Source organism: Xenopus laevis, chromosome 4L (assembly GCF_017654675.1).
Source record: "Xenopus laevis strain J_2021 chromosome 4L, Xenopus_laevis_v10.1, whole genome shotgun sequence".
Classification (NCBI taxonomy): Eukaryota; Metazoa; Chordata; class Amphibia; order Anura; family Pipidae; genus Xenopus; species Xenopus laevis.
In genome coordinates, this window is record NC_054377.1 from 62,415,127 (window position 1) to 62,703,484 (window position 288,358).

The 288,358-nt window shown below is 37.8% G+C and overlaps 2 protein-coding genes and 1 long non-coding RNA gene across 4 annotated transcripts; 2 read left to right on the plus strand and 1 right to left on the minus strand.

Annotated features, from left to right (window-relative positions):
* The first annotated feature begins 84,590 nt into the window (after window positions 1–84,590).
* pepd.L (peptidase D L homeolog) lies at window positions 84,591–219,724 on the plus strand. Of its 2 annotated transcripts, none has more exons than XR_001935160.2 (15): window positions 84,591–84,715; window positions 93,597–93,780; window positions 95,465–95,592; window positions 103,595–103,658; window positions 107,980–108,027; window positions 108,404–108,465; window positions 113,969–114,013; window positions 130,460–130,535; window positions 132,511–132,557; window positions 143,486–143,554; window positions 147,971–148,048; window positions 183,124–183,272; window positions 208,443–208,627; window positions 211,786–211,958; window positions 214,772–214,859. XR_001935160.2 is itself a non-coding variant. In NM_001095944.1 (15 exon segments), coding segments are annotated over 15 exon segments (1,497 nt in total). In that variant the 5' UTR covers window positions 84,688–84,698; the 3' UTR covers window positions 219,429–219,724.
* Window positions 219,725–259,810: 40,086 nt separating this feature from the next.
* On the minus strand, window positions 259,811–263,875 carry LOC121403025. The gene is made up of 3 exons (XR_005966981.1): window positions 263,689–263,875; window positions 261,738–262,487; window positions 259,811–260,345 (listed from the first exon to the last, which is right to left on the minus strand). It is a non-coding gene; the product is annotated as an uncharacterized LOC121403025 (long non-coding RNA).
* A 4,587-nt stretch (window positions 263,876–268,462) lies between these two features.
* Window positions 268,463–271,542, plus strand: cebpa.L (CCAAT enhancer binding protein alpha L homeolog). Its single transcript, NM_001086806.1, is given in 1 exon segment — window positions 268,463–271,542. A coding segment is annotated over 1 exon segment (918 nt). The 5' UTR covers window positions 268,463–268,557; the 3' UTR covers window positions 269,476–271,542.
* Window positions 271,543–288,358: the final 16,816 nt, after the last annotated feature.

Here is a 288,358-nt window from a genome sequence, read left to right on the forward strand (position 1 = left end):
TGCTGGTGTAACTGTTGTTTGGCTTCTCCCACATACAAATCAGAACACTCCTCGCTGCACTGCACTGTATACACAATGTTATTCTTCTTGTGCAAAGTTTGGTCTTTTGGGTGAACCAGTTGCTGCCTCAGTGTGTTGCTTGGTTTAAAGCAGATAGGGATGTGGTTTTTATTAAAAATCCGACACCCCAGCTACATATGGAAGGAACAAGTTCTTTTGCCTGTCCTGTTTTCCACCCTCACTTGTAGTCTTGGTGTTATTACTTCTATTTCTACTGGTTTTAACAAAGGCCGAATAAGGATACCCAGGGCCCCTCTAAGATATTCCATCTCTTTTACCTTAGCCTCTGTGCTGGTGGGTATCTTGTCTGCTCTGTGATGTAGGGTAATAATGCCAGAAAGATCTTATTTACAAGTTATTCTGAATTGAGAAAGCCAGTTGGATGCCTGGTGAAACATCTTCAAAAAAAAACACAGAAAGTCCAGTGGATTTGACTTATTTCTACATATATTAGAGCTCACTCTTTTAAAATCACCAGAAATTGTGTTTCCCTACATGCAGGGTTTGTGTCAAAGTCAGTTATATTGTTAAAATGTATTTGTGCTGGAGTCAGTTATTTAAGCGAGCTCTAATACATCTGCTAGGAAAGGAAGCCTCCTATAAGATATATTGGATCAAACTGTCAATGAAAGTCTGACACCCAACAGTTGCATGAAGACAGAATGAAGACAAGCAGATGCTGAGAGAGGGATAGTGAAGATAAACTTGATCATTTCAGAAACTTTACAGAAGTTTTAATCATATTTAGCAAGTTTCTTTCTTATTTCAGTATGCTGAAGCTTATATTAAATTTTCATTTTTGCGATAGTTACCATTTAAACCATGCCTGCTGCCTGCAGAAACTGCTCATCTTCCCCTAAGTTTAAATCCCGGTACAGCTGCACTGAGTTTGGATAGGTTGCAGAGTGAATCCTTCCAGTCTATCCAATCATGTTCAACTGCACAGTGATTGGATAGTCTGCTGGGTAAATGCCTCTAGCCTATCCAATCTGTGTTCAGCCGTACAGGGACTTAAACACTGAGATTGTATCTAGACGCTGCAAGCTTGACAGAGAATTTCAGTTCAGGTCAGAAACTCCAAGAAGGGCCAAGTGTCCTCCCTTGCCCTTATTTTTGGATGCCCAGGACTGCAACCAAGATGGTCATTTAAAGTCATGTAACAAATGGCTTCTTCCAGTTTGGCATAATATTATACTTTTAGAAATCAGGAAAGTGTAAATGGCAGCAATTATGAGAAGCAGGTCTAAGTGTCTATTGTATTTCGTACAAAAATGCTGCTCCTTCTACATCAGCGTAAACCATTAAACAGAAGAATTTTAGGTGAAAATCGCAGCTCAAAAAAGCAATAAAGCTTTCATTAATGATAAAAGCCATATAAATTGACTCTATTGTGTGTTTTTGATAGGCAGCTTCAACACACTACAGTATCTGTCTTTTTAGAGCACTGTATAAAGAAAAGTAATAAAATGTAATTATTTAAACAGAACATGATATCTCATATTGAAGATGTTAGAAGCCACTAGAGCCCTCTCTCTCTCGCCTGTCCAATCTGCAATATTTAAGCAGTTATTGATTTCTGGACACAACACATAAAGGTATATGGGCACATTGAGAAACAATCACTGGAACAAATTGTTTTGGGTCAATGGTCCATGGTAACTAGATTTCTTAGGATATTTCATTTTAATACACAATAGATTCACCAAGCTTTGTGTGTTTAAAATTTACCTGTGTTATTACAATTTTTGCTTGGCATCAAGAGCAAGAAAAAATGGAACTTCTACTGTATTTTGTGTACCCACATTCCCATCCTCAAATGTGGCTTTTGCTTGTGCCCACAAAATCATTTGCAGAGGATAATAAATTGCATAATTTAACACGTATGTTCTTATGTACCCATCAATGCCAAAAAATAGCTTTTATACAGTCCTTATTGTATGTAACATGTTCTTCATAACTCATGCAATGCTGAATACAATTAAATTAAATGGATACAGTGAACATTTACAGAGTTCTTGCTCTCCCTTGATTCTTTTTCCTTTCACTTTACTGCTTTCACTGGTTCCTCCTATGCTTATGCCATTCTTGAAAGAATTGCCAGTGGATATATCAGTGCAATTTAATTTATGAATTCAGGACCACATGAGGCCCCTTTACTTGTTTGTGGTGCATTCAGCTGTCAGTCACAAGCAGCATCCCAATAGTGCTGATTGGCTGACATTAAAGGGGACCTGTCATCCAGATATAAAAAGCTGTATAATAAAAGTCAATTTCAAATTAAACATTAAACTTTTTCTAATAAAGAATTCATAGCTGTTGTAAACTCATTTAAAATTTCAGCTGTTAATCAAATATTGCCTGCGGGGCAGGCAATTACTTTCACTTTCCATTCAGCACTTCCTAGATGTCACTGCTCTCCCCACATTCCCCTGTTCTCTTTACCATTTAATTGTGTAGCCAGTGCATGGGAATGGACATCAGGTCCTCGATTCTGATGCTCAAACAAGATTTTGGTGCAAGGCTTGTCTTACAAAATGGCTCCTGCCTGCTTCCTATATTTATGAATTCCCAGACCAAAGGAAACATGATTTAAAAAATTTATATACTGTAATTAAAGTTCATTTTGCTTGACTAACGTGATAAAATAGGATTTGGAACAATTTTTCTTGTGATGGGTCCCCTTTAACAAGTCTACCACTTTTTGTATTACCCTTGTCTTCATGCAGTAACCAAGCACCGTGGACATTGGCCTGAGCGACATCTGAAGTCTTGCTCTAAAATGCAAATATGTATTTTCTTGCAAAAATTAAAAAAGTTTAAACTTTACAACATTTCCATTTGCTATTAAATGAAAAGTTGAAATCTCATATTTTAGAAAACAATCTCTCATGTTCAGTCATGCAACGATTCAGGGAGAAGTGATTTCACATTGGAAGTTGGCTCCTTGTTTAAGATGCATTCAGAGCATTGTTCTGCCCTCTTTGGAGCTGATCTATGGTGCATCCTCAGGGGAGAAATTTCCAACTGCTATTTGTCCTATCACTTTGCACATTTGGGAGATGTATTATGTGCAGTGTCTGTTTCTCTCTAATGTGGGTGTTTATCTTCCTCTGCAAATTATTTGTGTGGATAATCAATAAGGAACCAAAGACATTTTGTGATTATGGGTTTCCTTTCATCATGACCTTCAAAGCGAAAAGTGGAGATTAGATTAATACATTATTTAACTAGACAGTGTGCCTTTGCAAATAAGTGCGATTGCTGCTGTCATCTAAGTAAACTTACATATCCTTCTCAGGGCAAAGTTGAACAATCTGAAGTTTAAACCGCTGGCAGCAAATTATCTATTATACTTTGCCTTTCAACTTTTTATAAAGCAATTTCAAGTGCTGTGATGTTATTGCACTATGCAAGACTGCACAGTCAATTTATCTAAGAGACAGTGCAGACCATTCCTTTGTGAAGCTGAGTCCATTGCTATGTGTGGCTCTACACTCACTAGCTCCACCTCCGGGACTATACATTGCATTGCTCTGAATGGATATGTAATCTGCTTTGCTCTGTAGAGTATATTTCTAAAAATGGCTGTATTTTTGGGCTCTGTAGTTAATTTTCTGAAAGGCTGATCAGTTAATCTCTATGTGAAGCTCTGCAGTATATTACGTTTTTCAGTGTTTTTCTCTGCAAGGCTGTGGACTCAGTTGCTTTTATAGACAATTCAGTCAAGTTGCATAATTACAGAAGTAGCAGACCCTGAGGGTCCAAGGAAGCATACCGGCCCAGTAAGCTAACTGATAAGTGGCTTCATAAAAAAGTAATATTTCCGAAGTTTATGGGGGCCAAAAATGACTTTTCATTGGAAAACTGTGTCTTCTAATTACATCACTGATTCAGCCCAGATTTCTCTATGGCGATCTCCTCTTCATATCTGTGTGAGACTTTCCCATTAACTTCTCTTTGAGGAGGTGCAGTCCATTTTTCTGTAGAGATCTCCATCACTGATTCATCCCAATGCTTTTTGAGCATGTGCAGTCCATTTCTCTATGGCAATCTCCCCTTCATTTCTGTGTGAGACTTTCCCATCAATTCCTCTTTGAGGATGTGCAGTCCATTTCTCTGTGGACAGTTCTTCTTCATATCTGTGTGAGACTTTCCCATCCACTTTCTCTTTGAGGATGTGCAGTCTTCCATTTCTCTGTGAAGATCTCCTCTTCATTTCTGTTTCAGACTGTCCCATCAACTTCTCTTTGGGGATGTGCAGTCATGTTTTTAGACATCACACAGTCATTTGCTATGAGGCATGGGTAAACTAAATTACAACTATAAGGACAACACTCAAAGGACCACATTTGGTATGACAGATAGAGAGCATCATGTTAATTCTGTGTGTGTACCTTGGTTATGAGATTTGCTTGATTAAGCATATGGATATAAACACGTTTCCCAGGAAAATGTCTGACACAACCAAACTAACACCAATAGGTGGAGTACAGACAGTGATTAATTATCAGTCCATTTAATGGCAGAAATATTTTAAGCCGGCTGCTGTCTTAGTAATAATCATTTTCAGATTTATAGAAAACTATAACTAAAGTCTGAACATAAATTGAGGCAGTGAACCCTTAGGCATAAAAATGAAAGCTATGTTTAAAATGGAAAAACAATAGCTTAGTAATTTGATCACCATGGACTACATACGTGTATTCCTGCCATTAAAATATAATTGAAATCAGAGGTTATTCTAATTATTGGCATTACATAATACAGATTTAATTGGTAACAATCCATAAATGTTTCCTTTTCTTAACTCTAAAACCAATTTGCTAGCAGCGTTTTAATTAAAGATGGATTAGCTAATAAGACATTCTACTAATCAACCTGCCACCAAATGGCAAAGATCTCATTAATAATAGTTGATGGAAAGCTTTCAGCTGAAGTTTTTACGGAAATTAAAACATGTAGGCTTGGGCTTTGTTTTATTAGACTGAGGTTCAGAGGTGACGAATTAAAAATGTTCATAGCGTAATGTAAGTGTTCAGACTATAAGAGCACATCAATGGGAGATTCGTGGAAGTAAAAAATGGTTCTTGGGACACTAGAAATATACAATGTGACTTGGTTACAATAGGTATTCTCAGAAATTATCTGTAATGAGCTGCTTGGTACATAGTGTGCAGTGAGAAATTGAACAAGGGTTTGGACATTCACTTGTCTTTCAGTAAAAGCCTTGCACTCAAATAGTAATTATACAGAATCGGCCCCATAGCTGCACCCCAATGGCCAAGACTTTCTCAGAGCCCTCAGGAAACTAACACAGTGGTCCATCCTACAGTTGTTACTGAACTAAAATTCCAAGCATTAATAAACCATACCCTGTCCTACATGACCTACAAGAGGTATACACTTTATTTTTCATTGATATGGTGCCCTGGTGTCTGCCCAGAGTTTAGCTCTTTGCCTGCCACCAACACACACATGCAGAACTACAGTATTTATTTATTTACATTGATTGACATGGCCATATGTCAGGGAGTCACAATACCACAAGGTAAAGCAATTTGTATACTCAAGGTGTGCTCCCAATTCCAAAATGTTTGTTTTAGGGAAACATATCATCCCTGTAGTTTGACTATTTTTGAAACCATCCATCACCAAAATTCAAAGTGGTACTGGGAGTTGTAGTTTTCCTACAACTGCAGGTTGGCATTTATGGTTATAAACAACTGTGTGCTAGAGATACACAGAGATCCCAAACCAAGCAGTTGGCAACAGTATTTTTACCTTGGTGTGAAAGTTGGATCTAAGGAAGCAACTGAGACTCTGAACTAGATCTAGTAATTTATGACTCTCAGTACTCACAAATGTCTGACAACATGGCACCACACACATGCTAACTGTAACTTGTAGACCTCTGGAGCTGGTCTTGGGGTTTATCTGCATGCATTATGCCCTGTATTAAACTTGAATACATTTGAATACATAGATACTAGTTGTGATACCATATAACTCACCATGTTGCACCTTTAGCAAGCTCTTGAAAAAATTAATTTGTTACCGGAAAGGAAATACAAAACTTTAGTGGACAAATACTACAATGAGTATAGGAAACATGTTGCTAAAGACCCAATAGAGTAGCGCTCTGCATTGCTGAATTAAATGCTGCCCCCATACATGCACTATTGAGTGTATTAGTCTACTCAATGGGACAGTAAGGTACAGTTACACTAAAAAATGAGATTGTAATTAGTGGTGCTTGCGAAGCAAAGCATCACTACTGTTATCTTGCAAACTTATTTTTATTCTTCTTCCGTATGAAAGTTTGGCGCGTAACTAGTCCCGCACCGTTTGTCCTAGACCCATGAATGAGGTGTCAAATCGTGCGGCTTAATTGGGAATGGGGTGGTATGACTTTTCTAAGGGGTGGGTGGTTAATTGCCCCTTGCGGGGGCAATTAACCCCCCCGAAAAGTCCCATAGATTAACATTGAGGCCAACTTTTGACGGATTCTAGCGCAGAGAGGGAATCTTGTAGAAACGTTAAATTTACCACATTTGAAGAGGTTTGCGACCTGTGTCAGATGATACCCCACACGAGGGTATAAGTTTTACCCCCGGGGCAGGAGAGGTCCCCAAATTTGCCCCATTGACTTATAATGGTAAATTTATCGAATAATTAGTTTGTCGCAGACCCATGAATGAGGTGTCAAACCGTTCAGCTTATTCGGGAATGGGGTGTTGTGACTTTTCTGTCCTATTTTGGGGACCCAAAAAAGTGAGCGGAGCCGCAAACAACCAATCAGATTTTCCCTATTGACTTCAATGAGAAAATGTAAACAGCTGTAATTCTCACAGTAATAAAGCCAGAGCTCCCAAACTTGGCACCGTGGGTCACTGGGTGACTGCAGCCAAAATTTACAAAAAGTGGGCGGAGTCTACAACAGCCAATCAAATTTCAGCCATTCAATTAAATAGGAAAATTTTAAACTGCTGCCGCTCTTAGACGGTTAATGGCAGCCTCCTCAAAGTTGGCACAGTTGGTCACTGGGGGACTGGGATTAAAATTAAGAAAAGCGGGTGGAGCCAAAACCAACCAATCAGATTTCTTTGATTGGTTTTAATGGGAAAAATTAAGAAGGCTGCCATTCTCTCAGTATTGATGTCAGGGACCTTGAATATCACAAATGTGGTCGCTGGGGGTTTCCACTTCAAGTTTAGAAAAAGTGGGTGGAGCCACCAACAACCAATCAAATTTCATTCATTGATTTTCAATAGAAAAAAATAGAAATGCTGCCATTTTTACACATTAAATGACAGCATTCCCAAACTTTGGTATGTTAGTCACTGAGTGACTGTGGTTCACAATTAGGAAAAAAAGGGGCGGGGCAACAACAGCCAATCAGATTTGGGCCTGAGTTTTGCCACGGCAAGCACCACTCACATTTTCTTCAGGAAATGTACCTCTCTAGTTGTAACTGTTGCCTTGCACTGGTAAAACTGGTGTGCTTGCTTCAGAAACACTACTATAGTTTGTATAAACATGCTGCTGTGTAACCACGGGGGCAGCCATTCCTGCTGAATAAGGACAAAAGGCACATTTAATCTCTGTAGAATATGATGGAATTAGTTCTTAAACAGCAATCTAAAACAATTGTATTCTACAGAGTTTACCTGCTTTTTGCTATGTAACTGGTCAAAATTAGAGAGATAATAAACAGAATATATGGATATGAAAATGGACTTGATAACAAATCATAATATATTGTGCTTAACATTTAAATAGGCCACCAGGAGGCAAATGTGCAGTGTCACATCACATATGGCATTACTGTGGCGCTGTCCCTTAAAGACCAAGGCTAGAGTATTGGCACAGGAGTTAGACTTGTACTGGAGTGCAAATACAGGAGCAGGGGTGTGTGGACTGGCAGATAGCCAGACAAATCATGAGCTTTCTCATGCCCAGGTATAACATTCAAACTGTCTTGTTGCTAGGGATTGATTACCTCTGCATTCTGAGAGCAGCTCAAAAGTCAGAATGAAAGATTAATAGCAAAGAGGCTGAATGAAAATATAAGCAATAAAGTGTATGTAAAATAAAAAAAATGATTTTCACAGTCAATGTGTTTTTTGGTTGCCAGTCAGCATTTTCAGCTGCAGGAAAGACATAAACTACATACTGAGGCTAATAATTAAAAAATAAATAAAAGAGCAATAAAAAAATTGGTTAGTGTGTGTCTATGGATTGTTAATTTTTAAAATTAACAATTAGTTAATTTGGAAAAAGTCATATACTTAGTTACTGTACATGGTTAAGTTGGATTGAAGAAGAACACAAAAGTCTATCAAGTTCAACCCCGCTGAATTATGTGAAGGCCATTTTTCCGGGAGAAAATTTGGATTTGTATGAATCTAATACGAATTGAATATGATTAAAATTTTTGAGATGGAACCATTCGATCAAATATTAGCCATTCAAAATTTTTCTTAAATAAACTGCCAGTTGAATTGTAAGTATATTCAAATTTAAAAAAATTCACATGAATCGAAATTCGACCTTTGATAAATGGGCCTCCCCAAGTATCAAGATCCTAATTATGGAAAGATCCCCTATCCAGCAAACCCCAGGTCTCGAGCATAAAAAGGTGGTTTATTTTTGTTTTACCTTGGGTGTCTTTGTTAATGTAACAATGACGGTTTAGAGCTCTGGATGTTGCAGAATAATATATTAAAACATTTAAATTCTAGAAGTATGAACCTCTGATGTGGCAGAAAATAACACAACACTATTAAAATTTGACTGAAAAAAATAAAAAGATACAATTCACTGAGAAAGTTTCTCCTTTAATGGTGTAAGCATGGAATGTAAGACTAAATAAAGTTAATCATTAAAGTGCTCCTCTCCTGTAAACACAGCTACTCTAGTGTGTAATTCCAAAATTACTTCAAACTGTTCCCACTAAGTTGGTTCTCCGCATTAACTCACATGTTGACATTTCTTTTTGGTAAATGTTTATTTACACACATTGGTTTTTCAGAGAAATATTTTCATTGTGTAGAAAGAAATAATGTTGTAGAATACGCATGTAATGAAATGTCATCATCAGGTGTGAGAAAATGTCATACGGTAGCAAATGCTAATAACTAAATGAATCTCCTCATTTCTCCAATACTTATATAAAGACAAATATCTGATATGTATTACAGCAAATTTATCAAAACACAACATTCAAAAGGAGAAACTTGCTTAGTGCTACAGATAAATAAACTGCTGTAATGGGGCAGCCATTTGGATTGAAATGGTCAGTAGGACCTATAACCGATAAGCTCTGTACAATACAATGGTCCTTAAACCCTTGTAGCTCCACCTACATGCTGACTGTGTGACAATGTTAAAAGAGATATAATGATGACTATAAAACATTTTTGGCAAATCTGAAAATGACCCAGGCTTGTAACTGCAGACCCCACTCAATTAATAATGCATTTACAGTCTTCTGAGACATTATCTCTGCTTGTATCAGGTAAGCTGCGCCTCACACTACAGGAATCTGATGTCTTACAATTGATTTACAACCTTGTAGGGATTAGATAAAAGAGTCAGGCCATTGAATGTCTCAGACTGAAAAGAAACAGCAGAGCATGTAGATGCTGGTCCTGGAGAATAATTCAATGTAAAAGCAATTCTCCTGTGTCTTTCAGATCTACCCATCATTCATAACACTGCTTGCCAGAGTCCTGCAGAGAGCTTCTGTGGGCTGCTGCTCCTACCAATTTATGGTATGAAGCCACTTGCTTACATTCAAGGTTACTCTCCTGGGTTCTTTCTCTAAAGCAGTATGTTATGAGAGGTGAAACAGTTTCATTTATTTTACATGGTGCCATCTGCTTTCATATTCAGTTTCAGCCTTTTTTGAAATTCTTTATTTTGGTTTCTGCATTTTTACTTGTCCTACGGTCGAGCCAGGATGTTTATTTCCAGACTAGTTCTAAATCACTCTCCTCTGGTTTCTGCTGTAATATCAAAAGCTAATTCACCGGAGTATTTTACTGTAATCTTCAGAATGTGCAAGACGATTGCAGGGTAAGACACAATTTACTGTCATAGAAATGGGCAGTGGAAGTGAATTGTTTCCTTACATGCCTAAGAATGATATTGCCAGCAGAAAAATGTTTGCACCCTTAGACTACTTCAACACTGGGCAGTATGGAGACCAGCAAAGATGTTCAGCCTGATTCATTGAACTCATGTTGAACAAGAGGATATACTGTGCCTTTTAGTTTTCTTCGATTTGAACTGAGATGCTGTTTATGGCTAAATAGAACAGATTTTTGTGAAAGGCCATTTATTTATGGTAATTCACATTGATTTCTTATCTTCTTTTTCAATAGAACAGCTTCATATTCTAAAACAAGGCATGAACAATTCCAAGTGATAATTTTCTTATTTTCTGTTATCCAGAGAAACTCCAATGACATTTGATTAACAGCATACATTTCTCTACATCCCGGTGTTTGAAAGTGTTTAAATAGCTTGTTTGCCATTTCAGACTGGTAGTGCTGGAACTATAGAACACGGGGAGACCCATTTATCAACATTCTCATTTTAGTGGTTTTAGAGTTTTTTAAACTGTTACTCTAAAGTAATGAATGCTTTGTAATTTATTTATTTATTGTCATTTATTAAAGATCTGAATATAAAAAGTATGAATCAGGAAAAAAAAACAATGAAAAACAACTTGGAAACTTGGACAAGTACTAGCGAAAAAAATCCCAAAACCTCTAAAACTCAGAATGGCTATAAAAAGGTCCAATGTGATTAGCACAGCTCCTATTTACTCCTATAGGACCTCAACTGCTTTTATTTGGCAAAGTTCTGTATTTGAGTTTTTTGTGGTTTTTATATTATATCATAAAAAAAACGCATATTTTTAGAGAAAAAGTTTGATTTGTAGCAATAGGAATTCGATTGTTAGTAAATACACAGGGTTGCCACTTTTTCTGGAAAAAAATATTATCCTGTCCTTATTTTTTTGGCTTATTGATAACATTGGCATCAAATATTATTTTCACCAGCCAGGCCCGTAATATTATTAATATTATTTTCACCAGCCAGGCAACCCTAAGAACATTGCACGCAGAAAAAAAAAGGGTTAGGAGAGGAAGGCATGGGCACAAGCCAAATTGTAAACTATGAGCATACATTACTTTTATTTATTGCAACTCACACAGTAATTATCAGGGTTAACATAAGGGATCATTTACAAAACAGAATGCAGTGTGCAAAAAAAAGTCTTCAGTATGTCACTGATTGCTCTCTGCTCGTTGTGTTCTGCTATTTAGGAATTGCTGCAAATCTTTTTTACAGCACAGAGACCTTCCACTTCACCCATGAATACAGCACTGACTGCGTTAGGGTCGAGAGGGAGAAGGTATGTAAGTGCCCCCCACCCACTTGTGTGTCATTCAGACTCACAAGTTAAGGAGCAGAAGAGGGGTTAGGCCCCAGAAAGGCTGGGCTGGGCTCCCTGATGCTCCTCTCTGCACCAAGCATCACATTTTTAGTCCAGCACTCGTTGCAGTGAGCAGTGTTCCCAATACACATTCAGTTTTAGCTAAATAGGTGTGCCCATTTCTGTGTGCCATACGATGGTAATGTAGGTAGTTCCTGGGAGATTACCTTTAAGGCCAGCTATAAGAAGAAGGCCCTGATGCAGGCCGTGCGCTCTGACATTTCTACCTTGTTCCTTTTGGACCTTGATTCTAAGTGCAGTCTACAAGTCCTTGCTCCAAAATGTTACATATCAGCTAATTAATAGAAGTTGTTTAAATGTTATTGAATTTCAAATCTTGCTATCTTGTCCGCAGCACAAATTTCTACACTATTCTGTTGCAGAAAAATAAACAGTAGAATTTAGATATCGGTAAAGTGATTATATGTATGTTGATTTGTGATCATTAAACTTCCACTCCTATTCAGCTATTCTCTCTTCATCTTGGCTTTGGTGTGTTTGGCAATCATCATCATTTATTTATAAAGCACTTGCAAGTTACCAGACAAACAAAATAAATATGAGTTCAGAAGGCCCTGCTCAAAAGAGCTTACAATTATATAAATTGTGGTAAAACTAGGAGCCCTTGCCATATAACTTGTCAAACATGTAGTATTTATATGTCCATTGGTTACTTCTAGAATGATTTTAATGGTTCATCTTTAAGGTAACTTTTAGTATGTTATAGAACGGCTAATTGTAAACAACATCAATTGGACTGCATTTTTTATTATGTTTAGTGTTTGAATTATTTGCTTTCTTCTTCTGACGTTTTCCAGCTTTCACCCTGTAACAAATGCTCTGTGAGGTTACAAATTCATTGTTATTGCTATTTATTTCTCATCTTTCTACTAAGGCCCTCTCCTATTAATATTGCAATCTCTTATTCAAATAAATGCATGGTTGCTCGGGTAATTTGGACCATAGCAACCAGACTGCTGAAACAGCAAACTAAAGAATAAAAAGATAATTAACCCAAAAACCACAAATAATAAAAAATAAAAACCAAGTGCAGATTGTAATTAAAATTGAACGATTCCTTTAAAGAAAACAATACTTTCACACAGCGCTACAATACACATTTAACTTGCAAAGAGGCATGCAAGGCTTTGCATATGTTTCTATTACTAAAACATGTAATATACTGTATATCATTATACATTGAGTAAGTATGTTTTCTTTTACAAAGATGGCAAACCTTATCAAACAAATCTAATTATCAGTACAACTATCTAATAAGACATTTAAAATAATAAGACATTGATACATTTTATGCAAAATGAAATTGCACAACTTTTTATCTGACACTTTTCCCCTTTTTCTTGGGATCCATTAACCAGCTATACAAACCCCAAACCCAGAATAATTATTAGTAAAAGAAAAAAATTAAAGTGACCTCTTTCCTGGCCCTGCCATAACTAATTGACATTTTTACTTTTAAGAAAATGACCTGCTTCAGAATATGATATCACAGGTTATACAGTTTCTCAGGTCCACTGCAGGTCAATTATCCAAAGACAATTTATCATTGATCAGTTGAACTGTTCTAGATCTGCACTCTGCACAGTCCTCTATGTTGTGTGGAGCTGCAGTAGCATTTCTAGATAAATAGAATGTACACGATTTGATCTTAGATGTTTTTATATTTAAGTTGCTTGATATTGTATTATCCCACCAATGTTCTTTGTTATTGAAATTTGTGAAATGTAACAGTCCTAGTACCCAGGAATTCTATATGTATATGTGCAAGAGATACAACAACAACAACAACAACAACAACAATAAAAAGACAAAAAATAAATTAGGTGTGGTTTTTAACTGGACATCAATCAGCCTTTTTTCAATTATTTTTAGAAAGACCTAAATACTTCAAAATGTGTCAAAATGCTTAGGTAGTGGTATAAAGTACTTTCTTAAATAGATATTAGCTACATATTAGCCAAATTGGAAAGATTAAACTAGCCAATGAACATACTAACTCATGCTGCCTATTGAGTTTTTTAATAAGACTTTGCAGGATTTCCTACTACAGGTAATTCACAATAATGGACTCTTGTCTTTGGGGTGGTTCTAGCAAATGTGTACCATTGTGGCATGCTTTATACTGCCTATAAGGGCTTATGGAATAAAAACAGCCAATAATAGCTGAGCATACTGAATGCAGAGTGTGGAGGTGGTGGTGTGTGGCTCTGCAGTATGCTGATAGAAATCCAATACCCCTGGAGTTCTGAGGCTGGCTAAGAGAAGGCCCAGAAATCATTTAAAACCATTAAATGTGTTTTCATAATTTACATTTACAAAAGTTATTCATTTTACATGATTGCATTTATATGCCCAAGCATGGGACTCCTGTCCTTACTCATTCACACTTAGGGGCATATTTATCAAGGGTCGAATTTCGAATGGAAAAAACTTTGAAATTCGAATTCAAAAAGACCAAACAAAATTAAGTTGAAGTTTTTTTTTTGTCAAATAGGTCGGTTTTCGTTTGAATAGGTTCGTATTCGGCCAAATTCAAATTGTACAAATCAAAGGAATAGCGCATTTGATTGAATTAAATTCAAAGTTTTTCCAAAAAAAAACGTTGATTTTTCAAAGTCCACTAATTGACTCCAAATTGGTTCTAGGAGGTCCCCCATAGGCTAAAACAGCAATTCGGCAGGTTTTAGATAGCGAATGGTCCAAGTCGAATTTTTAAAGAGACGCTACATGATAAATTTCGATATCCAAATTTTTTTCAAATTCGAATCGAATTTGGAGTATTCCCTAGTCAAAGTACACAATTTTTTTTCATTCGAAAATTGACCTCAACCTTTTCATAAATCTGCCCCTTAATGCTCTGCTTATTTTTGGTTGAAGAAGCCTTGAGTTACTTCTCCTGTTATTACAGTCCCAAAGCCTGTTTGGATACTCACCCAGCCTTGTTCTGGAGAAACCACACACCACAGCAATATTCAGGGGGTACCATCAACTTGATGGCCTCTTTGTATTGAACTACCCTACTTGGGAATTTAATTAGTACCCATTCCCTCTTCTGCTTCATTTAGGGGGTCTCTTAGACCCTTCCCCTATATCAGCTATTTACTTCAGCGTGTTTCTTCTCTGCTTCATTTAATTACATATGTAAGTTATCCTGTATTTCTCACCTGCTTTACCACGTTTTACTTTCTTAATCTTCTCCTCCTCTTGATGCTATAGCTAAACTGTACTTTTCCCATGCACCCATTTTTTTTGCTAAGGCTTAAACCCTGCAGCTTTTCCCTCTTTCTCTTCAACTGAAACATGGATACCTGCAGTGCAAAGTCAACTAACCTTGGCTGACAATTATAAAACCCTAAAGCAAGCAATAACTACAGCTCAATTCAGCTTTAAAACTGATGTCAATCATAAACTGGGAAAAAAATCCAGAATCCCAAGTCAGTAACTCAGTTTGGTTGTCAACTGCCAATTTCAAACTATACTACTAGCAAAAAAAATAGTTCAATGCTTTCTAGGACCGTTTACTATTGTCCACCAAATCAATTCAGTAGCCTTTTAAAAGACAATGTATAACTTTCTGGCTCATCCACCCAGTATTTCACTTTCACTCCTGATTGTTTCGAGGGTCAACATTCTCCTCCTCCAGTCTTTGTTAATGGTCAGCAGGAAATTGAAATTGAAGACATTCAGAATTCAAGAACAAACGGCAAACAAGTTCAGTAGCTGGTTAACTGGAAAGGCAATGTTCCTTAAGAACATTCTTGGAAGGTATCTTCTAATATGCATAGAAGCTTGGCCGTGGCAATCTCTTTCTCTTCTAAAAGCTAATGGTGGGGGAGGACTAACCCTCTGACTGAAACCAATGGCTAGACCAGGAGACATTCTTCTAAGTAATGTTACCATGCAGGGAGGTGCCAAACTTTGAATATAATGACCGGAGGTAAATACTTAGGACCACCTTATGGGGTTTTCCCATAACCCACCCCTTTTTTTTGCACCATATCATCATAGATTTTTTGGGAGTTAACAGTGTTTGAAGATGGGAAGTCAAGTGAGCATAAAGAAGCAGATAAACATTAATGATACATAAGATATTTTGTAGTCGCTGTTCCATTTTCATTACTAATTATATATGTAATTAATCCTTAATCAAATGTCCCCATGTATACTACCTCAGATTGCACCATACCTCTGAATACTTAATGCATGAAATATGAGACCCAGACTCCAAGCTGTGGAAGTTATTTTGGCCTGCAGCATTGTAGGTTTTTGCCAGAAACTATTAATTAATCTTGCAGGATATTCCCTTACTGTTCCACATTTTCACGTGTGCAGAATTAAATTTAGTAGTCTATAATGCATAGAGTGTACAGATTCAGGAAGGCTGGTTCAGCAAGAAGTGCCTCGCAGGCAGCAGATGAAAAACAATACAGGAGTGCTTTCAGATACTGATCATGTCCAGTCAATTCTGTTCCATCTGCCATATATAAAAATAACTGCTGGAACCTAATCAGCTGAATAAAATAGCATAAATGTGTTGTTTTATTGTGCAGTTTCACCTCCAGCTTTAATCACATGAAGGTCACCTAACCACTGCTACACTAAAGCAAGCACAGAGCATGGGAAAATATGTTTTCCAATTACAGTATCCCTTCAAGACTGTTCACTTTTTTGTGCAGCTGAAAGGAAGGACATGAGATGATCCCATGGCTTAAATCATAAGGTTTTCAATTCTAATTGAATAATATATGTGCAGTTAGACATAGCAGAATTGTAACATAATTAATTGCTGATTGGATGACACAGGTTACTGCACTGGAGCAAATTAACTTCTATTATTAGTAAATTGGCCCCAAAATATCTTGTGATGGGGAACCATCACTATTATAAAGAATTTACTGAACTGCCGTGAATGTTTACTGAGAAAAAAATAAAACCTGTATGCCATATATAACAAATGCCATTACCAGAACTGCTTATAATCCACTATTTTGGGATAATTTGAATATGCAAATTGGATTAAGGAATGGTTATAAAGAACGCACTGCTTTACAATTTACAATTTCATTGTCTGTGTGGTGAAAAGTCACGTGATTTTATAAATTCATATTCGGTTCTGCAGGCACTTGGATTTGGCTAAAGCAAATCCTTAGGCTGAATTGTGAACGATTTCTGGATTTGGTAATGACCTGATCGAAACAAAAACTTGCATTAAAAAATTGCATTAATGATGTCTATAACATTGCAAATTATATTGCACATTAAAGGCACAGTATACCCTCTTCTTCAACATGAGTGTAATGAATTAGGCTGAACATATGTTTTACTATTGTAAATCTATCTGTTTTGCTATTTCTTGAGCTAAACAGTGCAAATGGGGAAATTGAATCTACTCATGTTTAATCCTTGCAAGTTAGGTAATTAAATCACCAGTGCACAGATAATCCCCCTGCATAATGGAATTCTGCTTATGTGTGCACTTGTAATGTATATCATCTACCTCGCAAGGACAAAACATTCAGTAGCTTCAGTCTCCTTGTTTGCCCTGTGTGGCTCAAGAAATAACAAAACCCATAGATGTTTAATGATTGCAATAATGGGAAAGTATGTTCAGAACAAGCTCTAGTGACTGAACTAATATTGAAAAGTATACATGCCACTTGCAGTACCCACTTTTTTGCTAATGCCTTTTAATACATTCCAGTGTAAATGTGTTAAAATAATTAGTAACACCCCATAATGCATAAATATAAACATACTGTATATTTTACTCTTAAAACAATGTGATTATTTCAGAGTTGACATTACAGACTTATATAGGTATCAGCTTTGATAAATAAGTTAAAAAGTTTTTATATATGGGGGAAAATATTGGACTGCTGAGAATGCATCAGGTTTCCATAATTTAATATATATAAAAATTAAGCCCTAAATCTTATTAAAATGAATGTGCTTAAATCAACTGGTAGGTATAACAATGATAGAACTCCTTATAGTTCTGCCTTTACATATGGACAGTAAATAATGTAATCTTTCCTTTATATACAAAACTGCTATCTTGTGTTTAGATAACACTTCACCAAAATGTCTCATGGGATCCCATGCATTAAATCTGTACTCCTTTGAAAAGGAATCAAACCATCCAAAATATTGTTACGGCTGTAACAGCAATTTATCTATGCAGATTTAGCAGTGGAAAATTAAGAGGCACAGATATGTGCTGCCCCAGAAAAAAAACACTGTGTAATCTCATCCTAATTAGGTTTTATGCATATTTGCTATCGCTTACATAAAAGTTTTGACAGAAACACTCTAAATGGGACTCATTACTACAGAAGACTAAATAGCTCCTTGTCTTGGATGAAGCTAAAGTATGCGGATACTTAACCAAGCGTGCAACAGCACATATGCTATTGCTATATTTAATGACACAGCAACTGCTGCTTCTGTACATAAGGTAAAACAAAGCTATGGTGGAGCACTCTTTTTTCTTGTGTTTGCCATGCTTAAAAAAGAGTAGTAATATGCATACAAATTGTGTGATGTCAATGGAAAAATAGGCAGCTCTTAAACTACACTCCAGTGAACACCAAAAGGATATATAAATGATATATAAAGGATATATATATATCTATATCTATATCTATATCTATATCTATATCTTGTAGGGATTAGCCCAGCAACGGGATAACGGTGACTCCCTGGATGAGTACACCGATTAAATTAGGCACAGTAGAACAATGGGTTTGGTGAAACACACGTGTGGATTTTTATTTAAACAGCCCTATGCACACCATTTAGAGCTGTACAAAACGGAAAAGGGTTAAAAATAAAACAAAACAGCAAAACAAACCCTTGCCAGCTTGGCAGCTAACTATACATTCAGGCTTCCCTGACTATCAGACCGGAAACAACCATGCGTTGCTCTGGTCTCTACGTTAGCAACAGCAGTCTTTACCACACACAAAAGAAAGGTTTGTATTTCACCCAAAACCCCAAAAGTTTGCTTACCAAAAAAAGATAAGTCTTTCACAGAACTCCCCAGCCTGATATCTCCCGTCAGAACTGGTTCCAGGGTGGAGCGAAAACCTAAGCAGGCTGGGAATTCTTAAAGCAACCTGGATCAGCAGATTCGATTCTGCTGAGCTCGTTAACTGGTCTGTGAGCTGCATTACCAGAAACTGAGAGCAAACTGCTCAAACCTTGGACAGACATACACATCATCCTGCACAAATCCACAAACTTTTACTGACCTGCTGTCACATACCCCCCCCCCTCTTGTTTCGACCCAGAGGTTGGAACACAGGCCACTAGGTACGAATGAACCCGAGATAAAGCATCTACATTAGCCATTTTAGACCCAGGACGGTGTTTAACTGTAAAACTAAATTCTTGTAAGGCTAGGAACCACCGGTTAATCTTACTGTTGGTCTCTTTGTTTTTGGGCATCCATTTTAAGGGAGCATGATCGGTAATTAAATCAAAATGTTTCCCTAACAAATAGTACCTCAGAGAGTCTAAGGCCCATTTTATCGCTAAGCATTCTTTTTCAATTGTTGCATAATTTTTCTCATGTTCATTCAACTTCCGGCTAAGGAAAACTATGGGATGTTCCTCCCCATTCTGCACTTGGGACAATACCGCCCCTAATCCTACATTCGAGGCATCAGTTTGTACCACACACTCTCGGGAAAAATCAGGAGAATATAGCACTGGCTGGTCACATAGAGCCTGTTTTAAGGTTTCAAATGATTTTTCCGCCTCTGGGGACCATTTAATCATGACTGAATTTTTACCTTTGGTCAAATCTGAGAGGGGAGCCGCTAAGGTGGCAAAGTGAGGAATAAAACGACGGTAATAGCCAGCAATCCCCAAGAAAGCTCGAACCTGTTTTTTGTTATTAGGGCGAGGCCAATTCTGGATAGATTCAACTTTATTGATTTGAGGTTTTATCACCCCCCTTCCAATGGTATATCCCAAATATTTGGCCTCTTCAAGGCCGATAGCACACTTCTTAGGATTGGCTTTGAAACTGGCCTCCCGCAAAGCATTCAACACTGCTTGTACTCTTGGCAGATGAGTTGCCCAATCAGCACTATGGATAATGACATCATCCAAGTAGGCCGCAGCATATTTTTGATGATGCCGAAGGATTTTATCCATTGCCCTCTGAAATGTAGCAGGAGCATTTTGTAACCCAAATGGCATCATCCGATAGTGGAACGCCCCATCTGGAGTTACAAAAGCCGTTTTCTCCTTGGCTCCTTCAGAGAGAGGTATCTGCCAGTACCCTTTGGTCAGATCTAGCGTAGTCATATAACGGGCAGATCCCAGGCGGTCGATCAATTCATCGATACGAGGCATGGGATAGGTATCAAATTTGGTGATGGTGTTTACCTTTCGGAAGTCGTTGCAAAAACGCCAACTTCCATCTGGCTTGCGAACCAGCACAATTGGACTGGACCAGTCACTATTGGATTCCTCTATTACTCCAAGCTCTAACATTTTGTTAACTTCTTCAGTTATCGCGTTCCGTCTAGATTCCGGAATATGATAAGGTTTCAGTTTAACCTTTTCCCCAGGTTGGGTTACAATGTCATGTTTTGTAACAGTTGTCTGCCCAGGAAATTCTGAAAAGATATCTTTATTCCTCAACAAGAGATCTTTGACTTCCTGTTGCTGAGCTTTTGACAAAGTATCTGCTATTTTTATTTCAGAGATCAAACATTCATACTGAGTGGGAACCAGGTTAGTGTTTGCAGTCAAGGATTCTCTCTCTTTCCAAGGTTTCAGCAAATTGATATGGTAGATTTGCTCTGGTTTCCGTTTTCCTGGCTGACTAACCTTGTAAGTTACCTCACTGACTTTCTCCATTATTTCATAGGGACCTTGCCATTGGGCTAAGAATTTGCTTTCTACAGTGGGAACCAATACCAACACCCGATCACCAGGTGAAAACGTACGAACCTGGGCCCCACGATTATAAATTCTTTGCTGAGCCAACTGTGCTTGCGCCAAATGTTCCCTTACCATGGGCATTACCTGGGCAAGTCTGTCTTGCATCTGGGAGACATGTTCAATGACACTTCTATGAGGCGTACATTCACTTTCCCAAGTTTCTTTAGCGATGTCTAACAGCCCCCTAGGGTGTCTACCGTACAACAGTTCAAAAGGGGAGAATCCCGTGGAGGATTGTGGGACCTCTCTGATAGCAAACATCAGATAAGGAATAAGGAAATCCCAGTTTTTCCCATCTCTATCCACCACTTTCCTCAGCATCTGCTTTAAAGTTTTATTAAATCTCTCCACTAAGCCGTCTGTTTGAGGGTGATATACTGAGGTGCGTAACTGTTTTACCTTAAGGAATTTACAAAGCTCTTTAGTTACCCGGGACATGAAAGGAGTACCTTGGTCTGTAAGGACTTCCTTGGGAATGCCCACCCGACTGTACACCTGGAGCAATTCTTTGGCTATGGTTTTGGCTGAGGAATTGCGGAGAGATATGGCTTCTGGATAACGGGTGGCATAGTCCATAATTACCAGTATATACTGATGCCCTCTAGTGGTTTTTAGTAAAGGACCAACCAAATCCATAGCAATCCTCTCAAAAGGCACCTCAATGATAGGTAGTGGAACCAAGGGACTGCGAAAATGTGGCCTAGGGGCAGACATTTGGCAAACAGGACAGGAAGCACAATAGGTTTCTACTTCTTTAGCTATTCCCGGCCAGTAGAACCTCTGTATAATTCTCTCTCTGTTTTTTTCTGTTCCCAAGTGTCCTCCCAACAAATGCCCATGGGCTAACTCCAATACGAGCTTCCGGTATGTTTTAGGCACCACTAACTGTTCAATTAATTCTTCCTCCCTTTTGGACACCCGGTATAACAGGTCCCTTTCCATTATAAAGTAGGGAATAGCAACCCTCTCACCTGGGTTAACAGACACCCCATCTACTTCTACCACATTCTCTGGGGCTCTTATCAGAGTAGGATCTTTTAACTGTTCTGTGGCAAAATTTTCCCGATGTACTTCTAAATCAGGGAAATCAAGAGCGGGTTGAACATCCTCTGCAGATGCCACCTCTTCCCCTGGCTCTATTGTTTCCCCCGCTAATATGGTTAGGGGGAACTCTGGAGAGTCCTCACTCTCAGAGGAATCCCCAGGAACACTTTCCTGCGCAGAGAAAACAGATTGGTGATCAGGACAATCCCACAGCTCCCAAAATTTAGGAAAATCCCTTCCCACAATAGCTTCATGGGGTAAATTGGTAACCACACCCACCTGATGGCATAGGTTACCAAGGGAGGTTTTAAACAACACAGTTGCCGTGGGATATTCTTTAGTATCCCCATGCACACAAACGACAGCTACTCTCCTACCAATGAGAAACTCTGGGGACACAAGCTGGGCTTTTACCAATGTCACCAGACTTCCTGAATCGAGTAACACCACAGCCTTTTTACCATTCACATAAAGATTACATAAATGTTTTTCAGTTCCCTGCAGGGCGGTACAGACGACTGTTGCATACATGGATTGCCGTCTGTCTCTAACAAAGTCACATTGCATAGGTTCTGTTACCACAGGACAGTTTGCGGCAATATGTCCTTCTTCTCTGCAGCGATAGCAAACAATCCTTTTAGTTATCTCCTGTGAATTTGGCCGTCCAGAACCCTCACGCCATACAGGAGAATAAGTTCCCACATTACCTCTGGCTTTACCTTTTTCACTCTCTCCACCTCCATCCCTTGGTACAATCTTACCAGAATTTGGGGACGGTCTGGTCTTGGAGTGGAAAGTCCGTGAATCTTTAAGCGATGCCGTTAGATTCTCTGCAGCCAAAAACCTTTCAACAAGATCCACCAATTTATCAGCTGTGGCTGGATCTCCATGGCTCACCCACTTTTGGAGGGCGACAGGCAGGGATCTCAAGTACTTGTCCATGACGACTCGTTCCACAATCTGGGGTGCTGACAAAGTTTCTGGTTGTAACCACCTTCTGGTCAAATGTATCAGGTCATATATCTGCGATCGGGGCGGTTTCCCCTCCTGATATGTCCAGTTATACACTCGCTGAGCTCGAACAGGTAAGGTTACACCTAGCCGTGCAAGTATTTCAGCTTTTAAGCGTTCATAGTCTCTGGCTTCCATAGGTTCCAGATCAAAGTAAGCTTTCTGGGGCTCGCCAGTTAACAAAGGGGCCAGCAGTCCAGCCCACTGTTCCTTTGGCCAGCACTCCCTCTCAGCAGTTCTTTCAAATGTTGTCAGAAACACCTCAGAATCATCATCTGCAGTCATCTTGGGTAACAATCTGCTTACCCTGTATGATGGTGTACTGCTGGGACTATCTTCTGCTGTAGCCTGCTCTCTCAGTGGGAGTTGTTTCACAATGGCCTCAATCTGCTGTTGATGGCGCTGCTCCTGCTGTAACATTAGCTCTCTGTGGCGGGCTTCCGCTTCCGCCTGGGCTTGTTGTTGTACAGCCATACTCTGCTGAAACTGCTGCTGCGCCTCTTGCTGATGAACCTCTGTTCGCTGCACAGCCAGGTGTATCTGTTCATTTGCCTTTTGTTGATTTGCATTCGCCAACACCAGCTGCCTCAATAATTCCTCCATACTGGCCATTTCCACACAGAATTGCCCGCATCCGACACCATATGTAGGGATTAGCCCAGCAACGGGATAACGGTGACTCCCTGGATAAGTACACCGATTAAATCAGGCACAGTAGAACAATGGGTTTGGTGAAACACACGTGTGGATTTTTATTTAAACAGCCCTATGCACACCATTTAGAGCTGTACAAAACGGAAAAGGGTTAAAAATAAAACAAAACAGCAAAATAAACCCTTGCCAGCTTGGCAGCTAACTATACATTCAGGCTTCCCTGACTATCAGACCGGAAACAACCTTGTGTTGCTCTGGTCTCTACGTTAGCAACAGCAGTCTTTACCACACACAAAAGAAAGGTTTGTATTTCACCCAAAACCCCAAAAGTTTGCTTACCAAAAAAAGATAAGTCTTTCACAGAACTCCCCAGCCTGATATCTCCCGTCAGAACTGGTTCCAGGGTGGAGCGAAAACCTAAGCAGGCTGGGAATTCTTAAGGTGGCCATACACGGGCCGATAAAAGCTGCCGACAGACCGTGTCGGCAGCTTATTGGCCCGTGTATGGGGGCCCCCGACGGGCTTCCCCGATCGAGATCTGGCCGAAAGTCGGCCAGATCTCGATCGGATGGGATTAAAAATCCCGTCGGATCGCGGCCGCATCTGTTCGTTGATGCGGTCCCGCGATCCGACCGCCCGTTTGGCGAACGCTAGGATCCGATCGTTGGGCCCTAGGGCCCACGATCGGATCAGCCCGATATTGCCCACCTCAAGGTGGGCATATTGGAGGGAGATCCGCTCGTTTGGCGACATCGCCAAACGAGCGGATCTATCCTTGTATGGCCACCTTTAAAGCAACCTGGATCAGCAGATTCGATTCTGCTGAGCTCGTTAACTGGTCTGTGAGCTGCATTACCAGAAACTGAGAGCAAACTGCTCAAACCTTGGACAGACATACACATCATCCTGCACAAATCCACAAACTTTTACTGACCTGCTGTCACAATATATATATATATATATATATATATACTCTCCAATTTCACAGAGATAAATATATAAATATATTGAGGTGGCTTGTATATGCAATGCTGTACAGTAAAACAATGCATTAATAGATGAGACAGGGAATAATACAATAATGTGCTGTAAATAAATTCAAAAATACAGTTAGGTGCTAATTGTGGAGACAGGAGAAAGAAAGCTCTTTCCCCATGGATTTTAATATTTCTGTAAGCTGATTATTTACAAACATACCTAGGAAGTTGGATTGCCACTTACTTATCTTTCTATAGATGACCTTTCTTATTTCTGTTCAATACCGACTTCCAAACTTTCCACTTATCCTAGTAACCATATAGCCTTGAAATTCCAAACTGGGAAGCCTAGTACCTGTCTCTAAATGCCATTCTCTTCATCATTATAAAAGTTGTTTTAAGATGGATAAAGGGATATTAGAAGTCACTTCAGTTTCATGCCTTTATATGGTTAAGGAACTTCTCAGTGACTTCTGCTATCCTTATATTTTACAATAGGGGGTATAGTATTCTATTATAGCAGTAGAGCTTATATTATTATAAGCTCTACTGCTACTTAAAGATTAACTGAAACTGTATTAACCGGTTATCCTGAGTCTTATGGAAATATATTATGCTATATCAAATATGACAAAAGGTTAACAGGACAAGGAAGGTTTTGTAGTAGTAAAAAAAAAAAAAGAGAAAAAGTACAAAGAAAAATATCTGCTTTCAAAAATTTGAAATATTTGTCAATGCTTTTCAAAAGCCTACCCTCAGTGGGCAAAATCAGGTGGTCTAGTGATCTTAATGATGTGTTTGGTAATAATATTTCTTTTGAAGATACTGATGTAATGTACAAACAGCACTGTTCAAAGGAAAAAAGTAAAAATGCATTCAATCAATATAGAATAACCAATTTTTGTAAGAAACAGATTGTATTCTATTCAGAGAGCTTTTCATGGTGGATTAAAGCCTGATGTACATTATTCTGTAAAAAACTGTCAGGCCCCTTATCCACTGTGCTTAAAGGTTACAGACGTGAACATGTAGCCAATGTGACAGTTCAAAAAGCATAAATCCATTTTTCATTGCGAGGTCTGAAAACAGAATAAATCCACCCATGGAGAACGACTACAGTGCAAACCACTAAACCTTGAGATTTATACCTGTCTCTTATCTAGAGCTAGACGGCTTGGAAGTACAGGATAAACATGGCAAGAAGAGGTCACTGGAAAGATCACAGTGCTTTGAGAAGTGACGAGCAAATAAATGTGTTTCTCTGGAGTTTCCTTCCCAATTCATGTGCAACCAGAAGATTCAGTTAAAGTTTATTCTTTTATTTCTATGGCAAATAGTACCAGTTTTTATAGGTGCTGTATTTAAGTCTGCATGCTTGGTAAGTCTGCTTGCTTTGGCTGGGCCAAGTGATACTGTTGATAAATGAAGATAAAGATCACTCAGGGTGTGTGGTGTCAAATTAATTTCTCTGGTCAAAATAAATTCAACTATTAACACTGAAAATGCTTTATTTGAACTGCCATACTAAAGGGATATGACACACACAGGTTGTTTGAGCACCATTACTTTTGGTGGCAATCAGATTGCTGCTTTTCACATAAAATTCACTAGAATGAAAAGTGCCAATGGTCAGATGGCACTTACTGGGGCAAGTAGCAACATTCTAGCAATAACGTTCCATAAGCCATAGTCAACAAGCCCTTCCCCACCTTTGAAAATGATGGCGATGCCAAGAGGGGATTACTTGGGAATGTTTCCTATTAGATAGTGGTCTCATCCTAACAGCACCAGTGTTTGCCACAGGTGGTAAAGGGTGGAATGCCATATACTGTATTTTAATGGGAACCAATGTTAGAAGGGGAAAGGTGTTTTGACTGGCAGAGTTCTCTAAGAGCACCACAATAGTCAAACTGTCTAGTGTGCTATAGGTTATATTTATTGTAGAAAGTTTCCTGCCAGCTCTGTTGTGTTCATAGAGGCGTAGGGCAAAAACACATAGGGTGATTGCCAGAGGTTTTTCATGTTATTATTGTATGTAGGCAAAATACTTAGTCACTGCCTACATGCCTCCCCAAACCCACCTCTCTGAATACAGTGCTCCTAAAAACATTCTGGATCATGGAAGGTAAAGATGCAAAATGGAAAAAACATGGTGGCTTATGTTTGCATTATGCACTTTGCAGCATAGGGCCCATGGGAGGGTATAATGGCATAGTAGTAATAATTTGCTGCTTTATAAATATCCCCTTGGTGGTATGTAGTCTTTTAAAACATATAGGGTTCCAAACTGTATAAACTATATGCACTTAAAAGCCCTACAATTCTCCTTAATGTGTGCTCTTTGTAAGAAACTACATGTCATCACACCCAATTATACTGTATTGGTAAACACTGGAAAGTGCTGTCATTCTGTAATCATAGGCCAGGGCTAAATTCCGGAGAAAGACAAGACATTCCATTTTACCTGGCAAAGTAAATGAGAGTCCTCTATTGAAGGATACTACAGCCTATCCTGTGTCTTTTATTGTAAGGTTTTATATCATTTATTAACGTTAAATACAGCACCATTTTTTTTAGTAACTGAAGCAGATTTAAAGTAAATTGCCTCAACCATTGTGCCATTGAGGTTGATTGGGTATTGAACCCTGGCCTGGTTGGCCTTTTACGTTTGAAATTGCATCAGTGCCTCTCTAAATGCATTCAGGGCTGTTCCACCACCAAGATTGCAGTGACCTTAGAATAGGACCAATGTACAACAAATGCTGGTCAGTTTTATCTCCTGAATTTTCCCTTTGCAATAAACTCCACCTTATCATGTATTGGCTAAGAAGGTGGCATGACAGAGGGCTAATTTTCTATGCCTTTAAAGGAACAGTTCTGTGTAAAAATAAAAACTGGGTAAATAGATAGGCTGTGCAAAATAAAAAATGCTTCTAATATAGTTAGTTAGCCAAAAATGTAATGTATAAAGGCTGGAGTGACTGGATGTCTAACATAATAGCCAGAACACTACTTCCTGCTTTGCAACTCTCTAATTCTGAGTAGTCAATGACTTGAAGGGGGGACCACATGGGACATAACTGTTCAGTGAGTTTGCAATTAATCTTCAGTATGCAGATTAAAAAGCAACAGTTATGACCCATGTGCCCCCCTCAAGTCACTGATTGGTTACTGCTTGGTAACCAATCAGTGGAAACCAAGAGAGCTGCAAAGCAGGATATAGTGTTCTGGCTATTATGTTACATATCCAGTCATTCCAGTCTTTATACATTTTAACTGAACAATTCCTTTAATGATTTCAGATAGGGAGAACAAATGTAAAAGAAGCTATTTATGTTGAGCAAGTTTCATAGGGGTATATTTATCAAAGAGTGAAGTTAGAGATCGCCACAGTTCGCGGACATTTCTATGGGTTTTTAAAAGGCGTATTTCTGAACTCTCACTTTCACCCACTGATAAATACTCTTTTAAAAATCCCATAGAAATGAAAGGAAAGCGGCAGAATTTCACTATTGAGGGCAGCGGCAATCTCTAACTTCAGCCTTTGATAAATATACCCCATTGTGTTTATCTAAATGTCTTATCGACTGATTCTGGTTCTTAGCTCTTCTTATCGCTGTACATTTATTTTTTCTTTTCCACCAATAAAGCTTATTAACCAAAGCACCTGCAATATGCATAATGTAAAAAATGGACAGAAATAGTTAAACCACAATGCAGCATTTTCACCAGAATTCCAGAATGACAGCCAGAGCCAGGCCCGGACTGATAATCTGTGGACTCGGGCAAATGCCCGAGGGGCCGTTCTGCTTTGTGTATAAGTGGGCCTCCCGCTGTCTGATTAGATGCGGAGCAGCGCTTCACTTGTTTGCTATTAATCACAGCCAGGCAGCAGCATCCGTACCTGTCCTGAACAGAACGGCGGGTCCACTTAATTAGTTTATCTTTAAACTAATCCCTGACCCGCCGTCTGCTTTTGTGTACTTCTTTCATCCCTCTGCTCTTGTCTCCGGTTCCTCCCTCCATGGCAGGAAGAACTCACACGATTGCAGCCCCTCCCACCTCCACATAGCAGAGCAATGTAAGAGAGCAGAGAGAGGGAGGGGGGAGGACTGCAGAAAAACTTTGAATTTGTGGGCGGGACAGCTGCGTGTCTTCAGCACACGCTGCTTTATTTACAAATAAACTGGGGAGCTGTTTTATTCCTGGGAAGCCGTGGAGAAGTATTTTTTTCTGGGGCAAAGGAGAGCTAATACTGAAAGTGGACCTGAGGATTACACTGAGAGTGGAGCAGCAGTGTCAGCAGTCTTTAGAAACAGCACAAATCTCTCAGGTGAGCAGCATTTCAAATTCTTTGGTGGGCAGGGGGGGGCATTTATACTGTACATTGTGAGCTGTGGGGCACTTTGAATTATTTTTAGTCTGCTTCAGCCACAACTTTTCCCATACAGACAACCCCTGATTTTACATGTTCCTGTGGAAAAGGAAAAAAAAGCAAATCTAAGAAAATGTAAAGGAGTTATGTAAAATATGGTTTCATTGTAATTTAGAAGGGGAGGCAAAGAGCAGTGTTTTTTTTATCAGGAAGACAGAAGCTGTGACACACATATTAGCCCTAATGTTCTAGTCATAAGTGTGACATGGAGGCTGCACAGTTTTAGTGGAGTGTTTTATAGAATGTCATATTTATAGCAACTTTGCAATTGGTCTTCATATTTTAACTTTTTATCAATTATTTACTACCTATCTTTGCTTTCAAATGGTGGTCACTTAATATTGCTCTGAAAGGCTACAAATATATTATTATTATTATTAAGTAACTCGTGTATTGCTATTCATATGGGCATAATTACAGTAGCGTAACTAGAGGGGAGCGGGCCCTGGCGCGGGACGTGCAGCCGGGCCCCCTGCCCCCCTCTGTATGCCTGCAATTACTGAAGAAGTAAGTGGCACATTAGCTGCCGGGAGGCCCTGAGGGGGTGCGGGCCCTGGCCCAATCGCACCCCCTGCTCCCCTGGTATTTATACCACTGCATAATTATCAAAAAGTGAAGTTAAGAGATCACCACAGTTCTCTAGAGTGAAATTCTGCCACTCTCCATTCATTTCTATGGTATTCTTATTTATCAAAGGGTGAAACTTCACCCTTTGATAAATATGACTTTAAAAATCCTATAGAAATGAATGAAAAGTGGAGGAATATCACTCTAGAGAACTGTGGTGATCTCTTAACTTCGCTCTTAAAAAACTCTTACAAATATGACTCTCTAAATATGTCCCAAGTCTCTCATTCAAGCAGGCCCGGACTGGCAATCTTTGGGTTCTGGCAAATGCCAGAGGGGCTTCTATAAGGTCCCATAGAAAGTCAGTATTTTGTGGGCTGGTTGGGGCTGTTTGGGCCTCTGTGTGCGCTGATTTGGCCTCTGTGTACCTGAAATGCCAGGGACTATTTTAATTCTCAGTCCAGACCTGCATTCAAGCCACTGCCTGGTTTCTAGGCTAAATAAGACCCTAGCAACCAGATAGCTGAAACACCACAAATAATGAATAACGACCAGTTGATTTTTTTTTAACAAATTATTCTGTATGATCTGTGGAATTATGGTCATACTGTACCTTATTATTGGAATTGCCTTTGGCATCTTGCCTTTAATAAATAAACTGGGGCTGATTTACTCACTAATGCTGAATTGCAGTAAAAATTAGAAGTCAGCACTCACCCACAAAATTCAGTAGAAGAAGGTGCAGGTCTATGGTGGCCACTTCCACCTGTTCTGTATACACGATCAGCAAGTAGACAGCACCACACGTGAAGTATTTTCTATTAAAGGCATTTATTGAAAAGGGCTTTTTTGGACAGATATATAGCAGCGACGTTTCAGGCTGCTCACATCAGTCTTTCTCAAATATATATATATATATATATATATATATATATATATATATATATATAGTGGATAATGTACCCCCTACTGTAATTTATAAAGATATTATAAGTCACCGAGGAGTTATTTGACCATATAAAAGCACGAGGCCGCAGGCCGAGTGCTTTTATACAGGTCACATAACTCCGAGGTGACTTCTGATATCTTTATAAATTTCTAGTAGGGGGTACATTAAGCATTATAATCTACATTTTGTGGGGGGGTTGGAGGGATCAGAGTCAAAATTTTGGTCGCCTGAGTCAAATTTTGGTCGCAGGTGTTTTGGACAAGCGGCGTCAAATTCCGAGACGCTGCATCAAATTCGGCGACCTGGGGGCCCCTGTTATAAACAGCGTTTATAAGGATATAATTTACAGTCTGGTCCCATAGGGAAATTATCAGACTGTAGATTATATATATATATATATATATATAGTGAATAAAGTACCCCCTCTTGTAAAATATAAGGATATTATAAGTTACCGAGGAGTTCCATGACCATATAAAAACACGAGGCCGAAGGCCGAGTGTTTTTATACAGGTCATGGAACTCCGAGGTAACTTATAATATCCTCATATTTTACAACTGGGGGTACTTTATTAATTATAATACACAAATTTTAGTAAGTCATGTGACAGAAATTACATCACTACTCACCGTTTATAACTGATGACATCACTAGTCACCGTTTATAAGGATATAATTTACAGGATATTCATGGCTTTTGTGTATTATATATATATATATATATATATATATATATATATATATATATATATATATATATATATATATATATATATATGACACACACACACTTATGTGTAAGTACATTTCTGTGTGGGCTGCTTTGATTTTTTTGCCAGGGCTGCTTTTTACTCCCAGTCCGGCCCTGGCCAGAGCAGTACATTTTATCATCTGCAATAGGCAAGTAGTCAGGACCACCATCAGAAATCGCATTCCTGGGCCCCCTGGGCTGCACCCACCCTACAGGTCCGCCTCCCAACCCCACAGGTCCGCCCCCCACCACACAGTAAAAAAACAAAAAAATATTGGTTGCTAGGGTTCCCACATGTTAATAAAAAATAAAAAGATATTGGTGGTCAAGGCCCCCCATAAAAAAACATTTGTGGTCCGGGCCCCACCATTAAAAAATATTGGTGGCTCGGACCCCACATGTGGCCAAAATTGGTGGCCAGGCCCCCCCCACACACACACATTATAAGAAAATTGGTGGCCAGGGCCCCTTAAACGTCCATGCCTTCCCGAAGTCAGCAGCTCTCAGAAAGATTGGGGGCCGGCTAATCAAGTAAGTGTGGCGTGGCCGGGCTCCCCTTACCCTCGGGCCCCCCTACAACTCTCCCCCCTGTCCCCCCTGATGGCTGTCCTGCAAGTAGTAATAGGGCAAGTCCGCCAAACTTGTAAAAATAAATTGCATAATGAAAGAAAAGGGGCACACAAAGTGCAGCATGCATAATGCAAAAAAGCAGCAGTCAAACAATTTTTTGCACTTTACATGCTACCCTGGGTGTATGCAAACTGATGCTGACCTCTGTGCTCTGTTTCAAAGTGCAGAGACCCGTGGCTTCCTTTGCTAATATAGTTTAGACTGAGTAACCAGTTGAAAAAATTACAGAGGCTTGACAAGAACTGCATGTTTGAAAGAAAGCTTTAATAAATACTGAAAAAACAAGTACCCCAGTGTAAAATGAGCTGATAGATAAACAAGTGCAAATGCAATGAATTGGCCTGGCCAAGCAGCAAACAAATCAAATCCAAGTTTGGATACACCAGGACAGGCAGCAAGCAAACAGAGTTCATGAAACAGGCAGAAGTTCAGGGCAGGTGGCAGACACACACAATGTATGGTTACTTATCTGGAATGCTTGGAACATGGGTTTTTTTGGATAAGGGATCTTTCTGTAATTTGAATCACCATACCTTAAATCTGCTAAAAATCATGTAATCATTAAAAACATTGCTTCATTGATTAAGATTGCTTCACCACCAATATGAATTCATGCAGCTAAGTTCATGTCAAGTACAAGGTACTGTTTTATTATTACTAAGAAAAAGGAAATCATCTTTAAAATATGAGAAATAGCCTTACCTCAGTAAGGAGCTTTTGTGATAATGGGTTTCCAGCTAAGGGATTCCCCTAATGGGAAATAATTCATACATAAAGAAAATGTATAGCTCCAATACATATTAAATTAAGAATTTTCTTTAAAATTACTCTGAGCATTTTCCTTGCTTTGCCCACAATACCTGGTAGAGCACATCATCCTTCTGGGATGTAACATAATAAATTATTATAATACTATTATATAATACACAAGAGCCATGAATAATCCTGTAAATGATATCCTTAAACGGTGCTTTGTGATGTCATCGGTTATGATCGGAGCTTAGTGATGTAATTTCATTCACATGACTCACTGAAACTTGTGTATTATAATAAAGTACCCCCTGCTGTAAAATATAAGGATATTAGAAGTCTAGGATTTTCATTACCTGTATAAAAGTCTATGAAAAACCTGTGCTCTAATGCCTAATGGTTCAGTATGACATCTTTTAAAATAAAAATGCTGAATCTACCAAACAAGCTAAGTACAATGTTGATAAAAAATAGCTAGATAATAGTAACCCACCCACCACAAGCAAACATGCTCAAAAATGTATCTTATTTTTCTTTATTGCCTTTGCTGTTGTTTTTTTATGGGCTGAGGGGTTAAGTCAACCTCAGTGTTTATATCTAAATAAATATATTTGAATACAAATGCAGTTCAGAATCTGTATTTATTTTATGTATGTTTATTCTTGACAGGAATGTTACAATATGGGCAAGTTCCTACTCAGGGATTCAGAGAATTGTGCAAGTGCCTGAAGGGCCCTGAACAGATCAAATCCAGGCTGTACCAGTCACTTAAGATTCATTGCAACTTGCCTTCTAAATAACAAATGATTAACCCTTTAAATGACAGTAAACTTGCAACAGAGATAGAAAAGAGATTTCAGCTATTGCTGCTAAAGGGCAGGCAGAGCTGACTTCATATAAATTCTACATGGCTTTGAAACGAGTGCCTCCAAGTGTGATGGAGCCAAGTATATGAAATGCACATGAATAAAATTAATATACACAGTGCTTTCACTGAAACTGTGTTTTCTTCTTATAATAGATTACATTAGATACAGTATAAACATAAAATTATATACCGGTATGGGACCTGTTTTCTGGAATGCTAGGGACCTTCTTTCTGTGATTTGGATCTTTAGACCTTAAGTCTACTAGAATATTATGTAAACATCAATTAAACCCAATAGGCTGGTTTTGCTTCCAATAAGGATTAATTATATCTTAGTTTGGATCAAGCACAATTTACTAGTTTATTATTAGAGAGAAAAAGGAAATCATTTCTAAAAATTTGGATTCTTTGGATAAAATGGAGTCTATGGGGTTTATTTATCAAAGAGTGAAGTTAGAGATCTCCACAGTCCGCAGAATGAAATACCACCTCTCTCCATTCAATTCTATGGGATTTTTTAAGGCGTATTTATCTAATGGTGAACTTTCACTATCAGCATTTAATAAACAGGCCTTTAAAAATCCCATAGAAATGAATGGAGAGTAATGGTATTTCACTCTGTGGACTGTGGAGATCTCTAACTTCACTCTTTGATAAATATACCCCTATGGGTATAGTATAGTTTTTCGGATAATGGGTACCTGTACATATATTTTTTTTTCTGTACCATAACTGTGTTCATATTTCTTATCAGAATAATCTATATAAGAAATAGATTTATTATTTTAGCAATTACTGTATCTTAAAAGCTCCCAGCTTTATTAATTCTAATCATTAGCCATTCCGGGCAATTATGGCTAAGCTCTAGTCTGATTCTCCATAACCCAAATCTACACACTATCTAGGAAACTGTAAGTAAAGCAGGTTTGGCCGAGAGCTTGATTATTGCAGTGACTGTTTTTTGCTGTGTGCTTTAAGCAATGGGTCACACACTTCTTATTGCTTTTGACAAATGTGCCTAGTAAAGGATGATTTCCCGGCTGCCAGCTATTTTTGGCAGACTCTGGAGCCTGCAGCCTCTAATGAGGTTATTTAGAATCTTTATTTAAACGTGTGGATTGGAACAAAGGCAATGTCTTCTGATAAATCTGCACGCACTCCTGCAACCATGGCCATGGAGGTTAAAAAATGTAACTTTATTCCATATTAGTTAAAAGATATGCGTCCTAACGCGTTTCGTATCAACAGATACGTAATCATAGATGTAACTTTATTCCATATTAGTTAAAAGATATGCGTCCTAACGCGTTTCGTATCAACAGATACGTAATCATAGGCACTATGATTACGTATCTGTTGATACGAAACGCGTTAGGACGCATATCTTTTAACTAATATGGAATAAAGTTACATTTTTTAACCTCCATGGCCATGGTTGCAGGAGTGCGTGCAGATTTATTTTGAAGACAGAGTTTGCCTAAGCTACGGGTTCGGGGCACGGCACCCGGACCATTCGGCTAACTTGGTGAGTGAAAAGCTCTTTGGCTGTTTTCTATTATCTAACGATTGGAGTGAAGGGCCTGGGGTCTGGACACCCAGGCCAGATTTTTCTGCTTGGTAAGGATTGCCTAGCGGTTTACATCAACGTAAAAATTTGAGCAATTTGAGCATTACATGCATATATATATATATATATATAAAAAAATAAGGGATTTGACCCGTAAAGTTTATAAGTGGTTTTGCTCTATTGATATATTATAATCAGTCCAAAGGAGATTGGAGCCGGCGTCTTCTCTTTTTTGTTTACAATGTCTTCTGATACGAAGGATATTTTTGTTTAATTTAATGTGTATTTATCCCACTAGCAAAGAGAGACATTAGCTTATTCTACTGGCTGTATAAACTGTTAACAGTTTGGAATCTCCCAGCATAGAGGGCAGAATGTGAAAACAAAGGGTGAGATATCTTTCTTTATTTACTAGTATAACTACAGTTAGTTTGGCTTGGGTGGACAGGTAGGCAAGAGCTCAATGCAGAAATTACATTCAAGAATATTCTTCATAATGTAGTTTCCTGAATATTAAAAAAAAAAACTCTGCCACAAAAATCCTCATCTACACTATGCATAGAGTGTAAAACAATCCAAACAAATCTTGACTATCCATTGATTTATCAGAAACTCCCTGTATGGGGTAAAAGGGGTGATAAAGAAATATTTTACAATTTTCTACATATTCACAAACACAAATCAAAATTCTGACTCAATCTCCATATTTCATTCCCTTGATTAATGGAATAAGAAAATGACATTTTCCAATATGTACAAAACTTATATTATATTTTCAAAATTTTCATAGTACGATTCGGGGAAAAAAATACTGATTAAATCATGCTTTTTTAATAATAAATAAGGTCACATTGTGGATTCTAGTTTGTTCAGACTTTTTTATTTTAAAAAATCAGACAAAAAACAGATTTTGATAAATAACCCCCTTAATTTCCAACACTGCCTTTTAGTATTTTAAAGCTGTAGTGCATTTAAACTTATTAGTCCCCCAGCAAACAGTGTGACTTGGTAGTAAGACCATGTAGCTATCTGCTCCCTGTGGTTTGTCCCTTTTTGCTTTGATCTTGTAACTTGGTGGTATGTATATACTTATATTAAGACTGTTGTGCATAATTTACCAGTTTGTCTGATGTATATCTGTTTTCTATACACTATATAAAAGAGAATTTTTAAAATACCAATGGTTTTGGGTAACTGACTGTGGGGTTATCCCAGGGTTATTTGCACCTCATATTTCTCAAAAAAAAAAAAAGAGCTTTTTCTCCTTCCAATTGGGAGTGCCCTCCATTAACTTATATTTGTATAGCACTTACCCTTAACTCAAAAGCTGTAGTAAAAAAGCTGGGAGCTTTAAAGACTGAACTAATTATAGGATATACATTTAAAAAATGTATTTTGTACCCTAATTAATTTTAATACACGGAAATATTATGACAGCAAGCAATAGAGGAAGGTATTTTTTTAACAAACCTAATTCAGACATACTGTTCATCTGAGAATTACTTGATGATGGATATATTCATGAACAGCCTTAGACAAATTAAAATGTTAAAATGTCTTTAAAATGTCATATAAAAGAAAACATCTTTTTACAAGACAAATGTTAAAGGAAAACTATACCCCCAAAATGAATACTTAAGCAACAGATAGTTTATATCAAATTGTATGACATATTAAAGAATCTTACCAAACTGGAATATATATTTACATAAATATTGCCCTTTTACATCTCTTGCCTTGAACCACCATTTCGTGATGGTCTGTCTGCTGCCTCAGCGATCACCTGACCAGAAATACTATAACACTAACTGTAACAGGAAGAAGTGAGGAAGCAAATGGCAGAACTCTGTCTGTTAATTGGCTCATGTGACCTAACATGTGGTTTGTATGTGTGCACAGTGAGTCTTACGATCTCAGGGGGCGGCCCTTATTTTTTAAAAATGGCAATTTTCTATTTATGATTACCCAATGGCACATACTACTAAAAAAGTATATTATTATGATAATGGTTCATTTACATGAAGCAGGGTTTTACACATGAGCTGTCTTACTCAGTATCTTTTAATAGAGACCTACATTGTTTGGGGGGTATAGTTTTCCTTTAATATGATGTGTTTCACTTTATTTTTTTGAATTTGTACTGTAGTTATTGCAATGGGTGGTCCATTCAAATGACAAACACACATTCAAAAAAAGCCTTATACGCCAAGGAGTTGCATGTAAACTGTACTAATGTGTTAATGTTGCTTTCTACCTTAAAACAGAGGCACGGGTGTTTAAATGAAAACATGGGTTTAATAGAATATTACCTGTTCTTAATATGTAACCTTAAAATTGAACCACCTGCTTTTCATTTGCCTGCTCCATTTTATATAAATCTGTTTCTCTGCAGTATACAGTAAAAGTGGAGGATATTGTATTTATTGTGTTTCCAGGACCCTATTTTGCTGCTTTTACAATCTCTATATCTTGCAATGACAAATAATATTGAACTCAACATTTTAGCACCGACATAGCTAATAACATTAAAATACTGAAATTTTTTTTTTTTTTAACCCTTTAAGTGCCAGCAGAATTTCACATTTTGGTTACGCGAAATGCCAGCCGTTTTTGAAACATTTTGTGCTCTCTCACTTTAGGGGCATTTTCTGAGGGGAAACCTATAGTTTACCTAGGAAAACTATACATTGTTTTTTTCGGTAGAAACTGAGCTTTCTAAATCTGCCGGAGTTTTCATGTATTTCCACCTGTGCAAAAAAATTTATAGTGCTAAATACCAAAAAAAAATGAAAAATTACCATTTTTCATCGTATATCAATTTATACCAGAAAAATATTTCATTTTAGGGATGAAAATCCAACTGATTTGGAAAGCCTTATGTCTCTCGAACGTGCCAATACCAGATATGTATAGTTTTAGGGAGATTTAGGATTTCTGTACAGCAAAAACTCCCGGCAGTATATTACCGAATTTTGAAAGCACTAAGGCAGAAAACGGCATGCTTTAGATTCCAAGGCAAAAATCCTGAAACCGTAGGTTTACCCCAGAAAACCATACATTTTTGAAAAGTACACATTCTGCCGATTACAAAATGGGTAACTATGTCTCTCTACTCCCAACTACCAAACATAAAAGCTTGTCTGAAAATAGCGGTTTTTCAAAAAAAAATTCAAAATTCTGAAAAATCATTTCAAAGGTTTTATTTTGCTGCTCCGCATATCCCAAACTATATTAGGTACCAAGAAAAAGCACCTGAAATATGATTGCCAGGGGTCCACTGAACAGTTTGATACCCATTATGCATAGGTTTACCAAAGTATCTGGCATTTAGAGACACCAATATGAAGTTAGCACATCCAAATTGATCAGGGACTTTACTTCAGCTACTGAGAAATCAACACATTGACTGCATTTTTTGTGGGGTAAAAACACAGAAATATATGTTTACCCCCCAAACCCATATATTTTTGGAAAGTACACATTCTACTGAATCTAAAATGGGTACCCATGCCTTTCTGCTCCAAACTACTGAGTCGCAAGGCTTTCCCAAAATTGTCGGTTTTGGTGAAATATCTGAAAATTGCCTCAAACCTTCAACTTCCCAGCACCATATCGCCCATGTATCATTACGTACTAAGAAAAAGCACCCTAAATATGATTGCCAGGGTTCCTCTGAACATTTTGGTGGTCATTGTTCATAAGTTTACCAAAGTATCTGGCATTTAGAGGCCCCAAAATGAAGTTAGCGCATACAAACAGTCCCGTGGGTAACTTCAGCTAATGAAAGATCAACACATTGACTGCATTTTTGTGGGGTAAAAACACAGAAATATATGTTTACCCCCCAAAACCCATATATTTTTGGAAAGTACACATTCTACCGAATCTAAAATGGGTACCCATGCCTTTCTGCTCCAAACTACTGAGTCGCAAGGCTTTCCCAAAATTGTCGGTTTTGGTGAAATATCTGAAAATTGCCTCAAAGCTTCAACTTCCCAGCACCATATCACCCATGTATCGTTACGCACCAAGAAAAAGCACCCTAAATATGATTGCCAGGGTTCCTCCAAACAATTTGGTGGCCATTGTTCATAGGTTTACCAAAGTATCTGGCATTTAGAGGCCTCAAAATGAAGTTAGCGTATACAAATAGTCCTGTGGGTAACTTCATCTAATGAAAAATCAACACATTGACTGCATTTTTGTGGGGTAAAAACACAGAAATATATGTTTACCCCCAAACCCATATATTTTTGGAAAGTACACATTCTACTGAATCTAAAATGGGTACCCATGCCTTTCTGCTCCAAACTACTGAGTCGCAAGGCTTTCCCAAAGTTGTCGGTTTTGGTGAAATATCTGAAAATTGCCTCAAAGCTTCAACTTCCCAGCACCATATCACCCATGTGTCATTACGTACTAAGAAAAAGCACCCTAAATATGATTGCCAGGGTTCCTCTGAACATTTTGATGGCCATTGTTCATAAGTTTACCAAAGTATCTGGCATTTAGAGGCCCCAAAATGAAGTTAGCGCATACAAACAGTCCCGTGGGTAACTTCATCTAATGAAAAATCAACACATTGACTGCATTTTTGTGGGGTAAAAACACAGAAATATATGTTTACCCCCCAAACCCATATATTTTTGGAAAGTACACATTCTACTGAATCTAAAATGGGTACCCATGCCTTTCTGCTCCAAACTACTGAGTCGCAAGGCTTTCCCAAAGTTGTCGGTTTTGGTGAAATATCTGAAAATTGCCTCAAAGCTTCAACTTCCCAGCACCATATCACCCATGTGTCATTACGTACTAAGAAAAAGCACCCTAAATATGATTGCCAGGGTTCCTCTGAACATTTTGGTGGCCATTGTTCATAAGTTTACCAAAGTATCTGGCATTTAGAGGCCCCAAAATGAAGTTAGCGCATACAAACAGTCCCGTGGGTAACTTCAGCTAATGAAAAATCAACACATTGACTGCATTTTTGTGGGGTAAAAACACAGAAATATATGTTTACCCCCCAAACCCATACATTTTTGGAAAGTACACATTCTACAGAATCTAAAATGGGTACCCATGCCTTTCTGCTCCAAACTACTGAGTCGCAAGGCTTTCCCACATTTGTCGGTTTTGGTGAAATATATGAAAATTGCCTCAAAGCTTCAACTTCCCAGCACCATATCACCCATGTATCGTTATGCACCAAGAAAAAGCACCCTAAATATGATTGCCAGGGTTCCTCCGAACAGTTTGGTGGCCATTGTTCATAGGTTTACCAAAGTATCTGGCATTTAGAGGCCCCAAAATGAAGTTAGCGCATACAAATAGTCCTGTGGGTAACTTCAGCTAATGAAAGATCAACACATTGACTGCATTTTTGTGGGGTAAAAACACAGAAATATATGTTTACCCCCCAAACCCATACATTTTTGGAAAGTACACATTCTACAGAATCTAAAATGGGTACCCATGCCTTATTGCTCCAAACTACCGAGTCGCAAGGCTTTCCCAAAGTTGCCGGTTTTGGTGAAATATCTGAAAATTGCCTCAAAGCTTCAACTTCCCAGCACCATATCACCCATGTGTCATTACGTACTAAGAAAAAGCACCCTAAATATGATTGCCAGGGTTCCTCTGAACATTTTGGTGGCCATTGTTCATAAGTTTACCAAAGTATCTGGCATTTAGAGGCCCCAAAATGAAGTTAGCGCATACAAACAGTCCCGTGGGTAACTTCAGCTAATGAAAAATCAACACATTGACTGCATTTTTGTGGGGTAAAAACACAGAAATATATGTTTACCCCCCAAACCCATATATTTTTGGAAAGTACACATTCTACGGAATCTAAAATGGGTACCCATGCCTTTCTGCTCCAAACTACTGAGTCGCAAGGCTTTGCCAAATTTGGCGGTTTTGGTGAAATATCTGGAAATTGCCTCAAAGCTTCAACTTTCCAGCATCGTATTGTCCATGTATCATTACCAGCATAAAGCATCCTAAATATAAACATAGGGGTCTACTAAACAGTTTGATGCCCAATATGCATAGATATACCAAACTATGTGGCGCACAGAGACCCCCAAATGACAATATGTATAGACATTTTCACGGCTGACGCGCTGGCTGCTGCAATATAACCACTCGGTGTGTGTATTATGCGACATTAGACCACCTAACAGTACAGAGACCCCAGAAAACCATATATTTTCAGAAAGTACAGATTCTGACGAATCCAATATGGGTAAATAAGTGTTTCTACTGCAAACTGCCAAACTGAAAAGCAATGCTGAACATAACGGTTTTTATCAAATTTCTGAAAATCGTCACAAAGCTTGAATTTTACCCCATTATATGCCCCACATTTCGTAACTTATCAGCATAAAACATCCTAAATATGAACGCCAGGGGTCTACTAAACACTTTGATGCCCAATATGCATAGATATACCAAACTATGTGGCGCACAGAGACCACCAAATGACAATAGTGTATATACATTTTCACGGCTGACGCGCGCTGGCTGCTGCAATATGAGCACCTGGTGTGTGTAATATGCGACATTAGACCCCCCTAACAGTACAGAGACCCCAGAAAACCATATATTTTCAGAAAGTACACATTCTGACGAATCCAATATGGGTAAATATGTGTTCCTACTGCAAACTGCCAAACTGCAAAGCAATGCTGAACGTAACGGTTTTTATCAAATTTCTGAAAATCGTCACAAAGCTTGAATTTTACCCCATTATATGCCCCACATTTCGTAACTTATCAGCATAAAACATCCCAAATATGAACGCCAGGGGTCTACTGAACACTTTGATGCCCAGTATGCATAGATATACCAAACTATGTGGCGCACAGAGACCCCCAAATGACAATAGTGTATATACATTTTCACGGCTGACGCACTGGCAGCTGCAATATAAGCACCTGGTGTGTGTATTATGCGACATTAGACCCCCCTAACAGTACAGAGACCCCAGAAAACCATATATTTTCAGAAAGTACACATTCTGACGAATCCAATATGGGTAAATAAGTGTTTCTACTGCAAACTGCCAAAACTGCAAAGCAATGCTGAACATAACGGTTTTTATCAAATTTCTGAAAATTGTCAGAAAGCTTGAATTTTACCCCATTATATGCCACACATTTCGTAACGTATCAGCATAAAACATCCTAAATATGAACGCCAGGGGTCTACTGAACACTTTGATGCCCAATTTGCATAGATATACTAAACTATGTGGCGCACAGAGACCCCCAAATGACAATAGTGTATATACATTTTCACGGCTGACGCGCTGGCTGCTGCAATATGAGCACCTGGTGTGTGTATTATGCGACATTAGACCCCCCTAAAAGTACAGAGACCCCAGAAAACCATATATTTTCAGAAAGTACACATTCTGACGAATCCAATATGGGTAAATAAGTGTTTCTACTGCAAACTGCCAGACTGCAAATCAATGCTGAACGTAACCGTTTTTATCAAATTTCTGAAAATCGTCACAAAGCTTGAATTTTACCCCATTATATGCCCCACATTTCGTAACTTATCAGCATAAAACATCCTAAATATGAACGCCAGAGGTCTACTGAACACTTTGATGCCCAATATGCATAGATATACCAAACTATGCGGCGCACAGAGACCACCAAATGACAATAGTGTATATACATTTTCACGGCTGACGCGCTGGCTGCTGCAATATAAGCACCTGGTGTGTGTAATATGCGACATTAGACCACCTAACAGTACAGAGACCCCAGAAAACCATATATTTTCAGAAAGTACACATTCTGACGAATCCAATATGGGTAAATATGTGTTTCTACTGCAAACTGCCAAACTGCAAAGCAATGCTGAACATAACGGTTTTTATCAAATTTCTGAAAATTGTCAGAAAGATTGAATTTTACCCCATTATATGCCCCACATTTCGTAACGTATCAGCATAAAACATCCTAAATATGAACGCCAGAGGTCTACTGAACACTTTGATGCCCAATATGCATAGATATACCAAACTATGTGGCGCACAGAGACCCCCAAATGACAATAGTGTATATACATTTTCACAGCTGACGCGCTGGCTGCTGCAATATAAGCACCTGGTGTGTGTATTATGCGACATTAGACCCCCCTAACAGTACAAAGACCCCAGAAAACCATATATTTTCACAAAGTACACATTCTGACGAATCCAATATGGGTAAATAAGTGTTTCTACTGCAAACTGCCAAACTGCAAAGCAATGCTGAACATAACGGTTTTTATCAAATTTCTGAAAATTGTCAGAAAGCTTGAATTTTACCCCATTATATGCCCCACATTTCGTAACGTATCAGCATAAAACATCCTAAATATGAACGCCAGAGGTCTACTGAACACTTTGATGCCCAAAATGCATAGATATACCAAACTATGTGGCGCACAGAGACCCCCAAATGGATATATAGTAGATAAAATTTACAAGGCAAAACAAAATAAGGCAGTAAAGGGTGAAATGCAAAAAAATCCAATAAAACCACAAAAATCAATGTTTTTTTTCCAGACTAGTGTTATCAGCTGTCAGAATCACAGTTTGAATATTTTAGATGGGCCAAACAGGTTATACGGCTAGAAAAAAGTGAACACAATATATGCAGAGCTGAAAATGCAATAAAATGGCTAAAAATTCAATAAAATGGCTAAAAATGCACCAAAATACCCAAAATTGCAATATAATCACCGAAATAACATACAAAAGGTATTGCACAGTACGGTTAGCGAATACGCTATGCGTAATGGCAATAAAACATTTTTTTCAGCCAAAAAAAGAAACGATGCGATAAGAAAAAAAAAAAAAGGCCACAATGCCATGTATGTGCGTGTGCGTGTGTACAAATGGTAAATTACATGTTATGTGCGCGTGTGTGCGTGTGCACATGTGTGTAAGTGCAGTGAGTGTAAGTGACCCCCCCAATCCCCAAAAATGTATGTGTAAGTGTGTGTAAGTGTGAATCTAAGTGTGTATTACTGTAATAAGTGTGTGTTGGTGTGTTTGTGTGTGTAATTGTTGCACTAACCTGAAAAAATCGCTGGAGACTGTTGCAGGCGATCAGGAAGAGCCCCTGGAAGACATCTGCCTCGTGGTTCCTGTCTGTGTGCTGTGGGGGCGGAGATCGACGATCCGGTGCAGGCTGCAGCAGCAGGACACGTAAGTAACACGTGCCTGCTGCTGTTTTTGGGCCCCTGGGCGATCGCGCCCCAGGGGCCACTCGATCCCCTGCTCTGCTCGTTGCCTAGGGGCAGGGGATCGAGCAGGAACGGAGCGAGCGGCTCTAACAGCCGCTCCTCCGCTCCTGAAACAGGAAATGCTGCAGAACGTAGAATCTACGTTCTGTGGCATTTCAAGTACCTTTGCCACAGAACGTAGATTCTACGATCTGTGGCATTTAAAAGGTTAAAAAAAAGTGGCCAAACCTAAAAAAAGGAGGAAAATAAAAAACAAGTATTTCTAGTATTTTAAATAATTTATGTTGGTTATCAGCACATCACTTGCTCAAAATCGAATCCAGTGCTGTCCAAGGGCCGGAATTTTTCTTGTCTACATGGTGAAGGGCCGATAATGGAAACCAGTTATCCACTCCCTGCTGTTAGACCACATCCACTTTAAACCACACCCATGTTACCCCGTGTACACATTAATAGCACACCAAAAAACCAAATGGTTGGTGCTCTCTGCAGGCATATCACTCATCACTTATATGTGAAAAAAGTTAAGTCATATTAAGACATAACTTTAAATACATATATCTACTCCTCCCCTGTGGGAGCACATGATTAAACACCTTAGGGGGTCCCAACAATAATTTTCAAATCTCCACCTCCTCCCCTGTGGGTAACAAAGCACCCCCAGCACATGATTAAACACCTTAGGGGCTCACAATAATTTTCAAATGCTAACAAACCCCCAGAACAAATACCAGGCTTATGTTCCACAGGCAGAGCAGGGCACACACAGGGAACACAAGGAAGGCAGAGTATGGCAGACACTGGCAGAGTATGGCACATACAGAGAGCATAGAGCAAGCACAGTATAGCACACACAGGGAGCATAGGGCAGGCAGATTGGGCCACACACAAGGAGCATAGGGCAGGCAGTATATGGCACACACAGGGAGCATAGGGCAGGCAGAGTATGGCACACACTATTTTTTGAGGAAGTTCTATCTACTCTATTGTACTTCGCCTGGTCTGAGGTGGCGAAGGCAAGTCTGGCGCAAGAGGTACCGTTCAGTAAAATCCGCATCTTAGTGAATTTGCGTAGTTACGTCCATTCGCCAGAGCGCAACTTCGACAGGCGTAAGGGAGCGAATTACCGCTACAGTCTATCTCCTTCGCTAGTGAAATTATGCCTGCGCCCATTAGTAAATCGGCAAAGTAACGAAATGATGTCACGCTGGCGACACTAACATTAGTCACTTCGCCCCTAGTAAATCTGCCCCTATGAATCTTAGGAGCAGTTATAAGATACTCTTATGTCTTCTTTAGTCGTGAACATCAGATGCGCTCTTCCCATTTCAAGTCTCGTTACTCTCTGGCTCACATCTAATTACCCGATGCTGATTCTTAATCTGACTTGTCTGTATTCTCATCCTTAGATCATGGCTTTACGTGAACTTATCAGCTATTAAATTCAAACTTGAACATTGACAAATTGGCTTTAGAATTTCCACCAAGCCTAGAGTCAAAGGCATTTAAGCACTGGGCAATATATATAAAGATAGACCTAGCAGGGTGTGTGACGAAAAAGGGAAAACTATTAGCTAAGCAAAAATATAAAAAAGGTAGGGTGCCCAGCCCAGAGATTTTTATTTAAATAAAATGTAATCAACAGACTGGGACAGAAGCAAACCAGATGGGAAAGTTAGACCTTTCATTGACTTGCAATATAACTAAGTATGCACCGTATCCACTATTTGGGATTTGGCCGAACCCCCGGATCCTTCGCGAAAGATTTCATGCTTTGGTTTGTATGTATTCTGTATTCACACCCTCATTGTATCCCCTTCTAATGATTTAAATTTGTTTAGTGGTGAGCACAGCTTTCCCTTTTTGCCTTCATGAATTGCATTCATATGTGTTTCTCATTGCGCCCATTTTAAAGCACCCCTTAATAATCAATTACATGTTTTTTCTCCCCTGTGGCATGTGATAAAATGACCTTGCCCAGTAAATAACCATACTTTTTTGACCGACCACAACATAAAATGCCACAAGAAGTCATGTTTTGTATATATGTATCAAGGATACAAATAGAGGCACTGTTATAGGGGGCATAATCCAATTGAAATATGCAAGCCATGCTGTACAATGGTCCTGCTCAAAATAGAGGCACTGTTATAGGGGGCATAATCCAATTGAAATATGCAAGCCATGCTGTACAATGGTCCTGCTCAATACCCTGCCACAAGAAGTCATGTTTTGTATATATGTATCAAGGATACAAATAGAGGCACTGTTATAGGGGGCATAATCCAATTGAAATATGCAAGCCATGCTGTACAATGGTCCTGCTCAATACCCTTCAGCTACATCCAGATAGCCCAATCCTAGGCCCCAGTGTCCTCTCCCACCTTCTTTTTGAAGAACTCTCCCACCCTCTTTGTGTGCTTTTCTGACTGGGTGTGACTGGTATTGGTCTTAGCTGTGCATCCATTGAGGGAAGAAAGTTCTCCATGTAGTTATTTCTGTACAAGAGCAGTTTCTTCCCCAACTGAATGCTTGACTGGGACCATCAGGGGAAGCAATTACTGACCAAATAAACTCACTAAATGGTGAGGGCGTTAGAAGGTGTGACATGACCAGAAACATCAGAGGTTAAAGTAAATCAGATTTTTATCCATAGCCACCATGGGCAGGATGGAGACACAGAAGTTATATCTATAATGATTTTCACTATAAATATAATACAAAAGTGATCCTATTTGCCAGTTATGGTGATCTCTTCAACCACAGGTTAAGTCAAGCTGGGGAAAACATTTTGCATCTGATATTGATTCATCAGTTACTGGAATCACTCAGATGCTATATATACCGATGTTGGGTTTAATATAAAAATAAAGCAATAATTCTTTTTTAACACTGCAGCTCAGGTACTTCCTAGCAATAGAGGTTATATTGCTTGGTTTCCTAGGAAACCCATCAAAGAGACAAGACTTTGTTGGGTTTTGTGTCCCATTATATTCTGTTCCCAGACTTTTTGCGTGGTGGTAAATATCTGAACCTGAAGGTGAAAGGGCTGAGGCAGGCAAGGTGGCATGTAATTGAATGACTTTAACAGAAATATTTATTCCAGTTCTTACAAACAAACACACTGCAGAAACAGCTGAACACGAAAACTATAGAAATACTACTACCGTATATACTTGAGTATAAGCCGAACCGAGTATAAGCCGAGGTACCTAATTTTACCTACGAAAACTGGGAAAACTTATTGACTCTACTAGAGTCACTCTAGTATAAGCCTAGACACAACTACAGCCCTGTCTCCCAGCAGCGCACATTCCGCCAAAGTGACCCCCCCCAGTGATCAACCGGACTTCTTTGCAAAGTTGATGGTGACAGAGAATTGCCAAACGGATTACTGTGTGCAGTGTCCCACTGTCCCACTACCATGTGCAGAGGGTGCTATGTGATATTGCCATCACTGTTAATCTTTCGTATAACCAACAGAGGGCGCTGTGTGATATTGCAGTCACTGTTATTCTTTCATATAACCAACAGAGGGTGCTGTGTGATATTGCAGTCACTGTTATTCTTTCATATAACCAACAGAGGGCGCTGTATGATATTGCAGTCACTTATTCTTTAATATAACCAACAGAGGGCGCTGTGTGATATTGCAGTCACTGTTATTCTTTCATATAACCAACAGAGGGTGCTGTGTGATATTGCAGTCACTGTTATTCTTTCATATAACCAACAGAGGGCGCTGTGTGATATTGTAGTCACTGTTATTCTTTCATATAACCAACAGAGGGCGCTTTGTGATATTGCAGTCACTGTTATTCTTTCATATAACCAACAGAGGGCGCTGTGTGATATTGCAGTCACTGTTAATCTTTCATATAACCAACAGAGGGTGCTGTGTGATATTGCAGTCACTGTTATTCTTTCATATAACCAACAGAGGGTGCACTGTTATTCTTTAATATAACCAACAGAGGGTGCTGTGTGATATTGCAGTCACTGTTATTCTTTCATATAACCAACAGAGGGCGCACTGTTAATCTTTCATATAACCAACAGAGGGCGCTGTGTGATATTGCAGTCACTGTTATTCTTTCATATAACCAACAGAGGGCGCAGTGTGATATTGCAGTCACTGTTATTCTTTCATATAACAGAGGGCACTGTGTGATATTGCAGTCTCTCCCCAAGCAAACTGTTGGTATAGGAATGATTAAAAGTCACTGCAATCTCATCTACTGCCCGCTGACCTGAGTATTAGCCGAGGTAGACTTTTTCAGCACATTTTGGATGCTGAAAAACTCGGCTTATACTCGAGTATATACGGTATTTGATACGTTTATGTATAAGATATATGGTAGCTTTATTATATTTTAAATACATGAGTGTGAAAACTAGCAGTAGGCTGTAGGGATCAAAACCCATGTGCCTGCCAGTTTTAAATTAAAGAGCTCTTATAATATTTTGTGTTTTTTTCTTTTACTTCTGTCCTTTTTTTTCTTTTGTGCACTTCTTATTAGTGATTCGCTGTTGTCTGTTACCAAACATACCAAGTTTTCATAAAATGTCAGGCTATCTTAAAGTATTCACATTACAAAGCATTCACGAGTAAATATTTGAACATTCTATTTGGTGGATATGTATCTCACCAGAGGTTATTACAGAAATGTATGCTGTGTCTATAAAGTCTATTTGTATTATGCTATAATTAAAATGGGGCAGATTTACTAAAGGGCGGCCATCACTAGTAAAAATTCGCCAGAAATCCCATCCACAGGGAGAACACTAATTTACTAACAGGCGAAGAGGACAATTCGCTAGCGAAAGAGTTTCACGCCCTATCGCCAGTTGAATTTTCGCTCAGGAGCACAATCATTACTCTGCATATACACTAAAGTGCGAATTTTACAGAACGTTATCATTTTCCCCAAACTGATAAGATGACATGTCAGTGATATCATAGCCTGTGTGCCAAAAAGTCATAAAAATCTTTAAAAGCGGCTGGTGTTTTTTCAAATGTTAAAGTAGGATTGTCTTTAAAAGTTGTAACTAATATAAAATTTCATTTTAACATTTTTTTTTACCATTTGAGGGGCATGCCACATTTGTTTTAGGGCGAGTTCATGTCTAGTGCATTAGAGATCACTTTTGCCTTTATTTTGCTTCCTTGAACATGAAATAAGTGGCCACGTCAAGCATTGCAACAACATCTCTAATAAAGTCATATATAAGAGCTATATGAACGCGCCCTATTCAAATTGACCTAAGCGTAAAAAGTTTGCTATGAAATGCTTGCGCTGAATGGATGTGGTGAAACCTTTGCAGGCGAAAATTCGCCCTTTCGTGAATTTGCCCCATTATCTCTGGAAATTAGTAAATGATGATGCTTGCCATGCTGGAGATTTTGGATTGGCAGTTACTGTGCTTAATTTGACAACAAATAAAACATATTAAACCGTCTTCAAAATAGTACAGAGTATAATGTCTACCCCCACCCCATCTGTTTTTAACTGTTAAGCCCACTGGACTTCTGGTTGCAGGCTACCTGGCCTTGAGCACTGTCCAGGTGCATGCACACTTAAAGTAAAGACAGGGCAGGCCAGTTTCCAGCACACATGTTCCTGCTCACCACCAACAGTAATGACACTAGGGATTCTGGGACCATACATTATATATAGTATATACTGATACTTTACTAACTGTAAATCTTGAGATCACTATACTGTATCTTAAGTCAGATATTATGCTTGTCCAATAATTAATGAAAGCCACTCTTAAAGGCAATGATATAATGAAGTTGAGGAGCACACAGAGGGCCTAAAAGTTTATAATTTTGATTGACATTTAAAGGGGAGCTTTGATTTCCCCAGGGCATGCTCGGGATGTCTCCATTTTTTACTTACATAGCCACCATTGGGACAGCATCCACTCAGTTTTTATTAAACCATCTATTAATCAGTTAGAATGTCTTATGTAGACTTTTACAATCTTGTCAAACTACTATGAGTTAAATTATAAAGAAAATGAAAGCAAATTTCTCACTGGTGGTTGTGGGGAACTACACTGTTAGCTAATTAGTTGAAATGCTTCTACAGCTGCAGTGTTATCTACAAGCGGCATTCTAATACTGTACTGTTATTAGAATAATATAGCTGTCACTGTACCCTCACGCAACATAAATAATATCATTACAAAATACAATTAATATACAAAAGAGATAACTTAAAAAACCAATCGGTCCCACTGTCATATTAGCAAGAAATAACCATAAATATGTGTTGGGGACTATAGCATGCTGTATATGTACCTCACTGGATGATGTACCCCCCAGCTGTACATCATACAGCAAGGTGAGAAGGATATAACACTTAGGGGAACATATACTATTGGTCGAATATCGAGGGTTAATTAACCCTCGATATTCGACCCTCGAAGTAAAAGACTTCGACTTTGAATATCGTTCAATCGAACGATCGAAGGAAAAATCGTTCGATCGGAATCGAACGATTCAAAGGCTTTTAATCCATCGATCGAAGGATTTTCCTTCGATCAAAAAAAGCTAGGAAAGCTTATGGGGACCTTCCCCATAGGCTAACATTGGTGCTCGGTAGGTTTTAGGTGACGAAGTAGGTAGTCAAAGTTTTTTTTAAAGAGACAGTACTTCGATCGAATGGTCGAATAGCCGAATGATTTTTAGTTCGATTCGAAGTCATAGTAGAAGTAGCCAATTCGATGGTCGAAGTAGCCAAAAAAAGTCGAAATTCAAAGTATTTTTCATTCTAATCCTTCACTTGAGCTTAGAAAATGTGCCCCTTACAGTACCTCTTTATAGATTGGAGTAGAATGTAATAAATTAGGGATGCATCAAATCCAGGATTCTGCCTTTTTCAGCAGAATTCGGATTCAGCCAAATCCAAGTGCCTGGCCGAACCAAATCCGAAAAGTCACGTGACTTTTCATAACACAAACAAGGAAGTAAAAAAAAATGACTATGTGCGGTTCTCTTTTCCCTTCATTTCACTAATTTACATATGCAAATGAGGAACCAGATTCGGTTTTGTATTTGAATCTTTCACAATGGATTCTGGATTAGGTGCATCCTTAAAATAAAGTGATTGCAGGGGGCTCTAAAGCTATGGGTATATGAACTATTCTCTATTTTATCTTATACAATACCCCAAGAGCACCATCTGCCTTGTTTTTATAGGTGATGAGGACCACTTCTAAAATGTATGCAGTAACCTTATTATTTATGTTTGGATATTAAGAGCAATTAACAAGTGTGTGCAGCTCTCTAGAGCTCTCTAAAGTGGCTTTAAAGCTTTAAGTGCTGCTAAGTATTTTATAGTAATTTACTGCATTCTGTTTAACATCTGTTAAACAGAATGGAGTAATTAAAATGTTATTTTCTCCAACAAATTTTAAGGAAACATTTTTTTGTCTCCATTGGGGTATAAAAATCTTTCACTTTCCCAATATACTGTATTATGTTGGCAGTTTGGTAAAGCACAAACTTTACTGTGATAACTTAGGTTCAGAAAGAACCCCTATGGAGTGGCTTGCAGAGAGGACTGAATTCCTAGAACATCTTATACATGTAAGACATATGTGTATATGTTGGTGAAGCTTTGATTAGAAAATAATTGGGCCCCAGGAGCTCTTAAAAAAGCTGAATTCCTTTATTTGGCGAATCAGCCATGAAAGATGTAGTGGAGTGTATTTTGTCACATGAGATTTTAGAATGAAACTTCATCTCAAAGTTATAACATATACAGTGTCAAAGGTCAAGCACAGCAGAACACCTTGCAGGGTATTTTTCCCTAACATTCACAGACTGGTGCACAGTAATTCAAAAAAAGACATTAGCATTGCTTGTATACCATGTTCCAAAGAAATGTATTTTCATATCATTTAAAAAGTATAATGCTTATAAATGAAGGGATTGATTACCAATATAATGCAAAGACATGCAGAAATGTATAAAACTGTGCTATTTCTGTTTAAAAGCGTGAAAAACAAAAACCGGGGCAATCTAACACTTCTCACTGTGATAGCAGTGACCCCTATAAAGTAAAATGACTCATTTGAAGGATTAGTCAATGCATGTTAGTGAGTCAGATCCTAAAACAAATACAAAAAAAACCCTAAAATAATATAATGTAAAAACTATATAAAAAAGCCTGTAATGTTTCCAAACCATGCAAACATGTTTAATGGAAAATTTAAATCATGGGATATCAGTACTGTATATTAATTCTAGTTTTCCGTGGGCCCCCTTTTGCAAAAAAATCCCATTTGATTTTCTAATAACTATATATATTGGATAAAGAAAGTGATATCAGAAACTATTGTCAAAATTTGATGACTTTAATGGTTAATTGAAAAATTTCTGTTTTATATGCTCCCAGATCCCCTTTCAGACAGATGGAGATTTGCTGCTCTGAAAGCTTGCTAAATATACTTTTCAGTTGGTTTAAGACTGTGCAAAGTTATTACATTCATAGTGACTCATTTCATTTGAATGCATGGAAATTAGGTATAGATATCAGGCAGTTTTATATATAGCTTACAAGGCCTAGACATGAAATTGACTCGGAGTTGACTCATCATTGTGAGCGTAAATTGAAAAAGGCTGCAATTATAGAGGAGTAGCTTGCAAACATTAGATAGTAGAATTCCAGTCCAGGAATGCTATCTGGAGAAAATGGCTTTAATAACCTCATTATTTTTTTTCTAAATTTCAAGTAAATTAGTAAAATATATTCAATATAGAATTATTCCTAAAAAAAGACAGAGATAACCATTGAATAAGTCAAACTTAGCTGTTTCTGCTTTATACTATATTTAGAAAATTAGTAAACGGTTACCTACACATTTTGCCAAATAATTTAGGGGGTTATCGAATGTTTCTGGGTTTTTTTTCAACTCAAATTTTTCTGGATTCATTAAAGCTCGATGCTGCAAAAAGTCCAAATCCGAAAATCGCAGACCTACCGAGGTTGTATATGTCAGTCGGAGAGGTTAGTATCCTATCTGGAAGTTTCTGTTGTCTGCGCTGGAATTAGTCTTATTTCGGGCAAAAAACCAGCTTGCCTGAATGGAACTGCGATAAAACAGTGTCAATTCAAGGAAAATGTAAAATCAGGGTCCTACTGTAAAATATTTACAGGATTGCATACCTCCCAACTGTCCCGTTTTTCGCGGTCTAGATTTTGACCGCTCAACCCGTAGTCCCGGATAGTTACTGAAATGTCCCAACTTTCTCTTTGATCTCCTGCATTGAACAGCCAGAAAAGAAAACGTATTTGGCTTTTGGCAGAGAGCCCAGAATACATGGCAGGTGCACTTAGATACAGGGCCACAATCAGGGGGTACTGGGGGGATAATCGTTCCTGGCACACTGGCTTCTATATGTTAAGGGGGGCCCAGCAATGCTGTGTTTCCTGGATTAGCCGGGCCCCAAAGTAGGAGCCAAGTTGCACCAAAGTAGGAGCCAAGTTGTGCCAAAGAAGGAGTCGGGTTGCGCCGAAGTAGGAGTCGAGTTGCATCGAAGCAGGAGCCGAGCCGTGCTGAAGTAGGAGCCAAGCCTGCTGGAGTAGGAGTGGAGCTGTGCCAAAGGAGGAGCCAAAGCTCAGAAAGGAAGAAGAAAGGTAAGTTCCACTAAACACCAATGACCTTTTTTTTTTTATTAAACCATTGGGCACTAATTTTCTTTTTTACTTGTGGGGAGGGGGCTGGCCACTGATGTTTTTTTTAACTTGGGGGGGATCTGGGGCCACGCCACCAATATTTTTTTAATTGTGTGTGGGGGCAGGGGGGAGAAAATGTTGTTGTATGGGCCCCGCAAATTCTGATGGCGGGCCTGCTTAGATTTGTAACAATTTAAGATAAGCAAAGAAGCAATTGTAACAATCTTAGATAAGCAGGTCTCTTGGGGAAACTGTGAATTGCATCTTAAAGGACAATTTCACCTTCATTAGCAAAACTGTAATAACACATAAAACCTGACCCTAAAACCCCCAGGAATGTGTTCAAACCAGCCAAACTTTGTAAAATGAACATGGTAATTATGGGGTGTGGTCCAAAACGGGCATGGTCAAAACATTTGCCACACTTTCTATTTCCAAAATGTTGTGAGGTATAATTGTTTTCTTTTTAATGTCTGCTATTCTAAGATGTTTTTATTTAGTATTATGAGTGGCTGGCAAAAACCAGGTAAAATTAAGAAAACACAGGGAAAAGATGAAAGAGAGAAAGGTGAAAGAATGGGAAGAGAGGTGGAACTGGAGCAAGGAACTGTAGCACTAGACTACCTATTACAAGTGCAACTGAAATTGACTTTTATAGGTTCTTTAGAATATTTTCTGTAAGTAATTGCATGTTAATGAAACCACAATTTAATTTATATGGGCAAAGTGTTCTTTGAAGATAATAACACCTAATCGCAACAGGATTTACTGGTAAGCCATACTATCACCTAAATTAATAATACTTAGGATTAGGGCAGACATTGGGGTATAGATTTGGATTTAAAGAGGTAGGGTTATTCAGTTACTGTGTTTGGGAGCATCCTCAGGTCCTCTTAAATATTTAAATTAGATTTCTTCCGGGATGAGGTAAAAGGTAACTTATCATGCTATCTTATCATGCTATACTATACTATACTATACTCCAAACAATGTAGGTCTCTATAAAAAAATATATTGCATAAAACATCTTATATGTTAAATCCTGCTTCCTCTACATAAACCATTTTCACAAAAATATTAACGTTTTTTTAGTAGTAAGTGCCATTGTATAATACTAAATAAAAAATTTGCCATTTTAAGTACTAAGGACCGTCCCCTTGGATCATATGATCATGGGTCACAAAAACAAACCAAGGGTGGACATACATGTTAGGTCACATGAGCCAATTATTGGACAAAGTTCTATATTTTACTCCCACACATATTTCTGGTCATGTGAGGGAGCACACAGACCATCACAAAATGGTGGCTAATGGTCAAAAAGGCAATATTTTGTGATATATTCTAGTTTTGTAAGTTTCTTTAATAGGTCACTTGAGATTATAGAAACTATCTGTTGGTTAAGTATTCATTCTGGGGGTATAGTTTTCCTTTAATACTGTCTGACTCTCACTGGTGTTTTCATAGCCTTAAGTCTCATGTTACTTTTATACTGAATCCTTTACAGGTCAAAGATTGGCTTTCCTTCAGGAATAAGTCATTACATAAATAGAAGGATCACAAGTCTGATGTACATTGCAGTTCTATAAAACACAATGGTACCACTTAGGGATATAATGGTTCATTCAGCACATCGGTGTTAAATGCATAACATGTTCTTTTAAGAAAGGTAAAATTTGTCTTCTAACTAGGAAGCAAAATGAATATATTAAATAAATGCCTAAGATAACTATAAATTTATATATATATATATATATATATATTATATATATATATATATATATATATATATATATATATATATATATATATATATATATATATATATATATATATATAGGAATGACACCACATTCTTGTTTTGAATAGAACTTGTCTCACACTCCAACTAACTAGTTTTTATTCCTCTAAAAAAAAAGAAACAAAATCTTTTCAATAATAGTTTTCCTCAAATAAAAGCATCTAGATTCTCTGGTTAGATGAATGGTCCATAATTAATTATAAAGTGAGACTTGCGGTAGCTATCTATGTATAAGGCATGCTTTGTATTCCTCTTCTGTACTTAATAATTTAACTCACAAGAAGGATAAAGATAATTACCTTGAATATTTCAACCCTTTATTAAATTGTCCTTCCTCTTCAGACAATGGGGATCATTTGTGTGAGGACAAAGACACAGATGAATGCAAATTTATCTTACTTTCTACTGTAAAATTTCTTTAGAAGCGTTTTCCAAGATAACAGAAATAATTACATTATTCGTGGCTGTTGTTTCTAGGAGAAGCTTGTTAGAATACTTCAGTATCACGCTGTGACTGATGATCTATGTATGTGCATAGATTTTAAATGGCCCTCTGTAAAAGCCCATAGCATTCATACAAACACTTATAAAGGTCTTATTAACATATTATAAAAACACATAATCTCATATTATGCACCTTAGACCTGCCCTTTTCTTATCATCCATTCAACACCATTGTCACTCCTGGAAGCAAGAAATATTTTGCTATGCGATTGTGGTATTGCTACCAGGGCCTTTAAAAGATTTACAGGTACACATCTATATCTATTTTTATAGTTCATAGCATAAATACATCAAAATAGGAATATGACTAAAGCTCCGTTGGAATAATGGCAGACATCTCATTTTAAATTATGTTCACATGGATACAGGTCCATCCAGTGGCATTTACTACTTAAATCTATATTAAGTCTATATTGAATCCTTAGCGAAAGGTATTTGATAAATCAATGTGAACTTAAATGTCTGAGCAGTATTGCTTGGAGCAATCCATCAGTGTATGTGGGCAGTGCCCTAGTTTTGATTTTCTAGTTTAGAGAGAATATTTTAGCAGAATAGGGCAACAAATAATACAGGAGGAGGCTGTATTCATCTAGCTGTATTTTGAACCTCATTTGTCAAAGAATCTACACCATATATACATAGGCACTATACTAACTTTAGGGAAAATCATCTTTTCTAACAATTTTACTGCTATCTGTAGATACCTCTTAGTCATGCTAGGGAGTAGCATGGCCACCATCAATAAATAAAAAAAGCACCTCATACTCACTTTTCTCTAGGGTGGACCCAATTATTAGCCCACTGTTCACGTGATCCCCATGATCTGCCTTGGCCACACCCCAATTAAGCCAAAATTCTGCCTAGGATGCACTGTATTATAGTGATGGTGAGTTCTGCTCTGTTTGCAACAAGATGGTCAAAGACTTGCCTATCATGTAACTGCACTTATTATTCCACGTTTTTCAAATATTTTTCCTACAAATTCCATATTCATTTTTTTCTCCCAGCTTTCTACACTTTTAGCAAATACTGCTCATTAATCAACCTTATGCAACATGATACATTCATCTTTATCATTAATTTTTTTGTGTGTATGTATACTTTCTAACATGAAGGGGCACGTTTACTTAGCTCGAGTGAAGGATTAGAATGAAAAAAACTTTGAATTTCGAATTTTTATTTTGGCTACTTCGATCATCGAACTGGCTACTTCGACCTTCGACTACGACTTTGAATCGAACGATTCGAACTAAAAATCATTCGACTGGGGCGTGGTTACCTACTCGATGTGAGCAGTCGCGTGTCTGGCGAGCTCCGTCCCTTGACGGCGTAATTATCCTGATACGGGTCGGTAGACCTTTCAATACCCTACATAGTGGATCCAATTGGGGATCCCCTTCCACCACGCCATTTAATGGGGCAGAATCGGGCACAGAAAAGGGCGTCGGAAGCCGCCGCGAAGCTGGGGAAGTTTGCCCGCGAAGGCCGTGACCATCAAAATGGCGCTTCCTCTTCGGGGCCTAGCTCTCCGTCTGCCGCTTCGGATCAGAATTCTCAGGAGCTGGTTGAGCCGTCACTGAGAGATGTTCTGGAGGAAATCCGCTCGACTAGAGACACTTGTGCCTCTCTCATTAGTGCCAAAACGGACGAGATTAAAGTCGACCTCTCTATTATACGGCATGATATGCAGAAAATGCGTGAGAGAGCGATGGCGGCCGAACAGCGGATCAGTACACTAGAGGACTCCTGTCTGCCCTTACAAGGTAACGTCCAAGAGTTACAGAAATCCCTGCTGTTAGCCCAACAAAAAGCTGATGATTTAGAAAATAGGATCCGCAGGAACAATCTACGGTTTGTAGGTTTTCCTGAAAATGTGGAGGGTGAGGCCCCTGAACTTTTTCTGGAAGAATGGTTGCGTGCCACCTTTGGGCCGCAATCCCTCTCTCAGGCCTTTACGATTGAAAGAGCTCATAGAGTTCCCACTAGACGTGGTCCCCCTGGAGCTCCTGCTAGGCCACTTATTGCCCGACTTTTGAATGCCCGTGACCGTGATGGTTTGTTGAAGTTGGCTAGGCAGAAGGGGTCGATTACTTTCCAGGACAGCACAATTTCTATCTATGCTGACTTCTCTGCTGAAGTGCAAAAGCAAAGGGCCCAGTTCCTCGACTGCAAGAGACGCATGCGGCAGAAAAATATACAATATGCAATGCTATATCCTGCTAGGATGAGAGTGATCTCGGATGGCTCCACTCACTTCTTTACTTCACCCAAGGATCTGGGAGACTGGCTGGACCGTAAGCCTAGCCCTAGGAATGAGGAGGGCCAGGATCAACCGCAACCACGACAGTAATAGAAGTCTTCACTTCAACTTCCTATTCTGCCTATTTGATTTCTGCTCCTGATGTCAGTTTATCTTCTGGAACAGCACTCTCCTGGAATTCGTATGATTGGGGTTTTTATTTAAATTTTTTTTTTTTTTTTTTTTTTTTCTCCCCCTTTTCCCCCTCCCACCAGGCCTGTTGATGATAAACATCCTCCTACAGCTGATACCGGTTTTCCCACATAGTTGGCGGGCCAAATCCGCCAGCTTTACTATTCGCTATCTGTCATTGGATATTGGATTACTTCTATGTGCCTAGTGAGTGGTACGCTTTGGATTATTATATCCTGTTGCGCACTCCGGTCTCTGCATTGCTTCATGGACTTTTGCTCCTGTCGGATTTTCCTTTTATGGCTTGCTATACGTATGATGCCCCGGGACTGTGTTCGGTTTCCTGGTATTGCATTGTCCCAATTCTACTTCAGGAGGACGGGGGGGTTGGGGAGAGGGGTTTTTTTTTTTTTTTTTTTTTTTCTCTTTCTTTCTTTTCTCTCCCTCAACAGGTTGACCATCCTACTGTTCCTTGCTGTTTTTTCTTTTTCTTTTTGTTGTGGTCAGCAGGCACAGCTGTGTGCTGGCACCTGCCCCGGTCATGTGGGTAAGAGCTTCTTATTACTCAGGACTCATGTTACCTTGTCTAAAATGCTATTTTTATGCCTACCGCCTGTAAAGAATCTGCTATTTTTGCATTACATGTTAAGGGACGGAGCAAGGTTATCGCGAAGTGCCTCATTTGTGCGAGCTTCTCGTAGCTCTGGTTGAGCAGTAGTGCTGCCACCCTCTTAAAGCTATTGTTATCTGTTATGGGTTCATTTCTACTTAAAGTTGGGCATCAAAGTAGAAGGGGAGGGTGTGGGTTGGGAATGTTTATTTGGTTTGATGCTTTAATTGTTCAACTCAGGTGTTTTTTTTTCATTATGTTGACTGATCCATTGCACATACTTCCCCAATGGGTTTGGAATCCCCCATGACTCTCAAAGTGTTAAGCTGGAATGTCCGTGGCCTTAATAACCCTATTAAGCGTAGGTTAGTGCTTAACTACGTAAAACAGAGGAGGCCAGATATCATACTTCTGCAGGAGACCCATTTGGAGGGTAGGAGAATTCTAGGACTTAAAAAGCCCTGGGTTGGATGGCATTACCATGCTACATATAGTTCCTTCTCCTCTGGAGTAGCCACCCTGATTTCCAAACAGGTACCCTTCCAACTCTTATCACTCAAATCTGACCCTAGGGGCAGATTTCTCTTTGTACATGCAAATATCCATCATAAAGAATTTGTGATTGCTAATCTCTACATCCCTCCCCCGTATGACTCTGCATGTATTTCCCAACTTACTCAATTCATAGCTCAATTCCCTCATGCCAAGGTGGTAGCCGCTGGGGATTTCAACTCCTTGTTGGACCCGGCCCTGGATAGATTGCGTACTCGTCCTAGTGACATTACAGACTCCCAATCCAACCTTGCCTCGCTTACTAGCAATGTGGGCCTTGTCGAAGCCTGGAGATTTCTCCACCCGGGCCTTAGACAGTACTCCTGCTTCTCGTTGTCCCATTCAGTGCTCTCCAGGATAGATCTAGCGTTTGTCAATGACATGGCCCTTGCCGACGTACAATTAGTGGAGTACCTTCCCAGGGGTATTAATGACCATGCTCCCCTGGAGATGCATCTTACTTTACCCAGTACCCAACTTAGACCTCGTTGGTCTTTACATCCTCTGTGGCTAACGATCCTTGATAATGACAAGGAACATGCGGCCACTATACAAGAATTTTTCCAGTTCAATCAAGGCTCTGCTGATATTAATATAGTGTGGGACTCATTTAAAGCTTACCTTCGTGGGTACCTGAACAAAGAAATTTCCTTATGTAAGAAGCAATCCAGACAAACCCAACTAGCATTGGAGGGTGAAGTGAAACGCTTGGAAAGCGCTCTCCTAGAGGACCCTTCCCCAATTTTGGTAGCTCAATTGAAGTTGGCCCAGGGCAACTATGCAAAAGCAATGTGGGAAAAATCCCAATACAAACACTTGTTTGCCAAAGCCCGTATCTTAGAACAGGGCGAGCGGGCGGGCAGGATGTTGGCCCTACTCAGCAGAACCCAGACTACTCCCCCCACAATTGCCAAACTCCAACGCGCTGACTCGGTAATAACCACGGATCCCACTGAAATTAACCAAATCATGACGACCTTTTATACAGATCTTTATAGTTCTAAATTGGAGAGTGGGGATGAAGCGCTGGACCAATTTTTAGATGGGCTGAGGTTTCCTACCCTTTCTGAAGAATTTCAGCAGTTTTTAGATCAACCTTTGTCATTAATAGAAATCCAGGAGGCAATTGACTCTTTCCCTGTAGGTAAAGCTGCCGGCTCGGACGGCATTCCGATAGAATTTTACAAAAAGCATGCCCCTTTACTAGCCCCAAAACTTTTAGAATCCTTTAATAACTCCGTCTTAACCCAAAGTCTCCCCGCCTCCATGTATGAGGCTACTATTGTACTTCTACCCAAACCCGGCAAAGATTTAACCTCCCCGGAGGCTTATAGGCCCATATCGCTACTGACAACAGATGTAAAAATCCTAGCGAAGATGCTTGCCAGGAGACTTAACAATGTTATCTCCCACATTATTACTGAGGACCAAACCGGCTTTATCCCTCACAAAACCACCGCGCACAATATTAGAAGGCTGATGCTTAATTTGTCTGTGGACCACTGTAATAAGGGGCAAAGAGCTGTGGCTGCTTTAGATATAGCTAAAGCTTTTGATACAGTGGAATGGGCGTACCTATGGCGTGTCCTTAAAGCATTTGGGGTTGGCCCTCATTTCACTTCCCTAGTTCAACTTCTCTATAAGACCCCGGTGGCATCCCTAAAACTCAATGCTTCACAAACTGAGAAATTTACCTTAGCTAGGGGTACACGCCAGGGGTGCCCTCTGTCTCCCTTATTGTTTGCCATGGCCATCGAGCCCTTGGCTTTAGCAATTAAACAAAATCCACGCATTACTGGCCTACGCCTGGCAAGCAGAGAGGAAAAAGTGCAAATGTATGCTGACGACACTTTAGTGTATTTAGGGGACACACACGCTTCACTGACAGAACTTCTGACATTAACCGCAGCCTTTGGACGTATTTCGGGCCTTAAAATTAACCCCTCCAAATCCACACTTTTTCCAATAGATCCCATAATTGGTCCCCTGAACCCGGATTGTGCAAAATTACATTTGGTTGATAAATTTACGTACTTGGGCATTCAGGTTTCTACCCCTGTATCTTCTTATTATGCTCTTAATGTCGCACCTTTACTCTACTGGGTTCAAACTAAATTTCAGGCATGGGAACTTCTCCCTTTGGGTCCAACCGGGCGAATCCAACTTATAAAGATGGTGATCGCCCCAAAGCTTCTCTATGTACTGTGGCATGCGCCTATTAAGATCCAAACCCCCTTTTTTGCCCACTTAGAGACTCTCTTTCGGCAATTTATCTGGGGAAACAACAGATGTAGACTAGCTATCAAAACGCTGCAGAGACCTAAAACTGATGGGGGCATGGCCCTCCCTGACATGTATCTGTACTACTTGGCGGCCCAACTCGCACAAATCCGCACTCTGAAAGGTGCTCAGCCGGAAGACGCCTTGTTTCAGCTATGGCAGTGTTTATTAAAGTCTGATCTCCCTCCTTTCTATGCCATTCTGGCCCTGAACCTTTATAAGACTAAACAGTTGTCGAGCGACTGCTTCCTGGTGGAATCCCAGAAACTCTGTCTGCAACGGTCTCTCCAACTGGCCCATCCTGCAGTACTAGAACTGCAAACCCCCTTATGGTATAACAGTAAACTGGCCCCCCTAGACAAACTCTCCAAGCCAAAGGAATGGATCCAGGCAGGGATATGGTGTGTAGGCCAGGTTTGGACCGACAATGGCATGGTCCCCTTTAATGAGTTACGACAAACCTACTCATTGCCCAAATCTCAATGGCTAGTATACCACAAAGTAAGAGCTGCGCTTTATAGACTGACTAAATCTAAACATCTACAATTTGGTACCTCCTCCATAATGGAACAATTGATCTCAGAAAATTCCTGTCACTCCATCACCCACTTTTACAAAGAATTACAAAATTTGGTATTGCGGAGAATCCCTATCAAGGCAAGGGCGCGCTGGGAGCACTCCATTGACTATATTACTGATGATCAGTGGGCCCAGGTGTTGTTAACCCCTCTATCTATTTCTCCCATATATAAGTATAGAATTTTACAACTGTACTTGATACACAGAGCATACTATACACGATCTCGGCTGCACAAGGTCAACCCTGATATTCCGGATATTTGTATTAGGTGTAATGCTGAGGAGGGAACCTTACTGCACACGTTCTGGTCATGCCCTAGTTTACAGGAGTACTGGGTTGGGATACAAAAACGTATTACCACCATCCTGGGTTTTGAGATCCCGCTTGACCCCAAGTGGTATATCTTAGGTATGGACCCGCCTACTCAGTTGACTCGCCCAGCAAAAAAAATACTTCATAAAATTCTATTTCAAGCGCGCAGACTCATTGCCCAGGTATGGAAATCTCCACTTCCCCCTCTCTATGCTGACTGGGAAAAATCGGTCCAAAACATGTGTAATGTAGAACAATTAATTGCTAAGCGTAACAATACCTCTGATCAGTATTTGAAAGTATGGCAGCTGTGGATACTGGAGAATGTATAAACTGACATGTTTACAGGATGTTCTGAGACATGGATAACTTGTTTTTCTGTAGTTGCCTTATCACGGTTACTTCTTATAACCTGTCAATTATGTATGCTAATGTAAGATTTGTTATACCTGTGTGTGTACTTGCTTGTACCAAATAAAAATCTCACCTGAGTTAAAAAAAAAAAAATCATTCGACTATTCGATAGTCTAAGTACTGTCTCTTTAAAAAAAACTTTGACCACCTACTTCGCCACCTAAAACCTACCGAGCACCAATGTTAGAATATGGGGAAGGTCCCCATAGGCTTTCCTAGCAATTTGTGATTGAGAATGTATAAACTGACATGTTTACAGGATGTTCTGAGACATGGATAACTTGTTTTTCTGTAGTTGCCTTATCACGGTTACTTCTTATAACCTGTCAATTATGTATGCTAATGTAAGATTTGTTATACCTGTGTGTGTACTTGCTTGTACCAAATAAAAATCTCACCTGAGTTAAAAAAAAAAAAATCATTCGACTATTCGATAGTCTAAGTACTGTCTCTTTAAAAAAAACTTTGACCACCTACTTCGCCACCTAAAACCTACCGAGCACCAATGTTAGAATATGGGGAAGGTCCCCATAGGCTTTCCTAGCAATTTGTGATTGAAGGAAAATCATTTTTCCTTCGATCATTCGAATTGCGGTAAATCCTTCGACTTCGATATTCGAAGTCGAAGGATTTAACTTCGACCCATAGTAAATGTGCTCCGAAGTGTCCTGCAACCTCACTTGTTCCATTATTACCCCTGCCTTGGACAGAGCTGCAAATATTGGTATACAAGTACTGTGATAATTTGCGGGGAAGTCTATGTTTTTAGTCGCATAGACTAGTCACAGATTGCCAAACTACAAACACCTAATCCCCTGCACATCTTCAACCACATTCTCACAGTCTATGGCACTGCAATAGTTAAACATTTTTTGTTCTATAATTGTTTGACGATATGTCTGTCTGTCCATCTTTCTTGTTCTCATGGCCCTAGCTTGCTGAACACATCAGCTAATCTTAATCAGTTTGAAAAGCAAAGGACCTTGGCATGTTCCATGTGATTAAAGTAGACAGCTATTGTCTGAATCAAAACTCATTTTACAACTGTCAACCCTTCTTTATGGGGTCAGGCATCATAGGAAAGATACAGTAAATCAATGGTAATAAAACATAAAGCAACCACTATTCCTTTGTTTTTCCCTTTATAGGAGCTGTAAAAAATATAAAGAGATGCATCCATAGATCCTGTATTTTCTTCTAGTTTTACTTCCACTAGATTCTTTTGCTCAGTTTATTGTACTTGACCAAACTGCTTGTTCTCCGTGACTTTACAAATACTCCCACAGACCTCCTCTAGTGTTATAATCGCCTTACAAACAGATACATAGCGGGTTTTTTAGAGAACACCACTAGGAGACAGATAAAAGCTCTTTGGCCATAACTAGTGAAACTGGGGTTTAATAAGATACTTAGCATAAACAATAACCTACGTTTTAGTGTATAGAAAAATATTAAACCCTATGCTATATGTATCATCCTGCACAATTCTACAGGAAATTCTGATGGAAATTTGTGCTTAAAATGGTGGTGCCAATGTATATGCCAATAACTTTTTCAGCACTCATTATTGTTTCCAAACAGATGTAAACATATTTATTATATTAACAGCAATATTATATTAATATATTGTTTGCCAAGCTGAAGAAACATCCATTTTAATGTCTATCAATTGTATTCCATGTAACAGCTATTATGTTTTATAGATGGGAAATAAAATGCATTTAATTCACCTGTCATTTTTATGGCCTCATATCCCAGAAGCATTGTTTTATAACAAACAAAAGAAAAAAAGAGAATATACAGGGAGATTACTATTGATTCAACTGCTATATCAAAACAGTAATTAGCATATTGATGACATAACATTAAATCAGCAGCAATATGCTTGAGCATTCCAAGATTTTCCATTTGCATGCATTACAACTCCATTGTGTTTGTTTTAAACAAAGCTGCATTGAACACAGGTAAGGCTAAATGAACACCATCAATGAGTTTTATCTTTCAAAGGCCATTTACAATCGGAGTTAAAATATAGAGTTTGGAAATGAGTTATATTAATGGTGAAATATCAGATATGATCAACTATGTACAATATGAAGCTTAACTTCATATCTACCCCATCAGAAATTAAGGAGTTATTTATAAAAGGTTGAATTTTAGAGCTTTGTGAGATTTTATAAATCTCAAAAAACTTAAATGAACTCATAATTTGAATGGTTTCTTATTTAAGAAAAAAACGGAATGTAATAAACGTGAAACCCAAAAACTTAATCAAGTTTTCGGCAAAAAAACACGAATTGCTCTAATTGATTGAGTTTTCGAGCAAAACCCTCAGAATAAAACACCATGAAGGCCAGCCAGGAAAAAACCCGGTGGGCCGCAGCTCTCGTGGCCCCCCGGCCCAGACCTGCACCGTCAGCGCTGCACTGAGCCCTGGTCAGAAATGTGGCGAGTGCGTGCACGCTGGCTAGTTGTAGCTTTTTTTATTACACTAGTGCTCATGCGCGTCCCCTGTTACGGCAGCCCAGAGTCTGTGCCAGTGAGAGGAACAAGCGCATGCAGGAGCCGGGAGGTGTGCCTCTCGCCAGGGACTTCACAAATGCAAAGATGGCATTCGGCACAAGCGCGTACTGGGGCATGTGCGCACACAGCAGGGGCCCCAGAATGGACTTTGTAGTATGGACGGGGGTCAGAGGGGGGCCCTGAGAAACCAGGCTCGGTGGGCCCCATAGTCCGACCCTGATTTTCAGATGGTTCAAGAGACCTCTACCATTGACTCTTACGTGACCTCGACAGCTTTTAGATGGTGTATTTTTGGATTCAATCTATTTCCAGGGTCAGGGTTTAATAAATATTGAAAAATTCGAAATTTCAAATCTTTAGATAACTGCCACTGTGGTTGTTAAAAGGTTAAAAGTAAACCCATTAATCACTTAGAATTCCTTCTCCTCCTCTAACCCACTCTGTTCCCTCCCTCAGGAATTAACTTTGGCTCATGAGCATGCTCAGTTCTTCTCAGCTCAGATTACTAAATGCCCTCCAGTCTAACAACCAATGAAGAGATAGCATTTCTGGTTCCCATAGAAACTCTGTCTAATGCTATTTTTTTCCTCCTGAGCTCAGCTTAAACATTACAGTGCTCAACCCCAGCAGAATTTTTTATCAAAGTATGTTGTGCCTGTGGAAAACTGCATTCTGCATTGCATGAACCTTACAGCATACATGTCCTGTTTGCACATGTCAATGTTAATGATGTGTCAGAGAGAAAATGGCCACCAGGTGAAAGCTGCTATTTGTTTTAGGAAAATGTGATGGCACTGGCAAATGGACGGGGTATATGCTGTACAAATTATGTGGCTTGGGTATAGAAGATATGCCCAACTTATAAACATGGTAGGAAAAAGTAGGCTTTACATGTCTTTTAACCTCAAAAACTCTATTTGGAAAACACAACTTTAACCTTTATAAATCTGCCCGTTGTTATTGACTCTGCAACATCAACCAGTGGTCAGTAGTTTAAATCACAAAACAAATCTATGTTTTTCTTATTAGATTACCATTATAAAACTCCCTTCTGTGCACTGATACTCTAATTATCTAACTTGCAAGGACCAAACATGGAGCAACTTCAGTTTTTCCCTCTGTAGCTTAATAATTAACAAATACCTTAGATATATTGTGATTAAAACAATAGTCAAAAATATGTTCAGTGCAAGTCTTATTCATTGAACTAATGTTGAACAAGAATTATATTGCTTCTTTAAACTCAATGACAGATGGCATTGCACATTATAGGTGTTTCTCTACGAGAGTTGAATTTGAAGGTCTAATATATTTCTACAGGCTAAAGTACTTATGTGACTGTGTATGCAGTTTATTTCTTTCTGCTTTTTCTAAAACAGATTATAAAGTCATTATGTGTGGCTGTAAAGTTTGTCAATTAAATTAAACATTCTAGAGTCAATATTGCTAGAATTGTTACAAAATTCTATCTTGCATGTTCCTAAAATAGTATGAAAATGCATGAAAGCTTTCAAGTCTATAAATTCTTTTTCGGTGATTTGAAAACTTGTACACATTAAGAAACTTTTCACTGGAATAAATTTTTTTTGATTATTTTAAAAAGTAAATTTTTCCCTCTGTATGACAAAAAGGCTTTGTGATATTTCTATGCTGATGACAATTTTGTGGCAGGTAAACAGTGGAAGTAATGATGATTGTAAAGAAGTGTATTCCTCTATATAGATGTGGCTACATACAGTATGCACACCCTGTTTTTGGAATTCCTCTAAAATTTGAGAGATGGTCATCTACCAAGACATAATCTACCAACAAAAAATCCTTGTTGCAAAAACATGGTTTTGTGCAATGACTGGTATAATATGTATCTAATACTGTAGAAATATGTGTAAAATTGAAGTTGCACTTGACTGTAAATTATTGCTAGCTAGGTAGATTTGCCTAGTCCCCTTCTTACTTGATTTACAAAGTATGTGCACTTTTGCAAACTGAACTAAGATAATTTCAAAGCTGGCAGCCATACTATACATGCAGATTACCTGCCTCTATGACTATAAAATACATTGAAATGCTCCTATTTATTAAATCAGTATTCATTCCAATCATAGAAATCACTCGGATTCTAAATTTGTACAAGCAGTTGATAATTGCAGTGGTCTCTGTGGAAAACTGTCACACTTTAGGCAAATTATCAAGCTTAACAGATTTGGTGCAGCATTTGCGAAGAGCTGACATCTGACGCCATGCTGAGGTTTTGCACAGTTCTTTAAAGGGATAGTCATTTTTAAGTTTCATAGTGTGATTTTTATGGTGGTGTTTTTCATACTATAGTACACTGTGCACATTGCAATTAATTCATTCTACCATTTAAAATTTTAATTTAAAACCAACAATTCATTAAATATGATCCTGTGTTTGTAGTAGCAGCCAGCCCTTAGGCTACTGACTCAGCTAATTATCATATCTTCCTAATGCGTCAGCTTTTCCCCTATTTTTCATGCTTTGGTATCATTCTCCCATCTACTAATAGGTTGACTATGAGAGCATTATTTCTGATTGCTTAGCCAGCCTTCAGGTAACCTGCTTTATGGAATGGTAAGGTGGGGAGACCAGGGATCATTATCTCTCTTGTTATATCATATATTTAGGGCTAAAGTACCCTCTGCCTCTTACTGTATAATGAAATTAAGATACAGGGATATAGTTTTTGGAATTAATTCACAGTATTGTACAAAAAGTTTAAATATATACAGTATATAGTGAATAAAGTACCCCCTATTGTAAATTATAAGGATATTATATACCACAAGAAATTCCAAGACCATATAAAAGTATGAGGCCAAAGTTACTTTATTTATTATAATACACAAGTTTCAGTTCCAGTCATGTATCTGCAGATATTACATTTGACTAAAATGCAATTAGGAATTATTAAGGCTCTAAAATGACAATTAGGAATTATGATCTGAAATACTTATATAGGAAATGCAGAATGTGTAAGCCCTTTGTAATATTAGTAGAAATTACAAATGTATCCCATAAATGTAAAATTATAGCAGTAGTGGATAATACATTTTTTTTTACAATACTAAGTTGAGAATACATTAAAAATAATTTTTCTTGGATCAACCAAGGTAAATTATTATATAAAGAATTCTGTATTTTATATATCTGAGCATGATCCAATAATGCAGCCTGATAATATAGCTCGACGTCATGATTTTTATGATGTAGTTTTTATTTCTAAATTACACTGCAAATAATGACATTTTCATTCTTGAACCAGCAAGTGTATTTTTTTTTAGTTGTAATATTGGTGTGTAGAAAGTCATCTCAGGTCATTTTGCCTGGTCATGTGCTTTCAGAAAGAGCCAGCACATTAGGATGCATCTGCTTTCTGGCATGTGTCACAGTGGGACCTGGGAGTGGGTGCTGTTCTCATATCTACCAGGCAGCTGTTATCTTGTGTCAGGGAGCTGCTATCTGGTTACTTTCCCATTGTTCTGTTGTTAGGCTGCTGAGGGGGGGGGGAAGGGAGGGGATGATATCACTCCAACTTGCACTACAGCAGTAAAAACGCCTGTGCTAACCACACGAGGCGATGCGCTTTTCAACAGTCGCCTGAAAAAGCCTGGCGAGGCATTTTCAGGCGACTGTTGAAAAGCGCATCGCCTCGTGTGGTTAGCACAGGCGTTTTTACATAGGCGCCCATACAAAACTGTCGCCTGCGCCGGTCGCGGCGACTGTCGCGGCGCTTTGTCGCCGCGACCGCAAACGCGTCGCTATCTCCCCATGTGGAATAGCCCTAAATAGTGACTGAAGTTTATCAGAGCACAAATCACATGACTGGGGCAGCTTGGAAACTGACAATATGTCTAGCCCCATCTCAGATTTCAAAATTAAATATAAAAAATGTTTTGCTCTTTTGAGAAACGAATTTCAATGAAGAATTCTGATGGAGCAGCATTATTAACTATTAAATTTTTTTTAAAAAAATTCCCATGACAGTTAAAAAGGAATTAATTCTTATATTACTTGGAATAGTTCTATATAAATGTAGAATTTTTATTAGCAGATTTAATTTAACAAAAGCCAAATGGTCTGTCTAGGTAATATTTTTAAACATTGAGAGCAATTCAAATTTTGATAACAATGGGGGGAAAATTAATCTATATAAATTGTTCCAGTCTTAATTGCGGAGTAATATAAGGATTGTTGCCAGACAAATTTATATTGATTTTGTTATAGGACATTTCAGAAACTTGTTGTAATGTTTGCATAAAGTGCGAAAGATATATAGTTACTTCCAATAAAGCCAAAATTATGTAATTTACAAAAGAGAGATTTTGTATGTCTATTTACCAATTTTATACCCACATTTTTGAGAATGAATTCTTATAGTTTCTACTAGTGGCTCCGTTATTAAATCAAATATCCATGGTGACAAAGAACACCCTTGATAGGTTGCTTTGTCAATGTTAATATTTTAAATAAATATCCACTTGCTAAGACTCTAGCAGTGTTGGAGCCAAATCCATACTCTTGACAAATATGCTTAGTACACGGAAAAAAAAAATTCAAAGGAATGCTCTGTCAGCAAGACCAAGATCCAAACACATGCACAGTCCTTAGTCTTATAAATAGGCGCATGTTCAGATCATCTTATTCTTGTATGCACGCTTTACCCATCTCCCAGCTATGCCACCCTTTGTAAAAAGTGAATCAATCGCAACCACTTATAGTGGTTGCTATGGTAACCCATGCGCCACCGATCAGCAGCAGAATTGTATCCATTCATGGGCTGAGCTGATCGGTGTCTGTTCTTTTGCCTTGCCGCACTATACCACTCTGCAGCACATACCAGCAATACTGAGACTTGCAAGTTACAAAGAAAACTGGTACGCCCAAGGGAAGTGGGCTTGCATGAGCAGTTTGGCTCATCATGAGGTATAATCTCCAAAGATGGCAGCTGCAACTTAAGAACATAAGATGTTTCATCAACAAAATACCAAGGGGCAGATTTATCAAGGGTCGAATTTCGAAGTTAAAAATACTTCGAAATACTTCCAATCGAAGTCGAAGTATTTTTCATCGTATTTGGGCATCCTGCGGTTGAAGTAAAATCGTTCGATCGAACGATTAAATCCTTAAAGGATTTCAGCGATCGATCGAATGATTTTACTTTGACTTCCAAAAACTTTGAAAAATGCTCTAGAAGGTCCCCATAGGCTAACATAGCACTTCGGCAGGTTTCATTTGGAATCAAAGTTTTTTTTAAAGAGACAGTATTTCGATTATCGAATGGTCGAATATTCGAGCAATTTTAATTCGAATCGAATTCGAAGTCGTAGTATCCTATTTGATGGTCGAAGTATCCAAAAAATTACTTCGAACTTTGAATTTTTTTACTTCGAAAATTCCCTCGAACTCACTTCACCCTTGATAAATCTGCCCCCAAGTATAAGAAGCGCAATTAATCATTTTAAAACTAGCGATCAGGGAAAGGAACCGGTAACAATTTATTTAATGGCTTCATGAAAAAATGGCTTTCCTTGTCCTTTAATCACTTTAATACCATGGTCCAGGGAAACATCCCAATATAAGTTTTAGCAATTTTTAAGTGATATTCTGCCTATAAAAACTATAACTATCTTAGAGGAAATGAAATGTGGAGTGGGAGAAAAAGGTAAATTATTTTCCTGTTGGTTGCCAGTTCCACCATGAATCATATACAGGGAGTCCCCGAGTTACAAACATCCGACTTACATACAACTCACACTTACAAACGGAGGCTATTACAGTAATGTACTGTGGATGCTTGGTCTTTATTAGCATTTAGCTTTAATAAATCAACCGCCCAAACCCCCTCTGGAGTGTGTTGTCTACAGCAGAGCACAGAAATGTAAAAATAAATATTCACAGAAAGGAAAAAATAAATACTATGCTGAGACATCTCATCTGTCAAGTTACATTTAATAGGTAAATGTACCTGTTCCAACTTACATACAAATTCAACTAAAGAACAAACCTACAGACCCTATCTCGTATGTAACCTGGGGACTGCCTGTACATCAAATCGCTTATTTGCTTCACAGACTGTTTAGACATATGCATTGTTTTGTGAATTTTCCTAAGGGGGAGGGGAATTGTCAATTGTAGGATCTAGAGTAACATTTATCAAGGGTTGAAATTTGAATTCATGTGAGTTTTTTTTTATTGAAATTTAATTGAATACGACCACACTTATTCAAGTTTTTTCTTAAATGTCAGGAAGGCTACAGACATCACCAAATTGATCCCTGGACCTCTCCCATTGACTTATACAGTAATTTGGCAGGTTTTAGGTGGCGAATAATCAAATTCGAATTCTTAAAGGGCCAGAGTATGATAAATCTTTTAAAATCTAATTCAAATCTTTAAAAAACTCTAATTGGGTTTGGCTAATTCCCTAGTCGAATTTAACAGTTTTGACCATAAAAAAATCAGAAAATTCCAATTTTCAATTCAACTATTAATAAATCTGCCCCTAATGTTATGTTAAAATCCCTACAATTTGTAATATGGTTTCCCTTAACTGTGTGGACATGATTAAGGAATGTATTTATAAAACTTGATGTTTATTTGGCACATATAAGGCCAGAGTATATTCTTTGCCATGCAACCCAAAATATATGTTAATCTTTTAATGTTTCTCAAATATTGACTTAAGAAGAAGTCAATGGAGGCAACTCCGTTTCATTTGGAAATAGTATTCAGTAGTTAAATGTGTTCACGCTAATTTAGGAGGATTTTCTTGTCGAAAATCCATTGACATTAAGGGAAATAATATGAATTTGCATGCTTTAAAAGTGACATGGTTATGATTACTGCTTTGTTAAAAATTAACAGATGAAATACAGTAACTGGAAAAATCCTGAAATTATCATCATAAAAAAGGCCAGAACATTAGAAAGGATATGATATAGAAAAAATTCAATAGACGCACAGTAGAGGCTACAGTATATCTGGGTCATTGACATAACTGTTTCAGGTCAATATATATATATATCAACTGTTTTAGCCTGAAGGAAAAGATGAAGATCTTCCACACTATAGATGAATCATTCAAAGATGTTTTGAACTTTACTCAGAGGATATAGCTTTCTAGAATAGTTTATCTCATAACTGAACTTTCTTGTAGGAATTTCAAATGAAAAAAAAAAAACATTGTGGCTCCCCTTCAGTAACACCTCCACCCTGCAGAAAGTTAACTATTTGTAATGCTTTATTAAAAAATATCATGATAAATATTTGCAGTGTCTTCTCAAATAGTATGATATGGTGATATACACTCTGCTACATCCTACGTGCGGATTCCACAACTTTTAGCCCGATTTCTTCTAAAACTAGAAGTCAGTTGCTGCGGTGATAGAAATGTTGTGTATTCTTTATAGAAGCAAGATCTACAAAGATCTGTGTACTTTCATTTTGTTGTATTACTAAACAAACTGGAAAACCCGAGAAGTAAAATTCATGTAGCTGGAGAGAAATATTCTTTCAGTGAGAGAGTATCTGCAGATAAGTCTTGAAATATATGAAAATTCCTGAACTGTTGTTTTGTTCTGAAAGCTAGTAACAATTGTTGTTATATCACATAAAAATTAATTCTGACAATAGTCAGTGCTGGGAGAAGTTTAGGTTTCGGGAACCTGTGTATAAATCTATTTTACTATCTGAAATTGGAAAATTAGGTAATATTTGTGCTAAAAAAATGTAAAATTGATTCTCAGCACTTCTTGTTTGCTATCTTCAGGGATACCTTCAATTCTTCCATTTCTTCCATGTCAATCTCCTAGACAAGGCCAATCACTTTCAGCTTGATATACGTCATTATTTTATTTTACATGTTAGTTGTCAGTTATTACATAATACATTTGTATTGTTTTCCAGCTTATCTACTCTCTCATCCATTTTCACTATTTTTTGTGAATAAGGATGTTAGGGCCTCTGAGATATATGTTGGTAAACATAGTTTGAAGTCCAGTAGAAAGCATTTTATGTTCTTAACAGTGTTTGTGATCAGTTGCAGATAGATTTTCTTGGTTTGTTGTCTTGTGTAATAAGTCATCTGTGATAATCTATCTAGTCAAAAGCAGCAGACTTGGTTTTCCCTTTCGCAGAAAAAAAGATGAACTATGTCTGATTTTTCTTATTGCGATTTAGGAGGTATGTTAACAAATTCCGCTTCTCTATGGATGTTCTAGAAAGCTAAAAACCAAATGTGTAGCCAAGTTACTAGATGTCTATGCAGCAGAGGGTAGAACATGTTCACTCTCACTGCCTGCTAGCCAAACCCCCATGCAAGAGCACTAAGATGAGAACAATTGTACCCTTTAGGACCTATGCAGAGATCACTTGAGCTCTAGGCCATAGTCTGCGCACTCTGTGTTAGCACCTTGTGTCGGATTTATGCTCCTATAGTCCTCCAGGGATATAAGATTCTCAGCCACAATGAGTAAGTCCCTCTTGGATTTAAATAAATACTTACTCAAATCGAGCCTGGCCCCGAAGTTCCCCCTGGGCCTGACTTGAACCAAACAGATTCTCTCAGGAAATTAACCAGACAGCTTTATTTGAGGTATACATTAATACAGAGTATTACAATACAGAGTATTAAATAATAGCTCACACGCCCTGAAAGCTCGTGAGGACGTTGGGGGACAATAAGCAATACAACAGATGACTATTTAACCATTTCTTCTTCCATGGGGCTGATCCAGAGGCATCCAATCATCATTCTTGTTTTAGCATAACTGTGTCACTATTTCCATCTTAGGGACAGACTCACAGTCTCAGTACAATAGCCAAAAAAGGTACAACTACTGTGTCAGCACAGTGTCCAGAATGGTATCAGTGCAGTGGGTGTGTTTTTGAGGCTATAGGTGTCTTTCTTAACCTTCCACTAGGAATACTTGAGACATGAGACAACAGATGTATTCTTAGTTTTATGTAAACATTCTACAACCCTAATTAGTAGAAAGGCCTCTAACCTTGATTGAACATATTCAAGGAAAACATTAGGAAGAAGTAACAAAACAGGGGGAAAAGCTTCTGTGCTGCCTGACGAAACAGTACTTTTAGATACACCACTCCGTAGACTAATAATATCTGCACTAGGTTGCGAACCTTGTGGCACCATTCTTTCCCGAGATTTAAAAAGAAACATACTTACCACGAGCTGAGTCTCGACAATCCGTCCTTACGTCACGACCAGAACCACAGGACCGGAACGAAGCCCCCAGAAATGTCGGATTTATGCTCCTATAGTCCTCCAGGGATATAAGATTCTCAGCCACGATGAGTAAGTCCCTCTTGGATTTAAATAAATACTTACTCAAATCGAGCCTGGCCCCGAAGTTCCCCCTGGGCCTGACTTGAACCAAACAGATTCTCTCAGGAAATTAACCAGACAGCTTTATTTGAGGTATACATTAATACAGAGTATTACAATACAGAGTATTAAATAATAGCTCACACGCCCTGAAAGCTCGTGAGGACGTTGGGGGACAATAAGCAATACAACAGATGACTATTTAACCATTTCTTCTTCCATGGGGCTGATCCAGAGGCATCCAATCATCATTCTTGTTTTAGCATAACTGTGTCACTATTTCCATCTTAGGGACAGACTCACAGTCTCAGTACAATAGCCAAAAAAGGTACAACTACTGTGTCAGCACAGTGTCCAGAATGGTATCAGTGCAGTGGGTGTGTTTTTGAGGCTATAGGTGTCTTTCTTAACCTTGCACTAGGAATACTTGAGACATGAGACAACAGATGTATTCTTAGTTCTATGTAAACATTCTACAACCCTAATTAGTAGAAAGGCCTCTAACCTTGAAGTGTAGAGTCTAACACAGCTGTTCTGTGGCAGTGTCCTATTCTATGATCTTTGTTCTTTGATAATAACCACTTATGGCTTAAATCTAAAATCCTGATATCTACACCTTGTACTGGATTTTAAAAATTGGCACAAGGCAGAGTACTATGCTGTTGGGTGCAAGGGGCCCTTAGGCCTTGTCTGAGACTCCTGCTGGCACTCCCTAGCTTGTGTGCTTGCATAACATGCACATTAAGGGACAGCGATTTTGCAAACCACCTACCATAAACATATTCCTCCTATGTTACTACTTCCTTACTCTTACTCTATCTTTATTTTATGCCCCCTTAAACAAATTTTGCATTTTGTTGTCTATTATGGAATCTCTGAACCCGTGGGCAATATGGTTACCAGGACCTTATTTTTATGGAGTTCTTTAATCCAAAAATTAAAGCAGAACTGCTGAAATGGTCCACTGCCTCGGTATTAAATATATACAATGGCAACAGTTGCATTTGGAATTACCTTAGAAAAAAAATGAGCTTAATTTAGGGGATGGGGCTCAAACAAATGGTTGTTCTGACGCATGTAAGTTGTGTTTATGTTTTGCTGTGTAAATTGTGTCATTTACGATTATGTCAATTATGTCAATTATGATGCTTAAGTGCCAAAAATTCCATTAGTGTTTAATTCATAGATTAATAAGGTACCACTAAGTTGCATCTGTAGACACAACACAAAAAGGGAGCCTCAATGCGATGTTAATTCCAGGCCTCCATTGTGTCCATGCACCCTATATTTTGCACCTTATTCCCCATAACTGGCAAATACAGAGTTTTGGCAAGAGATTAAACTGCATTGCATTAATGCAAGTACCTATTAAATGGACAACAGTCTGAGCTTTGTTTGTAAATGAACCTATACAATAGTAGCCAATTTACTCAGTCTTGGAACTGAACACACTGTGCATTAAAAATAAGTTAGAAAATATGGATTTCATAGCATGTAGTGTTCTATGCATTATTTATGTGATCATTAATAGCACAGCAAACTGCACACCTATCTTTTCCTTCTTATTGTGCAACAGAAGGAATTGAGCTTCTGCAGTTAACTGGCACTGCAGAATTTTCTGCAGAGAGCTGCTAATTGGCACTTGCTAATTTTACAGCAGCAGACAGGAAAATACCAAAAGAATAAGCATAAATGAATATAATAAGAATAGACTTAAGGAAACAGGAAAAGTAGTTTGCTACAGAGAAAACTAAGCAAATTGCTAATATTCAGAGGTTATAAGAATACATAAATAAAGCTACCTTCTGCAATGAAGGCATAAATAAAACATAGGTGAAATGTTACTAGAAACTAAATGGAAATAACACGGGACACTCCTTAAATTTCCTTAAAATATCAGTGAATAGCCTCAATTTTGGGAATAAAATATGTGAAATATACTGTGGAAAAAGGAAGGTACCCAAAAGAAGATCTTATTATATAAGAAAATATATCAAACTAACACAGATTGTCTAGGTCACTTTGGCCTGGTGCTGGTTAACTCCATCAGTTATTATTCTTGAGATTTCTATAAAACCTAATTTAGATGCTACCTCTTCATCCAAGCTTACAATATAAGCCGCCTTTTATTATTATCCCACACACACTAAATTACTGGTTTACAGGTTTTCACTACACACTTATATGCAAATATCTACATTAACAGGGCCTCTAACACCACATGGGTCATCCTCACCTTATATCTTGGTCCCCTTTTGTTTAACTTTGTAAAACTCCTCTGTCTAATGTCTTTTAACACTATGGGTCGAATTAAAAATTTGAATTCAAATTTTTTTTATGGTCAAAACTCTCAAATTCGAATTGTGAATTATCCAAACTCAATTCGAGTTTCAATTCGAATTTTGAAATTTATCATACTCTGGCCCTTTGAGAACTCAAATTTGACTATTCGCCTCCTAAAACCTGCAGAGTTCGTGTATAAGTCAATGGGAGAGGTCCAGGGACCAATGTGGACATGTTAGTAGCCTTCCTGACATGTTTTTCCTGTCAAGTTTTTTTCAGAGAAAAAAATTGGAATTGAGTTTAGTCTAATTCTATTCGAATCTGGTTCGAGTTTTTGAGTCTGTAAAATTCACAATAAATGCATTTTGGTTGAGGAGATGCCTTCCTCATTCCTAGGTGTGAGCAACAACCAATTTAGTTGGTGAACATTAGTATCTAGGATATTGCATTTCAATGAAATTTTAGGAAAGTACAGGATGGCTACAATTAGAGCAGCATTACTTTGTATTTGGTTTTACATTTTTTTCTTTTAGTTTTTCTCTTTTTTTGTTCCTTTTTAACTGCTGATTTACTTATAAATATTGAATAGTGGCATAAATGTGAATTTTAGTAAGCCTATTGTTTGTTTACTACAAATGGAAGCTATGATATACATAGTTTGAGCGATATTTGAAACTTAGGGTGCTTACATCTGACGAAGGCTACACGTCATCTCCACTGAAGCTGTTTTCCCACCAGTATGTAGATGTAATGCATATCCATTGTCTATTTGATACTTTGAGAAAGGTCTCAGGGAGGCTAAAACATCAGTCTGTAGCTTTTAATAATAAAATACATTTTACTTTTAAGACCTGAGAGTGCGGACGCCTTTCGAAGTTTACGTAACATTTGTTGTTTCTGCACCCAGGTACAATCACACCTCTATTTTTTTTTATAATTAGATTGCTGCTATATATGTGATATATATACGTAAGTGTAATTGAGCTTAGCTGCTCAAATGTCCACAAATGTTTTATTCTATAATCAAAAAAAAGTCTTAAATGTGCTATGCCTTGACACTTATGTTTACCTTGCAAATTACACCTTATAGTTACAGGTATAGGATCCGTTATCCGGAAACCCATTATCCAGAAAGCAAAGAATTACGGGATAACCGTTTCTCATAGACAATTTTATTCAAATGATAGAAAATTTTTAAAAATGATTTCCTTTTTCACTGTAATAATAAAACAGAACCTTGTACGTGATCCATTCTAAGGTATAATTACTCATTATTGGAAGTAAAACTAGCCTATTGTGTTTATTTAAGTAATTTTCTAGTAGACTACAGATGTGATGATCCAGATTATAGAAGAACCCATTATCCGGAAAACTGCAGGTCCCAAACATTCTGGATAACAGGTTCCATACCTGTACAACAAAGCATACCATAAAAGGTATAAAAGTTGTCTTTTAGCTACAGTATAGGAAAAGTTTTAAAATTACTTAGCCATCCCCTTTGGGACAAAATAAAAAAAAATGTACCAGATGCTCATTGCCTCAAGAAAAAAAAACTGCAATAGGTTCATCACTTTCCAAGCTGATTTATTATACACATTACAAAAAGGCTACACACTAAAATGATGTATGTGATGTTCTTCTAAGAAAATTACAGTCAGCTGAATCTAAAAATTTCTACATTGTTGGTAGGAACATAGTATAAAAAGATACATAGACGTACATATATGGGGCAAGTCAAAGAATGACAAAAGAATAAAGCATAACACCTGTGTAGTACAGTATATGTTGCCAGATAGGGTAAGTTATGAGGCATAAGATAATCTGCTGTTCTAGGTGTTTTGAACCCATAGCAGGATGACTCACATACAGTAACAATATTTTGTGTTATGAGATTGGGGCCTTCCAAATGCTAGCCCATGGGAAATATAGGGAACTTGGTTGCTCTATTTGTTCCCCCTTAAACATATTTGTAATTACTGTATACTGAGTTATATTAAGTACTCTTAGTACCAGGTGGTGTAAACAACATAAAGCTGTAGCTTGATTTCTTTTATAGAACAGATGTAGAATTCTAATTGACCCCTCATGTTGTTGGGCAGTCCTGAGTGGGCCAGCTCTCATACTTCCTGCCTTTTTCATTGTCTGGGGGTACTTTCCCCCAGAGAGACATGTATTCACTTGTCCCTGATATCTCTTGAACCACCCCTGGCAGGCCACATGTGAATTATAATACAGATTGGGAGCTGACTGGATTGTGTATGCACCGTGCTTAAGTCACTGAAAGGGACACCTGCGATCAGTAAAAACATGGTGGCATGGCGCCAACTCCTAGGAACGGTGTCTCCTATATTCCAATTTAAGCTTTGTCTAGAAAAGGCTTTTGAGGGATATGGCACAGTCTGCAGCACTTTCCAATACAGAAGACTTTTTAACCCAAAGAGTGTTATGCTGCCAACTTGAATCCAATTACCCAAGTATCCCCTGTGCCCACTGGGTACGTACATGCACAGTATTGAAGACCTGCCAGTACCTTACTGCCTACCCGGGGGGACCAGGAGATACTTGGGTAATTGGATGCAACATGGCAATTTAAAGAATGTACCCCAGGCTGGTGCAAATTTATGGAAGACATGCACCAGCCTGGTCCATTTACATCACTAGTGGGCACCCAACATATTGCCGTAGCTAAATTAAATCTTATAGTGAATTACCTATCCTTGTCCATCAGTCCCATATTGATCATTTCTATCTGCCTCCTTAACTTTCCATTGGTCTAATTATTCTCTCCTAGGGAACAGTTGCCATTCACAAAACACAGTGGTTATTATGCAACTCTGTAATAGATTTCACTTTTTTCTTGGAGGTCTCCAGTGATGAGATACTCCTGACCTGCCAAAAGGAAACAGGTGGATAACCCTAGCCTGGGGTGTCTGATTCCTTCCTTAGTAAATTAGACCAACTATTAAAAGCTTTACTTTGCTATAAACTTTAATTTAACTTATGAGTAGAAGCTGTCATATCACTTTCCAAAGTTCTGGTCAATAAAGTCTATGTCAGATCAAATATTAGGGAAGCCATACTTGATTTTTGACTGTAACAACCACAGTAACAACCACAGGCCATACCAAGGGTACCTAGAAATACAGCAATACTGAATAAACTGGAAAAAAACAAAGCTTCGACCATCGAATAGACTACTACGACCTTCGATTCGAACTAAAAAACGTTTGACAGTATTATAGCACAGGACTGTTTTACTGATGCCAAGGTACAGCAGGCTATTGTAGACAATGTTATGATCATACATATGAAACAGCTCCATCTTACAGCCTGCATCTTCTAATGACCTACGCATTGTGAACCCTTGCGTTGAAGGATCCATGTGTACATGTGCTGAACCTCTAGCTGATCTTAAAGGGATTCTGCATAGCGGCACTGTTGGCTCAGCTCAATCTAGTCCATGGCTAACTCAGGATATGATTCATGAAGCTTTAATAAAAGTGAATGTAAACAAAGCACCAGGGCGAAATGGCATACACCCCTGGGTTCTAAGAGAGCTTTGTTCAGTTTTAGACCAGCCCCTATTTATGATTTTTTTTAGATTCACTTTTATCTGGTGTGGAAGCTATGGATTGGAGGAAATACTTAAAGGATAAGTAAACCTTTAAAATATGTGAATGTAAAATTGATGAGGGGGCTATTCTAAGCACTTTTTTAATGGACATTCCTGATTTATTCTTTTTTCATTCCAAGATATTAAGGGATACATGTACTGTTAATATCAATTAATTTTGCTACAACAGCGCCACCTGCTGGTCAGTTTCCCACCAGTCTCGGAAGTTGTCAGGAGAAAGAAAGCGGCTGTTCTGATGTTCTATTGCTTAGGAAAGATGCGAGAAAGGTTTCTAATTGTATTCCTAAGCAGAAGAACATCAGAGCAGCCTCTTTCTTTCTCCTGACAACTTCCTTGACTACTTGCTGGTCAGACTGGTGGGAAACTGACCAGCAGGTGGCGCTGTTGTAACAAAATTCATTCATAGTATCAGTACATGTATCTCTTAATATCTTGCAATAAAAACAAAATAAATAATTAATGTAAATGACAAAAGTGCTTAAACTAGCCCCCTCATCAGTTTTACATTCACTTATTTTAAAGGTTTACTTAACCTTTAAAGTGATACTGACACTAAAAAAAATTTATTTTCAAAATATCAATCTACATTAAAATTTACCTATAGGTCATACTGATCATTTTTCACTGACCGTTCTACTTTTGTAAGTAATTGTTACTTGAAGTTCCTAAACCTGACTGTTTTGCTAACCTGACCCTTCTAAATTTGGCATCTATGGTGGGCAAATTATTTGAAGGTTTGTTAAGGGATCACATTCAAACGTTTGTCCTAGTGAACTGCATTATAAAGCAGTATTCAGCACAGCGGATTTCTAAACTAAGGTCTGTTGGGTTTAAAGGAGAATTCAAGAGAATGGCAAGCAATGCCAGTCAGAAGCTTCACGGGCAAACAAGGAGCTGTATTAAAAGGGACATAGATTCACAGGAGGAGGGGGTCATTCTTCCACTGTATAGAGCACTGATAAGGCCCCATCTAGAATATGCCATACAGTTTTGGTCTCCAGTGCCCAAACAGGGCATTATTGAATAAGAGAGGATGCAGAAAAAGACAACTAAGCTGGTAAAAGGTATGGAAAATCTTAGCTATGAGGAAAGACTGGCCAAATGGGTGTTGTTCACGCTGGAGAAAAGGTGCTTAAGGGGTGATATGATAACTATGTATAAATATATAAGGGGATCATGTAATAATCTCTCGAATGCTTTATTTACCAGTAGGGGGCACATTTACTTAGGGTCGAATAGCGAGGGTTAATTAACCCTTGATATTCGACCGTGTAAGTAAAATCCTTCGACTTCGAATATCGAAGTCGAAGGATTTACCGCATTTCCTACGATTGAACGATTGAAGGAATGATCGTTAGATCATTCCTTCGAATTGAACGATTGGAAGGATTTTAATCTATCTATCGAACGATTTTCCTTTGATCAGAAAATTGTTAGGAAGCCTATGGGGACCTTCCCCATAGGCTAACATTGCACCACGGTAGGTTTTAAGTGGCAAAGTAGGGGGTCAAAGTTTTTTTTTAAAGAGACAGTACTTTGATGGTCGAATAGTCAAACGATTTTTAGTTCGAATCGTTCGATTCGAAGTTGTAGTCCAAGGTCGAAGTAGCCAATTCGATGGTCGAAGTAGCCAAAAAAATCATTCGAAATTCGACGTTTTTTTTATTCTATTCCTTCACTCGAGCTAAGTAAATGTGCCCCTAAAGGTTCAGAATCTCTATAGTAGTAATGATTCAGGCCTTCAGACTTGTCACAGGAGCTCACTATTTTGTATGAGTGGGGTGGGTGTGACCCACTGGTTCCAGACAGAAGCACAGGCGCAGAATAGCCAATCAAAGCTCTGCAGTCTTACAGGCTTCAGTTCCCTATCAGGTCAGCCTAGCTGCTAATTCACTTTCATGTAAAATGCATTGGCTCATTTGTGCTTTTCACACAATATATTCTGATTTGCCAGGCACTTAACTGAATCCAAAACAGAATCTGGGAGCATACACAATTTATTATACACAACTGTTATATTTCTTTTTTTCAGTGGTCTCTACTACTGTATTCTGAAATACAGTGCCTTTGTAATTTTCCGATACCAGTTTAATTTTCTTCTCTATTCATATCAACTATTTTAATACATTATCTTTCTCAATTAGGGTTGCCCTCTGGCCGGTAAAAATGTTGCTTGATGCCAATGTTATTTATAATGAAAAACTAGAAAAATATAGGAAGGCCGGTATTTTTTCAAGAAAAGGTGCCAACTCTATTCTCAATGCACTTTAAAGGGGGCCCATCATACAAAAGAATTATTCAAAATCCTATTTTATGATGTTAGTCAAGCAAAATTAACTTTAATTACACTGTATAAATTATTTGAATCTTGTTTCCATCACTCTGGGAACTCATACTTATAGCAAGCAGGCAGGAGCCATTTTGTGGACACTGTTATTAAGGCAAGCCTTGCAACATCTCAAAATCTTGTTTGTGCACCAGAATGGAGGACCTGATGTGCATCCCCATGCCCTGGCTACACAATTAAATGGTGAAGAGAGAGGGGGATGTGGAGAGTGCAGTGACATCTAGAAAGTGCTGAATGGAAAGTAGGGATGCGCCAAATCCACTATTTTGGATTCGGCCAAACCGCCAAATCATTCATGAAATATTCAGCCGAATACCGAACCAAATCCTAATTTGCATTTGCAAATTAGGGGTGGGGGAAATCATTTTTTACTTCCTTGTTTTGTGACACAGTCACGCAATCTCACTCCCCGGCACTAATGCAAATTAGGATTCGGTTCGGCCGGGCAGAAGGATTCCGCCGAATCCCAAACTGAATCCTGGATTCGGTGCATCCCTAATGGAAAGTGAAAGTAATTGCTTGCCCCACCTCAGAGGATGGGCGGCCAATATTTGATTCACAGCTGAGATTTTTAAATGAGCTTACAACAGCTTTAAATGCATTAATAAAAAAAAAATTGGATTTCATGTTTAATTTGAAAAGGACTTTTATTATACAGCTTTTTATGTCTGGGTGACAGGTCCACTTTAATGAACATACTCAACTTCTGTTGACTAAAATGTCTTCTCATTAGTTACTTATGTTTCTTTATCACATGCCGTGAGTTTACACAAGCCGCTTAGCGAAGAACAGTCAAATATTACATTTTACATACCTCCCAGCTGTCCCGTTTTTAGAGGGACAGTCCCTCTTTTGACAGCTCAACCCGCAGTCCCTATTTTGTCCCTCTTTTTATTTCCAAATAGTTGGGAGGTATGCATATCACCTTTTTCTTGGGGATCACGTTATAGTAAAATGAGGACGTCACATAAGAATCACACGTAGTTCTCGGGTAGTTTAAAGCAGCCTGGCTGTCATAGTAGAATGCTTGGTTGGCTTTTCTGAACAGTGACTTTAAGCCCAATATGCCCATTTTCGATCATAACCGACATTTGGCCCGACCTGAAACCTCGTACTTTTACGGGCAAGCACGAGCCAACAATCGCCCTGATCTGATTTAAGCTCTGATTATGCCAACAGGGTCACCATTCCCGTTGTGCTTCACTAACCCGCCAAAACACACTTTCACACAGCCAGAAACTCAAGTAACAAATGAAGTGCTTGTAAGCACAAACCGAGGCTTGGAACGCAAAGCTCCGCCCGCATAGCGTGGCACACAATATGTGACAGTCAGCTGAGCGGTCATGTGACAGACACAGTCCGGCAGGCTATAGCAACATGAGTTCTGCTGCAGGGTGAGTTTCTCTGTTTGTAACATACTCATTCCAGGAAAGTAGCGTTCCATGCCTGGAACTCATACTGCAACAACCCACTGTCTGAACTATCATCTTAGGTTCATTAATAATAACGTTGAGTATTTTCCATCTTCGCCAATTAAAGTTGGCATTATTACATAGTTAGTCTTTATCGTGTGCTGTGAGTTTGCACAAGGCTAAAGCCGCGTAGTGGAGATCAGTCAAAGATTAGATTTAATATATCAATATTTGGACTGGTTGCTTTAGAGATCCCAAAAACAGCACACCGAATTGTGCAGTACAGTGTCATTAGTCTTTATTTAAGCCAACCTGCATTACAGGGGGGTGGATTTGGGTTATGTACGATTGTACATATAATTTAATTTATTTTGCGCTACGTGTATATGCTACTTATACAATAGTAGAATAATATAAATATAAATACAATAGTTCATTTAATTCAAGTGGGATATAATTACATGTTAAAAGACAAGAAGGAGGTCTTTACATAGAGTTTACAATCTAAGTGGGCTGGGTAAATTAAAAGGGGCGTGTCCCCGAAACGTTGCACAGCTCATAATAAAATTGCAAGGGCTTGCCCTGCTACCGCAACTCCTGTGTGCCAGTGAAATTCTTCTTACGTGTATTGTGAGGTGGCCGATTCCTCTATCGCTGGGCACCAGGATAAGAATTTTTGGGTATGTGGTGTGCGGCTTCTCCAAAGCTCCTCTAAATTAAAGGTGTGCATGGGAGGGTAATAAGTGCTGCAATTTAGGGCATATAATATCGGATGCTCATGGTGGCATAAAATAAGTGTTTCTTACATAGTTATGTTGGGTTTAAAAAAAGACCAAAGTCCATCAAGTTCAACCCCTCCAAATGTAACCCAGCTCCCATACACACACAAGATCACACCAACCCCTCCATACACTCACTGAAAATATATAAATATATATATATATATATATATATATATATATATATATATATATATATATATATATATATCTCAATATGGGTGGGAGCCCAGGCCATCAATTTTTTTTACTTGCAGGGTGGCCCCTGATCACCAATGGCTTTTTATAACTTGGGGGGGGGGCCAGGCCATCAATGTTTTTTACTTGTAAGGGGGGGCCCTGCAACCAATTTTTTTTTTAAACTTTTATGGGGGGCCCTGGCGTCAATGTTTTTTTTAACTTGTAGTGGGGCGCTGATCACCAATTATTTTTTTTAACTTGTAGGAGGGCCCTGATCACCAATTTTTTTAAAAAAAAATTTTATGGGGGGCCCTGGCGCCACAGTTTTTTTTTAACTTTTAAGGGGGCCTGGCCATCAATTGCTTTTTATAACTTGGGTGTGTGGGGGGTTACCTTTTTTAGCAATGATGTCTGTGTGGTCTTTTAACTGTAGTGTGGAGTGGGCGGGTTCTGGGGTGGGGCTTGGGGGCCCTGAAAATTTTGTTGTACGGGGCCCCGTGATTTCTAATGGCGGCCCTGTTTGGGTCGACATGTGCATAAATACTCCTTTAGCTTTTACATACCTGATTTGTCTACCCTCATTTTCCACCTTTTTTGTGGTCCCACCAATATGTAATGCATAAAATATTTCCCTAATTTTACACCATTTTTTTCTGATCCCCTAAAAATTAGATAATGGATAGCTTCTTTTTTAGTCTATGTCAAAGTGTGTTTTCTGTAAGTAAGCATATTTAAATGAATGTGGACTTTTTGGCCAATAGAAAATCATCTTTCAACTTGTCTGTATTATACAATGTGTTTCTCCTGACATTCTGAATTTTCAGAATATTGTACAGGTATAGGATCCGTTATCTGGAAACTCGTTATCCAGAAAGCTCCGAATTATGTAAAGGCCGTCTGCCATAGACTCCATTTTATCCAAATAATCCAAATTTTAAGAAATGATTTCCTTTTTCTCTGTAATAATAAAACAGTACCTTGCACTTGATCCCAACTAAAATATAATTAATATTTATTGGAGGCAAAACCAGCCTATTGGGTTTATTTAATATTTAAATGATTTTCTAGTACAGGTATAGGATCCCTTATCCGGAAACCCAATATCCAGAAAGCTCCGAATTACGGAATGGCTCTCTCCTATAGACTCCATTTTATCCAAATAATCCAAATTTTAAAAAATGATTTCCTTTTTCTCTGTAATAATAAAACAGTACCTTGCACTTGATCCCAACTAAAATATAATTAATATTTATTGGAGGCAAAACCAGCCTATTGGGTTTATTTAATATTTAAATGATTTTCTAGTACAGGTATAGGATCCCTTATCCGGAAACCCGATATCCAGAAAGCTCCCAATTACGGAATGGCTGTCTCCCATAGACTCCATTTTATCCAAATAATCCAAATTTTTTAAAATGATTTAATGTTTCTCTGTAATTATAAAACAGTAGCTTGTACTTAATCCTGAAAATTACGAAAAGATCCGTTATCCAGAAAACCCCACGCACTGAGCATTCTGGATAATATATAGTTTTAATGCAATAAATATTAGAATTTAGCAGAATATTGTAGTATAAATGTAATTTTTATATGTAAAGCATGGGGAAGTTGAAATTTTTTTAACTACGCCACTAATTCTCTTCCTTATGTTCAAAAACGTATAGCTGCATATTGCTATCTAGCCATATTCTTATTCCCATCGTGTCTTGAAGACCATAAGGGCATTTTTTATGTTGGCAACGTTCAGTAGTGGCCATAAAAGAGCAGAGGAGATATTTTGTGTGCTCATTGCTTTATTAGGTATTTATTTAAAAAAAACAAATACATCTCTTTATTTATTTTTTTCAGAAAAGGAAAATTGAATTTAGCTGTAATAGAACTTAGATAATTTACCTTTAGTATTTCTTGTCTTTCACTTTATGTCAAAATATGTTTTCTGCAAACAGATGGCATTTGTGCATGAATATGGACTTTGTGACCAATACCAAATTGTCTAACCATTTGTTTGTATTATTCTGCAAAACGTTGCTCTGGAAATTTAGGATTATGAAGTATTGTGGTTTCAAAGAAGAGAACAAAGCTTGCAGAAAAACAAATCAGCATTTATTGCCTGCCATTTTCATAATTAATGTAAAGAAGAACCAAAGAGCCTAGGGTAATAAGAGTTAAAGGGGGGCGAAATGCCCTCCCGCTACTTAATGAATACAGTGAAAGCCTTTTTATTTAGCCTTTTAGTTTAGATTTGTGGTTCTGAATCTTGGACTGTATATTTACTAGTAACCAGCCATTCATAGTGTGTCTACTCCCATAATATTTTGAATCCCATTTCTCTGAATCGTATTTTTGGTTTTAAGAGAATTTAGGGGCACATTTACAAAGCTCAAGTGAAGGATTCGAATTAAAAAAACTTCGAATTTCGAAGTGTTTTTTTGGCTACTTCGACCATCGAATGGGCTAGTTCGACCTTCGACTACTACTTCGACTTCGAAACGAACGATTCGAACTAAAAATCGTTCGACTATTCGACCATTCGATAATCGAAGTACTGTCTCTTTAAGAAAAACTTCGACCCCCTAGTTCGGCAGCTAAAAGCTACCGAACTCAATGTTAGCCTATGGGGAAGGTCCCCATAGGCTTGCCTGCGTTTTTTTGATCGAAGGATATTCCTTCGATCATTGGATTAAAATCCTTCGAATCGTTCGATCGAACGAATAATCCTTCGATCGTTCGATCGCAGGATTTGCGCTAAATCGTTCGACTTCGATATTCGAAGTCGAACGATTTTAGTTCCTGGTCGAATATCGAGGGTTAATTAACCCTCGATATTCGACCCTTAGTAAATCTGCCCCTTAATGTATGAAATTGTCAGCCCTGGCTGTAAAAGTGTTAAGGGTGTACTTTAATTAGTTACCAACTGAATTACAGTGTAGGAATCAATAAACTTAGAAAATGCAAATGTACTCCGTTTATTGTTAGTGGTTTGCTGCGTTTGCATTCAGACAATTCTGATACCCTCCAATGACTGAATTCTGCTGTTATAAAAGTGCAAAATTGCTTGTACCATTGATTTTACTTTGTCTAGTAACAACTATGTTTTTCAACATTTCAGGCTGCTTTGATGCTTTCTCTAGGACCATCTTTAATTAGTAATTCAAAATTCTGGGGCTGTTATAGTTGGATCATAAGGCAAAATACCCACAATATATTTTGCCTTCGGCCTCGTGTTTTTATATGGTCATGAAACTCCTTGGTAACTTATAGGGGCACATTTACTATTGGTCGAATATCGAGGGTTAATTAACCCTCGATATTCGACCATCCAAATTAAATCCTTCGACTTCGAATATCGAAGTCGAAGGATTTAGCACAATTCGTTCAATCGATTTTAATCCATCGATCAAACGATCTTCCTCCGATCCCAAATTGCCTGGAAAGCCTATGGGGAACTTCCCCATAGGCTAACATTGATGCTTGGTAGGTTTTAGGTGGCGAAGTAGGTGGTCGAAGATTTTTTTAAAGAGACAGTACTTCGACTATCGAATGGTCGAATAGTCAAACGATTTTTAGTTTGAATCGTTCGATTCAAAGTTATAGTCGAAGTTCGAAGTAGCCAAAAAAATACTTTGAAATTCAAAGTATTTTTTATTCTAATACTTCACTTTTGATATGGGGTCAGCGACCCCCATTTAAAAGTTGGAAATCGTCAGAAGAAGAAGACAAATAATTAAAAAAAAATCTATAAAAATTTATAAATAGCAAAGCCCAATTGAAAAATTGCTTATAATTGACCATTCCATAGTTTACTAAAAGTTAACTTAAAGATTAACAACCCTTTTAGGTTGCAGCAGGTATTGGACATTTTGATTGCTTTAACAAGTCCTCTTTTATATTTATTTGTGATGGTAAAGTACCTTACAGCAGTGCTGTCCAACTTCTGTGGTACAGAGGGCCGGAATTTCTCTGGTGTACATTGTGAAAGGCCTATAATGGAAGCCACACACAGGCAGCATAGGGCAGGCAGAGTATGGTACACACAGAGCATACGGCAGGCAGAGTTGGGCACACACAGGGAGCATAGGGCAGACAGAGTATGGCACACACAGGGAGCATATGGCAGGCAGAGTATGGCACACACAGGGAGCATAGAGCAGGCAGAGTATGTCACACACAGGGTGCATAGGACAGGCAGAGTATGGCACACACAGGGAGCATAGAGCAGGCAGAGTATGGCACACAAAGGGAGCATAGGGCAGGCAGAGTATGGTACACACAGGCAGAATACAACAGGAGACAGGAAAACTTATCAGGACCTGTTGCCCTTTCAGCAGTTTGTCTGAAGTGTGAACAGGTGAACAACATGGGCACTTAGGGTAGGACTCCACGAGTGTTTTTGTCGCGATCCGACGCACTGCGACAAAACGCATGCGACAAAAATAAGGTAAGAAATAGAATTGTCGCATGGTGTCGCATCATTGATCCGACGCGACCGTCGGATGCAGACTTTAATGTGGAGGGGCCACACAACGGGGGGTCGTGGGCCACCAGTTGGACAGCACTGCCGTATTTATTAGTATAGCAGACATCAGAAGGGAGACAGAGAGGTAGCATAAAGTGTATGATATCATCTGTCTAAACCAAGTATCTTATATATCTGTCAAAGAAATGAACTTTTCTGTGAAAAAGCAAAACAAAAAAATGATTGATAGCCATAAGGCAGCAAGTGAAAATTTTATGTGCTAATCAGAAAATTTGAGGATTGCATGCTTATTTTGTCTAGAGAGAATTACTCTTTATATGATTGAGCATTTATCCACTTTTCAAGGTTTCTTGCAGTCTCTCATTAAGGAAGGACAGCAGCTTTAAAAACTGCCGACCTGTAGTTTGTCTTTGAGTAGTTTTAAAATAGATTCTTTAAGGGGTTTTTAACTTTTAAATTAACTTTTAGGGGCACATTTACTTTGCTCGAGTGAAGGAATAGAATAAAAAAAACTTTGAATTTCGAATGTTTTATTTGGCTACTTCGACCATCGAATTGGCTACTTCGACCGCGACTTCGAATCGAACGATTCGAACTAAAAATCGTTCAAATATTCGACCATTCGATAGTCAAAGTACTGTCTCTTTAAAAAAAACTTCGACCCCCTACTTCGCCACCTAAAAACTTCTGGGGGCAATGTTAGCCCATGGGGAAGGTCGTAGAAAAATCGTTCGATCGATGGATTAAAATCCTTCAAATTGTTCGATTCGATAAATCCTTCGACTTCGATATTCGAAGTCGAAGGATTTACATTTTACATTTAATTAACCCTCGATATTCGACCATATGTAAATCTGACCCTTAGTATGCAAGTGATATTCTAATCTAAGACAATTTGTCATTGGTTTTCATGTTTTATTATTTGTGGTTTTTGAGTTATTTAACTATTTATTCAGCAGCTCTCCAGATTGTAATTTCAACAGTCTGGTTGCTAGGGTCCAAATTACTCTAGCAACCTTGCATTGATTTGAATAAAAGACTGGAATATGAATAGGGTAGGCCTGAAAAGAAAGATGAATAATAAAAAGTATCAATAACAATGAATGTGCAGCCTTACAAAGCTTTTGTTTTTTAGATGGTCAGTGACCCCCATGTTAAATCTACAAGGAGCCAGAAGAAGCATTCAAAAATTATAAAAGATAAATAATGAAGATCAATTGAAAAGTTGCCTAGAATCGGCCATCCTATAACATACTAAAACTTAACCCAAAGGAGAAACACCCCTTATTGTACCCAGATAAGAAAATAAATTATACAAACATTAACATCCAATCCAATCGAACATGTTTGTCATAATGATACAGTTGGCATTATGACATGGCAAATAATGAAGTAACATACCCCACCCCATTATTGACTCTCATTTTACATGACTATCATTTACTATAACAGAAATACTGACATTTCAAAGTGGCTGTCTATTTTTCTAAAACTCTTGTTTTAAAAATAAATGTTTTGTTTTTCCCCCTTCCGGCATAAGCTCTGCAGGTCTGTTTGCCAATAATCTGATTGGCATATTTATTGCTGGGTGAGTGTCTGCTCTGGACAATCGATTGCAGAAACCTCAAGTAAGTTCTTTAACTTGCTGGCATTTTCTGGAATAGATTGTTTTTTCTTTATCTTTGTGCAGAAATAAAAGCCCGGCCACTGAAAACTTGCAAGCTTTTTCTTGGCGAAATCCATTTGTGCAAAAAAAGAAGAAAAAAAACCACACAAAGAAAAAAAATCAATGGCAGAAAATGCAATCAAATTAAAGAACTCACTTGTGTGTTCTGCAATCGATTATCCTGAACCTGCAATGCAACCAGTAATAGTATATACCTAATTGTTACATTTCTTAATTTATCAAAGCATCAGTTTCAGTAGTACAGATACAGGTTGGGGTGCATAATTATTGAAGCGGTTGTTCAACTCCCAACACTTTTTCAGTTCAGCTGGTTTCAGACCGTTCACCAGAAATAAAGACTTTTTCAAATGACTTTCTATTTGTATGTGTGACTGTTTTTCTAATACTGAAGTGTAAATCTAATTTTTCTCCGTTCTAAAGCAGCTCTGGGAGGGGGGTCGCCGACCATGTAAACTGTTCTAAATTGATACATTTAGTTGATACATTCCTTATTTTTAGCTCTGCTGAGCAGAATTAGCTGTTAGAATTGATACAATAGTTGCTAATACTCTAGAGAAGCTTCTGAGAAATGTATTAACTATATGTAGCAGTTGTAATTGTAACAGTTCAGAATCTGCACTAGTGATGTTTAACTCGACCCGAACATTACTAGTCTGCACCCTTATCTGCACACTAGTCTTGAGTTGCAAGACTGAAACACCAGAGAAAGGAAGATTTAACTTTAAACTTAGATTTTAGAAAAACTGTAAAAAATGGAAAGCAAGTCTTTCGGGAGAAAAATCTGAAAACAACTCAACTGAAAAAGTGTTTGGAAGGGGAACAACCCCTTTAAGGACTGGAGTAGTGTGACAACCTGCGTCTGATCTTAGTCTGCCCTCTCCTAATTTAGACCCTACCGTCTGGTGCGGGTGCTCCTTGCATACTAATCTCTGACATCACTAGACGCTCAAGAGAGGCATGGGTTTATAAATGAAAGGAGGAGGAATGTCAGAGAGGTTGGGACGACGAGGTTGTGGCCAGGCAATGATCCACAGAAGGTGTTTTTGTTGGCCCAAACCCATCCACACAACACTTGGCTGAAACTTTTGTTGCTATGTAGTGTAAAAGTTTAGAAAGTTAGACGGTTATAAAAAGATTTATCAAAAAAATCTTGAAAATTTGAATACTCTAATTGATCAAGTTTTTGGCAAAAAAAAAACACGAATTGCTCGAATTGATCAAGTGTTCGAGCGGGACCCATCTAAAAAAACTCGACCATCATGAAGGCTACAAACATCTTCAATTGGTTCAAGGGACCTCTGCCATTGACTTCTACATGACCTTGACAGGTTTTAGTTGGAGCATTTCGATTCAAGCTATTTCCAACTTCGGCGTATAATAAATCTCAAAAAATGTGTGTTTTTTTTTGTAACCCAAAAATTTGAGTTTTGACAAAAAAATACCCCCGAAAATTCGAATTTTTCAGGTAAAAATCAACTCGACCTTTGATAACTAGCCCCCTCAATGTCCTGGCTACTGGCAGACATGCCAGAAATTAAAGTTAACTGGTTTTTAAAACTTTACATTTAAAAAACGCTATCAAATACAGAACACGGAAGACAAATGAGAAAAATTATTGTTGTTTTGAAAGTGAACTGTGCTTTAATTTTATTATTTTCATATTAATATATTTTATATATATATATATATATATATATATATATATATATATTTATATTTTTTTTTTTTACAACTCTGCAGTCCATCATTCTGGTTGGGGAACGAAACCCTGAGAGTTCCAGCCGCTCTGTTTGCTCTGAACAGGAAACGTCTATGTGACATACTTAGGCAGAATAAAGATTTGCCAAAGGGATCGATTGTACTTCTGCAAGGAGGAGAAGCGACACAGAGATACTGCACAGATACTGGCACCCTGTTCCGCCAGGTATGATCCCTTATTAGAAGATGTAGGTATTGTATTGGGTATCTGTCCAGAGTGACATCTGACTTTTTTCCATTTTTTATTTTATACCGTTTTTCCAAGATCTAAGTTCAAAGTTAAATGTTTCTGTCTCTGGCAGCTCAGTAATTCAGGGTTTTTCCCAACCCGCCACCGGCCCACCCTCAACCAACCCCTGCCCGAGCCCGACTTCCAGGTTCCTTTTATAGACCCGTGCCGAGCTGCCCCGCCGATCACGTCACAAAAGGGGAGGGGCGAGCAGGCGCGCGTCTATAAAAGTTCAACCTGGAAGCTGGCATTTGTAAGGTGATTTCCGCTACCCGGAAAGGGGGCTGCGAGGTATTGGTCCAGCCCACACATCACTAGTTGATACATTCCTCAGCAGTATTATTCCTTAAGTATTAGCAACTATTGTACTAATTATAACAGCTGTCTTTAATGAAACTCAAAATTATTTTAAATCACCTTTAAAAACATTCAAATAAACAAAATGTTTTTCCTGAAAGCCACAGGAAGGGAAGGCAAAGCCTTAAGGTCAGGCCACACGAGCAGATTCGGGAGATTAGTCGCCCCAGCGACAAATCTCCTCTTCTTCGGGGCGACAATCTCCCCGAACTGCCTTCCCCCTGCCGGCTAAAATGAAAATCGCTTGGGGGAAGGCACACGCGGCGCTTTGTTTTCCGAAGTCGTTCGGCAGTTCAGGGAGATTGTGATATAATAATAATTATATAGCATTTAGCATTTAACCCTAATTCTTAGGAATTGTTGTTGAATTGTGTACTGTGTATAGCAGTCTCAATTAAAGCAATCGTATTTGTATACTATGGTGGGGCTTTTGAGTGTGATTTTTCCTTCTCTTATACAAAAAAATGGAAATCAACAGAGGCCACAATGTCAGCTGATTGGTTCTCCTCTGTGGAGGACATTAAACAAATGGAAGAAATTACTCCTATAATACATAATAAGAGCATTCAATTTTGGGAAATATGGTCCCCTTGGATAAATTTCATGGAATCATTAACTTCTTAAGTGTGACAATGCAGGGTTACTATACGGGCAATGATTGATCATCATCACAGAGCTCCAGCCAAGGGCACATGCAGTTCCTGGTCTGTAACAGCTAGTGTGGAGGCACAATAGAACTTTAGCTTCAGGGTGAAGTTGCAGATTCTCTGATTGGCATGGGCAGAATAATTTTGACACAGTTTAATCAGGTAGAGAGAGAGTAGGGCAGGGAGCAAAGAGACATTAGGAAGGAGTAGAGTTTTGCTTGCCACCCACCAGGTTATGCTTGAGATCCAGAAGAGGAAGTGAAGGAAAGGGGCAGTGCTAGAGATGATGAGGGAGGGGAGGAGACTGGATCTGAAAGGTATGCTAAAATGTATTACCTTCAGTTTTTTAACAAGTATGATCATAAGAGAAAAAACAAGGTTTTGTCCCCTTAAATGTTATATTGACCCGTTTTTCATGTAAAAAACAAATGTAATGTCATTATTACTTTAAGATAAGATTTATGTTTAGATTCAATAGATTTATTTTATGCTATAGCTTTATGTTTACAGGGGCATCTGTAATTTTAGCTTTCCTGTAAAAATGTACATCATAGAATATATTATTTCAGTTATAAAAAGTCTAGTAACATCCAGCTGTCTAAATATTTTCAATACAGGAGTCCTTTTTTCACTGGACTTTTGGAGTGACTGAACCTGGCTGCTATGGAGCTGTTGATGTTGATACAGGAAAATCAATTGCCTTCATTCCAAAGCTTCCTGAAAGTTATGCAGTATGGATGGGAAAGTAAGTTTTTTTCCATCATTACATTTCTGTATTTTCTTGAATATATCTTCTGTCTGCTGAAAGCATAGGAATAACCTGCTGCTGAGAAAAACAAGGTGTTTCTTACAGTTACATGTGTTTTTTTAACGGAGTACTAAACTACATAATAAAATCTAAGGAAATACTGTAACTGCAAATTTGAAAGATGTTTTTTAATGTAATCTGTATGTTATTATATGGGAAAGTCTTTTTTTGTTTTCACAAATACATAGAAATAAGGGGATAATAGGTGATAAACTGCTGTATATGAATTTATAATTTTAACAAATTCATAGTATTTTTAATTCTTAAAACAAAGGGTGTTTGCTCCTTCTCTGCTATGTGAGTTTGTTCTTTAAATTGAACACACTCAAAAACACATCAAACAAAATATGTGCTGGTTTGCAAAAGCTGGGAAAAAAAGTTGCCACAGATGATATGAAAGTAGTGTTAAAAAGAAGTTCACAATATGAAGTCCGTATCCTTCCTCTTTCACATCTAGACAAATAGAACTTTCACATAGGTAAAAGGTCAGTACACCGACTTATAGGACTTGCTAAACTAACCTTTTTCCTATAGTTTTTAATCACAAAAAAATCTGTTTTTTGTTATTTCATGAGCGAAACAGGGATATTTCAACTGCTCCATGTTTATTCTCTGCAAGGTAAATAATTTGATATTAGATTAACAGTTTTTCTTTTTCTGAAGAGACACACATAAGATTTCTACTTGTTTTATTTAAAGGAGACCTATCACCCAGACATAAAAAGCCCTTTTTAAGATAAACATGAAGCCCAAATTCCCTTTTTAATTAAAACAGCCATACCTGTTGTAAAATTCTCAGCTGTCAATCATATTTGCCTGCCTAGCCTATGCCTTAGGCATAGAGGCAGAGCAGCCAATTACTTTCACTTTCCATTCTGCACTTCCTAGATGTTATTGCCCTCCTCACATTCCACCTCCATTCTCATCATCTAATTGTGTAGCCAGTGCATGGACATCAGGTTCCCCATTCTGGCCATGAATCAGATTATGGCATGATACAAAGCTTCCAGACATTTGTTAATGAGAGGCTTGGAGTAAAAGGATAATTTTGTTTCGGTGATGCAAAGTTTGCCTTGATAACAGTGTCCACAAAATGGTACCTGCCTACTTGCTGTGATTGTGTATTTCCAAGACTAAAAAAAACAATCTTTAAATAATTTTTATAGTGTAATTGAAGTTTAAATTGCTTGACTCACATGATAAAATATGATTTGGAATAATTTCTCAAGGTGACATGTCCCCTTTAATTACTGTATTTGTCTTCTTAACTGGTGAAGAATAAGAAACTAGACAACGGTACTATCAATTTACAGATAAAATAACTTCAAATATTGTCTTGCTATAAAGTGATCCCCCTTTCTGTGCCTATTCTATACATTTCTTAACAAGCATTCATACCAGACATTCTTCAATAACATTGTGTTCATACGAATTAACGCTCGATTTTGTCTCGACGTTTTTTTTTTACGAGAAAAATTTGTGATAAATTCCTGGAGGAGAGTTTGGTCGATTATGTTTTCAGAAAAATATTAGATAAATTTGAGTTTTAGTAAATCCGTCCTATAGTGTGTTTACACTCCTTTATTGTGGCAGTTTCCTATACTTTTTTCCAGTGTGCTTGCTCAAAACGGGCCTTTGTAAAGCTAGTGCCCAAGAAATAAATTAAGCAGTAAATTGGTTGTGCTTTCCTTAATTTCAGTGATTAAAACTGTACTTAACATTTACTGCTCATTAATTTTAAATGTTAGAATGCATCAATACATTGATCTGAGATATTCTGTAAGTACAACATATTGTGTGACAGATGCTTTCTGTAAATAGTTATCCATCTTATGATCTCATTAACTTGAAGTGCATGGTTACCAGCCTGCATTTAAAATTTAGACAATGAGATGCTTACCTTATGACGTGGAATCATTTAACTTTCAGTTCAACTTAGGGAGCAATACAATTTTTCTGTTTTGAATTAAATAATAAAAGCATTTGGTTTCACTATGGTTACAGGCAGTAGATATTTTTTTTAAAAAGACAAAATGGTACAGTATTAGGGACAGCTATATTAAGGAGCATAGCTTGGGTTCAGCTGAACTGATGTAAAAAGATGTTAGATATCTTAGATTTGGTTGCATTCATTTTTTCCAAGCTCAGCTTCTCTAGCTTGGAACGTTGTGTAGACAGAAGGAACCATGTTTTAAAGATAGAGCTCAGATATCTTTTTATGTGACTTTGTACTGATCTTAGTAATTTGTTTCTGTCTGGAAACTGTAATTTTTGTACTTTATATAGAATACAGGCACAGACCTGGTTTGTGAAGAAAATATGGTGTTTTTGTCTCCTGCCTCAAGCTTGCCACAGCTTGCCTAGGGCGGCAATATTTTAAGAGTGGCATGCCGCCCAACTGCATCCTAAGGAGCACTGGGGATTCAGTGTCCCCAGTGCACCAGCCCACTCGCACGGGTGGTGGGTCGCTCACGCTACGGGCTAGCACTAGGACCATGCGGCCTCAGGGTGGCGCTTTGTGAGATCTGGCCCTGACTGCAGGCAGTGACTCCAGAGACCCAGTCATTGACAAGATTTTGTTGCTGTAGCCACCAAATTCTGAAATGATTGGAGAAGGAAAAAAGTGCAGGAGGTGCAAGTCCCTGTATAGATATTTATAGAGAGAGATTGTCTGTGTCACATTTCATTTGCACTCGGTGCCAGAAGTTTTTTGACCATTTCCTGGGGGGATATTTTACCCAGGAAAACTGTACATTGTGTTTTTTTGGGAGAACCTGAGCTTGCTAAATCTAAAAGCAAAAACGCAAAGCTTGCATTTTACCCCATTATATGCCCCACATTTTGTAACGTGTCAACATAAAACATCCTAAATATTAACTCCTGGGGTCTACTGAACACTTATGCCCAATATGCATAGAAGTACCAAACTATGTGGCATACAGATGCCACCTAATGATAATAGTGCTTATGAATTCTCACGGCTTGTATGTGCCATAAAGACCCCATAACATTACAGAGATCCTAGAAGACCATATATTTTCAGAAGTACACATTCTAACTAATCCAAAATGAGCAAACTACCAAACTGCAAAACCATGTGGAACCTGGTGGTTTTTATGAAATTTCTCAAAATCTTCACAAAGCTTGCATTTTACCCCATTATATGACCCACATTTCATAACGTATTAGCATAAAACATCCTCAATATGAACTTCAGGGGTCTACTGAACCGTTTGATGATGAATATGCAAAGATATACCAAACTATGTGGAGCAATGAGTTCCCCAAATTGATATATAGCATGCAAAATTTACATGTGCAAAACAAAGTAACAAAGAACAATGCAAAATGCTTGAATATTTTAGCTTGACCAAATAGGTTTTACCGACCGAAACAAGAGAACAGCACCTACACAGAGCTGAGAATGCAATAGGGCTAAAAGTTCAATATAATGGCTAAAAATGCACCAAACTCACCAAAATTGCAATATAATCACCAAAATAACATACAAAAGGTATTGCACAGTATGGTTAGCAAATACGCTATTCGCAATGGCAATAAAACATTTTTTTCAGGCAAAAAAACAGACAATGTGATGTGAAAAAAGTCACAAAATAGTGTATCCGTGTGTACCCATGGAAAATTACATATTCTGTGCATGTGCAAGTGTGTGTGACCCCACTATCCCCAAAAATGAATATGTGTGTGTGTGTGTGTAAGTGTGTATTAGCGTGATAAGTTTGTGTTTGTGTCTATAAAATTGACCTGGGATAGAGGCTGAAAATCCATCTACAGGGCCTGGAGGGGGTCCCACGAAGAGGAGGAAGTAGTCTTCACACAGGATCCGGTCGGGGGGCAGTGCAGGGGGTCCAGCAAGATTGTGCAGCAGCAGGACACACATATTCCACGTGCCTGCTGCTGCCTTGGGGCCCCTAGGCCATCATGCCCCAGGGCCCCCTGAGGGAAGGAGTGGCTTAAAAGGCTGCTCCTCAAACCAAAAGTGCTGCAGATCGTAGTCTATGTTTTGAGGCACTTAGGTACTTTTATCCACAGAACGTAGATTCTACGATCTGTGGCACTTAAAGGGTTAAATTAAAATTAATGGATATTGAACTAAATTTATATAAAGTGTATTATTTCCATTAAACTGCTGTTCAGACATATTTTTTAAACTATCTATCTATATATATATATATATATATATATATATATATATATATATATATATATATATATATATATATATATATATATATATATATAATTATTTTGTACATAAAATCTATATTTTAACAACAGATAGCAGTGACTTGAAGCTCAATTTCCTCCAGTCTGTTCCTCAATACAAAAAATAATTCATATTGCTTGAGAGCTTTGCAAATCCCAAGAAGGCTTAGACTGGGCTCATATTTTTCTCTATAATAGTCTTTGTGGCATTGATTTGCTATATTTGGAGATCAGAGGGTTCCTTGCTAAAACATTACTCACAGCTGCAAAAAGACTATACCGTTCTCTGTGTTATAAACAAAATTGGCCAGGATAATAGAAGCCTAAAGGCCTGCATTATCATTAGCAAAATTACTATGTTATTATAACAACATTTTGCATTCACAAAAAGCTGTGGCAGTGTATAAGGTGATCATTATCTAAATCTCATAACTTGGAATAAAAAATGTATTTTAACCTCCAAATTCGAAAATTACCTTTTATCCTTTTATTCGCAATTAATCTCATATTTGGTGCTTAGCGTCCTGGATAGTAAGAGAATAACATACAGTATGTGGATATTTAGATTATGTGTTTTAATTTATCCTGTAGAAAACTACAAATAGAATTAAATTGACTGTTAAACCAGTAAACCTTTTAAAATTAAATCATTATTATTTTGTTCTCATACGGGCAAACCATGATTTAGCAGTGTTCTAATCTAAATTAATTTCCATCTTTTACCCTTGCCATTCTAGTTACACCCCATTCCCTCTGAAATCCCACATGTTTGTAATAAGTACACCCCTTTTGAGGTCTGTAAATTAGGACTGTCCATCTTAAATAGGGACAAGTAGAGTACATGATAATACTCAAGAGAGCACAATGGGAAAATATATTTGCTATGTAGTGTCCATGGACAAAGAAGGCTTAAAGGAACAGTAACCCCCAAAAATGAACGGCTGTGCTGCACTGGTATAATTGGTGTGTTTGCTTTAAAAACACAACTATACTTTATATAAACAAGCTGCTGTGTAGCCATGGGGGCCGCCATTCAAAGCTGAAAAAGAGAAAAGGCACAGGATACACAGCTGATGACAGATAAGCTCTGTATTATACAATGGGATTCTTCAGAACTTATACTGTGCATTCTGTGCTTTAATGACTGTCCCTATGTCTACACATCAGCTTGTTTATATAAACTATACTTGAGTTTCTGATGCAAACACACCAGTATTACCAGTGCATGATAACGGTATATTATATTTTCATTATTTTAAGACACTTTCATTTTTTGGTGTTACTGTTCCTATAAGGAGGCTTTGCCTCACTAAAAAGAGACCATAATTATCTATATTTTGGTAACCTTTCCAGTCACAAGTTTTACCCTCCTCCCCTCATAGTACCATTTCAGAAGCTCAATGTACCTCACAATTATTTTACATCTCGAGTACCCTGGGCTAGAATGAAAGCTGTAATAGTGAGTTATGTGATGTGTACTACCCCCCCCCCAATCAGCACAAAAGGGGTATACAGCGGATTTTTATATCCCATGGAAACAAAGGCTGCTGTTGAACAAAAAGGGCATATAAATTTGAGATTTAAGCTTATGTCCAACAAGGCTGATATTCTTTTCTGCTGCCATGGAGAAACTTTCTGAAACTGGTTGTGTCTAGCTAAGGTTCTTAAAGGAGAAGGAAAGGTTAAAACTAAGTAAGCCTTATCAGAAAGGTCCATCTAAATATACCAGTAAACCCCCAAAGTAATGCTGCTCTGTGTCCTCTGTCAAAAGAAACACTGCATTTCTTTCCTTCTATTGTGTACACATGGGCTTCTGTATCAGACTTCCTGCCTTCATCTTAAACCTCATTGCCCTGGGCAAGAGCATGCTCAGTTTGCTCTTCTTCCCCATCCCCCTCCCTTCTCTACTGTAATCTGAGCCCAGAGCAGGGAGAGACTCAGGCAGGAAGTGATGTCACACCATGTTAATACTGCAGCTCCTATCCTAAACAAACAGAGAGCTTCTAGAGCTGTTTACTCAGGTATGGTAAAGCATTCTACAGAATAAATATAGCATTCTAGCTTGCACTATTGCAGCTAATCTATTGGCAATAAAATGCCTCCATAGCTTTCCTTCTCCTTTAACTGTTAACTCTGTGACTCAGTGGGGGTGGTGGTCAGTGATGTCAGTGGCAGGCAACGGTCCATGGTAGGGTCAGTGACATTTGGACGGGGCAATAAGATGGCAATTGGTGATTGGCTAATCACCACATCATTCATTTCAAGTCCTCTCTGGATCTCCTTATTTGGAATTCCTTCCTAATCAGATAGGTGGCAAGCCTAACTGACTCCTACTTATCACTGCTGGAGGATGGTGTCTGTAGGATGGTGACATGGTGGCAGAGAGTCAAACTGGTTTGAGATTACCATTAAAGAGGAGAAGGAAAGGCAAAAATCAATACCTTTCTCTTTGTATTGTACTCCCCAAAACCTCCTGAAACGCTATGCACATAGGCCAGTCAAATCTCATAGAATCCATGTCCTTGTTTGCATCGCTTATTTAGTCAGGTGCCATGTTAGTAAAGACTTCCTTTATCTCTTTCCTCTTATTGCGCATGCGCAAAAAAAAAAATATTAGTTGACCCCGGAGCGCATAGTGCTCATTAGTACGCAGCACCAGCATCGCATTAGTGCCTCACCTTAGCCTGCTCTGTATAAAGGTATTGTCCCCTTGCTGCACACCGTAATCGCTTGATGCAGACTGCTGTCCCCACTATAATTAAACATTGATTCCCGTGCATCTCCTTAGCTCCCAAGACGCTTTTCATCTGATTGGGTGGGGGCATAAGGTTCAATAAGGGTCTTTCTCTCATTGGGAGAAAGGCAGCGCCCCGAGGTCATGCGCACTACAACTAAATTATGCGTAATGCGCCTCAAGGCTGCCTTGGGCAGCAGAGCGGAAGATGCTTGTAAAAAGCGTGACGTCACCAGAGTCGCACGCCGCAGTCTTCGGAGAGCGTAGCTGCTTATACATCCGACCAGGGAGAAAAGTTTGAAAACTGTCAGTAAGTTCTATGTGCAAAAGACTTTAGTTAGAAGGCTATTTATGGTTTGCCTTTCCTTCTCCTTTAACTGATAGATGTTATGTAACAGAAACCCTAGGGAGCATGTTTATAACATTCTTAGTTCATTTTAAAGTGAAATATGTGTCTTAAGAGTAATCACATACTTGAAACTGTGAAGCAAATAAAAGAAAACAAAGGTTCCCCTTTGGCATACATTTCATATATAAAACCTCTGTGATTCCTACTTGGTAAAGCTTATACAACAAAGTTAACTCCATTTTTTTTTTTTTTTTACCTCAGTGGATTTTCAGGTCCATTGAAGTGAATAGGTTAAAAAAAAAAAAAAAAAAAACTTGAACCGAAACTTTTGTAGTTCTTGAGATTATGACTTTCTTTCACAAATCTTTAGTTGTGACTTTACCACCTCTTCTCAGCTTTATAAATAAGTAGCTTTTTATGGAAGTGCAAAAAGCAGCAAAGAAAATGTAACTTATCTTTGCTTTTTTTTTTTTTACACTGTTTTTATAAATATGACCAATGTATTGCACTTTTTTTTACAGAATAGAAGTGTTATCTAAAGAGGAGTAGAAATGAGGGAAAACTGTTAATTGCCTTTCTTGTATGTATTTAGCCATTTTCATTATATTAACTGATTCTTTTTTTTAAAGAATACACCCACCAGAACACTTCAAGGAGAAGTATGCCATAGATGAGATTTATTTCACCTGCGATGTGAGTACAGATTTTCTTTCAATAAGTGTGTCATAAAGAAAATGCTGTGACTGTAGACATTAGGGGGCAAAGTTACTTATGGTCGTATATCGAGGGTTAATTAACCCTTGACATTCGACTGCCAAATTAAAATCCTTTGACTTCGAATATTGAAGTCGAAGGATTTACCGCAATTCGTTCGATCGAACGATTAAGTCCTTCGATAATCCTTCGATAAAATCCTTCGCTCGATTCGAAGGATTTTAATCCATCGATCAAACGATTTTTCTTCGACCTTAAAAAGCTAGCAAAGCCTATGGGGACCTTCCCCATAGGCTAACATTGACTTCGTTAGGTTTTAGGTGGCGAACTAGGGGGTCAAATTTTTTTTTTAAAGAGACAGTACTTCAACTATCGAATGGTCGAACGATTTTTAGTTTGATTCAAAGTCGTAGTCGAATGTCGAAGTAGCCCATTCGATGGTCGAAGTAGCCAAAAAAACATTCTATTCCTACACTCGAGCTAAGTAAATGGGCCCCTAGCTGTGGAGTCTTACTTGTTACCCTGGTCGATTTTATTTTCTTAATTAGTCTTTATTTGCTTTTTATTGCTTGTCTTCTTTGCCTCTCTAATGGAATTACTGAATCCAGCTGCTAGGAATTTGGACTTCTACAGCCCAAAAAAATATGGTATTGTTTAAGAGGAAATTGCTTACCTTAGCAAACCAAGTTTTAGAAAAAGCACAGAAGAAATTCAAAAATTCTGTTGTTATCCCTTCAGGTATCTAAAAAGAGTAAAACATGTAAAGCAGCATGTTACTATGAAATTTGAGAGTATGATGTCAGTATTGCTAGTAATTTGTGGCCGTCAGTCGGCGATATTCTGAACTGTTTTTCTTTTTTTCATTTACAAACTAACAAAGGCTTCCTTTAAAATAGACCAAATCTAATAATATAACTACTTACGGCTAGACCATGCAAACAAAGATCCAGGAACAGAGCTCAGCTCTGTGATTGCCAAACGGCTTTACTTAATTTTTACAGGATTTCCTAAGGCACCATTCAAGCACAGAATACACAGTGGATAGCAGATAAGTTCGGAAGAATCCCATTGAATATCACAGTATTACAGAGCTTATCTGTTATTTGCTGTGTATCCTGTGCCTTTTCTCTTTCTTAAAGGAACAGTAACACTAAAACATTTTGTATTAAAAAATCTATTCCCCCCCCAGTAATAATAGGTCTACCATGCATAAAGTTTATTAAAATCAATGCTTCATTTAAGCGCTCTGCATCTTCCCCCTAACCCGACTTCTGCCAAAACCGGAAGCTAAGCGCTACAATTGTGATAGCAGCCCATTCTATTACACAGTGTACAAGCCGGATTTTGTGGGAAGTGGCAGCAATCCCCTTTTTTCCCCCAGCTTACCTAGTAGTGGCAGGACTGTGGAACACTGAGCGCTGCCCCAGTGCTCTTTCCCATGCTAACAGGCAGGTGATGACAAGCCCGCGGTACCTGAGAAAAATATGAAGTAGGCACCACAGCCCCGCACACGAGCCCAGAGTCCACAGCAACTCCTACCCCAGCTCCGACAAGAGCCCTCAAAGCCACTGGCAGCAGAGACGAAGACCCCGGCGAACCTAAAGTCGTGGAGGAACAGAAGACCCGGGATAGCTGGCAACAATTGCCTGCTCTTTACAGTTAGAGCCTCACGCATCAGAAGAAAAAAGCAGAACCAGAGCCGTCCATTGCCGCACCGCACAACCTGCAGAGCCACTGTTTGTGACACTTCAACATCCTCAGCTGCCCAACATGCTGAAGCAAAGTCCCTCACCAGGCAGTAAAACGGAGGCAGACTGCACATGGAGGCTGGATTGCGGCTGTGAGTCGATGCATTCTCTCTGGAGGATGTTGAAGTGTTGTGTCTGTGCTGGCTTTGCGAGGTTGTGGCGGTTGTGCGGCAATGGCCGGCTCTGGTTCTGCTTTTTTCTTCTGATGCGTGAGGCTCTGTTGTCTTTTTGTGGCTCTAACTGTAAAGAGCAGGCGATTGTTGCCAGCTATCCCGGGTCTTCTGTTCCTCCATGACTTTAGGTTCGCCGGGGTCTTCGTCTCTGCTGCAAAGGGCTTTGAGGCAAAGGGCTTTGAGGGCTCTTGTCAGAGTTAGGGTAGGAGTTGCTGCAGACTCTGGGCTCGAGTGCGGGCCGTGGTGCAGACTTCTTATTTTCCTCAGGTACCACAGGCTTGTCATCAGCTGTCTGCTAGCATGGGAAAGAGCACTGGGGCAACGCTCCGTATTCCACAGTCCTGCCACTACGAGGTAAGCTGGGGGGGAAAAGGGGATCGCTGCCACTTCCCACAAAATCCGACTTGTACACTGTGTAATAGAATGGGCTGCTGTCACAGTTGTAGCGCTTAGCTTCCGGTTTTGGCAGAAGTGGGGTTAGGGGGAAGATGCAGAGCGCAGAGCCCTATCGCCGTTTTGCAGTACACAGGAAGTAGTGTTTTCAAACAGTATTTTTTTAATAAAGCATTGATTTTAATACATTTTATGCAGGGTAGACCTATTATTACTAGGGGGAAATTGATTTTTTAATACAAAATTTTTTAGTGTTACTGTTCTTAAAGCTTTGAATGGCTGCCCCATGTCTACACAGCAGCTTGTTTATATAAACTATAGTAGTGTTTCTGAAGCAAACACACCAGTTTTACCAGTGCATGACAGTACATTATATTTTCATTACTTTAAAAGGCTTTTATTTTTTGGTGTTACTGTTCCTTTAAAATGGACTCGATGGGAGTTGGCCTTCCTGCAATACCTTTTTTTTTTTCTAATTAAAGGAGAGATATAAAAAAAAATAATGAAATTAAATAAAATGACTGCAGTAGATGCAGATCTCATAAAGCCTCTGCTGTTTGGAAGAATTACAATTTATTTATTTCGAACAATATTTAATATAAATAGGAACATTTATAACAGTACCTTGTACTCAGTGTGGCAATAGTAAAATGGCAAAGCAGTAATATTGATTTTTTTTTTTAATGTTTTAGGGGCAGATTTATCAAGGGTCGAAGTGAATTCGAGGGAATTTTCAAAGTAAAAAAATTTGAAATTCAAAGTAATTTTTGGGATATTTAGATCATCGAATAGGATACTACGACTTTGAATTCGATTTGAAGTAAAATAGTTTGAATATTCGACCATTCGATAATCAAAGTACTGTCTCTTTAAAAAAACTTTGACTTCAATACTTCGCCAAATCAAACCTGCCGAAGTGCTATGTTAGCCTATGGGGACCTTCTACAGCATTTTTCTAAGTTTTTTGAAGTCTAAGTAAAATCGTACGATCATTCGATTCGAAGGTTTTAATCGTTCGATCGAACGATTTTACTTCGACCGCAAAATACCCAAATTCGATGAAAAAAGTTTGAATTCTATATCCGCATTCGAAGTATTTAAATTCGATGGTCGAATTTCGAAGTATTTTTTACTTCGAAATTCGACCCTTGATAAATCTGCCCCTTTAAAGTTTTTTAGCAGCCTTACAGCCCCATGCTCCAAGTTATGGAAGGGTCATTCATTTGTAGAAACCCCCAGGTGCAAAGCCAGATAATAGGCCCGTAGTTCTTTATAATTTAATTTTTTAGTAAGTCTTTATATCAGCCTAGGTTTTTTGTTGAAATTGTTAGAGTCTGACATTATACTAGTTATATATTTTTTTTTTTGTGTGAAGGATACAACCAAAATGTGTGTTAATAGATGCATCAGCAAACATGACTATCAATAAATAGAATTGATGATAGTGCTGTAACATTAAAATTCACCATTATGTTTTATTATGTAATAGTTTCAGCTTTACGAGTGCATACATATTTGTTTGGGATTTTAATGCTTATGTATATCCAGCACATTGATAGCACTGATGCATTGAAAATTGTTAATACATTGCTTCCTTCCCCAGTAGTTTATCCTCCTGCTGTCAAGGATTATTTAAATGTTTTTTTTTTTTTTAAGCTTGACATTTCTTTCTTTCTATGGGATGTAAAGGGGAACTGACAGAGGCTATACCAATTCACTCCCTATATTCATATATTCAATTTTAGAATTACTGTGTCTCGGACTCTCGCTATATTGAGCAGATATTTTAAATGCAGACCTGAAAAATGTATTTGTTTATTAAAAGGTGGCATAGCATTGGTTAAAATCCTCTTAATAATTCCTTCAGCTTCTAATCAAATCTGTACAGTATATTCATTGCCCCAGCACTTTCTAGCTAGGACAGAAGGTTGTAACAATCCTGATAAGTGTATTGTACTTATAATCTTGTAATCTTTTTACTATTAGATATCCAGTGTTCTGAAAGCAAAGACCCCATCTGTTTTGCTTACTTTGGTAAGTCTTTTTGTGTGTGTATATGTCTGTGTGTTACTTTTTGCCTGTGCACATCTTTCTTATAAGTACTTAATGCCTAACCTTATATGACATGTTCTGGATTACTTGAGCTTTTATCTAATACCTGCAGTAACATTCTGTATAAATAAAGTAGCTCTGCCTTGAGATTTCCTAAAGCACAAGAGCATAATGTTATCACTATATTAGTATAAGCGTTAAGGAACAGCTTCTGTCAGGCACAAGTATATTTTTTACATTTCTTCTTTGTGTAACTGAGCTGTTTGTTGCCATACGTTTTTACACCTCACTAATTTATCTGATATTAATCTCACATGCCCGGAATAATTTTTATCACAAGCTCTTTTCTTCTCCACAGCGTGGTGTTAATACTGACAGTGGAAGTGTTTGCAAGGAAGCTTCCTTTGAAGGAATTAGTGAGTAAGTAAATTGAGCATTCATGAAATCCTTAAATATAAAACCTGAACCTATGGGTTCTAAGGGCCCTGCACATAGTAAATGAGGCTGGAAGGAAGACTATGTCATTAAACAAATTGGCTTTAACTATTCCCTTGAGTCACTATTTTATAATGTTCTGTCTTTTCACTCACTGATCATATGATAGGAAATAATGCGTGTTGATAGCTGTAACAGAAAGAAGTTTGGGATCAATAGACACAGCTCTGTCCATTCATATCTATGGGACATAGTAGTAGAAAAATATAATTTTCACAAAAGGGCTTTTATACATGGGCTGTCTTTCAATACTCGGGGTATATCTAGTATAACAACTGGACTTGTTTATTAATCATTGAAGATGTTTTTCTATGTTCTTCAGTTCAGCTGACTGGTGTGGGAAGTCCTCTGCATATAAACTCTTCCACTAATCCAATCGCAATAGCACATTGTAACTCTTCAGAGAGGTGACGTCTGAAACTCACAGGGGTGTGATTCTGTGGGGTTACTGTGATAGGATTACCAAGGTTAGGGTATAGCTTCCCTTTAAAATGCAACATTACTAACTTTATCTTTTTTGAACTTTAGTGGGCTTATTTATCAAAAATCGAATTTGTGAGTTTTTTTTCTACTTCAGATATATTTAAAAAAATTCAAATATAAAAAACCTGTTTGGAAAACAAGCGTGGAAAAAAAACTTGAATACCTCACATTTGTGAGTTTACAAGTTCAAAAACTCGAAAATCTTGAATTTAAAAAATGGCTTGAATTTTGCCTAAACCACTCCCATTGACTTCTATACGAACTCACAAGCCTTTAGTTGCCGAAGTTTTACATGTAAGTTTTTGCTTAATAAATACTTAGTTACATTATACACTACATTATAGTTTTTGAACATATAATTTCAATTTGTGAGTTTTTGTTCTAAAAAAAAAAAGAGGAAAAACTTCTTCATCATGAATGCTTGTGTGCTGACATGCACAGGATCTGCCATTAAGCGCACGTATAATGAATTTTATCATGAAAATGCATACTTTATTATAAACTCCAGCAGAGAAAATGACCTGCCTGCCATTATTACTGGTACATTAGAAATGATCTGCCAATTAGAAATATTGAAAGGACACTTTGTGCAGAGTTTAAAACCTTCAAGTAGGATATCAACAAATTGTTACAGGTAAGGGATCCCATATCTGGAAAGTTCAGAATTGCGGGTAGGCCATTTTCCATTTTTTTTCTCTGTAATAAAAAAAGTACCTCATACTTGATCCTAACTAAGCTGGCAAAACTGTCTTATTGGGTTTATTTATTATTTGGTCACTATGTGACCTGACTTAATCCAGACTCCTGGGCTATTTACAACCCACCCTAATTCATTGTATTATTTCTACAATTGATCTCTATCTATCTGTAACTTCCTAATTCATTGCCCATGAATACCGTTCACTGATCTAACAGAATATATGCTGTGCCTTTCTAGCTTTCATTTGTATTTTGCCTGACGAAGGGGCCTTGGTGCTCCGAAAGCTTGCAATGTATTTTTACTGTTAGCCAATATAGGTATCACTTCTACAATAATTATTGTATTTGTTTGTTTTTTTATTTGTTATTTTTGCTACTGGCTAACACGGTACCACAGTTTTTATTTTGTGCTTTATTATTTGGATGTTTTTTGGCACACCAGAAAGCCCCAAATCCAACACATCCCTTATATTAGATCCTATACCTTTAATAACACCCTTCATTCTCATAAATCAGAATAGATCTTTTATGCTGCATTAAGTGGATGCGGTTGTATCACGGGATTGTAAGCAAGAACATGAAGATTTGTTTTACCTGCATGCAGGCTGCTTTCATTTTATAAATAATGAACAATTATAATTTGCATATAAATAGATATAAATCAAGATACAGATTGTAATATCAATACATGATGTTTGTTGGCCACATTTGAGATAAAAAAAATCACATTACTGAGCATATTTCTGCATAAATTTATTCAAATCTAAGCACTTGCTATATTGTTTTCTCTCTAGATTTTTAAGTGAGATCTTCGCGCAAAAACTGTATTTTGCACAATGAAAGAATTGTGAATTCTATTATAAATTCACCAGTTTTAAAAGAGACATTTTGGATCATGCTCATGTTCTAGGATAATATTCCCCCAACCTTAAAATGTGTAATGATCCTGAAAAATTGAAGAATTGTTTTAAAAGCATTTTATCTCCTCCACATGGTAAGATATAAGAGCTGCTCTTCATTCTCCCACAGGAAAAGGTCATAGTAATGACTGAGATACTTAACGCTGTATTAGCAGTCAAAACTCAACCAATGTCCCTCCCTGTGTGTCTCTGCCCTGCCTATACTGTATGTATGTACTGTATGTTTTATGCCTCTGTGAGTTTATGTTCCTATCTAAATCCAACATTATTCATTATAAATTCCAACACCACACAAAACCTGTACAAACCAATGTGGCTAAACATAAGTGTTCATGTGTTTTCAGATTGTTTACCAAAAATAAAGACTTTTTTCTTTTACTCTCCATCTTTTATTTTTTACCATTTTTCCAAAATCTAAGTTTGAAATTGAATGTCCCTGTCTCTGGTATTTGAGTCTGGCAGCTCAGTAATTCAGGCACAGACTCTAAACGGTTACAATCTTGCAACATTTAGTTGATACATTTTCAGCAGCATCTCTGGAGTAATAAGCGTTTTACGGCGGAATGTAATAAAAAGTTATGCCTTTGCGCGGACAAATTTTGCTTCGTGTGAATTTATTATAGCTTTTGCGAACCCAGAAACTGTTCAGCGACCACTTCCGACAGTGGGACATTTGCTAATTTTATAGTTTGCGAAAATGCACAGTAAATGTAATAAAAATTCTTACTGAAAAAGTCGTTATGTTTGCTCCAAAAGATTATGTTTTCGGGTTCGCAGAAGCTATATTAAATTCACACAAAGGCAAATTTGCTCGCACAGATGCATAACTTTTCCCATTGCGAATATTTTTTCCGTTAGCGACTTTTATTAAATTCCCCCATTAGTCTTGTAACTAAAATTAATTTCCCCCCATTGTTTATCACTGCCTTCTGCTACATTGTTTCAGGAGTCAAAATCAGGATTGCGAAGAATATAAACACTTATTAGATACTTATTTCAATCGCAATTATATTTACAATAACTTGATTGTCTAAAGTTTCTTTCACTAAGTAAGCAGTTTTTGGGACCTCATTAAAGGAACCGTAATGTACTTCCCCATGTTGATGCTCATTCTTCATAACATTATCACAGTAAATATATAAAACATCATGGAAAAATTCTCACACTTACTTTGTTTAGTATATACATTCTCATTAACCACGATTTGTCACCAAGTCATATGCTTTAATTCCCATTTATAGCTATGTGTATATTAAAACTGTAAATAGGAAGAGAAAATGAAAAAGTTTAGTACAGATATATATGTTTCAAATGTCTCTGGCTTCTCAGGTTTGTCAGTTCAGCTTTTTTTTTGCCCACAATTTTATGCTTGCAAGTATATTGTTAGCCATATTTTATTGGTACTGTTGCTTTCACTTAACTTCACTTTAAGTAAGTTCCCTTTCTTGTAAATGAGTCAACAAGAACAGATGTTTTGTGGGATGTTTCCTTCCTGCTTTCCTGTACTTTGAAAGTGGTAAATATGTGATTAAAATGTGAGCATGAAGGGCAATGGGAATATGTCTGAACAAATCTAAATTGGGCTTAACAAATAAAGTTTAAGGGCTTGAAAATAATTAAGTTAGAATTCGGTACCCTAGGGATGGGGTGAGTTGTTAACGGTTGGCTCCTTATTATTTCTGAACCATTTAATTCTCTTTAATGCCCCTCCCAAGCCAACCAAAAAAGATGCTACAAATACAAATATCATAAGCAGCCTGTCATCAAAAACAGATATTTAGACAGCTACCAGAAGCCCTTCTATTCCTGAGCTGGAACCACCCCTGCTATAGGTAGATAGGTATATCTATAGCAGGCTATAGGTAGATATCAAACTGAACTGCTGCCTTTAAATATGCAATCATGATTCTGTAAAATAAAGAATCACTTGGGGAACAGTAGACTGAGTAATGCAAAATTAGAAATCAAGATTAAGGTGTAATCACTAGAGAGTGACAAATGTTTAGGCACCCCCTAAGTGTGTGATTATAATTTCTTACCTGAGAACTCAAGCTGGTGCTCCTGTTGTGCATGTGCTGTGGACTGAAAATGCAGCTTTTTGTACATATTCCAATAATGACCTCTCTATTATATTTCCCTTTTTTGCAAGAACTGGTTCATTTCTTTTAGCTGCTATTTTAGAATATATTTCTTCTAATGTAGGAATTGCACAAGTGTATTTACTTTACTGATGGGCAGCTATTTTCTCTTATAATTCATGGTATCTCAGGTTTTTCTTTTTAGGTTTTTTTCATCAAGCTGCAGAAAGTTAGAAGACTAACGCTTCTAGTTTCTGTCATGTCTCTTAGCTTTAGCTGACTGTAGCATACCTTTGAAAATATGGAGGAAAAAAGTAAACAATATTCTTGAAATATACAGCAGTAATTCATTGCTTCCAGCATTTAGAATTAGAACTTTTGATTACTTTGTCACCATGAAATATGCAAAACTTTGATGTTGCCAGCATTATTATGCCAGCCTTTTAACTTCAGTCCGTGGACATCTGAATTTTCAGTATGGAAAAATGTCATTGTTTCCATTTCATCTAAGATAATGGTCTTGTGCCAAGTGTAACTTTCAAGAAAGCAAATTGATATATATGTCGAAGTAGCAAGATCGAATTACTTTCCTGGTAGAAATCATGACTACATATCTTGGCCTCCCCTTACCATCGCACCTGCACCAGGAGATTTTTACGTTTTCTGATCACTATAGCTACTGCTTGAAGCTCACAAAAATACGAAAATACTAGCTCTCCAACTAGAATGCTTGTTTTAACTTCTTGCTTGTAATGTTTCAACTGAAATATTATACACGTTATTGATTTTTAAAATCTGTTTGTTTCACTTCTGTAAGTGCATATGGTTAAAATCAGACGTAAGTGAAATACAAAATGCGTGCAATTAGCACAGGGCTTTTTACAGTATGTGTTTGATTATAGTTGTATTTTATTGCCTGGACATGTCCTGTGCATTATTTAACAGTGATACACAAGATTTGTTACATTACTAGAGAAAGTTGTCTTTGGTTGCACTAAATATTCCAGCAAATTTGAAGACTAAAACAATGTATCCAAAGAACTTAAGGACCGCCCAGCTTTAGAATCACTGTAAAAGGTCCATAGAGACATCTACAAGTGCTCTACAAGTTTATGTGTTGCCTAAGGATGCATTGTAGGGCTCATTGAAATTCATGGTTTACCCTAGTCATAACCAATACATTGTTATGAGGTACATGGCCATATATGTCCAAAGATATTAAACTTTTTGTTTTTCTTTTTTATTTAGATTCAGTGTAAATAACACCCTACTGCATCCAGAAATTGTTGAATGGTATGTATAAATAATATGTCAATGCAGATCTCAAATCATTGATTTGTACTGTTGTGTCCTTAGATTTTAGCATTCCTCTTCCCCCAGTTATATGTAAGTGGATGGTTAACATTGTATTCCGTAAACAAAGAAACCTAACATTTAGAAAAGCTGATGATCCTGTCACACATAATGGAAAAAATGAAGATGTCTTTGTTATGAAGTAGAGCAAAACTGTGAATGGCTAGCATTTGTGTTTGAGTGAAACTTACAACTTTTGAATGTTGTAGATGTTTCCATCACAATTAATAACATGATCTGCATGGTTGGCTGTTGGTCCAAATTCTAAATGGGCTATTTTGGCTAGAACTTTCTATTATGTAAGTATGTCTACCTTCCCATAGATGTCTTACGCAGTCTATGAGGAATTATAGTGTATGGTTAATTTTTTGTATTGATACAAGAGTTTTAAAGTACAAACTTTGAAACACACTGGAGGTACTAGAGCTATCTATCAGTAAAGATCCAAACTAACTAGTTGCGTCGCAAAAACTGCATATCAAGATTATTTCTTTATTTAAAGGGGACCTGTCACCCAGACATAAAAAGCTTTATAATAAAAGTGATGTTCAAATAAAACTTAAAAACCCAAATGGTTTTTTTTATCAAAACATATGTGTTATAAACACATGCCTCAGGCATAGTGGCAGGGCAGGCAGTTACTTTCACTTTCTGTTCTCCACTTCCTAGATGTTGTTGTTCCTCTGATTTCCTTTCTTCCTCACCACCTTTAATTGGGTATTTTGTGCATAAGCATTAGGTTCCCATTCTAACCCATAAAAAAGATTTTGAAATTATGCAAACTTGTCTTAAAAGGGTTGTTTACCTTTAGGGCTAACTTCTAGTATGATGTAGAGCGTGATACTCTGAGACAATTTGCTATTTGTTTTAATTAATTTTTGTTTGTGATTTTTTAGTTATTTAGCTTTTTTTCAACAACTCTCCAGTTTGCAATTTCAGCAATCTGGCGGCTTGGGTCCAAATTACCCTAGCAACCATGCATTGATTTGAAAAAGAGACTAATATGAATGAGAGGACTTGAATAGAACAATGAGTAATAAAAAATAGCAATAACAAAACACTAAAGGCGTGGTTCACCTTCAAGTTAATTTTTAGTGTGTTATAGAATAGACAATTCAATTGGTCTTCATTATTTATTTCTTATAGTTTTTGAATTCTGACTCTTGCCAGCTTTCAAATGGGGGTCACTAACCCCATAAAAAAAAATGCTCTGTAAGGCTACAAGTGTATAGTAGTGATGGGCGAATTTATTCGCCAGGCGCGAATTTGCGGCGAATTTGCGCGATTCGCTGCCAGCGAATAAATTCGCAAAACACCCGCGGAAATTCGCAGAAAAAATTCGCGTCAAAAACGGGCGCAAATTCGCCCATCACTAGTGTATAGTTATTGCTACTTTTTATTACTTATTTTTCTATTCAGACCCTCTCCTATTCATATTCCAGTCTCTTATTCAAATCAATGCATGGTTGCTAGAGTAATTTGGACCCTAGCAACCAGATTGCTGACATTACAAAATGGAGAGCTGTTGAATAAAAAGCTAAATAACTCAAAAAAACAAATAATAAATTAATTAAAATCAATTGCAAATTGTCTCAGAATATCTCTTCATCATACTAATAGTTAATTTAAACTTAAAACCCCTTTAATAGCAGTGTTCACAAACTGGCACTGTTTGCTGTGATTGTGAATTCCATGACTGAAGGAAACAATATTTAATTAATTTATATAATGTTAGTAATGCCTAACTAGCATATTACAAAATAATTTGGAATAATTTCTTAGGATGACAGGTCAGATAGAACGGTTTAAGCATGTGCATGGAGACTAAAATATAAAGGTTTTATTTTTAACATATCCTTGTGTGTGTGTGTGTGTGTGTGTGTGTGTATGTATATATATATATATATATATATATATATATATATATATATATATATATATATATATATATATATATATATGGGTTTTGCTGTATCAGCTCATCACTTTCATTATAATGAACTCTTTCAAAAACAGGCACTAAGGGAGAAATGCATTCAGAGAATTTGACAGTTTTCCCTGACATGTGGTGAAGTTCTCTTGTTGACTTCAGCGGAATATTATATGAGATCTCCATCAATTAAGTGTAGAAATCTCAGTATGTACTATAGATATTTTCGAGATACAGACGTGAGGAGTCTGACTATGGTAAAAACAATTTAAAACATCTTCAATTGATAAAACTGGTTCTGATTTTGTGAGTTGTAGACAAAATTTCTGTTTTTGGTGACAGCCATGCCATCTGGTATGCTGCAATTAAATCAGCCGAGAATTAGCTTACTCATAATAACGCCATATGAATGGGAGGTTGTAAGGATATAAAACACTTTATAAATCAAATGAGGCAATATCAGGGGTTTTGCTAACATTTACGATGCTAATTGAATATTAGTTAATGTTGTTATTTCTTGTTTGTGATTGGATAAAAAGAATTCAGATTCATTAAAAGAAAACCGCAACCAGGCTTTTGCAATGGGGCTTAATCTTCGCACCTGTGCTAGCATGACATTCTTTGTTTACCACATCTAATTAATCATTTTGTTTGTTATGGGTGACTTTTTTTATATTCTGAGTCAGTTGAGGTAATTTGGTTCTAGAATTCTTTGTTCTTTCATATTTTGAATCAATCCTAACATTTGTATTTTAATATGTTCATTGAAAGATCTTAAACATATTTTAGGGAATGTTAGGAGATTTCATTACAAACTGGACTTGCTGTATTATTACGTATTAAGGGATTTGAACTGCATCTGCTGCCAGTACATTACAATGAGTGTTTTTGCATATTCTAAATTAGCATTTGTTCGTGCACATTCTTCTTTCTTATGTTTAAATCTCAAATTTAAAAACCTGTCTTAGTCTTAAGAGATCCACTTCGCATTCCTTAAATATAGTATCCCATCTGTATCCCCCAAATGATCCTGTACTAAACAAATTCAAATCAGTAGTATATGTTTTCTGCACCCAGCAATTGCCATTCTATACTGTTCTCTGCTCTACAGGGGTCAAAGATAGATATACAGTATGTATTGTAGACAAGTTGTCGTTGGTTCATATTCTTTGAAGTTGTATCCTTGGATGTCTTTACTAATTATTCTGGAGATGTTTTGAAAAACACAACAACACTTTGGTTAGCCTTGGGGTCTACACATCTGACATCTGTGTGAATGCTAGCAGAAGTAACTGGGCCAATAACTTAAGTCTGCAATAGCACGCATTTTGTCTGTGGGAATTTTAAAGGGGATCTGTCACCCACACATAAAAAGTTGTATAATATATGTCCTTTGCAAATTAAACATGAAAACATTTTTTCATTAAAATATCCATACCTGTTAAAAATGTATTTACAAACCTGAGCTGTCAATAATATATTGCCTGCCCCGCCTCTAGGCCTGAGGCATAGAGGAGACAATTACTTACACTTTCCATTCAACGCTTCATAGATGCCACTACCCTCATCACATTCCTTCTCCCTCCTGATGGTCTATAATAATAATAATAACTAGATGGTGTCGTTTCTGAAGAAACCACAAGATGTTGGCTTTGAAACGCAAGAGGTGTTGGGGCCAGTCGCCCCTGGTGCATAGAGAGTACACAAAGTTGGTAGAATCTGGTTTAAAACTGTGAAAATTGAAGCAGATCAAATTGTACCATTAAAATCAATCCAAAAAACCTGATTGGCTGTTTTTGGCTCCACCCACTTTTAAAATTTGAATCCCAGTCCCCCTGTGACCGACTGTGCCAAGTTTGATGTCCCTGCCATTAACTGTGAAAGAATGGCAGCAACTTATATATTGACATTGATTAGCAATAGATAACATTTGATTGGCTGTTTTAAGCTCCACCCAGTTTTCCGAATTTTAACCCCAGTCACCCAGTCATGGTCTGTACCAAGTTTGGGGCCTCTGGCTTTAAAACTGTGAGAATGGCAGTATTTGAAACTTTTACATTGAAGTCAATAGGTAAAATCTGATTGGCTGTTATTGGCTCCGCCCACTTTTCCTAAATTTTGACCACAGTCACCCAGTGAGTAATTGTGCTGAGTTTGGGACACTTGGCATGGACGCCATAATAATAGCAGCAATTTGGCGTTTTTCATTAAGGTCAATGGCTGAAGTCCGATTGGCTGTTGTTGCCCCGCCCCCTTTTTTTCCTAATTCTGAACCAGAGTCACCAAGTGACTAACACTTTAAGGTTTCGGAATCATGACATTAAACCTGTAAAAATGGCAGCAGTTTTATGTTTTTCTCTTGAAAATCAATGAATGACATTTGATTGGTTGTTGGTGGCTCCACCCACTTTTCCTAACTTTGAAGTGCAAACACCCAGTGACCACATTTGTGATATTCGAGGTCCATGACAGCACAATAATGTGCAAATGGCAGCAATTTTAATTTTTCCCATTGAAATCATCAAAGAAATCTGATTGGTTGTTTTTGGCTCCACCCACTTTTCCAGATTTTGATCCCGGTCCTCCAGTGACCAACTGTGCCAAGTTTGAGGACCCTCCCATGAACAATCTAAGAGCGGCGACAGTTTTAACTTTTCCCATTGAAACAAATGGCTAATATTTGATTGGCTGTGGTAGACTCCGCCCACTTTTCCAAATTCTAACCCCAGTGACCCATGGTGCCAAGTTTGGGGTCTCTGGCTTTAACACTGTGGGAATGACAGTGTTTGACATTTTCTCATTGAAGTCAATAGGGAAAATCTGATTGGCTGTTTGTTGCTCCGCCCACTTTTTGGAGTCCCCAAAATGTGACAGAACTTTTCAGGTTGACCCCATGACTAAGTGACCCAAGTTTGGTGAGTGTAACTTTAATGCTGTACGAGTGGCAAAAGTTTCAAATTTTCCAATGAAAGTCTATGGGGAAAAATGGGGTCTTTGGGGGGCCGCCACAGGGCCACGGAGGGTGGAATTGCTTAACAGAGCACAAGCAACCTATTCGGGTATGAGCCCAACAAGTGTGCAAAGTTTCATAATTGTACTCCTAAAACTCTGGGAGGAGTAGCGTTTAGAAAATTGCTAAAATTTCATTGGCTGTTGGTAGCTCCGCCCACTTTGGGGTGCCCCCCAAAAATACATATTTTTATTTGGGGTGGCACCAACAATATGCGGTCCGAGTTTGGGGAGTGTAGCTTCAAAACTGTACGAGCGGCAGCGATTTGAAAATTTTCCCTGTCAAAGTCAATACGAAAAAAGGCGTCTTCGGTGGTCCGCCGCACGGGCGCAGTGGGTGGGATCGCTTACTAAAGCACAAGCAACGTACTTTGCTATAAGGCGAATAGGTGTGGAAAGTTTGGCGCTTGTACCCCTAAAACTGTAGGAGGAGTAGCGTTTAGAAAATCGGGGGGCGCTAATAATAATAATAAGAAGAACTAGAGGGTGTCGTTTCTGAAGAAACCACGGGATGTTGGCTATGAAACGCTATAGGTGTCTTGCCCAGTCGCCCCCGGTGCCTAGAGAGTACACAAAGTCGGTAGAATCCGGATTAAAACGGTGAAATTTAAAGCCAATCCAATTTTACCATTGAAATCCATTCAAACAAACTGGCTATTTTTGGCTCCGCCCACTTTTAAAAATTTGCATCCCAGTCACCCCTTCACCAAATGGACCAAGTTTGAGCACTCTTACATTAACAGTGTAAGATTGACAGGAATTTAAATATTCCCATTGAATAGCGTTTGGTAAAATGTGATTGGCTGTCTTAAGCTCCGCCCAGTTTTCTGAATTTTAACCCCAGTTACCTAGTCATGGTCAGTGCCAAGTTTGGGGCCTCCGGTTTTAAAACTATGAGAACGGCGGTAATACAAAATTTTACATTAAAGTCAAGAGGTGAAAACTGATTGGCTGTTTTTGGCTCCACCCACTTTTCCTAAATTTTGACCGCAGTCACCCAGTGAGTAATTGAGTCAAGTTTGGTACACCTAGCATTTAAACTGTGATAATAGCAGCAGTTTATCATTTTTCTTTAAGGTCAATGGCTGAAATCTGATTGGTTGTTGTTGCCCCGCCCCTTTTTTTCCTAATTATGAACCACAGTCACTCAGTGACTAACATTTCAAAGTTTGTGAATGCTGTGATTTAATGTGTAAAAATGGCAGCATTTTTATTTTTTTCTAGTGAAAATCAATAAATGAAATTCGATTGGTTGTTGGTGGCTCCGCCCACTTTTTCTCAACTTGAAGTGGAAACCCCCAGCGACCACATTTGTGATATTCAAGGTCCCTGACATCAATACTGAGAGAATGGCAGCCTTCTTAATTGTTCTCATTAAAATCAATCAAAGAAATCTGATTGGTTGGTTTTGGCTCCACCCACTTTTCTTAATTTTAATCCCAGTCCCCCAGTGACCAACTGTGCCAAGTTTGAGGACCCTGCCATTAACCGTCTAAGAGCGGCAGCAGTTTAACATTTTCCTATTTATTTGAATGGCTGAAATTTGATTGGCTGTTGTAGACTCCGCCCACTTTAGGTAAATTTTAGCCGAGTCACCCAGTGACCCACGGTGCCAAGTTTGGGAGAGCTCTAGCTTTAATACTGTGAGAATTACAGCTGTTTACATTTTCTCATTGAAGTCAATAGGGAAAATCTGATTGGTTGTTTGCGGCTCCGCCCACTTTTTTGGGTCCCCAAAATAGGACAGAAATTTTCAGTTTCACCCCATGACTAAATGAGCCAAGTTTGGTGAGTGTAACTTCAAAGCTGTACAAGTGGCAAAAGTTTCAAGTTTTCCAATGAAAGTCTATAGGGAAAAAAGGGGTCGTCGGGGGGTCGCCACAGGGGCACGGAGGTTGGGATCGCTTAACAGAGCACAAGCAACCTATTCGAGTATGAGTCGAACAAGTGTGCAAAGTTTCATAATTGTACTCCTAAAACTCTGGGAGGAGTAGCGTTTAGAAAATTGCTCAATTTTCATTGGGCGTTGGTAGCTCTGCCCACTTTGGGGTGCCCCCCCCAAAATACTTATTTTTATTCGGGGTGACATCAACTATATGTGGTCCGAGTTTGGGGACTGTATCTTCAAAACTGTACAAGTGGCAGCGATTTGAAATTTTTCCCTGTCAATCTCAATGGGAAAAAAGGGGTCGTCGGGGGGTCGTTTTCAGCTTCACATCATGACTAAATGACCCAAGTTTGGTGAGTGTAACTTCAAAGCTGTACAAGTGGCAAAAGTTTCAAGTTTTCCAATGAAAGTCTATGGGGAAAAATGGGGTCGTCGGGGGGTCGCCACAGGGGCACGGAGGGTGGGATCGCTTAACAAAGCACAAGCAACCTATTCGGGTATGAGCCGAACAAGTGTGCAAAGTTTCATAATTGTACTCCTAAACCTCTGGGAGGAGTAGCGTATAGAAAATTGCTAAATTTTCATTGGGCGTTGGTAGCTCCGCCCACTTTGGGGTGCCCCCCCAAAATACTTATTTTTATTCGGGGTGACATCAACAATATGTGGTCCGAGTTTGGGGACTGTATCTTCAAAACTGTACGAGTGGCGGCGATTTGAAATTTTTCCCTGTCAAAGTCAATGGGAAAAAAGGGGTCGTCGGGGGTCGCCACAGGGGCGGGGTGGGTGGGATCGCTTATTAAAGCACAAGCAACGTACTTTGCTATAAGAGGAATAGTTGTGGAAAGTTTGGCGCTTGCACCCCTAAAACTGTAGGAGGAGTAGCGTTTAGAAAATGGGGTTTGCCAATAATAATAAGAAGAAGAAGAACGAGCTGAACTCGAAGAACAGTATGTTGGCTATTTCATAGCTAACATAACTAGTAGATCAAGATGTTGGCTTTTTCAAAGCCAACATAATAATAATGTAGCCAGTGATTGGCATAGACATTAGGTCCCCCATTCTGGCACATACTCAAGTCTTTGTTGTGATACAGAACTTTGCCTTTATATCACACAAAACGGTGCCTGTCTGCTTACTGGGATTGTAAATTCCAAGACGTCCAGAAAATTGTATGTAGATCAGCGCCTATGGCAATTGAAAATTCCAAGACTGATGGAACTATCAACTATCATGATAGAAAAAGTTTTTGCATTATTTCTTAGGGAGACAGGTCCCTTTTAATTGTGTATGGCATGATAAAGCTGTTTTTAGTGCCAGTGAAAATGATGGTATTTCTTTCAGCATGCTGTCCACATTAGAGGTTCACACAATGGGAGTCCGACATATGAGACACTGACATTTGAATAGGGACAATTAATATCGCACAGACACTAGTTGTGTCCGCCAGATATTAAGTTTTTCACATTTTGCTTTCTAAAATATGTAGATTAATACAATAGGGGCACCTTGGTGGCAAAGTATTTAGTTCCATTGAGGATAAAAAGTGCATTGAGTTGTATGTTTTCCCATGTTTGTGTGGGTTTCCTGTGGGTGCTCCAGATACTTAGGGGCACATTTACTTAGCTCGAGTGAAGGAATAGAAGAAAAAATACTTATAATTTCGAATGTTTCTTTTGGCTACTTCGACCATCGAATTGGCTACTTCGACCTTCGGTTCGAACTAAAAATCGTTCGACTATTCGACCATTCGATAGTCGAAGTACTGTCTCTTTAACAAAAACTAAGTACTTTGCCACCTAAAACCTAACGAACATCAATGTTAGCCTATGGGGAAGGTCCCCATAGGCTTCCAAACTATTTTCTGATGGAAGGAAAATCGTTCGATCAATGGATTAAAATCCATCATTTTTTCCTTCAATCGTATGTCGAAGGATTTTACTTTGCCGGTCGAATATCGAGGGTTAATTAACCCTTGATATTCGACCCTAAGTAAATAATAAGCTATCTCATAATGTAAAAGACCATGGGACAGATGTAGTATTTATTTATTACAGCCCCTTTCAAGATATGCTAATTCACCTAGAACTCTGCTATACGTATGCTCGGGATTGGAAATGTAAAAAATTGTGTAGACTCCAAGTACATATATAGTAAACAACCAACTTGTAAGTAAAATAATGAATATAAGCTTGTAATGTGTTACTAGACTAATGTTGGTTCTTCTGCTGCTTACCATTTAACCCTGTTAAGACAGGGTTTCTGGGGCTAAGATGAGCTCACTCATTGATTTACCTATGCCCAAACCAGCCATCTCTGATGTCACTAGAGGGGGGAGGTGACTATGGCCTGCTGCCACCTGTTGCAAAGGCCAACTGGTTGACTTGAATTTGTGGATTTTGGGCCGACTTGCGCATCACTCATGCACAAGGTGTCTTTTTGTTTGGAACTATAAACTCAGTATAATTTTGCCAATAACCAAGACGAGAATACGATTGTTTAAACAAAGTTCTATATAATGCACAGTCCAAAACCTACTGTAATTCTAACAATTTTCTTCTTATGCTAGAGTTGCTTAGAATAATGGTTAATTTCACTGTTAAGTTTACAACCCCTTTGAGGAAGTTATTACACTTTCATTGTGCAAATTGGTTTATTTAGTTTTACAACCCCTTTAAGTGGGGTTAGCAAGACATAATGTTTTACAGAGTGAAGCAGGTAACTTCTTTCAATTTGGTTTTACAAACCCTTTTAGTGTCTTATGCATTTGCCTACTCAGAACAATAGTTTGCTTCCTTCTGTAATCTTACCGTATATTATTTATTAGGTATAAAACCCAAGGCTCTCTTAATAAATGTACGTTTTGTGCATTCAAAGTGGTCTTAATTTTTAGCACAAATCTTACTCATCGTTTTGCATAGGATTTGCTGATTGAGCAGTGAATTCCTTAATATTCATAACTTCCATTATCTTGATGCAGATGTAATTTAGTATGTTGGAGACATTTTCAACTGCATTCTCCCAAGAATTTCTTGCTCTATCTATACTTTCATATGAACATTTGCAAATAATGTATCCTATCTGCTAGAAGATATTACCTTTAATGAATATTTTAAACTTTCAGAATAAAGCGTTAAATGCTTTATTGTTGAAAATGCCTCTAATAAATTATGCTTCCTTTTTTTCCTTTAACATTAAGGTGGAAAAGCATTTACATAAAATGGTCCATAGTTTTTATGATTGTTAAAGCTGAACACATTTATGTACCAATCTTAATAAATTACATTGTCCTCCTAGGACTTTCAGATGTATATTAATATGTGTTTTATAGTTCAGCCTACCAAAGGCATAGAGTTTATTAAATGGGTTAAATTAAATTCCAAGATTAAATCTGAGACAAGTATTGCGCTTGCAAACACTGTATTAATTTGAATACACATTTCAAAAAATAGAAGTGAATTCCATAACTTTATGCTTGAACATTTGTTTAAAATCAGTATTTTAAACATGTGATATCACTAGTATTTTTTTATTGGTGAATTTACTGTGTTTCTTAAAAATGTTAGATTAATACCTTCTATGTTCTGATTTTATTGGCTGCATGGGAGTGCAGTTGTATAGTGAAGCTCTATGCAAGGGTTTATATCTTACTTCCTTGTTGATGTGGGTTTTTTCTCTTGATGCTCCTGGTTTCTTCCAACAGTCCAAAAACACACAGACAGGTTAATAAGCTGTTGATAAACACTGACCCAAAGGTGTGTGCATGAGACAATGATCTCAGATTGGAAGCTCCACTTGGGCATGGGCCAATGTGAATGACTAAGTTTCTGTAATTGGCTTTATATAAGCTATATACTTTGTGAGCCTAACTATATTCAGTGAGACTCATTCATATATATGTATAATTTTCTGGATCTGAGACTTTGTTTATGCTCATAGTTTTGCAACTGGGAATTAGTAGTACATTACCCCTTGCAGCCTAAAAATCGAAACAGTAAAGGAAAGGTCAAATTATTAGTAACCCCCAGTAATTGCTAACGTGTTACAGTTGAGCTGTCCGCTGAAAAATTCTGTATTCGATATTACACAAAATTAGTCTCAAAACTTTTTGTTTCTTCACAACTAACTAGTTACTACCTGCCAACTAAACCCTATTCCTTTCTAACCGTAACCTGCCAGACCCCTTGCAATCTGGCTTTCGGCCATACCATTCGAAAAGTAACAGAAGCACAGTGCACCTGAGGAAGGGGTTCTCCCAGAAAGCTTGTGTTACTTTTCCGCCACTTTAAAGGCAAAGCAGGAGGATGGTGTGCTCCATATCCCGTTATTCATTTTCCCCTCTACCATCTAACACCCACAAGATCCCAGAAAAGTCTGACAGTTAACAGCTTCCCTCTCCTCACAGTTGTGCTCCTCTAATGATCTACTTCTCAACCCACTCATTACAGCTTTACATACTTGCATTCAAGTAGGTGCCAGGGCTGCCTTCTCTGGCATTCCCTTCCACGTTCTGTGTGACTTTCTACCAATCTCTCTATCAACAATTTCTTAAAAACACATTTTTTAAAGAAACTTGCCCTTATTTAACATAGCTTCAGCATACCTCATGTGCTGCTAAACACAATGCTTAAAGCAAAATGAAAGTTCCAATTGATGGGGGAATGCCAAATGTTAGGGCACCCCCAAGGATTGTCATACTTACTTGATACCCTCGGCCGAAGCTCTTGTTAGCAGTAACCTGCAACGGCCCAGGGCACTAATGGTCGATCGATCCTTTTCCTTCTTTCCTTCTTTCTTCAGATGGGCATGCATCCGCAGTAGACTTAAAAGCAGGATTTTAACAAAAGTGCAGGCTTTTTCTCTACTGCGCTTGTATCCGCCACTGGATTATGAAGAAGGGAAGAAGACGATTGATCAATCGCTTGCTTGTGCCCCGGTACAGTATTCTGCTAACAGGAGCACCTACCTGAGGTATCAGGTAAGTTATTACAATTATTGGTTGTGATCTAACATGTGGCACCCCCATTGATTGGGCTTTCCTTCTTTTTTAATGCCACATCTCTCACCTTGCCAACTACTAATCTTGCCCATCCCCACACTTTGTGTCTCGTACCCCTTCTCCTTTTAGATGTAAACTCTTTTGGGCAGGGCACTCTTTACCCCTTGTAATATTTTGTATGTTCAATAAATTCACCCATTTATTGTACAGCACTCATAATAGGTTGGCACTTTACAAATACATCTAATAATGATATAACAATTACTAATAATTATTATAATAATAATGCTATATAGAGAATAGGCTTTTGCATTCCTAGCTTACATTGTGAAAAACAAAGAGACATGGATTGTCTGTAGTTCTGCTTGAAACCCTCAGGTACCAGTATACTTAGGAGATAAAGGTGAGAGTCCTAACACTGATTCCTGAAATAACAAGGCTTGAGTAAAGTGTACCATATAATTTATTGTTTTTTTACTCTAGCACATGTCAATCACATCAGTGTTATGTTTATCTACTGTTGATTTACTGTGTCAAACTGGTTATGACCCAGCCACATTATTGTATGAGAGGGTACTAAGCTGGTAAAAGGTATGGAAAATCTTAGCTATGAGGAAAGACTGGCCAAATATTCACACTGGAGAAGAGGCGCTTAAGGGGTGATATGATAACTATGTATAAATATATAAGGGGATCATATAATAATCTCTCTAATGCTTTATTTACCAGTAGGTCTTTCCAGCTGACACCCATTCCAATTTGAAGAAAAGAGGTTCCGCCTAAATATTCAGAAGGGAATTTTTACAGTGAGAGCTGTGAAGATGTGGAATTCTCTCCCTGAATCAGTTGTACAGGCTGATACATTAGATAGCTTTAAGAAGGGGTTGGATGGCTTTTTAGCAAGTAAGGGAATACAGGGTTATGGGAGATAGCTCATAGTCCAAGTTGATCCAGGGACTAGTCCGATTACCATTTTGGAGTCAGGAAGGAATTTTTTCCCCCTCTTAGGCAAATTGGAGAGGCTTCAGATGGGTTTTTTTTGGCCTTCCTCTGGATCAACTAGCAGTTAGGCAGGTTTAGTGTTTGACTGGCTCACCGGGATACCAGGAAAACCCCCGGTGGGCCCAGGCTTCAGTGGGCCTCTTCCTTCTAAACATTTGGCCTATTTCATGGTCATTCCCTATTTCTTTATGGGAAAAAAGAGGCTAAATAATGGAATAATAGAGTATAGTAAGCAGATATAAAAGACTAGGAGAATAAAGAAGTTAAGTGAGGAAAGGAGGAATAATAGTTTGGAAAGTGGACGCTCAGCCTAAGGTTTTCTGGTGGGCCCCTGGCATGCCAGTCCGACACTGGGCAGGTTAAAAAAAGTTAAAAGGTTGAACTTGATGGACATTTGTCTTTTTTCAACTTGCAATGTTACTATGTATGAGGGCAGGAGGATTTTGGGGGAAAAGACATCATATGGAAAGATAGCTAGCTGGATGGGTTTTTCTCCCCTTAAAGAGTTTGTGCGATAAAGTCGAGCAATGTTCATCTCTCATAGCCATGGCTGCAGCACAACATGTCTTGGTCATATAAGCAAGTCAAACTTATAATGGTTACTAATGCTGCTTTTAAGAATAACCTATTCCAGTGTATTTGTGTGTGTGTTGAAAGTAGAGCAGTGGTGAATCTTAGCTCTGCAAAAGATGTAAATTCCACACAACTTCCCGATGGCTTTATGGCCCAGCTTGATGCACACATTATTTTCTTTACAAGATTTATGCTTCTTGTTTTCAAAGTATTTTCACTGTATAACTTCTGTTGTACACCCAGTGCTAAATGAGGTGGGCTTTCTCTTGGCCTGGTGTGAATTTGACAATAACTTGTGCTAAATGTGAAGAATACGTGTGACACATCAGGGGGCAGATTTATCAAAGGTCGCGGTGAATTCCTATTCGATCGAAAACGTACCTATATGACCAAAAAAAACTTTGACTTAATTTCGGTTGGTCTTTTTGAATTCGAAATTTGAAGTTTTTTCAAGCATCTGACACACCAAGCTCCTGGGCCTTGTATGCTTCTCCAGAGTATTTACTGGGGTATAATTTACAAATACAACTATTGTGTGCTTTAAACTCAGCTAAGTAGCTGAGCCTAACTTTTCTTGCACCTAATGTGCATATTATATATATGTAATAAGATGCAGAGTTACAAGTAGGGTTGCCACCTGGCCCGTATTTTACCGGCCTGACCAGTAAAAATGATGGCTGATCCCAATGTTATTAATAGGGACAAAAGATAAATATATAGGTAGGCCGGTACAGTATGTTTTTCCAGAAAAGGTGGCAACCCTAGTTACAAGGGAGCCCTGTACTTTAGTAATGCCCTTGGCCAGAGTAAAGATTAGGGCTTCCAAAATTAGTATTTTATAAATATTTTCTTTGTCCTGCCCAGACACAGATGTGTGCAGTTTAATAACGGGCACAAAAATTTCACCACCGGATTTTCTAAGGTCATCAGCTTCCTCTGGATTTTAACAAATACAATTGTAAGTCTGCAAAATGAAAACTGAATTGCTGAGAAAAGAATAGACTAAGGATTGTATTATTGTTTTGAATTTAGCATCAGTTAGTAAATGAGACCCAGTATATCTGATTAAATCACAATTTCTGGAGTGCAGTCATTATGTGTTGGGAGAGGATGTTGCTTCCTCTGTGTAGCTTGCAGTGCAAAGTGTTCAGCATGTCCCTCCATGGGGAACAGAGACAAGCTCGTTTAGTTCCAGGCACATGAACACCACTGGGGATTAAGGGCTATATTTTGAAATTGGATAATAATGCTTTCAATCCCTTAAATAGTGACACATGCCTTTTGTTTCCAGCTAGATTAGACTATGGTATGTTATGACAAATCTAGACTTTTTCGTCCTCATTGCCAGGTTTGGCTGAAGCAGTGATGTTACATTCTAGAGAAACATAATTGGTTTAAAAATAGCTTAGCCATGCTAGGTGCTGATATGTATGCTAGAGTTCTGTAAAAAAAACCACAATACTCTTATACGTTGTTTTTTTACATTTATATTAAGGATACAGCATATCAGATGTTTGTGTGTCTAGTACGTCTGTAGTGATTAGAACTTTATGCCAGGCTTTCTTTTTATATTGGGTTGTCACCTTTTGCCAGTGGCAGTACCGGCCAGTATTGAAAAATACGTGAGAGGAGGGTGCAGGATATTGATGGGCGGGGTTATGATGTAAAAAGGAGTGAAGGTGTGTAGGAAGATTTTTTTTTTTGGTGCATGAGGAAGATTGGCAGGGAATTGGGGTGGTCTTGGGGAAGAGCCACTGGATATTACAATATAAATTTGTGATACTGTCCTTGACTGTTATTTTACTGGAGAGGCCAGTGAACTATTAGCCAGATGACAACCTTAATTGGATATGAGTACGAGGGGTTGTATACAAGGCTAATTTATAGGCTGATAAAATCATAATTTTTCATTAAAGGGGTTGTTCATCTTTTTGTTTGTTTTTTTACTTTTTATTCAGCAGCTCTCCGGTTTGAAATTTCAGCAGTCTGGTTGCTAATTACCCTAGCAACCATGAATTGATTTGATTGAGACTGGAATATGAACAGGAGATGGCCTGAATAGAAATATGAGTGATAGCAATAACCAGACATTTGTAGCCTTAAAAAGCATTTGTTTTTTAGATGGGGTCAGTGACCCCCATTTGAATGCTGGAAAGAGTCAGAAGAAGAAGAAGGCAAATATTTAAAAAACTATAAAAAAAATAAAAAAATTAAGGCCAATTCAAAAGATGCTTAGCATTAGGAATTCTATAACATACTAAAAACTTCTAATTTTTTTTTTTTTTTGCAAACTGGAGAGCTGCTGAATAAAAAGCTAAATAACTCAAAAACGCAAATAAAAAAATGAAAACCAATTGTGTCAGAATATCATTCTCTACATCATACTAAAAGTTAATTTAAGGATGAACAACCCCTTTAATATGTATTCTGTGTCCCAATGTCACATTGAATTGCTGTTGCAATGGCTACACAGCATCTTATTTTATTTTTATTATTTAAATGAAGTAGTTCATAAATCAACCTTTGTTTTTGGTGTTACAGTTGTTTTAAAAGGACAATCCAACAGTAGCTTAGGCTGAATTAAAATGTGTTTCCCATTTTCACATTGTTCTGCCTTAAATTTTCTATTTCAGATCTTGCTGATTGGCTTTTAATTTAGTGGCTTACTTGCTCTCTAGTTGTTCTCGGCAGTATTTAATCAGATCATCTGGAATTAAAAATATGAAATATATTGGTCTTGATTACCCTGTTGGTTAGTGTTCTTACAAATACAGTTAATGCTGTTTATTTGAATGCTATTTTGAATAATATATTCTGATTAGGGGCTGAGTTCATTTTTCTAGAGTTTTCTTTTCTTACAAAGTTAAAAATGTTTTTTTGTAACTTACACTTCTAAAAACCTCTGGTTAAATACTTTTTCTCATATATGTGATTGTGCATTCAATTATATAGAAATATTCATTCTATTTCCTTTAACCTCTTTGATAGCCGTGTGTTTAAGACAGACATGGAGTTGGAGGTTCTTCGATACACAAATCGCATCTCCAGTGAAGCCCACAAGGAGGTAAATAATTGTTTAAATGGTATAATGTGCCCTTAGACTGGCATACATTTTTTAACATTTGGCATAATTGAAAGTATTTATGAAAAAAACGAAATAGATTCCTATTTTCCTTGACAGCGTAAAAGGAAATACCTCCTAGATATAAAAATCAGTAAAGTTTTTGCAGTTGCAAAGTCAACTTTGGCAGAAACCCATTGATTCCCTTTACTTCTCTCACTGAGTAAACCTACCATTATTTCTTTTCACTGTCTTTCTTTAATAAAATATTCTCTGCCTAGGTACAAAAAGAATGTGACATTAAAGCAGTTACCATATCTTGGCTGCCAATTATCTTCGATTTACTGGAAAGTTTGTGTGCTTTTAAAATATTTCCCAGGGCATTGTTTTCATCCCTGAAAATGTGCTTGATGATATGTATTTGTGATTCTTATGGGTTAATGTAATATAAAGTTCCAAAATTGCTCCAGTTGCCAATAGCATCCAATCATCAGTTATAATTTACTATCTGCTGTTAGAAAGCAAACATCTGATGACAAAATGGGCAATTTGGCAAATATTGCAAATTCAAAGCACCTTAGAGACTAAAGCTGGCCATAGACGCAAAGATCTGATCGTACGAATCAACGTAGGATCGGACTTTCCCATCTCCCATCTCCCGACCCTCCACTAACCATTCAGATCAAAGTCTTTACCATTCCGATCAAATAAGAACAGATCACCCAATGTTCTGCCCCTGACAGCAATCGTACGATACTTATGTCTGACAACACTAGTGACAGTCTCCCTCTGAAAATCGTACGATCGGCAATACACGCAGAGATATTATCGGCAGGCGACAGAAATTTTCTAACCTGTCCCATCGACCAAACGACCGATCTCCGGCGGACGAAAAATGTCGGGACTCTCCACACACGGTCCGAAAATCGTACGAATCCACGATTCGTACGATCGGATCTTTGCGTCTATGGCCAGCTTAAGGGGCCCATTTACTTAGCTCGAGTGAAGGAATAGAGGAAAAAAACTTTGAATTTCGAATGTTTTTTTTTGGCTACTTTGACCATCGAATGGGCTACTTTGACCTTCGACTACGATTCGAACTAAAAATCGTTCGACTATTCGACCATTCGATAGTCTAAGTACTTTCTCTTTAAGAAAAAACTTCGACCCCATAGTTCGCCACCTAAAAGCTACCGAAGTCAATGTTAGCCTATGGGGAAGGTCCCCATAGGCTTTCTAAGCTTTTTTTTAGGTCGAAGAAAAATCATTCGATCGATGGATTAAAATCCTTCGAATCGAACGATTCAAGGATTTAATCGGTCGATCGAACAATTTTTAATTCGATTGTTCGATCGAACTATTTGCGCTAAATCCTTCACTATTCGAAGTCGAAGGATTTAAATTCGATGGTAGAATATCGAGGGTTAATTAACCCTCGATATTCGACCCTATGTAAATCTGCCCCTGGATGTTGAAGGAATAGGTCAACTGTTTTGAATTTCTAGTATTTAATAGAATGGCTAATTTTTGGCAACTTTTCAATTAGACTTCTTTTTTTCGTGTTTTTAAATCATTTGTCTTCTTTTTTCTGCCTCTTTCTAGCTGTCAGATAGGGGTTGCTGACCCTGGCAGCCTCAAAACTATTACTCTGTGAGGCTTTTATTTTATTATTATTATTTTTTTAGGCCACTCCTTTTCATATTCTAGTCTCACTTTTAAACTACAACCTGGTTGCTAGGGTAAACTGAACCCCAGCAACCAGAAACTAGATAGCTGCTGAAGCTAAAACTTTAAAAAAAAAAACACAAACACAAAAAAAATGAAAATTGCAAATAGTCTTAGAATTTGAATGTCTACACCATACTAAAATGTAATTTACAGGTAAACCACCATTTATAGAAATATTCCAAATTAATACTAATACTGGGTTATGTGGGTGCACCTTGACCAAAACTATTAACTTCACTATTCTCCCCAGGTCATGAAGGCAGCAAGAGTTGGAATGAAAGAATACGAACTGGAGAGGTAAAGCAGACATTTATGCAATACATTAGTGATTCCGAAAGATGATGTGTAAGGCGTAAAACATCAATATAATAGATTTCCATTTTATAAAAATTAACTGAATTGCACAAAAATGCCATTAATGTCTAGGTGTCAGCAGTGAACCCTTTTAGTAAATGGCCCTAATTTTGTCAAGTCTGTGTAAGTCTTTGTTGGTATTCGTGTGAGTATTTTTTGCTACATTTCTAAATCACAAGTTTTTTTTATTTCATTTTATAATTAAAATGTTTGTTGCTTTGTGTGTGTACACGTGACTGTGTACAGCAATCTTTCAGCTCGAGAAGGAAACTATTATTTCTCTCCTTGCACATTTAAACATTTAGATTTAATATTTGGGAGAGGAACCTGCCTCACTATATCAAAAGCAAATTACTTTAAGAAAACTGTAATTCCACCAGAAATGTTTACATAAAAAATGTCCCTCCAGGAAGCAACATCTTGCTGAATTATTATTCAGCCGAAATGATGCCTTTGCAGAACTTATGCAGCTAAACTTTAATAATCTGTGTGCTGCTGGAGTATAGTATGTTTAACTTTAAAGTCATCGTGAGTGGAGACTTTGAGACCTTACTTGATGATTTCAGAAAATATATTTTTCTTGTACAGGTATGTTATATGTTATATGTAATGCTTGGGACCTGGGATTCATAATTTGGATCACCATATCTTATGTCTACTAAAAAGATATTTAACAGCTAAATAAACCCGATAGGATTGTATTGCCCCGAATATGGTTTCATGCAGCTTAGTTTCAATCAAGCACAATGTACTGTTTTATTATTGCAAAGAAAAAGGTAATAACACTTCAAGAAAAATTGAGTTATATGCCTAAAATGGGAATGTATGGAAGTTGACCTTCCTGTAATTCAGAGCTCTCTGTGATTGTAATGAAGAGAGAAAAAAACTGCAATAAATTACTTTTTTGGTAACTGCATTGTTATACAGACTGTACTATTAAAAAGAATTAATAACCTGTAGTATCTAATGTATCTGCCAGTACTACTACTTTAGGAAGAGAATTCCATAACGTCACAGCTCTCACTCAAAAAAATCCCTTTTCTTTTATTTGAAATGGATGCCCTAGTTGCCATATCTCCCCTTAAGTGCCTCTTATCCAATGTAAATAATCTCAATTTGGCCAGTCTTTTTCATAACTGAGATTTCCCATTCCATTTATTAACCTAATTGCTCTTCTTTGGACTCCGCCTATTTCATTAATATCCCTTTTCATCACTGGGGGCCAAGTTGAATAAAAGTGGACCCATTACAAAACTGTCCAATAATTTGCTAATACCAACACTTGACAGATAATGCAGCATCATTTGCAAGTGCTGTTTTGTTGAAATAATAATCAATGGGCTGTAGGTACATTTGGTGACATGCTGTTTCTCCAACTGTGACCACAGATACTGTATTTATTTGAAATATCCAGCAAATAATATAACTGATGTAATATAAAATGCCAAATAAATCATTGCATATGATACCCGGTTCAAATCCAGACAGGTGTCAACCCTAGTCAGCTCTGCTACTAAGATATACTGTTTTTGTCTGTAGTGTTCCATTCCATACTATTCCATATCTCACATACAATATGCATCCACTAAAATCTTTTGATATTTTAGATCTAGCATATGTGTGAGCACAAGCAATAGTTTATATTATATTAAAGTGGCTAACTCTAAAATACATTGCCCCTTCTCTTGTTTAACCTATGAATTTAATAAGCATTTTAGATTTTGCCTGTTTTCCAGTAACATGTTGATTTCATTGCAATTTCAAATCCAGCTTTGGCTGAACTCAAGAAACCGTTTTTCTGATCAACAAATCATTTTAAGCAACTGTATAGGAAACTATATAGTAGAACTCCATTCTATGGTATAAAAGTGCAATGGCATACTAATGTGTATGAACTGGCATAGAAGTTAGATGTGCTGAGAGACATTGCCCCTGGCTAGAAGATCAAACACCAAAGTAATGGCATCTCAGTATGAGCCTTGTAAATTCTAACTAGATAACAACTAGCGACTCTCTACTTATTTGCAGCTCTTCCAGGCAATCAATTTATAACTCTTTGATGAAAAGAGGAAGAAACCTTATTGTGGATGTCACACTTGTGATATTGGAGTTCATCAAAAGTTTAGTAACTGTTGTCTAAGCAAGTATGCACTATTTTTGTATTGTGTGTTCTTGCAAATTCTACAAGAATTGCATATGCGGGTTAAATGGTAAGCAAAATGAATCATCATTTTACTGCATTAAGTGTGTTATTTTTCCATTTGCTGATTGCACGGTAAGTATTATAACTTGTTTGTGTTAGCCCAGTTTGGTCCATTTTAGCAGGATCTCCTAAGGATCTGCTTCATAAAAACAAGTGGTAACAAATGCAGCTGCCAATTCTTATGATAATCTACATTTTTCTTATTGCCAGATGGTAATCTGGTTCATCAAGACAAGTTGTAACAAACACTGCCAGCCCCAATTCTCATGAAAATCTACATTTTTCTTATTGCCAGATGGTAAAATGTCAGAGATTTAAATTTTTCATATTTGAAGGTGGCAACATGTTGTGTGGAGGCTCCCTGTGAGTTTATGGCCCAGCTGGGCTGAATAGGTTAAACTGGCCTTAGGTTGACTTTGGTAGACAGGTGGGTTAGTACCAGGAGGTGTGCAATAATTAGCAATAACATTTAGCTGAAGTTGTACTATTTGGTAAAGGACGAACACCCACGGCCTTATTAAATTGTTTTTAGTTAAACCGTAAGCCCATACACCCCTTGAATATTCACCAAACTGCCATTTGTTCTTTTAATGCTAACCATGTTAAGCAGGAAATGCATGAATAGTAAGCAACCATTTAAAAATGGTTCACATAAGTGAAAATGTTGCATAAAAACAGAATATAAACAGAATAAATATGAAACTGCCAAAACAAGTGTTTAATAATGAAAGCATCAAAAGTAGCAGCAATCCAAAGCATGAAACTATATGAAATTTTAAACAAAGTAAAAAAAAAAAAACATTGAGTATTCCAGAACATTTTCACTGAAAACTGGCTCTGTGTTCAAAATGTTTTTAGAGCATTGTTCTACTCTCTTTAGAGCTGATCTATTGAGTATCCTCGGGGGAGATATTTTCGTCTGCTGTTTGTTCTGTCACTTTGTACATTCTGCAGAAGTATGGTGTACTATGTCTGTTTCTTTCCAATGTGGGTGTTTATCGCCACTACAAATTATTTGCGTGGATAATCAGCAAGGAGCCAAAGACATTTTGCGATTATGGGTTTTCCAGAGATAATGTTTCCCTTGGCTACTGACCTTCATAGAGGAAGGTTTATATGAGATTAAAACATTATTTAGCTAGGCAGCATGGCTTTCAAAATAACTTGGATTGCTGCAGCCTTTTAAGAAAACGAGCGTACAGAATACTGTTCAGGGGAATGCTTGCCACTTTGAAGTTTAAAGTACTAGCAGTAAATTGTTGCATTCTACCATGTAGTCCATTGTAAAACACTACTTTAGTACTTATTGTAAAGTATATAGCATCTAATGGAACATTTTCTAGCAACAAAATTGTAAGAACGGTTCGTGGGGAAAATTAACATGGTAGCCAATAGAGCCTTGCAAATATCATCTTAATCCAAAATGCAAGTTATTATTTACCATTATTGCTGTCATTGCTTAAAGCAACCCAGTACTTTAAGATAATAAAAATAAAAAAAAAACTTTTTGAGTCAGCTATGGAGTAATATAACTGCCAAAAAGCTGCAATAGTTGAACAGGAAGTGACAGTATTTTTTGTTACTCTTAATGATACTGCCAGAAGAATCACCTAGAATTAAGTGGAAGCCTCAAATGAAAAGCCTGAACAAGCTTGGACATCAGATTGATTCACCCAAGAACATTCCTTGAGACCAAAGCCAATGGTTCTAATATTTAAGAATGAATCGGAAGAAGCATGAACCAGTGATTTTCTCTATTTCAAGAGGCTTATGACTACAAGAAAAACTATTAAAAGCTACAGACTTAAAGGAGAAGGAAAGGTTAAAACTAAGTAAGCCTTATCAGAAAGGTCCATCTAAATATACCAGTAAACCCCCAAAGTAATGTTGCTCTGAGTCCCCTGTCAAAAGAAATACTGCATTTCTTTCCTTCTATTGTGTACACATGGGCTTCTGTATCAGACTTCCTGTCTTCAGCTTAAACCTCATTGCCCTGGGCAAGAGCATGCTCAGTTTGCTCCTCTTCCCCCACCCCTCCCTTCTCTACTGTAATCTGAGCCCAGAGCAGGGAGAGACTCAGGCAGGAAGTGATGTCACACCACATTAATACTGCAGCTCCTATTCTAAACAAACAGAGAGCTTCTATAGCTTTTTACTCAGGTATGGTAAAACATTCTACAGAATAAATATAGCATTCTAGCTTGCACTATTGCAGCTAATCTATTGGCAATAAAATGCCTCCGTAGCTTTCCTTCTCCTTTAATAAGGGGTACATGAGAATATTAGCAACAACTTTGGAAAAAAATTGAAGATGTAAGTTCCAAGACTTCCAAAGTAGGCAAATAGGGGCTAATGCTTTGTAATGAGCAAGACTATCTTTTGCAGCATGGAAAATATTCAGAGGAAAATATAAATCTTTCCAATTAACGCAGAAGAAGGGCTGTTAACCCATAGAGACATGAGAGATGTTACAAGTGTATTTTTGTCTGTGGAATGGATCAATTAAATCATTTTGAGTAGAAACAAACAAACATAAATAACAATTTGTAAAAATGTATAATTCTGGGTGTTTCATTGGTTGACATGTTCAGAAGCTTCATTACATTTAGAATTATAAAATAAAGAGAACTGCAGTTTGATGCCCAGAGAGTTGGGAAACTGAATATGCCCTCGGTGCAAACCAGAAGTGATGTCATCAGAAGTTTGTAGTGGCTGCAAAAAAAAGTACAATTTGCTTATATTGTGACCCACATCTGCAAGTCCTTCTTGCAAAAAACCCTGATTGGCAGAAAATCCAGCAGCACAACCTTATTTCCAATATCGTGGCTCTCTTGTGAATGATTCTTCATTCACCAATGTTCCCTGTATGGTGTGCACGTGCATAAATTTTGAGGCCAGGCACACAACAAATTGTGTTGCGCAAAATAATTTTGTTTGAAAACACAACCTTTTGGATTAATTCTGTCATAAGCACACAGTTTAAAAACGGTGAACAAAAGTTTGAAATGTGCCCAAAAAAAAAAGATTTTTTGCACTTTTTACCCACAATGAAAATTTTTGCCCAGAATTCCAATACAACAGACACCCAGAAAATATCTCTGCCATTTGCACATGATTTACAACTGTGTACAAAATTTAGTGCCTGCATTGGTAAATTGCACACGATTTGCATTTGAGTTCTGCTGCTGTCAGTATGGTTGATCTTGTCGTGTCCGACATATCAGTGCATGAAGTACCCCCTATTGTAAAATATAAGGATATTACAAGTTCCAAGGAGTTCCATGACCATATAAAAGCATGAGGCCACTAAGATCCAATTATAACTGATGACACCACTAAGCTCCTTTTAAAATATAATTTACAGGATATTCATGGCTCTTGTGTATTATAACCATATAATGTTTATATTGCATATTTTATACATTTAGTCGCCTCAGCATCTAGCACCGTATTTACACAGGTGCAAGTAATGCAATGCTGGATTTTTCTTTAGACATAGTAAAGCTTTTATAAACAAGTCCTATAAAATCACCTAAGTTTTGATGTACCTCATTAATGGGCAGCCAGTGAAAAGCATGAAAATACCCAAGTTATTTATCCACTATTCAGCATTTTCCCTAGAGTAGTGGGCCTAGAGTAGTGGGCCTAGAGTAGTGGGCCCCAGCTAAACAGTATGAAAATCAACTTGTCATGTTATATACCAGTCTGGATGTTCATTTATATTTGCTTTTATAATCCTTGATCCGCTTATAAGTGTGTTTTTGTTGACTTGTTGAGGTAAATTGACTTCCAATGAGTGTGGCCCCAAAAATAGCATTACTTGTGCATTCATGAAAAATTAAGCTTTACCAGAATTAAGCAACTGACTGTAATGAGTCTTTTTTTACCGTGTAATCCAAAAGCAGTTGAATTTACTAATTCTAACACATTTTTCATTCATTAAAATAAATAAAAAAATGGAATTCCCAGATCTTTAAGAAGACTTTGCTTCACTAAAAAGAAGCTATTAGTTTTAAATTACATATTTGGTAAGGTAACCTCCTTTTTATAGTATTTCCAATGCATAACTCAGGTTACCATCACACCACTATGGCTACTGGTAAATGATGGAATCTGAAACTGAGCAATGGAAAGTGTGAAGGGAAAAGTGGGTGATGGTTATATAATAAAGATTAAAAAAAAAAAATATGCTCATTAATATTTGAGGCTGCATATTTATGTTACAGATACTGAGCTGATTGCTGTAGCAAGTAAACAAGGTAAACATCCCTGTAAGTATGTAGGCTTATGCATAGTACAGCACCTCAGTGTCCCTGGGGATCCCATGCATTAAATCTGGACTCCTTTGATTAGAAGCCAAGCATCTAAAACATTGTTATGGCTGTAATAGCAATTTATTTAGGAAGATTTACCAGTGATAAATTAAGAGGCAAGGATACGTGTCGCCACAGAAAGAACACTGTGCAGTCTCGTACTAATTAGGCTTTATGCTTATTTGCTGTTGCTTACAAAAAAGTTTTTTGACAGACTCTAAAGAGGGTTCATTACTCCATAAGACTAAAGAGCTCATTCGCTTGGTTGAAATAAAAGATCATGTTTTTCTCCCGAGTATGTTAAAGAAATATGCTTTAATTATCTTTAATGATAGAGCAACTGCTGGGTGTGCATAAAAAGATGAAAGAGCAACTACTTGGGAAACACCCCTTAGAATTAACGATTGGTGCAGTCGAGCAGTGCATACAAAATATCATACAGTTTAAGCACAACTAAATATATTTTACTGGAAACCCAGGTATCGGATGAGAGAGCTGCATAAAACCCTGCCATCATTTAACATAGTTATTAATGCTGCTACTGCAGTGTCTGTGTCACACTAGCAATAGTTGTGTATAGGCAGCAAACCACATGCTGTGATGCAAATTAAATAGCAGGTGCCTCCATTTATGATTGAATTCTGGGAAATACTTCATTGTGGGTAAAATTTGTATCCGAATTCTTGTGCAAACAGTATAAAGGAGAAGGAAACTTACCTTGGCCCAGTGCTCCCTTCTTCAAAAAACTTAAGAGTCTGGGGTTCTTTATTCTGAACACATCCTTCCATTTTTTCCCAACCTTCCAGTTATTCTCTGCACTGATTCTAGAAGGGTTCATGGGCAGTATAAGGAATCTGTAAAGAGTGTAAATGTTTCCACATACTTGTGTAGGATTCTTCTGAGTTTTCTCCAATGATGCATAATCACTGTAAAGCATCACAGAATCTGCTGAGGATTCTCTCCCTGAATCAGTCGTACCAGCTGATACATTAGATAGCTTTCAGAAAGGGGTTGGATGGCTTTTTAGCAAGTGAGGGAATACAGGGTTATGGAAGACTGGTCCGATTGCCATTTTGGATTCAGGTAGGAATTTTTTCCCCCTTAGGCAAATTGGAGAGGCTTTTTGCCTTCCTCTGGTTCAACTAGCAGTTAGGCAGGTTTTATATAGACTTAAAAGGTTGAACTTGATGAACATGTGTAATTTTTTCAACCTAACTTACTATATGACATTAAATAAGTAAAGAAAAAAAAAGATAAATTGACGTCTTCATGGGATCTGGCTTTCAAACATGTAGGTGTATCTAAGAGATATACAGATTTTTCTAAACCATTAAACATTATCTGACTTATGTTAGTATGTATTATTCTATTGCAGTGCATAACAGGACAGAAAAATAATGGTTCTCCAAAGAAATTCTAATACACATCTGTCTTGTTAAATATATGACGAAATATGTTAAGTTTATTCTTAATTATGGAATCGGTATGTTACCATGCACATTAAATTACATATAATTCAAAATATTGGAAATGTTGATGGGAAAAAAAGTAAATGAAACTATTTGAATAAAATAAATAGTGAACACACAATTTAAATAGAAAACTCTGATCTCAGGCTATTCCATGAAGTCTCCTTGACTCTCATAACACTGGGCACTGGGGACTGACTTAGAAAGATCTATAGATACTATAGTACAGAAAATTCACCCCAGCAGTCACTGTTATTAGAATGCATCAGATAGAGTAATTCCTATGTTATGTATCACATCCAGAATATATGTACTCTATTTTAACTAAAGTATGAAGTGGAAAAGGAGTAGAAAGCATAATTAAATTTTTTAGGTAATGTGTGCTCACACTAGGATAGTGGGAAATATTTCAGATGCGTGTAAAATAATTAAAGCTCAGCACATTACTCAGCTTAAAGGGTGGTTCATCTATAAATTAACTTTTAGTATGTACTTTTAGTATGTCCTAGAACGGCTAATTCCAAGCAACTTTTAAATTGCTCTTAATTTTTTAAATTATTTGCCTTCTTCTTCTGTCTTTTTCCAGCTTTCAAGTGGGGGTCACTAACCCCATCTAAAAAACCAAATGCTACACATTTATTGTTATTGCTATTTTTTGTTTTTAGTCATCTTTTTAATCTTGTCCTCTGCTGTTCATATTCCGATCTGAAGAGCTGCTGAAAAAAAACTTAAAAACCATAAATTATAAAAAATGAAAACCAATTGCAAATTGTCTCAGAATATCACTCTCAACGGCATACTAGAAGTTAACTCAAAGGTGAACAACCCCTTTAACTCAGTGACCCAAACAAATTACACAGCAAAACCATAAGGACCGTAAATCTGCATAAATTAACACATTTGCCACCAATAGTTTGGCTTCCCCACAGCCTGTTAAGGAGGGTCAAAAGCAATTGCAGCCAACAACAGCTGCACCACTGCAGCACATAACAGCTTTACAGAAAAAGAATAAATCACATTATATTGCCTGTACCCAATAGCACAAGCACAGTATATACTATGACATTTCTGTCCAATTTCTGTGGTACCGAGGGCAGGTATTTTTCTGGCCTACGTGGTGGAGGGCCAATAATGGAAGACAGTGTTGAATACTCCCTGTTTTTAAACCACACCCATTTTACTTTTAAGACCATGTCCACATTAACGGGGTTGTTCACCTTTAAGATAATTTTTAGTATGATGTAGAGAGTGATATTCTGCAATTGCAATTGGTTTTCATTTTTTATTATTGAAGGTTTTTGAGTTATTAAGCTTTTTATTCAGCAGCTCTTCAATTTGCATTTTAAGCAATCTGCAGAATTACCCTAGCAACCATGCATTGATTTGAATAAGAGACTGGAATATGATAGGAGAGGCCTGAATAGAAGGATCAGTAGTAAAAAGTAACAATAGTAATACATTTATAGCCTTACAGAGCATTTGTTTTTTAGAAGGGAGTCAGCAACGCCCATTTGAACGTTGCAGAGAGTCAGAAGTAAAAGGCAAATAACTATAAAACTATAAAAAAGAAATAATGAAAACCAATTGAAAAATGGTTTGTGCTCACTTTAGGGATATCACTCATCGCTCAAATGTGAAAAATGTAAATCATATTAAAACAGATCCGTAAATCCATATTCCTCTTCTTCCCCTGTGGATAGCACACCCCTCCCCCCACACATGATTAAACACCTTAGGGGTCCCTAACAACAGTTTCAGAACAAACCCTACCAGGCGCATGTCCCACAGGGACTCTATGGGGTAAATTTATCAAAGAGTGAAGTTAATAGTGAAGTTCCGCCACTAGAGTGAAATTCCGCCACTCTCCATTCATTTCTATGGGATTTTTATAGGCGTATTTATCAAAGGGTGAACTTTCACTTTCACCCATTGATAAATACGCCTTTCAAAATCCCATAGAAATGAATTGAGAGCTGCGGAATTTCACTCTAGTGGCGGAACTTCACTTTTTGATAAATTTACCCCTATGCGTAGGTAGGCAGAGTAGGGCACATAGGCAAAGTATGGCACACCCAGGGAGCATAGGGCAATTAGAGTATGGCACACCCAGGGAGCATAGGGCAGGCAGGGTATGGCACACACAGGGAGCATAGGGCAGGCAGAATAGAGCAGGAAACAGCGAAGTCTATCAGGACCACTCTTAGATGAATCTTCAAGTTTGTATGAGGTGTGAACAATGTGGGCACTTTCAGTCTGGGTCTGAGGTGTAAACAATAGAAGTTTCACAATGCAGCATCTTACTGTCCGAATTTGAGGTGTAAACAATGCAGGAGTCAGTTAATCACCTAATCTCTGTTTATACATTTTAAGTTTTACAAAGGTAAGCAGTCACAGGAGCCAGACTTTCATGTGGGGGGCCACACAAAGAGAGGTTGGACAGCATTGCACTATGGCCTTAGGACTCTCGATTTGAGCTCCAAAAAAAAATATAACTTGGTGTTCAACTTGCAGTTCTCCAGTCTTAAACTTCATGAGATCCCTTACATCCTGCTATGGGAGGGTTTCTGGGAGTTTTAGTTCTAGAACAGTTTGAGGACTGCATGTTGGACATCCCATATCCATAGTATGTCACCTACTCTGCTCACTAGAGCCTCCTAGCTTGTACATCAGATATCCGTCCTAGGCATAACACAAGGCTCTTTAATACGTTTCTGCCTCAAATCTGGTTACTGGCAGATCTTGTGGAACCCGGCTTGAGCTGGGTGAAGAGGATCACTGAGTGGGAAGTGCAGTGGCACCAAATAAGTATTCCAAAATGAATTAACTGTATTTTATCCTTCTGTTTATAAACCTAATTTAAGATTCCTTTGTTGTTTTTTTTTGCAGTGTTTTTCTTCACTATTGCTATGCACGTGGAGGCATGAGACATACTTCTTATACCTGTATATGTGGCAGGTAGGTATATTCTTTAATTAATAAAGTATTAAGCATTTGTGGAGTTGAAAGTTTTCCATGCAAAATTGGTCCATCGCTTTTACCAAAGCCTTTACATTCAAAATGGGAGAAGCTTGTCGGGGTGGCGTTGATAGCCAGAGCATTTTGCCCATGTAATCATAAATCTGTTCGCAGAATTATATATTTGTGTCAAAATATTTTATGCTGACCTATTGAAGATGGCATTTGTATCACATCCTTGTTATTTTGTATAGTGTCTAAGATAGTTAGCAGTGAATAGTAATAGTCTCACACTTACAACCTGTGGAAAAAATAGTGTTAGTTTATTGTTTAATGTATATTTTATTTTCTAAGCAGATCCCTTTTTTTTTTTTTTTTTTTTGAAAAGCCTTTAAAATACGGTATTGTAGCAACCTAATGTAGGTTTACATTGTTATAACAAATACTGAGGGGCCAATTTATTTTTAATTATATTCAGCTTACAGCAGCTCCAGATCAACAGATCTGTTCTTTAATAAATATGTCAATTTGTTAAAACCTCTCCAGTGAGAAAATTTGTATTTACAGTCAAGCAACCCACCTCTACTATGGACACCAGAAGAAAGAAAAATGATCTCCAATGATACAAAGATAATGAGATGTATAGAATAACTGGTCCCCCCCCCCCAATATTGTTGGCAGTGATGATTAATACATGGTTCACGTTGCGCAAACAATTATCATCTGTTAAAAGGACCCCTTTATTGGAGTTGTGCTTCAGGTCCCTGTCTGGGTTTCTAATGAGGGGTGGGTGTATCCTCACTGTCCCTGTCAGAAGTACGGTAGGAAGGGGTTAGCCAATCACAGCCCTGCAGTCATACAAACAAAGACAAACAAAAAGAAAGTTGAGTTGCTGATTGGTTCCTATCCTACTGTGCACTGTGTTGAGTGCTGCTGGCTTTCCTGCACAGCCTGGGGACGCAGGCAGCAGGAACTGGAATACATGGGCAGGACTAGTAAAGACATTTTTCAATTAATCATCAAGAAACACATCTTTTATCTGCACATTCCTTCTATATTTAAAAAAGTATTAATGCACTGGCATATTCTTGTTTTTACACAATATATGTCCCCTTTAAAATTGATTTAAACTAAAGAGCTCTTATTCTGTAGCGCTCTTTAGTTGGAAAGTTTCCACCCCTTTTGGGTTCACAAACTTGACCTGTCCTACCTAATTAGGGTCTATTAATGGGTATGCAAATTACCAATGTGCTTTTTTTTTTTTTCTTCGATGAACAGCCTTTCTTTGAGTTTGATCGTTGTTACATTTGAAATATGCAAGTGGGCTTCATCCAAGTATTTGATTTATCTGGAGATTAGCATATGTATTACTTACCACTATTACATCAACTTTTAAAAGACATATTTAAACCTTTCTCAGTACCCGCTATGACATTTCTTTTTCAGGTGCACCAAAAGCAGTATTTTTTCTGCTCAGTTTGCATTGGACTTGATTGTTTCTTTTCCATTAAGGACTTCATTTTTATACAAATATGGACAACCTGTGATCTGTAACCTATCCATGGGCTTGGTGTACTGCCATGTTTATTCTGTCCTTCTAGACCGTCAAGGTACACTAGGGAAACTGGTATAAATCACACGGTTTAATGGTTTGCACTTTTGCTGTTCTCCAGGGGTGCATTTGTGCCCTTTGTTTTTCAATCTCTGCAGAACAGAAATGAAAAAGAAAAATAGATTATATTTTTCCCTAAACTGTCACAATGGTTACATGTTCAGCTCTGTAAACGTCAAAATACTTCAGAAAAAGCCTGTCAGCCATTCCTAGGTCTCATATCAGTAAGAAAAGCTCTGCGAATAGAATCCCATAAATAAAAATCTTGAAGAAATATAGTAGCTCTTCACAAGAAGTTTAATTAATTCTGCTTTAACACAAAATTGCACTTTAATGCTGTTCTCAAATGAAAATATATAACATAATGTCACCAAAGGCACTTTATTTATAACACCTATTTGCTTATAAGGAAGCAAATATAGCTGTGGTCCCAAAGTCCCAAGATGGTGGTAACTGGTAGGCCACAACAATAATATTAAGATATATAAATTGATTAATTAAGCTGCCACCTTTCCTGGAAACAAAATTGTTATATAGCATACATATAATGATACAAATGTTATTCCATGAGAGAATCTCTTAGGCAAATACTGTGAGGCACTGCACTAAATACTGTTGAAATAATGTGCCCTTGAGTGCAACACAACCTTTGTTTTATCACAGACAGAAGGAAACTACTTCTACTGAATTCTGCTAGTTACCTGTTGTAAACCCTTTCCTTGCAACGGCTCTTTGATCTTGCCACTCCACAAGTTCTGCTCAACGTGTGGCACGATCGATAAAAAAAAAGGAAATGTACAATCCACAGAGCTGGCACAGTTGTATTCAAGAGCCAGTGTCATAAGCTGGCACCATAGATTTTATGATCTATATGCTTAAGGGTTAGGCAGCATAATACAAGAAGCAAAGACTAGTCACAGTTTATTCAAACCATGTTCTCCATCTTTCAAAGTGTGGAATACTCCCAATGCCTATGATATTTATATTGTATTCTATACTCCAGGTGTACATATTAAAAGTCCTACCTCTAGTCAGCCTCAGTTTGGTGCCCCATTGATAAGGAATGCTCATCACTAACCTCTTTAATTATAGACACTGGTATTTCTATTAAACTTTAATCATGAAAACTGATATCACATCCTATTTGAGTAAAACCTTTAGTTTTAATGTTCCTCACACCATCCCATCTATATGGGGTTTCAAAATGGAGCTAAGTAGTTGATAAAGTCTTCTTCTTGTGCATATAACTATCCCCCAAAAAAACTTGAATTTACTTAGGCCACCATGTTAAGGCTGAATGTCAGTCTTTCCTATAGTTGCAGAGTTTTTGAGCCTGGTTACTTCGCATCCACGGAGATGGCATATGATCTGTAACCATGTGTAGCGAAAGCCTTGTAGAAAGTACTTTAACTTTATATTACGAGTTGGAACTGTGAATTACTTTTAAGGGCCTCTCCTCTGATGTAGCAGAGCAGCGGTGACCTGCGATCATAATGAAAGCCGAATAGGTAAATTAAGGATCATCATCAAAAGGAATTTATGAAGTGGAAGAAGAGTTTCAATTATAGCTGTTTCTTTCCTCAACATGCCATTGCTCCAGTTCTTTATCTTGATTTTTCCTCTGACATTTATTATGATTTAAATGCATGTATGTATCACCATAGATCAGTTGCAAAGCTTTATAAATATGCAATTTCCCCTTCTATATACATATTGATTCATTGTCAGCCTGTCGGGACTCGTCTTCATTTTGAAGATTATCATACTCCTCTCCCTAAGTGACATAAGCTGACAGTTGTTTCTCTCACATTCTCACAGTTAAGCAGTTTTCTGCCGCATCTCTTTAGGCAAGACATGAGGTACATTTCTCCGACAAGGCATTTCATAATCAAAATCAGCATAATAAGTAATGTAAAGGGCATTAACCTAACAAGTGTAAAGTGGTTATTGTCCTTTCCCTGTGTTAAGTATGGTTGCTAGGAATATAAGGTGCAACAGACAAAACAGTTTTATCTGGATGATATAAAGTCCAAGCACAGATAACTCTTTTACATTTTCACAAATTTAGACATTGGTTTTTGGTATTACTGTAGTTAACATATTTTATTCTAACAGCAGTATCCCTTTAATATCAACACTAACTCACTTCTAACTCATTGTTAGACTTTGCTCATGGTTTTAGAGTTTCTGGCTGTTTGCAGTTGAAATTTTCTGCAGGGTTATTTAATAACATAGTTAAAATGAAACATTAGAGCTCTGTTGAGTGTTTAGCTAGCCATTAGCAGTGGTTTCCACTAGTACTGCTGATTGTGGACACGGAGCTTATGTACAGACACTAGAACTTGCCCCATGGAACATACCATAGCAAACTATTAAAATATTTATGTTCATTATTCTACCTGCAGGAAAATGATAAATGAATGATGAAAATGTTGTAGTTTATTGGTTGCTACAAGTACTGCTCCGGGGAAAATCTGTCCTTTGTTAGTAAATGAGCCACAATGTTTTCTCATTAACAACCAAATATCTCTGGAATAGCACTGTCTGTTTATCTGACAATGAAGTGGCTTGTACCAAAAGACAGATTAGTATCTTTTACATAATGTCCCCATGTCAGTTAAGCACACTGAGAAGGTCATCCATCTAACATAGCCCTCAAGGAGAATATTCTTCCCAAACAAAATATTGCACATTGTATTGGATGGCACTTTTTAGCATTTAGAAATTGTATGGCGAGTTATAGTTATAAAGAAAATGAATGGAATTATTTTATGATGTTTTTCTTTTGTATTTATTTTTACCAGTGGTGACAATTCTTCAGTTTTGCATTATGGCCATGCGGGAGCTCCTAATGATAAGACTGTGATGGATGGAGACATGTGGTAAGTTTCTGGTGCTGACATTATGCATAATGGAAACAATGTCCTCCAAGCATCAATATCTTGTCTGAATTGTTATCCCCACATTAGCTTGTATTGGGGATTAACAATTTGGGGGAACTGATTTGCTCTGTATATGTGTGAATTAATTAAAAAAGCCATTCCTAACTGTCAGGAAAGTGTTTACTAACTGAGAAAAATTCCATCTGCTGGATATCCTTTAGGGTTCTTGAGTATAAACTTTAGTAAATCAGCTCTATAGTGTTGCCAAGGCAATTTATTTATATATGCGTCAGATGTTTTTTTTAGTTGTCTAAGTACAAGGTAAATTGTGATATTTTGACATTGCTTTAACTACTGCAAAGTAGTTAAATTGATTGCTTTATTTTCCAGTCCTGCCATAGTTGGTGAAGTGTTTTTTGTTTAGTTTGTGAATGTACAGTATATGTATATTTGCCAGCACTAATTTCTCATAGGATAGATTGGAGTCTATCAAAGCGCTTAATTCATCCAAATTTGGTTAATGTTTTAATTAAGGAATTAAGGCCTCTCTTACAAATTGACTTGTTCCCAACAATCCCGAAAAGTGTACTGTATAGGGAAAGGATAAATATCTGCTATAAATAAATATGTGGATATCAATATAAACAGAAAATTACAAATATATCGGTTACAGTGTACACATTTATAATCCTTAATTCATCAGTTTTTAAGATCCCTAAGAAATGTTGTATATGGTCAATTTCTTGCAACTTGTCACTTGTGAAGTTTTGTCGCAGCTACAGTCACGGCTACTTTGAAAGGGGGAGTTCATAAATTAGGTATGAAGTAGACATTGAGGATGTTGGCACACAGTATATTCTCTTTTGTAATAAAAGGGTGAACCTTTGTCACTATTAATAATTGTATTAATTAATATCAATAAAAATATGAATATAAATATAAAGGATCAATGATTAAGCCTTTTGATATACTGCTTGTGAGCAATAACTTCCACACACACAAGTAAAGGTAGAAATTTAAAACATTTACTTAGCTTCGTATGATGGTAATTGCAATAGCCAGTTCAGCATCAATTCAGCATAATCGGGGAGCTCCGCAAACTTTGGTGCATGACCCTCAGGTTCCCGATAATCAAGCGATGATCCAAAATCCTGGCCCTCTTTCAGGAGTCTGAGGTAAAGCTACTCATCCAAAAATGAAGGTGTACTTTATAATCAACTGCTGAAGAGAGATTTAACCCCGAATGCTGACCTAAGCAATATTTTTAGCTTAAGAAGGTATTAACCCAAAATGCTGTCCAAAGGGATTCTAAAAGATCAACAAGAACTTTGTATCTCTTTCACCAAAACTAAGGGGCAGATGTATCATGGGTCGAATATCGAGGGTTAATTAACCCTCGATATTGGACTGCCGATTTAAAATCCTTCGACTTCGAATATCGAAGTCGAAGGATTTTGCGCAATTCCTTTGATCGAACGATCAAAGGAATAATCGTTCGATCGAACGATTCGAAGGATTTTAATCCATCGATCGAAGGATTTTAAACCATCGATCGAAGGATTATCCTTCGATCAGAAAAACCCTGGAAAGCCTATGGGGACCTTCCCCATAGGCTAACATTGGCCTCGGTAGGTTTTAGGTGGCGAACGATTATCGAATGGTTGACTATTCAAACTAATTTTTGGTTCGAATCGTTCGATTCGAAGTCGTAGTCGAAGTAGCTAATTCGATGGTCGAAGTAGCCAAAAAAAACATTCGAAAATCAAATTTTTTTTCCTCTATTTTCCTCTATTCCTTCACTCGGGCTTAGTGAATGGGCCCCTCAGTTTGTTATTCAATCTAAGTCTTAGCTGCCTGTTTATCCATTTTTAAGGATGTTTGCTGGCAATAATGCCCATGTTTGCTATAGAACGTTTCCCCATCAATATAACTACATCAGGGACATTGGACTCAAATAACTATCCCAAAATCTGCTGAGTTATACTTACTCAATCTTATGGTTTGATTCACTATAAATTATATATATATATATATATATATATATATATATATATATATATATATATATATATATATATATATATATATATATATATATATATATATATATGCTTTTTGAGCGAGCAGGCCCAATTCCTGCTCATTTTCTAGGTTGTAACAACTCATCTTAAAGGAGAAAGATTTTTTTTTTTTTTTTTTTACAAGTAGCATCTGTGGATAAGGGAAGATTGTATCATACTTACCGTGATCTTCCTTTCCTGGACACTCCATGTCATACTTACCGAGATAGCCCCGCCCCAGTGCTCCCATCAGAAGGACCCTCCCCAAAGCTTTAAAAGCCCAACCCCACCCCCCAGTCCGGTGTCTCGTAATAAGCTTCTAGAAACTACCGAAAAAGGGATGGGAAACCTGACATGGAGTGTCCAGGAAAGGAAGATCACGGTAAGTATGATACAATCTTCCCTTTTCCTGGACACTCCATGTCATACTTACCGGGACTTAGCAAGCTAATATCCCAATGGGAGGGAATTTGTTACACATAAGGAAGTATAATCTATACCAGATAAAACTCAGAAGAATGAAACCCCCAAAGGTGGACCAAAATCACCTTGTGGAAATCTGTGAACTCTATTTTCAGAGGAAATGGACTGGAAGAGAATAAAGGAAATAGTACTCCTTAAAGGAACCCACACCAAAGTAATGATACCGAGTGTGAAACCAGCATGACAATTACATTTAAAAAGAGAGAACTCTCTCTTAATTAAATAGAAGCGGATAGGAACCCAGAGTAACACTTCTACATAGTCTTACTCCTACTACATACCAGCACGTTTATTCCAACCGCATAACATCCACAAGAGGACTCTTGGAAATGGCTCAAAAGCATGGTACCTGCAAAAGAGGATTTAGTAGGGGGAAGGAAAAATACCATCACTAGTATTCTACATGACCCCACTCTGTATGACACTACCGGTACATGGCATCACCTAGTGTAGTTCCCCGTCTCTTTAATACTAAGGAACCTGTATTTATTCTAGACCATAACCAATACACCTCTCAATGAGAGGTCCGTAGAATGACTTATGGAGAAGGAGTGCTGCCAATGTGGGAATACCTTACCTGCCCTGTGAGGTATCTAGAAGCATTCTGCAGTCTGTACAGGTTGAAATTGTTTTTTATCTTTAGCTCATGATCCAACCCCAAACAAGACTGGATAGTATTAAAGATCAGCGTGCCCTGGAGTAGACCAGGTAAAAGAAATGCCTGCAGATATGCATAACCTTGCTATGATACAGTCCTCGAGCCTTCACAGATGTGACCTGTACATAGCTGGAGTTATTGTACCCCATAGATTGGGCCTATAAACAATCTGTATGGCCTGCTCCCATGAGTTTACCATGTAGGAAGAAATTTGAATGAATCAAGGAAGTATTACAACCAACAATACTGCTAGAGATTGGTTATTCTCAAATCCCTGGAGATGGACAGTACCATCCTTAAGTGTTCAAGATTAAAATTAATCTAGGTATGGAGATATAATTATTTACCTATTATTCTGCAATGGAACTCCCCTACTAACCATACTAGCATGTCCAAGCCTGTTGGCAAGAGATGCAATAACCAGGACCTTGCCTAAGGCTGATACTGCAGCCTTGGTCTAAAAGGATAAAGTGTATAAGACCCTTTTTATAGCTTGATGTTAAGCCCTATGATACTTACCTCAACTAGCCAGGCCAGTCTATGGTGGTGTAAAAGGCTAAACCCAGAGTAACAGACCTTTAGAAAACCCAGCATGCCAAGATTGCATGCTTCCTGTCCACCATATGGATTAACATTACAGAATAGCCTGTTATAACGAACCAGTGGATCAAAACTTTTAGCTATAACTGAATTGATGGAGAATACCTAATTTTACAGCCAGCTTTATATGGTAACCATTAATATAATATGTCCCATGAATATATAGTCCGAGAGCTGACCCCTATTGTATTGGAGACAAACTAAATAGGTCTGTACTATAAAATACCTCATTGCAAAGCTCTAAAACCCTGTGCCATTAGTGAATACAGTATACAGTATGTGATTTAACCAAACATTTGCACTGACTGATGCACCCACTGTCTTCCAGACTGAGACCAGATAAGTTGCACCCCTGTAACCAAGAAAGAGATCCTGATGAATATCATACCAGTTTTATAAATAGACCTTGATTTATCATTGGAATATACAGAACACTTATCTTGCCTGATATCCAGCTGTGGCGATATTAGATTCCTTGTTAAATGTATATATGACTGTATACATGTCTACGTCCATTTAGCCCCAGGCCAATCCTATCGCAGAAGCAGGATACGTATTTATCTTATTTTCTTAATTAGCAGGAATAAGTCCAGTCGTAGAACCTAGATTCTAATTAGTGAGATCCTTAAGACTGATAACTATTCCAACAGCCTATAGTTGAATGTAAGCAAATATATGGACCACGTCGACTTCAAAAGTTGTGGTCTACAAGTTCATGTTATAATACAGCCATTGTATAATACCTACCTGCTGTTTGACTATTGCTTAACACCCATATGCAATATAGTCGTATACCTTTAAACCAGAATTGGCCACTACTCTCACACCATCTTTGTAACGGTGCATAATCCTATATATTACATAGCATTTATATGAATCAGAATTGGCCTTAGCCAATCCATTTAGACAAGATACATGTCTACATCAGTTACCACCTTTACTGTATCTGTAACCCATATACCGATTGTGGCATACTTACCGGGACACAGTCCCCTAAGCCATTATGGACTGCTGTAAATAAGGGTATAATACTTATCTGCAACACAGCTGACGTACTTAATTAAGTTCATAATACCTATATCTGACTTGGCTAGTGCCTTTAAGTCAGTCTTGGCTGCTGTTATCAGCAAGCATACGTTACCCTATTGGCTTATTTGCAAGAGTAATCCATGCTTATAACCTAAATCAAAGTTACTTGAAACAGACATGACCCAGGGATACTGGAGCCTTAACTTGTGTTACCATGCTTACATACAAACCTGAAGGTTATATAGGCACCCTCCGGCAATGCCTAGAACCTTACCACACCCATTACTCATCAGTTTAACATTTACCTTCAGTTTGGTTGTTCTATTGATTGGTGTCCAAACCAGAGAGATGTATAGCATGTTCATTTACTTTAGTTATAACCTTAGTAAGCACCAAAGCCACTGAAATGTTTAAGCATATACATACAGTAAGGTTATAGTAGTGACCAGTGGCTGGCCCAATTAATGTATGACATGTGCATTAGTATGTGGTTATTATAGCCAGCTCCGAACCACTGATGTTACCCCATCTACATTCAGTTTGGTGTAATATTAAAGAGTGCCTATACCAAAAATGTCTAACATGTACATTCATATTTGGTTATTAAAACCAGCTCTGGAACCACTAAAAAGTTTCCACATATACAGTCAGTTTGGTTACCACATAATGCAGCAACAGGCCCAGAAATGTATAACATATGCATTTGTATTTGGTTATTCAAGCTAGCTCTAGAATCACTGAAATGTTTCACATATACAGTCAGATTGGTTACTGCCTTATGCAGTGACAGACACAGAAATGTATAACATATGCATTTATATTTGGTTATTCAAGCCAGCTCTAGAATCACTGAAATGTTTCCACATATACAGTCAGTTTGGTTACTGCCTTATGCAGTGACCGGCCCATAAATGTATAACATATGCATTTGTATTTGGTTATTAAAGTCAGTTCTAAAATCACTGAAATGTTTCCACATATACAGTCAGTTTGATTACTAGAAAATGCAGTGATAGACCCATAAATGTAGAACATATGCCTTTGTATTTGATTATTCAAGCCAGCTCTAGAATCACTGAAATGTTTCCACATATACAGTCAGTTTGGTTACTGCCTTATGCAGTGATAGGCCCATAAATGTATAACACACATTTTGTTTCCACATATACAGACAGTTTGGTTACTGCCTTATGCAGCGACAGGCCCATAAATGTATAACATATGCATTTGTATTTTGGTTATTAAAGCCAGCTCTAGAATCACTGAAATGTTTCCACATATACAGTCAGTTTGGTTGCAATATTCAGTAGTGCCAGGACTAGGAATTCCTACATCATGCAGACAGAGCACTCGGCCCAAGAGTAAAGAGGCCCCTTTCTCTGGCTGCCCATCCCAGCTAGCCAGTATCCACATGCTCACACATATACACACGCATATACATACATATATAAACACATATATATACTGGCTAAACAGTTTACTTCCTTCCATACAGCAATGTCTAAGCTTCTAAGCTAGCTAAATCAGAAGCAGAGTAGAAGAAGTACATGTTAATTTAGTTCACAAACCTATACTATAAAGGAAGAGTTGTAACACAGAACCTTACCTGATGTTTCAGATAATCAATCTGAGCTGCTAAGGGAGGGGGTGGGAGGGGATCTACCTGTTCATTAACTGAACCTGAACACTGACCTCCAGACTAATTACCCAATTACCTGCAGCTGCTGTAAACCGAACCTGCAGATCAACATAGTATTCTCAGTGCTGAAATAAGAAGGCTAACATTGTATTTGCAACATTCACATAACATATAGACAAGTCTTGCCTTAATGCTGCTTTCAGACCCTGCAGATCATCATTGCATAGAACTGCTCTCAGCACGTAGAAACAGTATTGCATTATCACTGCATTCCATTATCATTGTTTATAGAACGTATATATCAGCATTGCAGCTGCACAGTTCTTCCAATGGCCAACATGGCTCATACTTTTTTAAGAGTTAGGAGACTCTGGAACAAGGTGGCATTCTCATCTTAAATTTAGCTTTAACTGCCAGTAGATTTAAGACCTCAGGGTTTTCTTTTATTTAACCCTGGAAGCTGCCAATTACCTCAACCTTGGGAAAGTCTTTTGAGGGAGGCAGCTGGCTCTGACACCTAAATTCCTCCAGAAGAAAAAAATACCCCCATGTGGGGGAAAAAAGAGAAGGAGGCCATAAGGTTCAGGCCGCTAACTAAATATTTGTTATCAGAATAACGTACCTAACTGCCACCTCCCTCTCCCATCCGTAAAAATCATAAAGGGTGTATGAGCCATATAACCCAATGCCGCTGGACGCTTTTTAGACATGCCCAGGTAGGCATACGGATGGGGGGACATAGCACTTGCCACAGACCTGGATGTAATCAGGCTGGAGGGCACATGGATCAAGGAAAGCAATGATATTAGCCACAGTAAAAACTGTGCCTACCTGATCCAGATGTTTAAACACTGAAGATTCCACCTGAGGTAATGTGCTTAGGGGTAAAAGATCACCAGGACCAACCCGAGTCCCTAGGACGCTAACAGCAGCCCTACTGCTTCCCCAAGGTTAAAAAGAAAAACTTGCTTCTAACAGGAGCAAAAAAAAAACTGAAGCAGAAGGAAAAAAAGACACCGGACTGGGGGGTGGGGTTGGGCTTTTAAAGCTTTGGGGAGGGTCCTTCTGATGGGAGCACTGGGGCGGGGCTATCCCGGTAAGTATGACATGGAGTGTCCAGGAAAGTTAATGTGGGCCCCAACTGAATCGCTAATTTAGTATAACACATACCTATTCAGATCCTCCATTAGCCGGCTGCCTTTCAACCTTAAAGGGGAACTATTGCAAAAATTTAAATTTGATAAAAGCTTCATCATGCTGAAATAAGAAAATGTCTAAATATAATCAATTAAAAATTGTGAACTGTTTCTAAAATATTCAAGTTACGTTTCACTATCCCTCTCTCAGTATCTGTCTCTCTTCATAGAGAGAAGAAGATGTATTAGAACTTACTCTAGTAAAATTACCAGAAATCCTGTCTCTCTACATGCTGAATTTGTGCCAAAGTCCGTTGTTTTTTTTTAGATTTTTCTTTTACTGGAATCAGTTATTTGAGTGAGCTCTAATTCATCTGCTAGGAAAGGAAACATTAGGGGGAATGTAATAAAAAGTCGTAAAGAGAAAACTATTTGCACCAATAAGAATAAAAATTCACATCTCACAATGCAATATTCTTCCTTAAACTGTTATTGCATTTCGAATTTTAAATACGCATTGTGAATTTTACTTGCACCCTTTAAAGAAGTGCTTGAAGGTGTCGAAATCTTTTGGAGCAAACATAACTTTTTCAGTAAGATGTTTTATTACATTTTCTGCGCATTGGGCAAACTATAACATTTGCAAACTTTCTTCCACCGTTGGAAGTGACCACTAAACAGTTTCCAGCTATGTTAAATTTGCGCAAAGCAAAATTTGTTCGCGCAAAGGCATAACTTTTCGCATTGTGAATGGTTTTTCCGTTACTGGCTTTTATTACATTCCCCCAATTGGATCTAACCCTCAATGAAAATTTGACTCCAGACTCCTGAATGAAGACAGGACGAAGAGGAGCAGATGCTGAGAGAGGGATAGTGAAGATAAACTTGATTATTTCAGAATTGGTAAAGAATTTTGAATTAATTTTATTAGAAAGTTTCTTATTTCAGTATGATGAAGCTTATATTAAGTTTCCAATTTCGCGATACTTCCCCTTTACGAATCATATCTTTGCAGCTGCCATTTTGATTCCTCTATTTCTTTTTCCTGTTTTACCTATCGTGAGACTGGGTGACGCCACAGGTGCAGTGTAATTTGCATAAAAGATAACCTTGACCCTTAAGAACAGTGATGAGCATGCACCTGCTTTGCGTCAGGATTTACTGCGCATGTCCGAGTCGGGGCTGCAAACAAGAGAAGGGAGGGGGAAAGGAGCTGTACAGCAGCCACCAATCAGATACTAGTATACATTCTAAAATGATTTGGCACAGAACAAAAGGTTTAATCCCAAAAAATAAAACAGATTGTTTACTGTCGTAGAAAGTTCTACAATATTGTCTACAAAATTATTAAAAGTTAATTTTAGGGCAAAGACAAATAGGGTAGAGAAGATTTCACAGGGGTGACAAAGCACCCAAAAATGCATTCAATTCCAGATCCATTATAATCACCACATGTACACTTTACATGCAGGGATCCCAGGTAATTGTGCAAAAAATATTGAAGGGATTCCTTTTTTGTGGCGATTCTATTGGATCCAGACTGATAGGCATTTTTGTTATTCTTAGTAGAGGAGATTTCCTGTGGGCAACACAGAACCTTGTATTTTTTAGCCCTTAAGGAGAACCACAGCACAATCACACAGATGTCTGCTGGGTACACTAGCACTTTAGGCCAGAGACTGCTGACTACAAGGTTGGTTTTTTCAGTCTCTGTGCACTAAGGGTATTCATGATGGAAAAGCATTGGGCAAAATGTACCTAATTTGGTCATTATTAGCCTCTTTCTATTCCACATGGAAAATCTATGTTGAGAATAATCAACCCCTTGCGTTTGTTCCGGAGACAACATTATCTGCCTGTTCCTTTTTCAGCCTACAAAATGAACTCTTTAAGTTTACAATTAACTAACACTGCTTTTCAGAAAAAAAAAAAAGCTTTTATAAACAAGCACTTTGTTTCTGTTTATATGAACGTTTCAATATCATGGAAAATGTAGGCAAATAAAATGGGAAAGAAGCAGGAAAAGATCGAAGGCTTTTTCTAATTCTAATGTGTCAAAAAACAATATTTCAAGAGTCTAGAGCAGACTAAGTATAGGCTATTTAGATGTCCTTAATGTGGGCAAATCTTCAGCTAGACAAATAATACAATATGAGAGCAACTGTTGTTATGCTCAAGCTACAGGTCTATGCCTGACCTCCTTGTAAAATGCACTCTAAACCATTTTACAAAGTGAATGAGAGCCCTCTACTGAAACTTTTCAGAATCATCCTGACGGCATCTCTACTCGGTGGCAGAATATATATCACAAAACATTATACATTCCTCAGTGTTCTTCATTTTATATTAAATACTGTAACAACAACTGGACAGGTGAAGATGTATGAGCACCATTATCCATTCCTACTGACAGTTCAATAAAGTCCAGATATGAGAACTATTATTCAAATTTTTGGAACAAATATTTGGAACACTATTCTATTCGCAAGGAACAGTGAATAAGACGAGTATGAATAACTGTATTTAAAGGGGGTTTTGAATAATAAAGGAGACTATAATTCTAAGCAATTTAGAAGTTTATTCAACAGAGAGTGAAAAAATGGTAAATAGTCTGTAAGCTTTTTTTCAGCACAAGTGCAATAAACAGCAGTTAATCACAAAACACTATAGACCTGCTAAACTTCGTTTTTGATTAGGCATGTTCACTCCAACATATGTAGCCTCTGCCATAAAGAAAAGGGAGAATATTACTAAGATGGCAGTATGAAGAAGTAGCTCAACATAGTACTGTACAGAGAAACAGAATTTGCAATTCACTGTGGTGGAACTTGTAATATAACTTGCAAATGTCAAAGGTGTTCGGATGGGCATACGTTGCTCTACTTTTCACTTAAGTGCAAGCTCTGAGGGTTACCAACCAAATTTTCCCGGGGGGCAGAGTAATCAATCATAAACAATCTGTTTTTCTAAGACTAAGGGGCATATTTATCAAGGGTTGGATTTCGAATTGAAAAAACTTCGATATTCAAATTCAAAAAGACCAACCGAAATTAAGTCGAAGTAGTTTTTTTTGCCCAAATAGGTCAGTTTTCGATCAAATAGGTCCTATTCGCCAGAATTCGAATCGTACGAATCGAAGGAATAGTGCATTCGATCAAATGCGATTCAAAGTTTTTCCCTAAAAAAAAACTTTGATTTTTCAAAGTCCACCAATTGACTCCAAATAGGTTCTAGGAGATCCCCCATAGGCTAGAACAGCAATTCGGCAGGTTTTAAATGGTGAATGATAAATTTCGATATTAAAATGTTAAAAATTTTTGCAAATTCGAATAGAATTTGAACTATTCCCTAGTTGAAGTACATAGCTCGAAATTCAAATTTTTTCAATTCGAAAATTCACCTAGACCTTTGATAAATCTGCCTCTAAGTCTGTATGCAATAACCAGCAGGTTATGCCAAGTTTGTAAGATATCCGTTTATTGGCAAAGTCACTCGCATAATTGTGCAACTGTGTTTAAATTTAAACTATCGTGAAAATTTAATATAAGCTTCATCATACTGAAATAAGAAACTTTCTAAATACAATCAATTAAATATTCTGCATCATTTCTGAAATAATCAAGTTTATCTTAACTATTCCTCTCTTAGCACCTTTTTCTCTCAGTGGAAGGAGCCAGTACATAAAAGACTTGGGAAGTGATACACTGCTGAGGTGCTGGGGATAATGTGGTACGCACAGTGCTCCACCCAAATTTGGTGGGCATGGTTTATGGGGTGCCCACTTAAATGATGGGTGGCAGGGGGCAGACGGGAAATCGAGTCCCCCAAACAATACGCGAGGTTAAAGTGGACCTGTCACCCAGACACAAAGATCTGTATAATAAAAGTCCTTTTCAAATTAAACATGAAATACAATTTAAATTTTTATTAAAGCATTCATAGCTGTTGTAAGCTCATTTAAAAATCTCGACTGTCAATCAAATATTGTCTGCCCCTCCTCTATGCCAATGACATAGAGGTAGGGCAGACAATTACTTTCACTTTCCATTCAGCACTTCCTAGATGTCACTGCTCTCCCCACATTCCCCCGTTCTCTTTACCGGTTAATTGTGTAGCCAGTGCATGGGAATGGACATCAGGTCCCCCATTCTGATGCACAAATAAGATTCTGAGAAGATACAAGGCTTGTCTTAATAACTGTGTCCACAAAATGGCTCCTGCCTGCTTGTTATAATTATGAATTCCCAGACTGAAGGAAACAAGATTAAAATAATTTATATAGTGTAATTAAAGTTCATTTTGCTTGAATAATGTGATAAAATAGGATTCTGAATAATTTTTTTGGGTGACGGGTCCCCTTTAACAGCACTCAGACTGGCATTTGGTGGGTTTTCTTGGTGCAGCAGCCACAGAAAGCCCTGACCCCACAGTATAATTGCGTAAAACAGATAATGGCCATATTAACCCTAAAAGTGCCTTTATAATTACGACAGAAAATGGATAGATTAACCCCAGATATGCCGGTATAATTACTGCAGAAAACCGAGAATCAGCATATTAACCCCAATACATGCCAGTATAATCACTGTAGAAATGTCCAATACGCACTCCATTATCTCCAGACATGCCAGTAAGCTCTTAAAACATGCTGGTATGGAGAATGTAGAAATGGATAGTTTGAAAGCATCTCCTCATCTATACTGTGCTTTCCTGCTGTTTCCATGCTGTTTATATCTCTCTCACTCTAGCTCTTGTAAAAAATCCAATATGGCCATGCATTCCACAGGCTCCAAATAACTATAGATCCACAAATAGGGTACTTGCTCCCCCCTGGATTTTTCCAAACTTCAGCTCACATCTCTCTGTTCTGGCTTGATGTATGAACGTGCCCAATGTATATTCTGTTCTTCTCAACTCCCTGGCTGCTCCTTAAGCAAAAATCCAAGAAGGCTGTGCATTCCGCAGAGGGGGCAAGTACCCCCCTCCCCTATTTGTGGATCCATTGTTATGTGAAACGCAGAGTGAAACACCCTTAAGCTCCCCATAGACGCGACGATTCTTCTTGCTGAATGACCGATTTTAGGGAAGCCCGACCGATCCTTCGAAATTATCGTGCGGTTAGTGGGATTCGAACGATCGTACATCTTACGATTTGTTGGCCGGCATCTGTCAGGAAATTGATCGGCCAGGTCAAAAAATCTTTGTCGGTCCCAGTGCAATCTTTCTATGTTTGCAGGGCCAAGCAGGCAGCTCCCCTTTGTTTTCCTGGCAAATTGGTCTTTTTAGTTGATGGTAAATTCGTACGATCGTTCTGAGAAGATCGTGGTCTCACGATCAGGATCTGATCTTTTAAAAATCTTAACATCTATGGCCAGCTTTATGTTAGAGCTCAATCTGACTGCAGTTTTAACCCAAAGATATTGACATTTGGGCATACAGCCCCAAAATATACAGTATACAGTGCTGTATGCTCTCCCACACTCCGTGAATATTTTTTATGCAGGCCAGCAGCATATGGTACCATTTTCGAGTATATTGTATTGTTATTTTTGATCCCTAAAATGTAGTGTTAAAAGCCTAATTGTCCCCATCCACTCTCATTTGGCTCAATGGAGATTGTTGAAAAAGGCAAGTGCCAGCACTTGATTTAACCTAGATGAATAAACTACTAATTTCCCCCAGATTCCTACAGAATATACACAAAGACTGATATTGGAGCACTATAGTGGTGCAATAAAGCCTAAATATAAACACTTTTTATGAAAATGAAAGTGGAGGAGGTTTGGCAGGGAATACTCGAAGTATTGTGCTAATGGATTTATGCTGTGCACTTAATCATTGGGTCACACACTTCTTATTGCTTTTGACTAATGTGCCTGGAAAATACTCTGATTTCCTGACTGCCAGCTGTATTTGGCAGGCACTGGAGCCTGCAGCCTCTAATGAGATTAGTTAAGAGTTGTAATTAAATGTATGTGTTGGAAAGGAAACCACGCCTTTAATAATGGGTAGGGTATTTTGTAAAGGGAAAGTGAACCCTGTTTTGTTTTTTGAATATTTCTGCTGTGTCATGCCAGGTAATCTTAGGGAAGCATAATCCAACATTACAGGAATTTCTGTACATAGCAACCCCTCACCTACTAAAGTGATAGTGTCATGCTCCTGTATAAATCCAACCACCCCTTCCCCAATATATTTGAAAAATGTCAAGATGTTGCTGCTTGAACAGATATACAGGTATGGGTACTTGTCATGATACAGGACTGTAATAGTTAATAAAACAGGCCAAGGTATCATGAGAAATATTTCTGCCAGCATCTAAATCAGACACATAACAGGCCTCTTTTCACTATGGTCAGAGGGGTCGGAGCTGTAATGCCCTTCTCTAAGCCCTGGCTGATAAGAGCCATTCCATGGGGAGGGGGAAGCCCAAGGAGTGAGAACTTATAGTTCCCAGCAAGACCCTCAAAGGTGAAGTGAAGGTCACATATAATGTATACTCAAATATATTTATTCTTACAGAACCCATACCTGTTATACCAACAGTATAAAAAACTGCTGATGGGTTCAAGGCAATTTCAGTTTTCAAACGAGTCCAAACATGACTAGGTTTGGTACTCTCTATATCAGATGTGAATACCTGGGTAGGGGCAGGTCACACAGTATTGATGTTTAGTATCTATGGAATCCCTGAGAGAAATAATAACCAATGAATATAATATCATCTCTCTCCAATGTTCCAATAAGGAGTTGTGGTCATTTTATTCTTGGTCCAGTTCCTACTCACTGGAGGTCGTAAAAACTCAATCTGTGTCCTGCTAGGCCACGCCCCTTGCATTCCTGTGGGAGGGGGGGTGTGCAGTTACCTGATGCCCTGAAATCACTAAGGGCTCTTACTGACGAGCGTTTTTACCTGCGCTCCCTTGAGTTCCGTTTTTCTGCGTTCAGCTGCAGGGGAGCGCAGGAATAGATGCGTTACATTTTTTCCAATGGGGCTGTACTCACACAGGCGCGTGTAGGCGCCGTACGCAGGTTGAGACGCAACATGCTGCATTTTTTCTGCGTTCTGCGCCTCTAACCTGTTAGTCTAACCTCTGTGCAAGGTGGGTGAGAGACTGTGAATGAGTGACCCTTGATAGCCACACCTAAAGTCACGTGCGGTTGGAAGTACCGTGTCCGTGACAGTACTGTTATCCAGCATGGGGTTTTCTGGATAACAGATCTTTCCATAATTTGGATATTCATACCTTTAGTCGACAACAAAATCATTAAAACATTAAATTAAACCATTAGGCTAGTTTTGCTTCCAATGAGGATTAATTATATTTTAGTTGGGATCGAGTACAAGGTACTATTTTATTATCACAGAGAAAAAGGAAATCATGTTCAAAAATGTTGATTATTTGGATAAAAATCCTATGGGAGATGACCATCCTGTAATTCAGGGTTTTCTGAATAACAGGTTTCTGGATAATGGATTCCATACCTGAAATTTTGTGAATCTCTGACATTCACATGCAATGTTTCCATTTGTTTGTGAGAGACTTAGGGGGTTATTTACTAAAATACGAATCTAAGTTTTTTCATAAATAAAGCTCAACCAAACTCCCATTCACTATTTTGCCCTATTTACCATTAAAATAACTCAAAAAAAAATTAGAGCGAAAACTCGAATCTTACGATTTAGTCATGACTTTTTTCCCCGAATTTATGGTTATTGCCTGAAAACCACTAATCTTTCCGATTATCGGGCTAAACACAGCGCAATACACAATATCTTCAAATTAGGATAGGGACATCTGCCGTTGCCTTATACATGACATTGACAGGTTTCAGATGGAGGATTTTCAGATCCTGGCTTTTAGCAGCATTGGGGTATAATGAATCTCCAAAAATTTGTTTGTTTGTTTTTTTTCATGAAAAATTTGAGTTTTTGGCCCAGAAAGACCAACCAGAAAAAACTGAGTTTTAATAAATTAACCCCCTAAGTGTGCAAATAAAAACATAAGTGCAGAGCAAGTGCTGCCTTAGTACTGGTGTCAAACATTTGGGGGCAAATTCACTAAGAATCGTAGTTGCGCCAGGCGCAACTTCGCCGCACCTCGCCACACTTCGCCAGGCGTAGTTTCGCCAGTGCTCCGCAAATTCACTAAAATCCGAAGTTGCGCACAGGGGTAGCGTAAAGTTGTGAAGTTGCGCTAGCGTTGATTCGCTAAGCGAAGCGAAGTTACGCTAGCGATGGTTAAATTGCATACGGCGCCAAATTCAAATTTCAATGGAGGAATAGGTAGAATCACTAAAAATGCCTGGGAAACCTTCAAAACATCAAATAAAATTTTTATTTTGCCCTACACATGTGCCCACTGTATAGTTAAGTTGCCATGAGTTAGGAAATGTAGGGGGGAAGGAGGGGAGCCTATCACCCATAATATAGAAAAAAACTACAGCGTTTTTTGGGACTTAGAAAAAATTTGACCTTTTTTTTAAGCAATCCCTATCTACTCTATTGCGCTTTGTCTGGTCTGATGTGGCGAAGGAAGTCTAGCGTAAAAGGTAGCGTTCAGTACACTGCGCGCGTTAGTGAATTTGCGTAGTTACGTCCATAGCGAAAATTCGCCAGTCGTAAGGGTGCGAAGTAACACTAGCGAATTTACGCCAGCGTTCGTTAGTGAATTTGCGAAGTAACGAAAATGCCCAACGCTAGCGAATTGACGCTAGCATTAGGCGCTTCGGCGCTAAGTGAATTTGGGTCATACCCCAATCTGTAATAAACAGCACGAAGTTTGCCCAGGAGCAGTAACCCACAGCAACCAATAGGATGTTTGCTTTTAAACAAGTGACCAGTAAATGCTACCTTCTGATTGGTTGCTATGGGTCGCTGCTCCTTGGCAAATTTAGCGCCTTTTATTACACAACCCCCTTAGTGAGAGCACAGGGGTAGAGGTAATATTGAAAGCACTTTTTTGTCTGATTTGCTACTAGTGGTTACTAGAGCTGCTATAAATGTTTTCCCCATGTGCAATGATGTTAGCAATCAATAAGATGTTTCCATGGAAGCAGCTTACAGTTATGGGGTTATTTATCAAAGGTTGAACTTTAGAGCTACATAAATGAACCTCGAATGAACTCACTATTCAAATGCTTTGGAATTTAAGAAAAAACTCGAATGGAAAAAACTCGAACCACCGAGTTCAGGGTTAACAACCCAACAACTCAAATTGATCAAAATCACTTGCATTGATAGAATTTTTGAGCAAAAAACTCAACATTTTCAAATGATTCCAGGGACCTCTGCCATTGACTTATATTATCAACTTACTATATTATATAGTAAAGTAGCTTATTACCAACATAAAATAGTAAAATATATTTTTACCTCACATTTGTATTATTATAATTAATAAGGCAGTGTTAGCATTTTAAATTCATAAACAACTTTGTTTAAAGGGGAAGTAAAGCCTCTTTGACAAATTTCCACTTTTAGTACCACCACACAGCCCCAGCCCCCTCCTCAACATGTCACTGGCAATAGCCATACAGGTCCATACAAGGCTGCTCAGCTTCAGCTGTATCAGTTCTGTTCCACCATACAACTGTTGATCAGCAAGCACTGGGTTCTTGGGCTACTGCACATGTAGATCCACTATAGGAATGGAAGTTACATGGGCAAAGATGCTGGTGTGATTGAGTTGGGACAGATGTAACTGTTGTGGTTAGTAAGGTTGGATGGAGGATCTATGCACTAGCGCTAAATCTAAAAAATTGCCAAGGTCTTACTTCCCCTTTAGCAGGAGTCAGCACCTAATGAATAAAACCCTGGTGGTACTGTATTCATCAGTTGAGTGATGAGAAATTAAAGGGATGATTTACCTTTAAGTTAACTTTTAGTATGTTATAGAATGGCCAATTCTAAGCAACTTTACAATTGGTCTTCATTAGTTTTTTTTTTTTTATAGTTTTTTAAACGTATTTGCCTTCTTCCAATGGTTCTTTCCCGCTTCAAAGGGGGGTCACTGACCCCATCTTAAAAACAAATGCTCTGTAAGATCTCTGCTCTGACATGTACAATCATTAGTACAAGGCAAAGGTATAGCTAAGAATCACCTAATGGCTGACTGACTGGGTTAGTTAGGGTTAAAGACATATGGAAACTCCTCTGTTTAAAGGATAAGTAAACCTTTAAAATAAGTGAATGTAAAATTGATGAGGGGGCTATTCTAAGCACTTTTTTAATGTACATTCGTGATTTATTCTTTTTTCATTCCAAGATATTAATAGATATATGTACTGTTAATATGAATGAATTTTGCTACAACAGCGCCACCTGCTGGTCAGTTTCCCACCAGTCTGACCAGCAAGTAGTCAAGGAAGTTGTCAGGAGAAAGAAAGTGGCTGCTCGGATGTTCTGCTTAGGAAAGATGCGAGAAAGGTTTCTAATTGTATTCCTAAGCAGAATAACATCAGAGCAGCCTCTTTCTTTCTCCTGACAACTTCCTTGACTACTTGCTGATCAGACTGGTCAGAAACTGACCAGCAGGTGGCGCTGTTGTAACAAAATTCATTCATAGTATCAGTACATGTATCTATTAATATCTTGGAATAAAACCAAAATAAATAATTAATGTAAATGACAAAAGTGCTTAAACTAGCCCCCTCATTAGTTTTACATTCACTTATTTTAAAGGTTTACTTAACCTTTAAGTCACAGAAGTGGAAGTAGAGGTTTGTGAATCTGGTGGGGAAAATGACAAACGTCCACTTTTATTTTGTCTCAGTATCACCTTTTGTGAATTCCCCCCTTTATGGCAGACACTAAAACAGCTACAGCTTGCCAATTCCAGAAGATTAGTGATGCGCAAATAAATTCGCCTGGCGAGAATTCGCTGCAAATTTCCACGTTTCGCCGACCGCAAATAAATCCTTGAAACTGCAGCGAAAATTAAAAACATTTAGACAAAATAGGCGCACATAAAAAAATTGTTATATGTGCGCCATTGACTTCAATGCATTTTATTAATTTTTCAACAACATTTTTCGGCTAAACAAGACAAATTCGCCCATCGCTACAGTTCTCTCAATATAAATACTGCACAGGAAAGCATCAATTGTTTTGTATTATGAATATGTCAGTGAAGAGTGAGCAGCAGCTTTAGCCTCTCCTTGGGGCCTCCATAACTGCAGCTCTCAGGTCAGCTACATGGGTCACTATGCGCATGTTAAACATCCATATATATATATATTATATAGTGTGCGTATGGTTTTATATTTTGTGTTCTGAGCAATTAAGTGCTGCACATTTCAGGGCAAAAGCAAGATGCATAATTCATTCTGCTATTCCGTCATTTTTTTATTGCAATATTTATAGCTGTTTTTCAAATGCCAAAATGTTCTCAGTGCTTGAATAAATTATTTCAGGCATTCATACAGTTTTTCTGGCCAGGATGTAATTAGGCATGCTCATTAGGAATAATAGAATACCAGCGGTAATCATTCAATAGAAAACATCTCTGGAGTATGTCATGAAGCCTTTCTCTGAATAAAGATACGGGTTCCGAAAAGTCATAACATTAATAATTGTCATGAGCCGAGTTCAGTAACTTTCAGCAAAATAAGCCTTCTTGTTTAATAGGGCCTTGTTATGTTGAGCTGCTGTGGGGCTATTTAAAGGGCAATGTGCTTAGTAAAGCTTTGGGCACAATTGTGTGGATAAGTGACATTTTAACATGTGATCAAGGCCAGCAGAACACAGGGAAAAAACCCAATGGGACCTTCCAACCCAATCTCACTTCTGCCTGAGACCCCGGCTGCCCCCTGGCTCCATTTGGGGCAAGAGAACAGGGGGAGGGGGCTGTGATAGGGAGGAAGTGGGGACCCCGGCAGGGAGGAAGTGGGGACCCCTGTGGTGGAAGCAATAGCAGACCTTGGACCATCCGCTTGTACACTGGATTAAAGAATAAGTCCATTACAGTTTTGATGGCGTTCCAGAGTCACATTAGAGTTAGTTAGGGGCATGGTTATCAAAGGTCAAATTTCAAATTTGAAAAACTTCGAAATTCAAAAAGACCAACCGAAATTAAGTTGAAGGTTGAAGGTCCGTTTTCGATCAAATAGGTCCGTATTCGGCCGAATACAAATCGAAGGAATAGCGCATTCGATTGAATTGGAATCGAAGATTTTTCCCAAAAAAACCTTTGATTTTTCAAAGTCCACCAATTGATCCATATAGGTTCTAGGAGCTCCCCCGTAGGCTAAAACAGCAATTTGCCAGCTTTTATATAGCGAATGGTCGAAGTCGAATTTTTAAAGAGACGGTACATGATAAATTTTGATATTCAAAGTTTAGAATTTTTTTCAAATTCGAATTGAATTCGGATTATTCCCTAGTTGAAGTACACAAAAAATAGCTCGAAATGCGAATTTTTTGAATTTGAAAATTCACCTCGACCTTTCATAAAACTGGCCCTAAGTGTATGGTACAGATGGTGTTTTCTGTGGTAGTGCGACCTAGCTGCACAGTAAGGGAGGAACTTCACGATGTGTTTGGTGCCGACACGTTGCCATGCAATGAAACGCATGCAACGTGTCTGGATGTTGTGACGAAACAGGAAGTGAAGGAGAATCACATGTAAGAACTACATTTATCCGACTGTCAGATGAAAACGCAGCGCGCATCCGATAGTCGGATAAATGTAGTTCTTACATGTGATTCTCCTTCACTTCCTGTTTCTTCACAACCATACGCATTGTGGAGTTCCACCCCACCCTTGCAAGCTTCCTAAAAGGTACCTTTGTGCTGGAATTTGAACTTCTCACACCCAGGATGTCCTTGGCATTTGTTGTTTTCTTCTCTCTAACTGAGCAGCCCATGAATCCTGCATTGCTCATCATCTGCTGTTGTTTGTCTCCAGTTCCCAGTCAGCACAGAGAAGTATGCATTCGCATGGTAAATTCAGCCTATCAGTGCACACACATACAGGAGTCGGAAAGTAGCAGATCAGCATTTCTTCAATAGAATATATATATGTCAACCGAGAAAACCTGTGTGCCATTAATCTAAAGCTCTTCTTCTTTTTTTTTTATAGATTATCTGTTTATCTTGTTTTTTTTCCCTGCATGGATTTTTACAGTCCCCCTGATGCTGTTAAAAAGACGCAGCGTGCTCTCATGTTTTTGGCAGAATGTCATTTACTATTATCTCAAAGCACATTTTATAACATAACACAGTTTAGTAATCTGTCACTAGTAGAGTAAATGGAAAAAATCTGTTTTGCTTTGGCATTATCTAATTTATTTTTCTTTCTAGTTAGGTACAAAAAGTCTCTAATTCTTAACTGTTCGATAGTAAATAGAAAAGTTACATTTTAGAACATTCTTTCCCAAGACAAAATGTGCAGTGTTTTCCATAAACCTTGGTGAAAGTGCCGTGCCACGAGAGCCAATCGTATTACAGGCTAACCCTTTGGAATTGAGAAAAAATTATGTAAAGGTTAACACTTTATTGTCTGTTTCATTTCAAACGGGTTCTTCTGTTATATCATAAATGTCCTGTGAATAGTCAAAACAATTGAAACTCTGCCTGCCATTTCCAAACCCAGTGTCCACTGGGACAATAACCAAACATGTAACGTTGACTGTTTCTTTTTAATCAAGCCTTTACAGTATTTTACATTTTTCAGGGGACCAGAAAAAAATTGTGTAAAATCAGGAAAATGTATAATATATAGGTGGGCTCACACTAAAAGCGTAAAATGAGGGAAAACTTAAAATCAGATGTAAACTTGAAGTTTCACTCTATTTTTATTACAGAAGAGTTTAGTATCCAGTTCAATCTTTGGGGAGTGGCTGGTAAATGGGATCAGTGTATAAGGGTAGAACTCCATGGGCGATTTTAAGTGCGATACCAACCGTTCCGACGCACTGAGATGAATAGTCGGATGCGTTGGACGAAGACGCAACATGCATCGTTCGCATCCGACAGTTGTGTCGGATGCACACAGCGACAATGTGTGACATTCCTATTACTTACCTTAGATTTGGCACATCCGACTTGCCACTTGCAAATCATCTCGGATGGTATCGCACTTAAAATCGCCCTGAATAGGATCGACCTGCAAACTCAAATCCAATTCGAACAGATATTTTTTATTACTAAAAAAAAAATTTTTTTTTTGTTTTTTTTTCAAAAGTCCATCAAACGACTCTAAATTGATTGTAGGAGGTCCCCGATAGGCTAAAACACCAAATTGGCAGGTTTTAGATGGCGAATAATCTAATTCAAAGGGACAGTACATGATAAATTTCAAAATTCTAATTTTTTTTTAATTGAATTCGGACTATTCCTTAGTCAAATTACACTAAAATAAACTAGAATTTTCAATTCAATGTGGAGAGTGATGTTTTGATACAATCTGCAATTGGTTTAATTTTTTATTATTTGTGGTTTTTGAGTTATTTTTCGCTTTTTTTTCAGCAGCTCTCCAGTTTGCAATTTCAGCAATCTGGTTGCTAGGGTTCAAATTGCCCTAGCAACCATGCATTGATTAGAATAAGAAACTGGAATATGGCTAGGAGAGGGCCTGAATAGAAAAATTAGTAATAAAACATAGCAATAATAATACATGTAGCTTTACAGAGCCTTTTAAAATGGGGTCAATGAAAATGTGAAAGATGAAAAAAGGCTAATTATTAAAAAAATAAACAATTAAGGCCAATTGAAAAGTGGCTTAGAATAAGCCATTCTTTACCATACTAATAATTAACTTAAAGGTGAACTACCCTTTAAGGAAATTATATTACACATTTTTGGTTCAAGATCTCATCTCTTACTTTTGAATTAAAGGAACAGTAACACCAAACGTGTTTTACAGTAATTAAAATATAATGTACTTTTACTTTACACTGGTGAAACTTTTTTATTTTCTTCAGAAGCACTGCTATAAGTATAAAAAACCTGCTATGTCGTGCCATTCAAAGGCAAAAAAGCTCAGGTTACATAGCAGATAAGCTCTGTAGAATATAATGATGTTCTACAGAGCTTATCAATGTTCTGCTATTTAACCTGTGCCACTTAGCCCTATTTTAACAAAATAACACAATAGTTGTGTTTTTAAAACAATCAGATCGGTTTTTCCTTTGCAAGGCAGCAGTACGTTATAAATTAATTACTTTAAAAAATGTTCACACCACTCTTATGTGCCTGCACCCACTGTGTTGAGACTGGATGCAGGCACATGGAGATCATTTATGCACTCAGTGTGCCTTTAGCCTTACTGTTCCTTTAAGAGTGCAGATATATGAAAACAATGCATCAGAATTAATAAACATTTGAAAGGCATTGAGGGACTCATGGCTAGAGGAGGGCTGGCTTCTGTAATGGTTTCAAAAGTCAGAACTCAAGTGCAAAAAGGGACAAATAATATACTGCTCTCAATTGCATTATATATTGGTTAAAATCACTGGAATTTCAATTAAGGTATACGGTTGCTTAGACTTACCTTACCCTAGTTGGCATTTGAGCTGGGCTTCTAGAAGTATCTAGGTCTGGGAAAGCAAATGAATATATAAATTCAATTCTTACCCTAATCCACCTTCAGATTAACCCCCCCCCCCCCCAGCTGTTGCTACTGGGCTCACTGGAAGGGCTGGGCACACAGTTTTTTTCTTCCATGTTAAGAGAAACCCTGTATGGCAATCTAATGCCTTGCTGTTTTAAAGGGCATGTAAAGGCAAAAAAATAAAATCCCATTTTTACTTTTTTAATGAAAAAGAAACCTATCTCCAATATACTTTGATTTAAAAAAATGTGTACCGTTTTTATAAGAAACCTGACTGTATGCAGTGAAATTCTCCCTTTATTTACTGCTGTGGATAGGAATTGTCAGACGGTCCCTAACTGCTCTGCAGGGAAACAATCATACTTATGAACAGCAGGGGGAGCCCCCCCCCACCCACCTTACTTCCCAGGCATGCAGAACTCAAGCAGCTTTGTTTGTTTCCCTGTAGAGCAGTCAGCGACTGTGTAGAGATTGGTATTGGATTTTATTTTTGCCTTTACATCATGAAGCCAGATTTAAACAGATAAACTGGGATTCTCATTGAAGGATTATTCAAGATATTTGCTGCAGCCACTGGTTCTGCAGAGTTGGAGAAAGTTTATATTAAACAATACAAAACTATAAAATCCACATTAGATTACATGACAACACAGGACCCAGTGCAGTCTGCCTATTCTGATTATTAATCAGTCTTGCTGTATCGACTTCTGGCAGATATTATTTGACTTGTGCTGTTGATAATTTATGATGATCCCTAAGCAGCCCAGACCACACTGAGCATGTGCACAGTCTTGGTCTTGCAAAGATGTTTAATAAAGTTGCAAGATGGCCAACTTTGAAAGCATAAATCATTTGTTTGATTAGCCTTGTGGTGCAGTAAGTTCATGTTTATGTTTAGTATACAAAATACAGCATTTCTAGCCTTATTCTATTTTAGACTTTACTTCCCCTTTAACATGATATTTTCTATTTATGGAACAAAATTAATTATAGGATGCTTTCCAATGAAAACCAAAGAAGATGGATTAATCATACAGTATAAGGAACAGTGAGGGGCAACCTACAGAACCCACACACACACTTCCATACTATAAAAAGCACACTAGGGAAACAATAAGAAATAGGGAAACAAATAAATCATTTGTTCATGGTAGATATCAAATAAATGGCTTTAGAGAAAACAAATATCCGCACACATATCCGGTGATTGCTGTATTAGTGATCACATCTTTAAATAGTAATAAAGGTCCATGTCACAAAGTAATATTGCTGTTAAAGTTTCTCACTCCCGTGGTCGTGGTACTTTAAAATGCATTTCCTTGCCCTGTGCCACGCTGATTCATGTGTCTGTAATGCAATGGGCGCTGCTTTGTCATAGACTTTGGCTCGTACACAAGTGCAAGCGGGGGACCTATAAACAATGTTCTCTTCTATGTAGGTGCTGTGAGGCTGTTTCCATCCAGCTGAATTCATTTTCCACCCCCTCTGGTGACATTGATTTTTAGCACTTCACAATGCTGTTGTGTTACCTAATAAATAAATGAGACATAAAAATGGGAATAGATATCTGCCATGAAACTTTCTGTTGGGAATAAAGCAGTTTTCAACTCTTGTTTATTTTGCAAGTTGCTGTTGGCCAGTGTCCTATCCATGCTCTAGCAGTTATGGGAGAAGCCTCAGAAATAAGAAAGTTCTTTGACCACTAGGGGGCAATGATGTCCTTTGAGACAATGTTATGCCAAATGTCATTCCCTAGATTTATAAATCTTGGTCAGGGCTGTAATGACTTGGCTCATCTCAACAGTTTTCTCTTGTCAAAATCATAACCTGAAAAAGCATAAAAGATGAATGCATACTGTGATTGTTAGTTGTGAGACCAGTCACTGATTGTACACTTTATATGTAGGAGATAGAACTGAGGACCGAAGCAAAGTGGAAACAAGCCGTGAAATGTACAAAACAGTATAGCAAAAGTAGGATGCTCCAAGGGGCTGATTATCCTGTATACTATTGTAAAGCTTAGGCTAACATTTTCACAAAATGGTTTAAAATACTTTTCATAAATGTGCAATGTTTAATTTAAATTATAGGTTGAATGTATTGTATTGAAGTAATGCCTTAGTCAGGATAACCACAGCTGCTGCTGGTATTTTAAGAGACTAAAACTCTGATTATGCCCCAGCTGGCCATACATGTATGGATATTGTAATCAAATACAAGGCTGTGTGATAATCTTTTTATGTGTGTTCAGCAAACGATCTGGATATTAATAAGAGTTTTTTTTCTTTCGAGGGTTTTGCCGGAAAACTCGATCTTTTTGAATTTGAGTGTTTCAAGTTTTGTCTCGCCAAAAACTCGATCAATTCAAGCGATTCAAGTTTTTTCCAGCCGAAAACTCGATTCATCCGAGCTTTCAGGTTGTTAACCACGAACTCACTGATTCGAGTTTCTTGTAAAATTGGAAACTATTTAAGTTGTGAGTTAATCCGAGTTTGTTTGATGTCAAATTTGACCTTTGATACATAACCCCCTAAATGTGTCTATACACCGAACATACAGGTTACAAACAGAAAGCCAATGGGTACAAAAGGAAGAGATTGAACAATCAGTCTTCCATCAGTTATACAGCAGTATCTTGGAGTAGAAAGATTCTGTAGTTCAGGTTACAATATCAAAAGCAGCTGTATTGAATAATTGGTTCTTTAATGTTAGTGCACTTTTGCAGTTTTCATAGTAAATGAGCCAAGCCATGACAAGTACGGAGCAGTGAACATCTTCTGCCATGCCACCTTCAGGTGTTAGATGGCACTGTATAGCTGTTCTATTTTCAATAGTCAGTAGGGCAAAGTAGTTAAAAAATACTATGAGTTCCTGTAAACAGAGAGCATGTGCTGTATATAAATTGTCCAGGTAACACAACACATGTCTAAATATACAAGTATGCATACCTCTCGTCAAAATCTCATTATCCAAACTTATTTCATAACTCCAAACCATGGCACACATATTAAGAAATGTCTTCTAGTACATTTAGGTATGGTGCTCTAAGTTACATAAAAATTGTATCTGGAAGTCCAGATAAAATATTCCATACTGAGTGAGCTAAACATTGTATTAACCACCATTAAAAACCTTTAACTGCCATAAGCTGTACATTAAAATAATTTTAAAATGTATATTATCCGAAACTTAATTACGCCCAGAACGTAGGTCTATAAAAATCAATTTAAGTAATCTAAACTAAACAAGTCTTGTCTTGATCCTTTGTGAGCGTATAGGATTTATTTGCCAGGGATCTTTTGAAGATCTTTCCAACATGTTTAGGCTATGCCTAGGGAACGTGAAAGGAAGGCCAAAAAATCCCTATTATCTCCATTAAAGGGAGAATGTCACACTTCTAATCTGAATAATGTGAATGCCTGAGCACAATGATACGTTCAATAAACTCTTGCAGTTATGAGTTTAATCTCATTTGAAATAATCTCCAGAGTTTCATTTGTAAATCAGGGATGAAATTGTACTTAAAAAAAATTATTTTTCTTAGAAGTCATCGGGCATGTGTACAAGTGATTGTACATGAAGTTGCAGCACAGTGTGGTTGTATGTTCCACTGCATGGCAACACGTGTGAACATTGTTCATTGAGCCCCGAGGCTCCGCAGTGCAGAATAAGGTCACTTGACGCACGTGTTTCCCTGTAAATGCAGAAGAACATTATTCATTTTCATTTCAATTAAAGTATTTAAGTACAGTTGTTTGGAGGAGAGCACAGATATTGAAGAATACTTATGGTCTTGCACATGAAAAACAGCAGGCATTATTGGAAAGAAGTCCTATGTTGCTTTAAGGTTTTGCATTAGTATATCCAATTAGTCTTAAAAGAGACCTAACCCCTTAAAATGATTATGGCTAAACATATCATGTTTTATATACTGAACTTATTGCACAGGCCTAAAGTTTCAACTTCTCAATAGCAGCAATGATCCAGGACTTCAAACTCGTCAAAGGGGGTCACCATCTTGGAAAGTGTCTGTGACACTCACATGCTCAATGTGCTCTGAGCAGCTGTTGAGTTTAGGGGTCATTGCAAATTATCAAGCAGAAAATGCGGTTGGCCTGTAATATAAGATGATGCTACAGGGCTGATTATTAACTTCAGATGCTAATTGCACTGGTTTCTGAGCTGATGTGTAGTAATTGTCTGTATTAATTACTAATCAGCTTTATAGCATTTGTGACATTTGATATATATGTACTATATATTGTGAGTCAGTCCCTAAGCTCAGTAAGTGACAGCAGCACAGAGCATGTAAAATACCATTAGAAAATACGTTAGAGCTTCATAGTTTTTTATGAATTCTTAAAATAACATTCTAAGAAGTAAAGGAGGTTTTCATGTTTATATTTGATTTCCATAAAGTTGATTATTTCTGCTTAAAGGAGAACTAAACCCTAGAAATAAATTTGGCTAAAAATGCCATATTTTACATACTGAACTTATTGCACCAGCTTAAAGTTTCAGCTTCTCAATAGCAGCGATGATCCAGGACTTGTCACAGGGGGTCACCATCTTGGAAAGTGTTTGTGACACTCATGCTCAGTGGGCTCTGAGCAGCTGTTGAGAAGCTAAGTTTAGTGGTTGTCACAAATTATCACACAGAAAATGAGGTTTGTCTGTAATATAAGCTGATGCTACAGGGCTAATTATTAAATTCTGATACTAATTGCACTAGTTTCTGTGCTGCCATGTAGTAATTATCTGTATAAATTACTAATCCGCCTTATATTGTGACATTTCTATTCTATGTGTACTGTATATTGTGAGTGGGTCCCTAAGCTCAGTAAGTGACAGCAGCACAGAGCATGTGCAGTGGATCAGCAGAAAAGAAGATGGGGAGCTACTGGGGCATCTTTGGAGACTCAGATCTTTACTGCTAAAGGACTGTGGTTGCCTTGGGCTGGTACAAAAGCCTAAAATATAATGTACAACATTTCTAGCCTACTTCTGTAGTTAAGCTTTAGTTCTCCTTTAAAGTATAGCTAGACTTGTTTTATGATTTGTTCATTGGAGTCATTAAAAGCAGCGAAAGCCTTCTTAAAACAGAAGGTATTTGCTTTTGTCTTTTTGACTAGACAAAAACTTTACAAAGCATTACCCCAAGGCCATAAATGAAAATTTTAACCCATACTCAAGCAATTATGGCCACATACAAGTATTAATTACTCCCTTAAACCAGATACAGCCTTAACATTCTGAGCACAATAAATCCAAACTTAGAGCCAGCCATTTGATCTCATAAGAACTGATCAAACCCATGACCCACAGACCCATTTTGTTTTCAGAAGGCTTTCACTTATATTAATATATAATGTCCAGTAGGGGGCATTTTGGTCCTGTCCTACCTGATTATTACTTTTGGTTAAGTGGCCATACCTGGGACGATAAAAGCTGCCGGCTCTGTCCCTCCAGACTCGTTTCAAAGCTTTTGGCCTGAAAAAAGCTTTGCCCAAATATCTGGCTGGTAATCAGTGTTGTATTGCCAATGTTTAGGGTTCCTAAATCATATTTTCTTTGGGGCTTAGTCATTTATAGTGCTAAAAGGGGTGGTTCACCTTTAAGTTAACTTTTATTATGTTCTATTATTATCTTCTATTCATATTCCAGTCTCTTATTCAAATCAGGGCATGGTTGCTAGGGTAATTTGGACCCTAGCAACCAGATTGCTTAAAATTGCAGACTGGAGAGCTGCTGAATAAAAATCTAAATAACGCAAAAAAACACAAATAATAAAAAATGAAAACCAATTGCAAATTGTCTCAGAATATCACTCTCCACATCATATTAAAAGTTAACCCTTTAGTAGTAGTTGTAAAATTGACCCTAAATCCATTTTTGTCCATTTCTAAAACTTAGACATTTTAACTTTTGAAAGTCTTTGCCAGAACAACTAATTCTGATTTCTCAAAGTCTAATTATATCCTATGGGCGACTAAGGAAACTCTTATGGGCATCATTAGAGAAATCACCAATATTTTACTATCTTTTAGTCCTTGAATGCTGTTGAAGGAGTAGGATATCAGTAACATTTTACTGCTTGGACTGAATTTCCATGACAGGTAGTGCATTAATTATGTGGAATGCTTGGCGCCTGGGATTTTACCTGACATTGGTGCTTCTTAAAACATTTAGACACTGAAATTCTCAATAGGATTGTTTATCACTGAATATAAATGTACGCTCTCATAGATACCATCAATCACAAGGTACTGACTAATTATTACAGAGAAAAGCAAATCAGCCAGAAATGAAGATAAGGAAAAAGCCACTACAGTATTTTGGAACTTTCTGGATAATGGATTTTCAGATCATAAGTCCCACACCTCTACTATATAAATAGTAAAAATACTAAACATTATTTCTGCAACATATTCTAAATAGGGCCCTGTGTGTATGCATTACATTTTATATTTGCTTTCCTCTTTGGCTTATTTGCTACTGTCATAATTTGTGTGAAAAAAACATGGATAGTATTTATATGCCTGTATTTGTGGATCTCCCAGCATGCTGTGCCCTAGATTATATATATGAATAATGCTGGTTGTGCAGCAGGAAGACTCCAACTTTATAATGGTAACCAGCATCCAATGGTACCCATAAACAGTGCTTTCTCTATTGTTCTTTATAGGGCTTTCAATGGACTTTTAGTAGTTTGTAGAGAGTGATATTCTGAGACAATTTGCGACTGATTTATGTGTGGGGCTTTTTGAAATTTCAGTAATCTGGTTGCTAGGGTTCAAATTGGCATAACAACCGTAAATCAATTTAAATAAGAGACTGGAATAGTAATAGGCAAGGGTCTGAATACAAAGATGTGTAATACAAAGTAGCAATAACGATAAATTTGTACCCTTACAGAGCATTTTTTGTTTTTAGATGGGGTATGTGGCCCCCGTTTTAGAAGGTGGTGGTTCACCTTTAAGTTAACTTATTATGTTATAGAGTGGCCAGTTATAAGCATCTTATAAATTGGTCTTCATTATTTATTGTTTATAGTTTTTGAATTATATGCCCTCTAATGCTTTCCAGCGTTCAAATGGGGGTCACTGACCCCATCTTAAAAACAAATGCTCCAAAACAAAGGCTACACATGTATTCTTATTGCTACTTTTTATTACTTATCTTTCCATTCAGGCCTCTCCTATTCATATTCCAGTCTCCTATTCAAATCAATGGTTGCTAGGGTAATTTGGACCCTAGAAACTAGACTAGAGAGCTGCTGAATAAAAAGCTAAATAACTCAAAAACCACAAATAATAATAAATGAAAACTAATTGCAAATTGTCTCAGGATAGCACTCTCTATAGCATACTAAAAGTTATCTCAAAGGTGAACAACCCTGTTCAGTATAAAAAAACTGGGTAAATAGAGTATAAATTCATATAAACAGTATAACCAGGTTTTGGTGCTTTTCACTTTGCACTTTAATTAATTGCATAAATGATGTGACACTTTATCTTTCTCTTCAGCTGTATGTTTTCTGTCTGCTTATGAAACTTACAAACTCCTCTGAACTTTCATTCCACTTTTTCCTTCCAGCAACCTCCTCATAATTCTTATGCTAGTTATGCTTTCTACAGGTTCTTTATTGTATACAACCATGCATATTTAGCATTTTAGTTAAGTTATATATAGTTCTCTACTCTAGAGCTTTTAATGTAGCATAATCTGCAGGGTACAACAAGAGATCCACACTTTCACAGATCTATTCCTTATAGACTTTATCTCAATAAATATTTAGGGATGTAGTGGTTTCATTTTTATGTGTGTTAAAATAGAACAGACTGGATCTGCCACATTCCAAATATTTTATGTTGTTTAAAATTCTGACTGTTCCAAAACAAGACAAAGGTTGAGTTTTATCCCCTCTGTGTTTTAAAGGGCTATTACAGTTATGCGTATATTGTAGCTATGTGCATTTATACATATACATCAAGTTTTCTTTTTATTCTTATCAACATTCCACACAGCACATAACTAGATTCAACATCATCTAGAGACTAAGGTTTAGGGCACACAGGCAGATTTGGGGAAATTAGTCACCCGATGACAAATCTCTTCTTCGGGGCGACTAATCTGCCTTCCCACTGGCTAAAATGTAAATTGCCGGCGGGATGGCACTCAGATTGATTCGTTTTCCGAAGTTGCCCCAAGTTGCCTGACAAGGAAACTCTGGGAGACTTCAGAAAACGAATCGCTCCGAGTGCTATCCTGCCGGCAATTTACATTTTAGCTGGCGGGGAGGCAGTTCGGGAAGATTAGTCGCCACGAAGAAGAAGAGATTTGTCGCCAGGCAACAAAGCTCCCCGAATCTGCCTATGTGCCCTGACCCTTAAAAGCAGAACCGCCATCAGAAATCGCAGGGCCCCATAAGACAAGATTTCCTGGGCCCCCTGGGCTGCGCCCACCGCAAGCCCCACCTACAGGTCCGCCCTCCCCACCACACAGTAAAAAAACCAAAAAAATATTGGTGGCTAGGGTTCCCACATGTTAATAAAAAATAAAAAGATATTGGTGGTCAGGGCCCCCCATAAAAAACATTTGTGGCCAAGGCCCCCCCCATTAAAAAATATTGGTGGCTAAGACCCCACATAAGAAAAAAAAATTGGTGGCCAGCCCCCCCCCCACATTATAAGAAAATTGGTGGCCAGGGCCCCTTAAATGTCCATGCCTTCCCAAAGTCAGCAGCTCTCAGAAAGATGGGGGCCCGGCTAATCAAGTAAGTGTGGCGTGGCCGGGCCCCCATTACCCTCGGGCCCCCTACAACTCTCCCCCCTGATGGCTGCCCTGCTTAAAAGTATATAATAGTAGCACTGCATTTCTAAGTTTTCATTGTGCACACTTCTTCACTTGAATCGCACCAAAACAGTGGAAGCTGATTTAAAGGTAATACTGTTGGTCTTGGAAAGCTAGACAGTTTAGCACAGTTTTGGACTTGTACCAACTGTATATATATATATATATATATATATATATATATGCTGGTTGACCTCATTTCCTTTGGAAACTCCTGAGGGAATTTGAGTTATTGTCTTCACCTGGGACATATGTCCAACTTTGACATATTATAGACCACAGAAATAGCAAAGGGTTAGCAAATAGATATACACTTTATTTAGATTATTATATGAAAGTATACATTTTTTCATTTTATATTTTAACATTTCTCCTCATTGTTCCTAAACCATACTAGACAATCACCACATCTCGCAGGGGCACACACTTTGTAATCTCTAAAGCGTTTCTATTGGTCATCCCACTCACTGCACCCACTGGCCTAGAGTAATACAGGTATAGGATCTGTTATCTGGCAACCTGTTATCCAGAAAGCTCCGAATTACGGGATGGTCATCTGCCATAGACTCCATTTTAATCAAATAATTTACATTTTTAAAAATGATTTCCCTTTTCTCTGTATTAAATTAAACAGTACCTTGCACTTGATCCCAACTAAGGGTAGGACTACATGGACATTTTGCGACAGAAATAACGTAAGAGATAGAAATGTCGGATGAAGTCGCATCGTTGATCCGATGCGACATGGCTGTCAGATGCAGACGCAGTTGGGTTAAAGTACAATGTCTATTTTATTATTACAGGTCATTAAGGAAATATGTTTTCAAATGTTTGATTACTTGATTAAAATGGAGTCTGTCGGAAATGACCTTCCCATAATTTGGAGCTTTCTGGATAAAGGATCCCATACCTGTATCTGCTTGTTTGGATCAAGGCAATGACCCAGACATATACATTTCCTCTTTGTGGTTATAGGCCTAATTAGGAATGTGTGCCCTACTTACAGTTGTATAGAGACACACCTTCATCTCCTCAGTATTCACTCGTGTATGGAGGCATCTTCCCACAATGGGCACAACATATAAACACTGCATTACATAAGCTTCTTTCAGCTGTGGATGAGTCCAGTGGCATTCTCAATACACATATGGGGATGGTTAGATCTGAGCTGAGGTTAATTATACATTTTAAGTGGAAGCTGTTATGTACAGGGTCCCAAGCATTTGCTTTTCCTTTTTTGTAATGGATACACACATGTTTGTTTTTTCTTTCCTTGAAGAAAGTATGCAAGTTAACCACTTTCTGTTATTTATTATATGTAAAATAGCTGACTTCTGGATTCACGGCAGGCATTGCTGCTGCGGCTGATTCACTTCTGTCTTACTGAAAGTTTGCAATGATACAGCACAGAAACTGGGTTTATCAATGACTACCGTAGTAAGGAATTAGGAGTTATAACATGTGACAATAGACTGTGTTTTTGGACACTGACTCACTGTTATTTAATGCAGAAGTGGTATGATTTGATCTTTCACACACACACATATACACGTATACACACACACACACACACGTGTAACCTAATTAGCTGCAAGATCTTGACACTGACATCTCACCTACTTGAGTCACTGATTCTTGCAGATTAGCCTCTGAACCTGCCATAATTATATTTTTTTATGTTTTAGGACATTGCTTTGTGACATTACTGGTTACATAATCTTAAATACTAGTTTATTTCCCTTTGTAGACAGATATTTATTTCTATGAACAATCAGCCACAAAGTTTTATTGCAGGATATAAAATGTATTATCACATGCCTCTAAACTCATAGCTGACGTGTTTTCCGATTTCTTAATATCAAACCTTCAATTAAATATTATTCAGCTAGGTTTGGTTTATTTTGAGTTTTCCCACATTCTAAATTTGTGTAGGGATAGAATCAAGGAAATCCTCCTTAAAGGAGAACTAAAGCCTAACTAAAGAAGTAGTTATAAATATTGTACATTATGTTTTGTGCTTCTGTACCAGCCCGAGGCAACCACAGTCCTTTAGCAGTAAAGATCTGAGTCTCCAAAGATGCCCCAGTAGCTCCCCATCTTCTTTTCTGCTGATCCACTGCACATGCTCTGTGCTGCTGTCTCTTACTGAGCTTAGGGACCCACTTACAATATACAGTACACATAGAATAGAAATGTCACAATATAAGGCTGATTAGTAATTAATACAGATAATTACTACATGGCAGCACAGAAACTAGTGCAATTAGCATCAGAATTTAATAATCAGCCCTGTAGCATCAGCTTATATTACAGGCCAACCTCATTTTCTGTGTGATAATTTGTGACAACCACTAAACTTAGCTTCTCAACAGCTGCTCAGAGCCCACTGAGCGTGAGTGTCACAGACACTTTCCAAGATGGTGACTCCCTGTGACAAGTCCTGGATCATTGCTGCTATTGAGAAGCTGAAACTTTAAGCTGGTGCAATAAGTTCAGTATGTAAAATATGGCATTTTTAACCAAATGTATTTCTAGGGCTTAGTTCTCCTTTAAGCAGAAATAATTAACTTTATGGAAATCAAATATAAACATGAAAACCTCCTTTACTTCTTAGAATGTTATTTTAAGAATTCATAAAAAACGGTGAAGCTTCTCTCAACCTTAATATGTCCTTATATATTCTAACGTATTTTCTAATGGTATTTTACAGTTTGGCCAAAAACATGGATGGCCACATTTCACTGATCTAATAAATTGGATGAATATGGACCCATGTAGTTTTGGGTTGTCATTGGGTGTTCATTTTTATACCGTTAGCAATGATAATGCATAATGGCTTTAGCGGTTCCCCTGTGGGGAAATCATGATAAGCCACAAGGTCGGTTGGTTTTTTTTGGGATTTGGGCTTGAATTATAAGAGGGAAACGTTCATTACTTTAAAAAGAAATACATACATGTGCCAACTGAGAAGGCTGATACGTCACTGTTTCGTTAAGAAAATGAGGGTAAAGGTGACATTTTCTTATCCTCAGTGTAAAACCTCACCTTGTCTTTATCTTTCAGCTTGTTTGATATGGGAGGGGAATATTACTGTTACAGTTCTGACATTACCTGCTCCTTTCCGGCCAATGGCAAGTTCACTCCAGATCAGAGGGCTGTTTATGAGGCTGTGCTGAAGTCATCACGTGCGGTCATGAAAGCTGTAAAACCAGGTAACCCATCCAGCTGCAAGAACAGTTTGTCTCAGGCAAACAGAATCACTTCATTTGTCATATACAGATACAATATCTCACCTGACACCTGCCAGACATCACCACTTTCTCCGCTTGCTCTATTTGAAACCTCTCCAGATTAATCACGGGCCTTAGATAACCTTCAATTTTTAACTCTTACATTAAGTTGTACTCTACAGATAAGGGATCTGTTATTCAGAATGCTCTGGACCTGAGGTTTTCCGATAACGAATCTTTCCATAAGATCGTCCTACCGTAATTCTACTAGAAAATCATGTGAACATTAAATAAACCCAATAGTTTTTTCTTCCAATAAGGATTAATTATATTTTAGATTGGATCAAGTACAAGGTACTGTTATATTATTACAGAGCAAAAAGTAAAAAAAAATTGGATTATTTGGATAAAATGGAGTCTGTTGGAAGCTGTCCTTTCTGTAATTTGCTGCTTTCTGGATAATGGGTTTCCAGATAAAGAATTCCACACATGTACTACCATACTAAATTGTGATAATCCAATGATTTGTACTCCATAAATCAAGGTTGTAAACACCATTTAGTCATGTAATCTGTAGGCCAACACACCCTTTATAGTAAATTAAAATACAATTAGAAGCCACAGAGGAATCCTCTGACAACATGAAACCACAAAGGGGCAACTATAGTGCATAAGAAGTAGTTTTGGACAAAGTATATAGAACATTTATTACCGAGTTTGTAATAAAAGAGGATAATCTCCTATTGTCTCCCATCACTACCCCTCTGGAGAAATTCTCACCTGCAACATTTTACAAATCGGAGGCTACAGGGTTCTGGACTTAGAAAAACAATAATAAGTATCTGGGATATATAATACTAAACTCAAGGTTTATAGACATGGTAACGGGACAAGACTGAAACTCCCAAGTTTACCTATATTTATACGGCACAATTTGGACCAGATGGGCTGGAGATGGGAGAACCAGGGTTGCTGACACTATTAAGGAAAGAGGACCCCACCAAGATGGTCGTCCATCTCTATGCACATCTACAGTCCCCCAACTCCCCCCCCCCATTCCAGTCAGCCTATAGTCAGTGGCAGGTAGATATACCCAGCGAGGGGAAGATCAGTGGGAGGATCCGATGGACAGACTTTACCAATTTCCAATCTCAAGAGACGGACTAATTCAGTACAAATTCTTGTTGAAAATGTATCTCATCCCTAATAGGCTTCAAAAAATGGGGAAAATACCCTTCCCCATGTGTAAAAAGTAATAATAACTATCCAATGGATGGTCCCCCTTCCCTCTAAGGGCAGAGGCACACGAGAAGATTCGGGGAGATTTAGTCGCTCGGCGACAAATCACTTCTTCTATTGGCGCTAATCTCCCCGAAAAGCCTTCCCGCCGGCCAGAATCTAAATCGCCGGCAGAATGGCACTCGGAGAGCTTCGTTTTCCGTAGTCGCCCGAAGTTTCCTCGTGAGGCAACTTCGGGCGACTTTGGAAACAAAGTGCCATCCCGTTGGCTATTTAGATTCTAGCCGACGGGGAGGTAGTTCAGGGAGATTAGTCGCCCAAAGAAGAGGCAAATTGTCGTCAGGCGACTAAATCTTCCCGAATCTTTACGTGTCTCTGCCCAAAGAAAGCAAACTGGACTTTGTATGTTAACAAGATGCTCCAGTTTATTACATTGACCTACGAAACCAGGGGGCAGCCTGATAAGTTTGAAATGATATGGGGCATCTGGTTAGAGGCTCATCTGCTAGTTGTACCATGAATATATTGTGTATTTGATATATATACTATATAACATGATGTTCATAGCAATGTGTTGATACCATTGCTGCTGTAACCCCCCCCCCCTGCATTTTTTCTCTTCTGTACCCTCCCCCTGTTAAAACAAAATCAATAAAAATAACACCCGTTAAAAAAAAAAAAAAAGATCATTTGGCCCAGTTGCAGTAATACATAGCAACCAATCCGCAGGTAGGAATTACCTGTTTAAGAGCAAACATCTTATTGGTTGTTATGGGTTTCTGCACTTAGCCGGAGTTATTTATAAACACTGGGCAAATTAGCATCTGGACAATAATCAATGGCAGCCAATTAAATGCTTGCTTTCCATTGTTCTATCTGCAGCTGTATGACAAAAATATGAGGATATTAAAAGTCACCTTGGAGTTTCATGACCTAAATATTATAAACATCTATATTATAATATCCTTATGGTATACAAGAAGGGTTACTTTATTCACTATATATTTTAGATTGGGTACAGCTAATATAATAGTTAAGTCATGTCTGGCCCTCCGGTCTTAATTCCATATTAATTTGTAACCTCAGCTGGGAGTTGTCATTTTACAACAGCAAGGGAACTGCAAGCTATACTATACTGTAATATTCTAATAAATTGTAGCTGGGGATACAATATTTATTGTACCTAAGTGATTTTCACAACATAATATTGTTATGGTCATATACAGCATGTCCTCTAAGCTCCAGTGCTCAGAAAATGTTGCATATGCATACATAATTCTGTACTTGCTAGGGCTTGGCTATTGCCCTGCACTCACTTTAAGGAGATTATTTATCAGCACTGGGCAATTTTGCTTTTGGGCAGTAAGATATTGATAATGGTATACAGGTATGGAACCTGTTATCCAGAATGCTTAAGGGTTTTCCAGATAAAAGGTCTTTCTGTAATTACCCCAGTAGGATTGTTTTCATTCCTACAAGATGCATTATATCTTAATTGGGAAAATGTGCAAAGTACTGTTGTATTATTACAGAGAAAATTTGAATTAGTTGATTGAAATGGAATCTATGGGAGATGGCCCTCCCGTAATTCAGAGCTTTCTGGATAATGGGTTTCTGGATAATGGATCCCATACCTGTATTTGCTCTGTAGTTTAACAATCACTGCATTTTACATTGAAATTCATTTGAATGGCATTTATGAATTAATGTACAGGTATGGGACCTGTTATCCAGAATGCTCGGGACCTGGGGTTTCGACCTCGGGACCTTGGGTCTTCGTGCTTTAAGTCTACTAGAAATTAATTTAAACATTAAATAAACCCAATAGGCTGATTTTGCTTCCAATAAGGATTAATTATATCTCAGTGGGGATCAAGTACAAGCTACTGTTTTATTATTACAGAGAAAAAGGAAATCATTTTTAAAAATTTGGATTATTTGGATAAAGTGGAGTCTATGGGAGACAGCCATTGTGTAATTTGGAGCTTTCTGGATATCGGGTTTACGGATAAGGGATCCCATACCTGTTCTGGCCAAAGTCACCCTGATAGGCTGAAACCCTTAGCAAGGCAGTATACTCAATGGATAGTCTAGTTCACAGTTAGATGCTTATTAGACTGCATGATGGTATAGTAAATGCAATTCATTTGTCTAGCTGATATTTAATTCATTATTTAGAACTTTAATATGATATTAAAATACTGAAAAATAGCATTTCTCTTGTATTAGCATCATTACTTGATATATCTGTATTCATAAGACACTTGAGTTCAGTGAGTTCAGTAAGTACAAGCCTGCAAAAGCTTTTCTAATGAAAGCATGACACACTTTGTTTCAATGCTAAACATAAGCCTTCTTGCCATTTACTTAAATGCTGACCTATATTTCTGGTTCGAATTCTGTTCTTAAACCACTGTCTGTGTAGCCAGCCCTTATGATTTCCGTTTCTCATTAGCTTCTCGCAGCAGGACTCCTGCCGCTGATTAGAGCTTGTTCATTGTTTGCACTGAAATTCCTCTCGTGTGGATTTACCATTGCTATAAATTTTCTGTTCCTGTCAAAAAGGCCAAATTAAAGGGGCTAACCTTAACCTAAAAGCTTGCGCAGGAAGCAGGCAGCGTCTGGCCTTGAGAGACAACACACTCTCCTCTAAACATGTCACCTTTAATATTGTCCAACTTGTTTTTTATTTTAACAATTGCTTAAAGAAAGGATGTAGCGGGATCAGTATTTCATTTTCAAATTTATTCTAGAAAGATATACATATTGCTGTAAATAATATGAGTACTTAAATTGATATGTTTGAATATGCCTTGACCTAATTGGTTCTTACATCAGAGAGGACTTTGAATGACTGAACCCCCTACAGTTGTACTGCTTGCCTCCAAGTTGTGGTCTAGAGTCCTATAAGTATGCTAGTTAGTGTACCCCAAGAAAGAAGTGGGTTTTTAATGGCAGCCCTGTGCTGGATCATCCATTAATTGAGGTGGTGTGTTCCTTCTTAAACTTTAGGGGTTGTTCACCTTTGAATTAACTTTTAGTATGATGTAGAGAGTGATATTCTGAGACAATTTGTAGTTCATTTTATTTTTTTATTATTTGATGTTTTTGAGTTATTTAGCATTTTGTGCAGCTCTCCAGCAAATCTAGTTGCTGGTTGCTAGAGATCAAATTACCCTAGCAACCATGCACTGATTTGAATGAGGACTAGAATATGAATAAGAGAGGGCCTGAATAGTAAGGTGAGTAATAAAAAGCAATAACGATACGTTTGTAGCCTTAATGAGCATTTGTTTTTTTAGAATGGGCCACTGACCCCCATTTGAAAGCTGGAAAGAGTCAGAAAGGAAATAATCCAAAAATAGGGATGGCCAAATTTTTTCGCCTTGTTTCGCCGTGGAATGACGCCCATAGACTTGTATGGCGTTGTGCGTAAAAAAAAAAAAAAAAACTTGCATCAAAAAAGAATTTCACCACGAGTCAAAATTTTTTTTTTGATGCCCAGAGACTTGGAGACATTTCGCTGGCGCCAAATTTTTGTCAAAGTGCAACGGGTCAAATTTGCCCAAGCCTATTCAAAAATGAAAAAATTAAGGCAAATTGAAAATTTTCTTTTAGAATTAGCCATTCTATAACTTACTTAAAGTTAACAGAAAGGGGAAGCAGCCTTTTGTCTGCCTAACTTTTATGTAAAATGTAACTACTATTTGTACGTATATTTTTTTTTTCTATAGCGCTACTTATACATGCTGCAAGAAATATATTTCAACAGCACTACGATATAGTGAAAAAATTTGATTTATTTGTGCCTCAAGACTATACAATGTGGAACATACAAGCTTTAAATAGGTCTATAGGGGGAGGGGAACACCACGCACACCAACCTCCCGATCAGTGACTTATCATGATAATGTGACATGAATAATAATTATGTAGTGTAAAGTTCCTATGATTCTCATATACTGAATCTTCCTTTTGTATTTAAAACAATGTCCATAGCGCTTCTTCCATGTGATAAGTGTTCGAAAAACAAAAAGTTCATATGTCCTCCAGTGTATTTTATTAAATTTATGTAATATATACTGTACATCAATATGTTGAAAATATGATAATTTTGTAACTCACAATTTGTATGCTCTGTTCCGGGGCAAAGTTGCCTATGTATTGACAAACACAGCCATTCCCAGGACATGAGCTGTAATATTCTAAAAACAAAAAGCACAAAATAATGTTACACAAATAAATCACATTTTTTCACTATATCGGAGTGCTGCTGAAATATATTTCTTGGAGTGTATATCTACTTTGGGCAGCCAGAGTTACAGTCGGCACCTGCGCTACAAAAATCTGTGAGTGTTTTTTTTACTGGACCAGGATAAAGGCCTGGGATTGGCTCTCCCCATGAATTACTTTCCCTTTTATATTTAGTGCCAGTTTTAGTTGTAGGTTTTTAACTCAGTTCAGAATGGAAGCATTTTAAATTTGAACCAAACACCCATATAGAGGATAAGCTATTCTAAATACCAGTTGGAAGTGTTGGACTGTATCAGAGATAGTGAAGAAGACTGGAAGCTCATTTTTGAAAATTCCAGGCTGGATGAGAGCTGGAGAGTAAACATGAAAACAAAATAGCAGGTTAGCTGCCATTTGCAATGGTATTCTTGTGATGGGAGACGTTGCAGAATTGAACGTGCTACAATCAAGCTTTTGGCATTACAAAATGGGCAGTGTATTAGCAAAGAGATAGTGATCAGTGATCTAGCCAGCCTGTTAGTCATATAGATGTAGAGTAAATGTAAGAAGAAAAATTAGCTATTGTTTGCCAAAGATATCATTGTGCTACAGAGAGTGGAAAGGTGAAGCGTGATACTAAGATTACTTCATGATTAGAGGGGAGTCTGTGTCAGAAAGAGACAGAATGAGAAGTGATGGCTGATGCACATAGTGATTATGGAAGAAACCAAGAGAATCAAAAATTCAAGTACAAGCTACTTTCCAAAAATGTTAAATGATAAATAAGAAGGGAATGGGATGATCTACAAATCATGTAAACCCTATATTTGATTGTAAATAGCAAAAAGACAACATATCAAATGTTGAAACTGAGAATTGTTGTTGTTTTGTGAAAACTATTTGCCCGTTTTGAATTGGATACAAGGAATACATTTCAAAAATGTTGGGACAGGGACAACAAAAGACTAAGAAAGGTGTGTAATACTAAAGAGTTGAGGAATGGTCTCTTGGAAGTAAAGATGGGGAGGGATACGTCGCTCTGTGAAACACTGCTGGGAGAGTTAATAGTTCAACAACTTACATTTCTTAATATAAATGGCAGGACTATCGAGCTTGATATCAGTGCACAGTTTTAAAGCAAAAATGTGTAATGGTATGTGGGGGGGTGTATTAATTAACATGTTAAGCACAAAACAAAAACTGTGGTACCGTGTTAGCCAGTAGTAAAAATAACAAATAAAAAAAACAAACAAATACAAAAAGTATTGTAGAAGTGATACCTATATTGGCTAACAATGAAAATACATTGCAAGCTTTTGGAGCACGAAGGCCCCTTCGTCAGACAAAATACCTGGAGAGGTTGATGACAGAGCGCTCAGTGTTGCACTTTGTACTATGTTTCTTTGATGGGTCCAGTCAAGCCTGAGTCTGCTAAGTTAAAATTATCTGCCCGGCCGAATCCGACTTTGCATATGCAAATTTGGGGTGAGGAGGGAAATCATGTGACTTAGTGGATTTGGTGCATCCCTAATACACAAAAAAAAATAATAAAAAAAAAAAATATATATATATATATATATATATATATATATATATATATATATATATATATATATATATATATATATATATATATATATATATAGAAACAGTCCAGAAGCCAGCACAACTCGTGAAATAGTCACAGATGCCTGGGTGCTAAAGCCAAAGGTTTGGATATAGAAAAGGAAAAAGAGCTTGCAGTCTCAGGTCTTAATGATAAAATATAGGTGTTTATTAGAAAAAATCGACTTCTAATGAACACCTATATTTTCATCATTAAGACCTGAGAGTGCAAGCTCTTACACACACACACACACACACACACACTCTCTCTCTCTCTCTCTCTCTCTCTCTCTCTCTCTCTCTCTCTCTCTCTCTCTCTCTCTCTCTCTCTCGGCAATTCAACACAGTGGGAAACATACCCCTGTCTCAACCTGCTGCCGCCATCGAATCCCATATGTGCCTATAATTTTTTAGAAAACAAAACTTTTCAGTTTCAGCGTTTGATATCTCATCTTTGTACTATTTGCAGTTCAATATAGGGTTTAAAGGATTTGCAAATCATCCCATTCTCTTTTCATTTATATTTTACACAGTGTCCCAACATTTTTGGAAACGGGGTTGTACAAGGCCAGTGTTGTGTTAGAAACAAGGCTGGCTTGCACCCTATGCCATAATTCACCCATCCCCTAAATGTTCATTCACATTCAATTTCTACAGTCCATTAACTGTTTTGCAATTTAAAATAAAGTCAGTTCCAGTCATTTCATTAAGTCAGTGTAAAATGTATTAGGAGCAAACAACAATCTGATTTATTTGGTATAAAATAACAGTAAAAGTACAATGATTACCATATGACAGCATGTGGTTTATTTTTCCCCCTAATGGAGGCCATGATGACTATTGTTTGCCATAATGCAGTCAGAAGGTACTTATCATCCTTATTTCTCCCTGAAACATTTTTGCATTTTGTTGGCTTCCAGAGCAGTTAATGGCAAGTATTCAATTTGGCCATGGTGGTTTTAACTGGAAACACGTTCATACAAACGCCCTTTGATTTCTTTGGAAGTCTTTTTGTGCCACATCTTATAAGAGCTGATGTAGTAGGGGAGAAAGAACATGAAAACATGAGCTCAATTGATATAAAATACAATTGTTTTAAGATAGAGAGAAAGATGCCAGGGCTGAAAGCCTATGGAAGATTTGAATGGATAATGCCTGTTGATAAATAGCAGGACAGAAACGGAACGGAGTCCCAGCCTGATGTGCGAGATACTGTTACAAATCACTACTTATGGCTGGATGCAAAAAGCTGTTTTTTTATTTTAAAGCAACACTGTGAGGGTGATGTTCAGTTGTAGTCATACAGGTATGGGAACTGTTATCCAGAATTCTCGGGACATGGGGTTTTCAGGATAAGGGGTCTTTCCATAATTCAGAACTCCATAATATATGTCTGCTAAAAAAAGAATTTAAACATTATGGGGCAGATATATTAGGGGTCGAATTGAAAATTCTAATTTGAATTTACGAAAAAAAAATTATGGTCAAAACTCTAAAATTCGAAATGTGAATTATCCAAACTTGATTTGAATTTTGATTAGAATTTTGAGATTTATCAAACTCTGGCCCTTTAAAAACTAAGTTAGACTATTCACTACCTAAAACCTGTCGAGTTCATGTATAAGTCAATGGGAGAGGTCCAGGGACCAATTTGGACATATAACTAGCCTTACTGACATTCTATGAGAAAAAACTCGAATCAAGTTTAGTCGAATTTGATTCGAGTATTTGAGTCGGAAAAATTTGTGCAAGTTTTAGATATTTGATTTTTTTATTAACTAAGCCACCCCCCCCAATCGAATTTAGAGTATATTCGAATTTATTAGAGTTAAAAAAAACTCGCATAAATTCGACCTTTGATAAATGTGCCTCCCCTTAAAGCCAATAGAATTTTTCCTACCATTTGGGATTAATTATATCTTAGTTGGGATCAAGTACAAAGTACTGTTTTATTATGGCCTCTGTTGCTCTGATTCAATGTATTTCAATGTGATTTTGAGGCAATGTCTACATCTACTTGTAGTGCTAATAACCAGCCCAGTGCATTGCTAGTGAAGTTAAAAAGCAGAATTTCGCTCTGGAGAACCATGTTTCGTATCTTACATTGAGAAGTGATCAAAATGTGGGTGCTCCATTGGGTGCTTCTAAGGACCTACCAACTGAAAACACATGAGGGAGGGTGTCATCGTATTGCATTGCCAGTCAGTGGAAAGAAGAATCTTACCCATTGTCAGTGTTTGCCGTCAATATAAGGCAGTGGTAAGGATAAGCAACACCCCTACACAGAAATAAACATACTGCAGTGAATTCATTAAATAATGGAACTACAGATTTGTTTCCTGAGGGAAATGCTGCTATTTAGCTGCGCTATAACATGTTCTCTGTAGGTGGTCAAAAGGGACATGCTGGAAGTGGGTCCAAGGTTCAGTTAGAAATATAGGAATATGATATTGTGTCAGTGCCTCAGAGCAAATGAGAATGACCAAGAAGCTTTCCACGCGTTTTCCCTCCATGCAGAATCAGCAAGTAACAAAAATGTATTTTCTTTGCGGTTTTTTATAAAGTTTATTGCCCTTCACTTAAAAAATGTTATTTGTTTCACTTGTTGTTAAAGGACAGAATTTGTTGTTTTTCCATTTCTCAGGTTCATTTTTAAAGGAGTCCTGCACCCAAAAACAGTTTTTGCCCAATTTCCAATATGCAATAACTACAAGCGGTTTTAAATGTATTCAGTTCAGCTGGTTAGAGCTCATTAACAGGTCTGGAGGGGAACTGAATCCTGTAACATTGTTTTAGGCTAGGGCCACACAGGGCCAAAATCAACCTGCTGAAATCCCCTAATGTGGACAGTAGCCTCCCACATGGGTTGTGGATGCAAAAGAAGCAGGAGGCTACTGCCTGTGGTAGGGGCTGAAATCGTTCTGCAAATTTCAGTAGGCTGATTTAGGCACTGTGTGGCCCTAGCCTTAAAGGAGAACTCCATCCTCGAATTATGAAAAGCCCCTACCTACTAAGCAAGATAGTCCCCCCGCTCAGCTTCCCCTCGCATAGTTCAATAGGCTTTGAAATATTCCTAAAATCTTTCCCACCTGTGCAAAGTAAGCACAGCGGAGCTTGTGGGCACCATCTTCCAGATTGTGAGTCTTCATCTGTAATCTGTTATGCTCCAAAAGTACTGGAAATTGGCAAAAAAAATCCAAAGATCCAGAAGAGGCCACCCCCAAGCTCTGTTGCGATTACTGGGAAACATTTTAGGGACATTTTCAGACCTATTGAACTATGCGAGGGGAAGCAGGAAGGGGGGGGGGACTATCTTGCTTAGTAGGTGGGACTTTTCATAATTCGCAGTTGAGTTCTCCTTTAAGAGTCATACCCAGATGAAAGTATGGGATAAACAAGCACTGCTTTCAACTCAAATGCATGTCTTAATAATGTTTAAACCATTAAATATTTTAAATTAAAGTGCACTGGAAAATTACATTTCAATATGCAAAAATTGTTTTGGTTTTTTTTGGTGGAGGACCCCTTTAAGCCCTTATCACAGGATGATTGTAGTTGATGTCAGATAATCTGACACTAATATGCTTCCTTATGAGTTCAAAGAGGTCAAGTGGAAGCCTTTGTTCCATAACTCTGAGACCATGAGATGGTGATGAAACACTAAGCATTTGAAGATATAACAGCAGTATCATGGCTATGGCTAGCTACTATAAGCCACTGGATGCACAATAAACCCTTTATAAACTCAAAAATAACATTTTAATTTCCCTAATCAAGCTATTGCAAAGATGTATAGCTACAGAACATGATAACTTACAGGGAATGCCTTCAATGGGGTAATTTAGGAAGACTGTAAATGTCTGCAGACTAAGCCTTTAGCTGCTACTGTTGCTTTTTACTTCCTATTCCTTTTACTTCCATTTTCAGTTGTAAATGAGCCCTATAATGTTTGCTTCAGATCTAATAACCCATGGCAACTAATCAGATGTCTGGTTTCAAACAGGTTCCCAGTAAATACTACATACTTGATGGTTGATTATGCCTTACAAATCATGTACAGAAAGTACCAAATTAAAACAAGAGGTGAAATGTTACGATTTTCACTTTTTTATTCATTTATGAAAATGTTTTCCAATATTCTGATACTTCATATATTCTGTAAAAATATGCTCTGGCTCAGTTACCAAAGCATGTCCCCCAGTTTGATTTACTACAGAAACAACTTCCAGGATTTGAGTAGCCACAGTCCTTTTTATGCTATGGCCAAAGTGCTTCCAAATCTGCTTTATAGGGGTTGTTCACCTTTAAATGAACTTTTAGTATGATGTAGAGAGTGATATTCTGAGACAAGTTGCAATTGGTTTTCATTTTTTTTATTATTTGTGGTTTTGGAGTTATTTAGCTTTTTATTCAGCAGCTCTCCAGTTTACATTTTCAGCAATCCGGTTGCTAGGGTCCAAGCAACCATTTATTGATTTGAATAAAAGACTGGAGTATGAATAGGAGAGGCCAGAATAAGAAAGACCAGTAATAAAGAAGTGACAATAATAATAAGCCTGAAGCCTTACAGAGCATTTGTTTTTAGATAGGGTCAGTGATCCCCATTTGAAAGCTGGAAAAAGACAAATAATTTAAAAAACTATAAAAAAAATTAATAATGATTAACAATTGAAAAGTTGATTAGAACATACTAAAACTAAACTTAAAGGTGAACCACCCCTTGAAATATTGACTAGTGATGGGCGAATTTGCGGCGAAACGGCGCCGGAATCCCGTTTTTGACGCCGGCACCCGTTTTTGACCCCGGCGAAAAATTTTGCCGGGCACTTCGCGAATCGCGCGAATTCGCGCCTGGCGAATAAATTCGCCCATCACTAATATTGACTTTTTAACCCTTTAAGTGCCAGCAGAATTTCACATTTTGGTTACGCGAAATGCCAGCCGTTTTTGAAACATTTTGTGCTCTCTCACTTTAGGGGCATTTTCTGAGGGGAAACCTATAGTTTACCTAGGAAAACTATACATTGTTTTTTTCGGTAGAAACTGAGCTTTCTAAATCTGCCTGAGTTTTCATGTATTTCCACCTGTGCAAAAAAATTTATAGTGCTAAATACCAAAAAAAAATGAAAAATTACCATTTTTCATCGTATATCAATTTATACCAGAAAAATATTTCATTTTAGGGATGAAAATCCAACTGATTTGGAAAGCCTTATGTCTCTCGAACGTGCCAATACCAGATATGTATAGTTTTAGGGAGATTTAGGATTTCTGTACAGCAAAAACTCCCGGCAGTATATTACCGAATTTTGAAAGCACTAAGGCAGAAAACAGCATGCTTTAGATTCCAAGGCAAAAAATCCTGAAACCGTAGGTTTACCCCAGAAAACCATACATTTTTGAAAAGTACACATTCTGCCGATTACAAAATGGGTAACTATGTCTCTCTACTCCCAACTACCAAACATAAAAGCTTGTCTGAAAATAGCGGTTTTTCAAAAAAAAATTCAAAATTCTGAAAAATCATTTCAAAGGTTTTATTTTGCTGCTCCGCATATCCCAAACTATATTAGGTACCAAGAAAAAGCACCTGAAATATGATTGCCAGGGGTCCACTGAACAGTTTGATACCCATTATGCATAGGTTTACCAAAGTATCTGGCATTTAGAGACACCAATATGAAGTTAGCACATCCAAATTGATTAGGACTTTACTTCAGCTACTGAGAAATCAACACATTGACTGCATTTTTGTGGGGTAAAAACACAGAAATATATGTTTACCCCCCAAACCCATATATTTTTGGAAAGTACACATTCTACTGAATCTAAAATGGGTACCCATGCCTTTCTGCTCCAAACTACTGAGTCGCAAGGCTTTCCCAAAGTTGTCGGTTTTGGTGAAATATCTGAAAATTGCCTCAAAGCTTCAACTTCCCAGCACCATATCACCCATGTGTCATTACGTACTAAGAAAAAGCACCCTAAATATGATTGCCAGGGTTCCTCTGAACATTTTGGTGGCCATTGTTCATAAGTTTACCAAAGTGTCTGGCATTTAGAGGCCCCAAAATGAAGTTAGCGCATACAAACAGTCCCGTGGGTAACTTCATCTAATGAAAAATCAACACATTGACTGCATTTTTGTGGGGTAAAAACACAGAAATATATGTTTACCCCCCAAACCCATATATTTTTGGAAAGTACACATTCTACTGAATCTAAAATGGGTACCCATGCCTTTCTGCTCCAAACTACTGAGTCGCAAGGCTTTGCCACAATTGTCGGTTTTGGTGAAATATCTGAAAATTGCCTCAAAGCTTCAACTTCTCAGCACCATATCACCCATGTATCGTTATGCACCAAGAAAAAGCACCCTAAATATGATTGCCAGGGTTCCTCCGAACAGTTTGGTGGCCATTGTTCATAGGTTTACCAAAGTATCTGGCATTTAGAGGCCCCAAAATGAAGTTAGTGCATACAAATAGTCCTGTGGGTAACTTCAGCTAATGAAAGATCAACACATTGACTGCATTTTTGTGGGGTAAAAACACAGAAATATATGTTTACCCCCCAAACCCATACATTTTTGGAAAGTACACATTCTACAGAATATAAAATGGGTACCCATGCCTTATTGCTCCAAACTACTGAGTCGCCAGGCTTTCCCAAAGTTGTCGGTTTTGGTGAAATATCTGAAAATTGCCTCAAAGCTTCAACTTCCCAGTACCATATCACCCATGTGTCATTACGTACTAAGAAAAGCACCCTAAATATGATTGCCAGGGTTCCTCTGAACATTTTGGTGGCCATTGTTCATAAGTTTACCAAAGTATCTGGCATTTAGAGGCCCCAAAATGAAGTTAGCGCATACAAACAGTCCCGTGGGTAACTTCAGCTAATGAAAAATCAACACATTGACTGCATTTTTGTGGGGTAAAAACACAGAAATATATGTTTACCCCCCAAAACCCATATATTTTTGGAAAGTACACATTCTACAGAATCTAAAATGGGTACCCATGCCTTTCTGCTCCAAACTACTGAGTCGCAAGGCTTTCCCACAATTGTCGGTTTTGGTGAAATATCTGAAAATTGCCTCAAAGCTTCAACTTCTCAGCACCATATCACCCATGTATCGTTATGCACCAAGAAAAAGCACCCTAAATATGATTGCCAGGGTTCCTCCGAACAGTTTGGTGGCCATTGTTCATAGGTTTACCAAAGTATCTGGCATTTAGAGGCCCCAAAATGAAGTTAGCGCATACAAATAGTCCTGTGGGTAACTTCAGCTAATGAAAGATCAACACATTGACTGCATTTTTGTGGGGTAAAAACACAGAAATATATGTTTACCCCCCAAACCCATACATTTTTGGAAAGTACACATTCTACAGAATCTAAAATGGGTACCCATGCCTTATTGCTCCAAACTACCGAGTCGCAAGGCTTTCCCAAAGTTGCCGGTTTTGGTGAAATATCTGAAAATTGCCTCAAAGCTTCAACTTCCCAGCACCATATCACCCATGTGTCATTACGTACTAAGAAAAAGCACCCTAAATATGATTGCCAGGGTTCCTCTGAACATTTTGGTGGCCATTGTTCATAAGTTTACCAAAGTATCTGGCATTTAGAGGCCCCAAAATGAAGTTAGCGCATACAAACAGTCCCGTGGGTAACTTCAGCTAATGAAAAATCAACACATTGACTGCATTTTTGCGGGGTAAAAACACAGAAATATATGTTTACCCCCCAAACCCATATATTTTTGGAAAGTACACATTCTACGGAATCTAAAATGGGTACCCATGCCTTTCTGCTCCAAACTACTGAGTCGCAAGGCTTTGCCAAATTTGGCGGTTTTGGTGAAATATCTGGAAATTGCCTCAAAGCTTCAACTTTCCAGCATCGTATTGTCCATGTATCATTACCAGCATAAAGCATCCTAAATATAAACATAGGGGTCTACTAAACAGTTTGATGCCCAATATGCATAGATATACCAAACTATGTGGCGCACAGAGACCCCCAAATGACAATATGTATAGACATTTTCACGGCTGACGCGCTGGCTGCTGCAATATAACCACTCGGTGTGTGTATTATGCGACATTAGACCACCTAACAGTACAGAGACCCCAGAAAACCATATATTTTCAGAAAGTACACATTCTGACGAATCCAATATGGGTAAATAAGTGTTTCTACTGCAAACTGCCAAACTGCAAAGCAATGCTGAACATAACGGTTTTTATCAAATTTCTGAAAATTGTCACAAAGCTTGAATTTTACCCCATTATATGCCCCACATTTCGTAACTTATCAGCATAAAACATCCTAAATATGAACGCCAGGGGTCTACTAAACACTTTGATGCCCAATATGCATAGATAAACCAAACTATGTGGCGCACAGAGACCCCCAAATGACAATAGTGTATATACATTTTCACGGCTGACGCGCGCTGGCTGCTGCAATATGAGCACCTGGTGTGTGTAATATGCGACATTAGACCCCCTAACAGTACAGAGACCCCAGAAAACCATATATTTTCAGAAAGTACACATTCTGACGAATCCAATATGGGTAAATATGTGTTCCTACTGCAAACTGCCAAACTGCAAAGCAATGCTGAACGTAACGGTTTTTATCAAATTTCTGAAAATCGTCACAAAGCTTGAATTTTACCCCATTATATGCCCCACATTTCGTAACTTATCAGCATAAAACATCCTAAATATGAACGCCAGGGGTCTACTAAACACTTTGATGCCCAATATGCATAGATATACCAAACTATGTGGCGCACAGAAACCCCCAAATGACAATAGTGTATATACATTTTCACGGCTGACGCGCGCTGGCTGCTGCAATATGAGCACCTGGTGTGTGTAATATGCGACATTAGACCCCCCTAACAGTACAGAGACCCCAGAAAACCATATATTTTCAGAAAGTACACATTCTGACGAATCCAATATGGGTAAATATGTGTTCCTACTGCAAACTGCCAAACTGCAAAGCAATGCTGAACGTAACGGTTTTTATCAAATTTCTGAAAATCGTCACAAAGCTTGAATTTTACCCCATTATATGCCCCACATTTCGTAACTTATCAGCATAAAACATCCTAAATATGAACGCCAGGGGTCTACTGAACACTTTGATGCCCATTATGCATAGATATACCAAACTATGTGGCGCACAGAGACCCCCAAATGACAATAGTGTATATACATTTTCACGGCTGACGCACTGGCAGCTGCAATATAAGCACCTGGTGTGTGTATTATGCAACATTAGACCCCCCTAACAGTACAGAGACCCCAGAAAACCATATATTTTCAGAAAGTACACATTCTGACGAATCCAATATGGGTAAATAAGTGTTTCTACTGCAAACTGCCAAACTGCAAAGCAATGCTGAACGTAACGGTTTTTATCAAATTTCTGAAAATTGTCAGAAAGCTTGAATTTTACTCCATTATATGCCACACATTTCGTAACGTATCAGCATAAAACATCCTAAATATGAACGCCAGGGGTCTACTGAACACTTTGATGCCCAATATGCATAGATATACTAAACTATGTGGCGCACAGAGACCCCCAAATGACAATAGTGTATATACATTTTCACGGCTGACGCGCTGGCTGCTGCAATATAAGCACCTGGTGTGTGTATTATGCGACATTAGACCCCCCTAAAAGTACAGAGACCCCAGAAAACCATATATTTTCAGAAAGTACACATTCTGACGAATCCAATATGGTTAAATAAGTGTTTCTACTGCAAACTGCCAGACTGCAAATCAATGCTGAACGTAACCGTTTTTATCAAATTTCTGAAAATCGTCACAAAGCTTGAATTTTACCCCATTATATGCCCCACATTTCGTAACTTATCAGCATAAAACATCCTAAATATGAACGCCAGAGGTCTACTGAACACTTTGATGCCCAATATGCATAGATATACCAAACTATGTGGCGCACAGAGACCCCCAAATGACAATAGTGTATATACATTTTCACGGCTGACGCGCTGGCTGCTGCAATATAAGCACCTGGTGTGTGTATTATGCGACATTAGACCCCCCTAACAGTACAGAGACCCCAGAAAACCATATATTTTCAGAAAGTACACATTCTGACGAATCCAATATGGGTAAATATGTGTTTCTACTGCAAACTGCCAAACTGCAAAGCAATGCTGAACATAACGGTTTTTATCAAATTTCTGAAAATTGTCAGAAAGCTTGAATTTTACCCCATTATATGCCCCACATTTCGTAACGTATCAGCATAAAACATCCTAAATATGAACGCCAGAGGTCTACTGAACACTTTGATGCCCAATATGCATAGATATACCAAACTATGTGGCGCACAGAGACCCCCAAATGGATATATAGTAGATAAAATTTACAAGGCAAAACAAAATAAGGCAGTAAAGGGTGAAATGCAAAAAAATCCAATAAAACCACAAAAATCAATGTTTTTTTTCCAGACTAGTGTTATTGGCCGTCAGAATCACAGTTTGAATATTTTAGATGGGCCAAACAGGTTCTACGGCTAGAAACAAGTGAACACAACATATGCAGAGCTGAAAATGCAATAAAATGGCTAAAAATTCAATAAAATGGCTAAAAATGCACCAAAATACCCAAAATTGCAATATAATCACCGAAATAACATACAAAAGGTATTGCACAGTACGGTTAGCGAATACGCTATGCGTAATGGCAATAAAACATTTTTTTCAGCCAAAAAAAGAAACGATGCGATAAGAAAAAAAAAAAAAAGCCACAATGCCATGTATGTGCGTGTGCGTGTGTACAAATGGTAAATTACATGTTATGTGCGCGTGTGTGCGTGTGCACATGTGTGTAAGTGCAGTGAGTGTAAGTGACCCCCCCAATCCCCAAAAATGTATGTGTAAGTGTGTGTAAGTGTGAATCTAAGTGTGTATTACTGTAATAAGTGTGTGTTGGTGTGTTTGTGTGTGTAATTGTTGCACTAACCTGAAAAAGTCGCTGGAGACTGTTGCAGGCGATCAGGAAGAGCCTCTGGAAGACATCTGCCTCGTGGTTCCTGTCTGTGTGCTGTGGGGGCGGAGATCGTCGATCCGGTGCAGGCTGCAGCAGCAGGACACGTAAGTAACACGTGCCTGCTGCTGTTTTTGGGCCCCTGGGCGATCGCGCCCCAGGGGCCACTCGATCCCCTGCTCTGCTCGTTGCCTAGGGGCAGGGGATCGAGCAGGAACGGAGCGAACGGCTCTAACAGCCGCTCCTCCGCTCCTGAACCAGGAAATGCTGCAGAACGTAGAATCTACGTTCTGTGGAATTTCAAGTACCTTTGCCACAGAACGTAGATTCTACGATCTGTGGCATTTAAAAGGTTAAAAAAAAATTAAAAGGCATGAAAAGTATTTCATGTATTTTCATTAAGGAGAAATGCAGGCGAACAATGATAAACACTGGAAAATGCCTTGACAACCATATATAAATCTGCCCCTGATTCACCAGAAGGCAACTACTGTTTGTCATTTTTAACCTGATTCCGACATTGTATAAATATTTTGCTTTTCTTGCTGATTATAAAGGGTGTATTTATAGAGCTCTCTAGAAACTGAGAAGGTGGGAGGGGGAGACGAAACAATATAACAAGCTTTTTGCAATCCTCTGACAACTGGATGTGTTGCATGTTTCCCAGCTCTTATCTCTTTCTGGTGGCTGAGCATCTGAGGCATGAATTGCAGTCTGTCTGCCTCTCAGAAGTTCTGTCAGAAGAAGCCCTGCTCTTTTACCCTTAGTCTGAACACAAACAAAAAGATTAATGAGCTAATAAATTTTTACTGTGACTGAAAAAAAGCAAAGAGAAAATATCTGCTAACGGAGATTACTGTGCCACAATTTGTGGGCAGACTGTGAGTACCTCTAAACAAGCCTGGGATATTATTATTATTAATAATAATAATACTATATATTTATAATACACAAGCATCATGAATATCCTGTAAATGATATGACATAACTCACTTAAACTTGTGTATTATAATAAATAAAGTACCCCCTGTTGCAAAATATAAGGATATTAGAAGTCATCTTAGTGTCCCATGACCTGTATAAAATATATATATATATATATATATATATATATATATATATATATATATATATATATATATATATATATATATATATATATATATATATATATATATGGTCATGGAACTCCTCAGTAACTTATAATATCCTTATACTGTATATAATTTATAGCTTTATTCATAATCATATACATAAAGAAAAGAAGCATACAAAAGAGGGGAAATCGATCAATGCACATTATGTTGTTTCTGGGAAATGTTACTGTATTATATGTTCATTTATCTTCAAAAAAAAGAAAAAAAACAAATTTCTAATCACAAAGTTGTAAAGCCCGACATCAAGGTAAAACCCCACATGGTGGTTCTAACTATTTACCTCTGCTCTCAGTTCACAGGCAGGTTAGGGTCTAGTGTGGGCCCACAATTAGTCAACCAGCACATCACTAGTCTCCTGACCAAGACACTGGACTCACAAGCTGACACTTTCCTGCTGTTAACTTTTATAGGGGATAGAGATTGCCACAACCAATACATTGGTTTCACTTAATCCTTTAGACTTGATCCTGCTTGTGACTTTTATAGACCAGTGCCTGGGTCAGGAGACAAGCGATGTGCTGGTTGACTAATTGTGGACCCACACTTAGGGTTGCCACCTTTTGCATAAAACAATTCCGGCTGGTGGGGGCGGGTACAAAAAGGGCGTGTGGTGTGAAGTCAAAGGTGGTGGTGTTGTGCCGCAAATGAGCAGGGCCACGGCGCGGCCAGGACAAGAACCGAAGGACAAGGTAAATTTACAGGGGATTGGGGCGGGCCGAGGGGGTCTTTTTAAGGGTATTACAAATTTACCGGCAGCTACATTGCCTGTAAATTTGTAATACCGGCCCCGGACTTGCCAGGTGTTTTACCGGCTAGGCCGGGAAAATACCGGCTGGGTGGCAACCATACCCACACTAGACCCTAACCTGCGCGCTCCCAACACAGTGCGCCGCCTGTATTTATAGACCCGTCCATCTCCGGTGTCATGAAGGGGGTGGGACAGAGCAGGTGCACACTAATAAATACAGGATGTTCAAGGTGGAAAAAAACATTCTGCCTGAATCCGTCCAAGGGATGTCGGCCTGAAGCCTCCCAACCAGGGGGTAAACCAGTGGGTCCCACGGGTTTTGGGCTAACCCACACATCACTGCAGGAGACGCTTTTCCCAAGGGAGGTGCCAGCCTGTGAAAAGGCGCAGACCACTGCTGATTTAACAAGCCCTATAGGACACACTCTTGCATTTCTTCCCCCCCCCCCATAGCTCAAAGATGTACTATGCTAGAAACCAAAGCTACTTTTTTTTATAAAAGTTGATATTTAATCAAGTAACTAGTATTGTTTGAACATGCCTTGCAAAACCTGATTAGCATCCAGCATTTTAACTTTATAGGTGTTCACTTTTAACTTGCAGCCCTACATACAAAAAATTGGCACAAAATAAAGGGGAATTCAAGTAGCAGGGTTAAAGGAAGGAGTATACAGATTAATAATAAAATGCACAGAAATGCATTGTGACAAGAAATATCTAGCAAGTGAACTGAAGAACAAATAAAAAGTCTTCCCAAAGAATCCAGCGAAAACTGCGGAAACTCAACGTGTACCTATTGTATGTAGGTCCCCAGCCATTAAACCTGGATATAATGAAGCAAGATAAATGGCATATCTAATGCAACAAGTTGGGCTTAAGGTTAGAAAAACCAGGGGCAGTCATTTTACTAATTATTTCAAATTAATGAGTGCTGTTAATGTTAACAAAACAATAAGACCTCTTGTGAAAAATACAGTATTATCTAATAGCAGGAAAATCTACAAAATGTGGAAGAATTAATCATAAACACGAGCATAATCAAATCGGTTTAAGATTAAATTGTATCATATATACTGTACAAACACACAGATCAGGATGACAGTTGGTTTAAAATGCAAATTAAAGTTCAGTTGATGTTTGATCATGTTTTCCTAAACCTTTACTTTTAAGAAGCCACACATAGCACGCCACCAAATCCTTTAATAATTCACTTGCATAAGTATCTGGGATTGCCACACCTTATTTTTGATACATTCAGACTGACCTGTAATGCTAGATATCATTGTGTGCCTTGCTCGTATTAATATTCCTTTAGATATTATTATAACCTTCAACTTTCTGGAAATGTATATATTAAAATGCTGAATGGCCATTGCTAGACAATTTTTAGGCCCTGAAGGAAGTTTTCTATTAGATAAAGGTAACACATTATTAGAATAATTTTAGCATATATATATATATATATATATATATATATATATATATATATATATTTTTTTTTACTGATTTGAAATTAGGCTTAAGTGCAAACTCAAATGTCAGTGGACTGTTGCTGATTAATGATGTCTCGCTGTTAATCCCCTGGTTTCTAATTTTATAACTTCCCTTGTGTATATTATTGAGAAAGGTGGTTTTTCGTTCTTCCTTGTCTCTGCCAATAATTACTGGCTGGTGACCAATCAGAACTATAAGTGTACTACGCGGTGGCCCTCACTGAATGACTCGGTCACTGGTTCAGTGACCTGTATTACACATTATATCATTTGGCACAAATTTAAGAATAAGCAGACACACAATCAGCAGATTTTTCTGGGCGCATATGTCCCAAAGTCCAAGGCCACTCCATTCTAACTACAGTAACTGCCCTGCTGTTATAGATATAGATATAAAAGGGGAGCATAAATGTTAAATTTTTATAATGTCAGTATTTTAAACATTTGCCAATATTAACAATTGTCTTTACACAAAGGTACAGTCAGTTTTTAAAACCTCCTAAACAATCTAGATTTTATATTGTTTCCTTGCTAGCTGTCACCCCTTCCTTGGAATTATTTAATTTCTATAGTAGAGGGCATTTTGCCTCATTATAGGCCAGTAGGAAATGGTTAAATACCTCAGTATAACCACACAGTGCAGGAGGGGCGGCTGACTGATGTGCAGAGAAGCCCTTCACTAACCAGCTACATTTCATGTAGGTCACCTTACCATACTGGCCATAGATAAGGCTGGCCAGGCTAGACATGGCAGCTTGAGTAAAACATCCTGGCCACTAAAAAGGCTTGAGTGAAAGAACACCTGTGTGAGATGTCTACACTTTTTCCAACATTCCAGCTTGTGCTGGAATGTGAAACCCTATTACAATTTTATTGAAAACCACATGTAGTTAAAGTGATACCCTAATCCAGTGATCTTGGATGTTGCTCCCATTGGCCTCAAAGCAGGAGCTTATTTTTGAATTCCAGGCTTGAAGGCAAGTTTTGGTTATATAAAAACCAGGTGTACTGACAGAGCCTCAATGTAGGTTTACAATCCACATAGGGGCTACCAAATACCCAATCACAGCCCTTATTTGGCACCCCAAGAACATTTTCCATGCATGTGTTGCTCCCCAACTCCTTTTACTTCCGAATGTTGCTCACGGGTTCAAAAGGTTGGGAATCCCTGCCCTAATCCATAAAGCCAGAGCAATGAGGAACCCCTCAGCATATCATATATCAGATATGTAAATATTAGTACATGTGTAAATATCGACTGACCGTGAACCCTAGTAGTGCAGATGCAACCCTTTTTTTTTTTTTTTAAATACTGCGTTATTAGATGTATACATCCACCATTGGCCAATTATTAGAGATAGAGTAATTCAAAACCACAGTTATATCTTAACGCACATATTATAAGTAGACCAAAGCCGTCAAAAAATAACCTGACTTTAAAATAAAACACCATTAAAAAACAGTTATGTGCTCCAAACAGCTCCTCTTGAGCAAGAGTTCACACAAACATACAATATATTTGGTACTTAGCTGACATATGTTGATTGAGTCCACACTCAGAAGCCATCGACATGCCTTCCAGATATTTGAAAGGTGGTTGACCAGAATCAACCATGGAAACCTGTTGGATTGTGGAAACAAATGGCTTCTCTCATACAAAGGGATTAGAGCCTTGATTTGGTTCATGGAAGCTCCTGCCATTTGTGCCCTTATGGGGCATTGTTTTTTTTCTGTATTAATTATACACATAGGTTTACAAATGCCTCTGTGTTTAAACACGTCAACAGTGCCCATTAGTAAATGTACTACCACCTGGGAGCATCCAGTATCTTATTCTACATGCATTTCGACTCAATTATCTCAAACAGTCCATTCCCTATAGGTATGTATAGGTAACATATAAACATTGCTGCACATATTAAATTACTATATACAGTACAATCAGAATTAAAAGTGCCTGAATGTTAAATGAAGATCATATCTGTGGTGCCTGAATTATAGTTATTCAAAAAACGTTATATTGAAATTCAGAAGAAATAGCAAGGCTTTTTCCTACCCTATTCTATGTCTAACGGAAGTATAAGTATATTTTTTCCTACCTTTCTCTTTCTCAGCCTTTCTGTGCATTTCTGTTGACTGCTTCTGTATACAATTGATTGACTCAATAGCAGTCCTGGTCATTAAAACACTAATCACTTCAATTAGATGTGTTTGATTTTGCTGAGCTCGGTTTCTACATTGAAATGTTTGCATTGAATTACTAATCAGTGAAGGCTTCCGATTCATGCCTAGATTCCTCTACTATTTGTGGTAGAATGTTTAATTTTTCTACTACTTACAGACCATTAGCCTTATTATGGTCATTGATATACTTTACTGCGTTAGATTCAATGCCAGGCTAGAAATGTGGCCTATAGTGTTTCTATAATATATAAACTGTTTCCATTTTTAACTCCAGTTAATTGGAAAAACTATATGCCAGGCACACAGGATTTAATGCAGTCTGAGGTGGTGGAACTAAAGCCAGTAATACTTTGTGTAATTTGTGTACTTTTAAGGTTCTATAAAGTCTGCTGTAATGTAATACATACGTGGCGGGGGGGGTACATTAGTGAATTATATCATATATCATCATAGTGTTGATAACTTGCAGTCCAGTGGGGCAACCTTTTCTGGTATATATTTAGGTAAAACACTAAGCTCTTGTTGTGCTACTTGGATTCCTTACTGATTGCTATTGCTGTTGAAATATAGAAACCTCATTCATTTACAGATTTAGTCTAAAGCTGTATTATTATTATAAGCTAAATGCCTTTTATATGCCCACATATTGCTTAGTAGCAAATCAGTCCATTCACACATGGAGCTTACAGTCTAATTTTTCACATGGGTAGATAAAGGCCAGATACATTGGAACAAAATTTAGCCATCCTATAGTACTGTGGATGGAGCACCTGATGGAAACCTAACACAGGAAAAACATGTCAATAGATCCTAAATGAAGGCAGAACCCCACCATGATAAATACATTTGCAAAAAATCCATGGAGTCTATATGTTTGCACTCAGAGCTAAATATGGACTCCATGGACACCAATAATTGGAAGTTCAGGACAATCACCAGTTGTATGTAAACCTTATGCAAAAAACATTTTGCACTGGCACACAGGAATTGCGATTTGCGATTGCAGGGCAAGCCCTTGCAATTTTATTATGTGATTGAGCAACGTTTCAGGGACACGCCCCTTTGTCAAGCGTGCCCTGCTATCGCAATTCCTGTGTGCCAGTGAAATTCTTCTTACCCTTGTTGTGAGGTGGCTGATTCCTCTATCGCTGGGCACCAGGATAAGAATTTTTGGGTCTGTGTGGTGTGCGGCTTCTCCAAAGCTCTTCTGACAAAGAGGTTTGCCTGAAACGTTACATCACTTGTACCAATAAACATGCAGGGTTAACCCCGTTTTTAACAGGCTCATTGTGCCGGTTTCCAATTGACTTACTTCCTAAAATAACCTGACGCTGGTAATCTGAAAACTCTGCAATGCACATTTTCAAGCCAGAAATTTGACAAAAAAAATCTTAAAAGTAGTTTTTACTCTGCATCAATCGTTGTTTGCTTGTGTCTTTTCCAAGGTGTTGCTTGGCCGGATATGCATCGCCTTGCTGACAGAGTCCATCTGGAGGAGCTGACCAAAATTGGCATTCTGAAAGGCGATGTTGACGACATGATAAAGACCCACATGGGTGCAGTTTTCATGCCACACGGTCTTGGACATTTTCTAGGAATTGATGTTCATGATGTCGGAGGTTATCCAGAGGTTTGTGCTCTTTTATATTGGAGTGTTGAATCATGATTTCAGTGAATCCATATGTATGCAAAACAATCCCTAAGCACGCCATTAGTATCTGCCTTGCCAGCTGAATGTCATTGGCTCTCTGTAGACAGCAGGTTTGCTTTTGTATCATAAAAATACTTTTATTGAAGGTACAGACCTATTATTCCTTGTCAGTATGATTTACCTTGTGGTTATCGTCAGTATGCAATGTATATGGAAGTTCTATTTTGAAAAAAAAAGGAATTTTGATCATTACTGGAAATTTAACCCACAATGTAAATGAATGTTAATTTCCTTTATTGAATGCTTGCCCTTTCCAGAACCTCCAGAACCTCACTCAGATAAATGTAGGCATTTTTAGATACAAGTTAACATTGTTTTAGTAGTTGTTTAATATTTTATTTGCTATTACTGGCCAGACATGTTCTATATAAATGTATTGGTTTTTCCACTTTTAGTCTCAGTATTGCCAATACAAGGACTTAAATGGGAATTATAGCAACTCTTTGTTGAATGCACCATATCGCCATATGCAATATATGAACATTAACTACTGCATATGTAGCATATAAAATACACATTATTCATTTGACTGTAAAGGGGTTATTTATTAAAAGTCACGTTGTATTTCACCCAAAAAACTTGAATTTTCAGGTGTATTTATCAGTCAAAACTAAAATTTTTGGGTTAAAATAAACTCGAATTTTCAAGATATTTTATGCTCCAAAGCTGGAAATAGCTCGAATCCAAAAATATTCAAAAACAAACCTGTCAAGGTCATGTAGAAGTCAATGGCACAGGTCCCTTGACCCATTTGAAGATATCTGTAGCCTTCATGATGTACGGGGTTTTTCGGTGGGTTTCACTCAAAAACTTTGATTAATTCGAGCGATTAGAGTTTATTTTTGCCAAAAACTCGATTCATTCAATTTTTTTACCCCAAATTCACTAATTCAAGTTTTTTCATAAATTAGAAACTATTCAAGTTGTGACCGTTGATAAATGACCCCCTAAGCTATGCACATATCTCCTATACATATAACCGCTTTATTACGGAGTTTGAATTTCAGCTTGCAATAGGGCTTTGCCACGGCCAACTATCCGCTCAAGATTTATATGTATAATTATATGGTCCTTTAAAAATCATTGTTACAAACATTTAGAAGTGATAGACCAGAACACTTTATTACACAGTAATATTGTATTAGTTTGGGCCCACGCCCCTCCCACCAGATATTCATATTGTCATAGTAACATAGTAACATAGTAACATAGTAAGTAAGGTTGAAAAAAGACACATGTCCATCGAGTTCAACCTTTTTTTTTGTTTTTTTGTTTATTAACTACCTATCTGCCAGTTGATCCAGAGGAAGGCAAAAAACCCATCTGAAGCCTCTCCAATTTGCCTTAGAGGGGGAAAAATTCCTTCCTGACTCCAAAATGGCAATCGGACTAGTCCCTGGATCAACTTGGACTATGAGCTATTTCCCATAACCCTGTATTCCCTCACTTGCTAAAAAGCCATCCAACCCCTTCTTAAAGCTATCTAATGTATCAGCCTGTACAACTGATTCAGGGAGAGAATTCCACATCTTCACAGCTCTCACTGTAAAAAACCCCTTCCGAATATTTAGGCGGAACCTCTTTTCTTCTAATCGGAATGGGTGACCTCGTGTCAGCTGGAAAGACCTACTGGTAAATAAAGCATTAGAGAGATTGTTATATGATCCCCTTATATATTTATACATAGTCATCATATCACCCCTTAAGCGCCTCTTCTCCAGCGTGAACATCCCCAATTTGGCCAGTCTTTCCTCATAGCTAAGATTTTCAATACCTTTTACCAGCTTAGTTGCCCTTCTCTGTACCCTCTCTAATACAATAATGTCCTGTTTGAGTGCTGGAGACCAAAACTGTACGGCATATTCTAGATGGGGCCTTACAAGTGCTCTATACAGTGGAAGAATGACCCCCTCCTCCCGTGACTCTATGCCCCTTTTAATACAGCTCAAGACCTTATTTGCCCTTGATGCTGCTGACTGGCATTGCTTGCTACAGCCAAGTTTATCATCTACAAGGACTCCAAGGTCCTTTTCCATAATGGATTTGCCTAGTGCAGTCCCATTAAGGGTATAAGTGGCTTGGATATTTTTACATCCCAGGTGCAGGACTTTACATTTATCAACATTGAATCTCATTTGCCACTTAGCTGCCCAGATTGCCAGTTTGTCAAGATCCTGTTGCAAGGATGCCACATCCTGGATGGAATTAATTGGGCTGGATAATTTTGTGTCATCTGCAAACACTGATACATTACTTACAACACCCTCCCCTAAGTCATTAATTTAACAAGTTAAATAAAAGTGGACCCAATACTGAGCCCTGGGGGACCCCACTAAGAACCTTACTCCAAGTAGAGAATGTCCCATTAACAACCACCCTCTGTACCCGATCCTGTAGCCAGTTTCCTATCCACGTGCAAACGACTTCATTAAGCCCAACAGACCTTAGTTTAGAAAGCAGTCGTTTGTGGGGCACAGTATCAAACGCTTTGGCAAAATCCAAATAGATCACATCTACTGCCCCCCCACTATCCAGAATCTTACTTACCACATCATAAAATGCAATCAAATTCGTCTGACATGACCTATCCTTCATAAAGCCATGCTGATTGTTGCTCATAATGCCATTCATTAGGACAAAATTTTGAATGTGATCCCTTAACAAGCCTTCAAATAATTTGCCCACCACAGATGTCAAGCTTACTGGCCTATAATTGCCAGGCTGAGATCGTAATCCCTTTTCTTACACAGAACTGTTTTGTGGACCTACATTTTAAACACTCTGTAGCTAATTAAGATGATTGTTGGCAAACTGCAAAGATTAGTAAATGAGAATGACTAAAATGTTTCCCTTAGCTGTTGAAGAGTATATACATTATGGAATGAAACTGCTTTCACAAAAAGGGATTTTTAAAAAAAATTTTGTTAGAAGGCTTAAGTTTAATTCTTCCTGAACTTGTAGGACCTAAAGTTGGCTTGTTGTTATGAAAGCTAAGGAAAAAGTTACCCTGCAAAAAAGTAGGAGGGACGCCAAACTGTCCGTCTCTGTCCAACAGTATTCTCAGCTTTGTATTGCAGGGTTGTTCTGATGCTGGCATACAATGGAAATCTTCAGATGTACTGGTACAACAGCCAACTAGTTTTTAAGTCCTGGCAATGCAAGGCGACGTTTCATCCAGTGGATGAACTGATGAAACCAGCTGATAGGAGTGATTCACTAATCAGGGTGTCTGACAAAAAACTGAGTTGAGGTTATTGATTTGTACATTTTTGGAAATTACTCTGAAATTTATGTAAATTGTGTGTAAAAATCACTTTTGATTTATGCATAACAAACACACATACATGTAAATTTCACACATACATATACCATATACATATCAGTCAGAGGCCCACCTTTACTGTCTTAGAAAAATGTCAAAACAATTATAAATAAATGGTTTAAGAATAACAAATTTGAACCTAAATCTGGGGGTTCTACAGATTAAGATGCGTTTTGCAGAACTTCATTGTGAGGCCTAAAATGTTTTGTTTCTTTTGGACTATAAAAGTTGATATCATAGATACCTTCTATAGCTGCTAGCATTATTTTATCTTACCATTTATTATATTATGTGGCACTGTGAAAACATATTTTATAGGCACAATGAATCCCTTCCCACACACTGGTCTTAATGACCTAATAGGATTATGCGGTAATATGGAGGAATCTTAGTCCAGGCAACTTCAACCAATCAGCTGTTTATTCTCATTATGCGTAATGCACTATATCAGTAAAAGCTTATTGTTGATTGGTGCAATGGTTTATGGAATTCAGGACTATCAGAATATATGTTTATGTTGCACAATCCAAACACAATCCCTGAACAATTCTTCAGATCTAGTCAGCCACAATACTTTTGCATTTGATTTGGTTTATTAAGGGCAAGTGATTTGATTTGTGTAAAGCAATTAGATTTTTTTTTTAATTTCTGGTTCTTAAAAAAAAATCTAATTTACACCAAGCAATTTTCTTATACCTAGCAATTATTTGCCATGGTAACTTTAACATATTTCTCATCTCAGAACACACATTAGTTAGGGAATAAACTCAGGTAGTAACTTAGAAATTTAAGGGTGAGAGTATAGGGCTGTTTAAACCACCATTTTTCTTACATTTTAATATTTTCACTATGCTCTTAAGCCTTTTAGATCAGGAGAACTCTGTTGCAATAACAGTTTAAGCGCTTTAATAGTTATCATAAATGTTTAGTATGTAAAATAAGGGTTTTGCCAGAAACAAGGAAGGCAAATAAATGTTTTATATGTGCACATGAATGAGATACTGCTAGTAGTTATCTGGTGTTAATTTACTCTTGTTCTGTCTGGAAGCTGCTCAAGCCTTTTTTTCAACAATTATTAATGCATTTTGTTCACACTCCCTTTTCCTTTTTGTGGCCAAAGTATATTTCATTGCTTATTAAATTGTATTTGGTGTCCCGGGCTTACATTTTTGTTTCTTTGTCTCGAAAAAAAAAAATATGAATGTTATTTTATCTTAAATTTATCATGACTCTTTGGCTGAGCTTCTAGTTTAAAATTATTTTCAACTGAGCACAAAAGATAAAATGTAAGTCAACATTTATGAATAGCAGATTGAAACTACAATTTAAATACTCTTAGAAATTCCAGCATAATCCGTCAACGTATTTATAAGCAAAATTGTGTCTGTAGGAAAAAAAAACACATTATGGCTTAGGGTTTTAGAAGTTGTCAAGATCAAATGGTTGGATAACTATAATTAATTTTGTTACAAAACAGATGATACAAAATCAGAATTGCAGATGAAACACCCCTGCCAGGGGCATCATTTGAGTCTTGCTTGAAATATGGCTTCTTAAGTCAGTACAAATGTCCAACAGACAATAAAGCCTTCAAATAGAAAACTCCCTAATGGAAAAACAAAACTGCATTTGGGTCTTTAGATTTACATCTGTACCATAAAGAAACCTAAAATCCAAGTCACAGTGAATGTTCCTTGGGCATAGGCAAAAGGCACTCACCCATTATTAATAAATTAAGGACTATAAGGCATGTTGGGGGGGGGATGTAATTAAAGTCGCAAAGAGAAAAACAATTTACTCCAATAAGAATAAATAACAACTACTGCTTCATTATACATTTTACACATGGACTTTTACCTACCGGAGTTTACCTGCAACTTGCCTTCCAAAAAACTCCCAATTGGTTGCAGTTTTATTGGCCACCACTGGGATCACCTGACCATAGTTGTGAATGGTGAGCGATTAAGAGCTGGCCACTGCTGTTCTATGGACTATATAAAAAATGGTTGTTGTGCTCACCACTAAATTATTTTAAACCACTAAAATTATTTAGTGGTGAGCACAACTTTCCCTTTCTTTCTGAGTAGGGCAATCCTCTATCCTCACTAACTTTATGAAGGAAGTAGTGGGAAGTGGGAAATATTTCAGAATTGCTGTTGTGTTTATCCATTTGGGGGTCTTTCCCTTGTTCTCACTAAAAAAACTCTCAGAAGAAGCTTCATTAACTCAGCTTCTGCTTTAAAAAAGAAACACTATATAGTATACTGGGTTTCTCTCCATTGTTTTTAGAGCCCAAAGGAAGAGGGGCTTCCACTGGGGGATTTTTATTTTATTACCTTTTGCATTTAATGATCATAGTTACACCCACAATACTATCACCATTCAAAATTGTTATTCTGTTTTTGCTGGTAGATCCACCTTTTAGCTGCTTTATAAATGAGCCTAGTTATTTAAATAGAACTACAGTAAATGTGGGCCATGCTGAGTCTAAGCAGAGCTGGCTCTTGGCAACTTTTTGTTTAAGTAGTGATGGAATACATTTGTTTTGGATATATACTAACAGAATCACTGCAGAACAGCATTTTCTACACTGTTCTGTCAGTACCTAATAAAAGACAATTTACATTTTACAATTTACATTTGTTTAGGCAATGTAGAATCATTTTCACAAAGGTGCAGGGCAGATATAAAAATTATTATAATATTATAATGCGTCTGTTTGTTTTGTTTTTTATTCCTAGGGTATTAACCGCATTGACCTGCCTGGTCTAAAAAGCCTTCGCACAGCCCGTACCCTCCAAGAAAGAATGGTCCTCACCATAGAACCAGGAATTTATTTTATTGACCATGTACTAGACCAAGCACTGGCCAACCCTGCTCAGTCCTGCTTCATTAACAATACCGTCCTTCAACGCTTTCGAGGATGTGGTGGGGTCAGTGAATCTGTTTCAATGCTGCACATACAAAAAAAAGTGAAATTATTCAAATACACCAAACTCATGTTGCAGACCACCTGCAGGTTCAACTTTGCATGGTTAATTGTCATCAAGAATCCTACACGGGGGGGATATATATATGTATATATATATATATATATATATATTTTTTTTTTTTTTTTTATTAATGAAAAGCTAAAACCTAACAAAGAAGTATAATATATGCTGTATATTATGTCTTGAGGGTTCTGCTGTAGCAGCCTAAGACAACCACAGTCTATGGGGCAGATTTACTTAAGGGCGAAGTGGCCGTCGCTAGAAAAATTCACCAAAACTGCAATTGACAGGGACGTCGGCAATTTACCAACAGGTATAGAGGACTATTCGCTACGAAAGAGCTCAGCGCTAACAAAGTTTTGCCAGGCGAATTTTCGCTCAGGCAAATGTACAAATTCATCAAGTGCGAACTTTACAGTACTTTACCCTTTTCGCCACAGTCTGCATCGCCAGGTTATACCTGACAAATTGAGCTACATCCTCCTCAATCTTATGTCAGTGACATCAGATACTGTATGCCCATATTTTAATATGGGCTTTGGTTTAAATATTATAACTAATTAATATTTTTTTGGTAATTCTTTTTAACTATTTGAAGCTCATTCCACATTTGTTTTATGGTGTGTTCATGTTGAGGACAATAGAGGATCTCTTTTCATTCCTATTTAAATTTTTAATAATCACTAATAAAGACATATGTGTATATATATATATATACAGTATATATATATATAATTATTTCTTGGAGTGCCCGCACCTCTGACAGTAGTTGATTGGAGGTGCTTGATCAATATCCTTGAGAAAGGTCCCCAGGAGGGACCGAAACGTCGGATTGTAATGCGATAAATAAAAGTTGTTATACTTTGAAAATGAGAGTGCGGATCCTTTTTCACCTATATATATATATATATATATATGTATGTACCCACCATATAAGCGCAAGTATGTTAACGAACTTTGGCTAGGAAGAAAGTAACGCTAGTGAAAATTTGCTTAGAATTGTCCATGCTGATGAATTTTCACTGACAAACGTTGCCAGTGTTTGGCTGCCGAAAAGAAACTATGCATTTTGATAAATAAGTATATTCGCTGCTAATTAATGTTAACGAAGTTGCGTGAAGTGTGGCAGAGCCTTTCCGAGGCAAAAATTTGCCTTTTAGTAAATTTGCCCCTTTGACTTTGAAGATGGCCTGGTAGTTTGATGTCATAATATTGATCACTGTAGCCCTGTCTCTGCTTAATGATTTGTTACGGTCCCTAAGCTTAGCTCAAAAACAGTTGCCCAGAATACATAGGGCATGTGCAGTGTCACTGACACACCTAACAAAATCCAAGATGGTGAGCTCCTGTGCACACCTTTGTTTGCCTTGATCATTGAGCTGGTGCTGTAAGTTCAGTATATAAAATATGGCATTTCTAAAACCTTGTGCAGTCTTTATATTTCTGTTATTATTGCAGAATGAAAAAACAATTCAAATGGAGCTATGGATATCTATTTTACATTATCTGTCACATGTCTTTCTATGAATCTTCATAAAAAATATCCATAATTCACACGGTAAAGCAGAAGCAAATGAAATAGAGAATATACAACTGATTCATGAAAAACAATATATATAGCGAATACGGTACACCCAAATTGTAAAATATAAGGATAATTAGAAGTCACCGAAGTGACTTCTAATATCCTCATATTTTGCAACTTTATTTATTATAATACACAAGTTGAAATGAGTCATGTGACAGAAATTACATGAGTAAGCACCAATTATAACTGATGACATCACTAAGCACCATTTATAAGGATATAATTTAGTGGATATTCACTGCTTTTGTGTATTTTATTTACAGAAATGACTGTGCTCTGGTCTTAGAGTGAAATCTTTATTGATATAACATTTTTCAGGGCACAAAGATCTCTTTACAGATAAAAAATTGGATAACAGTAAGCAGCAATACACTTTCTTTGCAAATTTTAAGATCTGAGAGTGCAAAAACGTTTTATGTGTGTGTATACTGTATATGAAATATAATTACAGTAAGTTATATAATGGTGCTACTATGATTTCGCAGAACATATCTTTTTTTTTGTTTGTACGTTTACATTTTAGTTACAGAATAAAAAGTGAGTGTGTTCTTTTTATTGAAGCCTAAGCAGAGCAAGTAAAAATACTATACATTTTTATTCATTATTCATAAGGTGGAGACATATTAAAGCAACTTAAGAGTTGACTAAAGAATGTGAATGCAAACTGAAAAGTGCTGCCATTGCAAGTTAATAACTTACAGTGATAAGATAGGTGAATTCCAGCCTAAGCATTTTCTGGGTAGATTGGCCTTCCAACTTCATTAAAGCCTCCTTTCTGCAAAGACATATTTAGCTTGTAACAAAAATACTGTGAATAAATAAATAAAAGTGAATTCAGTTAATGCAGCAGGACTCTCAGACAGCACTTTCATTATAGTTAAAGTAATAAAGTGTTCAAGACCACATTTGTAATTTAAATTCCACTTCCATGCATACCATAGAGCAGTGATCCCCAACCAGTAGCTCGCGAGCAACATGTTGCTCTCCAACCCCTTGGATGTTGCTCCCAGTGGCCTCAAAGCAGGTGCTTATTTTTGAATTCCAGGCTTGGAGGTGAGTTTTATTGCATTAAAACCAGGTGCACTGCCAAACAGAGCCTCAATGTAGGTTGACAATCCACATAGGGGCTACTAAATGGCCAATCGCAGCCCTTATTTGGTACTCCAGGAACATTTTTCATGCTAGTGTTGCTCCCCAACTCCTTTTACTTCTGAATGTTGCTCACGGGTTGTAAAGGTTGGGGATCCCTGCCATAGAGTAATGGGCCAAGGATAGAAACTACATTTTTATTTCCACCTCTCCAATTTTACTAATGCCCCTCTGTATATCATGTCGAAGCTAATGCATTTTAGAATTCTGGCACACACTCAGCCCAGTATATATTGTATTACTATCCCACTTTTAACTTTTTCTTGCATTGGGATTGGGGTTATTTCTGCTGGTGTGAATGTCATTCCGTGTATGCTTGCTCTTTAAGCCAGTCAGCTGTAAGTTACAGTGTGTATGAATATCCTGCCTGTATTTATACCACAAACACTTGGCAGAACATATTTGGTTTCAGAAAGTGTATATTTTAGCTAACAATTAGCATTGCTGTACAAAATCATGCCGGTTAATTAATACCTGAGGGTAGGCGCATATTACTAAGCAAGATATTACAGGTTTCTTTGGCAAAGGAATGCTATCAAAGTAAAAGTTTTGGCTCTGAAAATCATCTTAGAATTTGCATGAAAATTTATGTGCTTGATTCTGAATTTTTTTTTGTCCTACCTTATATCCCCTTAAGGTAGTAACATATTTCTGTACCAAGAACAAGGGAATTAATCTCACTAACAAATAACCAGGTTCTACTATTCCACTTTTTTTACTCTTTTACCATGCCACTCCAAAGGACTATATTTGTGTTCCTTTTTATTTTTCTGTAGTACAGGTATGGCATCCATTATTCAGAAACTGCTATCCAGAGAGCTCAGAATTACAGAGTGGCCATCTCCCATAGACTCCATTTTATCAAAATAATCCAGGTTTTTAAAAAATGATTTCCTTTTTCCCATGTAATAATAAAACAGTAGCTTGTACTTGATCCAAACTAAGATATAATTATTCCTTATTGGAAGCAAAACCAGCCTATTGGGTTTATTTAATGTTTACATGATTTTCTAGTAGACGTAAGGTCTGAAGATCCAAATTACAGATCCATTATCTGGAAAACCCCAGGTCCCAAGCATTTTGGATAACATATATCCCATTAATTAAAAAAGGAGGAGGGGGAGATTAATGAAATATCAAATGGGTAAATTCTAGTTATCTTTGCTGGAAATGTTGTCTGATCCTTCAGGAATTTGCTATCTCAAGTCCCGCTAAAACGATTGGTCTAAAGTTTTTAATTTTCAATATTTTCACCAGATTTGATGAATATTTATATTGCTTGAATCCAAATGTGCGTCCCAAATGGAATTGTTCAAATTGTGACATAATCTTGATTAATACTTGGGATAATAAATTGCAGCAGTCCTTATGAAACCGAATTCATCATTCCATAATGATCTTTGGCAAGTCCACCCATGAGTTTTATTGTTGCTTGCTTCCAGATAAACTGACTTTAATAAATGTGGTCATTTAAAGAAAAAGAGACTTTGGCTAACCTGTATTTCTGCTCTTTAGGTGCGCATTGAAGACGATATTGCAGTGACAGCCAATGGAATGGAGCTGCTCACATGTGTCCCACGCACAGTGGAGGAAATCGAATCTTTCATGGCAGAAGCTAAGGGCAATAACAAAACCTTCGAGAAGGTGGTGCTCAGCCAGCAGCTGTGAGATCACACTGGGAAATCCTTACAGCCAGTGTGCCTTCAACTGATTCACTTTCATAATCTTCTGCAGTCTGTTTCTATTAAGCAAATTTGAGTAAAGCCCAGTGATTCCAGTATTGTTGTAATACATTTTGGGTTCAAAGCAAGTGAACCATCAGCAGCCTTAGAAGAGAAGCACAGCCATTCCCAAAATGGATGCAACATGTTGGCTTAACAGTCCACAGTCTTGTTGGCAATAATATATGCTTAGCAATTTTCTGATGTACTGAAATCTCATATCAAATAAATGCATTTCAGTAATGAGAACTTGTAATTTTTTCCATGTGGTTATATCTTCCTACATGAAACCAGTAAACACACTGTTGTTAGTATTATTAAAGTGGTCATGTATTCTTTTAAAGATGTTATTCTTCTACCTAAGGACATTTTTTATTATATGGATGTAGCTGTAGATGTAGCTGTTTAGTAGGACATACAGAGGCTATTGCTGCTCAAACGTGCAATCCTGTGGACTGCAGTTCACTGATACATGCATAGCGTTAACTCAGTACGTTTCTTTTTTAAAAGATTTCTTCAACACACATAAAAGTATGGAGCACACTCCAGAGTATTGGGATCCGGGAAAATATGCTAGCCTTGACAAATAGGTTTAAAAAGGATTTGTTTACCGTTATATTGCTGCTTTGATGCTAGCTGTCAATTTAAGAAATCAGTATATCAGTCTACTGTATAATATGGTGACATCAAATCAATACCTCAAAATGAAAGCGCTTGCTATAAACTGCTTGGATATATTTGTAATAAGTGAATAATACATGACTACAATAGCGCTACATTACAGAAGTTTTCAGACAAGTAAGATTTAGCAATGTGGGGTATAGTCATAACCTTAAGCAGTGCTTTTAACATCCTAAGGGATACTTCAGCTACACTCTTGGAACAAAAACCTTCAGTTGGCTGTAACAACGTGTAAGTAGCCCGGTCTTTTCCCGAAAACAGACTTATTAACTGTACTTATTATCTGATTAAATACATACATTGAACAAACATGTTAGGCCATTATGATATCAATTGTTAGAACTTGAAACTAGTGTATGAAACCTATAGAATGTGCCAGTGCTTCCAATTTACCATCTCTGTAAATTTTAACATGTGGAAACAATACTTATTTCTCTTAAACACCACCAACAGGTTAGGATTTCACTATTTATATAACTACCCAAATTCTTCTAAAGATTTGGATGGGTATGGGTGCACAACACTGGGCACTAATACTTTATAGGCAATTAATGTGTTCAGCTGCACAAACCAGTTGAACAGTTTATCCAATAGACAAATGTGTCAACTTTTAATAGATACAACAAAACAGATCGAAGCACTTAGAAACCTTTTGGATTCCACAGTTTTATCTTTCAGCCCCTGTTTTTCTCCCAGCACTTAGTACCCACAAATATAGGATGAGGTGCCAATGTTATTCTTTAGCTCACCATAAAATCCTACTATTTGGCAACTCAGAGGCCATGTGCTTCCAGAATGGTTGACCAACAAATATTTGGCCAAAAATCTTTCCATTATCTATTGTGCAGGTTTGAAAATCCCATTAGAAGAGAAACACATTGGCACATTGTAGTGGTCCTTGCCCCATGGATCCCTGCAGATCTACTGATCATTGGCATCAGCCCATGTTGGCCTACATAGCATATGTGTGTGGCCAAATTGTGCAAATTGCTCTATGGTAACTAACAAAACAAGCAGACATTTACCTGAAAGTTTAGATGAGTAGCTCATCCCTTCAACATTGAGAAGAAAATATAAGGAGAAAAACTGATATTTCCTACAAAGAAACAATTCATAAGTTTTAGTTTCTTGTAGTCTCTGAAATTCCTTCATTACTGTTTATTATTAATAAGATAGTTGTTAATCTCAGATAAGGGAATCTGAACAGTGGAATCAGTATACAGTATGTGTACCTATTTTTATTGTGCTGCTTGTGAATGTAGCCCTATACATGGGACCAATGGAGCACTAACACTGCAATAAATGAATATAAACAGTTGTAAAGATCCAGTGCCATGTGCTAAGAGATATAGGGAGAATGAGGCCCCTGTCCCATAAAGATACAATCTAGCAATACTGTAGCTATCATGTTCTCTTTCACAAACCCTGAAGAGATTGAAAAATATGAAACTAAAGATACAAAGCAAAACACAGCTGTTTTCATATCGTTAAACTTATCTATTGAAACAACACTTCTGAGAATTGCAATTATAATGAAGCTATCTTCCAGTGATTATCACTGTAAATACCACAACATTCCATATAACAGCCATATTCAAGAGATAACACACCAGGAAAACTCTGGCTTGTCTGGATGGAGGAAAATATTTACGTTCCCATTAACAAGAGTAACACAAACTACTGATGAAAGCATGTTGTACCTACCTATATATACACAGATACACTACATGAACAAACGCTTTCAACCTCATCTCCACTAACGACTAACCAATCTATATATACTTGTACATAGGGGCATAATGGTGTTGAAAAAGGAAAATAATGTCCCAAAATAATGGCACGAAGTAGGAAGCACGGAAATGTCAAGAATGTCATCGTTTGATATAGTGACACGTGTGAAAAGGTTGGTTAGATAGGGTGTACACAATCTTTTAGCCATGTCATGTGTCTATACCATAACTACAACTTCAAAGCATCAGCCTTATAATGCTGACTATTTTATATTTTAGAAAGGTGGAAACGTCCTCTGTTGTGTTGAGGTGTTGAGGAAAACTGATTCCTGCTTCCACAGCCTAAAAATGTACAAATATCTGACTGGTATATAGGCATGTTTGGTTTTAAGTACATTCTATATAATATTAATTTTCCCTCATGTCTTTCAGATTTTTAATATTCCACTTTTCCTTCACTTAAAGGGATATTGACACTAAAAATGTTCTTTTCAAAATAGTAATCTACATTAAAAGTTACCTATAGGTCATGTTGATCGTTGTTTGCAGATAGTACTGCTTTTGTAAGTAACTGTCACTTGAAGTTCCTAAACCTGACTGTTTTGCCAACCTGACTGGCCCATCTTAACTTGTCAGTTTCTAATGCTAACGAACTACTGCTGCACAAACATGGCAGCCCCCCTCATAGCCCCCTTTTACATGGTAGTAAAAAAAGGTATTGTAAAAGCATCAGACAAATACTTAATAATAATATTTATTATCAGGTTCGGACTGGGGGGCCCGGGGCCCACCGGGACTACTCTCCAGGGCCCCCTACGACCCACCGCCTCCTATTGTCATGAAGCGAGCGCGCTTGGCAACCCTGTGTGAGGCGCCGCTCGGTGCTCCTGCTTGAAAGGCGCCGATCAGTGCGCCTGCATGAATGGCCCTGTGTGCATGCGTGCATGACGCTGCACGGCACCTAAAACTTTCTTTTTGTACAAGCTGATGGGGAGAGGGGTCTGGCCTGGTGGGGGCCCATTAAGGGTCAGGGCCCACCGGGTTTTTTCGTATCCCGTCGGGCCAGTCCGACACTGTTTATTATTAATACTTAATAATAATACTTATTAATAATGCTTATTAATACTTAATAATAATACTTAATACAAATAAATTATAAATAGCATTCAAAGACAATGTTATGATAGATAATAAAATGGTTATTTTCTGATCAGTATTTCTTTAAGATAGTAGTGCACAGATATTTCCTAATTAGAAGACTATGCAAAAAGTATGTTTAGCACAAGCCCCTATTCATTGCACCAATGTTGAAAACTTGGAGGGTTTATACTGTCCCTTTTAAGGCAGCAATTCCTAACCACTGGTTCATGCACAACATGTTGCTCATCAACCCATCGGATGTTGCTCCCAGTGGCCTCAAAGCAGGTGCTTACCTTTGAATTCTTGGCTTGGAGGCAAATTTTGGTTGCATAAAAACCAGATGTACTGCCAAACAGAGCCTCCTATAGGCTGCTATTCCACATAGTAGCTACTAAATGGCCAATGACAGCCCTTATTTTGTACTACACAGGAATATTTTTCATGCTTTTGTTGCTCCCAAACTATTTTCACATCTGAATATTGCTCACGGCTCAATGGTTGGGGACCCCTGCTTTAGAGTATGAAGATCCAAAAATGTTCTGTTATCAGGAAAACCCCAGGTCCTAAGTATTCTAGATAATATCCAGATCCTATATCCTTACCACCTTCTTCAAACTAGCTGCTAAAGAATCATTAAAGAATAACTACTATAAAATGTAGGATTCATTTGTATGGACTTTATGTATGGGGTCCGTTATCCGGAAACCCATTATCCAGAAAGTTCCAAATTAAGGAAATACCATCTCCCATAGTCTCCATTTTATCCAAATATTCCAAATGTTTAAAAATTATTTCCCTTTTCTCTAATAATTAAACAGTACCTTGTACTTGATCCGTATAACTAATCTTTATTGGAGGCAAAATCAGCCTATTGGTTTTATATGGTTTTCTAATAGCCTTAAGGTGTGAAGATCCAAATTACGGAAAGATCTGTTATCTGGAAAACTCCAGGTCCAGAGCATTCTGGATAACAGGTCCCATATCTGTATATATTTTTTTGTTGCTTCTGGGGTTACCAAGACTACTACAACTACTTAAATGGTTCCGATCTAATAGAGTAAATGCTTCATAAGAGTAGTACTTTGTAGCAAATGCAGTGGGACTAATACATGCAAAACTAACATATTATATACTTAACAAATCACTGCATTTTATAACCCGCAGGCTTCACAAGTCGCTCACATTCTTTTATATAAAACTGTATTCAATAGCAAACTGTACAAGAAGTGGAATTGTACCTGACCAAGCTGTGTTATCTCTTGTGAATTTTTATTACTTTGGAAAAGACCACATTTTTTCCCTTTTACAGTACATTGGCAGTAAATGAGCTGATGACAGCAAGAATCTTCTGATTGGAGGGCAGAGTGCCAGACTTGTACACACCTCCACGAGCTGACAGTTATCCCAGTACAAGGCTATGCACACGTTTCCACTTGAGAGTATCTGCACAGCCTGTCACTGTCTGAATGCTTGGCTGGTCAAAGTGCCTTCGATCTAATCATCATTAGTTTAGTGCTTTCAGCCTGATTGCTTTGGATCTGCTTTAAACCTGTGACCTGCTTTAATTTCAGAATTTTAACATCCTTTTTTTTCTCCTTGTGTATTCAAATGAAGGCACCCTGTGCATGTATTGACTTTAACTAAAATAAGTAAAAAAGCTACATTTTATCCACAGGTTTTGAAAGGTTCTTCAAGAAAGAGAAACAATATATTAATAAAATGTATGTCATATTCTTAATAAGCCAGAAGCAGCAGGCAAAATATGCAAAAAGCTCTATAATGTTAATCCCTTTAATAGCAGTAGACTATCCAAGTGACAGGCAGATGTTGGGGATCTACAGGTCACCAGGCATCTAAACAGCTTAACTTGACTAACCTAGTTGAAAACGTAATTAATTAAGCAGGGGGTGATCTGGCATTTAATATTACAACCTTGCTTTGGAACTTGCAAGAAATTAAGCAGTAGGAACATATTTACAGAGGAGCAGACTATGTGGCTGCAGAGGGGCCCAGGAGGCCCTAATTAATGAGCAAATTCAGGATATATTGATGATAAAAACATCACGGGGGGTCTATTTATAAATAGGGATGAGCGAATTTGACCCGTTTCGTCAAAAATTTGCCGCCGGCGAAATGTCGCTAATGCCCATTAAAGACTATGGGCGTCTTTTTTTTTTTTTTTGACGCACAACGCCATACAAGTCTGTGGGTGTCATTTTTGCGGCAAAACAAGGTGGAAAAATGTGCCCATCCCTATTTATAAACAGTGGGCAAACTAGTTCCCATGGCAACTAGTAATGGGTGAATTTATTCGGCAGGCATGAATTTGTGCTGAATTTCCGCATTTTGTCATCTGCAATTTTTCCGTGAAACTGCTGCAAAAATTCGCTGCAACAAAAAAGTTGCCAGTGTAAAAATTTACCCTCGGCAAAATAATTTTGACACCTATTGACTTTAGTGCATTTGGACCAAAAGGTTGCACGAGTAAAAATTGATGCATGTTAAAATTATTTTGACACCCATTGACTTCAATGATGTGAATTTTTCCACGAAAAAGGACAGATTCGCCCATCACTAATGGCAACCAATCAGATGATTGCTTTCAGTGCTTAACCTGCAGCTGGCTGGAAAAAGCTAATTGCTGATATGCATTGCTATGGGTAACTTCCCAGGTACAAATTTGCCCAGTGTTTATAAATGAGCCCCAATGTCTTGACATATTTGGGGCACTAAAATTAATTGGCTGTGGGGCCCAATAAGATCTAATTATACCACTGCTTAACAACATTAATAAAGTATCTAGCACATAAGATTCAAATTAACCTGTTTCAACAAGACTCGACCAGTTGCAATACTAACATATTCGTTATGGCATTTTTTTTCTAGGAAAATATCCAATTCTTATTGTGAATGGAACATAATTCTATAGCAAATTATCTTTCTACCATGTACATTGTGTGCGGATTTCTCACGATTTGGCAAAATATTTTATCTTAAGGTTTCTCAGATATATTATACTAGTTTCTTATGAACTTCGGTCTTGTGTTTTAGTGTCATAGAACTCCTCGTTATCTTTATATCTTATAAGAGGGGGTACTTTATTCACTATATAATGAAGAAAAAATTTAATACTCTACCTCTGGAATAACCCTAACACTTAGGGGCCGATTCATCAAGGGTCGAATATCGAGGGTTAATTAACCCTCGATATTCGACTAGGAACTAAAATCCTTCGACTTCGAATATCGAAGTCGAAGGATTTAGCGCAAATGCTACGATCGAAGGATTATTCCTTCGATCAAACGATTAAATCCGAAGGATTTTAATCCAACGATCGAAGGAATATCCTTCGATCAAAAAAACTTAGGCAAGCCTATGGGGACCTTCCCCATAGGCTAACATTGACTTCGGTAGCTTTTAGCTGCCGAAGTAGGGGGTCGAAGTTTTTTTTAAAGAGGCAGTACTTCGACTATCGAATGGTCGAATTGTCGAACGATTTTTAGTTCGAATCCTTCGATTCGAAGTCGTAGTCGAAGGTCGAAGTAGCCCATTCGATGGTCGAAGTAGCCCAAAAAACACTTAGAAATTCGAAGTTTTTTTACTTCGAATCCTTCACTCGAGCTTGATGAATCGGCCCCTTATTCAATACATAGCATACTATATTAAAATACAGCAAAACAAAATGGAATATAATTATACAGTCCTTAGTATGCTCAATAGAACAACATATATAAACACAATATATTAATGAAGGAATGAAAAAGATGAATTAAAGATAGAATGAAAGCTGCATTGACTCCCTACTGTATAGTGCATTAAATGGCTGCATTTTATCACACTTAAATAATCAAACATGGAGAAGGAGGACATACTGTTTTGGGGCTTAGAAAAACTGTGTTTAATGCTTTCAACATCAATTGCAATATGGAGCCAGATTGTCAAGGGAAGATTATTTTGCATTTTTGAAGTTGAAAAGTTGGGAAAATTTTTATTGAGCAGTTTTCTTTTAAAATGCAACCCTGATGTTGAAGTCCAATAACATGATCTCAAACAGAAAGCCTTCCGTTTTTAAATATAGATGTAAGTGGTCACAGAACCATATTGAAAATGGTAGTTTTTCCTTACACTCACATTAAGGGGGTTATTTAATAAACTCGGAATGCAAAAATCACGAAAAATTAATTATTTTAAAAAATCACAAATTTTTCGGAATTTATTTAACCCTGAGGATGGAAAAGTCAGAATCTGAAAATCCGGCATCTCAGAGCTGTCGCAACGATTTTTTGATGTGCGCTGGGTGAAAATTCCCTAAAAATCTGATGAAAAAATCGTTAAAATCAGATTTTTTTCTGCAAAGCAAATCTTCAGGAAAATATAATAATGAATAAGCGAAAAAAACCTGAGCGGATTTCATTTGAGTTTGTAGCAGAAAATATTAAGATAAATTCGGACTTTGATAAATAACCCCCTAAGTGTTTATTTCAGAAAGAACAAAAGTCTACAATGTATAATGCATATGGACATTTTCTACTAAAACTATCATGATAACTGTAATATAACACAACCCATCAAAACCTGCAACAGAAAACCTCACATATGCCCATGAAACAAATGAAGTGGATTTATAGACTGCACATTTATCTTAGGGAGAGAGAAAATGTGACCAAAATACTGTAGCACCAAGTATACCACTAAGGGGCAGATTGTGATTGCTGTTTTTGCCTATGCGGGACCTCCTAGAACCAATTTGGAGTCAATTGGTGGACTTTTTTTTGGAAAAACTTCTAAACAAATTTGATCAAATGCGCTATTCCTTCGATGCTATAGCAACCCGTAGCGATCGTTCCTATTGGCACTGCAGCATGAAGGGGAGGAGAACCAGAAGTCAAGGATGACGTTGACTCGCACCACATGACCGGTTTATCATCGATCGCATGGGGGAAGTATAGTGGTGTATTGCACATGCGCAGGGCTTGCAGAATTACTACTGCACGTGTGCGAGCCCTGTTACAGCCTTGTTGGATACCGAGGGATGTGTTTGGGATTACAAGCACTTATCAATATTTTTTACCACGATATTGAAATACAGCTAAATGCAAAACTATATAGAGGCACAATTCTTGTAAGTAGCTCTCGAAAATGTGGACTATATATACAACTTTATTTGATTTTTACCTTTCCTTCTCCTTTAAGAGAATGAAAGGTTTATCTTGAAAAACTCCCATTATTGTCCCTAGCAGCAAGTATTTTGTAGCTAGCGTGCCATTAAATAGTACATAAATGTACCTGTGCATACATTTTGCATGATGTGACAACTCCATTTTATCTGTTGTAACAGAACAAAAGTTATAATATGTTTTTAAAAAATCTAAAGTAAATTCCGTTTTATATATCTCTAAAGCATTGATGTTTTCACGAGTAATACGGCTCATAAAGCAATGGCCGGATTACGGCCTGAAAATGGTGTTTTTTGCAATTTTTGCCCAACATCTACCAGATGCTCAGAAGGTGGATCATCTGACTTTTTTCTGAAAGAGAAAAAAAAAACACCTTGTCTTACTTTAGCCCGAGCCTGTTGTTTAAATGATATTGGTACTTCTTGACAGAAACAAGATACTGTGTATAACATTGATCGTGCAAGCAAATTAGAGGGTTAGAGGGGTCAATATATGTAAGTAACTAATCTGTAAATTAATAATGTATTAGCACTTCCCATACAGGATCCTTAAATTAAGGGGCAGATTTATCAAGGGTTGAGTTGTGTTTTCCATGAAAAATTCGAGTTTTCAAGGGTATTTTTGAGTCAAAAATCTATTTTTCGAATTTAATTATACCCCGACCCTGGAAATAATTGAATCTGAAAATACACCATCTAAAACCTGTCAAGGTCATGTAGAAGTCAAATTCAAGCGATTCAAGTTTTTTTACCTGCGGAAAACTCAATCTGATTCTTTTTTTTTCCATTCAAGTTTTTTCTTCAATTAAAATCCATTCGAGTTCATTCAAGGTCTAAAAAAGCTCACACAACTAAAATTCGATCTTTGATAAATAACCACCAAAATGTGTCACTAGCTATTAAGCACTGAGGTGGACTCTGCTTTGTAAAGTTCATCTGAGGTTCCAAATAAAAAGGAAAAACTGTTGACAGTGATCCAAGATAAACAGAAGGTTTTCCCTGTAGCCATGTAGATATATTGTATCTTGCGGGGGCTATATGAGCTAAATAGAATGCACCATAACAAGAGAGTAAACTATGGGGGGGACAAAGTGTCAAACATGAGCCTTGCTGTATCAGTAATTTATATTTTATGATCTTACACAGATGGATCTTGGGTTATTTCCTTATACAAAGCAATCAGTGTCACATTACAGAGTGTATACTGTAACAAAAGCACCATCCAACTGTTTCCATAGTCAGCCAAATATTCAATATGCCAAATGTTTGGGGATAGAAGGATATTAAAATGATAATGTCAAACAGAGATTTGTATGGAGTTTATCAGCCCCCTGAATCTGGCCAATCGGTCCCCAGGCTGATATCACTGACGTAAAATGATATAAAAAAATTAAATAATGTGAACACAGGCAGGTGCTAAGTACAGGGTTCTGTTGCAGCCTGCATCTGATGCCACCTCCTAATTTTCACATCTGGATGATGCCTACATGCCTGCTCAGCCTGCCCCTCTGCTTTTTTTTTTTACTTTGGATTTTCTGTGACTTCAGTTCATTCCACAAATTGTTAATTAGATTCAGATCTTTGCTATAATTGGGCTACACAATAATTAAAACGTCCTCTTTTTTATTTATGCACTCCTTTTTGAATTAAAAAAAGGTAATGGTGTAATAGGATCCATTATCTGGAAATCCACTATCCAGAAAATTCTAAATCGAAGGAAGGTCATCTCCCACAGAGTTAATTTCAAACAAACGATTTGCATTTTTAGAAATTATTTTTCTGTTATAACAAAACAGGACCTTGAACTTGATTCTATCTAAAATATAATTAATCCTTATTGGAGGCAAAATAATTGGGTTTATTTAATGTTTACATGATTTTTTATTAGATGTAAAGTATGGTGATTCAATTTACTGAAATATCCCTTACCTGGAAAGCTCCACGTCCCTAACCTTTTGATAACAGGTCCCATACATGTTACTGATGGGTTTATCAGTTAACAAGCATGCTGAGTCTCATTAGAACTGATAGATTGTAAGCTTCTATAATAAATGTAAGCTCCTTGGAGCAAGGACCTCATCCCAACTGTGAATTGAAAGCTATAAGCTCACACATTGTACAGCACTGTGTACAGTTGTGGTACTATATAAATAAATACATACAACAAGATTAACCACTCTAAGTTTAATTCTAGGGCCCCATCAAGAGTGATGATTGGCTGATGAGGTGTAACTCAACCAACTTAGCCACCATCATGCTTTGTGGCTGGCTAACTATGGATGACACTTGCAAAATTAACCTTCTTTCCCTACAGGAGGAATGAATGGAGAAATTTCGGGATTATTAGTTCCTAGCAGAGATTGTTTGCATTCTTATATCTTATGCATAAGTGACTCCTTTTTGTCATAAATAGTGATGGGCGAATTTGCGCGTTTCGCCGCCAGCGAATAAATTCGCGAAACGCCCGCGAAAATTCGCGGCAAAAATTCGCCGGCGTCAAAAAAATTTTTTTCTAAAAAACGGACGCCGGCGTCGAAAACCGGGGCCGGCGTCAAAAACAGGCGCCGGCGTCAAAAACGAGACGCTGGCGCCGTTTCGCGATTTTTCGCCGTTTCGCGAATTTCGCGCGAAATTCGCGAATTTTTCAGCGAAGCGAAACGGCGCAAATTCGCCCATCACTATCATAAAAAGCAGGACAACTTATTTTCTGAACTGAAGAATTTTTCTGTTCCCAATTGTATAAACTAAGATAGAAGAACAAAACAAGTTATTATCTTTCATCTATTCAGAAAATATAATATAGGCTTAAAAATAAACATTACTAGTTCATCTAGAGGTCATTAACCCTGATTTAGCGATAATACTGTAATTACATTTATGTGAAAAATGGGTTGTTTTGTTAAATATAATGCAGTCCTTGGCAGCTGCTGTAGTAATTGCACACAGTGCCCTCTAGCCGGATAGCCAATCAAAGAGCAGCAATAGCCTGACTTGGATTTTTTAATAAATAGAAGGAGAACGATTACCTGCTCATGTTTTGCCTTTAACCCTTTAAGTGCCAGCAGAATTTCACATTTTGGTTACGCGAAATGCCAGCCGTTTTTGAAACATTTTGTGCTCTCTCACTTTAGGGGCATTTTCTGAGGGGAAACCTATAGTTTACCTAGGAAAACTATACATTGTTTTTTTCGGTAGAAACTGAGCTTTCTAAATCTGCCTGAGTTTTCATGTATTTCCACCTGTGCAAAAAAATTTATAGTGCTAAATACCAAAAAAAAATGAAAAATTACAATTTTTCATCGTATATCAATTTATACCAGAAAAATATTTCATTTTACGGATGAAAATCCAACTGATTTGGAAAGCCTTATGTCTCTCGAACGTGCCAATACCAGATATGTATAGTTTTTAGGGAGATTTAGGATTTCTGTACAGCAAAAACTCCCGGCAGTATATTACCGAATTTTGAAAGCACTAAGGCAGAAAACCTGAAACTGTAGGTTTACCCCAGAAAACCATACATTTTTGAAAAGTACACATTCTGCCGATTACAAAATGGGTAACTATGTCTCTCTACTCCCAACTACCAAACATAAAACCTTGTCTGAATATAGCGGTTTTTCAACAAAAAATTCAAAATTCTGAAAAATCATTTCAAAGGTTTTATTTTGCTGCTCCGCATATCCCAAACTATATTAGGTACCAAGAAAAAGCACCTGAAATATGATTGCCAGGGGTCCACTGAACAGTTTGATACCCATTATGCATAGGTTTACCAAAGTATCTGGCATTTAGAGACACCAATATGAAGTTAGCACATCAAAATTGTTCAGGACTTTACTTCAGCTACTGAGAAATCAACACATTGACTGCATTTTTTGTGGGGTAAAAACACAAAAATATATGTTTACCCCCCAAACCCATATATTTTTGGAAAGTACACATTCTACTGAATCTAAAATGGGTACCCATGCCTTTCTGCTCCAAACTACTGAGTCGCAAGGCTTTCCCAGAATTGTCGGTTTTGGTGAAATATCTGAAAATTGCCTCAAACCTTCAACTTCCCAGCACCATATCGCCCATGTATCATTACATACTAAGAAAAAGCACCCTAAATATGATTGCAGGGTTCCTCTGAACATTTTGGTGGTCATTGTTCATAAGTTTACCAAAGTATCTGGCATTTAGAGGCCCCAAAATGAAGTTAGCGCATACAAACAGTCCCGTGGGTAACTTCAGCTAATGAAAGATCAACACATTGACTGCATTTTTGTGGGGTAAAAACACAGAAATATATGTTTACCCCCCAAAACCCATATATTTTTGGAAAGTACACATTCTACTGAATCTAAAATGGGTACCCATGCCTTTCTGCTCCAAACTACTGAGTCGCAAGGCTTTCCCAAAGTTGTCGGTTTTGGTGAAATATCTGAAAATTGCCTCAAAGCTTCAACTTCCCAGCACCATATCACCCATGTGTCATTACGTACTAAGAAAAAGCACCCTAAATATGATTGCCAGGGTTCCTCTGAACATTTTGGTGGCCATTGTTCATAAGTTTACCAAAGTATCTGGCATTTAGAGGCCCCAAAATGAAGTTAGCGCATACAAACAGTCCCCATGGGTAACTTCAGCTAATGAAAAATCAACACATTGACTGCATTTTTGTGGGGTAAAAACACAGAAATATATGTTTACCCCCCAAAACCCATATATTTTTGGAAAGTACACATTCTACAGAATCTAAAATGGGTACCCATGCCTTTCTGCTCCAAACTACTGAGTCGCAAGGCTTTCCCACAATTGTCGGTTTTGGTGAAATATCTGAAAATTGCCTCAAACCTTCAACTTCTCAGCACCATATCACCCATGTATCGTTATGCACCAAGAAAAAGCACCCTAAATATGATTGCCAGGGTTCCTCCGAACAGTTTGGTGGCCATTGTTCATAGGTTTACCAAAGTATCTGGCATTTAGAGGCCCCAAAATGAAGTTAGTGCATACAAATAGTCCTGTGGGTAACTTCAGCTAATGAAAGATCAACACATTGACTGCATTTTTGTGGGGTAAAAACACAGAAATATATGGTTACCCCCCAAACCCATACATTTTTGGAAAGGACACATTCTACAGAATCTAAAATGGGTACCCATGCCTTATTGCTCCAAACTACTGAGTCGCAAGGCTTTCCCAAAGTTGTCGGTTTTGGTGAAATATCTGAAAATTGCCTCAAAGCTTCAACTTCCCAGCACCATATCACCCATTTGTCATTACGTACTAAGAAAAAGCACCCTAAATATGATTGCCAGGGTTCCTCTGAACATTTTGGTGGCCATTGTTCATAAGTTTACCAAAGTATATGGCATTTAGAGGCCCCAAAATGAAGTTAGCACATACAAATTGTCCTGTGGGTAACTTCAGCTAATGAAAAATCAACACATTGACTGCATTTTTGTGGGGTAAAAACACAGAAATATATCTTTACCCCCCAACCCCATATATTTTTGGAAAGTACACATTCTACAGAATCTAATATGGGTACCCATGCCTTTCTGCTCCAAACTACTGAGTCGCAAAGCTTTGCCAAATTTGGCGGTTTTGGTGAAATATCTGGAAATTGCCTCAAAGCTTCAACTTTCCAGCATCGTATTGTCCATGTATCATTACCAGCATAAAGCATCCTAAATATAAACATATGGGTCTACTAAACAGTTTGATGCCCAATGTGCATAGATATACCAAACTATGTGGCGCACAGAGACCCCCAAATGACAATATGTATAGACATTTTCATGGCTGATGCGCTGGCTGCTGCAATATAACCACCAGGTGTGTGTATTATGCGACATTAGACCACCTAACAGTACAGAGACCCCAGAAAACCATATATTTTCAGAAAGTACACATTCTGACGAATCCAATATGGGTAAATAAGTGTTTCTACTGCAAACTGCCAAACTGCAAAGCAATGCTGAACATAACGGTTTTTATCAAATTTCTGAAAATCGTCACAAAGCTTGAATTTTACCCCATTATATGCCCCACATTTCGTAACTTATCAGCATAAAACATCCTGAATATGAACGCCAGGGGTCTACTGAACACTTTGATGCCCAATATGCATAGATATACCAAACTATGTGGCGCACAGAGACCCCCAAATGACAATAGTGTATATACATTTTCACGGCTGACGCGCGCTGGCTGCTGCAATATAAGCACCTGGTGTGTGTAATATGCGACATTAGACCCCCCCTAACAGTACAGAGACCCCAGAAAACCATATATTTTCAGAAAGTACACATTCTGACGAATCCAATATGGGTAAATATGTGTTCCTACTGCAAACTGCCAAACTGCAAAGCAATGCTGAAAGTAATGGTTTTTATCAAATTTCTGAAAATCGTCACAAAGCTTGAATTTTACCCCATTATATGCCCCACATTTTGTAACGTATCAGCATAAAACATCCTAAATATGAACGCCAGGGGTCTACTGAACACTTTGATGCCCAATATGCATAGATATACCAAACTTTGTGGCGCACAGAGACCCCCAAATGACAATAGTGTATATACATTTTCACGGCTGACGCGCTGGCTGCTGCAATATGAGCACCTGGTGTGTGTATTATGCGACATTAGACCCCCCTAACAGTACAGAGACCCCAGAAAACCATATATTTTCAGAAAGTACACATTCTGACGAATCCAATATGGGTAAATATGTGTTCCTACTGCAAACTGCCAAACTGCAAAGCAATGCTGAAAGTAGCGGTTTTTATCAAATTTCTGAAAATCGTCACAAAGCTTGAATTTTACCCCATTATATGCCCCACATTTCGTAACGTATCAGCATAAAACATCCTAAATATGAACGCCAGGGGTCTACTGAATACTTTGATGCCCAATATGCATAGATATACCAAACTATGTGGCGCACAGAGACCCCCAAATGACAATAGTGTATATACATTTTCACGGCTGACGCGCTGGCTGCTGCAATATGAGCACCTGGTGTGTGTATTATGCGACATTAGACCCCCCTAACAGTACAGAGACCCCAGAAAACCATATATTTTCAGAAAGTACACATTCTGACGAATCCAATATGGGTAAATATGTGTTCCTACTGCAAACTGCCAAACTGCAAAGCAATGCTGAAAGTAACCGTTTTTATCAAATTTCTGAAAATCGTCACAAAGCTTGAATTTTACCCCATTATATGCCCCACATTTCGTAACGTATCAGCATAAAACATCCTAAATATGAACGCCAGGGGTCTACTGAACACTTTGATGCCCAATATGCATAGATATACCAAACTATGTGGCGCACAGAGACCCCCAAATGACAATAGTGTATATACATTTTCACGGCTGACGCGCTGGCTGCTGCAATATGAGCACCTGGTGTGTGTATTATGCGACATTAGACCCCCCTAACAGTACAGAGACCCCAGAAAACCATATATTTTTAGAAAGTACATATTCTGACGAATCCAATATGGGTAAATAAGTGTTTCTAATGCAAACTGCCAAACTGCAAAGCAATGCTGAACATAACGGTTTTTATCAAATTTCTGAAAATCGTCACAAAGCTTGAATTTTACCCCATTATATGCCCCACAGTTTGTAACGTATGAGCATAAAACATCCTAAATATGAAGGCCAGGGGTCTACTGAACACTTTGATGCCCAATATGTATAGATATACCAAACTATGTGGCGCACAGAGACCCCCAAATGACAATAGTGTATATACATTTTCACAGCTGACGTGCTGGCTGCTGCAATATGAGCACCTGGTGTGTGTATTATGCGACATTAGACCCCCCTAACAGTACAGAGACCCCAGAAAACCATATATTTTCAGAAAGTACACATTCTGACGAATCCAATATGGGTAAATATGTGTTTCTACTGCAAACTGCCAAACTGCAAAGTACTGCTGAACGTAACGGTTTTTATCAAATTTCTGAAAATCGTCACGAAGCTTGAATTTTACCCCATTATATGCCCCACATTTCGTAGTGTATCAGCATAAAACATCCGAAATATGAACGCCAGGGGAATATTGAACACTTTGATGCCCAATATGTATAGATATACCAAACTATGTGGCGCACAGAGACCCCCAAATGACAATAGTGTATATACATTTTCACAGCTGACGTGCTGGCTGCTGCAATATAAGCACCTGGTGTGTGTATTATGCGACATTAGACCCCCCTAACAGTACAGAGACCCCAGAAAACCATATATTTTCAGAAAGTACACATTCTGACGAATCCAATATGGGTAAATATGTGTTTCTACTGCAAACTGCCAAACTGCAAAGTACTGCTGAACGTAACGGTTTTTATCAAATTTCTGAAAATCGTCACGAAGCTTGAATTTTACCCCATTATATGTCCCACATTTCGTAAAGTATCCGCATAAACCATCCTAAATATGAACGACAGGTGTCTACTGAACACTTTCATGCCCAATATTCACAGATTTACCAAACTATGTGGCGCACAGAGACGCCCAATTGGATAGATAGTAGATAAAATTTACAAGACATAACAAAATAATACAGAAAGTGTGAAATTCAAATAAAATTACTAAAATCCAATAAAACCACAAAAATCTATGCTTTTTTTTTCAGACTAGTGTAATCAGACATCAGAATTACAGTTTGAATATTATAGCTTGGCAAAATAGGTTTTACGGACAGAATAAAGCAAGCAACAGTTATGCAGCGCTGAAAATGCAATAAAATGGCTAACAATGCACCAAAATCCCTAAAATTTCCAAATAATCACCGAAATAACATACAAAAGGTATTGCACAGTACGGTTAGCGAATACGCTATTCGCAAAGGCAATAAAACATTTTTTTGAGACAAAAACACAACAATGCAATATGAAAAAAAAAAAAAAAAAGCTACACAACAGTGTATGTGTGTGCGCATGTGTACAATTGGTAAATTGCATGTTATGTGCATGTGTTTGTGTGTGCAAGTGTATGTACCCCCCCCAAGTGTGTGTGACCCCCCTGATCCCCCAAAAAATGTATGTGAGTGTGTGTAAGTGTAAATCTAAGCATGTATTAGTGTATAAAGTGTGTGTAAGTGTATTTTGTGTGTGTGTTACACTAACCTGGGGTGTGTAGCTGCAGATCTGTGTCCATGATGGCAGGAGGAGTGGAGAAGCAGGAGGGAGTCGCCAGATCCGTTGATCCGATGCGTGGGCGTCGCTGGAGGGACCCGGAAGTGCAGGCAGCAGCAGCAGCGCGCAGCCACGTGAGTCTGTTGCGTTTGTGGGGCCCCTGGACGATCGCGCCTCAGGAGCCCCTTTCCCACCCGCTCCGCTCGTTGCCTAGGGGGTTGTGAGCGAGCGGGGAAGGAGCGAGCAGCATTTAAAGCCGCTCCTGAGCTCCCCGCACGCTTATGCTGCAGAACGTAGAATCTACGTTCTGTGGCATTTCAAGATACTTTTCCACAGAACGTAGATTCTACGTTCTGTGGCACTTAAAGGGTTAAAAATAATTATTACAAAAAGTGAGGTGTTAGTACCACACTTTGGACAAAATATGTAAGCTTGTGTGCCAAGTCAAGGCCCCTCATTTAACGTGAGTCCTACAGTGTCTATTAGCATTCTAAGTTTGTAGTGCATTTAAAATCAAGTCCCCCAGCAAACAGTGTGACTGAGTAGTAAGACCATGTTGCACTTACCCATAACTTTTTAAATAAATATCTGTACATACATGTGACCTTTTATCCAGAATGCTCGGGACCTGGTGTTTTCTGGACAACAGATCTTTCTGTAACTGGGATCTTCATACCTTAAGTATACTATAAAAACATGTTAAATTAAATAATAGGCTGGTTTTGCTTCCATAAGGATTAATCATGTTTTAGTTTGGATCAAGTACAAGCTACTGTTTTATTATTACAGACAAAAGGAAATCATTTTTAAAAAGTTGGATTAGTTGGATGAAATGGAGTCTATGAAAGATGGGTGTTCCATAATTTATAGCTTTCTGGATAAAAGGTTTCCGGATAACGGATCCCATACCTTTACTAAACTTGATGCACATATAAAGTTGTCATCGCACGGCTAATTAGAAAATATTCTGAATGTGATTGTCATGGCTATGCAGAAACAAAAACATATAGGAGCATTCTTTTACACCGAGAAGAACTTAAAACAAGCAATTACTATACACTATAAATATTGCTGACTTACTATTTGTTTTTTTTTCTACAAAATATTTTCTAAAGCAGCCATGGCTGTGCATAAAAAATAAAGAAAATACAAAAAAAATTAATTATACAAAAATAATGAAAAAGGCCTTTTTGTTTTCTTGTCTATTTTGTGCCCCTGAGGAAGACCCTTAAGGTCGAAACTCGTTGGGCTCCTTGTTTCTTTATTATTTTTGTATAATTAATTTTTTTTTCGTATTTTCTTTATTTTTTTGTAATAATTTTTTAAAATAATTTTATGAATATTGGGTTTGCTATCCATTACATTGTGCATTTGTAGTTCCAATATTTCACTGCAGATGCTAGTGCCTTTCACAGAATCTATGGGTGACACTCATATACAATGTTTTATGTTTCACTAAATGCACCTACAAATTATAAATAAGCCCTATAGTTTAGTATTTACAACAATTACTTTTGTGTTAACTAACACTTTTTCTGGGAGCTTTTTGTAGGGACCAAAAGCTATTAAGTTATGCTTTGGAGAATGCAAATATGAAACCTCTAGCTATGGGGTGCCTTTTACACCCAATACATTTTTAAATACAATACACACAAACTACATGTTATAAACTCAAAACACATACGTATATCTTTGTTTACAATGTCAGTTTTGTGGTCACAAAATACATTTCAAAATCTAAAACTTTCTTTTGTCCCCACAAAAGGCATTCTGTGAATAATGCATTGTACAGTGCTGTGGCTCCTTAACAGCGCTTTACAAATAAAGTTATACATACATACATACAATAAAAAAGAAATTTATAGTCACAAAAGAATCCTTCTGGGAGTTACCTTTTTTTTTTTATCAGTTTAGGTATTCTCTACATTGCCCTTGGTAAATTACTATGCCATCTATGTATACGCTGTGTAGGCTATGTGGGTCTCTTGAATGCAGCTGGTACTCCATGTAGACCAAATGGCATTGTGATAGATTAGTAAATACAGTATTTCCATTACAGAGGCTATTCAAAAGGCATGGTCTGGTTTTTATACAGGAATAAAAATTTGTTGAAGTAACATAATCTTTCCCATGTGATTACAGAAAAGTAAAGTACAAGGATCTGTTTCAACATGGAAGACTAGGGGTTGTAAATCATAACAACGCACAGGTTTAGGAGAAAAAAAGTCTTAGAATTAGCTCAAATATTGTAATCTTTTAGGAAAGGGAGTTCATTCCAATTGCATCGTGAATTCTCAGTGCACATAGATCTATTGTATTATAATTATTTCATAAATATTTTATAAATTGTCTGTAGCACAGTATATACGTTAAGCATTATAAAGCACAGTTCATATTCCTGTATGGAAAGTTGGATCTTTTAAAACAAAAATTCTAATTTAAATCGGAATTACATTTACAAATCATGCCTGAACAGATGGACTATACATGTTGGCACTTTGTTTTGCTTCCAAGATAAAAAAAAAAAAAATATCCAGTTTTATGTGATCTGTGAATGGAGTTGCTCTAATTGGAGCAGATAGTCATACGCTTAATAGCATTTCACTGGAACTTATAATTTGACTCCTCATTATGTAATTTAGGAATTACATCATGGGAACCATTTCTTATATTATATTATATTCCCACATGACGTCTGACCTGTGCTATTGCCATATCATTTATTTTATTTATGGGAAGGTACAGATGCCTTTAGAAGCTAATAAATGAAAGCATTGAACATTGCAGGCTGCTACATAAACATGCAGAAGTAAATACAAAAGGAATTACTAAGCCACGTGGAATTGTGTACAGAATGAGTGTGTGGCGTTTTTCTACTAAAGACCCAAGATGTTGGTTTAATTTGACAGTATGTGATGATTAGGGATGTAGCGAACTGTTCGCCGGCGAACTAGTTCGCGCGAACTTCGACTGTTCGCGTCCGCCGCAAGTTCGCGAACGTCGCGCGACGTTCGCCAATAGGCGTTCGCGTCAAAATCGGTCGCCCATTCGACCATTCGATCGCTAAAATCGAACGATTTTCGTTCGATTCGAACGAAAATCGTTCGATCGAACGATTAAAATCCTTCGATCGTTCGAATCGAACGATTTTCGGATGATCGAAGTTCGCGAACAGTTCGCGAACAGTTCGCAAATTATGCCGGTGTTCGCGAACGGCGTTCGCGAACACATCGGCGGCGGTTCGCTACATCCCTAGTGATGATGCTCCAAACATCCAAGCTAATGGAACTCTCTATTTGTTTCACTAATGGTTGTTGCAGGGTCTGGCTCCCTTAAAGTTTTAACGTTTTTGCACAACTACATCAAGATACCAATAGATCTGCATGTGATTTTCCATTATGCTACATTACTTTGAAAGCAGAGAGCTACTCAAGAATAGGGATGTAGCGAACTGTTCGCCGGCGAACTAGTTCGCGCGAACTTCGACTGTTCGCGTCCGCCGCAAGTTCGCGAACGTCGCGCGACGTTCGCCAATAGGCGTTCGCGTCAAAATCGGTCGCCCATTCGACCATTCGATCGCTAAAATCGAACGATTTTCGTTCGATTCGAACGAAAATCGTTCGATCGAACGATTAAAATCCTTCGATCGTTCGAATCGAACGATTTTCGGATGATCGAAGTTCGCGAACAGTTCGCGAACAGTTCGCAAATTATGCCGGTGTTCGCGAACGGCGTTCGCGAACACATCGGCGGCGGTTCGCTACATCCCTACTCAAGAACAATATGTGTAGTTTTTGGTTCGAGCAGGGTATTATGGGAATGTTACAAACATAGGAATGAGTGCAATTAACCAAGCAAGCATCATGTCACTATAAGTTGGGTACCAAATTACCATTAAAATGTACTGTATATCAGGAAGAATTTGCACTAACTCTTGCTCCAGCTGCATCAAAGCTATAGATACAGACAGACAGATAACATTAATATAGCCTGTATATTACTACTACCCCAAATCATTGCTTACATGAAATTGTTTCATTTTTTTTATTTAATACAGCAGTCCATACTATGCACTGAGTTGAGCCAGTGTCCTACCTTTTTGGTGTCCCAGAAATCCTCAGCCAATCCCTTATGGCTGCACCCTCATGAGTTATCACGGGAGTCACCCACTTCTCAATGGTTACAGAAACAACAAGCTAGACAGTGATCTCCAACCAATTGCTCATCAGCATCGTGTTGCTCACCAACCCCTTGGATGTTTCTCCCAGTGGCCTCAAAGCAGGTGCTTATTTTTGAATTACAGGCTTGGAGGCATGTTTTGCATAAAAATCAGGTGTTCTGCCATACAGAGCCTCCTTTAGACTGCAATTCAATATAGGGGCTACCAAATAGCCAATCGCAGCCTTTAGCTGTCACCCCAGGAACTTTTTCATGCCGGTGTTGCTTATAAACTCTTTTTACAATTTAACGTTGCTCACGAGCTAGAGGGTTGCTAAATGTGCAAAAGCTGCATTGTGATACTTCATAGCACAGCCATGAAGCATCCACTAAACATATGCAACAAAGACTTACCTGTTGTCTCTCTATCATCTTGTCTGTCTCAACCACAACAATCATATGACCCTGGCCTGTTGTTATTTTAGAATAAAATACCATATTTACTGATTTAAGAGAGAAGAGTCATACCAAAAGGGATTGTTCTCAGACATCTTAAAATTCTTCAACATCAGATCAGGGATTTAAGAACACATACAGAGTATTGATTTTATCAGTAGAAAGTATGCTTTGATCGTAAAGTCAATAACAATAATAAGAATCAGTGATGCCTTACTTGATTATGACATGCACAAATAGAATTTGTACTGATAAAATAAATCGCAAAAAAATCCATTTGCATCAACAAAAATCGCTCTGGGCTTATTTAATAATATGAATGGCCAGAAAAAAGAGAGTATATGCCAGGTACAATGGGTTAACATTTGATGAGACATGCCCCTTCTGGCACCATTATAATACACTTGATATTAACAGATTACTGATACCCGTCTAACTTGTACAGCATTTCAACAAAAACAGTGTAATTACCAGGCTTGCAAAACAAACCATGAAGCATTATATGTGGATATCACCAAACTGCCTGTCCAAATGGAGTTTAGAGTTCGGCAGTATAGATATCAAGATAGCAAACAGGTCAAAATCCAACCACCAATTCCCTTCCATGATGTCTATTCCATAATTTGGAAACATGGCATGAACCTGCTGAAATCTATTTGGGATAAGACCTAAGAAAAAGTGAAGAGCTCAAGTAAATTTTGATACATAAGTGGCAGAAGACTGTGTGTAAAATACTTTTATATTATATAATTATTATATATTATATGTTTTATATTATATAAAATGTATAAAAACATCTAATTATATATATATATATATATATATATATATATATATATATATATATATATATATATATGTATTTTTTTTTTTAATTCCAAAAATGAAACCCTGCTCAACAAGTCATAATTCTCTACAAATTCTCTCCCAAATTCTATCCATAGCCCTATGGATAGGAAAATCTCTTCTAAATCAATGCAATGCATGTGGCATACACTTTTAAGACCTAGAACAAATATTTTAAAGGTATAGTGACACCTCTTATGTAATCCTCAACCGAGAGCTGCCATTTTGGAAGGTACCAACCCAAGGCATGCTGTGAAGTATAGTTTACACACCCACAGAAAACTTACATTAATTTCAAGATACTTCAAGATAAAGGGACTGTACAGTGAAATAGCCAAATTTTTTGTGCAATATGTTAATTTCCTACATTCTATATTTGATTTCATAACATTGGTGCAATTGCCTTTATAACTGGAAACTAATGTTGCATTTTTCCCCTTTGCATGTTAACCCTATATACTGTTGCTAACCTGCTTAACCCAGAAAAGTTTTTTTTATGTAACAATTTGGAAAAAGTATCAGCACAAACCCTATACATTGGCTTATGTTTGAAGACAACTTTTGTGTTCAATGTACATGGGGAACTTTTGAGTTGATTTTATTCTCCCACACCCTAAGCCTATGGTTCTTTAGTTTGTAAAATGTAAAACTTGCACACATTCAGGATACTTACACAAGGCATATATATGTATAAATCAAGTCAGTGTCTACAAATCTTAGTGTAAATGCCAATCATTCCTATGTAAATATATAATGAATTCAGATAATAAAGATAAACAGAAAACTGTGAGCAAACACAACGGACAAGAGGGCAAATGCTCCTTTATCAAGGGGCTTTGGCTTACCTTAGTTTTGCAATGTTTTTAAAGCAAACAAGAATGTATGATTTATAGATTTTGACAGCCGATGGGATATTCTACATTACCACTGCCAATGACCACACAGTAGAAACATGTCTATTAGCTATTCAACTCATGATCGGTGACCTGTTCCTCAAGAGGTAATAGATCGCTGCTGATATATTGTGCTTGCATATTAGTATACTACAATATGAAGGTGTTTCTCGTTTAAAAGGTAGCAGTATTAAAGCACAGCAGCAAGCCAATTAATTTAATTTACAATAGCCTCTGTAATACAATAGCATGCAAAGCCCCAATAACTGCATAAATAGTTATTAAAATAACATATAATGATATGTCTTGCCATGTTATGCGCAGATCAAAGTCTGGATGTTTTTCCAGTCTAGATAAAGGTATAGTAGGTTTGCTTGGGCACCAGTTCCAGCATACTACAGCATTTGGAACAGCAAGCTGTTCAGTAAATTGTGTGACAGAAATTTATTTAACAAGTACATCTAAAGAAATTCTTATATATCACAGAAATTATTGTTTTACGGTATCACAAGTTTTTAAGCTTCCCATCTCCTCAAGATTTCAAATTATCCATTGGCTATGTCATCATAGCTCATTCATTTACCACACATAAACTTAATGTTGTTAATATGTATGTATAAATTAACAAACTCCCCAGTGTTGTACAAGGGAAGAGTGTATACATTAAACATACGGATTACATATAAATACTGATAGATACAAGAGGGACCAGCTCATTACAGTTCCTAGTAGTATTATATAGGGATTCTGTCGTGATTTTTATGGTGTAGTTTTTATTTCTAAATTACACTGTTTACATTGCAAATAATTCACTCTACCATATGCAATTTTATTCCTGAACCAAGTGTATTTGTTTAGCTCTAATATGGGTGTGTAGTCAGCCATCTGCATTTTGCCTGATCCTGTGCTTTCAGAAAGAGCCAGCACTTCAGTATGGAACTACTTTCAGACAGGATATTGTTTCTCCTACTCAATGAGTTGCAGCTGGATTTGGATTTTTACTATTGAGTGCTATTCACATATCTACCAGGGAGCTGTTATCTGGTTACCTTCTCATTGTTTTGCTGGTGGGCTGCTGAGGGGGAAAGGTGTGGGGGAGAGGTTGACACCACTCCAACTTGCATTGCAGTAGTAAAGAGTGACTGAGCACAAGTCACATGACTGTTGGCTCCTGGGAAACTGACAATATGTCTAGACCCAAGTCAGATTTCAAAATAAAATATGAAAAAAAATCTGTTTGCTCCTTTGAATCAAGGATTTCAGGGCAGAAGTCTGTTGGAGCAGCACTATTAACCTAATGCATTTTGAAAAAAAAAACATGTTTCCCGTGGCAGAATCCCTTTAATTTAGCCGTAGACAATTAGCACACACACACTGCTGGAGCAAATTTTAATTCAATTGCTTTGTCACTTGGTTCCATATTCTAAGGATCTGATTCTATACATCAGCTATATGACAGACATCCACCACATGTACAATATAAGCCCCACCATAGACCCAGTAATTGTACATGCCTAAACCCCCTATCAGTCAATGTCTTTTAGTTTTTTGCACAACAAACATACTAGCTACATTAACTAGTAGACATCTAGAAGAGAACAAGCTCCAACACAGATGCAGGGCTCCCTGAGGTTTCAGGTGGTAGATTCCAGGGATTAGCACAGTAATCCCAAAAAAGATTACTACATTTAAATAAACTAGTTATGACTGTACATGGACAATTTTTGGATACGAGGGATTTAGTTTTATTTTTTAATTCCACCTTCTTGGCTATGTGAGCATGTGCACTTCTATTATGGTTACAGGGGTGTTAATAGGCATAATAACCCAGGACATATATGCAAGGTTATTTGCCCAATGCCCCAGATCTCAACATCTGAAATGGCAAACTCTGGCTTTCTTGTAGCTCTTGTGGAAGCTGATGGCATTTACATTGACCACTTGTTAAAGGCAGGATCTCTTAATATAGATTACATTCACAACATGGACTTTTGTGGACTAGCACTCAGCATGAGCTCAAAATGATACAATACACTAGGTTTCTTGATGGTAGTGTTTCACCGTTCTGCACAATGACATTGCAATACAATACAAAACAAGGATCAAAGGCTCGGTGAGACTAAGGACACAATTTTTAATTCCAAGGACAAGCACTTTTTCAATTTCTGGTTACTTCCTAGAAAATGCTTTGGGCACTGTGCAGACAATTAATAACAAGTCAACCCTAAAATAAAAATTTGCCCAATAAAAGCAATAATATCATAATTCTAAACATCTTTCCAATATACACTTATTAACAATTTTTAGTGCTTCTAAAGTTATTTGTAAAAACAATTGCTATTGAAAGCAGCATTTTCTTAACTCCTGGTTGTTACTTTTTAAACAATGTTGCAAAAGTATTGTTTCCCCAGCAAAGACAGGTCTATTTATCAGCTGCTGAGTCATCAGGGCAGAGAATAGAAAGGGACAAACACTGCTTTCAGTTGCAATACATATATAAATAATGAATGAATGTATATTGCAAAGTTGCTTAGAATTATGTTTCATTTATTAAGAAAAAAAAATATTTTTGGGTTGACATTCCCTTTAAAGAGGTAGCTTACTTGATAAATGTTAGTATGATGTCAACACTGATATTCTGAGATTATATGCAGTCTGTTTTAAAAAATATTTGCTAAAATGCTAAGAATAGGATATTCTAAAAAAGTAGTGAAAAAACTGTGTAAAATATGGAAGCCAATAAAAACCCTATTTAAAAATGATGTAAAATAAATTGCATATAATAAAGTGACTCTTTTATTAGATGTGACTAAACACAGTGTATCTCAACCAGAGTAATAAACCATTACAGACGGTAAAGTGCCACATTTAGAAAGGTATGTATAATTTTTTACTCTAACGCCGCTGGAAACCTGGTGTGACCCATTGAAATAAGTGGAACAAATTCAGATGGCAAAGAAAAGCAGTGGATTTTTTTTCAAAAATAAAAGCGAGTTTTATACTTGCATACTTTTTTTAATAATTACACAGCTTTATAAATATGTGTGACTTTACACAAAAAAAACACATTATTGTAATAATGTAACTGGTATTCTAACTAAATTTTTAACATTATTAACAGCATTATAGTTATGCCTCTAAAAGTATAACTGTTTCTTGTTATTGGGGATTGTTATACAAACATCCCATGTCAAAAATAACACTTAAAAAAAGTAAAAAAGTACAAGTATAGTTACCGATTAGTAGCCAATTAACATGTAGTATTTACTGGTTGCTGGTTTTAAAATCAAACTTCTTATTGGTTGCTAGGGGCTACTGCTACTGCAAATATTGTCCATTTATTAAATATGGGGGTTACAGTCGAAGGCCACACTTCTGTATTACAATTGCACAGCTAGGAAAGCATTATTCACTTGACAGAAAGCTCTAGGATTGGGTATGGACTATCGGAAAAAACCATTAATATATATTTAAGCAAATATCTGCATGTCCACAAAATACCAAGGTGCCCTAAAAAGTTTGACAAATGCAGTACATGAATTTAAAGGGTGGTTCACCTTTAAATTAACTTTTAATGTTATAGAATGGCCAGTTCTAAGCAACTTTTCAACTGGCCTTAATTATATATTTTTTATAGTTTTATAATTATTTGCTTTTTCCAGCTTTCATATGGGGGTCACTGATCCCATCTAATAAACAAATACTCTATAAAGCTACACATTTATTGTTATTGCTTCTTTTTATTACTCATCTTCCTATTCAGACGCTCTCCTCATTATGCTGCTGCTCTTTATAGCGCCACACTGGCTTACTGGCAGGGAAATTCTATTAATAACTGCTACAAATGATTTCAAACTATTTCCTCTATAGACATAGAGGCAAATTCACTAAAGCGAGAAGCACCTAACGCTAGCGCAAATTCGTCAGCGTGACGTAATCTTTTTACTTAGCCGATTTACTAATGGGCGCTGAAATAAATTCGCAAGCGAAGTGGACCTACTCTAGCGCTACTTCGCACCCTTACGCCAGACGAAAGTTGCGCTATGGCGAAGGGACATAACTACGCTAATTCACTAACTTGCGCATTTTACTGAACGTTACCTCTTGCGCCAGACTTGCCTTCGCCACCTCAGAACAGGCAAAGTGCAATAGAGTAGATAGGGATTGCTTCACAAAAAGTTGACATTTTTTCTAAGTCCCAAAAAACGCTGGCGTCTTTTCCTTTTTTAAGGGTGATAGGCTGAAAAAGATCATACATTTTTTTGGAGGCACCCTCCTTCACCCCTACATTTCCTAACATATGGCACCTAAACTATACAGTGGGCACATGTATAGGGCAAAATAACAACTCTATTTTATTTTATGAAGGTTTCCCGGGCTTGTGTAGTGTAATGTATTTGCTGCTACTTATACGTCCATTGTACTTTAACTTGGCGCCGTATGCAAATTAGGCATCGCTAGCTTAACTTCACTTTGCTTGATGAATTAACGCTAGCGTAACTTCGCTACCGTTCGCCTCCCTGATCGCAAATTCGCATTTTAGTGAATTTGCATAGTGCTGGCGAAACTACACCTGGTGAAGTGCGGCGTAGCTGTCGCTGGTGCAACTTCGGATCTTAGTGAATTTGCCCCATAGGATCTATTTTTTAGAATTCCTGTATTTTTGGATAAGGGAACTTTCTATAATTTCACTAGGTAGAAGAATAGAACCTTGTCATCCTGAACCATCTGATTATTTCATAATAGTTTTAATTAGGTTATCATGTTACCTTATTTTATCCAATCAACTGAATAAAACCGAAGGGTCAGACAGAACCATAATTCTAAATCATAAGTAACATATAAGTATTTGTCAGAAAGAGGACAAGAGTCAATACACAGCAAGTAAGTGCAGCCAGGAACTCTCAGAAGGGAGCAAAATTCAGTGGCAAGATGTAAATGTACATTTGAATTTAGACCCAAAACATATCAGTCAACATAGTGTCCAATTTCCGCCACAGACTAAATGACATTAGTGCACCTGCCCATATGGGAAAGGTTTGGGCTGGTGTATACTGACAGATGTTCTAAACTGATCATTTGGGGTCAGATATAAAAGATATACATTATACTGCTATACTACTATTTATAAACCAAAAACTGTTCTTGGGAAGTGGAACTGGTATCTGTTCTTCTGATTTATACTTCTATTTAAATGCCCCCACCTCCAAATCTTACTATTTACATTTTAATTTACAAGAACCAACCTTTCCATATCTCCCTCTGTCTGTGTCCCTCGTTATTCCACTGTGATTGCACTGTAATTGCCCCCTGCAGTTTAGTTAAATCTCCATCTACTTCTTCATGCTGTAAACTAATGGATATATTTGCATTGTCAACAGGGATTAGTAATTGATGTCTGGTTTGGGCAGGAACTGTGACCGTTTTTTGAGGATGGTGCAGATGTGAGTTTAAAGTGATAAGGAAATCAATAATTAATTGCACCGCTGCCCTACGACTCCACTTAAGGTGGCAATAGATGTAACAATTACAATCTTTCTTGGAAAAGATCTTTCCAAGAAAGATCGTTCATTTCAATACACACATGTAGAGATGAATCGTCAGATATACAGGTAGAAACAATGGCCGATGTTTGGGTGCCTTCACAATGGCCGATGTTTGAGTGCCTTCAAGCACCTAATCAAAATCTTCAATCTAGCACGATCAACGAGCCGACTGATATTCAAATCTTTTGCCGATATCGGTCGGCTCTTTTCCCACCATACGAAAATTTGTTTCGTATGATATTATCTGTGCGTCTATGGCCACCTTTACACAAGTGAGGTTTCCAAATTCCAGATCTTTCTAACTTGATAGATAACTGGCTTTTTAATCCTCATCTATCTAAAACTTCATGCAACATTCTGCATATAATATTAATTTATAGCTATGGGAATGCAAAGTCAGTCAAATTATCATTGCTGCCCACTGGCCAGTAGTGGAGGCTAGTAGGGCAAAGCAGTAAGCAGCAATAGCAGAACATCAGTTGTTAGAAGCACCTTATCCACATGGAGCCTAAACAGGATATCAGTTGTTATGCGCTGGGGCTCTGTTTCCAACATAGCAGGGCTTGTCTTCCAGCCGAACAAACAATGCACTGACTTTGCCCTTTACACATCTTTGTAAGAGCCGGCTACATCAGATAATCCCTCTCTGGCAACTAAAGGTCCCCATCGACTCAAAGGTTTTTCTTTGATGAACAACCGATTTTAGCAAAATCCAACCCATCCGTCAAATTATCGTGAAGTTAATGGGAATCGAACAATCGTACATCTTATGATTCTTTGTCCGACATCTGTCAGATAATTGATCGGAATGAGGGACAGCACTATGGCTGGATGGTGTAAAATACTCAGAGAGGGAAAGCCTGCTCAAAAACAGACTGGCTAAATATGCAAGCTCAATGTCCCAAGTACTCCTCATCTGAAAGGCATCAAGGAAGTCCATCCCTGAAAGGGTAAACAGAAGAGGTGATGCGTGTAGGTGCAATTCTGGGTTACTGGGTTACTGAACAGCACAGTTAGAAATATTAAAAGCTTATCAACTGATGATATGCTGATAGTTGATTTAGCAAAAGCTCCTACCAGGATAATGTTTGCACAGTGCAAACCCATAATAAAAGGTAGTTATTTAACCCATGCTTTGTGAATTCACGAACTTAACACCTTGATGTATCTGGAAAACACATTCCCCCACTAGCACACATCATGGGATCTCTTTTAGTCATATTTTGTGGAAAAGAGATGGGAGTACTGTATTTAAATGCAGGAAACACTCTGGGTTACTTTAGATGCTAAAAATGCGTTTGTCTTGTGCAGCTGGGCATCATTACATTTATATAATAAAGTCAAAGCCTAATCTTAAGTATTTTAGCAACAAAAGGAAATCAGTTTTGAGATTATCCTTTAGGCACATCTCTAGTGATACCAATCAGTACTTCTATTTCTACTACTACTTGGACTGGACTGTGACTGTCAGCCTACAGGAGAAATGTAAAATAATGAGTGTTGGAAAATGCAGAAAATGTTTAAGAAAACAAGTAGACCTTATGTACAGTGAACCAAATTATGGTGAAATCCCCAGGACCCATGCATTAGGAAAATAGAACTGTATTACACTGTAATCAAACAGGAGGAGGTAGGATATTCTTGTATGGTGCTTTCAACTCTGGTTTCAGGAACAAAAAATATAAAGCCAGATTTACACAGGCAAAATCCTCACTGGAAGATTATTTGCATATTGATGTAGCTGCTGGCCTGGGAAAGCTGGGGAGGTTTTAGAAACAATGTGTAAAATGTGGTTTAACATGTTTACATCCCCCTTAAGGTAGGAATCATTGTCAAATTAGAATAGATAAGGGAAGAATTATAATTGTTGCTCCATCAAGAAAGAGTGCCATGTTATCTCCTCTAATAGAAAGAGCACATTGTAAAAATAGCAAGCATTTGTGCAGTATATGTTACCATATTGCATATCTAATGTGGAGAACAAAACACTGAAATGTCATAAAACCATACATAATCTGTATGGGTCCGCATTTCCAGCATATTACCCCACTTTCAATAATAAATCAGGAGGCTACTGTTATTGAACTGTCCCTTTAATGCAGATAAACAAAATTATTCATCAAGTTCCAAAAAAGCTCCTATTTAACAAAATATTGTGAAATGTGGCAATACTTATAATGCATGGATTTTTCACAGTTTCAGGTTTCAATAGATACTTGTTCCCTCTGTGTTATTTGCCAGGCTAAGTTAGTGACTGATAATGGAAGAGATAGAAATAGGATGCATCAAATGAGTAAGAGAACTAGGTACTAGAACTAGAGGCAAGGTCAATATGAAAATGTTCAGTTTCCCACACCCCGGCATATACAGTAGCTGCCCACTCAATGGGGCTCATATATCAACACTGGGTAAACTGATGGCATACAATCAGTGATTAGATTGTTTCATTTACATGTGCAGGACAAAGAATGAGAATATACATTTGACTGGCTGCTATGGGTTCCTGCCCAGGTAGAAATTTGCCCATTATTAACAAATAACCCCAATTGTCTTGAAAGGAATGGCTGCAGAATGCAGCTAATACGATATCTCAGACACTGCCTTTTTTGTAGCTAAATTAAACATAATTTCCCATAACTTAACTTTGTTTCAGGTGCATACACAGTGACCTAGGGGCCCCCATTGTGGCTCTTTTTAAGTTTGCTTCTCAGATAGTTGTATAATGGCATATTGGTAATTCTTTTTCAACATCCTAAGAACAGGAATGTAAACATGCTACAAGATACAGGTATAGAACCTGTTATCCAGAATGGGGTTTTCCAAATAAGGGATCTTTCCATAATTTAAATTTTCATCCCTTACCTACTAAGAATCATTTAAGCATTACTTAAACCCTATAGGATTAGTTTGCCTCCTATAAGGGTTAATTATGTCTTAGTTTGGGTCAAGTATAAGGTGCTGTTTTATTATTACAGAGAAAAAGCAAATGCCTTCCTGTAATTTGGAGCTTTCTGGAGAATGGGTTTCAAATCCCATATCTGTAATACATTTTGCAAATATTATAAGTGACGCTGTATTGGTTAGGCTACATCATCCCTAAATGTTTGCCCATAACAACTAGTCATGTTGCAGACAAATAAGCATGCTAACAGGTTTGTCACTGCCTACAGATAGCTAACAGCATGTTGACTTCTGAACTTGATAAGCTAAGTCTAGCCAAGACCCCTATGTCTCTGGGTATCAGCAATATCCTATTATGTCTGTGCCTGGCTCCAAAGGCTAAGCTTCATGGCTGCTGCATTTACTTCATATAATAGGTAAGATAGGTCCTTCCACCTCACTACAATATCCATAAAGTTTGCAAAATGTTCACCTGTGCTTGATGCTATATCATACATTTTCACTGTGTTTCTGTAATAAAGACCATCTATCCATGAATTTCCTGAAGAAGCAGATTTAATTGCAGATTACTAAAATGTAAAAATTGTGGATCAGTGACTTGTCTTGCTTAAGGTTGAGATTCATTTTCTGCTGAGGGGGCCAAATAATCTAAGGACCCTCCTGCAAACCGTTAGGCTACTGTCGCAGCCTATGTACAAGTGCAAGGCAAGAAATAGCCCCTCTGTTCCGATCTGCTTTCTGGTGTGTTTGCACCCAGAGACACTGTATTGGCCTGGGTACAGTCTTTTGGTGCCAAAGCATGAGTATGATTTTGGTGCTGATTTCCTCTCCGCAATCTTTTGCAGTTGTAGAGTGGCCTTTATATAAAGGACGATGAGATGTCCCGAGCGTGTGGCAATAGCTTTATAATCTGCAAGGTTAGCTCTAATTGCGATGTTGTTAGAGAAGTTGTTGTAAATAGCCAGTGTTCACAGAAGAGTGGCCAAGAGTTAAGGTGGTTCTCCAATTTAGTACACATAGAACTGTTGTCTGCTGCCAGACATGCTCTGCCACCATCTTCACATTTGCTGGTTATGTAGGGGGTTGGGGCACATGTGCTGTCACACAAATCCACATAGATTTCCATTTCTGTCAATTGACAAAATCGTTTTCCTGCTGGTATAATTTTGCAGAGTATTTGTTTGTGCATTCATAAAAGGTACCAGCGTGTAAATAAGTTCCCTGCACTTGTGCATCTGTGCTGTCTGTCTGACGAAAGTGCACCTACTGACGTAGAGGAACCTTGGATCTTCCATCAACCTAATCTATCTAGTCTCAGTAGAGTTGCTCCTAAAGAATCATTCAGCAGTGTTATTTTTTATTTATACATAATCCCCACTGCAACAATTTTGAGTGCAACTGCTTACTTCTTAACGCATCCCATACCAATGTAATGACAGCACACTCCAGCTGAATTGGTAAATTAGCTTAAAGTCAACATAAACATATCTAAGCTTACATGAAACATATCTAAGCTTTCTATACACTGGAAAATATTCACTGCTAATTCCACAAGGGCTAACCTATTCTGCATCCTACTGGCCCTGTGTATAGTGGTTCCCCTGATTAGTGTCTAACTGGGGCACATTCACATATTGACTGGGGATGTCAGAAAATTCCATTGCCTGAGAACTGCATTGGGCAATGTATGTAGCATGAGAAACGCGTCTGTGTAGACCTCTACCCTATGCCATTTAATTAGGGCAAGACCTTAATGCTGGGATCAGTCTGTTCCAGCCAACAACTTGTGTGCTTGTTTGGCAACATTATTTTCTAGCAAAGTTCAGTCAAAGTGTGTGCATTGTATTAAAATATAGTACATGAATTAAAAAAGGTTATTGGCTCATTACTGTTGGATTATTATTATTGTGTACTTTAAGAGCACCGACATATTCCACAGCGCTGTACTATAAATGGGTTTATACAAAGAACATACAGAATTACATACATAGCCACCAGGAACCAATACAAAAGGTGAAGAGGGCCCAGCCCAAAATTATAGGGAAGAGAAATATAACTGGAAATACCTACACGCCCCACGTACAAAGTTTTGAATACAGAGATGTAAATATTTCTATACTTTACATTTTTAATTCATAGACACTTATGTGAAGTGATCAGGTCTTAGAAAAGAAAAATACAAGCTACAGCCATACATTTAGGGCCAGGGCACACAGGCAGATTCGGGGAGATTAGTCAACCGACGACTAATCTCCTTTTCTTCGGGGCGACATATTTCCCCGAACTGCCTCCCGCCGGCTCAAATGTAACTTCAGGAACTTTGGGCGACTTTGGAAAACGTATCACTCCGAGTGCCATGCCGCTGGAGATTTACATTTTAGCCGAAGGGAAGGCAGGGGAGGCAGTTCGGAGGCAGTTGGCGACTAATCTCCCCAAATCTGCCTGTGTGCCCTGACCCTGAGGATTTTTTATATTGGATAAAGAGAGAGGCTTATTACTTTATGGCTTTGTCTGTGTGCATTCCTCACCCAGACACACTAGGACCTCCTGGAGCTCAGTCTGCATGGAGACATCTTGCTCAGCACTCATCTTAATGCTAAAGACGGTCTAGGAACAAGATAATGTGACAGATTCTAGAAGTGTTAATCACATCCCACAGGGACATACAATTTCAATAAAAAGCTTAGTCTTGTTATTCCTGGAGGGAGGGTTAAAGCTGCAAGTACTTTAAAGATGATGGCACAGATTTTCCAGGGGATGACAAATCACCCAGTGTGCCATCACTCTTAAAGTCAGAAAATCATCCTTGTCAATGCATTTATAAAGTAAAATCTAACTTATGGGGCAAATATACTAAAGGGCGAAGTGACTAATGCTGGCGAAAATTTGCCAGCGTGACGTCATTTTGTTACTTCGCCGATTTTGTTACTTCGTCGCAGGTGTAGCTTCGCTAGTGAAGGAGATAGACTAGCAGTAATTCGCTCCCTTACGCCTGGCGAAGTTGCCCTCTGGCGAATGGACGTAACTACACAAATTCACTAAGATGCAGATTTTACTGAACATTACCTCTTGTGCCAGACTTGCCTTCGCCACCTCAGACTAGGCGAAGTGCAATAGAGTAGATAGGACTTCCTCAAAAAATATTTGAAAATTTTTCTAAGTCCCAAAAAATGCTGGCAACTTTTCATTTTTCAGGGTGATAAGCTGCAAAAGATTGTACATTTTTTCTGGGGTTAATCGGCTTCCCCCCTACATTTCCTAACATATGGCACATAAACTATAAACTGGGCTCATGTGTAGGGCAATATAACAACTCTATTTTATGTTATTAAGGTTTACCGGGCTTGTGTAGTGTAATGTATTTGCTGCAACATATACGTCCATTGAACTTTAAATTCCCACTGTATGCAAATTAGGCAATGCTAGCGCAACTTCGCTTAACTTGCCGCAGTAACGCTAGCGCTACTTCACCAGTGTTCGACGCCCTGGCCACAACTTTGGATTTAAGTGAATTAGCGTTGTCCTGGCGAATCTATGCCTGGCGAAGGGTTGTGATGTGAATGAAGCCGTCGCTGGCGAATTTTTAGAGGTTAGTGAATTTACCCCATATTCAGCACCTCAGAGTTATATCATTACTGAAAATTCTGTGCAGCCACATCAGGGTTCCTTTATGAATGGAATAGTTAAGTGCAAAGAGGTAGTTGGATGCAAAATTTAGAGCGCATAATGACAATGTAAAATTTTAGACACAAATTGCATTTTTTACCCACAATGCAGGATTTTTTCACAGAATTTCAGTGTTGCCTCCATCACATTTTGCTGAGCATTTAAATTGCCTATACAGGTACAAATTTACACCTGTTACATGTGAATCACGCACAAGTTGCAGCTCAAAATTTCAGCGTTTTGGGGGATGTAGGCAATCCCTCTCCTATCGCCTAATTTGTTGCTTTGGAATTGAGTGCAAAAATATGTAGTATTGGAAAAGACAGGTAATACTGAAAAAATTATTCACACATGCACATTGCAGCAGTCATTGCACATAAAAATGGATCTTGCATCCTCAGCTGCTCTTTGCACTTCTGTATAGTTTTGCTTGATGCTGCTGCCTTCATTCTGATTCCTGTTACGATTTTTCGAAAGTACGTCCATTGACACAGGGGAAGTTTCCCGCAGTGGCTTGTGCCAACTGACCCAGAAAACTTGAGGTTAAAGAAATGGATACACATGCATGCTATTTTTATGCCAAGTGCCGGAAGTGATGTGTCCCACTGCTGCACTGTGGGTAATAAACATGACGTTTGCCTCTGAAATTGAACTTTGCAACTGCAGAGCTGTAAGTAAAGCAATAATGCTTTTGGAGTTAAATCAGGAGTATTGGGGCTCAGTGAAATCTGCCATGTCACCATATTACGATGCAAAAACATTACTTTGTTGAGATATGTTTATCAGTTTCCTAGTTACTGAGCTCTAAACCACCAGTTATAAATTCATGGAGAATTTGGTTACTATGGGTTGCAACAAAGGCAACTGGTTAGTTTTTAAGGAAAGTGGTTGCTATGGGTCACTAGACCTGGAATAAACTTTTTTACCTTTTATTGAATTAAGCTGGTTACACGCATGAAGTTGCCAAATGAGCGGCTCATTCCATTATATGCCCACCTTGAGGTGGGTGATATTGGACTGATCTGATTGTTGAGCTCTAGGCAGGTCAGAGCAAGGGCAAGATCAACAAACCAATGCGGTCCTCACTCCAACAGAAATTTTAAACCATTCAATCAATATCTGCCAGATTTTTGAAAAAAAAAAAACAAAGCATTTTAGGCTTAAATAAATAGGCCCCAAATAGTTAAATAATGCTGTGTGAAATAGTTAATGCACAGTCCAATATGCACAGGATAAGGAATATATGTGTACAGAAGGGGTGAGATTAAAGGGGTTGTTCACCTTCAAACAACTAGTTGGTTTCAGATAGATCACCAGAAATAACGACTTTTTCCAATGACTTTCTATTTTCTATGTGTGACGGTTTTTCTAATATTGAAGTGTAAAGTGTCATTTCTCTCCTTCTGAAGCAGCTCTGGGAGGGGGGGTCGCCGATCCTGTAAACTGTTCTAAATGGATACATTTAGTTGATACATTTCTTATCTTTGTCCCTGCTGAGCAGAATCTCTGGGTTTCATTACAGGCAGCTGTTAGACTTGATACAATTGTTGCTAATACTCCAGAGATGCTGCTGAGAAATGGATCAACTCAATGTTGCAAAATTGTAACAGTTCAGAATCTGCACCTGAATTACTGAGCTGCCAGACTCAAACATCACAGACACAAACATTCAACTTTACACTTAGATTTTGGAAAAAACGTAAAAGATAAATAATGGAAAGTATTTGAAAAAAGTCTTTGTTTCTGGGGAACAATCTAAAAACAACTGAATTGAAAAAACTGTTTGGAAGGTGAACAACCCCTTTAAGATAATGGTAGTGTTTGAATGCAGAGGAGAAATCCCCATGTCCATATTTTGCAGAGGGTGCATGGGCTTCTATTTTTTTTGCATGGGTGCATGGGCTTCTATGTTTTTCTGTGTTTTCTGTCATAACTGCCCCTGTCTGCAAGTCTCCTGGACAATAATGATAAGAGACTGTGTAAAACTGTGCATGGTTTGGGGCATTTTAATCATGTGCATTGCACTAAAAGTATGCGCATTGCAATAAACGTAGGTGCACTGCACTAAAGCAACTGGAACACTGCTCTGAAGCTTTATGCATTGCATAATGGTATGGGCTTTGCACTGAAATTATAAGAAATGCATTGAATATAAGGGTATTGCAATAAAGGTACTGGCATTTTTTCTTACATATGTATAAATGTTGTAAATTGCTCATTGGAATAACTACAACAACATTTCAATTTAAAAGCACAATAAAACCTAAATACAACTTACTACACACATCAGCATGTTCAAACATTCTAAGTATCTTGATCAAAGGAGAAGATAAATCGATTAATATACTGTTTATTTGTTACATTTCATTGCATTTTATGGTTTCATTAAACATTCAGGAAACATAACATCATACATAAGTTATCTGCAAGCTTGCAGTTATTACTGTTTAGTCTGAAAAGGTGAAATTATCTTCAACAGATTTTACTGAATAGGTGCCCCCGCCTTTTCCATGAAATCTCTGTTGCACAAGGCATATCTCAGGTACCCTTGTTTTACCCCATAAGATAAGTGTTGTGAAACTTTAATTATCTTTTAAATTCATAATCATACAGTATAATGTTAAGTACCATTAAGATAAGGAATGCTAATATGTACTTACAGACTGGAGGAAGAAACCTATCTAGTCCTTATCATTCTATCACAGTCTTGCCATTATAAATTACATCCTTCAGACAAGGAAGTATGGATTGCAAAAGAAAATTGCTTCCATGAATTCAACTGCCTACTTCCCAGTACAGATGGTGGTCTGGCAGGTTCACTGAAATATCTTGGTAGTGAGGACCACACGCTTTTAACGAAAATATGTCAGAAGAGGCAGAGCAACACAGTTTAGCAAATATGACTTCTTTATGATTCATGGGCTATTCTCTCACCATCTTACTTTCAGATAGTAAAAAGCCACCACTTTTCTTTTATAGCCTTGCTTGAAAATTAATTGGTTGGCTTTTTCCTTATCGGAAGAATATCAGTCTCAGTGATCTGTTGTTGCTCTTTAATTATTGCCCCAGCATTTTGTTTTGTTTCTCCATAGGTATATACAGTAGTCGGTGCAGGCGTTCCCTGTCCTTATCACCTGCCTTGGGGCAGGTAATATGGATACAGCCATGTTGTGGCCTTCGTCACTCCCTAGATTGCCCATCTGGATAATGCGAAGGACAGGTATGAGGGGTGGAAGGGGCAACGTGTCTCCCTCCATAACCCTTTATGTATACAACACTACCAAGCTTAGCGTGGCCACAGGTCTATGTTCTCCAAAACAGAAGAAACACACCTGCAGCAATTCAAAGAGAGTGGAAGGCAGGGTGCAAAAAGCTTAAAGGGATACTGTCATGGGAAAAAAGTTTTTTTCAAAACGCATCAGTTAATAGTGCTGCTCCAGCAGAATTCTGCATTTAAATCTGTTTTTCAAAATAGCAAACAGATTTTTTTTCTATTTAATTTTGAAGTCTGACATGGGGCTAGACATATTGTCAGTTTCCCAGCTGCCCCCATTCATGTGACTTGTGCGCTGATAAACTTCAGTCACTCTTTAATGCTGTACTGCAAGTTGGAGTGAAATCACCCCTCCATTTCCCCCCAGCAGCCTAACAACAGAACAATGGGAAAGTAACCAGATAGCAGCTCCCAGGTAGATCTAAGAACAGCACTCAATAGTAAAATCCAAGTCCCACTATGATTCAGTTACATTCAGTTACATTGAGTAGGAGAAACAATAAAGTGCTGGCTCTTTCTGAAAGCACATGACCAGGCAAAATGACCTGAGATGGCTGTCTGCACACCAATATTACAACTAAAAATATATACTTGTTGATTCAGGATTAAATTTTATATTGCAGAGTGAATTATTTGCAGTGTAAACAGTGTAATTTAGAAATAAAAACAACATCATAAAAATCATGGCAGAATGGTGCATTGCTCTATTTTTTTGCACTTTGTACCCTGCTTTCCACTGGGTAAATGGATCCTTATATCCCAATTAAGCTGGTTAACGTTGCCTTCAAGGCAAGGGAAGAATCATTGCTTATATAGGACTAGTCACAAGAGCTGCCCAAAGGCCTTACAGTTGTTTGTCTCTGACCAAAAATGCCTTATTTCAAGCAGAATTATCCTGTAGGAGCTAAATTCCTGAGGCTGAAAACAGATGCATAGCCCTCAAGAGTAAGTGAGTGGTGAGTGTAATTCTTAGTCTGTTTCCAGATGGAGAAAAATTAGAAACAGTAATATGTGAATTTACTTGATCTCCTCTCACCCCCCCCCCCCCAATGCCACTACATAACACTTAAAATCTCAATATTTCAATAGCACCTAAAATTACTCCCACTTTCAAGAATTATAGTTCCGCCCCAGGTTGATGCAACCCTTCCTACGTAGCGCTTACACCCACCAGGTCTGATCATTCATCAGTGACACGGTCTTGACCTGGTATCTGAGATAGCAACGTCACAGGCTGAAATGTCCTGCAAAGCACACACCCTGTTACTCATTAATCTTGTGTCGGCATTGTTCCATTTTTATCAGTGAGATGTGCATAGGCTTCATGTTAGCGCAAGGCTTCCCTTGCTAAAACAAAAGTAAAGACTAGAGCATAATATCCAAGACGTAAGCTCATTAGGGCACAGTTACTTATAAATATGATTCCCTTACTTCTGTTCCCTTGTCAATTTAGGTATTTATGTTGAGTTAAACACAGTAAATGGCTCTTAAAACAACTTATGGTAACCATATACCATTGCCTGTCTTAAAGGGATAGTGACAGAGATCAGGGATGTCCCACATGTTGCTCAGTAGCAAATGACCAGTATGAAATCGTTATTGACAAGAAAGGTTGTTGCCAGGCATCCTGAGATTATACAATGTAAGGCTACTGGAGAAATGCCATACTTTATGAAAAATTAGCAATTCTTCCTTTGTGTGTGTTTCATATAGATTTTGCAAACCCCCCAGTAAAAAACTGACTGCACATTTTATGGTTTGCACCAGTGTGCCATATATATACAGTATTTCTGAAAAAAACGTTGTTGAGTACTAGATATGTCATACATATGATGCAAAAATGCATTGTGTAATTTGTAATGTTTAAATTTGCAATGTTTAAATTTGCAATGTAATAAGTGTCTCGTAAAGAAGGTTACATTGCAAAATGTGAATTTTTGTTCTTATTTCTGTAAATTTTTTTCCTTTGCATTGAGCCACCCCATAGAGGCTAAGAGTAAAATGTGCAAAAATCATACATCCACATTTTAATACTTACTTTAGTCAAATACCATATGAATAAAAAAATTAAGTATAGTATAGTGGACCTTTAGGGATTCTGCCGGAAAGAGTGTGTATACATTCTAAGAGTAGTATAATTAAGTATAACCATTTTAACCAGTGCAGTTCTGGGTCTGTTTCAGAACTTTTTAAATGTACTACTGATTAATATGTGATTGCACCAGAGGTTGCTTGTCAAAATTGCCTGTTGAGGGGACCAATAACAAGGGGGATAATTAAGTGCATTTTGGTCAGAACCTACAGAGCTGTGTGAAACAAAGCTATCAAAACTAACCATACTGCATTACACCACAAACTGTAAACTGCTGATTAGTTGCTATGGTTATAAGACAAGGGCAAACTTTGTGTATAACCCCATTACTTTAGCCCCACTTCGTTGTGCAAACATGCAATTTTTGATATAGGAAAGTGCATTTTGTTGTTGATATACATATATCTTTGAGAATTAGCTATCACTCCCTTTCCAGGTTTAAATAATACTGAAATGATATTTTTTACCTTCTTGAGCGAGTTTAGTGACCCACCCTAAGATATAATTTGCATGCATATATAAGTATCAAATCTTTTGCACGTACTGTATATAGCTGGAAGGCTATCTGTTATATGCTTTTCCGCCAAATCTTTTTTTTCCTCTTTTTTGGCAGGATCTCCGGCATACGTAAGTCTTAAATTCCTTTCCGCGGACACCCTTCTCCCTAAAGGCAACAATACGAACTTCATTCAATGTACATATTCCAGCCTCGCTTGTTATCTTTCAACAGTTGGGTGTGTGATACATGCAGAAACCAAAGCTGTTTACCCTGTTAGGGGTTAATTAATTGCTAATTTAATAGTCAAAGTAAATGAATGGTTTTTCCAGAAAATAAATGGCTAAAACATAAAGAAAATTCTCGCACTGCATTTGCTGTGATTGTTTTCGTCACATAATTCTTTCAACCTAATGAGGCAGAAATATGTTAATATCATATGCAGTTTAATGACTCACTCACTTGGTAAAATGGTCAAAATTTAAAATAATAGAGCACTGTTAGAATTATAGGATTATAAAATATGAAACCTAATACAGGAATAATTTAATGTAAATGTAGAACAGAGCTCTCATACTTTGCCCATTTTGTATGCAGAGTATTTGTTTGTCAACATTTTAAAGGTACACATAATACTTGCTTAAAGGTACACAAAATACTTTCCTTAAAACTTTGTACAAGGTAGTGGCAGAACTAGGGATGCGCTGAATCCACTATTATGGCATTCAGCCAAATCCGGAATCCTTCCTTTCCTGGTAGATGTGCAATGATCAAATCCTCTCCTTCAGTATCTTAAAACTTAAGGAAAATGTTAACAGAAAGTTTAGTGGCTATAACAACATCTATCTAACACACTAAAATGTGTTCATGGCCTGACAATTGTGCATACCTTCTCATTCTCAATAACCTGTATATTTGCTGATTTTTGTCTCAAGGACACACTACTGACACATGAAATGTTGATAACAGGTGAAGATTTGAAATCCCCTGATAACCTGGAAGATTGCAATACTATATAGTCATCTCTAAGCGTGGCAATATCTACAAATGTCCAACCAAATCAACCTGCAAGAAATTAGAAAAGCTGTTCCTCAGCCACCTCAGAGTAAGGCCATCTAATTTGGTGTGCATGGGAGATGATGAGGCTGGCTGCAAAAATCTATATATAAAAAGAGAACTGAATACAAAAGAATAGTTGCATTGTTATCTTTAATCTCCTTGTAACTAAAATAAAAAGCTTTAATTTACCAACAGTATGGAACCATGTTTTGATGAACTAAGGTCCATACACAAAACTCTAGCTCACTGTCCAAGCAATTTTTTGCACCTTGTTAGGCTGCCCCACTTGTATGTAGTAAATGACATGCAAGTTATGGGATGCTTTAGAGCAGGGATCCCCAACCTTTTGAGCCCGTGAGCAACATTCAGAAGAAAAATGAGTTGGGGAGCAACACAAGCTTGAAAAATGTTCTTGGGGTGCCAAATAAGTGCTGTGATTGGCCATTTGGTAGCCCCTATGAGGATTTTCAATCTATATTGAGGCTCTGTTTGGCAGTACATCTGGTTATTATACAGCCAAGACTTGCCTTCAAGCCTGGAATTCAAAAATAATCACCTGCTTTGAAGCCACTGGGAGCAACATCCAAGGGGTTGTAGAGCAGCATGTTGCTCATGAGCTACTGGTTGGGGATCCCTGCTTTAGAGGATGCCCATGTGCCACTTACCTCTTGCCTGTTCTGTATGCAGTGCTGCTGACCACATAAGAGCCACATAAGAAGTTGGGTGCAATCCTTTATGCTCCATTATAAAAGTGCAAAGAATTGGGCCTCAACTCCTGGGGGCAGGATGCAACATCCACAAAACAAGGTGCAAAGAAAAAAAACAACTTTCGAATACTCTTGACAAAAAATTACTTTTAACATAAACTTTCTTTATATAGAAAACAGAATGCAGGTAATGCAAAATCTTTCCAACTCACACATCTTAAAAAAAGGATTACCTAAAGCATAAGTCCTCTGAATCAGAAGCATTTGCATGATGAAGTAACTTAACAGCAATTAATTCATCAACGTTTTTTGGACTGAGGTTATACAAAATATGTCCTTAACAGAGGATACTTTGGAGGGTAAACAGACTGAGATGATTTGTTAGGATCCTGTGGATAAAAAAAAAATAGATTAATTAGAAGCAGGCTAGAAAGGCAGATAACTCAGGAATAAAGAAAGCGGAGCAATTGCAAACTGTTGCATAATGTCAAGGATTACATTATACTAGAAATTCTAATTAACTTCTACTTTAAAGTGACCCAATCTTTTTGTCTTTCCAAATGTTTCTCATAGTCAATGTAATACAGTAATCATCTATGCTTATATAATAACCTAATAACCTATATAATTGCTACCCAAATCTCTCCCTCCTCACTGCACAAGACAAGTTATTATTCTTTGAGAGACTGGAGATGTTCGGATAGTAATCATTAAAAAGACAAATCTACTAACACTTTACCTTGTACAGTATGATAACTAATGTAAAGTTAATTTTATCGACTATCATTTGTGTGTCGTTTGAACTGTTTGTGCAGCCAGATGAGCAAATTAAAAATACTAAGGGGTAAAGGTAAAATAAAAATGCACAAACATTGTACCCATACTTGTAATCCATAACAACCAATCAGATATTAAAAAGGGTATCAGTAAATGGTACCTGCTGATTGGATGGTATGGGTTATACAACTTATACTGTTGTCTGATTACTAAACAAATCTGAAGTTGCAAATCTGCTATGGGGGAGAAAGATTCCTTGCAGTATCTTTCACTGGTGTCATCTAATAAGAGTGACAGTGTGCACCGCAGGTAACCCACAGCACCCAATCAGATATTTCCTTTTGAACTGTTGTCCAATAAATGCATGTGCACAATAGCACTGGCAAAAATCTCATCCAGTTTCAGCAGCAGTTAGTGGATTGGGATTTAATGCCCTTGTGTGTGGTGAGATTAAATTTTAAAGACATTAAAATACTGAATGAAGACATGAGAGCGTAACTTAACCTACAATTTTCAGTGATCCTTTTGTCCCACATTTATTGTCTATACCAAAGTACTCAGATGCATTGTGTATATTTTAATGTTAGACATGTGATTCTTCTATTTGATGCACAGACAGACAGATATAATGAACACTTTAACTTCCCTGTTTTTAACTCTGTGAATAATGTCTCCCCCTCAACTTAGTAGCCAAGCACTGGCTAATCTCATGCTTCCTTCTATGTTGTATTATCTATATCAGGGTTACCAAATATCCTGTGGGTAACTAGCACTGAAACGATTGACCAATTTGATTCAATATTCCTGCGTTTTTGGTGCAATTGCATGCAACATCAGATCAGGGACATTCTGGCTTTCTGTCATTTTAATCAGCATATACATTTTAATTTGATTTGATACGATTATGTCTAAGTAGTAATAATTTGTGTTCTGGCTAGGAATGTCACCTGTCGAGTTATGACCTGAACAGTCTGGATTTCAGAGGTCTTGCTGACGGTTTTATATAACTGTTGGTTCAGACAGATAAGAAAACCGGACAGAGTTCAAATTCTGCCTTGCCTAAACCACTCCCCCTCCCCCCTTATTCTGCCCAATCCCTTGCAGATAACAAATGTAATATTGTCACGTTACGTTCATCAAATTATTTTCTTGATTCTATGACTGCTATGAGGGGGGGGGGTATAAAAGTCTAGAAAGCCATGGAATCTAATTAGCAAGTATGCTTGGTTAGCCATGTGAAAGCATGCATCTGATTGGGCTGTGTGGGTTACACTCCCTTTTACAACTTTTATTACAAAACTCTCCATGCACTTAAACTGTTATTTCCAAATGAGTTCATACAATAAATCTACATAGCATGTCCATTCCATAGGGATATAATAACATTTCTTTTCATAGATAGGAACTCTTCACAACGGCTTGAAGTCCACAAATTTTCAGTTCCTGTATAACTTTTGCTGTTTCTATTGCAGTTGAATGACAACGTTTGAAGGATTACAGATCAGTCTGGTTCTATGAATATTCTAATTCTCTGTATGGATTCCTAGACCTGGTGCAAACAATGATTCTCCTATTCCCAAATCCTTATTTCTCTTAAGCTGGCCATAAACACAAAGATAAATTCATAAGAATCTTCGTTTCAAACAATTTTCAGATCATTTGTGGATCGTCCATACATTTTTCGTGCAATGGCAATTGGTCGTTTAGCCGGGCAGGTTAGAAGATTTCTGTCGGCTAACAATAATATCTCTGCATGTATTGCCTATCTGTTGACATCAATGGGAGATTGTCACTACTATTTGTCGGACATAACTTTCATACGATTGTTGTCTTTGCATTAATGACCGGAACATCGTCTGATTTGTCCTCTACTACTTTATTTACCCTGAATGATTAGTGGTAGGTTGGGAGATTGCAATGAAGAATCTGCCGTTGGACATAAGAATATATCTGCATGTCTATGGCCAGCTTTAACCCCACTATTACTTGGCGATTGGACTTGCTAAGCAATCTTTTAAATTCCTGTCACCACTAATCTTACAGGTTCCTTCAGGAGGCTGAGTTATGTCTACCTTCTTTGTGCAGTGTTACATTCTTTTATATTTCCTTGGCTTTGTAGGCATATTTGAATTTAAAGGGGTGGTTCATCTTTAAATTAACTTTTAGTATGTTATAGAATGGGCAATTCTTAGAGAAAGCTTAGAGATTGAACTTCACTAAAAAAAATTATAGTTTTTTTAGTATTTGCTGCCGTCTTCTGACTTTATCCGGTTTTCAGATATGGGTAATTGACCCTATCTAAAAAAGCAAATGCTTGCCCGGCGATAAATCGCCTCTTCTTCGGGGGGACTAATATCCCTGAACTGCCTCCTGCAAGCTAGAATCTAAATTGCCGGCTAGATGGCTTCGTTTTCCGAAATCGCAGTTTCCAAGTGAGGCAACTTTGGAAAACGAAGCACATCCCGTCGGCAATTTACATTCTAGCCAGCTGGAGGCAGTTCGGGAAATTAGTCGCCCCAAAGAAGAGGAGATTTGTTGCTGGGCGACTAATCTCCCCAAATCTGAGCGTGTCTCTGCTCTAAGACTACAAATGTACTGGAACAAGGATGAAGCAGAGAACACTCCTCAATTCAAATAAAGAAGCCCCGGTGCACAGCGTAGAGGGTACGGCAATCCCCAAACGAATAATTTAGGTAAGGATACACTGGCACACGAGGTACATTGCAATGCAGGGTGACCCCTTGCTTATTTATTTGTGGGGACGTGCGACGTTTCGGGGGAAGCCCCTTTCTCAAGCGATTTATTTGTGCGGACGTGCGACGTTTCGGGGGAAGCCCCTTTCTCAAGCATCGCTTGAGAAAGGGGCTTATCCCGAAACGTCGCACGTCCGCACAAATAAATAACCAAGGGGTCACCCTGCATTGCAATGTACCTCGTGTGCCAGTGTATCCTTACCTAAGACTACAAATGTATCATTATTGCTACTCTTTGTTACTCATCCTTCTATTATTCAGGCCCTCTCCTATTCATATTCCAGTCTCTTATTCAAATCAATGCCTGTTGCTATGGTAATTTGGACCCTAGCAACCAGATTGCTGAAATTGCAAACTGGAGAGCTGCTTAATAGAAAGCTAAAAAAAACTTCAAAAACCAGAAATTTTCTCAGACTATCACTCTCTGAACAGGTGACTTATATTGGAAGGATAATACATGTGGGGTAATCGTTTCTGAAGCACAAGAGTAACAATAAACGTGTTTTGTTTTTTTATCAAGTACCAGAAAGCAAGACTATTCTGTACTGCCGCTATAGCCTGAACGTTTTCTCCTCACATTGATTACATTAAGCTATTTAATTGAAGCTGGCGCTCTCAGATGCCTTATATTAAGTTTGGCAATCATTTCCCGCCACTTATGGGCGTTGAGTGTTAACTCCAGCGCTAGCAAGCAGGATTCTGCTCCACGTTTGCTCCATTAAGAGTTCAGCTTTCGTCAGGGTCGCTAATATGCGTCAGCCGCTCTTATAAAATGGCGTCACGCGACACAGCCATTTATTAACCAGATGAGAAGCGTCAGCGTCACACAAGAAAAGAGATACAGTTCTCTGGATATCACTGACAGTCACACGTCACACCCACGTAGTAATACATAAAGATATCGCCATCGTTTCAAAAATGTTTACAAAATAATTATTTTCAAAAACTTGGCACTAGCAAAAAACGTGAACAAAACGTTGGCAGCTGACTCCAAACCCTGCCTGGTCGTGACGTGAAGGTGGCACACACACTTAGCTGCAGAAACGCATTCAGGCTGCACTGGGCTATACGTGATATAGCTCGGCTGTAGTTTTATGAGGGGAAAACCAGGGGGTACATGAAAGCCACAGGCGGCTGTCCGACTCAGCAGTAGCGCTCGTGCCCAGTGCAAAGTGCAAGTAACTGCAGCGCAGTAAGTCTCTCACGCAGAGCAAATGACATTTTCATAAAGTTTAACGCCGGCTGACTGCGCACATTTAGCTGTTTGCATACAGGCAGCTCTGCAGGGAAGCGACCCCCCATGAAGCGCGTGCTGCTGAGCCACTGACACCTTGGTATTAGGACCCAGTCGAAGGGCGATAGAGAAGAAGGCCAGCAGGGGCGTGGCTTCCCGTAGCACCGTATATATAACAGGCGAGAGCATTTAGCAGCGCATTAGTCAGACAGGGGCAAGAGGTGTTGAATTGTCACAGGCTGACAGCAAGGGCATCAGCGGCACATTGCAAGAAGTAGCCCGAGCTCATCCTGGATTCCCGGAGCTCGTCACCATGCTTGCTTGGCTATAGGAGCTCCATGGAGCAAGCCAACTTCTACGAGGTCGACCCCCGGCCATCCATGAACATCCACGTTCAGCCCCCACACGGTGCATACGGCTACAGGGAGCCTCCAGCTTCAGCCCTAGAACACAACGAGCTGTGCGAGAACGAGAACTCCATTGATATCAGCGCTTACATCGACCCGGCCGCTTTCAACGACGAGTTTCTGGCCGACCTGTTCCATAGCAACAAGCAGGAGAAAGCCAAAGGCGACTTTGAGTACCCCCAGCAGCAGCAGCAGGGGCCAGTAGGGGCAGCTGTTACCGGGCACCCGCTGATGTATGGCTGTATGGCAAACTACATGGACAGCAAGCTGGACAGTGGACTCAGACCACTTGCGATCAAGCAAGAGCCAAGGGAAGAAGAAGCAGCAGCCAGCAGGGCATCCTCATTGGCAGCTCTGTACCCTCACCATGCGGCCTCCCAGCACTCATCCCACCTGCAGTACCAGGTAGCTCACTGTGCCCAGACCACCATGCACCTGCAGTCTGGCCACCCAACTCCTCCTCCTACTCCTGTACCAAGCCCACATCACCATCCTGCACATCATCACCACCATCACCTGCAGACTTCTTCACTCAAAGGCATTTCCCCCTCATCCTCTACTTCTTCCTCCTCCTCTGAGAGCAGGGGCAAATCCAAAAAGTGGGTGGACAAGAACAGCAACGAGTACAGGGTAAGGAGAGAGAGGAACAACATAGCAGTGAGAAAAAGCAGGGACAAGGCCAAGATGAGGAATGTAGAAACCCAACAGAAAGTTTTTGAGCTGTCTTCTGACAATGATAAGCTGAGGAAGAGGGTGGAACAATTGAGTAGGGAGCTGGAGACTCTTAGGGGCATCTTCAGGCAGCTCCCAGAGAGTTCCCTGGTCAAAGCTATGGGCAACTGTGCATAAGGTCAAAAACTTGCTTTCAGAGCATTGTCTACCGGTGAGAGACACTGTTAAACACCCCAACCCAAGAGTGGATCCTTCCAGTTCTGACCATGAAGTTTAAACACACGTGCCTTCTGTGAACGAGGATGCCAGCCACCCTGTGAGACTTTATTCTTGCATATGCACTCAGTGGTGTTAATGGTACCCACCTCCCACCTTGCTCCAAATAGCCAGGCAGCTTTTGGTGGTGCTAGATGTAACAAGCCAGGTGATTTCTTAGGCTCTGAGGTCCCTCCATTTATATGAAGTTGTTTGTATCAGGCTAAGCAGATTTTATATATTTTTTCATACTTTGTATCTTCTTAAATCCAATTGAGTCACGTTTAAATTAAAAAGTTAAAACATATTTTTTGTTCAGGGGCTTGATAACATTGGTGACCAGATTGCTGCAAGTCTCCTCCTTATCTGCTAACAAACGTACCTGCAGAATCACCCTCAATAATGCTGTAAGCTTTGGCAGCAAGAGTATTCAAATACTGCAGTATTTTACAGTTGTTTAATGCTCTCCCTGTTACCTACCCTAAGTATAGGAATGTTGCAGAGGATACAGGGTATTTTATCTTACATGTGCCTTATGAAAGTGTCTTTTGTAGAATGTGGGTGATATATGTTACTTTAGTACATTACAGAGTATTCATCTATTCCTAGTGCAGTTGGGGAATTCTGGGAAGTTCAGTAACAGCTAGAGGGCCGCTGGTAGCACACCACATGCTATAACATTCTGGCAGTGGATATGTAAGGTCATTCATGCTAGTAAAATGATCAGGAAAATATCTGATTCTTTTTTTTTGTGTGACTGGTAGTTTAAATAGAAATTTGGAAAATTCTATTGCAGTTAAAGAAAATGTATGGGGCAGTGTTGGACAAATGCACCACAGGCCCCTGTACTGAATTAATGTTGGTTTACTAAACCAGATGAGAGACTTCCCCAGGGCCTGCATGCAGCTGAACAACTACTATGTGTGCCCTTAGTATGGGGTATTTATTCCATGAATTCAACAAGTCATTTCCCTTGTGTTTATCTGTAACATTTAAGGTTTCACAGCTTACAGGCGAGAGAGAAGCTCCACAGGGCAAAACTAAATGGAACATTATGCAAAAGATATACACAATACAGTACTTATTTTATAACTATTGTAAACTGTCAGTTTTCATTGTCATGAACATTTAATAGCTGCTGTTGCTAATCATTATTTCATGCTTTCTGTGTGTTTTCTGTGACACTGTGTATATAATTTTTTTTTTAATCAAAGTTGTTTGGAAAACCTGCAGACCAGCAGAATGTGAATGAGCTAATCTCTCTGCTCCACAACATTATGCATTTCTTATGCTCATATTCTTGCCATTGTCTCTTGGGCGTTGCAGTGTTGGTTGGTAATGCCTTTTATTTCCAGTTGTCAAGCTCACTCTGCTGTCTGGCAGGGAAGGGGTGTGAGTGAATGGCAAGTGCAAAAGCACTAGTACTGTACGCAAGAGGTATCCCAGCAAAACACTTTGCACTCTTTTCAGTTGGATATTTGGGGATGTGCTCTTCATTGTCAGTTAATAGCTGGAAAAAAAATATTTTATTAAAATTATTGCAGCAGTCCCTGTTTTATAATTATTCTGGAAGTATAACTCACATTAAGTCACATTATAACCTCTGCAGCCACTATAGTTATGCTGCTATAATTTCCTACATCAAGCACAATTACTGTTCTCCCCATCCTAGTGATGGTGGCAGTTATAAGTCTGAAAAAAGCAGGACTTCATGTTGGGCATCTCTGCTTTATCCAAGTAGTGCCTTAAAGCTAACTACCCGTAACTTCTCCTGCTAAATTATTGGCCAAAAAAGAAATCCTGTTTTTTTTGGGGGGGTTTTTGCCTTGCAAAAAAAAAGATATTGTATGTTTTAAAAATGTTATTGAAAATAAAAGAAATGCCTTTATTCACTTATTTGTTAATAATGATAATTCTTTTGAAACACAACCGCATATCCTTGTTTTTATTTTCAAAAATAAACGAATAAAACAAAAATGTAAAATGTTACTTTCTTGTTGGTTGAACTTTTTCTGTTTGATTTTCACAAAAGATTGATGGTGGTAAGTGAAACGGCTCACATCTGCCTTAAGGAGAAACTATAATCCCAGTATTTCTTTTTTAAGGTTTTTATTTTCATCTTGATGAATTTCAAATTAGTAGTGACTAGTTATTCTTTTACATTTGGGTTTTAATATTGATTTGTTTCCTTGGCCTTTTTTCTCATTGGTAATGAATTAAGGGTTTAAAAACCTACAAACTCAGATACACAGTATATAGAAGCTGCTTCTATGTGAGAGAAAAAATAGAAAACATACACCTGAATGTATATTTTTATTTATATATCTCTATATGCAGAGCACTGAACATTCAGACAACATTTTCATAGAAAGGAAGAATATAATAATAGAACATAAATATTCTGTATACAATGTATACAATTAGATTAAGCACCAAGTTTTAACTGCACATGAAGGAGGAGGTCCCTGACCAGTAGTTTATAATTTAAGTGGGTAATTTACATAAACAGTGATACATTTGACTACAAGAATACAGAATGTGGGTCAATAATCCTTTTCTCCAAACTACTTCACTTGTTGAAAATCACTTGTTTTTCAGATACAAACTTTATATTTAAGATGCAAGTGTCACTTTAAGTAGTGAAAAAAGATGGGCATTGATCATTCAAGTATTTGCTAGTATTTATAGTATTTTTATTTCATATATGAGCAATGTTAATCAAAACAAAGGCAGAGTTTTCTACCAATTTATATATATATATATATTTATTTATTTATAGTGGTGCCAGCAAGGTACAAGTAAATTGGTCAGGACCTACGATATTTAGGATATTTAAAATATTCCTACAATATACAATAGTAATTAAAATGAGATGTATTATTCATTTTAAATCACATTTTGAGTTGCAAGGCTGACTCCCAAATGTAATCCGGGTTGCTCGCAGGGCCATATTTACTATATAGGCACCGAGGGCCTGTACCTAGTACGGCAGCGTATATGGGGTTGGGTTTAAAAACATTTTTTCAGACATTTTCAGCTAAATGCGGCAGTGAAGCTATTTGTCACGTCAGTGCATATTCAGACTGTACTGTGCATGCACCAATCAGCAAGGACGTCAGGTGAAGTCCAATAGGGAAGCTCTGGGCCTAAATAAATCCTTGGTCACCTGAGAGGTGAGGATATGGGATCCGTTATGGGTTTGAGATCTGTTATCTGGATTAACCAATTTAAGAATTATGGGAAGGCCATCTTAATATAAATACCTCTGCTATTTCAAGCCTCGTCTTGGATGTGAGTGTTAGTTTCTCTGCACACACCCATTTAGAAGTCAAGGGGAGCTGTCTATGGCAATTTCTCCTCAAATGTTTAAAAATGTAATAATGAAACAGTATTTTGTACTTGATTCCACCTAAAATACATTTGATCCTTATTGGAAGCAAAACAATGCTTTTAGGTTAATTTAATATTTAAATCATTTTTAATTAGACTTAAGGTATGGAGATTCAAATTACGGAAATATCCCTTATCTGGAAAACCCCAGGTCCCGATAATTTGGGATAACAGGCCCGATAACTGTACCCTGCTTAAGTGGAGGCATTTTCTGCTGTGTGTAACCCATTCTTGATATCTGAAATATATTGTAATAGGAAACAGTTTAGCATTAGATTAATCTCTTTAGTGCAAGCTTGCTAATGGCCAGAGAAGCTTTATTTAGGGTATTATTCTGTAAGTTACAAAGATCAGTCCTTACCACTGCTGTGCTAGTTAATAGGTTTAAGTAAATTGTTAGATACTGTATCTCATGTATCTCATGTGGCTGAAAACAAACAGGACTGTATTAAAATGGTAGTTCTCTTTTCAGTTACCTTTTACAATGATGTAGAGAGTAATATTCTAAGACAATTTGCAACTGGTTTTCATTTTTATTTGTGTTTTTCAAATATTTCACTTTTTGTTCAGCTACTCTCCAGTTTGGAATTTCAGCAGTTATCTGGTTGCTAGTGTTAAACTTAGCAATGAGTGGTTTAAATGCAGGATTGGTATATACAGTAAAAAGGAGAAGACCTGAATTAAAGACTAAAGGTGGCCATACATGTAGAGATCCACTCTTTTGGCACTCTATCCCCTACATGCCCACCTTGAGGACCCTAGGGCCCAATGATCGGATTACAACATTGAGCACATGGGGGCAGATCAAGGACTGTATCAACAAACCAATGTGGTCTTTGATCCAATGGGATTTTTCACCCTGCCTGATGCCGACTTTTGGCCAGATATCGATCGGGGAAGCCTGTCGGAGGGCCCCATACACAGCTTATATATGCCTGTGTATGGGGGCCTTAATGAATACATAACAATAAAATTGTAGACTTGCAGAGCAATAGATTTTGGATGCTAGTGACCCCCATTTGAAAGTTGGAAAGAGTCAGAAGAAGAAGGCAAAGTATGAAAAAACTATAAAAAATAAATAACGAAAACCAATCCAAAGTTGCTTATAATTGACCATTCTATAACATACTAAAAGTTAACTAAAAGCTGAACCACCTCTTTAAGGTACTGTATCACCACTGTATGTATAATGTAACCATTTGCTATTCTAATACAAAATCCTGTGTCTAGATGGCTGTTCAGAATTTGTCCGGAGCATATATTGGGTTTCATACACTGTCCTGAAGTATAACCCACTGAGCATTGTCTTGTTCCTTGTGCACTACATAGCACCTTAGGAATAAAAAACAGGTGGCATAGGTTTTACCTTTATGAGTGTGTGTCAACTTGGATTGCTTACTGGGCAGCAGACTCCGATCTCTATAACCGTTTTAAGTTTGTAAACTTAAAAAAAAGTTTTAAGTAAATTAAAGTTCACTGCTTAGAGTAGCCAAGTCACACCTTTAAATCTAGGCAGCTCATATGGAATCATAAATGGTAGGTTAAAATCCCCCTAACTAAAGCTTAACAAAGAATTAGACTAGAAGTGCTTGCACACTATTTTGTAGGCTTCATTACCAGCCTAAGGTGACCACAGCACTTTAGCAGTAAAGATCTGTGTATCTGAAGATTCACAGTAGCGATGTGTGGGTAGCCACAGGACCCACATATTTTTATGCATGTGAGGTGGGTTGAGGCTAAAAAGTGGGTACACGTAGTGGGTTCGGGTCAAAATGTTTTTGCTGCACACACAGTACTTATGCCCATCTCCCTGTGATCACTGAACTCGTACAGGAGCAGCTGGGCAGAGCTAATTGACATCATTGGTCATTTTGGAAGTGGATTGAGTTCATTGCCACAATTAGCAATCAACTCATTCTGCTTAATAAAATAGTTACTCTTGATACCTCTTTAACAGCCCCTTGTTTAGGTGTTCATGGTAAGTTCACTGAAGACCAAAATGTCTATTTTGAAGTTGAAAGCTAAATGCGACCCGTATATACAGTAGTTGCTTTCACAAAAACATGTGAATGAAATGCTTGATTGCTAAACTAATTGCGCCCACTTTTCCCATTAAAATGAATTTTCATACAAATACAGTATAAATATATTTACAACAGTTGTAGGACTAGATGAACTAAATATCTTTGAGCATTGTTTGTAATGAGTTTGCCTAAGGGTTTCAAAGTCTGTGTACCTTACACAGCAGGGACTTGACTGAGAGTTAAAACACTTGGAGGGATATATTGCAGTCTCCTTCAAATGGCTCTATTTATCTTCCTGTGTAAATTACTTACAAAAAAAATACTCACATTGGAGATATGGTGTATTAAGTAGTGCAAAATAAATGGTGAATTTATAAAGCTGTGTTTTCTTTTTCACTACCCAGTTGCCACATTTAACACAATTATTTTACTCCATTATATTTATGGTGTAAGTCAATGGGGATAATGTAGCCACCCAATCACCACATTTAACACACTTATTTCACAAAACACTGTTTTTAACATTTTTAACACATTGATGCCTACAGATCAGACAGCAATGTGTAGTATATTTCGTTTCCATTTTTTTTTACACAGCATGATAAACAGGCCCCTAGATGTGATCTGTGACTGCCAGAGATTCTGGTAAAGGAGTGGTTCACTTTTAAGTTAACTTTTTGTATGTGATAGAAAGGCCAATTCTAAGCAACTTTTCAATTGGTCTTCATTTTTTCTTTTTTATAGTTGTTGAATTATTTACTTTCTTCTTCTGATTTTCCAGCTTTCAAATAGGGGTCACTGACCCCATCTCCAAAAACAAATGCTCGGTAAAGCTACAAATGTATTGTTATTGCTACTTTTTATTACTCATCTTTCTATTCAGGGCTTCTCCTAATAATATTCTAGTCTCTTATTCAAATCAGTGCATGGTTGCTAGTGTATTTGGGACCCTAGCAGCCAGATTGCTAAAACTGCAAACTGGAGAGCTGCTGAAAAAAAGCCAAATAACTCAAAAACCACAAATAATAAAAAAAATGAAAAACAATTGCAAATTCTCTCAGAATATCTCAAAATTATACAAAACATTAACTGAAAGGGGCCTTACCAGCTCTTGGGGGGGGCAGCATTTACTGGATCTTTTTTAATTTTTATTAATCAACTGAATGATTAAATAGTTTTTGTCTACACAACTTTTTTGAAGACTAATACAATTTTTGTAAGAGCAAGGGAAACCTAAATCTGTACTATTACATAAAGACATAATTGCCCAATATTATTCTCAACACTGTACAGGAAACACTTTAGCAATTTGTACCTTCAATACAGTTCACTGTGACTTTTATTGTGCATCCTCTTTTACCAGAAAACTGCAGAACTGTGTGAATGAAATGTCCTTTCACAAAGAGGAAAGAAAACTTGAATCATTTTGAAATTACTTGATGGTATAAGTGATCATTAGGAAACCCAAAGCACAATATATATAAATGCTTAACTGTGAAATTGGACCATTCCTGCGATCTTCAGCATTTTATTTTTAATAATTATGTTTCTTTGGGGGTCTATACTACAGTTCCTTATTTGAGTTCACAACATGTGTTTAATGTAAAAGGATAGAATATGTTTTTCTTTTTTTGTGTATTATGTATCTATTGGAAAAAAAAACAAAGTAAGAGATCATTTTTATTCTGCCAAAAAAATACAATTCATATGTATTCATATTAGCCCTATAAATATATGCACCGTGGGGGATAAATTACATGGTCCATTGCACAGTTGATGATGGTAATATGAGACAGGCACATTCTGATGTAAAACACAGGTGCCCCAGAGCACCTTTAAGGCAATTAGAGATATGTTCATGGGTACATAAACTGTGTGGTTTTATATAACTCCCATGATAGTTTGCCTGGTTTATAGCCTCCTTAACCACAAACCCATGTAAGTCTTCTCTCATTATAACCAGGCTATTTTGAGTAAAAACTCTCCAGGTGCACACAGTGAAAGATAGCATGAACAATTTACTTTAAATGTGCTCTCTATTCCTAATGCTAGGAACGGTATTGTGTTTATTCATAACATGATAAAGGAGTTTTGTTGGGTTTCCTCTTCTCCACGTTTTACTAGTTTACCTTAACACATAGGATAATCAATAACTAAGTAGTAAAATATGTTCAGTATTTAAAGTGGGGGGTAGTTGAATATTTTACTACTCTTGAAGTGTTTTTCTTTTTTTTTATACCAAGGGATTTCCCCAAGTGATTCTTTGTGCACAACGGAATGTTTCCTGTGGCAGAAACTAGTATAGTATTTTATTGTTTTCTTTGTATTCTCATACTATGTTGTAACCCTTTTGCTGGGGGATGTGTTAAAATGAGTGACCTCCATCAATCTTGATTCTTATTGGTGATGAAGTAGTTCATGCCGTTTCTCTGCTGAGTTTATCTGTATCTCCAACGTATAAGCATTACTGGATCTGTATTCTCAGAAGGCTCAGAAAATCAAATTCAGATTTACAAGGTAGTAAATGCAGAGTAATTAAGTGGTCCCTGAAAACCATTTCTCTGCTTTAAAAAAAGAGGCCATAAGAAAGCACCTTCTCAACTATGGCTTGGATACATTCTAAACCAGCTTGTATGTGTGATGATTGTGTGATTGGACTAGCCTTAGTTTATAAATGGCATTCCTTTAAGGTCTAGCAATAATAGTATAGATATATACAAAAACATATATACTGTGTATAGTATTGTAATTATCATACCGGTATGGGATCCATTATCTGGAAACCCAATTTACGGAAAGGCCGTCTCCCATAGGGACACATTTACTAAAATGTGAATTTTCTCTTCGTTTAATTTCACCAGAATTCACCCCACTTCTCCAGGTGTATTTTCAGAACACATCTCATATTTACTAACAATCTTAAGCTCACTTTTTCAAGAGAAATGTGGTTTATTTTCTACTGGCGTAAATTCTCGGTGAAAATTCGCCAGTATATTTCTACAATAGTAGTGGGGAAAATTCTCTAGAGATTTTTCGCCATGGTGAAAAATTAGCATGGAAAGGGCGATGTTGATGGAGATATAAAAGTGGCAGCTCTATCTTTACAATAGAAGTTTGCCAGCTTGAACCTGGAGAAATTTCTCTTGGTGAAAACTCGCTCTTGTGCTGTTAGTGAAATGGAGAATTTTCATTGGAGAATGTTCACCTGGAGAAGAGAGGTGAATTTATACCAGTGCAAAGAGAATTTTCACCACTTATTCTCCAAAATTAAATTAGTTAATTCTCCAAAACTTGGTGCATTCTCATTTTAGTAAATTGGCGATGTTGGTGAACTACACCACATTTTCACTTTCCCCCTTTAGTAAATGTGCCCCATTGACTGCATTTTATTCAGATAATCCAAATTTTTTAAAATGATTTCTTTTTCCTCTGTAGTAATAAAACAGTATCTTAAATTTAATCTAAACTGAGATCTAATTAATCCTTTTTGGAAGGAAAACCAGTTTATTCGGTTTATTTAATGTTCACATGATTTAGAAATTGACTTAAGGTATGACAATCCAAATTACGAAAAGATCCATTATCCAGAAACCCAGGGTCCCAAGCATTCTGGATAACAGGTCCCATACTTGTAATGTAAAGGTTAAATCAAAAATATTTATTGCTGATTATTATACGGCTGTTCAGTATCTAATGAGAACTTTATCAAGACCTTGATCTGAGAAATGTTGATAATATAATAAATATATAATGTTGTACATATAATCTTCAAATATACCCAGGAGTGCGGTACGGTACTTTTAATCTCTCTTTAAGAATATAAAGGTAGCGTTTTTTATTATGCTGAAGATAACGTGCTAAGCATCTGTTGATCCTACGGCTCATTTCATGATACACGTGCAAATCATTATGTGTGGTTATTTATTAAACTCCGAATGCAAAAATCACGAAAAATTGATTTTTCAAGCAATCTCAAAGTGATTTTTTGTTATAAAATCAGACTTTTAAAAAATCATGAATTTTTTGGAATTTATTAAACCCCAAGGATGGAAAAGTCAGAATCTGAAAATCCGGCATCTCGGACCTGTCGAGGTTGCCTATAGGTCAATGGGAGAAATCCCAATGATTTTTTTATATGCGCTGGGTTTTGTGCAATACCCCGAAGTTTTCGGGCAAAAAGCATAAGAAATCTGAGTTTTCGGGTGAAAAATCAGAAAAAATCTTGAAAATCAGATGAAAAATCTGAAAAAAATCTGTGAAAATCTGATTTTATCCCACAAAGCAAATGTTCAGGTAAATATAATAAATAAGTGTAAAAAAACCGACCGGATTTGACCGGAGTTTATAGCAGAAAATATCAAGATAAATTCAGACCTTGTGCAAGAACACAAAACTTGCCACCTTTTTTAACCACAATGCAGATTTTTCCCAGAATTTCAGCATAATATTAAGCACTAACAAAATAATGTAGCCTGCAACTTGCATGTGATTTACCAATGCAGATGCATACAGGGCTGGATTTATATAGTGGGCGCCCCTAAGCCCACTGCCATTCGTCGCCCCTGTCCCCTCCCCTTTATTTATGCAAATTTTCATCATCTGGACCGGAGCAATGGGGATTGGTGCATGGGAAATTATTGTATCTCCAGCACATCCAAAGTGTTTTTGAACCAATGTGGGTGTGGATGGGCAGCATGCTGCCCCCCTAAAATCCTGCCGCCCTAGGCCCGGGCCTTGGTGGCCTTTCCACAGATCCGGGCCTGGATGCATATTATCACATTAAATTATCACAATGATGCGGTGACAGGTTTTCTCACTCAGAGTGTATGTCTGTCTTAGTCCTTTGTCTGCTCTTGTCTGCTCTTGTGCCTGAAATGTCATAGAAGATGACCCCACCCAACTATAATTCAAGCCAACACCACAAAATTAAATGTGATAGAGAATGTGCAGTGCAGTTGCACTTACACTCTACTTGTCTTATTTTACTTATCCTTGGAGTGCTCCCACAACTCCCTTTGTGTATTTTTGTAGTAGTCCAGAATTACCATGGTTTTTTAATGTTGTGAACACAAGCCTTTCTGTTGCTGTACATATGAAAGTAGCTTCAGCCCTCACACTATCTGACACCTCTAAATAGTGTACCTAACGGAATGTGGGTTTCTTTAACAGCACATTGGTTCTACTTCTTACAACTTCTACAATTTCTGCTCATAAGGTTGAGTAGACCTATAGTTTCTCTGTTTGTAAACACAGTTGAAGGGTCCAATCTAGAAACCCCATTATTTGTGCAGATCCTGGCACCTAAACATTAGCCAAACTGTGCAACTGTTTCAGATGCATTCTGTAAGTCTGATAAGACCCCTCCTGCCTCCATTCATAAAACTCTGAAAGCCAAAATGTTTGTTTGCTTTTAACCATTTTGCTGCAGAAAGCAAGGGTGCTCTTTCATTTTGCGGGACCCCATGATACTGAGTATTGTTTCACATAAAATAGAAACTGAGGTAAAAAAAAACATGTAAAATTTTTTATAGACTAAGAAAACAAGAAAAACAAGTAAGTCAGCCAGAACACCCAACCCAGCGTATAACATGACATATTGTACCTTTGAGAGAACTGTAATTAATACATTAATTACACCTATCCATATAAAAAAAACTTACCTTGTAATAGTGATAGAAAATAATTTACTGTGTTTACTGAGTAACTGATATTATGTGACTCAGATATAATTAGTTGATAGTAACTGGCAACAGAATAAACTAAAGCCAAGCCAGATAGTATTTGCTCTGACATAGCAACAGAATAATAATAAATATTTAGTGTTCCCTGCACTGAAGCAGTTAACTCTGGTGGTGCTAATATAAATATGCCCTATTATTTGGTGCTGTTGCCTTCTGCATGGCCTTCGATTATTTTGACATAATTCTCGATATATCATGAAAATGTAGTAAAATGTTTGAGCTTATGATTTATCTAACAAAGCAAATTTTATGATTCCTTTGATGTTTTTCTTTAATGACATAAACTGAGAAATATATGGCATTGGTTGGCAAGCCCATTCTGAAGATACCAGAAAAGAAAAGTAATGTTTATTTTATTTTTTAGCATTGGGTACGTGAAGCCCATATGTACTAAAAAAAAACAAAGGGGTTGCATGTATGGTTTATGGGGGAGTTCCAGAAGACAGTGTGGACTCTTTAATATACGTTCCATGCTTAAGATGTCAGAAGGAAAAGAAACACAGGATGAAAAAAAAGTCAGTGTTGGTTATGCCTCTTTTATATTGGGAATGAGAAAAAAACAAAGTCAATAAATATTATTACTTGTAAATTAAGCAAAATTACAGAGCCCAAACAAGAGTTAACTTGAATTCTCAACCTACACATCTAAATGCTTCTCTATTCGGCCATGCTTTCCAGTCAGATTTACATACCAATGATCAGCCTATAAATGCAAAGCACAGAGTGCAGAAAAATACAAATATTCAATAGGACATGAGAAAAAAATTATGTATGCGCCAAGGAAACGGCATGGAAATCCTGGTTCTAGTGGTACAGGTATGGGACCTGTTATCCAGAATTTTCTGGATATGGGCTTTTCAAGTTAACGGATCTTTCTGTAATTTGGATCTTCATACCTTAAAGGACCAGTAATATCAAAAACAATTAAAAAAAAGTGTGTTCGTTTACAACGAATAAAAAACACCAAGACAAATTATACTTTAAAATCACTTTAAAGTCTTTATTAAGAAATACCAAAACTCCGCTTCTGCTCCTCTTCAGAAAAGGCGTCAGGGCAACGATTTATCGAGCAGCACTCCATTTCTCCTCGCTGGCTATCTGCTGCTGAATCCTTTAGCCCCCACTTTCCGTGCTACTGTGGGTTTAGGAGAGAGAGGCTGTGTCAATTTTGGATGGGGAGACCAGCCTAATGTTTTCTTGCTCTCGCAACACGGTGCTTTCCTGTGCCTTGGCAGCAGCAGGCTTGGTGCCGGCCTGTGTTCATGGAGAAGTAGGTGGGCCGTTCCAGTACACGGCTGCAAAGTGCAGCAGCGCTTCAAGCATGAGCTTTCTGTGGATCGGGGCAGGCTCGCTACTTCGCCTTGACAGAGCAGGACTGTGGCGGTGTCTCCTCACTGTGAAGCTCAGGCTTCTCACACCACTTGTGGATTTCCACGGCTCTAACATCCCCAGCTCCATGAAAAAGCTGGTTGTGACCCAGCTGAACCCCAACTTCAAGTACCTTGTATGTCAGCCGGGACAATGGCAAATGGTTCCAAAGAAACCCATTTGTCAGCGCACCAATCCCTGTATAAAATGTTTCCTATACACAACATTATTCCAATTTTATAAGGAAGAAGGATTGTGCGTCAATTTTATCGATTCTTTCTGCGATTCTATTTTTTTTGGTTATTATATGATAAATAAGGTAAAATCGTGGATGGGAGTTTGGTCAAGCTTTATGAAAAATATCAGATAAAATCAGATTTTAGTAAATAACCACCTCACTAAACCCAATAGGCTGGTTTTTGCCTCCAATAAGGATTAATTATATCTTAGCTTGGATCAAATAGAAGGTACTGTTTTATAACTACAGAGAAAAAGGAGATCATATGGGAGACGGAATTTCTGGATAATATAATGGATCCCATAGCTGTATTATGGCGCAGGTATGGAATCTTCCTTTATTTGTTTTTACCATAACATTTAGTTCAGTACTGGAGAAACACAAGTTTTGCCAAGAATTATATATAAACCTTTCACAACACCTCTTTCCAATTATTTAGTATTGATCCTCTTGAAATTAGTTTTTTGTCAGCAATGTTGTACCAGAATCTGATATTAATCAAGAAGGCACAACAGATTGTTTTGACATATTGATTGTGATTTTAAGGTGCTGAGCTTTCAACAGTGCATTTTTATTGATTTCTCTTTAAGTCTTTTATTACGACATAGCTGTGTATTTTACATAGTAAGAAAGATTCTAACTTGGGTCCTGCCAGGATTGTACAGCTATCGTCCACGTGGCCTTAAAATGCAGAGACCTGGAATGCAAAAGAAACATGCAGTTTAAAGAAACGTGTATTTATTTAAAGAGGAAAAAAAGAAGGCAAAAGTCCATTTAAAGCTAGTTAATAAGTAATCAGAAATACAACACAGTCCTACTGTAGGGAGGCTAAGTGGTTATTTATTTGCTGTCTTCAGAATCCAAAATATGCAGCATTGCCCTGCACACTATAGGAACTCAAAGATGGTTGTAATTTGGTTGAGATCGTGTAACAGTTACTTCATAATGCAGCAAGTTAATTTATAGAGAGATAGAATGCTGGCCATTATGGAGATTGTAAAATATTTTATCCATGTCAGCATTAGTCCATTGGCACACAAGCAAATGTGCACCGATCCAGGAGAACTGTGTGCTGATAAGTGTCAATATTTATGGCTCAAGGTAAGTAAATCACAATGACCCAACAGCACTTTATGCCATTAGCCTTACCAGTAATTGGACTGTTTTATCTTTTACATTTAAGGCAGTGACAAAATGCTACTTGTACCTTTGACCATACAGAGAAAACTATGTGGGGATTGTCATAAAAAGGGGTAAAGTTTGCTTTAGGTCTTATTAACCCACAGCAACCAATCAGATGTTCACTTTGAGCATAGTAACTGCAGAAAGTCAGTAAGTTTGAGCTGCTGATTGGTTTTATGACAATTGGTGGCCTCTCTAAAGCAAATATTCGATTGATTAAAAGTGCCCCAAATAATTAATTATGGGTAAGATAATCTAATATTAGCTGAAGCTCAGTGACATGCCAGCATATGCCTTAAATAAGCGAAAAAATATGCCACTAACAATGGTAGTTAATGATGTCACTTGAAAATTAGATTTCAAACACACAAAAGAGAAAATTGACCAGTGTAGAATTCTTGACCCCGGGATGTTTTTCATCTACAATTTATGATCATAAAATGGCTTAGCCACCATATCCAAGTCAAGGTAAACCACATATGGTGGTCCTATCTATTTTCTTTTCATCATATTTATTAATAGGCTGCCATTTCCCTCCCTGGTCTCCTAAACAAAGGTATGGTCTTATAAACTAATTTTCCCTTCTATGGGTTTTTAGAACATATAAATCTCCAAGACAAGTTACAAAATACTTTTTCTTTCATAATAATAATAGTAGTCAATTCAGCCTGGAACTTTGTTCCTTTACTATTTATTACTTTTTTATATTATATAATAATGGAACTCTCAATTGATATTTAATATCCTTACATACTACAGTGTGGGGTATATTGTTGTCTAGAATTAATTGTTTTGTACTGTATTTGTAATTGTCTATTGGGTGTGCTATGCCTGTGCAGAAGATTTATAAGGGTTATAATAAAAGACATTATACCACATATGTAACAGAAAGGCACTAATGGGTAATGTAATAAAAGTTCTCGAGTCTGTCCACAACACGTAATTCACAGCAACCAATCAGATGTTTGTTTTTAAAAAGCTGACAACTAAATTCTGATTCTGATTCGCTGCTGTTTGTCTGTCCTGAAATAAGCCCTTTTGGAATAAAGGCCTTTTAAGAATATATCTCAAGTGTGGTGCTGTCTGTTCATCGAATTTGTTCACTAAATTTTGATTGTCATACCAGACACAGTGTGCAAATTCACATTTTTTACCCACAATACATGATTGGGCCCTTTGTGTCAAATCAAGTTGTGGCTCACTTTTTCAAAGTGGAGATTAATGTATATACTCGAGTATAAACCAACCAGAGTATAAGCCGAGGTACCTAATTTTACCTACAAAAACTGGGAAAACGTATTGACTTGAGTATAAGCCTAGGGTGAGAAATGCAGCAGCTACTGGTAAGTTTCCCTAAATTTACCTAAATAACAGCTAGAATCTCAGCTGCCGTAAAGCAGGGCAGGACTGCTGCTTACAATGGGGATCAGATAGGATCTGTGCAGCTACTGGGACAGAATGCTCTGATAGCTAAGGAGAGTGCAGACAAGGGAGAGTGCAGGCAATCATTTCAGCAGATGTGCTCTGCTGTACTATGACTTTTGTGCAATGGGAAAATAGAGCTACCAGGGATCAGTGCTGCAGGATGGCAGAGCAGAATAGAAGTACTGTGCCCCCCCATCTGCCTATGCAGAGAGAAACTTGAGCCACATGCATGCTGCCCAATCTCAATGTTACCTGTCCTTTACTTCTTGCTAAGCTCTTACTCTAGGAGTGGTGGGAGTTGTAGTTCACATCATAGACCAGGCACTCATCTCTCAAGCATTCGCTACCACGCATTCACATTTGCTGTTAGTTCAAGTTGCTGTCCCTGTACTTTCTCTGATGCGACAGGCAGTTCACCACATGGATACTGGCAGAGCAGTGAGAGAGCAGGAAGGGCCCTGCCGGCTCCGGAAAACATTTGATTTACAACAACAGCAGCCCTTATTGCTAAAAGGGCAGCTAGTGAGAGAGGAGGAAAGCTTATTAGATTCTACGGATTTGCTTTATCGCTCGATTGTCTGCTGCTTGTACTAACTCGAGTATAAGCCGAGGTAGACTTTTCCAGCACATTTTGGGTGCTGAAAACTTGGCTTATACTCGAGTATATACGGTAGATCATTTCAAATAAATGGTGTTAAAACTCCATTAGCATGTGATTCTTTTGGTACAGCTCATATCATAGCAGTTGTTGTGGGAACCCTGGAATTACCACCACATTCAGGGTTCGCAATTCATCAGAAGGAAAATGATGCTCAGAACAGCCATGCAGAACTGCAAGCAGCCTGTTTTGATGTAAATGCATTTAGGGGGTTATTTATCATAATCTGAATTGTTCTGATTATTTAATTTTAAAAAGTCTGACCAAATTAGAATCTAAGAATCGTATTAAAAAAATGATTGATTTAATCAGATTGGGTGGAAAACTGCTAGATTTTTTTTTGAGTAGTTGGATTTTCCGGCTAATTCCAGCGCAGACCACAGAAACTTCCAAATAGCACAGGGGCCTCTCCCATTGACTTATATACAACCTCGGTAGGTCTGAAATGCCATACTTTTGGATTCTGACATTTTGCAGCCTCAGAGTTTAATAAATCTGGAAGAATTCCAGTTTTTTTTTTCCACTAAAAAGTCGCATTTTATAATAATAGCATTCCGACCCCCTTAAAGACTGGTGTTTATATGTGCAACATTTGGGTCCATTTTAGCACAACTGTCCTTGGCCCTTCCTATTTAATGGTTTATCTCATGAAAATTCAATAGACGTCTATAGGAAAATTTGGAATTTAATATTTTATCAAATTTTTTCTGCTCGAGTATGAAACGGCATCCATATAATTTTCTTCCTCTTGAAATTCTAACATGGTTTTTTTTTTATAAAATGACCTGTTGTATAATGTACAAAATAAACAAATGTGAAAGCAGGAAAAATGTAACTGATAAAAATGATTACCCTTTAAGCAGCCTACTGTTTCTTCTTACTGAATTTTGTAAATGTGTAAAAACTATAAATGCTTGAATGGAACTTACTGAAATTTCAAGTGCAGCTTGTTTTCAAGCATTATTGCCACTCTAAATTCATATTTACTGAAGAATGCTAAGTTTTACTATGAAGTTCACTTCACTCTTAAATGGCCTTACATCTTGGCAAAGCCCAGCAAACACAAATCTTAATCTTCGATGGTTTTTGGAACATTCTGTCCGCGTCTCCATTCTCTACAGATCTCTCACATAACCAGGAAGTTAGGACACACCTGTGATTGTGTTTATGAGCAGACAGGAGGAAAGAAACTTGAACAGAGAACAAAAGGATCTCTTTAAATTGTAACTAAACACCATTAGAAGGTTCCAAAATCATGTATGGTTCAGTATCGTCTCTACGTCAATATTTGCTCCCTCCATCTCCAAGTCAAATATTACTTGCAATCATCTTCTCTTGTTTTTCGAGTAGCAGTCAAACTAAGGATTGAAAAAGCTGCAAACTGGGCATTAAAGATTGTATTTCCTCTTATTAAAAGCCCAATAACAACAACAACAATAAAGAAAGGAATGCATGTATTTTTTAATAAGTGCTGTTAGCGTGTTCTTTTATAAATGATGTGATTCCATATAAATAATGCTTTTTGCAGCAGAGAAGGCAGAGATACACATCTTTAGGGCCAACTTTGCAACAGATAACATGTGTTATTCCAAATCAAATCATGTTAGTACATTAGAGAGGGCCAATGGTTAGCATTGCTTCCTTGTAGCAATGTGTTTCCTCCTGTATTTGTTTTTAGCCTGGGCTCTATATCTAAATGCAATTGTTCTTGTCATCTCCATGGCTTTATTCAGCTACTGTTAATATGGACATAGGTGCTTGCTCTGTGTTAGCCAACAGTCTTGCTATAAAAACCCCTGCTCTGCACTCCAATTGACAATTATAAGTCGAACGTGCTTATTCTTCTTCCCTGGTCCTTGCTTCCCTGGTCCTGTCCCCTATGTGACAATGGTTTTGACTCCAGCTTGTTCCTGACTTCAAGTTTGATTTAGGATTCTTCTACTATTTTGATGAAGTCCAGCTCTTTCCTTACCCACTCCTTCTCCAGAATACACATTTGGTTCCCTTGCCTGCATCTGTGGATTCTCGTGCAGTAAGTTCTGGAGGCTGAGAGCCAAAGATGTCTGTTATAGGCAGAAGAGCACTCCTAGACAGCAATCCAGTCACTCCCCGGGGGTTTGGGTTTGCCATACATGACATTTATCCGCTGTATCCACTGTAAAATCTAAAGTTAAAATCTAAATTTATAAACATTTTGCAGAGATTCTGTTCTCATCCTTAACATGCCAGAAATTATGATTATAAATTGCAACGCCCTTTAAGCATTTAGATTCCAGGCCTAAAAGATGGGATTGAAGGCTGCTGTCTTATATGTCTTGTAGACATGTGCCTACAGAAATGAGCTAATTCAAATGCAGAATTGTCAGTTTTAGCATGCTGCTTCTTGTAAGCCATGGTGAAGATTTGTATTGTAAGGCTAGGGTATTTGTCCTAAAAGATTTCCTTTTTTTGTTCTCAGGTAGCATGGAGTGAGCACATTCGTTAATCAGCCATTATTTTGTACATTCCTTATCTAATTACATGAGGAATTGATAGTGAATGAGTCATTTATGATCACAAGTGCAGTGTGCAAAGTGCAATTTTGGCTGCAAAATCTTAATAGCTAGTATGCAGCATAAATGTGGAAGTTGTGCCTGGTGCAATTGCATCTGATGTGTCAAAACGTGCACAATTGGACTTGAACGGGCCACGGTTGTGCTAAATAGGTTTGGTTGGCTTAATTTTTTGTGCTGGCCAGAAGAAATGAAAACAGCACCCAATTCTTTAGACACATATACTC